Consider the following 288,358-nt stretch of genomic DNA (forward strand, 5'->3'; position numbering starts at 1 on the left):
AGGCCCCATCTGTCTGCTTGGATGGATGTAAAAAATCCCATGGCATTATGTCAAAGAAGAGCAAGGAGTTATGCCCAGTGTCCTGGTGAATATTTATCCCTCAATCAACATCACAAAAAACAGATTATCTGGTTATTATCACATTGCTGTTTGTGGGAGTTTGCTGTGTGCAAATTGGTTTCCACTTTTCATACAATACAACAGTAACTGCACTTCAAAAGTACTTAATTGGATGTGGAGTGCTTTGAGATATCCATTGGTCATGAAAAATGCTATATAAATGCAAGGCTTTCTCTTTCAAAGTCACTAAACTTGATAAATTATCTCACTGCTGTTTGTTTGATCTTCCTGTGCACAAATTCACTGCCTTGGGCAGCATATTATAAGATTGGGGGCAGATGGCTCGCTCTGCACAAATTCACTGCCTTGTGTTCCTATGTTACAACAGTGACTACACTTCAAAAGTAATTAATTGACTGTAAAGCATTCTCAAACAACTTGAGATCTTGAAAGATGCTATATAAATGCACTCTTCCTTTCTTTCTGAGGGGGTGCCCAGCAACATCTGATGTTTACTTTTAGTGGGTTTGAGGAGTTTGAGCCTCTGCCAGGCAGGCATCCAGCGAAATGATGCAGAAGGTTTTATGATGTCCCAATCCAGCCTCATTTACACTTGCTTTGTCTTCTGTTTGGGGCACCAGGTCACTGCCCACTGTTCCACTGAAAGTAGACACAAAGCATGCCCTTCTGTGTTGTACTATTCTATGATTCTACAATACATCTCCGTTACCTTTCTGTTGTGCTTTGTATCTGGGAAATAGGCATATCCTGGGTGAAAGCAGTGGAAAATCCAGTAGAATAGGGATTTACTACTGAACATGTGCAAAGCCTATCATGTAGACGGAGCAGAGATGACAAGTTGTTGGTGTGTTATTTAGTTACAGAAGAACAAGACAGAAAAGTACGTCTGCATTTTCTTTCATGCACTGCTGAAGTCAAGTCTCAGCTGGTCAAGCTGTGAAAGGAGGACTTCTATTTATATTGCATCTCTCAAAAAAGTCCCAAAACACTTCAAGTACAATTTATTAACAAACATGACAACCATTTTGCATAGTAAAATTCCACAAAAAGCAATGGCAGAAATGGAAAGTTAATCGATTTTTTGTTAATCACCAAGCCTCCTTCAACAGCACCTTACAAACCTATGACCCGTACCACCTAGAAGGATAAGGGCAGCACATGCATGAGAACAGTACCACCTGCAAGTCCCCCTCCAAGCCACACACCATCCTGACTTGGAAATATATCACAGTTCCTTCACTGTCTCTGGGTGAAAATACTGGAACTCCCTACCTAACAGTAATGTGGGTCTACCTATATCACATGGACTGCAGCAGTTCAAAAAGACGGCTCACCAACACCCTCTCAAGGGCAATTATGGATGGGCAATAAATGCTGGCCCAACCAGTGACGTCCACGTCCCGTGAAAGAATTTTTAAAAAATGGTTAATCATTGATTGAGGGAGTGATGCTGACCAAGACACTGGCCTGATCTCTTTTGAGTAATGTCGTGGAATCTTAAGTATTCTTTTGAATCAACAGAACAGACAGGCAAAGCCTTGGCTTATTGGGGTTGATTCCACAATTCAGCAATCCCAAGGGTGCTCTGGTTAGGAAACTGCAGGCTAACGGATCTTGATGTTCCATCTGTTTAAATGCACCATAGATAGCAATTCTTCACTGGGGTGCCTAGCCTCGGATACTAGATTCTCAACACTACTCTGTCTGTAGACCTGCCAACTCTGGTCTCAAGCTACTCTGTCATCTGTATGTTGAATCATAGAATGGTTACAGCACAGAAGGATGCCATTTGGCCCTTCAAGTCTCTGCAAGAGCAACTCAGCTCATCCCACTCCACTGCTTTTTCCATGTAACCATGCAAATTTTTCCCTTCAGGTGCTTATCCAATTCTCTTTTGAAAACCATGATTAAATCTGCCTCCTCCACACTCTCAGCCAGCGCATTCTAGATCATAACCAGTTACTGCCTAAAAAGTTTTCCTCAAGTTGTCCTTAGTTCTTTTGCCAGTCATCTTAAATCTGTGTCATTTGGTTCTTGACCGTTCTGCCAGTGGGACCAGTTTCCCTTTAGACTGTGTAGACCTCTCATGATTTTGAAATTTTCTCTCAACCTTCAGTGTTCTAAGGAAAACAACCTCAGCTTCTCTAACCTGTTTGTGTAACTGATGTCCTTCATCCCTGGAACTATTCTCGTTTTCAGCACCCTCTTTAAAGCCTTCATCTGCTTCCTAAAGTGCGGTGCCCAGAATTGGACACAGTAGTCCAGTTGAGGCTGAACCAGTGTTTTTTTAAAGGATCATCATAATTTTCTTACTTTTGTACATACCTCTACTTATAAAGCCAAGGAACTGGTAAAAAAATGTAATCACTTTCTCAACCTACCCTGCCACTTTCAATGATTTGTGCATATTTGTCCAGGCCCTGCACAAACTTTAGAATTGTGCCTTTAGTTTGTATTGTTTCTCCTGTTCCTACCAAAATACATCACCTCACTTCTCAGCATTAAATTTCATCTGCCTCATGTCTGCCCATTCCACCATCCTGTTAATGACCTTATGAAGTCTATCACTATCCTCCTCACAGTTCACAATCCTTCCAAGTTTTGTGTCATCTGCAAATTTTGAGATTATGCACTGCACCCCATAGTCTAAGCCATTAATATAGATCAATAAAAGCAGTGATTCTAGTACTGACTCCTAGGGATCCCCACAGTATAGCTTCCTCCAGTCTGTTTCCTGTTACTCAGCCAACTTCATGTCCATGTTGCCACTGTCCTTTTGTTTCATGGGCTTCAACTTTGCTCACAATTCTCTTCTTTGGCATTTTATCAAAACGCCTTTTGGAACAGCACTGTGGGTGTATCTACATATGGAATTCTCTTCCCCAGAAAGCAGTGGAGGCTGAATCATTGAATTTACTCAGTGCAGAGTTAGACAGATTTTTGATAGACAAGGGAGTCAAGGATAATGGGAGGCAGATGGCAAAGTGGAGTTGAGACACAACCAGCTCAGTGATGATCTTATTGAGTGGCAGAGTATACTCAAAGGGCTCAAAGGCCTACTTCTGCTCCTTAGTCCAATGTTCCTATGTCCTATATTCCTACCACATCAACTACATTACCCTCATAAACCTTCTCTGTTCCCTTATCAAAAAACCTTGATCAAGTTAGTTAAATAGTATTCATTCTGCCCAAAGGCAGATCCGTGGCTAATTATCTGCTGATGCTTTATCTTGAGCTGTTTTCTTGGCAGTATTTTGTCAGTGGTGGTTTGCCATTGGCTTCCACTCTCAGGGGCAGGATCAGGAGGCAGATCTTAAGTTTACCTCAGCTGGAACAGGAATCAGATCCATGCTGTTGTCATTATTTTGGACTGCACACTAGCCACCTAGCCAACTGAGCTAAACGGTCCCTTAAACGCAAGTGACTAGTAATTTTGTCCCAGATTATCGTTTCTAAAAGCTTTCCCGTTAAACTAATTGGCCCCTCTTCTCCACTTATTATCCTTTTACTGTTTAAATGCCTATAGAAGGCTTTTGGATTCCTCCATGTTATCTGCTGGTATTTTCTCATACTCTCTCTATTTCCTTTTTCACTTCCTCCCTGAACTTTCTATATTCAGCCTGGTTCTCACTTGTACTATCCACCTGACATCCTACTTCTTCTCCACTTACTCTCTATCTCACTCGCCATGCTGGAAGTTCTAGCTTTGGTTACCCTCCCATTCTCCCTTGTGGGAGGCTACGTAAACCGTACCTGAGCCATCTCCTCTTTAAAGCAGTCCGTTGTTCCATTAAAGTTTTGCCAGACAGTCAATTTACCCAGGACAGATCTGTTCTCAACTCACTGGAATTGGCCCTCCTCCAATTAAATATTTTTGCTCTAGATTGTTCCTTGTCCTTTTCTATAGCTAATAAAGACCTTAGGATACCGTGACCACAATTCCCCTACTGACACTTGACCCATCTCATTCCCCAGAACCAGTAACAGCAATGCCTCCTTCCTTGTTGGACTAGAAAAGTAATGATCAAGAAAATTCTAATGAATACACTTCAGAAACTCTTCTCCCTTCTGCCCTTTTCACTATTACTATTCAAGTCTATATAATAATTACTGAACCATACCACTGTATGGTTCTTGCACCTCTCTGTAATTTTCCTGCAAATTTGTCCCTCTGTATCCTCTATATTTGTTCCTCTATATGATGTATAAAATGCATAAAATTCCCAACTCTAACCAAATAGATTCTGCCCTTGATTCCCCTGGCCATCCTTGCTCTCTCCAGCACAGAAATATTCTTCTTAACTAATACTGCCACCCTTCCTCCTTTCTTTCCTTCCCTATCATTCATGAACACCCAATATGTAGGAATATTTAGTATTCAGTCCTGCCCTTTTTTGAGCCAGATCTCCGTTATCACTATAACATCATATTCCCCTGTGGCTATTTGCACTTGCAACTCACCAATGTTATTTACCACACGTCGTGCACTTACATTTATGTAGTATAACCCTGAATTAGCTCTGATTGTATTTCCCTTGGGGCAGAATCGTCCCAGATTTGCATTAAGTGTGGTAGCGGGCGGGAAAAATAATGCTTTCACTCCGTAATGTCCCAGTCCTGCCTCATTAATCATGCATTCCCAGGAAACATGCCAGGTTACTGGAGGGCGGCCTTTCATTTGCCTGTCATGCCGTCAACTCGCCGCTTCCTTACACCGGGCACCATATTTAAAATGCAGCCATGCACACACCTCTCACTGCTTCCAGCCCAGGACTGCTGTACAGAAGACATGGCCCCGAAAGGCATGAGGACTGCAGCATCTCGATTCAGTCCCTGGAATGCCTTTTGGACGCCATGGAGGCCTGCCATGATGTCCTCTACACCCGCTCTGGGTGAAGGCCAACAAGCAAGTGACAAATACAGCATGGGAGGCAGAAGCAACAGCAGTCAGTGCCAATGCCCTGCAAAAGAGGACAGCTACCCAGTGCAGAAAGAGAATGAATGGTCTCATCCATTCCGCCAGGGTAAGTCTGTCATGAAGCTATTAATATTTATAATATTATTGGAAAATATTTTTTTTTAAATAGAGATTTAGTCTGTGGTTGTGTCTTAATTGGATTAAAACCAGATAGTTTGGGTGCTTTGATGTGTACTAGTTTTGATATGTAAGAGAGATAACGTGCATTTGCATTTTTTGAATAGAGATTTCAAGAAGTGGGGTGAAAAATGATGCCTACCTAGCAGATACCAAGCCATATGTTTATATTACTAATAAAATTAGTACTATGAAAGGGGTTTTATTGTTAGAGAGGTTTAGTTCAGAGGTTGTTGATACAATGAGGATTAACATTCAATGGACAGTGGTAGGTATAACAAGACAATCATTTTAGGTGTGCAGAGCAGAGGCAATGTCAGATTAAAAGGCAGCTGCAAGCCTCCAACTGTCTCCACAGGAACCAAAGTGAAAAGAACTTCATTTTGAATTCGTAAGGTGAAAATGCTTTGCCTGGTGTATGGTTAAGTCTATGGGTTGCTGTTGCCTTAATGGAGATTAGTTTGGGAATTTGTTAAAAGTTATAATAGTAGTGATTTGTAGCCATGTGTATATATTTTAACCTGTGTAAATTAATAAAATGTTTCATTTAGTCTAATGTAAAACCTCGAGAACTGGTGGTCTGATTCCTGAATTTAGAGTCGCATCTCAAACATAACATTATCGTTATTATCTTCGAGGGGATATTTTAATGAGAAAATGGTGGAGGGAGATGCATTAGATTGTTAACCCATTAGGATATAGAAATGAGATTCTGAGGATTGCTCATGAAATTCCAAAGGGGGGCACATTTAGGAATTAGTAAAATACAGGAAAAGATACAGAGGTTTTTTTTGGCCAGAATTGCATAGGAATGTAGTCAAATTCTGCAGAACCAGTCATATATGTCAAATAACAGGAAAATCATAAGCAGTGATTAAGCCACGCCTTTAATCCCAGTACCAGCATTTGAAGAACCTTTTACCAGGGTCATGATTGATTGTAGAGGACCCCTCCCTAAGACTAAAAGTGGAAATCAGTATTTATTGACAATAATGGATGTGTCTACTAGGTTTCCTGAAGCTATACCTTTAAGAAATATTACAACTAAGAAGATTGTGGAGGAGTTAATTAAATTTTTCACACAATATGGCTTACCTAAAGAAATACAACCAGATCAGGGGTCAAATTTCATGTCACTGCTGTTTAAGGAAGTAGTAAGCAGTTTGGGGATAAAACAGTTTAAGTCAACAGTTTATCATCCAGAGCCACAAGAAGCATTGGAAAGGTGGTATCAAACTTTAAAAACTATGATAAGAGTGTACTGTCATCATTATGCACAGGATTGGGATACAGGAATTCCATTTTTGTTATTTGCTATTAGAGATGCTCCTAATGCATCAACTGGTTTTAGCCCTTTTGAACTAGTTTATGGTCAGGAGGTAAAGGGATCATTGAAATTGATTCATGAGAAATTGGTGGGTCAAAATTCAGAAACGACTGTTCTGGATTACCTATCAAAATTCATGGAAAAATTGAACAGAGCATGTGAGTTGGCTAGGGAACATTTAAAGATATCACAGCAAGTGATGAAAGTGAAAGCAGATAAGAAGGCAAAAATACTCAGTTTTGTTTCCGGAGAAAAAGTATTAATTTTGTGACCAGTGCTAGGGGATTCCTTAAATGCAAGATTTAGTGGGCCTTACAGGATTGAAAAGAAATTGAATGAAGTAAATTATTTAATAAATACTCCAGATAGAAGAAAGAAGCAGAGGGTGTGTCATATAAATATGCTTAAAAAGTACTTTGACAGGGAACAGGAACAAAAAGAGGTGTTAGTGATGGTGGATGATGAGAAAGAGGTAGAAGTGCAGGACACTGAAATTGATTTTCCTCTAATAAAATTGGATAATGAGTGGGACAATTAAAATTTATCACAAAGATTGATTTGCTAAAAAGATATTGGCGGGTACCGTTGTTGGAGAGAGCAAAGGAGATATCAGTTTTAATAACTCCAAGTGGATTGTTTTCAGTCAGACGTGGGAAGAGCATTTACAGCATCTGGAAGAATTATTTACTCGAATTATTTACAGCGTCCACCAGCGCAGAGACACATACTTCAGTGGGACCTAGATCTAGAGCAGGCTTGGGTTCACAATCTGGTGGTCACCGCACAGACACATGTCCTCAGCAGGAGGAGGCAGGTTCAGCCGAGCTCCCTCGGAGGACTGCTGGGGAAGAGGCATCTGTGAGGTCTGAGTAAGATGACAAGCCTCTGGATTCGGCCTTTCAACTCATCGTGGAGAGTCAGCAGAAAGCGGGGAACATCATGCAGAGCTGTTGGAAGCCCTCAACAGAGTGGCACGTGAGTCAGAGGAGTGCGTCCACCTGCTCTCTGATGAAGTGGTGCCCACATGTGCGTGTACGGAGGACTCCATGGTGTGGATGGCGGACACCATAGAGACCTGGCCCAGCAGAATGTGGAGATGTGCACAGACCTGCACTCCATCGCAGTAGCCATGGGTGAGTTCCTACAGTGGTAACGTGAGAGGGAAACAGGGCATCTCGACATCCCTCCTGGTGCTCCTTCCCCTCAAGGAGTCAGGCTGGGGCCCTCAGGCATCCAAAGGGAGGAGGAGCACCATCTGGACACCCTGGGTCATCCACTCCCTCCAAGTCCCCTTTGCCTGTGACCCCTTCAACCTTGTCCTCTGTCACCACAGAGGGAGCAGCTGGCCCACAGGAGGACAGCCAAAGCAAGCCTTGGCTCTCCGGAGGACCCACGCCGAAATCATCAGAGGCAACAAGGCCAACCATTGCACAGGCTGTCTCCACCCTTGCTGCAAATGTCAGGGCAGCACCTAAGAATGTTAGGCCTAAAAAGGTTAAACAATTCTGATCACAATTGGTTGCACGTGTGAGCACATTTTGTCACTTTATAAGCTGAAAATATATTCTGTCTCACTGAATAGTGTGTAATGGTGTCTTTCAGCTTCTTGACAGGCTTAGTGAGTCCTCCCACTGTATCACCCCTCCACTAGCAGTTCAGCTACACGTAGCTGGCTCACGAGTGGTTCTGGAGGGAGAGATGTGTGTGTACCAGAGCCTTTCGGAGCCTCATGCAAATATTCTCCTACAACATGGATCCTTCTTCCATCACACTCATCTCAATGTCCTGAGCATTTTCAATGCTGCCTGCTGGCGTTCTCTTTCAGTTGGCCATCTGAGCTGACCTGCATCTCCACCCACCCACTGATCACACTCCATGCAGCACCTGTTCCCACCCAACACAAGTTTCCTTTCACTTTTGGATTTAGAAGCATGGTGCGTGTAACATTTGCCTTTAGCTCCCCGTCCTTTCCCCTCCCCCAGTCACCCATGTCCTTTCCTCCATCACTGTGGCATCACCTTCCATCTCCCTACCATGACCTACCAACCACAACCCTTTTTTTTTGGAGATGTGCACGTTCCCTATCTTTCTGAGAATCGCACGCCCATCCACATTGACCCCCGCACCCGCCCCAACCTCCTTCCCACCCCCAGGGTCTGTGTCTGCCTCCGAGTCCCCACCAACCACCCTCGCTGTCACTTCTACTGATACCATTGCACCCTCACCCTTCCACCCTACCAGCTCACTCTGCCCTCTCTCATTCTCACCATTCTCTCCTACCACACCACCCTCATTTTGCTCCCCAGGAGGCAGTCACCGACTCCACAAACCCGTCCTTTGCACGTTCACCTGTACATCCCCCCTTACTTCTTCTCTCCTCCAGACTCCTTCTGCCCCCGGACTCCTTCCTCCCCCTCGGACTCCCTCCTCCCCCTGGACTCCATCCCCCTCAGAACTCCTTCCTCTCCCCGAAGTCCTGCTCCTCTCAGAACTCCTTCCTCCACCCGAAGTCCTTTCACCCTCCAAACTTCTTCCCTCCTCTGAACTCCTTCCCTTACACCTTCCTCCCACCTTACACCTACCTTCCCAGTTGCTGTATTCTCCCCTGTTACCCCCTCCTCCCCCATATTCCCCCCCACAACCTCACCCCCCATGACTGTTTTGTCCCTCCTTCCCAACTGCACCCCTCCCAGACACCTTTGTTCCTCCCCCCCAGCCTCACCGCCCCGACACCTTCATTTCCCCCTCCCATCCTGTCCCCCGGACACCTTTGTTCCCCCCTCCCAACCTCACACCCCCAGACACCTTTGCTTCCCTCCCAACCTCACCCCCCAACACCTTCAGTTCTCCCTCCCAACCTAATTCCCCCACACGTTCATTACCCCCCTAACCTCACCTCCCAGCACCCTTGCTCCCCCACTCTCGGCCTCACCTCCTCACCACCTTTTCTCCCCCTCACAATCTCACCTCCCCACACCCCCCATGACACACCTTCCTCTCCCAATCAAATTTAGACCTTCATCTCCCACTCCCCCAGGTACACCATCCTCTCCCAATCAAACCTACACCTTCGTCTCAACCCCCTTGACGATCATCCTTTGCAGACCATGGCCAAGACACTGAAGTCCTGAAGCAGACCCTCAACGGTGAGCTTTCACCTTCCATGAGCGGAGCTGTGTCCATCAGAATCCATCTCGGATGCGATGCATGTGTTCTTCCAGGGTCCCGTCACTGTTGGGCTCCAGCATCTTCTGCTACTTGGATGTCCATGATGTGAGCGTGGCCCTGACGGTAAGTCCCGACTTCTGCACATCACACTTTTTAAGACGTGTTCTGCACCAGATGTGGGTGGTAAGTTTAATGTGGGGGGATGATTCCGGCGAGCTGGGCTTAGAGTGATATGCAGATGTATTACAATGAAGTTCCCAATGTGCGGCGGCGGGAAACATGGCCCGCCATTGACAGATGGAGTGGACGATTGCAAACATGTTTCACGATGGTGCGAAACCGATTTTTTGGCCTTCCCAACATATTGTTGACTCACGCCTGCCATGATGCCTGATACCAGTGGGCATGGAAAATTCCGCCCTTAGTCTGACCTCAATTAAGACCTATTTCCTACCCTAATATTATTTGTACCTCCCAATCCTTTGTGCATCATTTTTTCCTTTCTAATGCTACATGCTGGTTCCCATTCTCCTGTTAAGTTAGTTTAAGCCTTTCCCAACAGCACTAGCAAACCACACCGCAAGCACATTTGTCTCAGCTCTGTTGAGGTGCAACCTGTCATTCCTGTACAGATTCACCTCCCTGAAAACTGGTCCCAGTGTCTCAGGAAACTAAAGCCCTAACTCCTGCATCATCTCTCCAGCCACGCATTCACTTGATTTATCCTCCTAATTCTATAGTTGCTGGCATGTGGCACCAGGAGCAGTCCGGAGATTACTAACTTTGAAGTCCAGTTTATTAGTCTCCTTCCTCGATCCCTAAAATTTGCTTGCAGGACCTTATCCCTCTTTCTACTTCTATTGTTGGTACCAATATAAATCATGACCTCTGGCTATTCACCCTCCCCCTCAAAATGTTCAGTGACCCCCCTGACCCTGGCACCAGGGAAGTAACATACTATCCTGGAATCACATCCGCAGAAGGGCCACAGAAATGCCTGTCTGTTCCCCTAACTACTGAGTCTTCTATCGCTATTGCACAATCTTCCTCCTGCACCCTCACCCCCTGTACAGCTGAGCAAGTGATGGGTGCCATGGTGTATGGTAACTTGGGACATGCCATTACCAGTTGGAGCAGTGGTTCTGGATGAAGTACACTCAATGACAGAGGGTCAATTTAACCAGGGGTAGAGATGCTCAGCTGAGGCACCCTCATGGCTTGTCAGAAGGACAGTGCTTCTGAAAATGTAGCACTCCCTCAGTACTACACTGAAAGAGGAGGAAAGGATTCAGGACAGGGAAACATAAAGGATCTGTGCTTTAGATCATTGACTTGGAAAGAGGTTAATAGTATCGAGACTGGAGGTGTTTTCAAGGCTCTCGGGATCTATCAGGCCATGTGGGACAATTGGAAAAAATGGGTAAGTTTGTGATTATTTCTGAACATGTTGAACCTTTTTTGTACAACATGCTGTATATTTTACTTTTAAGGGAGTAAGAGCTGGATGAAGAATGTCATATGTTTCAGAGAATTATTTTTTGCTGCAATGTGGGAGAAACCTTTTGGGGGGACATTGAGAAAAGATTTAGGGAGAAAAGTTTCTTGGTTAAAGAATTAAATTAAATTAATTATTAAATTAAGTAATTAACATTAGTGGTTAAAGAATCAATAACCGGGAGATGGTATACTAAATGAATCATCAAATAAGGCTATACGGGTTGAGCTCAGAAATAAAAAGGGGGCATCCACACTACTAGGAATGTACCATAGACCCCCAAATAATGAGAGGGGGATAGAAGAGCAAATATGTGGGCAAATTTCTGAGTGCAAAAACAATAGGTAGCAATAGTTGGGGACTCCAACTACCCTAACATCAACTGGGATACGAACAGTGTAATAGGCACAGAAGGCACAAAATTCTTGAACTGCATTCAAGAGAGTTTTTTTAGCCAGCACGTAACAAGCCCAATGAGAGGGGGTGCAATTTTAGATTTAGTCTTAGGAAATGATGCTGGGCAAGTGGATGACCATAGCAGTGGGTGACCATTTTGGAGATAGTGACCATAATATAGTTATATTTAGCATAATTATGGAAAAGGATAAAGATACAACAGGAGTAAAAGTTCTAAATTTGGGAAAGACAAATTTTACGAAGCTGAGAGGTGATCTGGCGAAAGTGGACTTGTTACAGTTACTTAAAGGGAAATCAGTGACAGACCAGTGGGAGATTCTACGGGCACAGTTTAGACATGTTCCCACAAAGATAAAGGGCAGTACTGCAAAATTTAGAGCCCTCTGGTTATCTAGAAACATACAAGGTAAGATAAAGCAAAAAACGAAAGCTTATGACAGTCGCGAAAAACTTAATACTGTAGAGAGCCTAGGGGAGTATAGAAAGTACAGAAGTGAAGTAAAAAGGGTAATTAGGAAAGCAAAGAGAGGATATGAAAAAATATTGTCAGGTAAAATCAAAGGAAACCCAAAGGTGTTTTACCAATACATTAAGAGCAATAGAATAACTAAGGAAAGGGTAGGGCCTATCAGAGTTGTACATGGTAACTTGTGTACTGATGCTGAAGATGTGGGCAGAGTTCTAAATGAGTACTTTTCTCTGTCTTCACTAAGGACAAGGATAATGCAAACATTCTAGTTAAAAAGGAGAAGTGTAAAATATTAGATACAATAAGCATAGTGAGAAAGGATGTACTGAAGGGACTAACATCCTTGAAGATGGATAAATCATCAGGGCCGGATGGACTGTATCCCAGGTTGTTAAAGGAAGCCGGGGAGAAAATAATGGATACTCTGAGGATCATTTTCCAATCCTCACTAGATACAGATGAGGTACCAGAGGATTGGAGGTCTGCAAACGTTGTAACATTATTTAAAAAGGGTGCAAGCAATAGGCCAGAAAATTTTAGGCCGGTCAGTCTGATGTCAGTGGTGGGCAAGTTATTAGAATCAATTCTGAGAGACAGTATAAACTGTCGTAAAAACAAAAAGCTAAAAGCTACTGCGGATGCTGGAAATCCAAAACAAAAACAGAATTACCTGGAAAAACTCAGCAGGTCTGGCAGCATCGGTGGAGAAGAAATCAGTTGACGTTTCGAGTCCTCACGACCCTTCGGCAGAAGTTCTGCCGAAGGGTCGTGAGGACTCGAAACGTCAACTGATTTCTTCTCCACCGATGCTGCCAGACCTGCTGAATTTTTCCAGGTAATTCTGTTTTTGTTTAGGATAAACTGTCACTTAAATAGGAACAGGTTAATCAGGGATAGTCAGCATGGTTTTGTTAGGGGCAGGTCGTGTCTTACTAATTTAATTGAATTTTTTGAGGAAGTAACAAGGAGGTTTGATGAAGGTAGTGCAGTGGCTGTTGTCTACATGGATTTTGGTAAGGCATTTGACAAGGTTCCACATGGCAGACTGGTCAGAAAAGTAAAAGCCCATGGGGTATAGGGGAATGTGGCAAGTTGGATCCAAAATTGGCTCAGTGACAGGGAACAAAGGGTAATGGTTGATGGATGTTTTGGCGAATGGAAAACAGTTTCCAGTGGCATTCTACAGGGTTCAGTGTTGGGTCCCTTGCTGTTTGCTGTATATATTAATGATTTGGACTCAAATGTGGGTGGCATGATTGGGAAATTTGCAGATGACACAAAAAGCGGCCGTGTAGTTGTTAGTGAAAAGGATAGCTGTTATCTCCAGACTGATATCAATGGTTTGGTTGAGTGGGTGGAAAAGTGGCAGATGGAATGCAATCCGGAGAAGTGTGAAGTAATACATTTTGGACAGGCAAACAAAGCAAGGGGATACTCAATAAATGGAAGATATTGGGAGGGGTAGAGGAAGTGAGAGACCTTGTAATGCATATCCACTGGTCCCTGAAGATGGCAGGACAGGTGGATAAGGTAGTAAAGGAAGCATATGGAATGCTTTCCTTTATTGGACAAAGTATAGAATATAAGAGTAGGGATGTAATGATGGCACTGTATAAAATGCTGGTTGGGCCGCAGCTGGAATTTTGTGTGCAGTTCTGGTCGCCACAGTAGAGAAAGGACATAATATCTCTGGAGAGAGTACAGAGGAGATTTACAAGAATGTTGCCAGGGCTTGAAAATCGTAGCTATGAGGAAAGATTGGATAGGCTGGGGTTGTTTTCCTTGGAACTGAGGAGGCTGAGGGGGTGACCTGATTGAGGTGTACAAGATTATGAGGGGCATAGATAGAGTAGAGAGGGATGCCCTGTTTCCCCTCGAGGTGAGGTCAATTACCAGCGGCATAGATTTAAGGTGATTGGTAGAAGGATTAGAGGGGACATGAAAAATAGCTTCTTCACACAGATGGTGATGGGCGTTTGGAATTGACTGCCTGGTTTGACGGTGGAGGCAGAAGCCCTCAACTCATTTAAAAGTTACCTGGATCTGCACCTGAATGCTGTAACCTGCAAGGCTACAGACCGGGTGCTGGAAGGTGGGATTAGAAAGGGCAGCTGATTTTTAATTATGGGTTTAATGGCCTCTTTTTGTGCTGTTCTATGGTTTCAAAAGTTTTGTGAGATAACAAAATTAGAAACAGCTAAATGGAAAGCAGAGAAACATAGAGCCCATAACAAATGCCGCTTGATGTTCACAATGTTGAGGACAGACACAAACATTTTGTTCCATGTGGATAGCTTTCTCCAGCTATAATTCTAGCTGTGGCCTTATGTGGCAATGTTCACAGAGAAAAATGTCTTTCACTCCCTGTAATTCTGTCCGTTTGTCTCCCAATATAATTTCATCAGTCTCTCTTTTTCTGTTTGTATGGCTATACGGCTTTCACACTTTCCTCATTACAGTCTCTGTGGCTGTTTGTCCATCCTCTTTTCTCACTCTTTCTGTAACTCTTTCCATTCTTTTCTCTCTTTTACATGTCACCACATGCCTCTGACACAATTCTCTCATTCAAAAGCAAAATACTGCAGGTGCTGGAAACTTGAAATAAAGCCAAAAAAAGCTGGAAATACTCAGCAGGTCAGGCGGCACCTGTGGAGAGAAACAGAGTTACTGGGCTAGATTTTCATGGAGTTGGGGAAACTCGGTGGAGGGGTGAAAATGGCGGCCGGGATCCGATTCTGGGATTCCCGGCCCCATCCCTGGGGTTTTTAATTTTCAGGAGTACCTTTTAAGGTGTGGGCTGGTGTGGGTCGTGGGCCCGCACCTTGCACTCCCAAACCGGCCAGCTCCATTGCGGGGATAGACATGCCCTACTCCTCCACAATTTTCATGGAGTCGGGACAGCTTTTCAAAGAGTTGTGGTTCACAGCACTTCAGAGGTGTCGTGAACCATAGTCTGCATGAGGGAACCTTTTGAAAGATAAGTTTAAAAGGTTCTCCTCATGCCCATCCATGCTCCCCCACAAATCCCCCACGGCCCTTCATGCCCCCCATACCAAGGTACGCCCCCCATGCCAAGGTACACCCCCCACCCAGCTCCATGGCCCCTCATGCTCCCCATGCCAAGGTTGTCCCCAACCCCCTTGGCCCCTCATGCCCCCATGCCATGCTATGGCACTTCCATGCCCATTCATCCACTATATGAACTCTATAGTAAGAATAGGATGTGTAGAAAAAATCTTTTTAAGAAAAGTCATTCATTGATAGCTTTCTACTTTCTTTAAAAAAAAACCCTCCTTTTTACTACAGGCCAATAAAGATGTCAATCATCCAGACCCTTTAAAGTATCAATAGCAGAAACTGCAAACACTTGAAACCGCTTAATCTTGCTGCGAAACATTGTGCAATTGACAGGAAAGGTCAGATAGTTAGAGCTGTCAATCAAGCAGTGTTTTTCCAGGGACTCAGATGTTTCAGTACTGTAATGGATTTCTGGGCTCTCAGCCAAGAATGCACAATGAGGCTTGCACTCATTTTAAGAAAGTGGAAAGTTAACATTGTACGAATGTTTTTTTAAAGCTCTTTTTGCACATTGTATTGTCACTGTAAGGCTCATTGGTTCTATGCAGTGTATATTGAGTGAATTGGCATGGGGGGCATGAGGGGCAACAGAGGGTGGGGCACATGAGGTGGCATGGCTCGGGAAAGGGGAATGTGTAGGAAGTGAGGGGGTTTGAGAGGTAAGGGCTTTACTTTTTTCATTATTACTGGACGAAGTTCCACAGCATTGAGGTGGACCTTTTAAACAGCCTGCCTTGTCACCCAGTAGCTCCTTTTCCCTGGGTCAGCTGGCATGACTGCAGCCTACACCCGCCCCTCTGAATGAAAATCCTGGCTTTTCTGGCATTTTCTCCCGAGATGGGTGGGCCGAGCCAGGAATTTTCCTGACTTCCGCTGCCTGCCTCAAGGATGAAAATCCAGCCAAACGTTTCAGGTTGATAACCTTCTTGTTCTGATGACCCTTTGATATATTTCTCAATATATTTTTTCCTCCTCAGAACCACTGAGACCTGCAGACACACTTGGGGTTTGGAAAGCAACAAAAATGATCTCACCATTATCTGTATATGAAACAAAAAGTAGCATAGGCCAGGGTTGGGGTGAACAAAGCATTTAATGAGAGTGATAAATATAAAGTCATTAATATTAGTAAAGAAAAAAGTATTGATTAAATTAAATTAAATTAGATTAAAAGCTATCAGATTCCCCTGAGCTGGATGGCCTATGTCTGAGGGTTTTAAAAGAGGTGGCTGCAGAGATGGTGGATGCATTGGTTATGATTTCCCAAAATTCCCCAGATTCTGGAACAGTCCTATTGGATTGGAAAGAGCAAACATAACAACGGTATTCAAGGAAAGGGAGAGAGAGAAAACAGGGAACTACAAGCCAGTTAGCCTGAAATCAGTCATTGGAGAAAGGCTGGAATGACATTATCACTACGCCACCATCTCCTATCCTACATTACAACAGTGACTATAGAAATAGCACTCCATTGTCTGTACGACACTTTGGGTGGGGTAGTTAAGGCTAATATGGAATAGCTGGGGTGGGATACGAATAGGGACTATGCCTGGAAAGGAGCAGGTGATGAGGCTTGTACTGGGAATCTCTAACCCAGATTAAATTGGCCCTCTGTCAGTGTTGTGCTGGATCCAGAACCACAGCTCCAACTGATCCTAGCATGTCCCAAGTTGCTGCCATATGTAAAGATGAGAGAAAAACTTGGGAGTGGAGATAGCAGGGACTTTGGCAGTAGTGTGCTGAGAATCTGGTGTCTGAGGCCAGAGGTTGGGCTGTGCTGTGATGGAGCAAGGCACAGGGCCCACATAGACCATAGGAACAGACTATAGGTACAGTCGGAGACCGGATGACAAGTAGATTCCGAGAACACAGCTGAGCAGCTGGAGAGAGTAGACCAGAAAGCAGGGAGCGCAGAACTTGTATGTGATTGGTTGCTGATAGCCTGTCATGTGGTTAACATGAACCAAATTATTCAAAAGAGCTGGGCATTGAAAAGGCACATTTATGCCTGTTGAAGGATACATGATTGAGAAATCAAAATCTACCTTTTCTCTTTACAGATATGGATTGATCTGCTGTGTATTTCCAGCATATAGTCTACATATTCAGCAATGATATCAATTTGAGGGTTGTGAAGAATTGTGAAGGACTGTGGGAGGGCATAGATTTACTTGAAAGTAATACAGAATGGTTATGTGATTACTGCTGCTGATTAAAATGGCTCAGAAGGAACAGTCAGTTCTTCTTGATATCCAGTGGGTGAAGAAAGAAATCAGAGTCAGTCTTTACTTGGAATAGATGTATTCACAGAGTAAAACGTTACAGGTATATATCACCTCACATGACCCACACCCAGTGTGAGTGGCCGGGATTTTGTTGGACTGACGGGTTTCGCCCACCGTTCGGAGAAATGGCAGGGAACCCCCATCAGTTTCATGGGGGAGGCTCAATGGAATCAAGTGTCCTTGCAGGCACTTAAGTAACCATCTTCCTTGTGACTGAGGCCACTGGAGGTGAAAATCCTGCCTACCGAGAGCTGCTGAGAGCTGCCGGCCAATCAGAGGCTGGCAGCTTGACATGCTGCCAGCACCAGCGGGACTGGTGCCTGTTGGCATTACTGTAACCACCTGAGGTACAGGATCATCATGTGATCCCAGGCCAAAGGTGAGTGAGGGTGGGATGGGGTCGCAGGATGGGGGGAGTTGGGACAGGGTCGGAGAAAAGGGCAGAGGAATGGCTTTTGGCGGCGGACCCCGTGCCCAATGCTGGGTCCTTTGATTGAGTGCAGAGTGCCTGACTATGAGCGTCTCCTCTCCCTCTCGCCCTGGATGCCGTTGGCAAACTCAACATGGTTTGCTGGGCGGCCTTCCGAGTGCGCGGGAAAGCCTTGCATCCCTCATTTAATCCCTGAGCCACCACTAAATTGTGATGGGCTCCGGGATCATAGGTGTCAATTGTCTCATTAGTGAACCGTATCCCACCACTGAAGAACGGGAATCCTGTCTCAGCTCCTTCCGCCCTCCCATTTAATCGAAGGAGGTTTATCAGCCACTGGGAAACTGATGCAGGGCCTCTTGCATGATTAAGTGGGCCCGGCCACCTTGTTTCCCACCCCGACAGGCTGCATTAAATCCAGCCCATTTAGAGTCTCTTTATATGTGCTCAGGTAACCATCCAATCAATACCCTCCACTTATATATACTTAACCTCAATTGATACAATTAGCAGCCAGAATCTGAGAGCACATGAAAGAATTGTCAAAGCACCGAAATGCTACATAGACTCCTGGACCCCCAAATTCGTAAATCTTACAATCATTATTTCCGCACTGGTAAAACTTACAATCCCGATCTCTGTATAACTAAGTTTCCTATTACTCAGGTTGTATGAGTTCTCACTTGCCATGTATGAAATTTATCTTTGGAAAAAAAGGGAGTGTTGTAATATCGCTTTAAGAGTGATGTCCCTTTAAGAAGCCCTGCATGCAGATGAGCCAGGTATTGGGATGTCATCATGTGACTAGGAGCCACAGTCTCTCATTGCTCTAAAGCTTGTACTGATTTAGTTGTAAATAAACCCCACCAGAGATCCTCAAGCAAACTGAATCCACACACCTTATTTGTGTTACATATAGATAGTACAAGTATATCACTACAAAATATTTCCAAGTTTGACACAAAACTAGGTGGGAATGTGTGTTGTGAGGATGATGCAAAGAGGCTTCAAGGGGATTTGGACAGGCTTAATGTGTGGGCAAGAGCAAGGCAGATGGAATATAACGTGGATAAGTGTGAGGTTACCACTTTGGTAGGAGGAACAGAGGTGCAGAGTATTTCTTAGAGATTGGGAAGTGTTGATGTCTGAAGGGAGCTGGCTGTCCTTGTTCATAAGTCACTAAAAGCTAACATTCAGGTTCAGCAAGCAATTAGGAAGGCTCATGGTATGTTGGCTTTCATTGGAAGAGGATCTGAGTACAGGAATAAAGAAGTCTTGCTTCAGTTGTATAGAACCTTGGTTAGACCGCACTTTGAGTATTGCGTGCAGTTTTGGTCCCTTTAACTAAGGAAGGATATACTGGCCATAGAAGGAGTGCAGCAGAGGTTCACCAGGCCAGTGGTGTAGTGGGGAATTTTGAGTTGCAGGAGCTCTAAGAAAATGTGTTGGCCATATAATTTCTAAATCTACTATTACGTTGTTTTCCAATGTATAAATCATTTGAATCTCCCAAAATCAGTAAACTATACTTTTTAACTGAAAAGTATTAATGCTGGTAGGCTATAGGCATTTTAATTTGAACTGTGTGTTATTTTTGAAGAATTGGTCTTTAGAGTAGCTAGAATTTCATTATGCAACATTTTACAGGTCCAGTATCCGTTATCCAAGCTCCTCGGGGCCAATCGCGTTTTGGATTTCAGATAATTTCGGTTTTCGGACATGGCCTATAGGACTATGCCTACTTACGTTGCAACAGCCTAAGCTTACGCCAGCTATAATCTAAAGTGAATAAAATGGCTAGAAAAGTAAGATGTATCACTGAATAATAAATGCAGGGCACCTGTAACAAGCTGCAACCCATGGCACCATCTGCGATTCTGTTTGTAGGAGAGGGTTCAGACTTCAGACTATTGATGTACTCTGCTGGGAGGCATCCTTGAATAGTTCTTCTGGAGGGGTGGGGTGGGTAAGTAAACAGTGAAAACATTGTTCTTCACCAAGAGTTTGGCAGTGGGGTGTGCTTAACAATTGTCCAGGAGCAACATGATTTTACATTTTTCTTCAAGTCCTTCTACCTGACAATGCTCACATACCTCTGGTACAAAATGGTTGTGAAACCAATCAGAAAACATGTCCCTGGTTACCCAGGCTCTCTTATTGGCATAATAGTGAACAGGTAATGCCCAAATACCTTTGAAGCTCCTGGGCATTTGCTCTTCCCAATTACAGCCAATTTACATTTGTGTGTGCCAGCTGTATTTGCACAACCTAGGACAGTCAACCTATCCTTACATCCTTAACACCTGTTGGCGCACTCTCCTCAGCCATTGCTAGCTTTCTCCTAGGGGTGTACAGACTTGTTTCATCAACATTGTAAATGTTTTCAGGCAAAAGGTTTTAGTCTGAAACTAGCATACAAAACCGTCAACAGATGTTCCAGTGGCGACATGGCTTTATCACCACAAACTTTCAAAAACTTGATACCATGACGCTTCTTGAATTTCTGCACCCAACACTTCACAATAATTTCCACCATGGCTCTGGTTCCATACTTCTGTTAAAGGAAGAGGCTGATTTTGTCCTTGAGTTCTTTGCCGATCGCTGACATAGGTTGTGATATATGGTGTTGGATCCCAATGCATGGGTGGTGGGGTGGGGGGTTGTGGGGGGGGCGGTGGTCCATGTAGTCTGACAAACATGAATGCTAATACTCGGCTTATGAGAATTCTTGAACGCTTTGGTGTTATAATTAAGTTAATTTGATTGAATCCTTGCTCACAATCTGCAATACTGCTTGGAATTACTTTTGTGCAGCTTTGTAATGGTTATAAGTCCTGGGGAACGTGTTGTCCAACTTCCTCCACATAATCTCTGAATGCAATGATTACAAAAGTAGATGACAATGTAAACCACTTACAGAGAGAAGATGTTGCTTAGTCTCCATAACCTGGTAGCATTTCGGCTGGCCAATAGTCTTTGTCAAGAACACTCAATCAGTTGACCAGAGGTGCGTAACTGGATTGGGCTACAGAGGCTGAACGAGACCCTTTCAATGACATGGTTGAGAATGTTTGATTTTCTAAATTATTAATGTGACTGGTATCATGACAGCGGATCACAGCCCAAATTACTTTCAGACATATTGAACTTTTTAAGTAAGATATGTGTTCTTTAAAAAAGACCTAATAGGCGAGCCTGTGCTTGCAGCTCCAAACTTTAACCAAGCATTTAAAGTAGCCATCGATGCGAGTGACATCAGGGTAGGGGCTGTCCTCCTCCAGGAAGGTGAATCAGTGATAGAGAGGCCAATCGGGTACTTCTCCAAAAAACTAAACAAGCATCAGAAACGGCACTCCACAGTGTAGAAGGAAACCCTTTTATGACTGGCTCTCAAACACTGAGATATATGTCAGAAATGGATACAGAGAGACCACAGTCCAAACTGACCACAACCCATTAACCTTTATGGAAAAGTTTAAGACACAGAATGCCAGGTCATTCCGTTGGACTTTGTCCCTCCAACCATACCACCTAAAAATCACGCACATTGCCAAGAAATCAAATGTGATTGCAGACGCCTTTCCAGAACTTAAAGAGACTCGGTTAGAACTGAAAAGATAATATTAACCAATGCTAGGAAAATGAATAGGTGTGTGTGTGTGTTCTATATATTTGTTTCTCTCTTTGCAATGAAATGAGAATGAATCTCATTTCATTCGTCGTGTAGGGGAAGTGTCATGACAGCAGATCACGGCCCGAATTACTTCCAGACATATTGAACTTTTTAAGTAAGATATGTGTTCTTTAAAAAAGCTGGCTGAAAATGTAAAGTAACCACTTGCTGGAAAATTCCTATGTGGATTACATTTGACCAACTAGTCCAGAGAGAACGGAATGTCCCACGTAAAAGGTGTCAAGGCCCACTTCAGACAGAGACACTTGAAAGGGAGAGATGCAATGCAAAAGGCTGAACTCTAATCTCCTGTGGCTGTGGAGACAATGGAGACTGATTACCATCTCAACAGAAACCATCTCCTGTTCAGTTACATCTTAGAATGTGGAAATGGTCTGTGTTGAAAGAAAGCAGATTGTGGGCAAAAGGCATGCTTTTTTTTCCCCTTCCAGGAATACACAAGAAAATGCATTAAAACACAGTTGCAGATCTGGTCTGGGTGTGCTAGTTCTGGTGTTCTAGTTCTGGTGTTCTAGTTCTGGTGTGCTAATGTGTGCTGTGAAGGTCACAGCTGAAGAACATCAACCAGGCATCCCTGCAGCTTGCAGGTAAAAAACGTTTTTCTCAGTTGCTGGAGGCAAGTCACAAGTCAGCAAAGCCAGTCAAAAAGGAAACAGGACAACTCCTTCAGCTAACCTGCAGAACCAAGTGTCCCCAAACCAACTGCTCATCTGCCAAAGTCAGCTCTACCGGAATCACCCAACTTCACGGCTACAACATTTTACCATCTACCCCTCATGGACAAGCCAAAGTCTGATTCATTTTTTACCTTTTATTTTTGGACTCAACTTCTCATTTCTAATCTGTGCTTTGTGTGTTATGTTTTTATTCTATTTTTCTTTGTCTTTTAGTAACTAATAAACTTACCCTTTCTTTGACTCAAGAAAGCCTGGTTAAAATGGCTCCTTCTAAAACATAAATACATTTGGACTGGGAAAAGGTATCCATGAGGGAAGGGATCCTTTTTAAATTAACCGATGAGGGGGTTGAATAAAGGAGGAGCGGCAGTTCATCCATTCTCACCCGGGAGCATAACAATTTGGGGTATCTCGTCCGGGATCATAACAAATTGAGGGATCTCCCCTGGGGACCGGTTGTAACACTGTTAAGTAATTGTTGATAGTTGATGCTGGTAATCTTACAGTTGCTCCCTAATGAGACTGTTCCAAACTTTCTCTGTATAACTGCAGCTTTGGCGTCAAGAGTTTTTGTGCCAGGTCATTCTTTCAGCCCATGCAAAAAGTGTACACTGTGAAGGATTGGTTTGTCTGCACACATAATCGTGTAGTGCTCTGAGAGTGTTTGCAGAAAAGGAATTTAACCAGGCTTTCTTGAGTCAAAGAAAGAGTAAGTTGATTAGTTACTGAAAACCCAAGAAAAAAAATAACAAAAACATAACACATATACACACAGATTAGAAATGGGAAGCTGAGTCCAAAAATAGAAGTAAAACAAACGAATCAGACTTTGGCTTGTCCATGAGTGGTAGATGGTGTAATGTTGCAGCCCTGAAGTTGGGTGATTCCAGCAGAGCTGACTTTTGCAGTTGAGCAGTTGGTTTGGAGACACTTGATTCTGCAGGTTATCTGAAGGAGTTGAACATTCTGGGTTTATGTAATGTGTCATACATCCGAGTTAAGTCTAAGAGAAACCGTTTCGAGGAAATTCTCTTTAACAGACCCTCATAGATACAGACCTTGTTTCATCATTCATTGCCAGTTCAAAATGAGCACATAAGACCATAAGACATAGGAGCAGAAATTAGGTCATTTGGCCCATCGAGTCTGCTCCACCATTCAAACATGGCTGATAAGTTTCTCAACCCCATTCTCCCGCCTTCTCCCCGTAACCTTTGATCCCCTTACCAATCAAGAACCTATCTATATTGGTCTTAAATACACTCAATGACCTGGCCTCCACAGCCTTCTGTGGCAATGAATTCCATAGATTCACCACTCTCTGGCTAAAGATGTTTCTCCTCATCTCTGTTCTAAAAGGTCTTCCCTTTACTCTGAGGCTGTGCCCTGGGGTCCTAGTCTTTCCTACTCATGGAAACATCTTCCCCACATCCACTCTATCCAGGCCTTTCAGTATTCTGTAAGTTTCAATCAGATCCCCCCTCATCCTTCTAAACTCTATCGAGCATAGACCCAGAGTCCTCAAACGTTCCTCATATGTTAAGCCTTTCATTCCTGGGATCATTCTCATGAACCTCCTCTGGACCCTCTCCAGGGCCAGCACATCCTTCCTGAGATACGGGGCCCAAAATTGTTCACAATATTCTAAATGTGGTCTGACCAGAGCCTTATAAAGCCTCAGCAGCACATCCCTGCTTTTATATTCTAGTCCTCTCGAAATAAATGCCAACATTTCATTTGCCTTCCTAACTACCGACTTAACCTGCAAGTTAACCTTAAGAGAATCCTGGACTAGGACTCCCAAGTCCCTTTGTAATCCAGATTTCTGAATTCTCTCCCCATTTAGAAAATAGTCTATGCCTCTATTCTTCCGACCAAAGTGCATGACCTCACACTTCCCCACGTTGTATTCCATCTGCCACTTCTTTGCCCATTCTCCTAACCTGTCTACATCCTTCTGCAGCCTCCCTGCCTCCTCAATACTACCTGTCTCGCCACCTATCTTTGTATCGTCTGCAAACTTAGCCAGAATGCCCTCAGTTCCTTCATCTAGATCATTAATGTATAAAGTGAAAAGTTGTGGTCCCAACACTGACCCCTGCGGAACTTCACTAGTCACCGGCCGCCATCCTGAGAAGGACCCCCTTATCCCCACTCTCTGCCTCCTGCCAGACAGCCAATCTTCTATCCATGCTAGTACCTTGCCTCTAACACCATGGGCTCTTATCTTACTGAGCAGCCTCCTGTGCGGCACCCTGTCAAAGGCCTTCTGGAAGTCCAAGTAGATAACATCCATTGGCTCTCCTAACCTGCTCGTTACCTCCTCAAAGCATTCTAACAGATTTGTCAGGCATGACCTCCCCTTGATGAAACCATGCTGATTTGCCCTATTTTACCATGCACTTCCAAGTATTCTGAAATCTCATCCTTAATAATGGACTCTAAAATCTTAAAAACGACCAAGGTCCAGCTAATCGGCCTGTAATTTCCCATCTTTTGCCTCACTCCCTTCTTAAACAGGGGGGTTACATTATCGATTTTCCAGTCCTCTGGGACCCTCCCTGACTCTAGTGATTCCTGAAAGATCACCACTAACTCCTCCACTATCTCTTCAGCTATCTCCTTCAGAACTCTGGGGTGTAATCCATCTGGTCCAGGTGATTTATCCACCTTCAGACTTTTCAGTTTTCCTAGCACCTTCTCCTTGGTAATGACCACCATACTCACCTCTGCCCCCTGACTCTCTTGAACTTTGGGGATGTTACTCGTGTCTTCCACTGTGAAGACTGACACAAAGTACCTATTCAGTTCCTCCGCCATTTCTTTGTTCCCCACTACTACTCCAGCGTCATTTTCCAGCGGCCCAATGTCCACTTTTGCCTCTCTCTTACCCTTTATATATCTAAAAAAACTCTTGCAATCTTCTTTTATATTACTGGCTAGTTTACCCTCATATTTAATCTTCTCCCTCCTTATTTCTTTTATAGTTGTCCTCTGTTGGTCTTAGTAGGGTTCCCAATCTCCTGGCTTCCCACTGCTCTTCACCGCATTGTATGCTTTCTCTTTAGCTTTTATGCTGTCCCTGACTTCCCTTGTCAACCATGGTTGTCTCGTCCTCCCTTTAGTATGCTTCTTCTTCCTAGGGATGAATTTTGCTGTGTCTCCCAAATTACTTCCAGAAACTCCTGCCATTGCTGTTCCACTGTCTTTCCTGCTAGGCTCATCTCCTAGTCAATTCTGGCCAGTTCCTCCCTCATGCCTTTGTAGTTGCCTTTATTCAACTGTAATGCTGTTACATCTGATTCCAGCTTTTTCCTCTCAAATTGCAGGGTAAATTCTATCATTTTATGGTCACTTCCTCCTAAGGGTTCCTTCACCTTAAGCTCCCTTATCAAATCTGCCTCATTACACATCACTAAATCTAGAATTGCCTGTTCCCTAGTGGGCTCCACCACAAGCTGCTCCAAAAAGCCATCTCGTAGACATTCCACAAATTCCTTTTCTTGGAATCCACTACCAACCTGATTTTCCCAGTCTACCTGCATATTGAAATCCCCCATGATCATTGTAACCTTGCCTTTCTTACACACCTTTTCTATCTCCTGGTGTATCTTGTGCCCCACATCCTGACTACTGTTCGGAGGCCTGTACATAACTCCCATTATGGTTTTTTTACCTTTGCAGTTCCTCAACTCTACCCACACAGATTCTACATCATCTGACCCTATGCTGTTTCTTGCTATCGATTTAATTTCATTTCTTACTAACAAAGCAACCCCACCCCCTCTGCCAACCTGCCTATCTTTTCGATAGGATGTATATCCTTGGATATTTAGCTCCCAGTCCTGATCCCCTTGCAGCCATGTCTCCATGATGCCCACCACATCATACCTGCCAATTTCAATCTGCGCCACAAGCTCATTTACCTTATTTCGTATACTGCGTGCATTCAGATACAACACCTTCAGTCCTGTATTTCCCGTCCCCCTTCTCATTGTCGTCCCTTTATCTGATGTGCTTGAAGTTAGATTTCTAGCTCTTTCCAAACACTCTGTCCTATTTTGTGTTGTGGATACTTTAATAGCCTCTCCTGGACTCTCCTTTCTTTTCAGTTTTTTCATAATTTCCCATGAAGTTGAATCCACCCCCGCCCCCCCCGCCCTCCCACCTCCCCCCCCCCCCCCCACCCCCCCCCCACCACCCCACCCCCGCAACCACCACACGCTAACCTGCTGCTATGTTTCCCATTAGTCATACTTCTTGGGGTTTTACCCTTCCCTTCCCCCCCCCCCCACTTTCAGGTTTAAAGTCCTGTTGACCATCCTATTTACCCTTTTCGAACATTGGTCCCAGATCGGTTCAGGTGGAGACCATCCCAACGATACATATCCCTCCTGTTTCAATACTGATGCCAGTGCCCCACGAAATGGAACCCTTCTTTCCCACACCACTCCTTTAGCCACGTGTTTACTTCCCTTATTCTTGTGTCCCTATGCCAATTTGCACGTGGCTCGGGTAGTAATCCGGAGATTATAACCCTTGAGGATCTGTTCTTTAATTTAGTTCCTAGTTCCTGATAATCCCCAAACAGGTCCTCTTTCCTAGTCTTACCTATGTATTTGTCCCGACGTAGACCACAACAACTTGATCCTCCCCCTCCCTCTCCAATATCCTTTCAAGCCGGTCAGAGATGTCCCTCACCCTGGCACCGGGCAGGCAACATACCATGCGGGACTCTCGATCCTGCTTACAAAGGATGCTATCAATTCCCCTAATTATAGAATTCCCTACAACTACCACTTGTCTTTTTGCTCCCCCCTCTTGAATGGCCTCCTGTGCCACGGTGCCATGGTCAGCTGGCTCATCCTGCCTACAGCCCTGTACCTCATCCACACAGGGAGCAAGTACCTCGTACCTGTTGGACAAGGTCAAGAGCTGAGGCTCCTATGTTCCTGAGCACAGGATTCTTCTACCTGCCTCACTTGCAGTCACACCCTGCTGACCCTGACCACTGACCGAATTTGAGGTACTTAATCTACCGGGTGTGACCGCCTCCTGAAACAAAGCACCCAGGTAACTCTCCCCCTCCCGGATGTGCTGCAGCGTCCAGAGCTCCGACTCCAGCTCATCAATTCTGAGCCGGAGTTCCTCCAGCAGCCAACACTTGCTGCAGATGTGGTCACTGCGGCTCGCAATGGGATCTGCCAGCTCCCACATCATATAGCTACAGCACATCACCTGCCCAGCCATCTCTACTTTATTAATTAGCTTTGCAGTGTTTTTTTTCAAATTTGGTGCAGATTTCCTACCAACCAATCAGGTCACAGCTTTCCGGTGATGTCACTTTTTCAGTTTTGGCTTCAGTTACTCTGTGCCCCGAGGTCACTGCTCCGGTGCTCCTCCCTCCGAGTCTGCTCCCTGGAGACAAGGCTGCGAATCCGCGAGGTAAGCTAAATTTATACTCACCACTCCGGTGCTCCTCCCTCCGAGTCTGCTCCCTGGAGACAAGGCCGCGATCCCCGAGGTAAGCTGGATTTATACTCACCGCTCTGGTGCTCCTCCCTCTGAGTCTGCTCCCTGGAAACAAGGCCGCGAATCCCCGAGGTAAGCTAGATTTATACTCACCACTCTGGTGCTCCTCCCTCCGAGTCTGCTCCCTGGTTCATAGTTGCACCACACAGCCGACACTGTTTGAAATTAATTGGCTCCCCATCTGGTGCTTAAAATGCAGCCTATTTTGGAAATTTGTTGCTCTAATTCAGTAGCACATTCTCCCAGTTGCCTCCGATTGAAAGATGAGCTGTTATACATGGAATATAATTTATCCATAAATGAATGGAAATGGTTCACTCCATTAATTTCTGTCACCAAATCACTCACTGCAAGTTCTAATCTATAGTTCAGGCAATGCCAAATAATAATATTTGGGTATTGCTCCATAAGTCTGTTCACTCTACCTGATTTGGTACCCAGCATAATACTCACTCCATCTTGTGCAAATGCTAGGAGATGCTGCTTCAGCTAGGAGTCATTGAAGCCATGTTTCTCGTGACATTAAAGAAAATACTTAACTATTGTATCAGCTTTTTGATCTGGAAGTTCAACCAGATCTAAAAACATGAAGTGTGGATCATGCTTCTTACCACTTTCACATTTCAGATTAACTACCAGATCAGTTTAGGTCTGTAGATTCATCGACAAAGAATCAAAAATTTTACCCTTGATTATTTTGATATGCTGGCAGATTTTCTTTCTCATCCTGGTAGCTACGTGGTCAATAATTTCGACAGCACTGTAGGGGGAATGCAATCCAATTCCCATGTCAACACCATTTGCACTTTGAAGTTCCAACAAGCCAAAGTGGTCAGAGTAAGGGATATTGTTTTGAGCCAAGTAGTATGCAGAACGGAAAAGTGCACAAGTCACCTTTAGACATGATGAGTTGAGGCTGTAACAAATTTTTCCAAGAGTCTCTTCCTCTGCTTTTTCAGCGACATGTTGCGCAGTGATGTAAGCTTTCAACAGTTTGTGTTCTACACTTTATTTCTGAGAAATTTTAAATATGTGCTCTGGTTGGATCCATTGTATGACACTTGGTACAAATGCCATGCATTCAAAAGTTTCAATCCCTTGGACGCAAAAAGTGATAAGCTACTAATATTTGCACACACTTTACGCTAAAGTTTTTCATCCTTATAGTCTATCCAAGGATATGTATATTTTTTCCTCTTCCACATTTCCTCTGTCCACACATCCGCACAGGGATACAGACCTGCCACCTTATCAAGCCCAGTTTCAGATGTACACTGTGTGCTCAATTTTGACTCTGACTCTACAACACTGGAGCTCTCCTCTCCATCATCACTCAGTGTGACAGTCCTTGAATGTTCTTTACTTCCTTCACTTTCTCTACAAAAGGAGGAGGTTATGCTTATTTGTTTTGTGGTCATTGTGTTGCTTTCAGGCAGTTTTGAAGGTTTGCTTAGCTTTTCCCCCTATTTAGCGTATAGCAGGCTCTTGGGCTTGGAGATTTTAGATTTTCCTGTTTCCTGTGGGCAGCTGTCAGCAATTCTGGCTGAAGCCTTTCTCCCTTCAGGCTGGCAGTGAGTACTGAGTAGGCCAGTGGATTTTAGGCTGTTATATTATATAAGCTGTTAACCTGCCACTTTGAGGCATCGAGAGCCAGGCATCAAGAAAAAAAAAATACACAGACATAAAAAGGTGACGACAGGCATGCAATGCAGCAGCGCTGGAAATGGAAAGCAATTTTGACACATTGTTCAGTCTCGCCTTCTGCAATTACTCTGCATCTGCACACACATTCAAACTTCACCCCAAGCACACCTTCAGACCTTCAGCCATGTCACGCAGAACATCACTGCTCCAAAGGGCAGCAGTAAGGACTCACCAACCTTCGGCTGCCTCCTCAGATCTTCATGGCTTATTTCAAGACCACTTTTCTTCAAGTCTGCTCCCTTTGCAGCACTTTCTTGCACTTTGAGCTTTCTTTAACTTTACTTCAACTTCCGGAACCTTTTCTCCTGTCCCCCTTGTTGTGTGGGCCACCTCCTCTGTAATGGCGATCCTGTTCAGGTCACCGGACATGTAGTTTTGTATCGTTTGGCTGGGTTTGGTCCCTGTGAGGCATTTTCCTCTGCGCATGTGTGCAGGCCATGCTCCAGCTGAAACAACGCTATAAAATAAACTGCAAATGTGCAGGCCCAGATGGCGTCAGAAAGGCAGTAGCCTGCCAGGAACTGTAGTTCCTTGGCAGGCACAGCAGCGACAGGTTCCAGTGGCTTGGTGGGAGTCAGGCAGCTTGGGAGTGTTGGGGGACTTGGGGCTGTTTATGGGTGGGGATGTTCAGGCAGGACTGGGATTTGGGGCTCGAGGACTGACTCAGTCATGGACTTGCAGGGCTATTCTAGCCGGAAGTGGCGACTCGCGGGCTCTTCTGAGGAACCGCGGCTGCTCGGGGCAGCCAAGAGGAGATGCCAGAGCGCCGCTCTGGCGTGCACCAGCAGCACTGCACCAGACTGATTCCTGGGATGGTGGGACTGTCCTTTGAGGAGAGATTGAGGAGGTTGGGCTGGTATTCTCTGACGTTTGGAAAAATGAAAGGTGCTCTCATTGAAGCATACAAAATTCTTAAGGGGCTTGACAAGGTAGATGCAGAAATTATGCTTCTGCCGGCTGGGCGGTGGGGAGTCTATTACCAGGGGACATCATCTTAAAATAAGGGGCAAGGCATTTGGGATGGAGATGAGGCAGAATTTCTTCACTCAGAGGGTGGTGAAATTTTGTAATTCTTTACCCCAGAAGGCTGTGGAAGCTGAGTATGTCCAAAGCAGAGATCGATAGATTTCTAGATGCTAATGACGTCAAGGGATATGGGGATAGCATAGGAAAATGTATTGAGGTAGACAGTCAGCCATGATCTAGTTGAATGGCGGAGCAGGCTCAAGGGACTGAATGGCCTACACCTGCTCCAATGTTCCTATGTTCTTAACATATGGATAGATTATTTTTGCACACCTCTTCAACCTTAATTTTTTTTTGATCTCTAGTCACTATGAAAACTTCCATTGCAAATTATTTTCTGCCAATAATTAATCCCAGCTAATATTGCTGGAGCACCATCATCACAACGACTGCAGCAGTTATGGAGAAGGCCCACCATCAGCTTCAAAGGGCAGCCAGAGTTGAGCAAAAATTCACACTTGCCAGTGTCACCATAATCTGGAAAACAAAAATGAAAAAATGTACATTTCCTCCTGATCATAGTTTTTGCGTGCATTTGAACAGTCTGCCCACTACTGTGTATGTAATAAACATTTCACTTGCATTTTACTGGAATTGCTACCCTTTTTAGAAAAAAAGTCATAGGGCGGAATTTTACATAAGCGGGATTTTACGCTCCCGCTGAAGTCAATGGAGTTTAGAATGGCTTGCTGCGTTTTATGGCCCTGTGACGTGGCCATAAAAATTCCAGCCATAGTTTTATTTCTGATACCCATTTTTGAAATATGACTTTTCCCCTGGTTGGAAATATCTGCAGAATCTATCAAGTGTATTGCAAGGCCCCTTCCTCCTGATGCTTCTATAACATGTTGAAAGGAACAAAAGGTCAAACGAAGTCTGTTAGAATTAAAAGGACAATTATTTGTTAACGCAAAGCAGCTGGTGAATAAACGAAGCAGTGTTCTGACACATAAGTGCCGGGCCTCTTCTCCGGTCTGTCAGACAGCATTAAGACTCCATTATATTTCTACACCACTGCCAATAGCAGCCCCAAACTTATTTGAATATGGAAAAGGCCTAATACCTATTTCAGGCGCAGATGCTGCACATCTCTTTTGATGCTTATGCTAACATGGTGGTAGCACACTTCCCACTCAGAGGGCTGCGATCAGAGTGGGCAGGAGCTAAAAGTAGCCCTGCCGGCCACGTACTGGTTCCACCACTCCACCCTGCAGCATGGGGGCCAGTGCTCCAGGCAGACCTGTGGGCTTTTGAACTTTGCTTTCAGGCTGAAATGTGGTTCCGGAGCCTGCACCAAATTGCAAACATTCAATTCATGTGATTTTCCCCAGGACGGCTAATTAATGACTAGAGGAAGAACTCGATGTCCGATTAAGTACAGTGGCAGGAGCAGGTAAGTAAGGAGAGGGTGCCCCAAAATTGAGGTGGCCTCTCTCCAACTTTTAAAATTTAAACTAAAAATTGGCTTTTGCAACCAGGCCAACACTGTGTGGGTGGAAGGGGTGGGGGCATGTGGGAGCCCCTCTATAGGCGGCTTGTGACTGTTGCAGTACCCAGGTAGGCAGGAAGGGCCTCTACGTCTGCCTGGAGCACTGTGCACCGCCACCCCCCTAGTTTTGCCTCCGGGAGGCCATCTCCAGGCACCTAAATTGGCACCCACGGGAGACTGGAGGCTGACTGGAAAATCCCAGTTGCGTGCGGGAAGGTAGTCCTGCCGAAACCACCCCCATCCTGCAAAGTGGAGTCATAGAACCAGCATGTGACCAGTGGGGCTGCTTTCAGCTCCTGGCCACCTCTGATTCTAGCCCTGGTGGGGCCTAAAATCCACACCCAGAATGTGTGCATATTGGATGTTTTTGTGTCTGTTTTACACCTGTTAAATGAGCGCAGTGTCATTGAATTTCTAGGCCATAACTTTTAGAATTTTATGTAATAAATAATTCCAATGGGCCAACCTTGGCATGCATTAGTAGTACACGCCCCAAAGTCATGCACTCCCAGTCTCAGTTGTACAGCATTTGGCTGGGAGTGAGCAATTTTGCAATATTTTCTCCCAAGGCATGCCAGGTTGCAATACATAGGAATTTTTACTCCATAACCTCTCATTATTGCAGTGGATTTTCACTATCTCTTTTCTGTAATATCCCTCCTGTAATGGGGGATCAGAACTGCACCCAATATATCAACTGTGGGCCAACCAACACCAGGCCCTTATAATATTCAATGTCCCTCTGCAAAAAAACCCAGAATCCCATTTGACTCTTTATGATCTTTTCTATCTGCACTCTTGCCTCTAAAGATCATGGTTTAGCATGTACTAGATGTTCCTATTTGCTCAGTTCAACTTTTTCTCTTAAGGTATTGACTCTTATTTAGGGTCCTGTAGTTATCATTTATTGAATTCAATTTGATAACTTATTTTGGCGGGGTATTTTTATTCTTTAGCGGGATGTGGGTGTCACTGGTGAGACCAGTGTTTTTATTGCCCATTCCTCATTGCCCTTGAGAAGGTGGTGGTGAGCTGCCTTCTTGAAATGCTGCAGTCCATGTGGTTTAGGTACACCACAGTGCTGGCAGGGAGTTCCAGGGTTTTGACCCAGCGACAGTGAAGGAACAGTCGATATAGTTCCAAGTCAGGATGGTGTGCGGCTTGGAGGGGAACTTGCAGGTGTTGGTGTTCCCATGCAACTACTGCCCTTGTCCTTCTAGATTTATAGAGGTCAGAGGTTTGGAAGGTGCTGTTGAAGAACCTCACAACCCCTGGCCTGCTAATCCAATGTCACAACTCTAGAACACTTTGTGTATGTCTTAGGTTGCTGATACTAATAGATTTAGGATTTTATAGAATCATACAGTATAGAAGGAGGGCATTTGATCCATTGTGGCTACTCTTTGGAAGAGTCATTCAATTAGTCCCAGTTAGAACACATGTTCGAGCTCATATTTTCAAAAGGCCTTTGGTAAGGTACCACATAGTTGGCTCATGCGAAAGGCTAGGGCATGTGAAGCGAGGGCACAAGTAGCTGAATGGATAGGAACTTGGTTATAAAATCAAAAGCAGAGAGTGGGAGTAATACCTAGTTACTCATATTGGAGGAAGTTAGAATGCAGAACAAGGATCAGTACTGGGACCACTGTTAGTCATAATTTACATTATTAATTTGGATTTAGGAACAAGTAACTCCATGTTAAAATTTGCAGTTGATACCAAACAGGGAGTAGAGCTAATGCTGAGAAGGAATGCAACACAACACAAGAAGACATTAGAAAACTTGCAGACTGGACAATTAAGCGTAAATGAACTTTAACATAGATAAATATGAGGTGATGCATTTTGGTGGGAAAAGCACACCTCAGAAAGTAAAAAACTGAATGCCTTCCTAAACCTCAGCCCTCACCTCCCACACACCATGCCCCTCTCAGATCTCCATGCCACCCCATGCCCCACAGGTCCCCATGCCATTTCTGTGCCTCTCAGATCTCCCATGCCCCCAAAGCCACCTCATGCCTCCTCAATGCCGCCTCAGATCTGCCATGCCACCCTATACCCTTCTGAATCGCACACCACCCTATGCCCCCATGTATCCTCCATAGCCACTTACTCAGTATCCACTATGTATTGTCCTCAGGAGCCATGCAATAGAAGTGGGAATTATTTTACACTGTACAACTGTAAAAAAGTTAAACCTGTGGCACTGTAATAAAACTCTCATTCAAAGGTCTGTTAATGATACTGCAAAAAAAACTTCTCCATTGAAAAAAAATCCTTTAAGTGGCCTTTAAATTGTATAAGTAGGCAACCATGAACTCTGAAACCAGCTCAAAGGCTGAGTATGTCATTACAAGCCATAAAACTGTCAGTCATCCCCCTGAACAGCAGCGTCATCAGACCTATAACATTTGAAACTCAGTCAAACATTCATAATGGACACAGCTATCACAATATTATTGCAATATTATTGCAAATATTGAGTCCGAAACTGAAAGAACAGATGGTATCTCCTCCATTCCAAAACATATTGCCTGTGAATCAATGGAGGGGCTCAGATTTTTTATACCTATCAAAAACAGAGAGTTTTTTTTCACAGTCAAAGCTGTGTGTATATTTAAATGCCTGCGGCAAACATGACTCGGAGAGTTTGCGAACACATTTTTCTACATTTTTGAATGCACTCTGGCACTTTCCCCAATGGAAAAAGTACTGTAATAGATGTCAATACTTACATAATGATGGTCAATGTAATGGATAACTTACCTATGCAGGAGAGAGCCCTGTGATAAATCCCTGTATTAAAAACACATCTATGTTTTAATACAGCATCTAATGAGGGTGTGGAAACATTTTACACTTACCTTTCAGAGTGTTCCTGACTCCTCAACAGGCTTTGTTGGGAATGGTCGTGAATTCTACAAGTAGGTGTGTTTTTTTAGGGCTTCCAAAGCCTGCAACAGCACATGAAAATACTGTGCGGAAAGAACTACAATTTTCCTGAGGTCCTCATCAGGGGGACCCCAAACTCAGAAGAGGTGCATGTGTGTTTTGCACTCAAGGCCTCCCTGACCCGTGAAAAGGCACACGATAATGGTGTGGGGTCAGGAATACAAAGGAAAATTGTTTTTCCAGCAAAAAAAAACTAAATTCAGCATTTTGCAACTTGACTCGCACCTCTATTGGGAGATGAAAATCCGGCCCCAAGAATTTAAAAGTAGTGAAGTTGTGCTAAACTTTCCCTGGCCAAGCACTTAAGAGAACTGTTCACAATTCACAAATGGAGAAAATTCTGTTCACAAATGGAGAAAATTCTGAAGGAGAAAATCTATCTCCACTTGGAGAGGCAGGGTTTTAGCAGGGATAGTCAGCATGGCTTTGTCAGAGGGAGGTCATGCCTAACAAATTTGATCGAATTTTTTGAGGAGGTGACCAGGTGTGTAGATGAGGGTAGTGTAGTTGATGTAGTTTATATGGATTTCAGCAAAGCCTTTGACAAGGTCCCACATGGGAGACTTATAAAGAAGGCAAATGCACATGGGTTACAGGGTAATTTGATCAGGTGGATTCAAAATTGGCTTAGTTGTAGGAGACAGCAGGCAATGACAGAAGGCTGTTTTAGTGACTGGAAGCCAGTGTCCAGTGGCGTACCACGGGGATCTGTGCTGGGTCCCCTATTATTCGTCATTTATATAAACGACATAGATGAGTATGTGGGGGGTAGGATTAGTAAGTTTGCGGATGACACAAAGATTGGCCGGGTGGTTAATAGTGAGGTTGAGTGTATTGGGCGACAGGAAGATATAGACGGGATGGTCAAATGGGCAGATAAGTGGTAGATGGAATTTAACCCTGAAAAGTGTGAGGTGATACACTTTGGAAGGAGTAATTTGACAAGGAAGTTTTCAATGAACGGCATGACACTAGGAAGTCCTGAGGAACAAAGGGACCTTGGCGTGTGTGTCCATAGATCTCTGAAGGCGGAGGGGCATGTTAGTGGGGTGTGAAAAAGGCATATGGGATACTTGCCTTTATCAGTCGAGACATAGATCCCTACGAGGTCATATTGGAGTTGTATAGAACCTTGGTGAGGCCACAGCTGGAGTACTGTTGTGCAGTTCTGGTCGCCACATTATAGGAAGGATGTAATTGTATTGGAGGGGGTGCAGAGGAGATTCACCAGGATGTTGCCTGGGATGAAACATTTAAGTTATGAAGAGAGGTTGGATAGACTTGGGTTGTTTTCGTTAGAGCAGAGAAGACTGAGGGGCAACCTGATCGAGGTGTACAAGATTATGAGGGGCTTGGACAGGGTGGATAGGGAGCAGCTGTTCCCCTTAGTTGAAGGGTCAGTCACGAGGGGACATAAGTTCAAGGAGAGGGGCAGGAGGTTTAGGGGGGATGTGAGGAAAAACTTTTTTACCCAGAGGGTCTGGAATGCACTGGCTGGGCGGGTTGCCTCACATCCTTTAAAAAGCACCTGGATGAGCACTTGGCACATCATAACATTCAAGTCTATGGGCCAAGTGCTGGTAAATGGGATTAGGTAGGTAGGCCAGGTGTTTCTCACATGTCAGTGCAGACTCGATGGGCCGAAGCACTGTGATTCTGTGAATTGCATTCTCCATTTACAGAAAGGACATAAATGCACTGGTGAAAGTGTATAAAAGATTTACAAGGATGATACTGGACCTGAGAGATTACAGCTACAGTAAAATCCCGCATATCATGGGGGTTACGTTCCAGTGAAACCTCACAAACAGCAAAATCGTGAACAACGAACATACTTTACAGTGGGAGTAAATTAGATGGGTTCCAGCCATCCTAAAATTTTACATGTATAAAGGATCATGGGCAATAAAAACTATGGCCGGAATTTTCCAGCACTCACCCCGCTGCGGCGGGACTACCCATGACAGAGCCAGCGAGCTATTGAAATCTCTATTCACATCGGTGGGATTGGAAAATCCCACCGGAGTGAGGGGCTGGAAAATTCCAGCCTATGTTTTTAATAAATTTAAAGTGAAATTTACTGGAGAAATTGTTTAATGAAACAAGAAAACAAGAACAATGTAAAATTTGTCACACTTACAGTATTGCACTTGAGAGTGCAGGTGGGCTGAGACCAGGAATTAAATCGCAGTAAACAAGGAACACCCACGTGCAAACAACGGCAGATGACGCACGCAGGAAATACGTCATGGACACTTTCCTTTTTTTAACTTTATTTAGGCATTTTTTTCTCTCGTTTTTTGGCATTTTCTAAAGATGGCTTCTATTTTTTATTTTTAAAACCACGGGTAAGTGAACATTTGGGCCTGCAATGGGCAATCTGGCGTACAAAAGACTTTTGCACGGATAGGTGAATTTGTGAAAGAGGAAGATGCGAATGGCAGGACTTTATTATATTGGGGAAAATTGACCACATTGGGAATTTTTTCTTTAGAAAAGAGAAGACTTAATAGAGACCTGATTGGTAAATTGTGAATGGGTTGGACAGGGTAGATGTGAAATGTTTCGACTTGTGGGAGAATTCAAAAAGGGCCATAAATACAAAGGGGTGGATTTTAATGAGGGGATAAAATACTCACCCACCTGACCTAAAAGTTGCCAGCAGCTTGCCAATGTGAAATCCAGTTGTCCCGCAGCAGCAATACCTAGGGGTGGCCTTAATTAGTGCGGAATGGGACTTCCACCTGCAGCTCTGTAGACGAAGCACTGCCAGAAGACTGTAGTGCCCACAGCAGGGACTAGAGGCAGTCCCCACCAAGAAGTGATAATCTGTCCCAGACTTCAGGCAAGTTCGGGGGTTTTTGTGGGGGGTGGTGGGCATGGCTGACCCCAGGGAGAGGGGGAGAAGGGTCAGAGGGAGGTTAGAGAAGTTCGGGGGGAAGGACAAAGGGGATACTATCTTGGGGGGTGCCCCTGATGGGCACAGGGGTATCGCCCCTTTACTGCCAAACAGCAACCTGCGATGTCAAAGCTGCCGGGCTTCTCGCTTTGTTTCCGCCTTCCCCAGCAGACCAAAAAATTGCAGCAGAGGTGGAGTGAGGCCCTTAAGTGTCAGTTAATTGTCCACCTAAGGGCCTCAATAGGCCTAAGAGCGGGAGGCTTGGCTGACGCCTTACCCAACCACTCCCCCTCCGCCTCGTAATATGGGGGAAGAGGTCAGAGTGGGCAGGAAGGTAGAAGGCTGGCCATCCCCTTTAATTTACGTCCCTCCCCTGCCTTCAAATACACTAGCGAGGTGGCCATAAATTTATTCATAAAGCCAATAGGGAAGTAAGGAGAAATTTCGTACTCAGAAGATGGTTCGAATGTGGAACTCATTACCACATGAAATGGCTGAGGCAAACAGCTTTGATGCTTTCTAAAGGAAACTGGACGAGTACATGAGGGAAAAGAGAATAAATATGCTGAAATGCTGAGATAAGGTTGATGGAAACTTGTCTGGAGTGTAAACTCGAGCACAGAATTGTTGGGCTGGATAGCCTGTCTCTGTGCAGCATATTCTATGTAATTCCATGTAATATTCTTGGATAGCAGTAAGGAATGAAAATAGTTGATTTTCCGCTCTTTAGTCCAGTGACTCTTAGGCAATAATAGCGCCTCAACAAAGCTTGGCTGAGATCAAGTAATTATGAGACTTCATGTTTTCTTTGACTCTATCCTACTCAATCCAAAGAGGTCTTGTGATGCAGTGGATAGTGTCCCTGACCCTGTCTCTGAGTCAGAAGCTCTGGGTTTGAGTCCTACTCCAAAACCTGATTGCCATGAAAGGTGCGTTCGTAACCTGGTTATCAAACTGTAAACCCTTCCAATGTGCCTATGGCAGGAGCAAGATCAGGAGAGTCTCCAGTCAGCCATGCTTGATGTGGAATGATGCTCCTCAAGTTATAGCTGCTGGCAACCTGGCCCAGGAAAAACTAGCTAAAGAAACAGATTAACACGTGCTTTGTCTGCCTCATGCGCCATGAGAAGAAGAAAGACTCATTCCAGCACTTTTACCCACAGAACAATAAGATGTCATTTTAACTAAGCTACTATAATGGTTCCCTTTCATGCTATTAAACATTGCTAAAACTCTTAACATTCTCTTATTCACAAGCACAATCTGGTACTTGGCACATGCTCACAATAATTCGGGCAAATATTTATTATTCCTGGATGAACATGAAATATTTCTTAGCTCATCAATTCTGTGCAATGGGAAGTGATCTGGTACATTGGAATTCCCTATTTGGAATAGAAACATGTATATTTGGGTCAAGTGAATTGTGACATCAGTGACCAGATGTTCCATCCCTATTAGTTTGGATAACAACAAAGACCTTCACTAAACAAAATATCCCCCATTTCAAGTGAGGCTGCAAACTCTGGTGTGTTACAGGAGGTTGCATCACGTAACTTCCCACTGCCAGTCTCTTCGATTAGTCACTTCTGGGTACTTGCCAGCTTAGGCTGGTTATAAAGGTGTCAGCCATGTCTCAGTTGGTAGCATTCTTGCCTCTTAGAGGTTATGAATTCAAGTTCTACTCCAGAGACATAAGCATGAAATCTAGACTGACACTCCAGTGCTGGCTTCTGTTTGAGTTATAATGTAGAAAATGCTTCAACCAACTCGCATGTGGTAAATTCCCAAAAGCCGAATGAAATAAATGACCAGATTGCCTAACCAATATTGGCCAGGACACCAAGGAGAAATCCCCTGCTCTGCAAATAGGGCCATGGGTTCTTTTTTACAGCCATCAATGAGAGCTCACGGGCTCGATTTAACATTTCGCCCAAAAGACACTTCCTCCGATAGTGCAGTGTTCCTGCAGTACTACCAGCCTAGTTTACAAGCTCAAGTCTCTGAAGTGGGGCTTGAACTCAATCTTCTGACTCAGAGTTAAGACTGCTACCACTGAGCCTCAGCTGAAACCTAGGGCGGAATTTTCCCAAATTTACACTAAGTGTGGTAGCAGGTGGGTGAAACGAGGATTTACCTGCTGGCCGCGATGGCGGGCTTTCACGCTGTGTTGTCCCAAACCCACCTCATTATTTATGCACTCCCGGAAAACACACATGGCGGATTGGGCTCTTATTCGCCCTCCTGCCATCAGTTTAAAAGGCAGCCACCAGCAAGCCGCTCATTGCTACCAGCTCACCACCACTGCCCGAGAGACATGGCCAGCAAAAGTAAAAAGACCACAGCCCCCTGGTTTAATGACAGGTCCCTCGAGCAACTGCTGGATTCTGTGGAGGCCCACTGGGATAGCCTGTATCCCCGCTCTGGCCGCAGGATGAGCAGCAACGTGATCAATCCAGCTTGGGAGGCAGTGACAGCGGTGGTCAGCACCAACTCCCTTCAGAAGAGGACAGCCACTCAGTGCCGCAAGAGAATGAATGATCTCCTCCGTTCTGCCAGGGTAAGTCACTCTTATCATTAGCCTCAACTGACAAAACCAGACCACATCCACAGGGCCCTCACTCACTGCTAGTTCAAGGCACACCGCCATTCATTTTCTCACACACACCTTCATTGCCCTCAGCCCGTCCATGAGACCACCCAGCACCCACACAGGCCAGGCACATTTATCATCTGGCCCGGCAGGCATCCTGCTTACACTTTCTCCATCTCTATTCATGCAGGTCAAGCTGGCACACAACAAGAAGGAGATAGGTCGCAGTCCGGTGGCGGAATGGCTGAAATCAACGTCCTCATGGACTTTGAAAACAGAGCCATCCAGCTGGCTGGTGGGAATCTGGACCACTCCTGTGCTGACAGTGAGGTCGGCGCTGCTGTACCAAGTGAGGATCCAGCAGTGCAACATCCATCAGACAATCATGCTGTGAGTGATGTGTCCTCTTTGATAGGCCACTGCCATGCACTAATTATCTCCCCTTGCTTTCACAGGCACATCTGCCAAACAGCTGACAAAGTCCATGACCCAGAGCCTCCAATCAAGCCCCGAAGGAACCTCCAAAGGGGAATCTGAAGGCACCCTTCTCGAAGTTCCGTCACAGCGCTCACCCACACCCTCCACCTGTGCAGAAACACACACCTTGGTGGGACCTAGCTTTAGACTAGACACAGGATCACAATCTGATGAGCACATCGCGCTGTCTGATCCACAGCAGGCAGCGGCAGGGACTTCTCATGTCCCTGGCATTCGGAGGACTGCTGGAGGCCAGAAGTTTGCTGAGTCCGAGACAGATGACGAGCTCTGGACTCGGTCATGTCATAGTTGCTGGAGCTGCAAAGGCAAGCTTGGGAACATCAGGAAGGGATGTCCTCTGCACTCCTCAGATTGCAAGGCATGATGGAGAAGTCCATCCGCCTTGAGGTGATAGTGCCAGCATATCAATGCACTGAGGTCAACACTGGTAGGATGGCGGCCGCCATGGAGACCTTTGTCCAAGACATCACTCCTGCACTGCCTCGTGGGCTCAACTCCATCGCTGATGCCATAGTTGGCCTACAACAGTGTACGCGAGAGGGGTGCGGGTAGCTCGGTCTCATTTCAGCTACCCATTCCCCTCAAGGAGTCAGCCAGTGGCCTGCAGGCACCCATAGGGAGGAGGATCAGCAGATGCACACTCCGGGCCCATCCACCCGGGTGACTCTGGGAGTGACCAGCCCATTTGAATCCCCTCTTCCTGTGACCACAGCAGCTCCAGCTTCAGAGGCCGAGGAGGATGCCATTGCCGCATAGCAGGACCCTGAAAGCAGTCCGGAGCCCTCCAAATCTCGGCCCTCCAGAGAACGTTCGCCAAGGTCATCACAGACAGGGCGTCGCAGTCAGCAGGCTGCCTCCACCTCCACTGTGGATGTCCGAGGAGCACCAAGACGTAGAGGCAGGGTTTAGAAAGTTAAGAAAAATTAGTTGCACAGCCTGTGCACGGCTGTTAACCACTTATACATACTGTTCACTATTGTCAATAAACTCCTAAGAATGCCTCCCTGCCTATGGCTCCTTGTCCTGATGAGCAGTGTTCTTGTCACTCAGATGTGAAACCTTTCTGCACAACATAAAGGAAGGTGTCTCACTCCAGGACTTCTTCCCTGTGCTCTGTGCAGCCTTCAGGCCAAAGTGATAGTCTAGCCGCACACTCCCTGGGAACATTACTGATGCTTGCACCTCAGCAGTGCTTGTCATTGCTGCCAGAATGTAGGGGGCAGGCGCCACAGAGTTCTCTCATTCTCTCAATGCGCTCTCAGCACCTTTAAGGAGGGGCTGGCCCCCATCTCTTCAGCATCTGTGACCACTGATGCTGTGCACCAGCTCCTGAACGGCTCAGGTGCTGAAGGAGGACAAAGCATCAGATGCTTCTAAAGTTTCTTAGCTGCGTCTCCATTATGTGACCCTGATCACGGAGCTTAAACAAGGGCCCTCAGCCAGACAGGAGTCAGACATTCTCAGAAGCTATGTGAAGATTTATGGAGTGTCCTCACTGCATGCTGTCATCATCCTCCTGCAATCGAGCAACTATTAGGGCCTCCACTGCATCTCCATGACGGGAGCATTCTCACGAAGGGTATTCGTGCCGTCATAAGCCAGACTGGAGTCAAAAATTCACAAATGCACTGCGAGGATCTATGGGGTCACCTCACTGCATGTCGTCATCACCCTCCACAAATATAGCAGCTATGAGGGCATCCCTAGTGCGCCTGCCTCATCTAGCCAGTGCGAGGGCCTCATCTCTGATATTGCCACCTCCAAGGACCTCCTCAACCTCATTCCCGTTGCTGTCCTCCTCAACGGACAGCTCCTCCATCTCCTCCTCAGCCAGCTCGTCTCCCTGTTGGAGTGCCAGGTTGTAAAAGGCTCAGCAGACAACAACGATGTGTAACACTGCAGAGGACTGTATTGCTGGGCTCCACCAGACCAGTCCCGGCACCAGAACCTCATCTTCAGCATTCCGATGGTTTGCTCTACCAAGTTGTGAGTTGTAGCATGAGCCTCATTATACCGTTGCTCTACTGCAGTCTGAGGCCGCCGCACGGGTGTCATCAGCCACAGCCTCTGCGGGTAGCCCTCGTTCCCAAGGAGCCATCCCTGCAGTTTCTATGGACCCTGGAAAACTACAGGGATCTATGATCGACTGAGGATGTGGGCATCGTGGACACTCCCTGGAAACTGTGCACACATCTGAAGAATGTGTTTCTGGTGGTCACATACCAGCTGCACATTCAGTGAGTTGATGTAGTCCACCATGTGCAGTGACAGAGACCTGAGCACCACGTGGATGCAGTCGAATGCACCCTGCACCTGTGGGAATCCTGAGATCAGAGAGAATCCAATGGCCCTTGCATCCTGGCTGTCACAGTCCCAGGCAAAATGCACAAAGTTGTGTGCCCTTGAGAAGATGGCATCCGTGACCTCATGGATGCATTTGTGTGTAGTGGCTTGTGATATTCCACAGAGGTCACCTGCGGAGCCCTGAAAAGAGCCACTGACGTAGAAATTGAATGCCGCAGTCACTTTCACAGCCACTAGCACTGGATGCCTTCCGTATCCCCTTGGCACCAAGTCCTGCAGTAAGTGGCGGATGTGAGCGACCAGGTCCCAAGAATGCTGCAGTTGTCGGCAACACTGGCTCTCGGTTGTCTGCAGGAATGACAGGTGGTGTTTATAGGCCCTGGTTGTCGCTAGGCGCTGACCAGCCACGGTTCGCTGTCATTCCTGAGCGCCGGTGTGTGGGAGCCCAACAACCCCTTCTTCTTGAGGTTGCTGCTCCTGCCTTTGCATGGCCAGGTGCCTCAGTCGCTCTCTTCTCTGTCTTCTTCGCTCTTTGTAGGCCATCAAACATACAGCTAGGTCACTGGGGTCCATGCTCCTGATGTGGTCCTCCTGCGGCATAAAAGAGGGAGAGAGACGTGGTTAGCTTGGGTGAACTTAACACCTTTCCTGGCGTTGTGTGACGGCCCCTTAACGCTTCCTGGAGAGTGCTGGCCACCCCTTGGATGGCCACAGATAAGTGCGCTGCATGGCTGCCCTGCCAATCTGTGACATGGGGGAGACAGCTCCTAACTGGGTGGCTGACATTGCAAGGGGCTGTGAGCGCCTCCAGCTGTGACTGCTACATGGCCAGCGTTGTCGAGGAGATTGTACAACAAGTACAGTCCAACAGCTCCACAGTCCAGTAAAGTGGTTGCGGACTCTCAGTCTGTGTTGGGGGTGCGGGTGGAGGCGGGGGGGTAGGGTCTGAAGCGCTTAGTGGCACCTTGGAGCCTCTGCGTTGCTTGCATAAGTGGGCAGGTTAGGAGCCCAACCCCAATCATATCACTGTTGCTGCAGCTGAACTGTCTCAGCTGCAGAGGAATGGTCACTTTATAGAGGTGTCCCTACTGTGTGGTCACTTCCCTCGCCTACCTTGCCCCCCACCTCAATTTCTTGTGCATGGGATCCAACGCCAGGGCAGCAGTTGCCCTCCCCCCCGACAACAGCAACGTCGCCTCCGAGGCTGAGCAGCAGTTGCCCCCGCCCACCACCACCCCGAAAACAGTCACCTCCGAGGCAGGGCAGCACTTCACCCAGGTCCCCTGGCGCCCCTGAAGCTTGCAAAGCAACAGGTGACCCTGGGTAAGCTGTGGAAAACAATGCTGTTCACTCACCTCAGTTCCCCCAAAGTACAGGCCGCCAAGTGCACGTCGCTTGTGTGCCGTTGTGAAACACGTCGACGTGCTTTCGACGGATGATCTTGCGGGGATCCAAGAGACTGGCGGGATGGTCTTTTAATGATGTGCTGATGTATTACAATGAGCTCCCCAACGACGTTTGGTGGGAACACAGCCCGCTGTTGGCGGGCTGAGTGGAAGATCTTGACCTGCCTTCCTGCAGTCATGAAACTGATCGCGCCATATTGTCCGTGCACACCACCTATCATGGCCGCTGCCAGCGGGCACGGAAAATTCCGCCCCTAGTTTTAAAAGGAGAGCTACCTGTACGTGCTGTAGGATTGGATCTGAGGTCACATTGGTACATCCCAGCTCCTCATTCAGTCACCGGGGTGCTGTTGTGTAGTCACTTCTCTCCCCTTTGAGTTATATCTTCAATTTATTTTATAAAGATGTTGATCCATGAGCAATGCTATGGGAAGTTCCATGGTTGTTAAAAACTAAAATATCCCTACCTAACCTCTTCCTCTCATTGCTTACAGGGAAGGACGCACATTTAAATTGTCTTTATTCATTGAATCTTATAGCACAGATGGAGATCATTCAGCCCATTGTGACAGTGCTGGGTCTTTGAAAGAGCTACCAATTAGACCCATTCTTCCATACTCTCCCCAGTGCCCTGTAAAACTTTTCCATTCAAGTAATATTCTGAATTCCTTTTGGAAAGTTATTGTTGAGTATGTTTTCACCACCCTTTCCACAAATGCATTCTAGATCATAGCAACTTACTACGTCAAAAAAAATCTCCTCTGATTCTTTTGCTAATTACCTTCATTCTGTATCCTCCTTAATCGTCTTCCGCTTATTTAACATTTTTAAACTTGAACGTGACAGGAAAAGAGAAACTTTTGGGTGGGTGGGTTGACTATCTGCAGAATCACTATAAGGGTAGACATGATTTTCTAATCTGAATTTGGTAATTCCTCTTCCATCTCTCCTCCTCTGATGAAGGTACCACACAGCTCATGTTATGATACAATTCTAAGAGTATTGACCAAACCAATTTGGACCATTCTTCATGTGTGTACCTGGGAAGTGTGATGGGAGATTACCTGATTGTGGAGAATGTCATGGCCAAGGCTCATCGTGTCCCGAGGTAAGATTCACACATTCACACCAACATTCCCTCTGTGGCCACAGAGAAATCTGGAGCGTACTGCATACTGAAATAAACAGGCAGCTCAAACCTTTGTCAGTTCATTGGGACAAATTTCTAACATGATGTAAGTCATGTCTACTGAAATGTAAACTGCCCATGGACAAACAAGTGGTGCTCTGAGGAATGTGTAGCCCACCCAGTACAGAGAGAATTTAGAGGGAGCTTTGCAGTAGACACATGCCATTGGATAGCCTCTCTCCACAGATGTTGCCAGACTTGTTGAATATTTCCAGGACATGCTGTTTTTACTTCTGATTTCCAGCATCTGCTGTATTTTACTTTTCCATTAGACAGTGGTCAGGAGTAAGAGCCATGGCTGTTTTTTACTTAATAACTTCCTACAAAACATCATTGCTTTTGGCTTCATTTACAGTACTAGGGACAATTCCCCAATCCTGCTCAGCACAAACTTCCTCCCACCACACTTCATTTAACCTTCTATCCCTTTCTCCCTGATGTACTTACCCTGTATCTGCCTTTTCCTTAAAGGTATCTATGCTATTTGGCACGAGTACTCCATGTGGGAGCAAGTTCAACATTCTAACCATTCCCTGGAAAAAGAAGTTTCTCGCGAACCCTTTCTTGGATTTATTAGTTACTACATTATATTTAATGCCTCTATTTTTGGACTCCCCCATAAGTGGAAACATCTTCTCCGTGTGAATTGAAGAATCAAGACCTTGTAAATGGATTGCTTACAATTATGTTTTCTGAGTGCTTGGTAGGGATAGGAGATGATTTGCTGGCTGAGTAAAGCTAATCATGGCTGATTTGCATTGATAATCCAATCTCCTTCATTAGAAGCTACAAGCTGGCCTTTTCATTAGTGCTCTTAGTGATAGGGGATTCTACCGTAAGGGGGACAGATAGATGTTCCTGCGGCCGCAGACGTGAAACCAGGATGGTATGTTGCTTCCCTGGTGCCAGGGTCAAGGATGTCACTGAGCGGCTGCAGGACATTTTGAAGTGGGAGGATGAACAGCCAGAGGTCGTAGTCCATATCAGTACCAATGACATAGATAAAGAGAGGAATGGTGTCCCAAAAGCAGAATATAGGGAGCTAGCAAATAAATTAAAAAGCAGGACCTCAAAGGTAGTAATCTCAGGATTACTCCCAGTGCCATGTGCTAGCAAGATCAGGAATAGAAGAATAGACCAGATGACTGTGCAGCCGGAGAGATGGTGTAGGAGGGAGGGATTTAGATTCCTGAGGCAGTAGGACAGATTCTGTGGAAGATGGGACCTGTACAAGCTGGACGGGTTGCACCACAGCAGGACAGGGACCAATATCCTCGCAGGGGTATTTGCTGGTACTGTGGGGGAGGGTTTAAACTAGCGTTGCAGGGGGATGGGAATTTGAGCGGGGAGACACAAGAGAGGGAAACAAAGATAGGAATGAAAGACAGAAAAGTAGAAAGCAAAAGTGGAAGGCAGAGGAAACAAGGAATAGCAGCAAATAGGGCCATAGTACAAAAAAAATGTGTAAAATGTTAAAAAAGACAAGTCTAAAGGCACAATTTCTGAATGCACAGAGCATTCTCAATAAGGTAGATGAATTAAAAGCGCAAATAGGTGTAAACGGGTATGATATGATTGCGATGACGGAGACATGGCTGCAGGGTGACTAAGGCTGGGGACTAAATATCCAAGTGTATTTGATATTTAGGATGGACAGGCAAAAAGGAAAAGGAGGTGGAGTGGCGTTGTTAGTTAAGGATGAAATGAGAGAGGATATTGGCTCAGAAAATCTAAATGTAGAATCAGTCTGGGTAGAGCTAAGAAGCAACAAGGGGCAGAAAACATTAGGGGGAGTTGTCTATAGGCCTCCAAACAGTAGTGATAAGTTAGCGGATGGCATTAAACAGGAAATTAGAGATGCATGTAACAAGGGTGCTACAGTAATCATGGGTGACTTTAATCTACACATAGACTGGGCAAACCAAATTAGTAATAATACTGTGCGGATGAATTCCTGAAGTGTGTACGAGGTGGTTTTTTTTTAGACCAGTATGTCGAGGAACCGACTAGAGAACAGGCTATCCTAGATTTGGTATTGTGCAATGAGAAGGGGATAATTAATAATCTTGTTCTGCAGAGTCCGTTAAGGAACAGTGACCATAACATGATAGATTTCTTCATTAGGATGGAAAGTGAAATAGTCCGATTTGAAATGGGGTCCTAAATCTTAACAAAGGAAACTACAAAGGTATGAAGTGTGAGTTGGCTAAGATAGATTGGTGAACTTCATTAAAAGGCATGACAGTGGATAGACAAAGGCTACTATTTAAGGAACAAATGTATGCATTGCAACAGTTGTACATTCCTTTCTGGCGCAAAAACACAACAGGAGAAGCGGTCCAACCATGGCTAACGAAAGAAATTAAGGATAGTATTTGATCCAAAGAGGAGTCTTATAAAGTTGCTAGAAAAGTAGCAATCCTGAAGATTGGGAGCAGTTAGGATTCAGCAAAGGAGGACCAAGAGATTGATTAAGAGGGGAATAGAGTATGAGAATAAACTTGCAAGGTACATAAAAGTGGACTGTAAAAACTTCTATAAATATGTAAAAAGAAAAAGATTAATGAAGGCAAATGTAGGTCCCTTACAGTCTGAAATGGGAGAATTTATAATAGAGATCAAGGAAATGGCAGAGCAGTTAAACTACTTTAGTTCTGCCTTCATGGAGGAAGACATAAATAACTTCCCAAAAATACTAGGGAACCAAGGGTCTAGTGAGTAGGAGGAATTGAAAGAATTAGTATCACTAAAACAATAGTGCTGGAGAAATTAATGGCACTAAAAGCTGACAAATCCCCAGGGCCCAATAATCTACATCCCAGGGTACTAAAGGAGGTGGCCATGGCAATAGTGGATGTGTTGGTTGTCATCTTCCAAAATTCTGTAGATTCTGGAATATTCCCGGCAGATTGGAGGGTGGCAAATGTAACCCACTATTTAAAAAAGGAGGGAGATAACAGCGAACTACAGACCGGTTAGCCTAACATCAGTAGTAGGGAAAACGCCAGAGTCAGTTATAAAGGATATGATAATACAACACTTAGAAAATATCAACAGGATTAGACAAAGTCAACATGGATTTATGAAAGGGAAATCATGTTTGACAAACCTACTGGGGTTTTTGAGGAAGTATCTAGCAGAATAGATAAGGGAGAACCAGTGGATGTGGTGTATTTGGATTTTTGGAAAGTTTTTGATAAAGCCCCACATAAGAGGTTAGTATGTAAAATTGAAGCACATGGGATTGGGAGTAATATGTTGGCATGGATTGAGAATTGGTTAGTAGACAGGAAACAGAGAGTAGAAATAAATGGGTCTTTTTCGGAGTGGCATATGGTGACACAAGGGGTACCGCAGGGATCAGTGCTTGGGCCCCACCTATGCACAATATATATCAACAATTTGGATGAGAGAACCAAATGTAATATTTCCATGTTTGCTGATGACATGAAACTTGGTGGGAGTGTGAGCGATGAGGAGGATGTTAAGAGGCTTCAAGGTGATTTAGACAGGTTGAGTGAGTGGGCAAATACATGGCAGATGCAGTATAATGTGGATAAGTGTGAAGTTATCCACTTCGGTAGGAAAAACAGAAAGGCAGAGTATTATTTAAATGGTGATAGAATGGGAAATGTTGATGTACAAAGGGACCTGGGTGTCCTTGTACACCAATCACTAAAAGCAAACATGCAGGTGCAGTAAGCAGTTAGGAAGTCAAATGGTATGTTGGCCTTCATTGTGAGAGGACTTGAGTACAGGAGCAAGGATGTCTTACTGCAGCTGTACAGGGCCTTGGGGAGACCACACCTGGAGTATTGTGTGCAGTTTTGGTCTCCTTACCTAGGAAATGATATACTTGCCATAGAGGTAGTGCAGCAAAAGTTCACCAGACTGATTCCTGGGATGGCAGGATTGTCGTATGAGAAGAGATTGGACCGACTAGGCCTGTTTTCACTGGAATTTAGAAGAATAAGAGGAGATCTCATTGAAACATTTAAAATTCTGTCAGGGATGGACAGACTGGATGCAGGGATGATGTTTCCTCTGACTGGGGTGTCTCGAACAAGAGGTCACAAGCTCAGGATATGGGCTAGGCCATTTAGGATTGAGATGAGGAAAGATTTCTTCACTCAGAGGGTGGTGAATTCAGTGGAATTCTCTACTATAGAAGGCTGTGCAGGCCAAGTCACTGAATATATATACAAAGAAAATAGATAGATTTCTGGACTCCAAAGGCATCAAGGGGCATAAGGAGAGCATGGGAGAATGGCACTGAAATAGAGGATCGGCCATGATCATATTGAAAGGCGGAGCAGTCTTGAAGGGCTGTTTGACCTACTCCTGCTCCTATTTTCTGTTTCTATGTTTCTTCCATTTCAATCAGATTACTGCAATCTGATTGGTTTTACTAATATTGTGTTGGGTTTTGGGTGCTCAACCACATATCTATGCCATCACTAAGATTGCCTATGTCCACCTCCATAATGCTGTGCTCAGCTGTGCCCTGCCCCAGTTCATATACTGCCAAAAACCTCATCTTTGCATAATTTGTTGCCTCACAACTTGAGTATGCCAACATGCACCTGGTTAGCCTCCCATCTTCCACTTTCCATAAGCTTGACATCATCCAAAAATCTGCTGCCTACGTCCTAACTTGCATCAAGTTCCATTCAACTCTCACCCCTGTGCTCTCTGACCTACATTTGCTCCCAGTTTAGCAACCTCTTGGCTGTGCTGTTGATGACTTGTGCTTCAGAACCAGTCGTGCCTCTAGCCAATCTGTTCCAGTATATTTACATTGCAGGATTTACCCGACAAAGTGGAAAATTGCTCAGGTATGTCCTTCCCACATAAAGCAGGACAAATCCAATCTGGCCAATTACCACTCCATCGGTTTACATCAATTATCAGCAAGGTGATGGAAGAGCTTGACAGTGCTATCAAGTGGCACTTAGTCACCAGTAACCACACCATTGCTCAGTTTGGGTTCTGCCAGAACAACTTAGCTCCAATATTTCATTACAGCCTTGGTCCAAACACGAACAAAAGAGTTGAATTCCAAAGGTGAGATGGGAGTTGACTGCCCTTGACATTAAGGCAGCATTTGACTGAACGTGAGCCCTAGTTAAATTAAAATTAATGGGTATGAGAGGAAATCTCTGCACTGGCTGTATCATACCTGGCACAAAGGAAAATTGTGGCTATTGGAAGCCAGTCATCTCAGCCCCAGGATATCACCTCTGGACAGTGTCCTTGACCCGATCATCTTCAGCTGCTTCATTAATGACCTTTCCTCTATCATAAGGTTGGAAGTGGGGATATTCACTGATGAATGTGGAGTGTTCAGTTCCATTTGCAACTCCTCAAATAATGAAACAGCTCTTTCCGCATGCAAAAGACCTGGGCAGCATTCAGGCTTGTGCTGATAAGTGGCAAGTAACATTCATGCCACACAAGTACCAGGCAATGATCATCTCCAACAAGAGAGAATCCAACCATCTTTGCTGGACATTCAATGGTATTATCATCACTGGAGTGCAACCTTGAACGGAGTGCTAGAGTTTGGTGAATTGAGGGAATCTTAAATCTCTTTCTAAAAATCTAATATTGTTTGTATTTAACATCTAACATTTAACTAAAAGTACTTTTTAAATGCTAAATCTCACCCAGGGACCCAAGCAGGGAGATAGAAGCTATCCACTGGGGAGTAGCTATAGATTATTAATTAAGGAAACTAGCTTGCACTGGTTTTCTGTACCTGGGCTCAGCTAGTCTCTTTAGCTTCAGAACATGTAAATTTAGACATCTCAGTGTGACCAAGCACTGGAGTGCGACTTTGAACGAAGCGCTGGAGTTTGGTGCTCTTTTGCTTTTTCTAACATTTTCATCCTGTAGGAATTGGTTCTTACTCTACTACAGGGAAGAATCTAGCTGTTTGGTGAGTATCTGATGAGTGGTTAAGGTCTATTCTATTCCTAAGGTTTAAATAGAACAGGAATTTGTGGCAACATTAATAAAATACATAAAAGAAAATAAATAATTGAATAAAATATTTAAGTAGTTAAAACACATAAGGATGGCAAGACAGGCAATGTGCCATGGCTGCACCATGTGGGAGCACCTGGATGCCAGTGTGATCCAGGGCAAACACGTCTGCTGTAAGAGTCTGCGGCTCGAGGAGCTTTGGCTTTGAACTGGAGGCTGAGCTGCAGACACTGCGACACATCAGGGAGGGGGAAAGTTACCTGGATGCTTTGTACCAGGAGGCAGTCACACCCCTTAGGATAGGGCCTTCTGATTTGGTCGGTGGTCAGGGACAGAAGTGTGTGATTGCAGCTGAGGCAGATAAGGAGACCTAGAGAGCAGGAGTGCAGGAGTGTCAGCCTCTGCAATTGTCCAACAGGTTGACGTTCTTTCAGTGGGGATGAGAGTGGGGGCTGCAGGATGGATGAGCTGACTGACCATGGCACTGTGGTACAGGGAGCCATTTAAGTGGGGGGGAGCAAAATGGAATGTAGTGGCAGTAGGGAACAGTATAGTGAGGGGAATTGGCATTGTTCTCTGTAGCAAAGAACAAGAGTTCAGAAGACTGTGTTGCCTGCCTGGTGCCAGGGCTCAGAACATTTGCTCAGGGCTGGAGAAGAACTTACTGTGGGACGGGGTGATCCAATTGTTGTGGTCTAATGACATAGGCAGAACAAGGAAGGAGGTTCTGCATAGTCAGTATGAGGAGCTAGGCACCAAATTAAGAAGCACAACCTCAATGGTAAGAATCCAGAGATGAGCCATGTGGAAATTGGCATAGGGCAAATAAGATTAGAGAAATAAATGTCTGGCTCAAAGACTGATGTGGGAGAAGTGGGTTCTAGTTCGTGGGGCATTGGCACCAGTACTGGAGAAAGTAGGGGCTGTACCGTTGGGACGGTCTACACTTGAACCATGCTGGGGCTGGTGTTCTAGTGAGCTGTGCCATTAAGGAAGCAGAGAGGGTTTTAAACTACATAGTGGGGGCAAGGGATCAAATTTGGGAAGATGCGGTAAACCAAAGAGTAGAGACAAGGCAAGAGAAAAAGGTAGCAATATGGGAAATGATAAACAGACCTTGACAGGAAGGGACAGAGTACAAATCTAAGAGTAACTCAGCAGATAAGGCTAGCCATTACAAAAATAATAAAAGAACAAAACTAAAGGCTCTGTATCTGAATGCACCTAGCATTCGAAACAAAACAAATGAACTGATAACGCAAATAGAAATAAATAAGCATGATCTGATAGCCATTACAGAGACATGACTACAGGATGACACAGATTGGGACCTGAATATTGAAAGTTCCATGACATTTAGGAAGGATAGGAAGCCAAGAAAATGTGGAGGGGTGGCTCTGTTAATTAATAATGGTATTAGAACATTAGAGAGGGATGATCTAAGTTCAAGAAACCAGGATGTAGAAGCAGTTTGGGTTGAGATGAGAAATGATAAAGTCAAGAAGTCACTTGTGGGAGTGGTGTACAGGTACCCTAATTGTAACTGCATGGTGGGATAGAGTATAAAAGAAGAGATAATGGGAGTTTGTCAAAAAGGTACGGTGTTAGTCATGGAGGATCTTAATCTACATATAGACTGGAAAAATCAAATGGGCAAAAGTAGCCTAGATGAGGAGTTCATAGAATGTTTTTGGGATTGTTTCTTAGACAGCATGTTCTGGAGCCAACCAGAGAACAGGCTATACTAGACCTGGTATTGTGCAATGAGATAGGATTAATTGATAACCTCATAGTGAAGGCACTGCTAGGCAGCAGCGATCGTAATATGATTGAATTTTACATTCAGTTTGTGGGAGAAAAGAGTGGATCCAAGACTATTATTTTAAACTTAAATAAGGGCAATTATGAGAGCATGAAAGCAGAAGTGAACTAGCAAATGAGGTTAAGGGATAGGTCAACAGAGATGCAGTGGCAGACATTTAAGGAGGTACTTCAGAATACACAGAATAGATGTATTCCAATGAGAAAGAAAAATTCCAAGGGAAGGACTCATGATCTGTGGTTAACTAAAAAAAGTTAAAGACAATATTAAACTTAAAGAAAAGGCATATAATTGTGCAAAGATGGGTGGCCAGTCAGAAGATTGGCCAGAGTATAAAGAACAACATAGAGTGACAAAAAGACTAATAAGGAGGGAAAAACTAGAGTATGAGAGAAAGCTAGCTAGAAGTATAAAGGCGGATAGTAAGAGTTTTGATAGATATTTAAATAAGAAGAGAGTTAACAAAGTGAGCATTGGTCCTATAGAAAGTGAGTCTGGGGAATTAGTAATGGGAAATAAGGAGATGGCAAATGAATTGAACAGGCATTTTGCATCGGTCTTCACTATAAAGGATACAAGTAACATCCCAGAAATAGTTGTAAATCAGGAAACGGAAGGGAGAGAGGAACTCAGGAAAATTACAATCACCAGGGAATTGGTACTGAGCAAATTGTTGAGCTACGGGCTGAGAAGCCCTAGGGTCCTGATGGACTTCATCCTAGGCTCTTGAAAGAAGTAACTAGTGAGATGGTTGATGCATTGGATTTAATTTTCCAAATTCCCTAGATTCGAGGAATGTTCCATTCAATTGGAAAATAACGAATGTAACTCCTTTATAGCATGAGAGGAAGCTAGCTAGAAATGTAAAAACAGATAGCAAGAGTTTCTACATGTATTTTAAAAAGGAAAAGAGTAAAGTGAGTGTTGGTCCTCTAGAGAGTGACCGTGGGGAGTTAATAGTAGATAATAAGGAAATGGCAGAAGAAATGAACAAATATTTTGCTTCTGTGTTCACTATAGCGATGCAAAAAACATTCCAGTAATAGCTGCAAATCAGGAGGTGAATGGGAGAAGGAATTTGGTGAAACTGAAATCACTAGGGAAACAGTACTGAGCAAATTGATGGGGCTGCAGGCTGGCAAGTCTTCGGGTCCCGATGGACTACATCCTAGGGTCTTAAAAGAGGTGGCTAATGAGGTAGTCGGTGTTAATTTTCCAAATTTGCTACATTCTGGAAAGGTTCCATCAGATTGGAAAGTAGCAATATAACCCCTCTATTCAAGAAGGGAGGGAAGCAGAAAACAGGAAATTATAGGCCAGTTAGCTTGAAGCCTGTCATGGGGAAGTTATTAGAATCAATCATTAAGGAGGTTATAGCTGGGCACTTAGAAGAGCTCAAGGCAGTAGGGAAGAGTCAGCGTGGTTTTGTGAAAGGAGAAACATGTTTAACCAATTTATTGGAGTTTTTTGAAGGAGTAACACGCGCAGTGAATAAAGGGGAGCCTGTAGACGTACTGTACTTAGGCATTTGATAAGGCGCCACATCAAAGATTATTATGGTAAATAAAGCGCATGGTGTAGTGGGTAACATATTAGCGTGGATAGAAGATTGGCTGGCTGGAAGAAAGCAGAGAGTATGCATAAATAGGTCTTTTTCTGATTGGCAGGATGTGACAATTGGAATCCCACAGGGGTCTGTACTGGGGCCTCAACTTTTTACAATTTACATCAATGACTTAGATGATAGGAGTGAAGATATGGTAGCTAAATTTGCAGATGACACAAAGATAGGTAGGAAAGTATGTTGTGAAGAGGACATGAGGAGGTTGCAGATGGATATAGATAGGTTGTGAGTGGGCAAAGATCTGGTAAATGGAGTAAATGTGTGAAAATGTGAAGTTGTTCACTTTGTCAGGAAGAGCAAAAAAGCAGAGTATTACTTAAATGGAGAACGGCTGCATAATTCTGAGATGCAGAGAGATCTAGGTGTTCTAATGCATGAGTCACAAAAAGTTAGTTTTCAGGTTCAGCAAGTAATTAAGAAGGCTAATGGAATGCTATCCTTTATTACGAGAGGGATTGAACATAAAAGTAAAGACGTTATGCTTCAGCTAAACAGGGTAATGGTGAGACCGCACCTCAAATACTGTGTGCGCAGTTTTGGTCTCCTTATTTAAGGAAGGATGTAAATGCACTGGAGGCGGTTCAAAGGAGGTTTACTAGATTGATACCTGGAATGAGTGGGTTATCTTATGAGGAAAGGTTGGACAGACTGGGCTTGTTTCCACTGGAGTTTAGAAGAGCGAGGGGTGATTTGTTTGAAGTATACAAGATCCTGAATGGCCTTGACAAGGTGGACATCGAAAGGATGCTTCCTCTTGTGGGTGAATTCAGAACTAGGGGGCACTGTTTTAAAATTAGTGGTCTCCCTTTTAGGACAGAGATGAGGAGAATTTTTTTCTCTCAGAGGGTTGTGCAACTTTGGAATTCTCTGCCTCAGAAGGTGGTGGAGGCAGGGTCATTGAATATTTTTAAGGCAAAGGTAGATAGATTCTTCTTGGGCAAGGGAATCAAAGGTTATCAGAGTTAGATGGGAATGTGGAAATTGAAACACAAGAAGATCAGCCATGATCTTATTGAATGGCAGAGCAGGCTCGAATGGTCTACTCCTATTCCTATTTCTTATGTTCTGATTCAAAAAGGGAAGGAGCCAGAAAGCAGTAAACTACAGGCCAGTTAGCTTAACTTCTGTCATAGGGAAAATGTTAGAAGCTATTATTAAAGATGTTGTGGCAGGGCACTTGGAAAAATTCACGGCAATCAGGCAGTGTCAACATGGCTTTGTGAAAGGGAAATCATGTTTAACCAATTTATTGGAGCTCTTTGAAGGAGTCACATGTGCTATGGATAAAGTGGAACTGGCGGATGTACTGTACTTAGATTTCCAGAAGGCATTTGATAAGGTACCACATCAAAGGTTATTGCAGAAAATAAAAGCTCATGGTGTAGGGGGGTAATGTGTCAGCATGGATAGAAGATTGGCTAGCTAACAGGAAATGGAGAGTAGGCATAAATGGGTCATTTCTGGCTGGCAAGATATAATGAGTGATATGCCACAGGGATCAGCACTGGGGTCTCAACTTTTTACAATTTATATAAATGACCTGGATGAAGAGACCAAAGATATGGTTGCTAAATTTGCTGATGATACAAAGATAGGTAGGAAAGTAAATTGTGAAGAGGACGTAAGGAAGCTACAAAATGACATAGATAGGTTAAGTGGGCAAAGATCTGGCAAATGGATTATAATGTGGCCAAATGGGAAATTGCCCATTTTGGCAAGAAGAATAAAAAAGAAGCTTATTATCTAAATGGTGAGATATTGTAGAGCTCTGAGATTCAGGGGGATCTAGGGTCCTAGTGCATGAATTGTAAAAGGCTGGTATGCAGGTACAGCAAGTAAATAGGAAAGCTCATAGAATGTTATTGTTTATTGCGAGGGGAATTGAATATAAAAGGAGGGAGGTTATGCTTCAGTTGTACAGGGCTTGAGTGAGACCACATCTGGAGTACTGTGTGCAGTGTTGGTCTCCTTATTTAAGGAAAGATGTAAATGCATTAGAAGCAGTTAAAAGAAGGTTTACTAGACTAATCCCAGGAATGGGCGGGTTGTCTTTTGAGGAAAGGTTGGACAAGGTAGGCTTGTATCCACTGAAGTTTAGAAGAGTAAGAGGTGACTTGATTGAAACCTTTAAGATCCTGAGGGGTCTTGGCAGGATGGATGTGGAGAAGATATTTCCTCTTGTGGGAGAATCTAGAGCTAGGGGTCACTGTTTAAAAATAAGGGGCCGCCCATTTAAGACAGAGTTGAGGAGAATTTTTTCTCTCAGAGGGTAATGAGCCTTTGGAACTCCCTTCCTTAAAAGGCAGTGGAAGCAGAGTCTGAATATTTTTAAGGCAGAGGTGGATAGATTCTTGATAAACATGGGGGTGAAAGGTTATCAGAGGTAGGCAGGAAGCCACAATCAGATCAGCCATGATCTTATTGATTGGAGGAGCAGGCTTGAGGGGCCGATTGGCCTATTCCTGCTCCTAATTTGTATGTTCTTATGTTCCCTGAATCCTCCACCATCAATTTCTTGGGCATCACCGTTGACCAGAAACTTAACTGGATCAACAACATAAATCTTATGGCTACAAAAGCAAGTCAAAGGCTGAGTATAACTGGTGAATGACACCCCAAAGCCTGTCCGCCATCTACAAGGCACAAGTCAGGAATGTGATGAAACACTCTGCATTTGCCTGGACAAATCCAGCTCCAAGAACAGTCAAGAAGCTCGTCACCATCCAGGACAAAGCAGCCCACTTGATTGGCATCCCACCCACCTCCTTAAATATTCACTCCCTCCACCACAAGCGAACTGTGGTGCAGTGTGTAGCGTCTACATGATGCACTGCATTGACTCGTCAAAGCTTCCTTGAAAGCACCTTCCAAACCTGTGACCTCTACTGTTTGGAAGGACAAGGACAACAGATGCATGGGAACACTACCACCTGCAAGTTCCCCACCAAGTCACACACCATCCTGGCTTTAAAATACATTGCTGTTTTATCATTGTTGCTGGGTCAAAATCCTAGAACTCGCTACCTATTAGCACTGAGCAAGTATCTTCACCAAAAAGACTGCAACGGCTCAAGAAGGGGGCTCACCATCACCTTCTCAGGAGCAGTTAGGGTGAGCAATAAATGCTAGCCCTGTCAGCAATATTCCTTATCATTTACCTTTGCTTTGCATGGCCTGTTTGTTGCACTGCACAGTTCCCTTAAGATTGTCGTGCAGCCACACACACGCACTTCTTAAAGAGACCGTTTTTTTGTGTGTGGCCTGAGGTTTCCTGTGCAGTAAGTTCTGGATTGTTGCACACTGTCGCAGCTTAGAGGTAACATTGCTTGCCAGTGAAGCACACACCGTGTGAATGGGTAACACAACCCTCTCTTTCCTCCTTTAAGATGTTTCTTTGATCAAGTTTTTTTGCTGTGTGCAAATTGGCTGCCTCATTTCCTACACTTCAACAGTGACTACACATTAATGGTATGTAATCAGCTGTAATGTGCTTTGGGACATCCTGATTGCAAACCTTTCTTCTTTTCTTTACAGTATTCAGTTCTGGCCAGTGAGAAACAAGGAAGGCTTCCAAGCCCTGGGTGGGATGTGAGAAGCTCCCAAGTGTTTGAGGAATGAGCTGTATGGAATGGTGAGAAAAATTCATACTGCCTTACCTGAGAAAGGTGTACAAAATACCAAGTAGAATGAAAAATCTTTCTTCTTCCTTGAAACCTGAGACCTTTGAACCTGAAACCTTCCAACTGTTTGACCTCAAGTCTTGCTGATCCCAACTTTGGAAAGGCAAGTTTTTTTTTGTATTACAGCAAATACAGCAAATTTGCTGTAATTAGAACCATAGACCTGAAACAGTTAAAATGCTGGAAAGCAGAACCTTGCTGAGATTTTGACAAGTGCACACAATATTGCCAGTTTCCATCCCTTTCAACCTCTGATCACAGTCTGGTTGTAATAAAGAAAAAGAAAGATAATTATTTCCATATGAAGATTTGTGATTTCAAATCCAGTTACCAGCAGCTTCTGAATGTCATTTTTCAGTGAAGGATAGGGCACTACTTTTCACTCCTAAACTTGCTTTGGACCCAGTTGTTGCCAGGTACAGTCTGGAATGCTATTTGTATCCTAGTGGGAATGGTGCAGCTCTCTGAGTTGTACCTCGCACTGCACTTTGTATTTGCTGGAATCTGTCACAGGAGGGTGGAGATTGGTCGTGCGAAGTGAAGAGAGACATTGAAGATTGCACTATGAAGGGAGCAATTGTTTTAATCTCTTTCATTGCAATTGCTTTTGGTAAGTTTGCTCTCTTGAACTTGTACAAACAGAACATGCTAGCCAGTACAGGGAATATACTTCACTACATAATGTACTGGTAAAGCACTTCTCTGTGTAATAGGCTAGGAATATACTACACTGCATAATGTACTGGTAAAGCACTTCTCTGTGTAATAGACTAGGAATATACTACACTGCATAATGTACTGGTAAAGCATTTCTTTGTGTAATGGGCTGGGAATATACTTCACTGCATAAAATACTGGTAAAGCACTTCTCTGTGTAATAGGCTGGGAATATACTTCACTGCATAAAACACTGGTAAAGCACTTCTCACTGTAATAGGCTGGAATATACTACACTGCATAATGTACTGTAAAGTACTTCTTTGTGCAATGTGCTGGGAATATGCCACCCTGCGTAATTTACTGGCCATTGTCTTCAGTTCCCACCAAAAACTGTTCCCTAGCCACCAACTCCATCCCTCTCCCTGGCAGCTGTCGAGGCTGAACCAGACTGTTTGCAACCTGGTGTTGCATTTCAAACCGCCTATTTCCACCTCTGTAACACCGCTCGACTTTGCTCTGTCTCAACTCATCTGCTGCTGCAACCCTCATCCCTGCCATTGTTACCTCTAGACTTGACTATTCCAATTCACTCCAGGCCAGCCTCCCACATTTTACATTCCATAAACCTGATGTCATCCAAAACTCTGCTTCCCATGTCCGAACTCCCACTAAGTCCTATTCACCAATCACCCCTGTGTTTTCTGAACCAGATTGGCTTCTGGTTAAACAACATCTGGTTGTTAAAATTCTCATCTTTATTTCATCTCCTCTCCCTGCCCCTGTGATCCCTTCAAGCCCCACAGCCCTCTAGAGATCTCTGCGCTCTTCTAATTCTGGTCTCCCAAGCATCCTCAATTTTAATTGCTCCACCACTGGCGGCCGTGCCTTCAGCTGCCTAAGCTCGGGAATTCCATCCCTCAACCTCTGTGTGTCTCTATCTCTCTTTCCTCCTTTAAAATCTACTTCTTTGACCAGGCTGGCACCTCTTTATGTGGCTCAGCATCAAATTTGCTTTATAATGCTGCTGCGAAGTGCATTGGGATATTTTGTCAAAGGCAAAATAAAAATTGAAGTTCTGTTGTAATGTGTAATGTGCTGACAATGTAATTTACAACAGTAACTACACTTCAAAGTACTGAATTGGCTGAAAAGAGCTTTTGGCTATTCTGAGACTGTGAAAGGTCTTTGTTTCACAGACTTAAAGGGGTATTCGCTGGAATGCTGCAGTGGAATTGAGGTTTAACATACTAGGTTCTGCAGAACAGGGATAGACAGAGGTACAAGCCCCATTCTGGGCAGAGCCTGGCCTGACATTACCAAGAGAGTGCATTGTTGTCATCATAGAATCTGACAGCACAGCAGGAGACCACTCAACCCTGTGCTGGTTCTTTGGAAGAGCTATCCAATTAGTCCCATTCCCCTAGTCCTTCCCCTTAGTCTTGCAAATTTTTCCTTGTCAATGTATGTCCAAAACCCTTTTGAAAATTACTATTTCAAGCAGTACATTCCAGATCTTAACAACATGCTGTGACAAAAAAATTCTCAACTCCCCCTCTGAATTTTATTGCCTTAAATCTGTGTCCTCTGGTTACTGACCCTGCTGCCAGTGGATACGGCTTCTCCCCATCTACTCTATCAAAATCCCTCATAATTCTGAATGCCACTGAATGGGGCGGAGCAGCAGTAGGGACAGGTGGAGATCAGACAGCCCCGATCTGATCTGTTTCTTGCATGAGCCCTGTAAAGCAGATATACAGAGAGTGGAGAAAATCTCGAAGGGAGAGGATCATCCCCTGGGCAGCAGGCGCCATTGCTTACTGGGTGGCTACAGAGGAAACCCATGGCTGGCTCTGCGTTTGATCACCTGATTATGCTATCAGCCCAGGAAAGGAAAGAGAAAAGGGAGGAAAAATACAAAGCAAAGAGGGAGGGAATCAAAAGGAGATCGCCCCTAAAAGAAAGTATAGTAAGAAGGGACTATGTCCAGTGTGTTAAAATATCAGCAATGTTCTATGTGTTGTGGACGTTTTAAATTGTTCCCAGCCGCCATAGGTGAATGAAGGAAGTCTAAATCCCAATTGACGGAGAGTTATTCCAGTCGCACAATACAGTGACAATTTTCCTATTTGCACAGAACAAATGTAATGCAGCCTACTTCATTCAAGAGTATAACTGTTAAATGTGTTGTTCCTTTCAAAGCCAAAAGTCCTCCCATTCATTTCTCTGGTGTTATTTAATTGCATAATAATAAAAGCGAAGTCAGATTTTTAAGCAAAATATGTTGCTTCCTCTCCCTGCATGCCCATTCTGCAGTAATAAAAACAGTTCTGATGATTGTTCATCTATCTACCTGTGCCTAAGCATAGTGATAAATATAGATTGCATGCCCTGGAAACAATTATCCTGCTATAATAAGCAGAAAAAAAGAACTGGTCTAAAAGCTACAGAATGCTTTATCTATCCTTTCCTCAAATATAGTTGAATTCATGTACTTCACTGCACTGCGACTGTTTGAAGGTTTCCTCTATACTCTGATATTTTGAATCTAACATCGCATTGAGGTTGTGTACGTGTAGGGTTGCCACAATATCCAGGCTGATTAAAAACATTTTAAGGAGGAGGAAGAAAATGTCAGAGAAATGCAGAAAGGGGTCTTGGGGTACTTCAGAGACAGGTATTTCACAAGAACACAAGAAATAGGAGCAGGAGTACACTGTATGGCCCATCGATCCTGCTCCACCATTCCATACGATGATGGCTGATATTGGGCTTTGTCAGGAAGATGTAATAGGCCAGGATTTTCCCCAATTAAGACCCGCCCAATGCACGAAAGAGCGCACTCATCTCCCTGAGGCTAAGTGCTGCCTCAGGGAGATCGGCTCTACTGTACAAAATATTAGTAATAGAAGAAACAAATTCCCTGACATGTCCCCTCATGTGACACTGTTATCATAGTAGTAATTTGTAGATCTATGTATGTATTTAAAATAATTTCTCCTATTAGGAAATGTTTAACCTAGTTTTGTAGAAACTTATAAGACTTGGTGATCTTATTACTACTGAATTCAAGGCACACGTCTCAAAATTTATACAATCTGCAAAACAAGTTGTGGCAATTGTTTCAAGTTTCCCTTTGGGATTTGAACAACTCAGCATTTACCATCCCTGTGCCATAACGGCTTCAACTCCACTTTCCCACCCATTCCCCATATCCTTTGATTCCCTGAGAGACCAAAAATCTGTCTATCCCAGCCTTTAATATATTCAATGATAGAACATCCACAACCCTCTGAGGTAGAGAATTCCAAAGATTCACAACCCTTTCAGTGAAGAAATTTCTTCTCATCTCAGACAAGGGCTGATCTTCAGATTTAAAGTATGCATGGACATTACAGAACCTAAATATAATGGGAGCAGGACCACAGACAGAACTGGGAGTTGAACAGCGGGAAGAGGAATAAAGCTAGTGTCGCAGGCATAAACTGGAACAGGACCAGAAAGTGTTTTAACTATATTTTGAATTCACATTATTTCAAAAGTTGATTTCTTTACACTCTTTGATGATATTCTAATTTCTACTCCTGAGTTTTGTTGAAAGCAGAGATGGAAGGTGTGGGAGACGTGAGATTAACACAACAGTACCACCTTTTAATCTGGAGACTGATGAGACATTTTATCAAGAAACATGGCAGCCAGATGTTGCCATATACATAACATTGAGAATATTGGCACAAACATTTACATTGTATAAACGCTAACATACAAAGTGTGACTCAGAAGTCATGGCTCATAAAGTTAAATTAATGTGCACAGGAAGGGCGTGCCATTTGCAAGACCTTTAATATGCTACTGTAATAATTTGATGGAGCAGCAGGTTTGGTGAAGAAAAGGCTAAACTTTATTTAGGAGACATGTAGAGGTGCTTGCATGCTAGATGCGATCTCTCCTTTGGATCCCCATCCACTGGATCACTGGCACAATAAGCTTATTCGTTGAAGTCCCCATAATCGCATCACATGATGAGTGATTGACAGGAGGGAGGGACAATACATCTAGTTACTACAGCTGTTAATCAATTTCCTGGGCCTAAAGAGAGTGAGGGATGCCTATTATGCGACCCTTCCCCCTCCAACCTTTGAAAAAGTGGGTCTGTCGCTGCTGACTCAGGATATGCTAACACCCTTCTGACAGTTCCTGGGGTTGGCAGTAAAGAGGAAATCATCCAGGTTAAGTGTGACAGCGTGACATGTTTACAAAGGCAGTTTTCATTACCTTCACCATCATTTAGGTGAGGTGGAATGACCTGAGTGGTAAGATAGAAAACTGATATTTAGATACTGCTTTTCACAACCTCAGGATGTCCCAAAGCACTTTACAGCCAATGAAGTACTTTTGAAGAGTAGTCACTGTTGGAATGTAGGAAACAGAGCAGGCAATTTGTGCACAGCAAAGTCCTACAAACATACAATGACTGATAATTTGTTGGTTGAGTGATAAAAATTGACCAAGACACCATCGGAGGGAGAACTTCCCTACTCTTCTTCAAAAGGGATCTTTTATGCAGGAACATAGGAAAGAGGAGGAGTAGGCCATTCAGCCCCTTGAGCCTGCTCCGCCATTCAATTAGACCATGGCTGATCTTCTACCTCAACGCCAGTTTGCCGCACCATCCCTATATCCTTTGATATCTTTAACATCTAGAAATCTATCGATCTCTGTCTTGAATGTACTCAATGACTGATCCTCCACTGCCCTCTAGGGTAGAGAATTCCAAAGATTCACCACCCTCTGAGTGAAGAAACTCCTTCTCATCTCAGTCCTAAATAGCCTATCTCTTATTTTGACTCTGTGCCTGGTTCTAGAGCCACCCACCACCACCCCACAACCCACCCCAGCCAGGGGAAACATCCTTCCTGCACCAACCCTGTCAAGTCTGTAAGAATTTTGCACGTTTGAATGAGATTTCCTCTCTTGGGAGGAGGAGGTGGTGCAGTGGTATTGTCACTGGACTAGTAATCCGGATACCCAGGATAATGCCCTGGGAACCAGGGTTCGAATCCCATCATGTCAGATGGTGAAATTTGAATTCAATAAAAATCTGGAATCGAAAGTCCAACGATGACCATGGAATCATTGTTGATTGTCGTAAAAACCCATCTGGTTCACTAATGTCCTATAGGGAAGGAAACCTACTGTCCTCACCTGGTCTGGTCTACATGTGACTCAGGACCAACAACAATGTGGTTGAATCTTAAAATGCCCTCTGAAATGGCTAGCAATCCACTCAGTTCTCAAGGGCAATTAGAGATGGATAATAAATGCTGACCTAGCTAGTGATGCCCACATCCCATGCATGAATAAAAAAAAGATTTTTCTAAACTCTAGAGAATATAGGCCCAATCTCCTCATAGGACAATCCCACCATCCCAGGGATCATCAGTCTGACAAACCTTTGTTGCAATCCTTTTATGGCAAGTATACCGTTCTTTAGGTAAGGAGACCAAAATGGCACAAAACACTCCAGATGTGGTCTCGCCAAGGCTCAATACAATTGCAGCAAGCCTTCCACCAGTGAGGAGAGGAAGGGCCTTGGCTCTGTATCTCATCTGAAAGAAGACATCTCAGACAGTGCAACACTCCCTCAGCACTGCCTAGTGTCAGCCTAGATTTTGTGTTCAACTTTGGGATGAGACTTGAATGCATGACCTTCTGACTCAAAAGTGAGAGTGGTACCACTGAGCTAGAATTGACATGGATAAAAATGCGATAAACAATTTGAGCTCCTGGTTTAAACAAGGTCATATGAGCATTACTGCCTATGGGACAGCCAGTAATCACCTATTCAAATCACACTACAAAAGCACTTCATTTCAGAACATAAGTTCACCCCACCCTCAGAGCCTTACAGCAGTTATTGTCCAAGTTGATGTTCACTACCAAAAAATAAGCCCCTGGTGCACAAAATCTAGCTACTCACATAGGATGGTACATTTTAAAGATCGACGCTCACTCACCAGAAGTGTATACTGGACATTTGGACCCACCAGAAATTTCCATCCATGGTCCACCACATCCAAATTTCTAAGTCCCCAATGAGAGAAGCTCCAAGCCAAGAGCACCAACTCGTAAGATAGATGCTGGTGGATAATACAACTGGAGTATGTTTCAAGGAGGAGTCTCGGGGTTCAGATGAATTAAACAAATCAGATGTGATGACCACAGAACCTTATGGCCGGAGGACATAACAGTCTATACATTACCCAAACTCTAGTTTAAGACAGGGTGCTAGTATGTATTGGCCACCAATCCAGTTTAGGTAGATCCGCCACCCCCAACCTCCCGCATAGTTCATCCAAACGTGACATCACCCCAACTTCCCTGATGCTAAAACACATGCTATTCCCAACACATGGAAAGCTCCAACAGCTGTCCCCAGCCCTTAATGCATTTACCTGCAAACAGCATGCAAGTCATATACTGATCTGATAATCTGTATTTACAATAATCTCCTGAAGAATGGGTAAATGCCATTTTCTCAGTCCGATAACAGGGAAATCAAAGTTCTGTGGTTAATGTTGTCTATGAAACACACTCCCAACAGGTGATTCTGCTCCTTTTGGGGAGGGTGGTGGGTATCTTTGGGGTTGAGCGGCTCCAAAATGACATGCCTGTTGGTGAAAGTTCAGAACCAATTCAGTTTGCATGGTACATGATCATGTAAACCTGAGATTGGCAGATCTGCGCCCATCCCAGGGCACAATTGATGATCGATCAGACAATCTGGGTGAGATTCTCCCCACTCAGCTCCAGCTAAGGCTACAATCCAAATCTGGCACAGTAGCCTGACAAAGTAGGAGTTCTAGAACCTTCCCAAGTTCTACAATCTTAGGTTTAGGTGTAGATTTGGCTGGTTAGATCCCACAATGCTCTTGCAAACACTTGGGTGGAAGCTTATTGCTGTAACAGCACCAAGTCCCCTGGAGTTAGCTAAGTGTCCCTATGGGGAAACCCCACTGTGCACCCTACATTGACCAGACACTGTATAAGTGTAGATTGCTCAGTAGTTTTGTTCAGTGGTGGGTTTACAGATATGCCATTCCATCCAAAAACAAATGGCTGCATTCAGTAACACCACAAGTCCTGGTCAGAATGGACATGATTGGGTAATTCCCCCATCAACCGCACATGGCGACCACATTGCCATAAATTACTTGGGTTGAATGAATCACATAATGTGTGTTATGTAACCATCCCCCATTCATTGTATTTTGCTGGAGAAATCCTGTTGTAGTTGGGGTCGGGAGTGGAGGGGAGGAGGTGGGTGGGTGGATTCTATTTGCTGTAGAGATTTTTAACTTCTGCCCCATCTCCAACTCATTAGCTGGCACAGTGGCTTCAATATTAACCCTTCCATAATAGGTGGGGAAGGGGGTTAAAAAGTGAAATACATGAAAAGTGACCCCAACCTGCAGCACATGGGAACTCTGCTATTTATTTGCTGTTGAATATCAGGATGTCCAATTTGCACGCTTTCTAGCAGATTTAAATTGGACCCCTAAAATTCTTCTGCTTCTGCTTCATGGGCTACCCAAAGTTCAGCAAACCCAGCGGTGTCAGAGAAGCTGGAGCTGCCAGCTCAGCTAGGTTTCCACTTTTACAGCACTGCTTGTGGGCCAAGAGGAGCAGGAATGCTCCCATCAACAACTTAATGAAGCCTCCAGTTCCCTCCACCCCATAACCCCAACCTCCCCACCCCTTTCAGTGCCCTTCTCCCCGTCCCTGATCTCTTCTATTCCCCTGTCCCAATCTCCCCCATCCCCCAGCCAAAACCTCTAGCCTCTTCCCCAACCCTGATCTCCTCTTTCCCCCAGCCCCAATCTGTCCTCCTCCCAACCCCAATCACCAGCCTCCTGCTCTCAGGGTTTCATCCTACCCCACCCCCACTCCCAATCACAGCCTCCCGCCCCCCCCCCCCCAACCCAAGGCAAAAACTCTCTGTTCCCTCCATTCTTGATGACCCACTACCCCACCAACCACAATCTTCCCCTCCCTCATCTAGGTCTTCCCTTACCCCCACTCCCAATCATCCCATCCCTCACCCCAGCCTCGCTCTCCCCTTCTCCCAGCCCCAATTCCTCCTTCCCTCTAGGCTTGATCTCCACTTCCCCCTCAAGCCTGATCTCCACCCACCCTTAGCCAAGATCTCCCCCTAGCTTCACTCCCAACCCCCCCCCCTCCCCCAGCCCTGATCATCCCAACCCCAGTCCCAATTTTCTACTCCCCCAGCCCCAATCACCAGCCTCCCCCACTAGTAGCCCTGACCTTCAGCCTCCCCTAGTTGTCAGCTTCCCTGCCCTGCCAAATGCTGACCTCCCCTCCTCTTGATTGTCAATCTTCCCCCTTCTCCTGATTGTTTGTCTGTCTCTCCACCCTACTGACTGTCGCCAACTATCCCCAATGGTCCATGGCTGCTGCCTGTCATCAGGCTGTCCATTTGGCTGGCTGCGGGTGTGTGGCAGAGCTACAAGATATTAATGTGGTCCCACCATTAAAATCGGCAGGAACTCCACATCCCTGACCTTGCTGAGTTCTTTGGCTGTTTTCGCTCTTTCTCACACTCTCCCTGGAAATGACCTCAATATTGACACGCTGGCCTCAATAGTATGTCAGTTCTCACTCTGAAAATAAAATGGGTTCTGTACTGAATGACCTGGATTCAAGGATAGAACCACTTTATTTTAACAACATAATGCTGGAGAATAAACACAAGGGGTGGAATCGTCCAGTCCCACTGGCGGCGGGCATCATGGTGAACGTGAGCAAACAATATGGCGAGAAGGCCAAAAATCACTTTTACGCCGTCATGAAACCAGTTTGCGACTGTCCACTGCACCTGTCACTGGCGGGCTGCATTTCCCGCTGCCTCACGTCGGGAACCTAATTTCAATACATTAGCATCTCATTATAAACTCTACTCGCCGGAATCATCCCCCTACGTTGGATTACCTGGGCACGTCAGTGTGATTACATGCCAATGTGTTTCACAACTGTACATAAGCGATGTTCACCTGGCAACCTGAACTTCGCTCGGGACTTCATTTGCCTACCTTGCTTTGGTCAACACTCGTGTTCCTCAGCACCAGGCTTTGCAGACAGCACCACATCACTTTTAGGGGAATCACGGGCAGGCCTTTAACTACCAGACCAGCCGCAAGATGGGAGTCGCTTTTCAATGGTTGCAGGGCTAGGACTTGCTTGGGGAAGGGGTAGAAGTGGCCTCGGGCAAGGAAAGAGGCTGCAGGGTGAGGGCTGTACTGGGGAAGGGGAATATCCCAAGCTGTGTATGGGGGCACAAGTTGATCTGTTCAAGTGGCCTCAAGATGGTGAAAGCTGAGGAGGCAGTGTCCAGAGGAGATGAGGCCAGATGGAGATGTGAGGGTGTGTGTGAGAGAGTAAGTGGTGATACCCCTTAAGCTGGCAGTGAGTGAGTGAATGTGTGATGGACTTGTGAGTGTGCGGGTTTAGAGTGATAAGATGGTTGCCTTACCTTGGCAGCATAGAAGAGAACATTTATCCTCTTTCTGCACTGGATGGCCAACCTCTTCTGTGCAGCGTTGACACTGACCACCACTGCTACCACCTCCCAAGCCGGAGTGGTGAGATTGCTGGACCTCCTGCGGCCAGAGCAGGGGTGGGGGACATCATGCGGGCCTCCAAAAGGCATTCCAGTAACAGGTCACTGAACTCTTCTTGGCTTTCTGGGTTACGTCTTCACTGGAGCAGTCCTGGGCTGTGGCGAGTACCTTATCTCCTGACTCCCCAAAGCCTGTCCACCATCTATAGGGCACAAGTCAGGAGTGTGATGGAATACTCCCCACCTGCCTGGATGAGTGCAGCTCCCACAATACCCAAGGAGCTTGACACCATCCAGTACAAAGCAGCCTGCTTGATTGGCACCACACCCACAAACATTCACTCCCTCCACCACCAATGCACAGTAGCAGCAGTGTGTACCATCTACAAGATGCACTGCAGAAACTCACCAAGGCTCCTTAGTCAGTACTTTCCAGACCCATGACCACTGCCATTTAGAAGGACAAGGGCAGCTGATACATGGGAACATCAACACCTGGAAGTTCTCCTCCAAGCCACTCACCAACCTGACTTGGAAATATATTGCCATTCCTTCACTGCCACTGGGTCAAAATCCTGGAACTCACTCCCTAACGGCACTGTGGGTGTACCTACACCACAGAGGCTGTAGCGGTTCAAGAAGGCAGCTCACCACCACTTTCTTAAGGGCAATTAGGGATGGACAATAAATGCTGGCCTAGCCAGCGATGCCCACATTCTGTAAATGAATTAAGAAGAGTAATTGAGCACTGTGTGCCGGGCTGCAGTCTAGCTATAGCACCTAGAGAGAAGAAACAGTGAGGTAACGGCATGGCAGGCGATTCAGAGGCCATCAGCCAGTGAGCCAATGTGTTTCCTGTGGCTGCATAATTGATGAGGCAGGAAGCGGATGATACAGCACAAAAACCCGCTGTTGCAGCGGGCGGGTAAAACGACTTATTCATGCCCGGCACCGCACTTAGTGCAAATCTGGGAGGACTTCACCTAAGATTTGTGACCCTGTATTTATAAAGATGCTGTGCACATGAACAAATAGATCAGACTTCTTGTAGGCAAATGAGTGGGCAAGTTTGATAGCTGAGTGTGAGGACCCTTTTTATGGGTTATATGTGGGACATATCACACTGTTTTTAAACTTGCCCAATTTTGGACTGGGCAAAAAGTGAGAGCCAGGCTGTCTCAACTCTTGAATCAGGCCTGACATGCTCCAGTCCCTGTGTTATCCACAAGCTATCTCACCACTTCAGACCCATTGCCCTAATTTGAATAGAATTGCTAAGCTTTTCCTGATATAAATACTTGTTTTGAACTTGCAGCAAAGAAATTCAGGTGGTGCAACTTATCTGAAACGGAACAGAGAAAATGTGCTGAACTTTCCAAGGCACTCCAAGCAGCGTTACCTCCCACAACAAAGAATTCATTCACCAAGTTGTCTTGCATTAAAGCACACAGTACAAAGGATTGCATCAAAAAGATACGGGTAAGGAGGCAAAGGTCAAGCATGAGGCCATCGGTTCATGTTTCCTTATTAAAATGAACTTCTGTATTTACAAGTAGCATCTTATGAAATGTTTTACAGTGCTGCACATAAAACAACTTACTTTTGTAGACAGTGACTGTCATAATGCAGCAGCCAATTTGATTCACAGGAAGATCTCGCAAACAGCAATGAGATGAGTGTCCAGTTACTCTACTCTACGTGGTGCTTGAGGCAGTGAATGTTGGCTGGGATACTGGAAGGAACTTCTTTCTGCCCTCCAAATGGCATTCACCCAAAGCAGGTAGATAGGTAGAGGGATGGAGTCAGTAGTTAGGGAATGGAGTTTGGAGTGTGGACCACTGCATATTAATTGCCTAGCTCAGTGGGTGGCACCTCCAACAACACAGCACTCTGTCAATTACTGCCTTTAAGTGTCACCTTAGATTACGTGCTCAAGTCATGGAGTGGAGTTTGAATCCACAACTTTAACAGAAGCAAAAGTGCTACCTATTGAACAAAGGCTGACATCAATTAATAAATGACGCAGTTGTTTGGACATGGTGGGCTAGAAATTTCTCTCAGGGGGTGACGCAAATGGAAGGCGTCTGATTGGCCACCCATTACAGGTAGCGTCTAGCTTTCAGTTCCATTAACTGCAATGGAATTAAATATCAGGTGCTGAGTATAACTGGTGGCTGATCTGATACTACCCAATTTGCATCAGCTCCCAAGACAAATTTCTACACAGATGGTTTCTACCAAGACTAAACAAACTGTTTTTTTTGTAGGGAAACAAGGCGGATGCGATTTCTTTAGATGCTGGTGATGTCTACACTGCTGCAAAATTTTATGACCTCACTGTTGTGGCAAAAGAAATGTATCAGGATGGTGAGTTCCTTCTCGTACCTGTAATAAACAGAGCTCGCTTTTTCTGTATCAGGATGGCGAGTCCTTGCAGTATTGTTTCTGTATAGTCAGGGTGAGCTTTATGCAATATCTGCAATACACAGCACTCCCTGTGTAGTCAGAGTGGGTTCTGTGCAGTATCTATAATATACAAAGCTCCCCAGTCTCTGTATAGTGAGGGTGAGTTCTGTATAGTATCTGTAATACACAGTGGTCCGTGCTCCAAATCCATCCCTAACGACCAACTCTATCCCTCTCCTTGACAACAGTCTGGGATTAAGCCAGTCTATTCGTAAGCTTGGTGTCACATTTGATCCATGAGATGAGCTTCCAATCTCATTTTCATGTCATCGCTAAGATTGTTTATTTCCACCTCCGTAACATTTCTCAACTTCACCTCTGTCTCAGCTCATCTGATACTGAAACCCTCATTCATGCCTTCACTACCTCTAGACTCAAATATTCCAACACACTTCTGGCTGGTCTCCCACATTTTACCCTCTGTAAACTTGAGGTCATCCTAAACTTTGCTGGCCATGTCTTAATCACAGGAAGTTCCGTTCGCCTATTAGCCCTGCGCTTGCTGTCTCATATTGACTGTTGGTCAAGCAACTCCTTGATTTTACAATTCTCAGCCTTGTTTTCAAATTCCTCCATGGCCTCAACCTTCTCTAGCTCTGGAATCTCCTCCAGCCCCACAACCCGCCAAGATATCTGCACTCCTCAAATCTTGGCCTCTTGCGCATTCTGAATTATAACTGCTCTACCATTGGTGGCCGCACCTTCAGTTGCCTCGGTTCCAAGGTCTGGAATTCCCTCCTTACACCTCCCCACCTCTCTCTCTCACTTTCCTCCTTTAATATGCTTCTTAAAACCTATCTCTTTGAGCAAGCTTTTGGTCATCTGACTTAATATCTCCTCATGTGGCTCAGTGTCATGCTTTGTTTTATAATGCTACTGTGAAGCAGCTTGGGACATTCTATTACATTAAAGGCACTATATAAATATAAGTTGTTGTTGTTCCCTGTTCTGGTCTGGTATCACACTAAGCACGTCAAATTGTTGAGCCACGGTAATTTAAAACACATGCTCCAGATCTAAAACCACGCTGAACCTGACTTGAGAGTGCTTGATATCAGCGTAAGAGTGAGAAAATAGAGATAGAGAAATTCCTTCCCCTCACACAAAGAATAAAAGGGATTTTTGCTCTAAGTCCTATAGTCTGACATTTAACTATCTTCCTTCCTGTTCTGTCTGCAAGGCGGCTGTTTGTATTCTGTGGCAGTAGTGCGAAATGAGAGTCTGGATATTCAGCAGCTAAGAGGAAAGAGAAGCTGTCATAATGGTGCTAGAAGAACAGCAGGCTGGAACATTCCCCTAGGATTCCTGCTATCCCGGAATTACCTTCACTGGCACGAGAATCAAACTGTGATCGAAGGTAACCCACTTTCCAATCTTTGAATTCGAAGCAGGAATCGTTTGTTGCCGAGCCATACACTGACCAGGAGGTCTCCAGGATTGGTGACTGGGCTGTGCTGAATTAGCTGTGGTAAAAGTGCAAAAGTGCTCCTACACTCAATCACTACTCAGTGGTATTTGCTGCAGAACCCCTTTTAAAGTGTTTTAAAAAATATATATACTTTATTCACAAAATATCTGAAAGAACATTACAAATCATTTCAAAATGGCCATCACAAAAAGTGCAATCATATTCAAGTTTTCCACATAGACCATGAGGTGCTTCAATACAATCAATGAACATTCAGACATTTCAACATGGTCATTGCAGGCAGTCAGATATTGCAGTGGTATTAAAGTTATCTACATAGATCGTGTTGCACTCTGAGGTGCTTCAATACAATTGTGATACATGTAGTATTCAGTGTATACATTCAATGTGAGTCATACAGCCCGAGGGGTCTGTACAATTCCCAGCTCTCAGTGCACTATGGCTGAAAGGTCTTAGACAGCGACCTTTTCCCTTTTAAAGGGTTTCAATTGGTATCATACTGAAAGCTATAGAAAGTATCATCTTTTAATTGTGACTGAGGTATATTGAAGTCTGAGTTGTATCCATTTGTTTTTTCCTTATGTCTTTAGAATGCTATGTGTTGGACAGTAAAAGACACACTGCCTTTAAAATCCAGACCAATTTGCTTTGAACCTTTCATAGTGACCTGACGCTTGATGCTATGAATCATTGCCCTAAAGGTTTACATTCACTCAAGGGCATTGTTGGTTAGGTCGTAAATTTTCAACTTCAAGGAGCAGAACACCCCATTGAGGACTCATTGCATTGCTTGATATCATGCTGTTTAATCCCAGTGATAACATTTCTTTAAGTTTCTTTAAGTGAACCTTGAATTGAAGTTTTAGCCCCGCTAGCTGCATTTAGACTACAGCTGTAGTGTCGGCCAACTGCTTCAAACTGGACTGTGCATTTGGAGTCAGAATCTGCTAGTAAAGGCTGACATTCAGGATTTAAACTTTGCACCAACATTGCAGTTGTAGTGTAAATGCCCCGTACTTAATTTACAAGGACAGATTTTCCACATGGACACTCCCAGGACTGACTCTTGCTCATCCTGCCCAAATAATTTTATAATTGTTAGTCCCTGGTGGGCAAGGATACACTTATCCCAACTATTCCAACAAGGAAGCAACAGCTGTCATGCAGATGTAGCCTTACTTTTATGCTCTTCATTACAAACAGTCTTATTTTCAGGTGGACGTAAAAGATGCCACAACATTATTTTGAAGAAGTGCAGGGGAGTTCTTCCAGGTGTCTTGGTCAACATTCATCCCTCAATCAACACCGAAAAACAGATTATCTGGTCATTATCGCATTGCTATTTGTGGGGCCTTGCTGAGCGCAAATTGGCTGCTCTGTTTCCCCACATTATAAATGTGCCCATACTTCAAAAACGATTTAATTGGCTCAAACCCAAGGTTATGAACGACAATATATGCAAAATCTTCCTTTCTTTAAAGGCAGATTTTTCAGAGTTATGCCACCAACAGGGAGTTGGATGATTTGGGAAATCACAGGCAAGGCTCCCAAAAGATAGCACAAACTTGGAAAATTGCCCCCTTGGATAAGTCTATTTTTATTTGTGCTCTCTTTAATCCTTGGGGAAGTATTTAATGCTAAATTTTGTTTTCCATATTTTAATTCTACTCTTTTAGGGATCTCCTTTTACAAAATTAATGTTATTAAAAGGGGAAGAAGAATTGCTATTTTAGTTCACACAGAGCTGACAATGACACAAGATGTTACAAATTGGAGCTTGAATACTTTGTTGGTTTCAAGTTCCAACATCTGTTCCATGAGTTATAGATACCATCCAGGATTCTTTTATTGTTACAGATAATCATAATTTTACTTTTAGTCACATCTTAGTTGTAAAAACATTTTAGTTGGAATGTTTTAAAGGAATTTAATCTTAGTTTTAGTCCTGTCAACAAAAACAAAATATGGCTCAACAATTATTTACTTTATATTTGGATGATGTAAATGACGCTGTATTATGTCAACAGTGTCATATAGGCACCTTCTTCCTAGCTAGTACATTCACTGCACTTTGTTAAGTTTGATTATTTAATAATTGGGCTATTTCAGAAAGAAAACAAGCCTTTTATTTAAAGGTGAGTTGGTGGTTATGGAACCAACTTTTTTAAGCCTTTTAAAATAGCAGAAAAGTTTCTGCTGTTTTTTTCAACCTTTCCGCAGGAAGAATAAAAGGAAAACTTGAATTTAAACAGAACCTTTCACTACCTCAGGAAGTCCCAAAGTGCTTCCTAGCCAATGGAGAACTTTTAAAATGTAGTCACTGATGTAATACAGGAAGAACAGTAGCCAATTTGCACACAGAAATGGCCCACAAACAGCAACATTGAGGAATAAATATTGGCCAGGATAACAGGGAGAACTCCCTTGCTCTTCTTCAAAATAGTGCCATTGGATCTTTTACATCAACATGAGAGGGCAGATGGGATATTGGTTTAACCTCTCATCTGAAAGATGGCACTGTGACAGTGCAGCAATAGTGCCCTGAAATGTAGTGCCTCATGTTAGTTAGTAGGTATAGGTGTAAACAGTCTGGCTCTGATGCCTGTTTAAAATTCTCATCCTTGTTTTCAAATGACTCCATGACCTCACCTATCTTTACAATCTTCTCCAACTCAATAATCTTCAGAGCTCTCTTTGTGATGCTCCAAAGCTGACCTCTTGAGCATCCCTGTTTTTAATTACTCCACCATTGGTGACCATGCCTTCCATTGCTTAGGCCCTGAGCTCCGGAATTCCCTCCCTAAAACTTTCTGCCTCTCTATGGGTGGAATTTTCTGAGCCCACTGGCGGCGGGTGTGATAGGTGGCGTGCGCAGAAAATATGGTGCGACCTGCTTCGCAGCGACGCGAAGGCAGGTTGCAGTCACCCGCTCATCCCGCCGATGGTGGGCCACGTTTCCCGCCATCAGTCAGCAGGGAGCTAATTGTGAAACGTCAGCATAAATTGGTGTCCGGGAGGCAAGTGCTGGCCAGCCTCAGAAGTGACTGCTGAGGCTGCCGGTGAGGTGGTGGTGGTAGGGGGGGTGGGGGGGTGGCGGAGGCGGTCCAGTGCTGTCCTGGTGCTGCATTCTGCACACAGACAATCGAGGTGAGGGTCAGGGTAAGTGAAGGAAGTGGCCATGCATTAGGGATACCTGTATAAACTGACCATGCCTGCAACTGAGACAGATCAGGCGCAGTGATATAATTGGGGTTGGGCTCCTAGTCTGCCTGCCCATGCAAGCAATGCGGAGGCACCAAAGAGCCACCAAGTGCTCCATATCTTACCTCACCCCCTCCACCGCACAGACTTCGAGTCCACCACCACTTTATTGGACCGCGGAGTAGTTGGACTGCACACGTTGTACAATCTCCTCGCCAACGCTGGCCATGTAGCAGTCACTGCTGGAGGAGCTCACAGCCCCTTGCAATCTCAGTGCCCCAGTTTGGACCAGTGTCCCCAATGTCGCAGGTTGACAGGGCAGCCATGCAGCGCACTCATCTGTGGCCATCCAAGGGGTGACCAGCACTTCCTGGGAAGCATTAAGGGGCGGTCACACAGGGCCAGGATAGGTGCTAAGTACAGCCATGATAACAACGTCTCCCTCTCTTTCATGCTGCAGGAGGATCACGTCCAGGATCATGGATCCTGGTGACCTAGCTGTATGCCTGATGGCCTACAGCAACCATAGAAGGATTGAGGAGAGAGCGAATGAGGCTCCTGGCTGCACAAGGGCAACCTCATGAAGAAGGGGCAGCAGGGGCTCCTGCTATCCAGGAGCGACAGCAAGCTGTGGCTGGTCGGCGCCTAGCGACACCCAGGGTCTATAGACGCCGCCTGCCATTCCTGCAGATGACCGAGAACCAGTGTCGTCGACGACTGCGTATGTCTAGGGATCTAGTGGCTCACATCTGCCACTTACTGCAGGACTTGGCGCCAAGGGGACATGGAGGGCATCCACTGCCCGTGGCTGTGAAAGTGACTGCGGCACTCAATTTCTATGCCAGTGGCTCCTTTCAGGGCTCCACAGGTGAACTCTGTAGGATTTCACAAGCCTCCACCCACAAATGCATCCATGAGGTCACGGATACCATCTTCTCCATGGCACACAACTTTGCGCATTTCGCCCGGGACTGGGACAGCCAGGATGCAAGGGCCATTGGATTCGCCCTGATCTCGGGATTCCCACAGGTGCAGGGTACAATTGATTGCACTTATGAAGCACTCAGGTCTCTACCGCTGCACTCGATGGACTTCACCAGCTGCAAGGGCTTTCACGCACTGAACGTGCACCTGGTATGCGACCACCAGAAGTGCATCCTGAAGGTGTACGCACGGTTTCCAGGGAGTGTGCACGACTCCTACATCGTGAGTTGCTCGCAGGTCCCTGCAGTCTTCCAGGGTCCACAGAAGCTGTAGGGTTCGCTCCTTGGAGACATGGTCTACCCACAGATGCCATGGCTGATGATACCCGTGGAGTGGCCTCAGACTGCAGCAGAGTGATGCTATAACATGCAGCAGCTCGCAACTTGGTGGAGCAAACCTTCGGGATGCTGAAGATGAGGTTCCAGTGCCTGGACCGGTCTGGTGGAGCCCTGCAATACAGTCCGCAGAGAGTGTCATGCATCGTCGTCGTCTGCTGCGCCCCTTACAACCTGGCACGCCAACAGGGAGACGAACTGCCCGAGGAGGAGATGGAGGAGCTGGAGGTGTCCTCGGATGAGGAAGATGCCAATGGGGATGAGGGTGAGGGGGTCCTCGGTGATGACGACAACGGGGATGAGGCTCTTGCACTGACTAGACGAAGCAGGCGCATTCGGGAGGCCCTCATAGCTGCCAGATTTGTGCAGGATGATGAAGACATGCAGTGAGGTGTCTCCGTAGATCCTCACATCGCAGTTGTGAATGTTTGATTCTAGTCTGGCTTATGGCAGCACCAATACCCTCTATGAGAATGCTCCTGTCATGGAGATGTAGTGGAGGCCCTAATAGTCTCTCGATCACAGGAGGATGATGACAACACGCAGTGAGGACACTCCATAGATCTTCACATAGCCTCTGAGAATGTCTGACTCCTGTCTGGCCAAGGGCAGCTCACTTGTACTGCATGATCAGGGCCATCTTAGAGATGCAGCCATGAAATTTTGGACGCATCTGATGCTATGTCTGCCTTCAGCATCTCAGCCCTTCAGGAGCTGGTGCACAGCATTACTGGTCGCAGATGCTGGTGTGATGGGGGCCAGCCCCACCTTAAAGGTGCTGAGAGCACACAGAGAGAATGAGAGAATTCTGTGGCGCTTGCCCACTACATTCTGGCAGCAATGACCAGCATTGCCGAGGTGCAGGCATCAGTAATGGTTCCAGTGAGTGTGAGGTTGGACCATCACTGTGGTTTGAAGGCTGCACAGAGCACAGGGAAGAGGCCCTGGACTGAGACACCTGCCTTTTATCTTGTGCAAGAAGGTTTCACACCTGAGTGACAAGAACACTGCTCATCAGAACAAGGAGCCACAGGCAGGGTGACATTCTTAGGAATTTATTGACAATAATAAACAGTATGTACAAGTGATCAACACCCGTGCCCAGGCTGTGCAACTACTTTTACCTAACTTTCCTAACTCTGCCACTACGTCTTGGTGCTCCCCGGCCATCCACAGCAGAGGTGGAGGCAGCCTGCTGACTGTGATGCCTGTCTGTGATGACTTTGGCAGGCCCCTAGACTGCCGAGACTTGGTAGGCCTCGGCCTGCTTTCGGGGTCCTGCTGTGTGGCAGTGGCACCCTCCTCGGCCTGTGGAACTGGAGCTGCGGAGGTCACAGTAAGAGGGGATTCCCATGGGCCGGTCACTCCCAGAGTCACCTGGGTGGATGGCTCCGGAGCATGCACCTACTGAATCTCCTCCCTACGGGTGCATGAGGGCCCCTGGCTGACTCTGTGAGTGGAGGGGGTAGCTGGAGTGAGATCGAGCTGCCCAGCACCCCTCTCACGTACATACTGCTGGAGGCCAACTATGGCATCAGGAATGGAGTTAAGCCTGTGCAGCAGTGCAGGAGTGACATCCTGGACCAAGGTCTCCATGGTGGCTGCCATCCTGCCAGTGTTGACTTCTGTGCGTTGGCATGCCGGTGCTATCACCTCAGCCTGAAGACAGACAGACTCCTCCATCGTGCCTTGCAATCTGAGGAGTGGAGTGAACATTCCTTGCTGTTGTTCCCTAGCTTGCCTTTGCAGCTCCAGCAACTGTGACATGATCGAGTCCAGAGGCTCGTCATCTGACTCGGACTCAGCAACATTCTGGCCTCCAGCAGTCTTCCGAATGCCGGGGACCTGGGAAGTCCCTGCCTCCGCCTGCTGTGGATCAGAAAGTATGATGTGCTCACCAGATCGTGATCCCGAGGCTACTCTGAAGTTAGGCCCCCCTGAGGTGTGTGTCTGCGCTGGTGGAGGGTGTGGGTGAGCGCTGTGATGGGACTTCAGGGAGGGAGCCTTCAGATTCCTCTTCAGAGGTTTCTTTGGGGCTTGAGTGGAAGCCCTGGGTCATGGATCTGTCAGCTGTTTGGCAGATCTGCCTGCGAAAGCAAGGAGAGATAATTAGTGCATGATAGTGGCCTGTGAAAGAGGACACATCACTCACGGTATGGTTGACTGATGGATGTTGGACTGCTGGATCCTCACTTGGTAGAGCAGCTCCGACCTCACCATCAGCACAGGACTGGTCCCGGTCATCGCCGGCCAGCTGGATGGTTCTGTTTTCAAATTCTGTCAGAACTTTGATCTCTAGCATCCCTCCACCTGTCTGTGACCTTTCCCTCCACTTTGTCCTGCATGGATAGAGATGGAGAGAGTGTATCAGAATGCCTGCCGGGCCGGTGTGTGTGAAAGAGTGAATGGTGATGTCCCTTGCACTGGCAGTGAGTGAGGGCCCTGTGGTTGTGTGATGGGTTTGTGAGTGTGTGAGTTGGGAGTGATACCCTGGCGGAAGGGAGGAGATCATTCATCCTTTTGCAGCACTGGGTGGCTGTCCTCCTCTGCAGGGTGTTTACGCTGACCACCGCTGCCACCTCCTCCCAAGCCGGGCTGGTGACTTTGCTGCCCATCCTGTGGTCAGAGTCGGGGTAAAGCACATCCCGGCGGGCCTCCACGGCATCCAGCAGTTGCTCGAGGGACCCATCATTGAAGCAGGGGGGGGGGCTGCAGTCTTTTTTCCTTTGCTGGCTATGTTTCCCAGGCAGTGGTGGTGAGCTGGTGGCTGCCTTTTAAATGTGGCGGCCGGCGTGATGCAGGGTGATGGTGGGCAAGAAAATGAGAACTCGCTCGCCATGGAAACGGCGTGTTTTGTGGGAGTGAATAAATAATGAGGCGGGCTCGGGCTGATACGGCATGAAAACCCACCATTTTTGTCGGCGGGTAGGACTCCATTTTACCCGCCTGCTACTGCGCTTAGTACAAATCTGGGGAAATTCCGCCCTATGTCTTTTTCTTCCTTTATGAGGCTCCATAAAACCTACTGGCATCTGCCCTTATATCTCCTTATATGGCTCAGTATAGGATTCTGTCTGATAACGCCCCTGTGAAGGCCCTTGGTTGATTCTGTGATTGGAGGGAGTAGCTGAAGTGAGACCGAGCTGCTGTGAAGTGCCTTGGGATGTTTTACTTAAGGCTGCTATATAAATGCAAGTTGTTATTGCTAATCTCCCTCACATGCCTTCTTTGTCATAGGGGCATAGGATTTGGGAACAGGAGTAGGCCATTTGGCCCTTCGAGCCTGCTCCGCCATTTGACTAGATCATGGCTGACCTGATTGTGGTCTCAACTCCACTTTGCCGACTGCCCCCCTTAATCCTTGACTCCCTTGTCTATCAAAAATCTATTTAACTCAGCCTTGAATAAAATCAACAACCCAGCCTCCAGTGCTCTTTGGGGAAGAGAATTCCACACGCTAACTACCCTCTGAGGAAGGAAATTTCTCTCAACTCCATCTTAAAGGGTTGGCTTTTTCTTCTTAAACTCTGTGCCCTCATTTTAGTCTCCCCCGCAAGAGGAAACATCCCCCTGGCATCCACCCTATTAAATACCCTCAGGATCTTATATGTTTCAATAAGATCACCACTCATTCTTCTAAACACCAATGGGGTATAGGTCTAACCTATTCAATCTTTTCGAAAAAGATCAACTTAAATCTAGCTGCTACATCTAGGACTAGGCAAATCTTTTTCTAAAGGTATTCAGGTACAAATTGATATTAAAATCATTTTATGTTGACTATATTAAATGTGTTTAATTTTATGCAGCTGGTGGACATTAACTGGGGATTCACTTGTGGCCCCTTGCTGAGCACAAATTGGCTGCCCTGTTTCCCCACAATATAAATGTGCCCATACTTCAAAAACTATTTCATTGGCTGTAAAGCTCTTTGGTACATCCTGAGATCATGAAAGACAATGGGCAGAATTTTGCCATCGGCGAGCAGGGGGTGGGGCCACTCGCCGACGCATAAAATGATGCGGGATTATGTCAGGCGGAACCCCCAATGTCACCCCGCCACATTTAAATTTTCAGGAAGGCAGGGGCGCAGCAAAATCAGCTGTGGGCCCACCGACCTGTCAATGGCCAATTGAGGCCATTGGCAGGATCATTTAACCAATTAAAGGACCTGCCCGTCCAACCTTAAAGTTGGTGGGCAGGCCAGGAGCCCCGGCGGTAAATAGAGAAAACATGAAACCTCATCCAGCGGCGGGATGAGGTTTCATGCAGGGTTTTAAAAACTGTAATAAAGTTATTCTGTACATTATGAACATGTCCCAACTCATGTGACATTGTCACATGAGGGGTACATGTAAGGGAATTTTTTTTTTCTATTTTTAATATTTTTCAAAGTCCAGGCGATCTCCCTGAGGCTGCACTTAACCTCGGGGAGATGTGCGCTCTTTCGTGCGTATGTGTGAAAGAGCGCACTCTTGCTTTTAGGGAACCCCCCCGCCTCCACAGGGAGTGCATAGTGCTTCCCGCTGGGCGGGCCTTAATTGGCCCACCCACGTAAAATGGCGGTGCGGCCCGTTTCGCTGGCGGGGATTGGCTCCGCGCCCGCCAGAGATTGGGTTGGGCCTGCCCCCCCGACAGGCAGAAAATTCTGCCCAATATATTCTTTAAAGTCCAATTTTCCAGAGTTATGCCACCAACAGGGAGTTGGACACTTTGGGAAATCATGGCCAAAGCTCCCAACAGATAGCACAAACTTGGAAAATTGTCCCCTTGGACAAGACTGAAACGGAAATCATATAACATTTTAATCACAAAAAACACTATACTTGGGCACATTTAAACCAATGCTCATCATTAACTTTGCTTTCACTTGCTCTCATAATTCTGCAGCTGTGTACCTTGTGGATTCCTGAGCTTCAGTGAAAGTTGGTACTAGAAGAATTCTTTCTCATTTGTCTTCTTTTTCCATCTGTTCTTGTTTGCTGGACTTGACTATTCCAACACTGTCGTGGTTGACCTCCCATCTTGCTCTCTTCATACATTTAGGCTCATCAAAAAATCTGCTGCCCATATATTAACTGACACTAAGTCCTATTTATCCATCACCCCTGTGCGCTCTGACCTACATTGGCTCCCAGGCTAGCAATGCCTCCATTTTAACATTCTCATCCCTGTCGTTAAATCCCTCCGTGGCCTCACCCCTCCTTATCCCTGTAGCCTTTCCCAGTCCTAAAAGCATCTGAATGCAAATTGTTGTTGATTTTGAAGTCCCGAGATTGCTTACAACCTGCCATCTTCTTTGTCAGTACATAATGGGAGTAACTTCAATCTGCTGCCCGTGCATCAGCCAGCATGGTCAGATTCGCATTTCCACATGGAAGCAAATTGAAAATCTACCTCAATGAGCAAATAAAAATTGGCTCCCAAAATACACATATTAAGAAAAAGGTTTCAGAAACACTGAAAAAAAGCTTTTAACAAAAATAACAAGGTGTCCTAAATTTCCTGTTCCTCTAAAAGCTTCCTTTGAACCTATTCAAGGCAAGAAATGCAACCATGGGACAAAAACTCGGAAATTGTGCAATCCAATCATTTAAATATTGTTGGCCATGGTGATGTGACTTGTGCATGAGTAGTATTAACCTTCAATTTCATTGGCTGATTAAACATATATTGAACTGATTAAAAAGGATTCCTAAAAAACAAGCAAAGACACTGACTTAAGATGGCTGCCACAAGTCACCAGATGTATGGTATTACAAGCTGACCAATTTCCTGGAAGGTTCCAATGTGGAATGCAATTAAGACATGCTAAGACATCCTCCTGTGGAGTTTCATACCTGTTGATGTCAAGAACTATTTCAAAATATTTACTGAAACTGTACTGGACCTCACATTTGCATTTCTGTAAAGCTACTTCTCAAGTGGAGACAAAAAGTCTACCAGGACAATAGCTATATGGAAGGCCTTCTTCCTATCTCATCAAAATGGATGATGGATCATTCAGGAGTTAATGGTTGGGACATTACAGAATCTATTCACCTAGGTCGTGGGACAATAGCCATGGTCTGTTCAGTCATGAGCGAATCAATTACCTTCTGAAATCATTGTGGAGAGAGGTCATGTGACTGGAGTAACCCTTTTTGAATGTCTCTTAATCCAATACCCAAGTTGCTAAGCAGGAATCTGAAAGAAGGGTGCCTATGGAGCAGTAACAATCTCTTTCCCTTCCCTCCCAAGTTCCTATCTCTATTACAGTTTGAAATCCAGCACAAAGATAGAGAATCCCCGTCAAAAGGAACATCAGGTGCAAAAATCATCGACTTTTGGAAAAGATGAATTATGTTTTAAAAATAAACTGCCTCCAGAAATTTTAGTTTACATGGGCTTCAATACCAATGAAATTCAGCTTCAGTCAAGATGCCAACAAAGCACTCATAAGCAGTGAACTCTCTATATTTTTACCTTTAGCACTGAATTTTTAATAGGGTAGAAATGTAACTCCCTACTGTATATCTTGTAATTTTGCATGCGTGTGTGTGTGTGTGTGCTGTGAAGATCGGGCATGGCTTTTACCTTTTTAATCATCTTTATATTTTTATCTGGGTGGGTTTTTAGCTCAATAAAAACTAACCCCTTTTGTGTTTTAAACTCAAGAACACCTGCCAAGCTAGTTCCTTTACAACCAACATGTAAATACTTAAGGACAGACATTGAATTAATACCTTCGTCCTTATAAATTCACAAAAAAACCCTGTTACAGTTAGACCTGGAGTGAAGTGGTTGGATAGCGGAGTCATTTTTACCCCTCCTGATGTGGTCATAACAATGGATTCTGGGGCCATAATGAGGCTGTGCCATGAAATGTACACAAACGTGTAAGGCAGCCAGAAAGTCGTAGGCAGAAGGAATTGGGGGCAATCCCAATTAAGGGGTCCTTAACCCCTCACCTATCTTCATACACTGATGCAACTGATAACCTACAATTAATTGCTTTAAAGTAGTTATTGTTCTTATGTGGGCAAAAATTAAGATGGTCATTCCACTTACTGTACTAATTGTTGGGCCACTGATTGCCATAGAATCAGTTTTACTATTATTGTGGTATTTATTCCTGTAGTATAAATTGTTGTGATTGTTTAAAATTTGGTATTCTCATGTTTGTCCTGATGAGTGTAAGATAAAATGCTTTGGCAACATTTCTCTCCTTTTAGCAACACTTACTGTTATTGTTTTTGCAAGGGTGCTATGCATTGATCTGCGACATGTTTTGTACCTGATACTTGATGTAGTGTGATACATAAATGCGGAGATCAGAGAAGCTAGTTACAGAAACAGAGCAGTTTAATTTTGACATAGCTTGCGGGAAACAGAACAGCTTGAATTCTAAAGGCGGTGAATTTGTTGAGTACTGTCAGCATGGTTTTCTGGAACAACATGTTCTTGAACCAACAAGAGAACAGGTCACCTTAGATTTAGTAATGAATAATGAGCCTGAATTAGTCATTAATCTAATGTTGAGGGAACACCTAGGTAACAGTGACCATAATATGATAGAATTCGATATTAGGTTTGAGATGGAGAAAGTGAGTCATGAACCAAGGTTTAGATTTAGGTGATAAAAACAGAAAATGCTGGAAAAACTCAGCAGGTCTGGCCGCATCTGTGGAGAGAGAAACAGTGTTAACGTTTTGAGTCCAATATGGCTCTTCTTTGGAACTGGGGAAAAGTAGAAATACGATGGGTTTTATGCTGCTGCAAAAGTGGGGAGGGGCAAGTGGAGCAAAATAGAGGGTCAGGGATAGGTTAGAGGCAGGAGAGATTAAATGACAAAGATGTCATGGAACACAAGACAAAGCGAATGGTAATGATAGTGTTAAAGTCTAAAACATTGGTCTAAAGTTGGTGTTAATAGCCAAAATAAAGGTCAGCACTGTATGAAAGCAAAATAGTAGAATGTGTTAATAGCAGAATAAAGATCAGCACTGTCTGAAAGCGTAAGAATATAAGAACTAGGAGCAGGAGTAGGCAATTCAGCCCCTTGAGCCTGCCCTGCCATTCAATACGATCATGGCTGATCTCATTTCAACCTCCACTCCAATTTCCTGCCCTCTCCCCATAATCTTTCAACCCATTACTAATTAAAAATCTGTCTATCTCCTCCTTAAATTTATTCAGCGTCCAGGCATCCATTGCACTCTGAGGTAGTGAATTCCACAGATTCACGACCCTTTGAGAAAAGTAATTCCTCCTCATCTCTGATTTAAATCTATCACCCCTTAGCCTAAAACTATGGCCTCTCATTCTAGAATGTCCCACAAGGGGAAACATCCGCTCCACGTCTACTTTGCCTATCCTCTGTAGCATCTTATATACCTCAATTAGATCTCCCCTCATCCTTCTAAACTCTAGTGAGTTTAGGCCTAAACTGCTCGATCTCTCCTCATAAGACAAGCCCCGTATCTCTGGAATCAATCTAGTGAACATCCTCTGAACCACCTTCAATGCAACTACATCCTTCCTCAAGTAAGGGGACCAAAACTGTGCATAGTACTCCAGGTGTGGTCTCACCAATGTCTTGTACAGTTACAACAACACTTCACTATTTTTATGCTCTGTTCCTTTAGCAATAAATGCCAAAATTCCATTTGCTTTCCTTATAACCTGCTGTACCTACAGTTTTCAGCGATTCATGCACGAGGACACCCAGACCCCTCTGCACTGAAGCATTCTGAAGTTTCTCTCCATTTAAATAATAAATCGCCATTCTATTCTTCCGACCAAAATGGATAACGTCACAAAACATGAGAACAAAATACAGACTGGCACTTGGGGGAAAAATTCAAAATGGAGGACAGAGTTCATAGTCTGAAGTTGTTAAACTCAATGTTGAATCCAGAAGGCGGTAAAGTGCCAAATTGGAAGCCAAGGTGCTGTTCCTCCAGCTTGCGTTGGGCTTCACTGCAACATCGTAACAGGCTGAGGACAGAAATGTAGGCATGAGAGCAAAACGGTGAATGAAATGGCAAGCGACAAAAGGTCTGGGTCATGCTTGCAGATCGAGCAAAGGTGTTCCCCAAAGCGGTCACCCAGTTTGCGTTTGGTCCCACCAATGTAGGTGAGACCTCATTGGGAGCAGTGAATACAATAGACTAAATTGAAAGAAATACAAGTAAATCACTGCTACATCTGGAAGGAGTGTTTGGACTTTAGAGTTTAATACTATCATTACTATTCCCTTTGTCTTGTTTCATGACAGCTTTGTCATTCAATCTCCCCTGCCTCTAACCTATCCCTGACCCTCTATTTTGCTCTACTTGTGCCTCCCCCCTTTTACAACAGCCTAAAACCCATCACATTCTTACCTCTCTCCAGTTCAAAAACAGGGGTTGGATAGATAAACTAAGAAACTACAGGCCAATCAGTCTCATGTGAGTTGTGGGGATGCTACTAGGATCTGTTATTACAGACTGAACATTTAGACAGATGAGCTAACCAGAGAGAGAGAGACAGAAAATGGATTTGTAAAAGGTAAATCATATCTCAAGAACCTAGTTGAACCTTTTGGGGAAGTCATTCAATAGATAAGGGAGTGTCTATGGAGGTTATTTGTATGGATCTCCAGAGGCATTTGATAAGGTTCTACATAAGTTACTTTTAACAAATATGGAAGTGGATAGAGATGGAGACAACATTTTGGCTTTGATAGGTAATTGGTTAGGAGACAAAAGGAAGGGATAATGGGAATGAGCCTCAAGAAAATCATGTTTAACTAACTTGCTGGAATTTTTTGAAGAGGTAACAGAGAGGGTTGGTGAGGGCAATGCTGTTGATGTGGTGTATATGGACTTTCAAAAGGCGTTTGATACAGTGCCACACAACAGACTTGTGAGCAAAATTATAGGCCATGGAATAAAAGGGACAGTAGCAACATGGATACGGAAATGGCTGAGTGACAGGAAACAAAGAGTAGTGGTTAATGGATGTTTTTGTGCTGGAGGAAGGTTTGAAGTGGAGTTCCGCAGGGGTCAATGTTGGGACTCTTGCTTTTCCTGATATATATTAATGACCTAGACCTTGGAGTACAGGGCACAATTTCAAAGTTTGCGGATGATACAAAATTTGGAAGCATTGTGAAGAGGATAGTGTAGAACTTCAAAGGGACATAAACAAGCTGCTGTAATGAGCCGACAGGTGGCAGATGAAATTCAATGCAGAGAAGTGTGAAGTGATTCATTTTGATAGGAAGAACATGGAGAGAAAATATAAAGTGAAAAGTACAACTCTAAAGGAGGTGCAGGAACAAAGGAACCTGGGCGTATATGTGCATAAATCATTGAAGGTGGCAGGACAGGTTGAGAGAGCAGTTAATAAAGCACACAGTATCCTAGACTTTGTTAATAGGGGCAGAGAGTACAAGAGAAGGAGGTGATGTTGAATTTGTATAAGTCACTAGTTCAACCTCAGCTAGAGTAGTGCATCCAGCTCTGGGGGCCACACTTTAGGAAGGGTATAATGGCATTAGAGAGAGTGCAGAAAAGATTCACGAGAATGGTTCCAGGGATGAGGAACTTCAGTTATGAAGATAGATTGGAGAAGTTGGGGCCGTTTTCCTAAGAGATAAGAAAGCCAAGAGGAGATTTGATAGAGGTATTCAAACTCATGAGGGGTCTGGAAAGAGTAGATAGGCTGTTCCCACTCATGAAAGGATCAAGAACAAGAAGGCACAGATTTAAAGTAATTGGCAAAAGAAGCAAAAGTGATATGAAAAGAAACTTTTTTTATACAGTGAATGGTTAGGGTCTGGAATGCACTGTCCAAGAGTATGGTGGAGGCAGCTTCAATTGAAGCATTCAAAAGGGAATTAGACTGTTATCTGAAAAGGAAGAATGTGCAAGGTTATGGGGAGAAGGCAAGGGAATGGAACTAGGTGAATTGCTCACTCGGAGAGCTGGTGCAGACTTGATGGGTCAAATGGCCTGCTTCTGCACTGTCCCAATTCTGTGATTCTGTGAAGTTGGCAGGGTGTGACCTGTACTGGGGCCTCCACTGTTCATTATATATGTAAATGGTGAAAGGATGGAAAACCATATTTCTAAATTAGATAGACAGTAAATAATGTTGATGGGGAGGAGTAGAAAGTTGCAAAGGGACATTGATAGATTAGGTGAGTGGACAAATGGAGTTCAATGTGGGAAAATGTGAGATGATCCTTTTTGGACATAAGAAATAGGGATCAGAGTATTTTTTAAATGGTGAGAAACTAGGAATTGTGGATGAGCAAAGTTAGGGGTTCAATTACATAAATCACTGATAGCTTGTGGAGAACCACCAAAAATTATTAAAAAGGCTAATGGAATTGGCCTTTATCTTAAGAGGACCAGAATACAAAGGGGACAAAGTTATATTACGGCTGTACAGAGTTCTTTGCAGACCCCATCTGTCCAGTTCTAGACATCGCAGATTTACCTAAAAAGATTCAATTATGAGGACAGGTTGTGTAGACTCAGCTTGTGTATAGAAGATTAACGGGTGACCTTCCCCATGGATCATCACGTTGTCATTATGTGTAGGCTTGTGCATTTCAAGAATACCCTAAGCAATGTTGTCGGCATCTCTTCACTCCTGGTAAGGCCACCATGGTGGCAAGATAAGGAGGAGGTGCCAGACAATGTGTCGTCCAAAAAGTCATCAACTGCAGAACAGGCAAAAGAAAACTTTGTATCTTACCGGCTGTGAAGGTGGAAGAAGACTGCAGTGGCAAGGGGTCCTGGTCATCGTGATTTGACCTCTCACCAAAATCTGACCACCAACCCGTCAAGATTGTATGGACAATGATGGCAGCCCAAGGTCCCCACATTAAATGAAGTCACATGCAGGCTGCTACCAGGGTCCAGAGTGGCAGCAGAGAAGCAAAGAGAAGGAATGCTGCACACGGATCCCACCACCTCATAGGACATTCTGTCCCATGTCCCCAAAGATCAGCGGGTTGAGAATTGGCCTTTTCTGTAACATGAAGACCCATGGCAGAAACTTACGGCCCTGAGGAGACATCATCTTGAATTGAGAGACAGCCGATGACAATGAACAGGTGATCGAATTGTGGTGTTTAGCATCACTTTAAAAAGATTATCTGAGTATTTATCTTGTTGCAGTTTGTGGGACCTCGCTGCGTGCAAATTGACTGCTGCATTTGCCTATGTTACAGAGGTGACTATGCTTCAAAAGCACTTTATTGGCTATGAAGCATTTTGGGGTGTGAAAATATGTGAAAATTCTACCATTATATTAGATAATACAGTGCATTGAATCATTGAAGATCTTTTATAAACTTGTCATGAGCACTTTGATCATGGAAAATGGTTCATCTTCAAGGACTAAGAACATTCTGGAAGAACTTATGTTTTAAAAGACACTGTTCCTTAAAACGTTAATGCAGGACTCCGATTGCTATTCCTGGAAAGGCCAACTTTTTACAAGAAAAGGTCATTAAGTAGTCATAAAGAAGCTGGAAACCTCTTGACCCTGTTGACTGTGTACAAAGGGGTCAAATAGTAGCTTATGGCTCTGAAAAAAGAAAACAATGGTTGGAAAACAGTGTTTAAAAGCTGGTTCATTACTTTGGTGCTGCTTCATGCTCTCGTCTGGACCTGGAAAATTTTATTAATTTTGCTTCCAATTTCTACCCCTCCATTATTTTCACATGGTCTATCTCTGACACTTCCCTTCCCTTCCCTGACCTCTCTGTCTCAATTTCTGGTGATAGACTGTCCACCAATATCCATTACAAGCCTACCGACTCCCACAGCTACCTCGACTACAGCTCCTCACACCCCGCTTCCTGTAAGGACTCCATCCCATTCTCTCAGTTCCTTCGCCTCCGTCGCATCTGTTCTGATGATGCCACTTTCAAAAACAGTTCCTCTGACATGTCCTCCTTCTTCCTTAACTGAGATTTTCCACCCACGGTGGTTGACAGAGCCCTCAATCGTGTCCGGCCCATCTCCCGTGCATCCGCCCTCACACCTTCTTCTCCCTCCCAGAAACATGATAGGGTCCCCCTTGTCCTCACTTATCACCCCACCAGCCTCCGCATTCAAAGGATCATCCTCCACCATTTCCGCCAACTCCAGCATGATGCCACCACCAAACACATCTTCCCTTCAACCCCACCTGGCGGCATTCCGTAGGGATCGTTCCCTCCGTGACACCCTGGTCCACTCCTCCATCACCCCCTACACCTCAACCCCCTTCCACGGCACCTTCCCATGCAACCACAGAAGATGCAACACCTGCCCCTTTACTTCCCCTCTCCTCACCGTCCAAGGGCCCAAACACTCCTTTCAAGTGAAGCAGCATTTCACTTGCACTTCCCTCAACTTAGTCTACTGCATTCATTGCTCCCAATGCGGTTTCCTCTACATTGGAGAGACCAAGCGCAGACTGGGTGACCACTTTGCAGAACACCTTCGTTCTGTCCGCAAGCATTACCCAGACCTCCCTGTCGCTTGCCATTTCAACACTCCACCCTGCTCTCATGCCCACATGTCCGTCCTTGGCTTGCTGCATTGTTCCAGTGAAGCTCAACGCAAACTGGAGGAACAACACCTCATCTTCCGACTCGGCACTTTACAGCCTTCCGGACTGAATATTGTGTTCAACAATTTTAGATCATGAACTCTCTCCTCCATCCCCACCCCTTTCTGATTTTTCCCCCTCCTTTTTGTTTTTTCCAATAATTTATATAGATTTTTCTTTTCCCACCTATTTCCATTATTTTTAAATGTGTTTCCATCCATTGTTTTATCTCTACCTTTTAGCCTTTTTCAATTCCTTCACCCCACCCCACCCCCACTAGGGCTATCTGTACCTTGCTTGCCCTGCTTTCTACTCTTTATTAGCACATTCCTTTAGATAATATCACCACCTTCAACACCTCTTTGTCCTTTTGTCTGTGACATCTTTTGGTTACCTTCACCTATCACTGGCCCTCTATCCAGCTCTCTTGTCCCAACGCCCCCCCCCCCTTAAACCAGCTTATATTTCACCCCTTTTCTATTTTTCCTTAGTTCTGTTGAAGAGTCATGCGGACTCGAAACGTTAACTGTGCTCCCTTCTACAGATGCTGCCAGACCTGCTGAGTTTTTCCAGGTATTTTTGTTTTTGTTTAAAAGCTGGTTTTGGTTTTGCTTTCAAAAAGAAAGATCAGCTACTTGTGGAAAGAAGACAACAGCCTTTTTGCAGTCCAGAGCCAGTCCACTGCCAGAAGTTAATATAAGCTGCTCCTAAGTTGCTCTACACGCTGGAATTGAGTACCTGCAAGTGTTCCTCGAGTCCACCTGAAAAGCAGTGCAAAAGTCATTGATTGCTTCGCAGACCAGCGCTGAGAGACTAACCGAATAACCTGGACCCCATTTCAAGGACTCGCTGTCTATCCTTTACCCTTTGAATCATTGACTGTTAACCTTTGGCAGAATTCATCTCTTTGTATTTTATTCTTTATTGGCATGTGTGTGCGTGTGTGACTTAGGATATTTCGGAAGAGTAATTAGAATATTTTAATATTTCACGCTATACGTTAATAAGCTTTGCCTTTCTTTTCAACAAGACTGGTTTTATAATAAACTAATAATATTGTGGTTTATTGAAGAAAACTGGTCATTGAATGGTCATTCTGAGATTAATAGGGAAAGCACATATTTGACTATATAATTAGCTGGAAAAATCATTTAAATATGTGTTGTGACCCATGGAGTAATGGAGCTCGAGACAGACAGTGCACTCCTCCCATTTTGGTCGTAACAAACTTAAGAAGTACCATTCTTATTGTATTGTTCAAAATTTTGTTGTTGTGCTCAAAGGGTTAAGGGATTATTCACTTTTTGGCTTTTGATATTATGCATAGAGCAATGGTGAAGGGAGACATTTTCATTTTCTTGTCAGTTTTCCATCTTGGCAGCAAAATGCATAATGTTGAATGCATCTTTGAAAAACCAGTGTCGCCAGAATGTGCATTTACATAAGATGACTCACTCACTGTCTAGGCATAAGTCCAAATGATCCAGATAAGAGTAGTAATAGGCTGTCAAACACTTGAAGGTTCCAGTTGTACTAATGTTCTGAAACAAACAATGGTGATTGTTTTGGAGTCAATTTTAAGAATATTGTGAATTTTGCATGTTTTTCTTTGTCTAGTTGTGTTTATCTCAAATCCATTTTTGCAGCATCCATCTTGAAAGTGGTGTGAAAAATCCTTTCTGCTGAGGAGGGAGCACCCATAGAAGTTCCAATAAGGCAGCATCACTTTGGGGTTCTCTTGGGTGCAGCTCGTAATGCTTCTATCAATTGCATAAATGATAATGGAATGAAATGGGTAGTTTTTGGACCCTTACATGTGTCAGGTGATTACCATTGGGACATTGCAAAAGCAGCAGCCTGTGTGGGATGACAGCAAGTGGCTGGTGCCACTTTATGACTACAGGACACCAAGAGACACGTATATATCTTTAGACTATTGCAATTGATAGAAGCATTACGAGCTGCACCCAAGAGAACCCCAAAGTGATGCTGCCTTATTGGAACTTCTGTGGGTGCTCCCTCCTCTGGCTGGAGACAATGTGCAGGCAGGATGCTCAAATTAGTGTCTTGAAGGCAGGTATGCCAGTCCTTGTGGTCCTTGGTGCCTCTTTTCATTGGCACTGCCCAAGGCTGTGCCAGTGCACCTGTGCAGGGCTAGCCCAATCATAGGTGCTTGAGGTACTGCATGTGTCTCCGACAGAGGATCTGAGGGCCAGCATCAGAAGATGGAGCCCCTTCAGGAATAACCCAATCTACATAATCTTGGTCTGCCTCAGCCCTTTTACAGCGCTCCTGCATGTCCCCAAGAGTGGGAGGAAACTTGGCTGCCCATCTATGCAGCATCTCTGAAATAGAGTGGTCAATGCTGCAGAATGAACCTTACATTCCGTTCATGCCAGTCCTGCTCCTGCATCCAACTGTAGGACTGCTGCAGTTGACTTTCCATGATGGTGGCTAACTTTGCAATGGAAGAGCTCATGTGCTCATATTCCTGAGATATTGCCGTGCTCATACCATGAATGGACTCCTCCATTCTCTGCGGAAGGGTGTACACTGCCTCAGGGAACTCTGACAGATGGCCACACATCTCCTTTTACTGTTCCACAAGCGCCCACTTTGTATATGACCCCCAAGGCTTAGCATCTCTGGCCAGGTGATCATCGACTGAGACTGTCCTTCATCTTCCAATGGACACTGCCAACAGCTGCCTCTGTCTTCATTACCTGTTCTTGCTCACATGTGATGCGATGCTCTCCCATTCTGAGTCACCTGAGGTCCCACCAGGCTGTGTGTATCTGTGTTGGTGGAGGGTGTGCTGGACTCCAGTGACAGTGGATTCTCCGAGTGCATCTCTTCCTCTGAGGTTGGCACAGCCTCCACAATCAGATGGTGCCATTCCTCCAGCACTGGTCCTGTGGAAGAGAGAACACATCAGTTACTCAACCTCCTATCTCGCAGTAGCTGCTTCATCAGACATCTGGCTGATTATCAATTGTCCTCTAGTGGAAATGGCTGCAGGAATGAGGAAGCTGTTCCAGGATGATTGCATGGACAGGACAAGAAGCTTTTACCCTCTCTCCGCCGGACACGGCCATCTCACCCTTGTCGATTGCCTGCCCTGTCATGGTCCTCCTCCTCCATTAATTTCAGCACTGTAAGGTGGGCCACTCTACCCCCAGAATGACTACTCTAACTTTTCCAAAAGGCAAAGATCAAACATGTTAAGATGGTGACACTTCCCATCATAACAGCATGAGGTATATTCATACATACTGCTCCTGGCAACCTACTGTCCATGAGGTACATTCACATTAACTGATCCTGATAACTTATTGTCCATGGGGTTAATTCAACATCCTGCTAAAGCTGCTGGGGATCCTTTCCTTGGGTGAGAAGTTGACCTGGGCACACAATTCCTCATTTCCCCAGACAAGGCCTGCCTTAAGGCCCTTCTGCTCAGCTGTGCTCATTATGTAATTACTTAGATACTTCATATCTGTCAGCTGGATGTTGCATCTTAATCACCTTGCCAGACCTCAGAAGGTCACTGAAGCGATCCCTGCGCTCGGCCCATGACCTGCTCACTACACTGCAGCTGCTGACATCCCTTCAGCCATGTCAGCGCTGGCAGGTCTCTTCCTGTGGCTCTCCAGAAAGAAAATGTTCCTCCAGGCTCTCACTACCTCTCTCAGAACCTCCAGAGAGGTGTTGCTGAATCATGAGGCCACTCTTCCATGACTGCTTGCTGAACACTAAACACTCTATCCAGTCTGCCAGCAGGTAAATTGATGGCTGATGCGTGCCTTTTAAATGGGGCTCGCCACTTCTAGATCCCACCTCCTGAACTTGCCCGCTGTCCCTAATGGAGGGCAATCATGGACGTGAGCCACAAATTAGTTGCCTCCCACAAAATCCAGCCTTTTCACAAAGCAATGTCTCAATTATAAAATAAAGCTCCTTTAGCAGGCCAGCCTGCTGGCCAACCCAATAATAAAGTCACAACGATACCAGCTCAGGAGGTGGTTCTGCAAAATAAATGCAGTGTTAACTTCCCTAGTCTCGTGGACCCATATGTAATTACATGATCTATATGTAATTTACCCACTCCATTCCATCCCTGGCTCCCCACTGCATTACTGGGTTGACAATTAAAAGTAATCTACACAGAAGTTTCACTTGTATCTAATTAATCAAGGCTTTGTGACACATCTTAATGATTACTCTTAGATTTTTCATGATCAAGCGAAGTACAGTTTGCATGACTGAATAGATTTGGCAGAACAGTTTGTTTTCACCAAAAGGCAGACAGACAAGTTTTTAATCTCTTGTTGCCTACTGTGAACATACTGTTAGCAATGTATCACTGATATTAGTTTGTGGACGTCCACAAGGTAATGTCCTGTAGGAATGACGCAAATCAAGAGCATAATTTGTTTGCTTTTGTTCCTATCAACCGCCAAACAATCTTTTCTAGCTCTATACAGGGTTAAAACATGTGTCTGTGCCAACAATTTGCTGGAAAAATCCAAAACGAATCTGTATTCCCTCCACCAAGCCCCATTTCTTCCTCTGTTTAAACTTTTAACCTTCTTTTCCCTTAAAAGATGCAAAGTTGTGTTTCTCAAAAACTCCCTGTGGAAAAGCATTCCCTACTCTGAACAACTGTCTGCGTAGGAAATTTCTCCTAAACTCAATCCTTCAATTTTAGTGATCATTTTAAATCAACCCTTGTTACTGACTCCCTAACAAGAGGAGATGGTCATTCAAGATTCACCCTTTCAAAACCCTTGATGGACTTGAAACCTTAGTTTTCCCTGACCCAGGAGGAATAATCGCAATATCTCAAAGTGCAACATGACTCTGTCATTGAACTTGTTTTTGCCAGTCATAAGCTATGTCTTTTATGCTATACTAAAAGTCAGTGGATGCTGGGTCAAAAAACAGTAGTTCTCAAACTGGGGCCCGTGGACCTTGCGGCCCTGCAGATATATTCTAAGAATCTGTTGAATGCATGCTCCCCTTGGGCTCCAGCAATCTCTATAGTCCACTTGCCCATGCTCCTGCTCTCTCTGGGTTACTGCTTGCTCCTTAATGCTCCCATAATGCTCCTGCTCTCCCCATGCTCCTGCTTTGTCTCCCTGTACTCCTGCTCTCTCTCCCTGTGCTCCTGCTCTCTCTCCCTGTGCTCCTGCTCTCTCTGAACTCTTGCTCTCTCCCCATGCTCCTGCTCTCTCCGTGCTCCTGCTCTCTCTCTGTGCCCTGGCTCTATTCCCGTGCTCCTGCTCTCTCCCCACGCCCCTGCTCTCTCTGCGCTCCTGCTCTCACTCCCTGTGCCCCAGCTCTCTCTCTGTGCTCCTGCTCTCTCCATGCTCCTGCTCTCTCCTCATGCTCCTGCTCTCTCTGTGCTCCTGCTCGCTCTCTGTGCTCCTGCTCTGTCCGAGCTCCTGCTGCCTCTCCATGTTCTTGCTCTCTCTCCTTGCACCTGCTCACTCTCCCTGTGCTCCTGCTCTCTCTGAGCTCCTGCTTTCTCCCCATGCTCCTTCTCTCTCCGTGCTCCTGCTCTCTCTCTGTGCTCTGGCTCTATTCCTGTGCTCCTGTTCTCTCCCCATACCCCTGCTCTTTCTGCACTCCTGCTCTCTCTCCCTGTGCCCCAGCTCTCTCTCTGTGTTCCTGCTCTCTCCCTGTGCTCCTGCTCTCTCTCCATGCTCCTGCTCCCTCTCTGTGCTCCTGCTCTGTCTGTGCTCCTGTTGCCTCTCCATGTTCTTGCTCTCTTTCCTTGCACCTGCTCTCTCTCCCCGTGCTCCTGCTCACTCCCCATGCTTCTGCTCTCTCTCTCTGTGCTCCTGCTCTCTCCCCATGATCCTGCTCTTCCTCTGTGATCCTGCTCTCTTTTTGCTCCTGCCAGGGATAGACAACATCTGCAGTGGGAAGTGGGCAAACCCACCTCTGTAATATCTGTAAGTAGATATCTGTATTTTTAAAAGCATTATGAAAACTCTCTTCACGTACAGCACTTTCATATTATGTGTATTGTCTGGTGTTATAACTTACGTTGGTCCCTGGAGATGTGCTGGTATTTCCATGATTACTAATCTATTAGAAAAGGGTCAGTTAGCCAGAAAGTTTGAGAACCGCTGAATTAGATACTCAAGACTGAGACTGATAAATTTTTGTTATGTAAGGGTATCAAGGGATATGGATCAAATGTGTATAAATGGAGTTGAGGTACAGATAAACCATGATCTAACTGAATGGTGGAGCTCCACGGCCTCCAACTAAATGGTCTCCTCCTGTTCCCATTTTACTTGGGATGGGTATTCAAGTACAACTTCAGGATGTCCCAAAGCACTTTCCAGCCAATAAAGGATTTTTGAAGTGAAGACCTATTCCAGGACTGTGGCCTTCCACTGCAGAGCACCGTGCAGCTAGTTCTCTGAGAAAACCAGCTCTAACAGGTGGCATCAGTGGGACATTAACAGGCACAAACCCAATAATTTATTGACCTGTGTTTCAAATTGGTCCTTTCAAAATTGTTCTTAGTCCAAACAATGAAACAGGGATTGAAAACTGTGCTAGGCATGTGTTTGAAATCTTTGGTAGACCATTAATAGCATTTCCTTTGATTTCACAGCCACCAGTAAGTTCTTCAGTGCAGCTTGTGCTCCAGGGGCAGGGATCTCTTTCCCCAACCTCTGCATGCTCTGCCGTGGTAAGAAATCCTACAACAGAGACAGAAATTACTTCTGTGAAACCACAGACAATGAGCCTTACTATGGTTCCGAAGGTGCACTCAGGTACGTTATCTAAAGGGGGGCCTAACCCATGCCAACTAGACTGCTGCATGCTTCTTTCTTTTTTATTCATTCATGGGATGTGGGCATCACTGGCTGGGCCAGCATTTATTGCCCATCCCTAGTTGCCCTTGAGAAGGTGGTGGTGAGCTGCCTTTTTTCTTGAACTGCTGCAGTCCATGTGGTGTATGTACACCCACAGTGCTATTAGGAAGGGAGTTCCAGGATTTTGACCCAGCGACAGTGAAGTAACGGCGATATATTTCCAAATCAGGATGGTGAGTGACTTGGAGGGGAATTTCCAGGTGGCGATGCTCCCATTTATCTGCTGCCCTTGTCCTTCTAGGTGGTAGTGGTCGTGGGTTTGGAAGGTGCTGTCTAAGGAGCCTTGGTGAATTCCTGCAATGCATCTTGTAGATGGTACACAATGCTGCCGCTCTGCATCGGTGTTGAAGGGAGTGGATGTTTATTTTGGTGGATGGGGTGCCAATCAAGCAGGCTGCTTTTTCTGGATGATGTTGAGCTTCTTGAGTGTTGTTGGTGCTGCACTCATCCAGGCAATTGGAGAGTATTCCATCACACTCTTGACTTGCGCTTTGAAGATTGTGAACAGGCTTTGGGGAGTCAGGAGGTGAGTGACCCTCTGCAGAATTCCCAGCCTCTGATATGCTCCTGTAGCCACAGTATTTATATGCCTAGTCCAGTTAATTTTCTGGTCAGTGGTAAGCCCCAGAATGTTGATAGTGGGGGTTCAGTGATGCCATTGAACATCAAGGGGCAATGGTTGGAATATCTCTTGTTGGAGATGGTCATTGCCTGTCACTTGTGGGGCAAGAACATTACTTGCCACTTATCAGCCCAAGCCTGAATATTGTCCATGTCTTGCTGCATATGGACAAATGCTTCAATATATGAGGAGTCGTGAATGGTAATGTACATTGTGCAATGATCAGCGAACATCCCTTCTTCTGACCTTATGATAGAAGGAAGGTCATTGATGAAACAGCTGAAGATGGTTGGGCTTAGGATGTTATCCTGAGGAACACCCACTGCGATGTCCTGGGACTGAGATGATTGACTTCGAACAACCACAACCATCTTCCTTATTGCTAGGTATGACTCCAACCAATGGAAAGTTTTCCTCCTGATTTCCATTGACTTCAGTTTTGGTAGGACCCCTTGATGCCACACTTGGTCAAATATTGTCTTGATGTCAAATGCAGTCACCCTCACCCACCCTCTGGAGTTCAGCTTTTTTGTCCATGTTTGAATCAACGCTGTAATGAGGAAAAGAGTTGAGTGGCCCTAGCAGAACCCAAACTGAGCACCAGTGAGCAGGTTATTACTAAGCAAGTGCCACTTGATAGCAGTGTTGATGACCCCCTCCATCAGTTTACTGATGATCGAGAGTAGACTGATGAGGCAGTAATTGGCTGGGTTGGATTTGTCCTGCTTTTTGTGTGCAGGACATACCTGGGCACAATTTTCCACATTGCCAGGTAGATGCCAGTGTTGTAGCTGCACTGGAACAGCTTGGCTAGGGGCACAAGTTCTGGAGCACAAGTCTTCAGTACTATTGCCGGAATGTTGTCAGGGCCCGTTGCCTTTGCAGTATCCAGTGCCTTCAGCCATTTCTTGATATCATGTGGAGTGAATTGAATTGACTGAAGACTGGCATCTGCGATCTGGGGACCTCAGGAGGAGACCGAGATAGATCATCCACTCAGCACACCTGGCTGAAGATTGTAGCAAATGGTTCAGGCTTATCTTTTGCACTGATATGCTGGGCTCCCTCGTCATTGAGGATGGGGATATTTGTGGAGCCTCCTCCTCCAGTGAGTTGTTTAATTGCCCAACACCATTCATGACTGGATGTGGCAGGACTGCAGAGCTTAGATCTGATCTGTTGGTTGTGGAATTGCTTAGCTCTATCACTCGCTGCTTCATCTGTATGGCAGAATTCTGTGCTTAAAGCAGGTAGAAAATTTCTAAGATGCTTATAATTTCTGGCATTTTCTTGCAGGTGTTTGGAAAAGGAAAATAGTGATGTTGCCTTTCTAGATAGCACAGCTCTGGTCAACATCAATGGTAAGTACACTTCACATGTTTTTATTTCCTTCAAGGTTTTGTTTTGCTCAAGTATTCTAGCCAGAGATTTGTCATGTACACTAGCTCCCCATGTGGCAGTATCTGGTATAGCAGCAGACTGCGAGGCTGCCACAATCGCTGTGTAACAGCCTTCTCTTTGAAGAGGTTAGAAAATGTCACCAGTCAGCGGTTGACTGGCAGTCTGCTGTAGAAAGCCCTTGTTAAGTCCCATTTTGAGATTTGTGCAGTTTTGGTTGTCATAGGTTGAATATTACTGCTCTTTGAGCAGGAACAGAGGAGAGCAGTTATCAGATATTTAAATTACGGCGAAAAGGAGAATTTGGGATTTGTTCTGTTAGGAAAGAGAAGATTTGAAAATAGCAATTTAAATTTTGAAGATTACAATGGGCATTGACAGCATTGATCCATTAAAATTAGGTGATTGGGAGTAAGAAGGGAAGTCAGGTGGAACCTTTTATAGAAAGGCCAAATCTTGTGGAATTAGTCACCAGGGAAGGTATTTGAAACAAATTACCTTTTATTCAAATATCACTGCCATCGGCGTCTGTACCTTTAGCTGTCTGAGTGAGGAATTCTGGAATTCCTCTCTCTCCTCCCTGTCTTTAAGAAGCTCCTTAAAAACTACCTCTAAGACCAAGTTTTTGGTCACCCATCCTAATGTCTCCTTATGTGGCTCGTTGGCAAATTTTGTAAGGGTGTCAAAAACTGAAAATGCTGGAAGCCTAAGACTCTCATCTGCTTGAGCACCTAATAGAAACTTGGACACACGCAGCCCACAACTTTCTGAAAGAAAATCATGGTCAATCGCTTGATAAGGACTACCGGTGGGTTCAGATGTTTACACGCAGTTACTGAAGACAGTAATTTTGACCAGTTATTAGTGCTTTGATCAGAATATTGTCTGCCCTATTATAACCAAGATTGGGTACATAGCCCAGTTGTTGAAATTAGGAACAGCTTCTTTATCAGTTGATTACATGGAGCATGGCGTCTGTATCGGTTTTGTCTGAACAAGAAATCTTGAGGTTGAGAGTTGAAATCCCATCATGGCAAATTTCAATTCATGATATCTAATCATTTGTGGGCTAGCACCAGCCAAAATTGCTATGTAAACTGCCAAATTGCTGTGGAAACCCAGCTGGTTCACCAATGCCCCTTCAGTGGTAGCTGACGGGAAAAAGGACTTTTTACCTACAGGCTGCAATGATGGGTTTTCACGCTGTATTGTCCCAATCCTGCCTCATTAATCATGCATTCCTGGGAAAACACACCCTTTCACTGGCAGGCGGCCTATGATTTGCCCATCATACCATCACCTTGCCGCTCCCTCACGCTGGGCGCCATATTTAAAGTGCAGCCACACGTACATCTCTCAGTGCTTCTAGCCCAAGACTGCCACACAGAAGACATGGCCCAAAAGGCAAGAAGACTGCAGCCCCCTGCTTCAGCGACATATCCTTGGGTCACCTTTTGGATGCAGTGGAGACCTGGCACGAAGTCCACTACCCCAGCTTTGGGCGAAGGCCAGCAAGCAAGGTCATGAATCCAGCATGGAAGGTGATGGCATCGGTGCCCTGCAAAAGAGGATAGCCACCCAGTGCAGAAAGAGGCTGAATGATCTTTGTTCCGCCTGGGTAAGTCACTGTTCTCAGCACTCTCAACTCACATACTCACAAACCCATCACACATCCACAGGGATTTGACACCTCCAGGGACAACACCACTAACTCACACACACCCTCACATCTCCATCAGGCTCATATCCTCTTGAGTTTGCATCCTCATCCTGTCCATGCCTTTGCTCACATAAAAGCATTCCACATAGTGCCATGCATCCTGCTCACACTCTCTCTATCTGTTTTCATGCATAAGACCATAAGACATAGGATCAGAAGTAGGCAATTCAGCCCACCGAGTCTGTTCCGCCATTCAGTGAGATCATGGCTGATCTGATAATCCTCAACTCCACTTCCCTGCCTTTTCCCCATAACCCTTGATTCCCTTACTGATTAAAAACCTGTCTATCTCAGTCTTGAATATACTTAACAACCCAGCTTCTACAGCCCTATGCAGACAAAAATTCCACAGATTCACTACCCTCTGAGAGAAGAAATTCTCCCTCACGATCCCTTACTCTGAGATTATGCCCTCTTGTCCTAGACTCTCCCACAAGGGAAAACAACCTCTCAGCATCAACCCTTGTCAAGCCCCCTAGGGCAGGATATTGATGTCGGCGAGCGGAGGGGCGGGGCCCGCTCGCCGACACGTAAAATGACGCGGGATGACGTCGGGCGGAACTCCCGACGTCATCACGCATCGTTTCAATTTTCAGGTCGGCAGGGGCGCAGCCAAATCAGCTGTGCACCCACTGACCTGTCAATGACCTATTGAGGCCATTTGGAAAGTAATTAGACTAGTTAATGGACATGCCCATCCAACCTTGGCGGGCAGGCTGGGAGCCCTGGCGGGCTTCCGAGAAAGCATGAAACCTCATCCATGGGCGGGATGAGGTTTCATGTAGGTTTTTAAAGATTTAATAAAAGTTTACTTAAAAGTGATGGATATATCCCAAATCATGTGACAGTGTGACACGAGTGCAGGGAAAGCAACTGATTGGTGAGTAGGATTGGTGAGTATTTCTAGTCTTTAAAGTAAAAGTAAGGTCTTTAGTTTGTGTTTAGATCTCTAGCCTTTTTTCCTCTCTTTTTCTTAAAAATAGCTTGTTAACTATAAGATTGATACTGGTGTGTAAAGAAATTAATTAGAATAAAGTGTAAAGAGCGGGGGAATTCTCAAGCGTAAAGAGCAGGGATACTAGAGCAATTAATTAATTAAAATACAATAGTGATGGCAGGATGGGTGATGTGTTGCTGCTGCAGCATGTGGGAGCTGCTGAACACCAAGGTGATCCAGAGCGAACACATCTGTAGTAAGTGTTTGCGGCTCGAGGAACTTTGGATCAGAGTTAAGGAGCTGGAGTCTGAGCTGCAGACATTGTGCCACATCAGGGAGGGGGAAAGCTACCTGGACGCTTTGCTCCAGGAGGCGGTCACACCCCTCAGATTAGGTCATTCAAATTTGGGCTGTGATCAAGGACAGGAGGGTGTGACTGCAGGTGTGGGAGGAATGGGGATCCAGGGGGTAGCGTTCAAGGACCCTCAGCCCCTGCAACTGTCCAACAATTACAAGGTTCTTGCAAGCTGTGTGGATGAGAGCAGAGACTGCAGGGAGGATGAGTGAACTGACTACGGCACCGTGGTACAGGGAGCCATTCAAGTGTAGGGAGGAAATAGGAATGTAGTAGTGGTAGGGGACAGTATAATTAGGGGGATAGATACTGTTTTCTGCAACCATGAGCATGAATCCCAAAGGCTGCGTTGCCTGCCTGATGCCAGGGTAAAGGACATCTCCTCAGGGCTGGAGAGGAACTTGAAGTGGGAGGGGAGGGATCCAGTTGTCATTATCCACATTGGTACCAATGACATTGGTAGGGCTAGAAAGGAGGTTCTGCTGAAAGAATTTGAACAGTTAGGAGCTAAATTAAAAAGCAGAACCTCCAAGGTAATAATCCCGGGATTACTACCTGAGCCATGGGCAAACTGGCATGGAGTAAGTAAAGGCAGGAAGTTAAATGCGTGGCTCAAAGATTGGTGTGGGAAGAATGGGTTTCAGTTCATGGGGAACTGACACCAGTACTGGGGTAGAAGGGAGCTGTTCTGGTGGGATGGGCTTCACTTGAATCGCGCTGGGACCAGTATCCTGGTGAATCGAATAACTAGGGCCATAGAGAGGGCTTTAAACTAAATAGAAGGGGTGAAGGGTCCGGAGAGGGGATACATAGGCTTACAAAGCAATAGGGTATGGCAGCTTTGCAGGGCAGCTATTTAGGTAATAATACCCAGAACATGACAGGAAGGAACAGAGTGTACAAACATTAAAAAAAGGCAGCAAATAGGGTCAGAGGGGGAAAAAATGGTAATAAGGCAAAATTAATGGCCCTTTACTTAAATGCACATAGTATTTGGAACAAAATAAATGAATTAATGGCACAAATAGAGGTTAATGGGTATGATCTTATAGCCATATGTGACATGTTAGAAATTAGTTTGAAAATGGTTTATTTTTTTTAATGACGGATTGAAACCTCCTCCCACCCGTGAATGAGGGCTTACAAAAACTCCAAAGGCCACTTGGCCTTTTCGCCTGCTCACCACCCGTAATGTTGGACGGGCAGCGAAAAATGTATTCAGTTAGATCTTTAATGGCCTTAATAGGCCTGTTAATTGTTGGCGGGCGTGCTGCCATCTCCTGTGCGTGCCTGCTGACCAAAATATCGCACGTCATTTTATGCTTGTTCAGGAATGTTCTGGCCATGGTTACAAGGAGATCAAAGCTGGGAACTAAATATTCAGGGGTATGTGATTTTTAGAAAGGAAGGGAAGGGTGGTGGGGTAGCTTTGTTATTATCAGATGGAATAAGTACGATAGCAAGAAATGATCTTGGATCGGAAGATGTAGAATCCACATGGCTGGAGGTAAGGAATAACAAGGGGAAGAAGACACTGGTGGGAGTAGTCTATAGGTATCCCCCAACAGTAGCTATCAGGAGATAATGAGGGCATGTAAAGAAGGCAGTACATTAATCATGGCTGATTTTAACCTTCATGTAGATTGGGAAAATCAAATTGGCAGAGATGGCAAGAGCAAGAATTCATGGAGTGTATTCAGGACAGTTTCTGAGAACAATATGTTATGGACCCAACCAGGGATCAAGCTATTTTGGATCTGGTAATGTGTAATGAGGCAGGTTTAATAAATAGTCTCAGAGTAAAAGATCCCCTAGGAAACAGAGACCATAACATGATGGAATTTAGCATTCAGTTTGAGAGTGAGAACCTTGGGTTGGAAACAACTGTGCTAAACTTAAATAAGGGTAATTACAAAGAAATAAGGGCAGAGTTGGCTGGAGTTGACTGGGAAAGCAATTTAGCAGAAGAGACGGTTGATGAACAATGGCAGATGTTTAAGAAAATAGTTCACGACTCTCAACAAAGATATATCCCAGTGAGGAAGAAGGATTCAAGGAAAGGGATCAAACAACCATAGTTAACCAAGGAAGTTAAGGACAGTATCAAATTGAAAGAAAAATACATAAAATGTGGCAAAGATTAGTGGTAAGCCAGAGGATTGGGAAAGTTTTAAAAGCCAACAAAAGATGACCAAAAAATAATGAAGGAGAAACTAAACTTTGAGGGTAAACCAGAAAGTAATACAAAGACAGATAGTAAGAGCTTCTTTAAGTATATAAGAAGGAAGAGAGAGGCCAAAGTGAACATAGGCCCCTTAGGGAATGAGGCTGGGGAAATAATAATGGGGAACCAGGAAATGGCAAAGGAGTCGAATAAATACTTTGCATCAGTCTTCACGGTAGAAGACACTAATAGCATTCCAAAAATACTAAATAATCAAGCGCAAAGGAGGAGGAGGAAATAAATACAATAACTATCACTAGAGAAAAAGTACTCGGGAAACTAATGGGGCAAAAGGCCGATAAGTCCCCTGGACCTGATGGGTTGCATCCTAGGATATTAAAAGAAGTAGCTACAGAGATAGTGGATACACTGGTAGTAATCTTCCAAGAAACCTTAGATTCTGGAAAATTCCCAGAGGATTAGAAAACTGCCAATATAACACCTTTATTCAGAAAAAGGGGGAGACAAAAAACAGGTAACTATAGGCCAGTTAGCTTAACATCTGTCATTGGGAAAATGTCAGTGTCTATTTTAAAAGATATAATAGCAGAGCATTTAGAAATGCATAATATAATCAAGCAGAGTCAGCATGGCTTCATGAAGGGGAAATCATGCCTGACAAATTTATTAGAATTCTTTGAGGAGGTGACAAACAGGATAGATAAAGGGGAACCAGTAGATGTAATATACCTATGATGTTGGGGGTAGTATATTAGCATGGATAGAGGATTGACTAACTAATAGAAGACAGAGAGTTGGGATAAGAGGGGCATTTTCAGGATGGCAACCTGTAACTAGTGGAGTGCCATAGGGGTCAGTGCTGGGGCCACAATTATTTACAATATATATTAATGACATGGATCAGGGAAGTGAATATACTATTGCCAAGTTTGCGGATGACACAAAAATAGGTGGGAAGACAAGTGGCGAGGATGACACAAAGCGTCTACAGAGGGATATGGCAAAAACTTGGCAGGTGGAATATAATGTGGGAAAATGTGAGGTTATGCACTATGGCTGGAAGGTCTTAGGCAACGACCTTTCCTCATTGCAGCACTGCAATGGCTGCCTCAAGCTTCAGTGCATCCCTTAGTATGTAGTCCTAGACCTTGAAATGTGCCAGTCTGAAACACTCGGTCGGGAAAAGTCTTTGCACTGTAAGACCAACAAGTTTTGGGCAGCCAAAGGAGCGTCGTTCACCGAGTTGATGATCCTCCAGCTGCAGCTGGTGTTTGTCTTGGCGTGTGCCGTTGGGAACAGCCTAAAGAGCACAGAGTCCTGTGTCATAGAGCTGCTTGGGATGAACCTTGATAAAGACCAGTGCATCTCTCTCCAGACCTTTGCAAAGGCACATTCCACGAGGAGGTGGACTGTGGCCTCTTCCCCACCACAGCCATCTCGAGGGGCTAGTGTACTGGCAAACTGAATAACTAGGGCTGTGGAGAGGGCTTGAACTAAACAGAGGAGGGGAGGCTTCTGGCAAGGGGGTATGTAGGTTTACAAGGCAAAACCACATGGCAGCCTTGCAGGGCAGCTATTTAGATAATGATATCCAGAGTGTGACAGGAAGGGACAGAGTGTACAAACATTTTTAAAAAGCAGCAATTAGGGTCAAAAGGGGAAAAATGGTAAAAAGGCAAAAATAATGGCTCTTTATTTAAATGCATGTAGTCTTTGGAATAAAATAAATGAATTAACAGCACAAATAGAGGTTAAGGGCCTGATCTTGTAGCCATTATGGAGACACAGTTACAAGGAGATCGAAGCTGGGAACTAAATATTCAGGGCTATGTGACTTTTCGAATGGACAGGCAGGAAGGAAAGGGTGGTGGGGTAGCTTTGTTAGTAGGAGGTGGAATAAGTACGATAGCAAGAAAGGATCTTGGATCAGAAGATGTAGAATCCATATGGGTGGAGGTAAGTAATCACAAAGGGAAAAAGACACTGATGGGAGTAGTCTATAGGCCCCCTGACAGTAGCTATACTGTAGGATGGAGAATAAATCAGGCGATAATGAGGGCATGTAAAAAAGGCAGTACATTAATCATGGGTGGCTTTAATCTTCATGTAGATTGAGAAAATCAAATTGACAGAGGTAGCCATGAGCAAGAATTCATAGAGTGTATTTGGGACAGTTTCTTAGAACAATATGTTGTGAATTGAACCGGGGTTCAGACTACTGGTAATGTGTAATGAGGCACGTTTTGTAAATAATCTCAGAGTAAAGGATCCCCTAGGAAATGGTGACCATAATATGGTAGAATTTAGCATTAGCTTGAGAATGAGAAACTTGGGTCGGAAACAACTGTACTAAACTCAACTAAGGGTAATTACAATGGAATGAGGGCAAAGTTGGCTGGAGTGGACTGGGAAAGCAGTTTAGCAGAAAAGACGGTTGATGAATAATGGCAGACGTTTAAGAAAATAGTTCATGACTCTCAACAAAGATATATCCCAGTGAGGAACAAGGATTATAAGAAGGGGATAAACCAACCATGGCTGACCAAGCAAGTTAAGGACAGTATCAAATTGAAAGAAAAAATATACAATGTGGCCAACATTAGTAGTAAGCCAGAGGATTGGGAAAGTTTTAAAAACAACAAAAGATGACCAAAAAATAATAAAGAGGGAGAAACTAAACTTTGAGGGTAAAGTAGCAAGTAATATAAAAACAGACAGTAAGAACTACTTTAAATATTTTAAAAGGAAGAGAGAGGCCAACGTGAACATAGACCCCTTCGAGAATGAAGCTGGGGAAATAATAATGGGGAACCAGGAAATGGCAGAGGAGTTGAATTAACACTTTGCTTCTGTCTTCAGAGTAGAAGATAAAAATAGCATTCCAAAAATACTAAATAATCAAGGGGCAAAATGGAGGGAAGAAATAAATACAATAACCATCTCTAGAGAAAAATTACTAGGGCAACTAATGGGGCTAAAGGCCGATATGTCCCCTGGACCTGAGGGGTTGCATCCTAGGATATTAAAGGAAGTAGTTACAGAGATATTGGATGCACTGGTTGTAATCTTCCAAGAATCCTTAGATTCTGGAGAAGTCCCAGAGTATTGGAGAACAGCCAATGTACCACCCTTATTCAAAAAGAGAGGGAGACAAAAAACCAGGTAACTATGGGCCACTTAGCTTAACATCTGTCATTGGGAATATTTTGGAGTCTATTATAAAGAGGTAATAGCAGAGCATTGAGAAATACATAATCTAATCAAGCAGAGTCAGCATGGCTTCATGAAGGGGAAATCATGCCTAACAATTTATTAGAATTCTTTGAGGAGGTAACAAGCAAGATAGATAAAGGGGAATCAGTAGATGTAATATGTTTGGATTTCCAAAAGACGTTTGACGAGGTACCATACATAAGGCTACTTAATAAGATAAGGTCCCAAGGTGTTGGGGGTAGGATATTAGCATGGATAGAGGATTGGCTAACTAATAGAAGATAGAGAGTTGGGATAAGGGGGGCATTTTCAGGATGGCAACCTGTAGCTAGTGGAGTGCCACAGAGGTCAGTGCTGGGGCCTCAGTTATTTACAACATATATTGATCACTTAGATAAGGGAAGTGAATGTACTATTGCCAAGTTACGGATGACGCGAAAATAGGTGGGAAGGCAAGTGGTGAGGATGACACAAGGAATCTACAGAGGGATATGGATTGGGTAAGTGAGCGGGCAAAAACTCGGCAGATGGAATATAATGTGGGAAAATGTGAGGTTATGCATTTTGTCAGGAAGAATAGAGGAGCTGAATATTATTTAAACTGAGAAAGACTGCAGAAGGGTGTAGCACAAAAGGATTTGGGAGTCCTTGTGCACGAATCCCAAAAACCTAATATCCAAGTTCAGCAGGTAATAGCGAAGGTAAATGGAATGATGGCCTTTATTTCAAAGGGAATGAAGTATAAAAGTAGGGAAGTCTTGCTAAAACTATACAAGGCACTAGTTAGACCACACCTAGAATACTGTGAACAGTTTGGTCCCCTTATATAAGGATACTGGCATTGGAGGCAGTCCAAAGAATCCGGGTATGAGGAGAGGTTGAGTAGGTTGGGCCTCCATACCTGGGATCAACCAGTCAATCTGTGGAATTCTTTACCGCAGTGGGCTGTAGAGGGTGGGTCTTTAAGTATATTCAAGGCTGAGATAGACAGATTTTTAATCAGTAAGGGAATCAAGGGTTATGGGGAAAAGGCAAGAAAGTGGAGTTGAGGATTATCAGATCAGCCATGATCTCATTGAATGGCAGAGAAGACTCGATGTGCCGAATGGCCTACTTCTGCTCCTACATCATATGGTCTAAGTGGTGCCCACCTGTGCACGAATGGAGGTCTCCATGTGACGTATGGCGGACACTATGGAGACCCTGGTCCAGCAGAATGCGGAGATGCGTGCAGACCTGCACTCCTTCTCAGTGGCCATGGGTGAGTTCCTGCAGTAGCAACTCGAGGGGGAAACAGGGCGTCTTGATAACCCTCCAGGTGCCCCTTCCCCTAAAAGAATCAGGCCGGGTATTAGGGAACGCAAAGGGATGAGGAGCGGCATCTGGATGCCCCTAGGTCATCCACTCATGAATCTCAGAGGCTGTCCTCTTCCTCCAAGTCCCCTCAACCTTATCCTCTGTCACCACAGAGGGAGCAGTTGGCCCACGGGAGGACGGCCAAAGCAAGCCGGGGCCCCCAAGGCCTCGATTCTCCAGAGGACCCATGCTGAAGTCATCAGAGGCAACGGGGCCAACATTGCACAGGCTGTCTCCACCCCTGCTGCAGATGTCAGGGCAGCACCTAGAAGAAGTGGTAGGCCTAGAAAAGTTAAGAATTTCTGATCTCAAGTGGTTACATGGATGAACACATTTTCTCACTTTATAATCTGAAAATATATTCACTTTCACTGAATAATGTGTAGGGGTGCCTTTTAGATTCATTTACAGGCTACGCAAATCCTCCCCATGCATCCTCCCCCGCTAGCAGTTCAGCTGCACGCAGCCAGCCCATGAGTAATTCTGGAAAGAGAAGTGTATGTGTGACAGGGCCTTTCAGAGTCTCATGCAAGCACTCTCCCAAGCACATAGGTCCTTCCTCCATTACACTCATTTCAATGTCCTGAATATTTTCAATGCTGCCTGCTGGGGATCTCCTCCATTGTTATCTGCATTGGCCGGCAATCCACCCACCCACTGATTTCACTCCCATGCTGCAACTGTTCCCGCCCAACACGAGGCTCCTTTCACTTTCAATTTTGCAAAATGATACTGGTGAAGTATGTCTTTAGCTCCCCTGTCCTTTCCCCTCCCTTCATCACTGATGTCCTTTCCCCCATTCACCATTGACCCCCCACCGGCATCACCTTCCACCCCCCCCACCATCACTTACCAGCCAGAACTCTTTTCTTCCCGGATGCCCAGGTGAACGTGCACATTCCCTACCTTCCTGAGAATCCCACCCTCATCCACATTGACCTCCCCAGCCTTCTTCCCACCCCCAGGGTCTGTGTCTGCCTCCGAGTCCCCACCAAGTGCCATCACCATCACTTCTACGACATCGTCGCACCTTCATCCTCCTACCCTACCGGCTCACTCTGCCCTCTCTCATTCTCACCATTCCCTTCTATCAAGTCCACTCTCATTTCGCTCCCCAGTCAATTGCTCCATAGACCGCTACCTTGCACATCCACCTGGACATCTGCCCCTTACATCTTCCTTCAACCTTACTCCTTCCTCCATCCTTGCCCCTTCCTCCACCTTACTCCTTCTTCCCTCCAGACTTCTTCCTCCCCCTAGACTCCCCACTACGAACTCCTGCCCTTACACCTTCCTCCCCCCTTACACCTACTTCCCCATTTGCCGCATTCTACCTGTTACACCCTCCTCCCCCTGTACTCCCTTCCCCCCCTCCCAACCTCACCACCCCCTGCAGTACACCTTCCTCTCCAGCTTACAGCAAGATCCCCCCCCTCTCCAGCCCCTCTACAATCATCCGCAGCAGGTCATGGCCAAGACACTGATGTCCTGAAACAGACCCTCAATGGTGATCTTCCACCTTCCATGAGCAGCTTTGTGGCAGAGCCGTGTCCATCAGAATCCACGCAGCATGCAATGCATGTGTTCCTCCAGGGTCCCATTGCAGTCGGGCTGCAGCATCCTCTGCTCCTTGGATGCCCACAATGTGAACAAGGCCCTGACAGCAAGTCCCGACTTCTGCATGTCACACTTGTCAAGATGTGTTGTGCACTGGCGTGTTTTCCTGCCAACATGGGTGGTAAATTTGAAGTGGGGGATGATTCCAGCGGGCAGGGCTTATAATGATCTGCAGATGTATGAAAATGAAGTTCCCGACGTCCAGGAGCAGGAAAAGCGGCCCACCATTGATGGGTGGAGCAGACAATCGCAAACTAGTTTCACGATGACATGAAACTGATTTTTGGTTTCCCTGCCATTTTGCCTGCTCACACCCGCCATGACGGCCAACACCAATAAGCACAGAAAATTCCGCCCACAGCCCCAGAATAAGGGACAGCCCATTTAAGACTGAGATGAAGAGGAATTTCTTCACTCAGAGGGTGGTGAATATTTGGAATTCTCTATAGAATAGAAGTAAAAACAGAGTGAAAGTGGATATAGAGTGATGGGTTCAGGTCCAGAGCAACAGCCACAATGCACACGGAAATGGACTCAGGGAAAACTCAGATTACATAGGTCTGGTTACCAAAAAATTAGAAGAGATAAAAACCTGATAGTAAATGGGAAATTGATAGGAGATAATAGGAAGGAATCCAGAGTTAAAGTCTGAGGTCTCTTCCCGCGCTGTTATGTGCCTTCTAAGACAAACAATTGTCTAATTATTCTCCTCAGCATCAGAAGTAACCAAATATAAGCTGCTTTGCACTGATGGAACCCAGGCCAATCTGAAGGATTTCAGAAAATGTAATCTTGGACGGGGGCCCGGCAATGCCATTGTGACCAGATACAACTACAGAAAGATGACACGGAAATTTCTTGCTGTGGCTCAGGTACATTAACCCACTGCTATGTGACAGGACCAGGACTGTTTTATTTGATCGATGATCTGTCTGTTAATAACTATATGACAACTTAGAAACATAAACTGGTTACAGCAGTGCCGACTCTTTGTAAGAGCAAGTCACCTAGTCCCGCTGCCCCGCCTTATCCCCGTAGCCCTGTAAGTTTCTCTCTTCATATTCTGAAAGCCATGATTGAATCTGCCTCCATTACACTTTCAGGCAGTACATTCCAGATCCTAACCACTCATTAGAAAGCTTTTCCTCACGTCGCTGTTGCTTCTTTTGCCAATCACCTTAAATCTGTGTTCATTGGTTCTTGACCCTTTCACCAGTGGGATCAGCTTTTCCCTATCTACTCTGTTCAAACCCTTTATAATTTTGAACAGCTCTATCAAATCTCCTTTTAATTCTCGTCTTCCAGGAGAACAGCCCCGGCTTCTCCAATCTATCCACATAACTGAAGTTCCCCATCCCTGAACCAATTCTCATGAATTTTTCATGCCTTCACATCCTTCCTAAAGAGTGGTGCCCAGAATTGGACATAATACTCCAGTTGAGGCTGAACCAGTGTTTTAAAAAGTGCACCGTGACTTGCTTACTTTTGAAGCCCATGATTTGTGTGCATATAGTCCCCAGATCTCTCTGTTCCCGCATCCCCTTTAGAATTGCACCCTTTATTTTCTACTGCCCCTCCTCATTTTTTCCACTCAAATAAATCTCTGCACACTTCTAGGACTTAAAGGAGTGCAGCAGTCTTCTATGAAAAAGTGTCTGGTAAATGTTTGTTTAAAAAAATCAGTGCAGTATTGAGTTAGGATGCATCAGTGTGTCACTTATGTGTGTCTTTACTGAGATGTATATGACACATGATTCTTTTTCAAGTAATCAGACCAGCTAAGCAACTTGTTATACAGGCGAGGTTCATTTCAAATCCCTCATTAAAACATAGTGCTCACCAAGAAACCCTGCTGTAAGTTTTTCACTCGGCATTTAGCGCAGACTAGTGTGATTCCTTAACTTCAACCTTGGGAGGCAGACATCACTAGCAAGCCCGGAGTTTATAGTCCAGCCCTAGTTGTCCTTGGGAAGGTGGTGGTGAGCTGCCTTCTTGAACCGCTGCAGCTTTTGTGGTGCTGCAAAGTCGTGAGTTCCAACATTTTGACTCGGTCTCAATAAAGGAATGGTGATATATGTTCAATTCTGGATTATTTTCTGCCCCAGGTTCTGTATTTTTACATGAATGGAGGCAATAAAAACACTGGTTTTTGAGTGTTAACTAATCAGTCACCCTTTTTATAGCCTATCGAATTATCCTATCCCCCTAGAGGGGAGCTTAGGCTGAAGGAGTACAGGTGGAAAATTGGTGCTACTTTTCTGTTGTCCTGTCACTGATTGGTGCTCCTGTCAAGAAAGGGGCCCTGTTGGGAATATGGGAGCACTGAAGTTAGTCCATAGTTTCCAATGAGGGTCATTGCTTGGAAACTGCACTCCTGTTTGGACTAGGTCTATTCCATAACCCCATCCTCCCACTTCGTTCATTCTGGGATGTTGGGACTCCAAGCCAATGACAAATTGGCACCCAGATGGAAGTGCAGGATCAACCCTCTTAATTCAATGTCGAAAGCTCCCTGCTTCTGATGATGTGAGAAACAATGTGAATTAGCATGTCACAAATGGAAATGAGACCGCAATCAGATCAGCCATGATCTTATTGAATGGCGGAACAGGCTCAAAGAGCCAAATGGCCCACCCCTGCTCCTGTGACGCACTATTTGATTGTGACTGTCCCTAGTCCTTCTCTTTGTTATGGTTGACCATTCTCCTCTAACAGCTCTCCTCCATTATTCAGCTCACTGAGACTGCCCTCACTTGGTTTTGCTCTTACCTATTGAACTGTAGTTACAGAATCTCCTATAATGGTTTTACTTCCTGCTCCAACACCATTAATTCTGCAATTCCCCAAGGATCCATTATTGGCCCCTCCTCTTTGTCATCTAAATGCCACTGTTCAGCAACATTTTTGGATCTTCCATTGGGTTGATGAACACATCTTTGGGTTGCACAAGTACACTGACAACACCGCCACCTTTTTTTTTATTCGTTTATGGGATGTGAACGGGAGTCTCTGGCTAGGCCAACATTTATTGCCCATCCCTAATTGCCCTTGTTCAAAGAGCAGTTAAGAGTCAACCACAGTGCTGTGGGTCTGATGTAAGGATAGCAGATTTCTTTCCTGAAGGAAGGAACATGAGGGAACCAGGTGGTTTTTAACAACAATCGTTTCATGGTTGTCATCAGATTTTTAATTCCAGATTTTTATTAAATTCAAATTTCACCATCTACCATGGTGGGATTCAAACCCAGGTCCCCAGAGTGTTAGCCTGGATCTCTGGAATACTAGTCCAGTAACCATACCACCATGCTACCACCTCCCTCTCTCGACTCCTCCACTGCCCCTGATTTCTCATGATGTTTGTACTGGATATTCTGCAATTTCAGCCAATTAAAAGTTGAGAATTGAGTTGGGGATGGAATGTTCCCTTGCAAAGCATTCCATCCCCAACCCTGCCACTGTCTCAGGCTGAACCACACTGTTCACAATCTTGGTGCCCTATTAGATTCCAAGCTGAGTTTCTAGGTCCACATGCTCTCCATCACAAAGATTGCCTACCTCAACCTTCACACTATTACCTGTCTCTGCCCCATCACAGCTCATCTGTTGCTTAAACCCTCACCCATGCCTTTGTCACCTACAGACTTGGCTATTCCAATGCTCCACTGGCCCACCTCCCACCTTGCAGCCTTCAGAAAATTGAGGTAATCCAAAACTCTGTTGCCCATATCTAACTAGCACCGTGTTTAAATCCCTCCACTGCCTCGCTCCTCCCTGTCTCTGTAACCTCCTCCAGACCTCCACAGCTCTAAAGTCGCTGTCTTGCACATCCTCAATTTTGATTGCTTCGGCTGCCTAGATCCTAAGCTCTGGAACCCTCTCCACGTCTCTTGAAATGAAATCAGAAAATGCTGGAAAAACTTAGCACGTCTGGCAGCATCTGTGGAGAGAGAAACAGAGTTAACATTTTGAGGCCAACATTACTCTTCTTTGGAACTGGAGAGTTCCTTCTCCTTTAAGATACTCTTTAAAGCTAAACTTTTGGTCATCTCCTTATGTAGCTCAATGCCAAATGTTTGATAATCGTTCCTGTGAAGCACCTTGGGATATTTTACTATGTTAAAGGTGCTACATAAACATAAGTTGTTGTTGCTGGTGCTGAAGGCTCTGCTTCAGCTGAGAATTGTTATAATGACATTGTCAAATTTGACAATCACATTGTGTGATATTATTATGCAAATACTTAGCATGTTTGCATCAAACTCCTCCTAACAAAGTTAATAAGTTATCACAAATGGGTAATGTCTTCGGGCAGGATTTTCCCATCGGTGAGTGGGGGGGGGCGGAGCCCGCTCTCTGACGCATAAAATGACACGCAGTGACATCGGGAGGAACTCCCGACATCACCGTGCCCATTTAAATTTTCAGGTAGGCGAGGGTGCAGCAATATCAGCTTTGCGCCCGCCGACTGTGAGGCCATTGACTAGAGTCATTAAACTAGTTAATGGACCTGCCCATCCAACCTTAAGGTCGGTGGGTAGGCCAGGAGCCCTAGTGGGAATTAGAAAAAACATGAAACCTCATCCATGGGCGGGATGAGGTTTCATGTAGGTTGTAAAAAATTTAATTAAGGTTTGTTTAAAAATTATGGACATGTCCCAACTCATGTGACAGTGTCACATGAGGGGACATGTCAGGGAATTTTTTTTTTCTATTTTTAATATTTTTGACAGTAGAGGCGATCTCCCTGAGGCAGCACTTAGACTCAGGGAGATGAGTGCGCTCTTTCGTGCGCATGCGTGAAAGAGCGCACTCTTGGGTTTAGGGATTCCCCCCCGACTGCACAGGGAGTGCATAACGCTTCCATGTGGACATCACGCTGGGTAGGCCTTAATTGGCCCGCCCACGTAAAATGGCGGCACGCCCCCAATTGGGGGCACCGATTGGAGGCGCGTCTCCGCGTGCCCACAATTCAACTTCACCCTCGATGGGGGGAAAGTCCTGCCCTTGGAGTAGGAGACACAGAAAACATTAGGAACATAGACATTTGCAGCACAGCAGGATCTCAGTGGGTGAGAATTTTTCTGGCAGAGGTCTCCCAGTTGTCCACTGTGACTTCAACAAACAATCTGCGGAAAGCTTCTGAGAAAGGGGCTAGGCAATATCAGAACAGACCTCTGTGGGAATCGAACCCCATTATGTCCATGTGCTTCCCTGCTGGAAGAATCCAAAATTACACCCATCGCCTCATTGACTCTGTCACTCGCAATTTGAGGTGACCTCATTGAGCCTTTGCATGATAATATCTGGTATTTTCCATGGCCGCCACCCTTAATAGAATTATGTAAGGTGAAGGTGTTTTACAGCAGAGCAACGCAGATCATTTAGAGTCCCTGAGAGTAGACACCACCACTACCTGGACAATCCACACAACGATCACCATTAATATCACTGAGGAAACCTATGCAGGTCGTGGCCTGTGACGCTATCTTCCCCGGGGGAATCAACACAGTCTAAGTAGCACCATGAATGAATTTTACCCCCATAGAATCTTACAGCATAGAAGGAGGCCATTTGGCCCATCATGTCTATGCCAACTCTTTAAAAGAAGTATCCAATTAATCCCACTCCCTTCTTTCCCCAAGCTCTGCAGATTTTCCTTCAAGTACTTCTCCAATTCCTGTTTTGAAAGTTACAGTTGAATCTGCTTCCAACACCCTTTCAGACAGTACACTGCAGAACTCACTTCAATAAAAAATATTCTCACCTCCCCCGGTTTTTTATTTGATAATTAACTTAAATCTGTGTTCTCTGGTTACCTTCCTGTCAGTGGAAACAGTTTCTCCTTATTTACTCTCTCAAAACCCCTCATGATTTTGAACACCAGCATCAAATCTCCCCCTAACTCCCTGTGCTCTAATGAGAACAATTTCAGTTATTCCAGTCTCTCCACGTAACTGAAGTAAATGAGGACTTGTTCAGGAGACTTTCCAGAAGTAAGGTCATTGTTCTGTCACAGTTAGTGCTGAGGAATGGTTTGGGGCTAACGGCTCGATGTTTATTGCAGCATCTCTTTGGGAGAAACGGAAAGCAGTCACGACGGTTCCAGTTATTCAACTCAGCCAGCTTCAACGGGAGAAATCTGATGTTTCAAGATGCCACAGAGAAGCTCCTGCTTCTTGCAGACAATGCAGACATCAACCAGGTGCTGGGGTTAGACTACATCGCTCTGCTGAAAGGACTGGGTCACGCAGGTAATGCCGTTATCAGTATTGGCCGAACTTCCCCCATTACCAGAAAAGATTAAAGTGGCCAGAATTGTTTTGCTTATTATTCCACAGGTCCCATTTGCAATTTTTCTCAAACAGAGGACCAAGAGCCCAAAAATTTCTTCTCCACCAATGCTGCCAGACCTGCTGAGTTTTTCCAGGTAATTCTGTTTTTGTTCCAAAAATTTCAATCTGGGTCAAGTGCGGGGGCAGCAAGGGGTGGATGGCCCACCAGTTGCCTGAATTGGTTGCCTGGTCCAACAGGATTCTGCTGGGGTGTAAGACCCGTGGTTTAATGCTCTATCTACATAGACGGGATCATGTAACCTGGAGTTCCCAGGTTACTCCAGGGCCTGAATATTTCCCTCGTTGGGCGCACGTGATCGGTGGGCCTGGGAACGGTCAGGAAAGGGGTCCCCAACTATGATCGGCCCCCGACCGTGGTTTCATGCTGGCTGGCCAATTAGCGGCCAGCCAGTGTGAAATGCGTGCTGAAAAGCTCAGCGCTGCCGGGGTGGGGCAGGAAGAGGGTGGGTGACAATGTCACCGCGGGCGCATGTGAGCACTTCGAGAGAGCTCCCTGAAGGCAGACAGGTGCCTCAGGGAGCTGCAGATCTGCAAATAATAAAATAAAGCATAAAATGGCTGCAAAAATGTCAGTGCAGCACAATCAAGCACCTGACAGCATACCTCATAAAAATGCTAGCCCCAGATATTTTTTTTTATTTTATTTCCTAACGGAGATTTCATCTCGCCCTTGGATGAGGTTTCATGAAAAATGTAAAGGCCGCCTGGCCGACTGGCCCGTCCGCCAACCTTAAGATTGGACAGGCCATGCAAAATCATGTTCAATTGCGCTGTTAATGGGCTTAATTGCCCACTTAATTGTCAGCATGCTTGCTTTCAGTTGCCATGCACACCCGCTAAGCGAAATATCATGCTCACCCGACGTCATCTCGTCCGAATTTACGCCCAATTGGGTCGGGCATGCGCCCACCCGCAGAACATAAAATTCTGCCCCAGGAGTTCTGCCCACTGTTAATTGTATATTAGTTGTGTTTAATTTCGAAGCTTTCTTGATTGTCAATCCTTGATTACCCACTCACTGTTGTAAATGTAACAGAAACCTGCCCGAATAATAACTCACTTCCTTTATTCAACATAGTAAATTAAAGTTTGATGCATGCAGTTGGAGAAAATGCAAGAGGTGGAGGAGTAGCCATGTATATTCGAAGCACATTTAAAATTAGAAAAAACTTATGTCTTTTGACCAATAATACTGAATACTCTTCGAGATTGATGATACGAGTTATAAGAATACTATTGTCAGTATGATATAAAGGTTACCCAATAAGTGATCATTAATTATTTCTCAATGAATCTGAATATTTATTGGACAAGTTGTCAACTCAAAATAAAGAAGTGAATTTAATGAGCGACTTTATTATCAATATTTTGACTGAAAATGGAACTAGTCATAAGGCCCTCAACTCATTGTATTCAAGTCCTTTCCTCCCATTTATCAATAAACCTACATAAATACATTTTGAGAAATTGGGCGTAATTATCCCAGATTTGCACTAAGTGTGGTAGCGGGCGGGAAAAAGGATGTTTTACCTGCTGACCACAATGGTGGCTTTTCGCACCATATCGTCCCATTCCCGGCATGTCCCACTTTATTAATCATGCATTCCCGGGAAACATGCCGGGTCGCTAGCAGGGCAGCCTCTGATTCACCAGCCCCGCTGTCACCTCAGACCTTCAATAATCCAGGCACCACATTTAAAGGGCACCCCTACACAGGGCCAGCTCTCTCTATGGCATTGGAAGCTACTGGAAAGACATGGCTGGCAAAGGCAGGAAACATGCTGCCCCCAGATTTAGTGCTGCCTCCCTCAAGCGCCTACTGGATGCAGTGGAGGCCCGCCGCGATGTCCTTTACCCCTGGTCTGGGCAAAGACTAGCAAACAAGGTCACCAATTCAGCATGGGAGGCAGTGGCAGCAGTGGTCAGTGCCAACTCCCTGAAAAAGAGGACAGCCATCCAGTGCAGAAAGAGGATGAATAATCTTCTCTGTTCCGCCAGGGTAAGTCACTCTTCTCATCGCTTTCAACTCTCACACTCACAAGCCCATCACACATCCACAGGGATCTCACTCACTGCCAGTTCAAGGGACATTACCATTCACTTTCTCACACACACCTTCATGTTGGATCATGTCCTCATCCTGTCCGTGGCACCACTCATAACCCACACATGCCAGGCATCCTTCTCATCTGGCCTGGCAGGCATCCTGCTTACATACTCTCCATTTGTATTTATGCAGGACAAGCTGGCACACAACAAAAGGGAGAGGTCGCAGACTGGTGGAGGAATACCCGACATCAAGGTCACAACAGACTTTGAAAATAGGGCTATCCAGCTGGCTGGCGACGATATGGACTATTCCTGTGCTGACAGTGAGGTCGGTGGTCTCAACCGAGTGAGGAACCAGCAGTGCAACATCCATCAGACAACCATGTTGTGAGTCACTTCCTCTGTTCTGCAGTCCCCTGCCATGCACTAAGTGTCTCTCCTTGCTTTCACAGGCACATCTGGGAAGTAGTTGTGGGGGTCCACAACCCAGGTCCTTGACTGAAGCCCTGAAGACACCTCGGAAGAAGAATCTGATGACACCCTAATTGAAGTCCCATCACAGCACTCATCCACGCCCTCCACCAGCGCAGAGACACACACCTTGGTGGGACCTAGCTCCAGAGTAGTCTTGGGGTCACGATCTGGCGAGCACATCATACTGTCTGACCCACAGCAGGTGGTGGAAGGGACTCCCCAGGTTTCGGGCACTCGGAGGACTGCTGGAGGCCAGAATTCTTCTGAGTCCGAGTCAGGTGGAGAGCATCTGGACTCAGTCATACCTCAGTTGCTAGACCTGCAAAGACAAGCTCGGGAACATCAGGAAGAGATGTTCGTTACACTCCTCAAATTGCAAGGCATGATGGAGGAATCCATCTGCCTTCAGTCTGAGAGGATAGTGCCAGCATGGCAACGCACTGAGGTCAACACTGGTAGGATGGCGGCTGCTATGGAGACCTTGGTCCAGGACATCAGTCTTGCACTGCTATATGGGCTGAACTCCATCGCTGATGCCATAGTTGGCCTCCAACAGTGTCAACATGAGAGGGGAGTGGGGCAGCTCGATTTCACTGCAGCTTCACCTTCTCCTCAAGGAGTCAGCCAGGGGCCCTTGGATCAGCAGGTGCACACCCCGGGGTCATTCTGGGAGTGTCCGGCCCATCCGAATCCCATCTCCCTGTGACCCCAGTAGCTCCAGCTCCACAGGTCAAGGAGAGTGCCACTGTCACACAGCTGGACCCTGAAAGCAGGCTGGGGACCCCCAGGTTGCGGCCCTCCAGAGGACACCCGTCAAGGTCATCACAGGCAGGGTGTAGAAGTCAGCAGGCTGCCTCCACCTCCGCTGTGGATGGCAGGGGAGCACCAAGACATAGCGACAGGTTAGGAAAGTTGAGAAAATGTGGTTTCATCACCTGGGCACAGGCGTTAATCACTTGTGCATAATGTTCACTATTGTAAATAAACTCCCAACAATGTCACCCTGTCTATGGCTCCTTGTTATGATGAGCAGTGTTTGTGTCAGTCTGAAGTGAATGCTTGCTTCCTGTGCAAGATAAAGGCAGGTGTCTCAGTCCAGGGCCTCTTTCCTGTGCTTTGTTTAACCTTCCCAGCACACTGATGGTGCACCTTCACAGTCACTGGACACATCAGTTATGCCTGCACCTCAGTGGGGATTATCATTGCCGCCAGAATGTCCTAGGCCGGTGGCACAGAGTACGGTGATTCTCTCTGTGCTCCCAGCACCTTTTGAGGTGCAGCTAGCTCATATCGCATCAGCATCTGTGTCCGGTGACAGTGTGGTCCTGAAGGACTCAGATCACGAAGGATGCCATAGGATCAGGAGAAGTTAAAGTTAACCCACTGCACCTCCATGATATGACCCTGTTCACAGAGCACAAGCGATCTAACATCAGCCAGACAGGAGTCAGACATTCACATAAGTTATGTGAGGATCTATGGAGTGTCCCTACTGCATGTCACCATCATCCTCCTGGAATGTAGGGACTTTGGGCATCCACTGCATCTCCATGACAGGAGCCTTATCACAGAGGGTATGTGCACTGCCATCAACCAAGCAGAAGTCAAATGTTCACAGATGCAATGTGAGGATCTATGGTGTCTCCTCACTGCATCTTGTCATCATCCTCTACGAATCTAGAAGCTATGAGGGTCTCCTGAGCACGCCTGCTTCGTCTCAACAATGTGATGGCCTCATCGCCATTATCTCTGCCTTTGAGGACCTCCTCACCCTCATCCCCATCGGCGTCCTCCTTATCGGAGGAGACGTGCAGTTCCCCCACCTTCTCCTCAGCCATCTCCTCTCCCCATCACAGCACCAGGTTGTAAAGGGCACAGCAGGCGATGACGATGTGTGACTCCCTCTGTGGACTGTATTGCAGGGCTGCACCAGATCAACCCAGGCGCCGGAACCTCATTTTCAACATCCCATTGGTTTGCACCACCAAAGTGCGATTTGTAGCATGAGCCTCATTATACTATCGCTCTGCTGCAGTCTGAGGCCACCGCACGGTTGTCATCAGCCACTTCTCTACGGATAGCCCCTGTCCCTGAGGAGCCATCCCTGCAGCCTCTGTGGACCCTGGAAGACGTCAGGGACCTGAGACCTACTGAGAATGTAGGAGTCATGGACACCCCTGGGAATCATGTGCAGACCTGTAGGATGCGTTTGTGGTGGTTTGCAGACTAGTTGAACATTCAGCAGGTGGAAGCCCTTGCAGTTGACGTAGTTGACTGCTTGTTGCCACAGAGATCTAAGTGCCACGTGAGTGCAGTCGATGTCACCTTGCACCTGTGGAAAATCAGAGATCTGGGCAAATCCCAGCGCTCTTGCATCCTGGCTTTCCTGATCCCGGGCAAAATGCACAAAGTCGTGTGCATTTGCGAGTATGGTGTCCGTGACCTCCTGGATGCACTTGTGTGTGGAAGCTTGCAAGATCCCGCACAGGTCACCTGTGGAGCCCTGAAAGGAGCCACAGGTGTAAAAATTGAGCACCGCAGTCACTTCCATGGCCACTTGCAGTTGATGCCCCCCAAGTCTGTGTGCCGCAAAATCCTGCAGCAGGTGACAAATGTGACCGACCAGTTCCCTGGACATGTGCAGTTTTCGGTGATACTGGTTCTCGGTCATCTGCAGGAATGATAAGCACTATCTGTAGACACTGGGTCTAGCTAGGCACTGACCCCCGACAGCTCACTGTGGCTCTTCAGCAGCGTGCACAGGAGCCCAGCTGCTCCTTCTTCTTGAGACTGCTGCTCCTCCCTCTACACAGCCAGGCATCTCCGTCGCTTTCTTATCTTATGTCTCCACTCCCTGGAAGCCATGAGGCATATAGCTAGGTCACCAGGTTCCATGCTCCTGACGTACTCCTCCTGCTGGATGAAAGGGAGTGATGCCTGGGTTAGCATTGGTCTCCTAGGGACCTCTCATGGTTACGTGTGCAACTCCGGCTCTGTCTCAAGGTCCCTTAGCATATGCCGGAGAGTTCTGGCCACCACTTGGATGCCCAGTGTGCGCTGCATGGCTGCCCAAAACCCCACCCACCTCTGCCCCACTCCATCTGACTGATTGGCAGCAGCTTTGCCCATTGGACTGCATGCTGTGCTCTCAGCTTAGGTGCAGGCATTCTCCTAACCTGCACTGCAAGGCTGCGCTGTTAGCTTGAACCATGGGGGAGACTGTTCCGAAACTTAAATGAAGACATTGCGAGGGACTGTGAGCGCCTCCACCAGTGACTGCTCCATGGCCAATTTTCGCAAGGAGATTGTAGAACTTGCCCAGTCATCCAATTGTTCTGCAGCCCCCTAAAACACTTTTTAATTTGCAGTCTACTTCTGAGGCTTGAAAAGTTCAGGAGCATTTGGTGGCACTTTCGTGCCTCTGTGTTGCTTGAGTGGGTAGATAAGCTAGAGGCCCAACTCCAAACATGTCAATGTAGCTGCGCCTGAACTGGCTCAGCTGCAGAGGAATGGTCATTTTATACAAGGTTTCCCTAATGCGTGGCTGCTTCCCTCACCACTCCCAACACGCTTCTGCTTGTGCACTGCCATCAGCCTTGCACCCCCATCCCCCCAACACCTGGCCCCAACAACAGTTCAGCCCTTGCCCTGGTACCACACTGTCAAGCAGCCGGTGAAAAAGGGACTTGCCTGTGTCCCCACCTGAATGCGCCACTTCCTTGAAATCAAATGGGCGACTCTCGTGAGTGCTGCGCTACATTAGTGTACACTCACTGCTGAGTTCCCCTCGAAGTTCAGCTTGCCAGGTACACGCCTTTTAAATGCTGTTGTGAATCACGTCATTCTGAAGTCATGCTGATGTGGGTGGTAAATTTGACTTCGGGGGATGATTCCATCAGGCAGGCAATATGATGAGATGCAAATACATTGAAATTACTTTTCTGACATTCAATTGATGGGAAAGGCAGCCCGCGTTTGATGGGTGGAGCGGACGATTGCAAATTGGTTTCACGTCAGCGTAAAACTGATTTTTGGCCTTCCCACCATATTGTCCGCTTACGCCCATCATGACGGCCGCACCAACAGGGCAGAAAATTCCAGCCATTAATTTTGATAGACAATGGACTGAATAAAATGTGGGGGGCGCGGACAGCTGCCAAACTATCACTCCCCACCCCCCCACCCCGGAAACAATGTCGGTATGGAGCCTACGTGCTCCATGCTGAACTGCCCCACAGCCATAAATATTTTCATGGGATGTGGACTTTGCTGTCCAGGCCAGCATTTGTTACTCATCCCTAATTGATGTTGAACTGAGTGGTTTGCTCGGTCATTTCAGAGGGCAGTTAAGAGTCAACCACATTGCTGTGGATCTGGAGTCACATGTAGGCCAGACCAGGTAAGGATGGCAGATTTCCTTTCCTAAAGGAATTGATGATAGTTTGGCAGTCACCATTGCTGAGACTAGCTTTCAATTCCAGATTTTTTAAATGCTGTAGTGGAATTTGAACCCAAACCAGCAGTGCATTAGTCTGGGCCTCTTATCTACCAGCCCAGTGTCATTGCCATTACACCACCATCAGCCATATCCTGGCAGCCATAAAGTGCTAATGAGGGACAAGTGGGGCTTCTGCCCCTCACTAAGGAGGAAGCACCAGGTTCTGGAGCTGCCGGCCAATCGGATTGGCTGGCAGCTCCATCAATTCCAGCAGCGCCAGGAAGGCATCAGAGGCTGCTGTCAGGACTGCAGAAAAAGAAGAAGACCTAAGAGCAAATAAATCAGGGGTCTCGGGCTGGAAGGATTTGGGTAGGTTAGGGAGAGGTGTGAAAGGGAGGGGTTGGGTTTAAGGGACAGAGCAGGTAAGAAGGAAGAGGGGGTTTGATCCAAAGGGGGCCGCTCTGTGACCGGCAAAGGGTAGCCCTCAAAGAGCAACACCCTCCTCCCCATTCCTTCCCGTCCTTTAAGCATTTGAGTGAAAAAAATCGGGCTGTCTGCTCCTGCACGGCTGCCCACGCTAAATGTTTTATCGCGTGGGCTGCATATTATCAGAGCCAATTGGCGTGACAACAAGCCTAATTGACCCTTGATTATTCATTTAAATATGGCGGATGGGCTGCCAATTTCGGCACCTGCCCGCTTCCCATATTATGGGGGTGAGCTCGAGGGTGGGCGGTGTCAAAGAATAAATCAGCAACTGCAGGTTACTTTGGGAAAAAGTACAATTTATTTAGCGCTGAACAGTACATTGGCCATTGGGAGCAGATCACAATGAATCTGCTCAACGATACAGCATTCAACAAGCAATATTTATACAAAACAATTATGTGACTCCTGCATATTCACACAGTGATCTTATTAACTTGCCCTTCTTTATTCTGTTATAATTAGGTTAGCTAATTGATTTTGTTTACCAATACAGTTTTCTTGATTGTCACTTATCTCTTCTAACAATGTACTATTCATTCCACGAGATAACATCTGCTCCTTTTTATCTGAGTTATAATCTTGTAACAATCAGGTAGTTATGCATCAACCGTTATCAATGCATGCAGTTATATCTTACAATAGGTCAGGTAATCAGTAAGTTAACTAGATAATTACATCAGATGCAAGACAGACAGTTTTACAAAGACAGACAGTTTACAAGACATAAAAACAAAAAGTTAAAAGCTACTGCGGATGCTGGAAATCCAAAACAAAAATAGAATTACCTGGAAAAACTCAGCAGGTATGGCAGCATCGGTGGAGAAGAAATCAGTCAATGTTTCGAGTATTCATGACTTCGTGTTCTGCTGAAGGGTCATGAAGACTCGAAACGTTGACTGATTTCATCTCCACCGATGCTGCCAGACCTGCTGAGTTTTTCCAGGTAATTCTGTTTGAGTTTACAAGACATGTTGCATCAAATTAGAACACAATCAACAGCCTACGAGACATAGAATACAAAGAATACCATCTTCAAACCTGTCTGCGGGGGAGCATGAAGTCCATCCCTTGCTTTCATAGTAACAAGTTATCCCTAAATTTACAAAAGTCAAATTTTATTCACTTCAAATCTGAAAAAAAAGTACTGACTGATTTTCAATATGGAATTAAGATAGATGTAATATGGATTGAGTACAAGAAGAGTACAGTATTCCAGGTTGTTGTGATTGACGAGTTTTTAAATTGGAATCCAATGGCAAAATTGTCAAAAAAATGTCCTCGTTCCACAGGAATCTTGTGCAAATTGAGGTATTATTTGCCAGTTCAAATATTATTTACTGTATATAATTCTATTCTTTTGTCGCACATAACCTACTGTAACAACATGTAGGCAAAAATCTACCCTATTGTCCTATTACAGAAGAAGGCTATATGAATTTGTGCAGGCACAGGCTATGTTGACAGCACTCACCCATTATTTATTTGCTTTAAGACTTTGAAAATTGAAGATGTACATTTTTTTTACAAAATGCTCTCCTTATGTTTCGATTTCATTCCAATCAATTGCCATCTTTGTTCAATGAAATATTAAATTCAATTCTGCCTTTCAGAACTACCTTACCAGAAATTCCTGTAATGCACACGTGGTTATTCTAAAAGCTGCTTTACCACACAAATCAATGAGTGAAGAGGGTACACTTTAGAGAACGGGCTTCTGCTTTATTACAATTATGTAATTCCTCCTTGAGCCTTTCCTCTGCCTGGTTGATACTTTGTAACTACAAAGCTGAGAAAATAAATCTTTTTATTAAGAGCTTCTATCTGACTGAGGAGGCTACAGGTGAATCCACATCCAACAACCTGCTCTGAAAAGTCTGCTCACATTTTGACAGCTGTGACATATTCCACCCCAGCAACTGAGGGACAAACCACAGCATTCTAAAACAATCAACAACGTTCTAAGTAAAGCAACCTACAACATTACCCCATCTTACAGTGTTAACAGAGCCTTTAAAAAATTCCAAGATCTGAATTCTGATCCGCAAATTCGCCAATAACTAATCAGTTCTTCCTTGACCCTTACCCTATGATGTACCAAGTTTTGTTGAAATCCATCCATTAGTTTTTGGATATATTATTTATAGACAAATAGACTAACAAATAGGGGCTAAGATGGTCCTAGTGGTGAAGGTAATAAGACACACTGGTCCAGATGTGTGAAGTTCAATAACATTGGACATAAGAACCTGCTCGCCAAAACTTTTTGTTCAAGAGTAAAGTGAAAAGATTTCTCCTTGATAGATTTTCTTAGTGATAGTATACTAGCAAATGTCTGATCATTAGGTCTCTTACATCATTCACGTCTTAATGCTCTGAGGTAATCTCAAGTACCGTTCTCAATATTCACCTTCTTGTTCTCCTTTTTGAATCAGCACTCTTCCATTGTAAATGTGTAAACTCATGTATGGTAATCAACTGGAATTATCTCAGCGTATAACATCAGGATTCAGCTTTCTGACTCTCTTTCCTATCACTGCATCATGACTCACATCTCTCTCTCTTTCTGTCCCTCAAGGGGAGTCAACCTTCAAGCTAATACTTACCTCCTCCATCCATACGAACATATAACAACAATCCATTAGCACTGACGTATTTGAATCTCGCAATTGTCGTCAATGCTGTGATCACGATCATTTGTATTGCGTGTGAATGGTATGGAAATAAATAAATATATGCAGGTGGTGGGCATTAACTGGACATTCACCTGACCCCCTCCTTAAAATAGAAACAGGGTAAAACTGTGGTCTCTGGGTTAGGAAGCGTATGCTTGTGATGTGTAACTCTGTAAATAATTATACAAGTGTATAAAGATTGACTCCAATTCTATCCTTCACCATGGCAAATAGTGGAATTTGAATTAAATACAAATCTGGAATTGAAAGTCTAACAATGACCATGAAACCATTGTCAATTGCAAGTAAAAACCCATCTGGTTCACTAATATCCTTTAGGGAAGGAAATCTGCCATTCTTAACTGGCCTGGCCTATATGTGACTCCAGACCCACAGCAATGTTGTTGATCTTAAATGCCCTCTGAACAAGCATAATTAGAGATGGGCAATAAATGTTGGCCTAGCCGGCGATGCTCACATCCCATGAACGAAGAAAAAAAACTGGTTTTCTGGAATAGAATACCCTCTCCACCCATTAAAAGATCCATATTGAATGCTCAACAACTGAGAGTTGCATGAGTTCCACTGAGGCCTTATAAAAGGACCAGAGCCTCACCCAGATTGAGGTATTTGATTTCAGGGGACCAATGACCTCCTGACTAGAGGTATAATGGCTCTTTTTAGAGCTCCTAAAGAGACTCCTAAAGGCAATTTTTTCCTTTGGCCCAAATTGGAGTTGCCAATTTTGGTTGTACATTTTCCTGGAGGTTTCATTACATGACCTCCTATCTCCAATCACCCTAGATGGTCAAACATCCTCTTTTCCTGTCTCCAACAACTGCCCATTTATATAGCACCTTGAACACTGCAGACTATCCTAAGGTGTTGCCCAACAGTGTTATCAATCAGAATTTGACACCCACTTGTGTAAGGCCCAAATCTTCTGATATGGGGACAGGCCTCCAACTCAACTTACATCTGATGCACCTTGGGACCATGAGGAAGTCCCAATGTAAACAATTTCGGGAAGTTTAAACTTCTGATTGCCAGTTTTACCCTGCCCTGAATGCTCTATGGTTGGCCAGAACCATGGAGCCTTGGGCTGTTTGCATGATACTTACACTGGTTTTTACATGGGTTTACTTACTTTTTCATAGAAGGTATAAAACCAGTGAAATAGGTAGGAAAATAGGTTGTGAAGAGGGCGTAAGGAGACTACAAAGAGACACGGATAAGTTAAGTAACTGGGCAAAGATCTGGCAAATGGAGTATAATGTGGGCAAATGTGAAATTGTCCATTTTGGCAGGAAGAATAAAAAAAGAAGCATATTATCGAAACAATGAGAGATTGTAGAGCTCTGTGATGCAGAGTGATCTAGGTGTCTGAATGCATGAATCACAAATGGCTAGTATGCAGGTACAGCAAGTAATTAGGAAAGCTAATAGAATGTTATCATTTATTATGAGGGGAATTGATTACAAAAGTAGAGAGGTTTTGCTTCATTTGTGCAGGGCACTAGTAAGTCCACATCTGGAGTACTGAGTACAATACTGGTCTCCTTATTTAAGGAAAGATGTAAATGCGTTAGAAGCAGTTCAGAGAAGGTTTACTAGGCATATATCAGGAGTGGGTGGGTTGCCTTATGAGGAAATGTTGGACAGTTGAGGTTTGTATCAATTGGAATTTAGAAGAGTAAGAGGCGACTTGATCGAAACCTTTAAGATCCTGAGGGGTCTTGACAGGCTGGAGTGGATGTAGAGAAGATGTTTCCTCTTGTGGGAGAATCTAGAACTTGGGATCACAGTTTAAAAATAAGGGGTCGCTTCTTTAAGACAGAGTTGAGGAGAATTTTTTTCTCTCAGAGGGATTGTGAGTCTTTGGAACTCTCTTCCTCAAAAGGCAGTGGAAGCAGATCATATGAATATTTTTAAATTCAGAGTTAGATAGATTCTTGATTAACAAGGGTGTGAAAGGTTATCGGGGGGGAGTTTGGAGGGAACAATCAGATCAGCCATGATCTAATTAAATGGCGGAGCAGGCTTGAAGGGCCCAGTGGCCTACTCCTGCTCCTAGTTTGTATGAATGTTCATATATAAATCAGCTGGAGCATCAAGGCACTCCAGAACACACAGCAATGTTCACCCCCGACAATGTTCACCCCATTCACCCCCCTTCCTTGGACAGTGATCAACCCCTCCCCAATCCAACTCAGATAGTGCTTATCCTCTCCTGCCCAGACAGTGCTCAGTTCCATCCCCCTCCCTCTGGACAATGATCACCCCCTCCCTGCCCTTCACCCCGGAACATTGCACAATCCCTCTCCTGCACTGGACAGTGCTCACACCCTCCTACAAACCCTCTCTCGACTTTCCTTCTGGAATCGCTGCCTCCTGTCTGGCCAATTTCAGAAAAGTCAGCATTGTCGGGGAGGGGCGAGTTGTGCATTTTCATGGGGTGATGAAGGGCTGAACACGATCGGGAGTGAGAGAGGCTGAACAGTGTGAACACTGTTCGGAGTGAGAGAGGGAGAAGGACATTGTTAGGGGGTGAGGGAATGGGATGAACACTGTCATTGTCTAGTGCATAAAAACCTCAACTGTCCAACCTTTCCTGATAAGGCAACCTGCTCATTCCTGGTATTTGCCTATTAAACTTTCTCAGAACTGCTACTAACACATTTACGCATTGCCTTAAATAAGGAGACCAGTACTGTACACAGTACTCCAGATGTGGTCCCACCAGTGCCCTGTACAACTGAAGCATAACCTCCCCTCTTTTGTAATCAATTCCCCTCACAATAAGTGATAACATTCTATTAGATTTCCTAATTATCTGCTTTAGCTGCATACTAGCGTTTTGAGAATCATACACTAGGACACCCAGAACCCTCTGCATTGCAGAGTTTTTCAATCTATCATGATATCGATAACATGCTTCTTATTTATTCTTCCTGCGAAAATGCGAGAAAGGCTGAATGCTGTTGGGGGTGGGAGTGGGGTGTGAACACAGTCGTGGTGTTATCACTGACAGTGGGTCAGGGAGGGGGCGTTATCACTGACAGTGTGTCAAAGATGGGGTGTTATCACTGTGAGTGGGTCAGGGAGGGGGTGATATCACTGAGTGGGTCAGGGAGGGGGTGTTAGCACTGTCAGTGGGTCAGTGAGGGGTGTTATCACTGACAGTGGGTTAGGGAGGGGGTGTTATCACTGAGAGTCGGTCAGGGAGGAGATGTTATCACTGTCAGTTGGGTCTGGGAGGGGGTGTTGTCACCTACTGTGGGTAAGGGAGGGAGTGTTATCTCTAACGTGGGTAGGGAGGGGGTGTTATCACCGACAGTGGGTCAGGGAGGGGCCGTTATCACTGACAGTGGGTAGGGAGGGGCCGTTATCAGTGCCAGTGGGTCAGGGAGGGGGTGTTATCACTGACAGCGGGTAGGGAGGAGGCGTTATCACTGTCAGTGGGTCAGGGGTGGGGTCTTATCTCTGACTGTGGGTCAGGGAGGGGGTGTTATCACTGACAGTGTGTAGGGAGGGGGTGTTATCACTGACAGTGGGTCAGGGAGGGGATGTTATCACTGACAGTGGTTCAAGGAGGGGGCGTTATCACTGACAGTGGGTCAGGGAGGGGGTGTTATCGCTGACAGTGGTTCAGGGAGGGGGTGTTATCACTGATAGTAGGTCAGGGAGGGGGTGTTATCACTGACAGTGGGTCAGGGAGGGGGCGTTATCACTGACAGTGGGTCAGGGAGGGGGTGTTATCATACACTGTGGTTCAGGGAAGGGATGTTATTACTTTAATTTTTGCAAGGAGGGGGCCTTAACGCTGTCATATGGTTCAGGGAAGGGTTGTTATCACTGTCAGTTGGGTGAGGTGATGCAGTTTTGGAGCAATCTTTTACCCATGAATGTTTCCTTCTGTATCGTGATGTTTATTCAAAGATTACTAAATTACGAATTGCAAGTAATTTAATATAGAAATGCGAGCCATAGTGTGATTAATAATTGTCAGTTCTATTTCTGAAAGGCACATTTTCTGCTCTGCAAAACAGAGCTGCCACTAGCACAACTAAGACGAACCTTGGGACATTTTAACCCTTTATTTACCAGAACATAGCAGCTAATGCTGTTAGAAGACCATAAAGCGGGTGTGGCTTGTCTTTCCAAAATGTATCTGTCCTATGAGGAAATAATAGCATTTAAGTTACTCTCTGCATTCCTGGAGAAGGCAAGATCGGATGTCCGGGCCAGAAATTGCTCAAAGATGAAGGAATAGATTGGCCACCCGACAGTGATTGCCTTTCTTTGGAAGATTCTGGCCATTAGGATAGATGACCAAAAGCTTGGACTAAGAGATAGGTCTTGAGAAGTGTCTTAGAGGAGGGAGAGAGGGGCAGAACACTGGGGATGTTTAAGGGGGGAATTCCGGAATGGTAATGAATTCCACAGATTGACTACCCTCTGAGAGAAGAAATTCCTCCTCTTCTCTGTCTTAAATGGACGTCTCCTTACTCTGAGATTATGCCCTTTGGTCCTAGACTCTCCCACAAGGGGAAACAACCTCTTAGCATCTACCCTGTCAAGCCCCCAAGAATCTTATATGTTTTAATAAGGTCACTTCTCATTCTTCTAAACTCCAATGAGTACAGACCCAACCTACTCAACCTCTCCTCCATACCCGGAATCAACCTAGTGAAACTTTCTCTGGACTGCCTCCAATGCCAGTCTATCTTTCCTTAGATAAGGGGACCAAAACTGTTCACAATATCCTTGATGTGGTTTAACTAGTGCCTTGTATATTTTTAGCAAACTTCCCTATTTTTATGCTCCATTCCCTTTGAAATAAAGGCCAACATTCTATATGCCTCCCCTAACCTGCTGAACTTGTATGCTAGCTTTTTGTGATTCATGCACGAAGACCCCCAAATCCCTCTGTGCTGCAGCTTTCTGCAGTCTTTCTTGATTTAAATAAGATTCAGCTCCTCTATTCTTCCTGCCAAAATGCATAACCTCACATTTTCCCATATTACATTCCATCTGCCAAGCTTTTGCCCACTCACTTAACCTCTGTCTCCCTCTGTAGACTTTTTGTGTCATCCTCATCACTTGCCATAGAGTCATAGAGGTCTACAGCACAGAAAAAGGCCCTTCGGCCCATCGAGTCTGCACTGGTCAAACAAGTACCTAACTATTCTAATCCCATTTTCCAACACTAGGCCCATAGCCTTGTATGCCATGGCATCGCAAGTGCACATCCAAGTACTTCTTAAATGTTATGAGGGTTTCTGCCTCTACCACCCTCTCAGGCAGTGAGTTCTACATTCCCACCACCCTCTGGGTGAAAAAATTCTTCCTCACATCCCCTCTAAACCTCCTTCCCCTTACCTTAAATCTATGCCCCCTGGTTATTGAACCCTCCACCAAGGGGAAAAGTTCCTTCCTGTCTACCCTATCTATGCCCATCATTATTTTGTACACCTCAATAAGGCCCCCCGTCATTCTCCTCTGCTCCAGGAAAAATAACTCCAGTCTATCGATTCTCTCCTCATATCTAAAACTCTCCAGCCCAGGCAACATCCTGGTAAATCTCCTCTGCACTCTCTCTCGTGCAATCACATCCTCTCTATAATGTGGATTCCAGAACTGCACGCAATACTCTAGCTGTGGCCTAACTAGCGTTTTATACAGTTCCAGCATAACCTCCCTGCTCTTATGTTCTATGCCTCAGCTAATAAAGGCACGTATCCCATATGCCTTGTTAACTACCTTATCTACCTGTCCCGTTACCTTAAGGGACCGGTGGACATGCACACCAAGGTCCCTCTGATCCTCGGTACTTCCTATTTCACCATGTATTCCTGTGCCTTGTTTGTCCTGCCCAAGGGCATCACCTCACACTTATCCAGATTAAATTCCATTTGCCATTGATCAGCCCACCTGACCAGCCCCATCTATATCCTCCTGTAATCTAAGGCTATCCTCCTCACTATTTACCACCCCACCTATTTTTGTGTCATCCACAAACTTGGTGGTAGTACATTCACTTCACTGATCCAAGGCATTAATATATATTGTAGATAATTGTGGCCCCAGCACTGATCCCTGTGGCACTCCACTAGTTACAGGTTGCCATCCTGAACCTGCTGCCTTATCCCGACTCTCTGACTGCTATTAGTTAGCCAATCCTCTACCCATGCTAATATACCCTCAACACCAAGGGCTCTTATCTTATTAAGTAGCATTATGTGCGGTACCATGTCGAACGCCTTTTGGAAATCCAAATGTATTACAGCTAAAGGCTCCCCTTTATCTATCCTGCTTGTTACCTCCTCAAAGAATTCTAATAAATTTATCAGGCATGATTTCCCCTTCATGAAGCCATGCTGACTCTGCTTGATTAGATTATGTATTTCTAAATGCTCTGCTATTACATCCTTTATAATAGATTCTAACATTTTTCCAATGACAGATGTTAAGCTAACTGACCTGTTGTTTTTTGTCTCCCCTTTTTGAATAATAGTGTTACATTGGCAGTTTTCCAATCCTCTGGGACTTTTCCAGAATCTACAGACTCTTGGAAGATTACTACCAGTGCATCCACTATCTCTGCAGCTACTTCCTTTAATAAGGATGAAACAATGGTGAAAATTATAAAATTGAGGCATTGCTGGACCAGGAACCAATGTAGGTCAGCATGCATAGTGGGAGGGATGAGAAATAAAAACAGAAAATGCTGATAATACTCAGCAGGTCAAGCAACATCACGTGGACAGAGAAATGTTTCAGGTTGATGTTCAGGTTCAAAGATAATGGGCAGAATTTTGGGGGAAGTTTAAGAGTGGGCGCGGGGAGGCGCGCCGCCATTTTACGTGGGCGGGCCAATTAAGGCCTGCCCAGCGTGACATCTGCAAGGAAGCGCTATGCGCATGTAAGAGTGCGCTCATCTCCCTGAGGCTAAGTGCTGCCTCAGGGAGATCGGCTCTACTGTCAAAAATGTGAAATATAACAAAAATAAATTTCCCTGACATGTCCTCTCATGTGACGCTGTCACATGAGTTGGGACATGTCCATCACTTTTAAATACAGTTTAATTACATTTTTAAAAACCTATAGAAAACCTCATCCCGCCCATGGATGAGGCTTCGTGCTTTTCCTAATGCCCACTAGGGCTCCTGGCCTGCCCGCCAACCTTAAGGTTGGACGGGCAGGTCCATTAATCACATTAATGACTCTGTCAATGGCCTCAATTGGTCATTGACAGGTCGGCGGGTGCACAGCTGTTTCTGCTGAGCACCCATCTACCTGAAAATTTAAATGGAGCGGGGTGACGTCGGGAGTCATTTTATGCGTCGGCGAGCAGGTCCCGCCCCCCCGCTTGCCGACGGGGAAATCCTGGCCAATGATAAAATCTAGCAGTAACAAAGATATGGATGAGGATTTCAGCAGCAGATGAGTTGAGGCAGGGTTGAAGTTGAGTGATGTTGTGGGGATGGAAGGAGGTGGCCTTGGTGTCCGGGCCAGCGACTAGTGTTTGTGGCGGGGCTCTGATCTTCCCAATATTTAGAGGTAGGAAACTTTTGCTCATCCAGTACTGGATGTTGAACAAACAGGTGACAAATCCGAGACAGAGGGTTCAAGAGAGATGATGTTGAGATAGACCTCGAGTCATCTGCATGCATATAGAACCTGACACTGTGTTTTCAGATGATGTTGCCAAGAGGCAGCATGTAGATGACAAATAGGAGGAACCAAGGACAGGTCAATGGGTCTCTAGTGATAGCTGTGCAGGAGTGGAAAGTGAAGCCAGTGCAGGTAATTCTTTGGCTGTGATTCAATTCCAAAGTAAAATAATCCACTATTTTTGTACATAATAAATGTAAGTTTTCAAAGATAATGATAATAAAATCAAACACTATTTTATAAAGGGCCTATGATTTTTCTCCTGGTTTGCTCTCAGCAGCTTTCAGTATCTTTAACCCCAGGACATCCTGGTGAGCTTGGACCAGAAGGCTCAAGAGTTTCCTCAGACAGAGCTGCTGTGGGCTACTCCATCTTTCAAGGTTGGATTGGGAGGGGGAGGACTGGCTGAAGCTCCCCCGCAAGCACCTTCAGCCTGGCCTTGACCAGTCTATGCAATTGAACCTGTCCCACAGTTTGAGAAAGAGTCTGTGGCCTACTGCACAGTTAAACGGTGGGGTCCTGGCATTTTGGGCCTCAGCCCTCCATCTTAGAGATAAGGGGGGAAAGAAGCTCCTAAATGACTCAGTGAGCAGTTGCAGCATGGGGTGTGTAGCTGAGTCATAGAATCAACTGGCACAGAAGCAGACCATTTGGCCCATCGTGATTGTGCTGGCTCCTGCTCTCCTGCTAACCCTGCTCTTGATCCGTCCACCTGTAAAATCTCACTTATCAAATATATACCCAATTCCCTTTTGGAAATTCCTATGAATCTGCTTCCACCACTCTTTCAAGAAGTGCATTCCAGATACAACAGTTTGTTGTGTAAGAAAAACATTTCCCTCATTTTCTCCCTGGTCCTTTTGCCTATTATCTGTGTGTGCCTTAGTTACTGACCCACCTGCCAATGGCAACAGTATCTTCCTGGCCACACAGAGCATAAAGATCCAGGGTCAGTCTCTAATTTATGTCTGTTTCTTTCCCTCCTCTGGAATAATTACTGCTCTTTGCTAATGGGTTTGTTTTCCTCTACCTTAAAGCTCAGAATATAGAGGCCAGGAAATTTTGAGGGCTACTTCCTCGTCTTCTATTGTAGCCTTGTCAGGAGATTGGCAGAAGCCCCGGAGAAAGGCCGCACTCCGCCACTTTAGGAGCAGCAAAGTGGTAAAAGGTGCCAGGAAGCCCATTACAACAGACCTCTGAACTACTCTGTGCTGGCTTGGATTTCCTGAGGTCTCTTGGATGGGCAGTGGGTGGATGGGGTGTATTGGATGACCAATGGCAGGATTATGGAGGGAAGGCAGATGGAGGTGGGAGTTTATTGGACAAAATCTCTCAGAATGTGTCCAACCAGAATTGACAGCCTTGGTCAGGAGAGAAAATTGGTGGGGTGCTGGTGAAGTGGGGAGTGGGAGGCGGTATTGGGGGGGTGGGGGTCATTGCTGGGTTAAGGTTGCATAATAAAACATTGTGCATTTTCCAAATGTGATCTCGTGTTGTTATTCTTTGTCAGGGAGCTCCTTGGAGAACAGCATTGTGCGTTGGTGCTGCATTAGTGCAGCTGAACAGAGCAAGTGTGAAGAATGGGCCCTGAATACAAAATCCGACCCATTAGTCTGCATCCGAGCGACATCAATGAGCAACTGCATAGAAATGATAAAGGTGCATAATTTCACTGAATTTTAATTTAAACATCATTGCAAAAAGGGTGTCCATCTAAGGTATTATAATATATACGCTGCCTGTTTGAAATGTTATCATTACTTCGTCCTAAAGTTTCATATCACATTAGTGCCCATGTTGGCTGGCACAGAGATGCTTCCTTGGGGAGTATGAGTGTTAAATGGTATGGAGAAAGAATGGGGAATAGGAATTAAGAGGATAATGAGCTGTCATGGCTGACAAAATGGTGGAGCCAACTCAGTGTACGAAATAGCACACTCCAGTTTTTGAGGATCTGCCTAAATCATATCTGAAAATAACACCATATTCTATGGCTAGATCTGCTAAATTCAACAGCAACTTGTGTGTGCATAAATATATATACTGGTCGGGATTTTCTGGCCCCGCCATGGTGGGACCTGCCGTGGGGGATGCGGCAGGACAACCAAAAGCACATGAACTTTCCGCAGGACTGGAAGATCCCGGCGGCAGGTGGGGCCAGAAAATCCCAGTCATTATATGGCATCTTTAATGTAGAAAACTATCCCAAGATACTTGACAAAGTATAAAATAAAAATGGATGCCAAACTAAAGAAGGACCTATTAGAAGGGGTGACCAACAACTTGGTCAAAGAATTGTCTAAGGAGGGTCTTAAAGGAGGAGAAAGAGGCAGAGGTTTAGGAGAGTGTAAAAGTGCCCTCTAGTGGTCATTCATATATGTATATAAACCAAACCAGATCAAATTAGTTTCAACAATTTCAGATTATGAACTCCCTCCTCCAGCTTTACCCCTTTCTTAATGCAATTTTTATTTATTTAATTATTTATTCCTTTTTTTAATCCTTTTTCCCCATCATCACCCTACCCCCGGCTCCCACTGGGCCATCTGTCACTTGTTCTTATGTTTTGCTTTCACAAACTCTTGTTCTGCTATTAACACACCCTGCTATTTTACCTTTATGCCTCTATCAGCACCTTATTTAGTCTTTAACATGACCATTAACACTCACTTTGTCTTGTGTCCATGACATCTTTGTCAATCTCTCCTGAGCTCTCACGTATCCCTGACCTTCTATTTTGCTTCACCTACTCTATCCCCTTTTAAACAGTATAAAATACATCACATTTCTACCTCTCTTTAGCTCTGAAGAAGAGTCATATAGACTCGAAACATTAGCTCCATTTCTCTCTCCACAGATGCTCCAGACCTGCTGAGTTTTTCCAGCATTTTATGTTTTTAGTTCAAATTAGTTTCTCTTTGTACCAGACTCCATGCCGTACGCACTAGTGCTTTTGTCCTGCAAAGATACCATGGCAGAGAATTCCAGAATATAGAGTCCAGACAGCTGACAGCATGGCTGCTAATGGTGGGATGAAAGGTGATGGGTTAGCACAAGAGGCCAGAATTTATGGAACAAAGTCTGGGGGCAGGGGTTCAAAAGCTGAGGGAACGAGATAGGGATGAGACAGGTATAGGCAAGAGTGAGGGTGAGGAGGGCTTTAAACACAAGAATAAAAATTTTAATTTGAAAGCCATTGGATGATCCATGTAACAGATGAAGGTTGGGGTGGTGAGGTATTGGATACATGCAGTAGACTTTGGATGAGCATAAGTTTACGGGAGGTGGAGTATGGGAGTTAATTTAGTTGAGCAGTGAAATAGTCGAGACTGGAGATGTTAAAGACATAGATGAGCATTCAAGCCACAGATGGACTGAGGCAGAGGTGGTGACAGGCAATGTTACAGAGGTGAAAATCAGGCTGTCTCTATGGAGATATAGAATAAGATATGGAATCAGAAGTTCAGCTCAGGTTGCCATTAAGTTCAACCAGAGCCATTGTATGGGGAAAGGTTGGCAGTGATATAGAGATTGTAGTGGGGACAGAAGAAAATGTTTAACTGAAGGAAATGGCAGCTTATCCAAGAATGGATATTAGATGAGTAGTCTAACAATATAGCAGCATTAGAGGGGTTGAGCGAGATGGTGGAGAGATAGAGTTGCATGTTGTCAGCATGCATGAGATAGTGGCCACAAAACCAAACCCTAACATGGGACAGTACCACATAACTAAACCGCTGCATATTACAGTACCCACAAAATCACACCCAAGAAGACATGCTCCCCAAAGACATATGACAGTACCCACATACTGTACCCCAAAATGGGACAGAACCCACATATTGTACCCGAAAATTAGGCAGTGCCCATAGAATCACACCCCAAGTTCAGGCAGTACCTTTAGAAGTGAATAAATGAATATTGACTTATGGGTGGAAAATAAAATATATTTTTTGCCAATCATTTCCATATAGGATAAAAGATATTGCTGTTCATTTATGCCCTGTAAAACATAATAGTTGTACCAAGATTACATAGATGGAGATAAGGCAGTTTGGCCCATTGTTACTCATTCATCCAAACAAATCCACTATGTCTCCCTAGGGCATCCCAGTGATCTGAAGTTTCTATCTCTACTTCCTCGTTCAGAAATCCATCTCAAACTGAAGGGTTTATTTCTGATGAATGGTCATCACTGAGCTGAAACATTAAGTCTGTTTCTCTCTGCAGATGCTGCCTGACCTGTTGAGCATTTCCAGCATTTTCAGTTTTATTTCAGATTTCCAGCAACTGCTGCATTTTGCTTTTGTATTCATATCCATTTCAAGAGGTGAATGGTCTTTATGTGAAGGATCAAACTTGCAAAACCCTAACAAAGGAATTTATTTTTATTTTGAAGAGGGATGAGGTTGATGCTGCCTCCCTTGATGCAACTCATGCTTACATTGCTGGGAACTGCGGCCTGGTCCCTGTGGTGACTGAATATTATGGTATGTAACTAGGTCTATTTGGCATCTTCTTTCATTTTGTAAATAAATGCTGATGAATATTTGTAATAATTAAGTTGAAGGTGATCAGTAATGGAGAAAAGATTGTGACTTGCATCCAGGATCAATATCAAACGTTGCAGGTTAGGCGTAGCACAGATTGCACATTTTTAGTCCAAGATTCCCCTAGTGTATCTTTACTCGCAGCTCCAGAAACATGACAGAAAAATTCTAATATAGCAGCACTAAATCCAAAGCAGATACTACAGCATGGCCTCAGATAAGATAGTGACTTGGGTATCAGTATCATTCCAGATGGGGCACGAAGAAAATCCCAAGTGCATTCTGTAACATGGTGTGAATTCAGCTAATTACATCTACTCGCTGTGTGACTTCTTGAAGCAGTAAGAAATATGTGTGTGCTGGAGTCAAACTATTCCATGTATATTGGATAGTGTCTGAGTTGTACTTGCACACTCGATATTGATTCATTCATGCCATTCCATGTATACTGCAGAGTGCAATTTCTGATTAGATCTGCAACTCAAAACTAGAAGTTTGGCACATGAGCTTTAAATATCTTAGCCAGCTGGGTGAGAGGTAGGTGGAGAAATTATGGAGCCTACGGGCTTTGGGAGGAATAGCCAAAAAATAACTGAGACCATTGGTTTCTTTCTTGTGCTGGTTTCAGGGTGACGGGGGAGGGTATAAAGCTGGGTGGTTGGAGGCTGGAGGACATATGATGAAACTTCCAGGAGTACATCCAGAGTGGACAACCCTACCCAAGTGCAATGCAAATGCACCCTTTGCGACCCCAAGAATTTCAGTGCCTCAATATAGAGCTCACTTAATGATGGTATTTATCATGAAACACTCACCCTGTGTGACACATGTTCACACACACAGCACCTTCACGTTACACACTACACCAATTTTGTAAACCACATGTAAATTTTCCAGCTGGATGTTATTTAATTGTTATTGATTTTCGTTCTATGTTCCAGGGGAAAAATGTGCAACAGCCAATGGGAATAATGGAGAGGCTCACTTTGAGGCAGAAGGTATAGTACTCATAAACACCTTCGTAGAAGTGGAATAGAAGTAAAAAGCTGCAGATGCTGGAAATCTGAAATAAAAACAGAAAATGCTTGGAATACCCAGCAGGTCTGGCAGCATCTGTGGAGAGAGAAACACTGAGAAATCTGATGTAACGTCATTGACCTGAAACGTTAACTCTGTTTCTGCCTCCGCAGATGCTGCCTGACCTGCGGAGTGTTTCTAGTAATTTTCGTTTTTATTTAATAGCTAAGGATTTGGGTGTGATCTGAAAGTCCTCTGATTGCACTAACATTAGCTTGATGGGGTGGTGGGGTGGAGTGGGTGGGGCTGCCTGACCCAAGTCGCGGAAATCACAAACGTAATTAATGACAGACTTATCACTGAGGTGATCGTGCTTTAACCAGGTGTGAACTGCCAATTGAATTGCCAAAAATAGTCAACTGGCTTAATGTGTTTTAAGTGGCACCAATGAACCCCACAGTGATGGAAAATTTTCTGTAGTGTCTGCCTGATTTGAGTGACTCCCCATGATAAGTGAGGACGGTGTAAGTGATGGGGATTCTATCGCCTTCTCAAGTTCCGTTTGGTAACTCCGTTTATCCATGTGCTGTGCCATGTGATTCTGTTCCCAGTTTTGCCTCCGGTCTATGCTGTTGCTGTGGTGAAGAAGACTTCCCGGAGTGAGAGAATATTTAATCTAATGGGAAGGCGAAGCTGTCACGGCCACATGTACAGCCCAGCAGGTTGGCTTCTCTTAACAAAATACACCATCAGATCCGATCAAAACAGCACCGACATTTGCAACATCAATAAAGGTAAGCGAGGTTCAGCACCAAGCACGTGTGTGAGAGAGACAGGTTGAATATTGAAGTGTTGGATGTTCCGCCATAAACATGAGCCTTTTCTAGTATTGCCAAGCTGCCAGGATTGTCCTGGAGTATCCAGGAAATAACGATTAATCTCTAGGACACTTCTGTATGCAATTCCAGGAGAAAAATCATAGCACCATTGAAAGCAATATTTTTAATTTTCTTTGTACAGTTTTGTTTATTACATTTATAAAAATTCATAAAAAGACGAGGTGGGGAAAAGTTTGTTTGACCATTAGTCAAAAATCACCCAGATGGGTTACAAAGGGCAGGATTTTCCTGTGGGCTTCAGGATCCTGGATGCAATGAGGCTGCCACAGTGGAACCAGTTCAGCAATTTTACTGGAAGCAGCCTCCTAATAGGCTGCCCCCAGGCTCACTGTCCAATTAAGGACAGCAGTCAGCATGCTGACACTGCCGGCCCACTCAGGGCCAGTAGCTCTGAAGCCCCGGCAGCTCCAACACTTGGGACTGAAAGGGCACCTCAACATGCCCGTGGCCCCCTCTTTGGTTCATCCCATGGCTCCCCCAGGCATGGTCGCAGAGAGTCTGCCTCCATGAAGCGAGGGGCCAAAGAATCAACCCCCAAAAGAGTCCTTAAATATTAAATAAAAGCAAAGTGCTGGAAAAACTCAGCAGCTTTAGCAGCACCCGTGGAGAGAGAAAGAGCTAATGCTTTGAGTCCAGTATAACTCTTCTTCGGAATTGAAAAGAGGTAGAAATGTGATGGGTTTTATGTTGTTGAAAAAGGGGGAAGGGCAGGTGGAGCAAAGGGAAGGTCAGGGATAAATTAGAGGATAGGGGAGATTAAGTACCAACGATGTCAAATTAAAATTAGCTACCCGCTATTTTCCCAGGGTCCCACCCGGCACCCCCCACCCACCTCCCAGCCTGGTAAAGGCCTGGGGAATGGAGTTCTGGGGAGGTTAAGGTTGTACCTTTAGCCGAGTTGAAATCTGGAGAGGGAAAGGACCAGTGAGGGATGGTATGGTGGGTACTGCTGATTCCTTCATTGCAAATATTAATAATTCATGTCTGCTTACAATAGAGGATGTAAATAATGGGAAAAGAGGATTTCTGTTATAAAGAACAGAATTAGGGGATAATTTTCCCTGTTTGTACTGCAGCTCAAGAGTTTAAAAGGAAAAAACAAACTAAACACTTGAGACTCCACGGATGAATAGAGCCATAAGGGAACAATTGAGGGTTAAGAAAAAGGCATAGATTAAGTACATGGCAGATGAGTGCATGATAAGAGAGAATATAAATAGATTAGGAGGGAAGTTGAAAACACAATTAGGAAGGCAAAGTAGATCTATGAAATTAAATTATCAAAGAAAATAAAACAACATAGTAAAATATTTTACAGGCACACCAATTTATAAAAAGGCTGAGAGGGAAATAGAACCATTAAGGGTCAGATAGAATAATACCACAGATAACAATAAAAGTATTAAATAGTTATTTTGATTTTATATTTGCTAGGGAGGTAGAACAGGTACACATGACATTGAATGATAAGGTGAGCAATAAGTGCATTTAAAATTTAAAAAGCAGATGTACTGAATAAACAAACTCAAAAAGGATAATAAAGCTTTGTCCAGCTGGATTGCATCCATGTATTTTAAAATAATCTAGGAAAGAGTAATTACTACTCATATTTAATCATTTGTTCGAAAAAAGTGTGGTGCCAGAGGACTGGCAGATATCTAATGTAATTCCCATATTTAAGAAGGGGACAGAACATGCCCAGGGAATTCTAGACCAGTCAGCTTAACAATAATGGTAGGAAAAATAATGGAATCCTTACTAAAGGAGACAATAGAAGAACATCTAGAAATGAAAAATATAATAATGAATAGCATGGATTTCAAAAGGGAAAATCCTGCCTGACCAAATTTAATGAATTTTTTGAAGATGTAACAGAGTAGATACTGATATGTGGTAGATGCAATTTATCTGGATTTTCAAGAGCTTCGATAAGGTACCCCTAATAGACTAATGAATAAGGTTAGAGAATGTAGATTCAGGGAACATGGTGCAGAATGGCTTCAAGCCAGAAAACAGAGAATGAGAGCCAAGGGAACATGAATGGGAGTATAGTTAGTCAGAGTGATGGAAGGTGGGAAGTGATGTTCCACAAGGATCAGTGCTGGGACCACTACTGCTCATAATTTACGTTAACAATTTGGATTTTGGAATCATGAACACAATTTCTAAATTTGCAGATGACACCAAATTGGGGTAATTGGGGTAACTGAGGTGGACATCAATAAACTTGCAGAATAGGCAAATAATTGACAAGTGGAGTCAACACAGATAAATATGAGGTAGTACATTTCGGTAGGAGAATGGGGAGGCTGCTTATTACTTAGAAGGTGTGAATCTATGCAGGGTAGAGGAACAAAGGGATTTCGGAGTACAAATATATCAATCACTAAAAGTTGCACCACATGTTAGCAAGGCGATTAAAAATGCAAACCAAACACTAGGGGCAGAATTGTCCTAGATTTGCACTAACCTCGATAGCGGGCGTGGAAAACGACATTTTACCTGCCGGCTGCAATAGTGGATTTTCATGCTGTATCATCCCCTTCCCGTCTCATAAATTATGCAGTCACAGGAAACACGCCAGATTAGTGGCAGGCGGCCTCCAATTTTCCTGCTACGCCATTACCTTGCCGCTTCCTCACTCCGGGCGTTGTGTTTAAACTGCAGCTGCGCCCACATTTCACAGTGCTCACAGCCCACGACTGATCCAGTGAAGGCAAGACCCCAAAAGCCAAGAAGAGTGCAGCCCACTGATTCAGTAACGCATCTCTGGGACGCCTTTTAGACACTGTGGAGGCCCGCCGCGATGTCCTCTACTCCTGCTTTGGCCACAGGAGTCTCACCACTCCAGCTTGAGAGGCGGTGGCAGAGGTGGTCAGTGCCAAAGCTGCACACAAGAGGTCGGCCATCCATTGCAGAAAAAGGATGAGTGAACTCATCCGTGCTGTCAGGGTAAGTCAACCATCTCATCACTCTCAACTCACACATTCACAAGCCCATCACACATTCACTGGCATCTCACTCACTGCCAACTTAAGGGACATCACCACTCACTCTCTTACACACACCCTCACATCACTATCTGGCCTTATCTCCTCTGGAGATCGCCTCCTCATCCCATCCATGGCTCCATTCAGCACATACGCACACTTGGCATCCTTCTCAGTTGGCCTGGCATGCGCCTTGCTCACCCTCTCTCCATCTGTCTTTATGCAGGACAAGATCGTGCAAATTACCGGGAGAGGTCCGAGACCAGGGTGGAGTGCCAGACACTAAGGTCTTCACTCCGTTCGAGAGTCGTGTGTTGGAGCTGGCCGGAGAGGATGTGGACCATTCCTGAGGTGACAGTGAGGTCAGCAGCAAGCATCCATGTGAGGAACCTGCACCACATCATCCCTTTGTCAATGCTACTCTGAATCCACTTTTCTGGGTGTAACAAGGCTGCCAAGCACTTATGATCTCCACCTTCTCTTCTAGGCACACTTGACACGTCGCCCTCAGGCAACCTTAGCCCCGACTGCAGTGCCAAGAGCACCTCAGATGAGGACCCTGAGGGCAGCACCGCTGAAGATCCGTCATGGTGCTCACCCACACCCTCCACCAGCGCAGCGACACACACCTCGGTGGGACCTAGATGTAGACCAGCCTCGGGATCTCAATCTGGTGAGCACAGCACACAATCTGTTCCACAACAGGCAGAAGCTGCGGCATCTGAGCTCACCGGCACTCAGAAGACTGCTGGAGGCAAGGAATATGCTGAGTCCGAGTCAGATGATGAGCCTCTGAACTTGGTCCTCAATCAGTTGTTGGAGCTGCAAAGGCAATCACGGGAACATCAGGAAAGGATGTCTGGTGCACTCCTCAGATTGCAAGGAACGATGGAGGAGTCTGTTCGCCTTCAGTCTGAGGTGATAGTGCCAGCACGCCAATGCGCCAAGGTCAACATTGGCAGGATGGCAGCTGATGTGGAGACCTTGATCCAGGGCATTGTCTCTACACTGCTGCATGGGCTGAACTACATCGCTGATGCCATAGTTGGCCTCCAACAGTGTCAATATGAGAGGGGTGCTGGGCAGCTCGATCTCACGCTAGCTTCCCCTTCTCCTCAAGGAGTTAGCCAGGGGCTGTCGGGTACCCGTAGGGAGGAGGACCAGCAGCTAGACACCCTGGGGCCATTCACCCAGGTGACTCTGGGAATGTCCAGCCCATCCAAAGCCCCTCTTCCTGTGACCCCATCATCTCCAGCTCCACAGGCTGAGGCAGGTGCAGCTAGCCCACAGCAAGACACCCAAAGCAGTCCCGGGGCCTCCAGGTCTTGGCCCACTAGAGGACGCATGCCAAGTTCATCACAGACAGGGCGTAATCACTGAATCCCTCACTATCAACATTCTGGGGGTTACCATTGACCAGAAACTGAACTGGACTAGCCATATAAATATTGTGGCTACAAGAGCAGGTCAGAGGCTAGGAATCCTGTGATGAGTAACTCACCTCCTGACTCCCCATAGCCTGTCCACCATCTGCAAGTCACAAGTCAGGAGTGTGATGGAACACTCCCCACTTGCCTGGATGAATGCAGCTCCCACAACACTCAAGAAGCTTGACACCATCCATGACAAAGCAGCCCACTTGATTGGCACCACATCCACAAACATTCACCCCTCCACCACCGACACACAGTAGCAGCAGTGTGTACCATCTACAAGATGCACTGCAGGAATTCACCAAGGCTCCTTCGACAGCACCTTTCAAACCCACGACCACTACCATCTAGAAGGGCAAAGGCAGCAGATAGATGGGAACACCACCACCTAGAAGTACCCCTCCATTCATTCACCATCCTGGCTTGGAAATATATCGCCGTTCCTTCACTGACGTTGGGTCAAAATCCGGAACTCCCTTCCTAACAGCACTGTGGGTGTACCCACACCACATGGACTGCAGCGGTTCAAGAAGGCAGCTCACCACCACCTTCTCAAGGCAACTGGGGATGGGCAATAAACGCTGGCCCAGCCAGCAAAGCCCACATCCCATGAATGAGTAAAAAAAAAGTGAAAATCTATGGAGTGTCCTCACTGCATGTCATCATCATCCTCCTGGAATCTAGCAATGATTTGGGTCTCCACTCCATCTCCATGACATGAACCTGAGCATTGAGGGCATGTGTGCTGCCATCAGTCACACAGGAGTCAAACGATCACAGATGCAAGGTGAGGCTGTCAGGACTCTACTCATTGCATCTCATCATCCTCCTCCACTAATCTTGCAGCATATGTAGGCCTCCCGAGTGTGCCTGCCTCATCTGGCCAGTGCAATGGCCTCATCGCTGGCACTCTCATCTTCGAGGGCCTCATCACTCTCATCGTCATCGATGTCCTACTCATTGGAGGAGACGTGTAGCTCCTCCATCTCCTCCTCAGCTAGGTCCTCTTCCTGTTGCATTGCCAGATTGTGTGGCGCGCAGCAAGCTATGATGATGTGCAACACCCTCCAAGGACTATATTGCAGTGCTCCACCAGACCTGTCGAGGCACCGGAACCTCATTTTCAATATGCCTATTGTTTGCTCCAAACAAAGTATAGGTTGTAGCATGAGCCTCATTATACTGTCACTGTGCTGCACTCTGAGGCCACTGCATGGGTGTTATCAGCCACGTTACCTGTAGGTAGTCCTTGTTCCCGAGGAGCCAACCCTGCAGCCTCTGTGGACCCTGGAAGATATCAGGGATCTGAGACCTGCTAAGAATGTAGGAGTCCTGGACGCTCCCAGGAATTGTGTGCAGACCTATCGGATTCATTTGTGGTGGTCGCAAACTTCAGCGAGTGGAAGCTCTTGCTTTTGATGTAGTTGACTGCTTGTGGCCATAGAGATCTAAGTGCCACGTGAGTGAAGTCGATGACAACCTATACCTGTGGAAAACCAGAGATTGCCGCAAATTCCAGTGCTCTTGCTTCCTGGCTTTCCTGATCCTTGGCGAAATGCACAAAGTTTGGTGCCTTCGTGAAGATGGTGTCTGTGACGTCCTGGATGCACTTGTGGGCGGAGGCTTGTGAGATCCCACACAGGTCACCTGTGGAGCCCTGGAAGGTGCCATTGGCTTAAAAATTGAGCGCAGCCGTCACTTTCGCGGCCACTGACAGTGGGTGCCCTCCATGTCCCCGTGGCGCCAAATCCTGCAGCAGGTGGCATACCAGTTCCCTAGACATGCGCAGTCTTCGTCAACTCTGGTTCTCAGTCATCTGCAGGAATGACAAGCGCCGTCTATAGACCCCGAGTCTAGCGGGGTGCCTACTAGCAGCGGTTCACTGTGGATCTTCTGCTGCATGTGCAGGAGCCCTGCCAAACTTTCATCTTGAGGGTGGTGCTCCTCCCATTGGCGAGTCAGGTGCCTCCGTTGCACTCTTCTCCTTCTCTGGTCTCTGTAAGCCATGAGGCATACCGGTAAATCACCAGGCTTCATGATCTTGATGTTCTTCTCCTGCAGGATTAAAGAGAGAGATGCGTGGATTAGCATATGTGTCTGAAGGACCTCTCTTGGTTAAGTCTGAAGGCCCCATCACACATGCCAGAGAATGCTGGCCACCACTTGGATGGCCATTGTGTAGTGTGCTTCATTGCTGTCCAAAACCCCACCCACCTCTGCCCTACTCCAATTGACCGATTGGCGGTAGATTTGGCCATTGGACTGCATGCTGTGCTCTCAGCTCAGGCGCAGGCATTCTCCTAACCTGCACTGCAAGGCTGCACTACTAGCTCGAACCATAATGGATACTGGTCCAAACCTTAAAAAAGACATTCCAAGAGGCTGTGAGCACCTCCACCAGTGACTGCGACATGGACACCTTTCGCACCTCTACAACCTGCCAGTTATCCAATTGTTCTGCTGCCCCCTAAAAAGCACATTAGTTTGCAATCTGTGCCCGAGGGGTGAAAAGCTCTAAAGCATTTGGTGGCATATTCATGCTTTTGCGTTGCTTGAGCGGGCAGAAAAGTTTCAGAGGCCCAACTCCAAGCATGTCAATGGAGCTTCAGCTGAACGGTCCCGGCTGCGGAAGAATGCTGACTTTTGACAAGCTTTCCCAGGTGCGTGGCTGCTTCCCACACCCTCCACCAGGCCTCATGTGCTTGTGACTTCCTTCAGCCTGTGCTGCCTTGCCCCCACAGTGGTCCCATCCACACTGGAGCCCTTGCCTCAGCAATGCACTGAAAGCCAGCCAGGAAAAAGCGACTTGCCTGTGCCACCCCATGCTTCTCCCGCCCACCACGAATGCGTGGCACCTCTTCCTTGATGTCCTATGGGTGATGCTCATGAGCAAGGTTGCGAGCACTCACCCCTGAGTTCCCCTTGAAGTTCAGCTCGCCAGGTGCATGCCTTTTAAAAGCATTCGTGAAGCATGTGTTCTGAAGTTATGCCGACGTGGGTGGTAAATTTGACGTGGAGGGATGATTCCAGCGTGCAGGCATAATGACAAGATGCAAATGCATTAAAATTAAGTTCCCAACATTGGACAGCGGGAAATGCGGCTTGCTATTGACGGGCCGAGTGCATGATCGCAAACTGTTTTCACAATGCCGTGAAACCAATTTTTGGCCTTTGCGCCATATTGTCCGTTCATGCCCTCCATGACGCCCACTGCCAACAGGAGCGGAAAATTCTGGCCTAGGTTGTATTTCTAGATGGATTGAATTGAAAAGTAGGGAAGATATGGTAACCTGTGTCTAATAAGGGTTCGATCACAGTAAGAGTACTGCATGCAGTTTTGGTCACCATATTATGCAAAGGATTGGAGAAGTTGTAGAGAAGATGTACAAGGATGCTAACAGAAATGTGTTGGTGTACATTTCAGGAAAGAATTGACAGGCTGGGCCTCTTTTCTCTTGAAAAAAGAAGGTTGAGGGGTGACCTAAAAGAGGTCTTTAAAATTCAGAAAGGTTTTGATAGAGCGGTTACAGAGAAAATGTTTCCTCTTGTTGGGCAGAGCAGAACTAGAGACCGTCAATATAATGAGTCTCCAGGAGCAGAATTTTTGCCCTTGGCGGGGATGCTTGGCACCGCACCACGATTTTATGCGGGCGGGCCAATTAAGGCCCGCCCAGTGTGGAACGTGAACTGCAGTGCTCAGCGCTGCCTGTGCGGGCGAGGGAGGAGGGCGAGCGGGCCTAGTGTGAAAGAATGCTTCAGTCTCCCTGAGGCACGGAGCTGCCTCAGGGAGATGAAGCACTGTTTAAAAAAACTAATGAAAATAAAAATGTCTTAAAACATGTCCCCTCATGTGACTCTGTCACATGAGCAGGGATATGTTTTTAATTCAAGTGTAAAATTTTTGTTTTACGTTCATTTGCTTTAGGAAACCTCAGCCTGCCCATGGGTGAGGTTTCCTAAAAAATGCAAAAGCTGCTTGGCCTTTTCGCCTGCCCATCAATCATTAGGTTGAATGGCCAGTGAAAAATTCAGCACAATTGTTAACTTAATGGCTTTAATAGGCCTTTTAATTGTCGGCGGGTGCATTGCCGGCTCCAGCACGTGCCCGCTGACTGAAATTCCGCGAGAGTGCGCGCTGACGTCGGCACACTTGGCCGACATCAACGCTCTTAATTTCATGCTCGTGCGTGTCGGGCACATGCCCACACACCGGGCAAAAATTCCTGCCCCAAGGAATCCAGTAGGGAATTCAGGAGAAAATGTTTTACTCAGAGTGGTGAGAATGTGGAACTCACTACCACAGAGAGTGGTTGAAGTGAATAGTGTAGATGTATTTAAGGGGAAGCTCGACAAACATATGAGGGAGAAGGGAATAGAGGATTACGATGGTAGATTTAGATGAGAGAAGGGTTGTGTGGTTCATAAATGCTATCAGGGACTGGTTAGGCCCTATAATGAGAGAGTGTCAGGGACTGGTTAGGCCCTATAATGTGAGTGTGTGAGGAGCTCACCACAATGAGAGTGTGTGAGGTGCTCACTACAATGAGAGCCTGTTTCTGTGCCGCATTTCATATGTAATCGTATGTAAGCCTCATCCATTGACTGTGCTGATGGGAAAATTGCTGCACATCCTCACACACTCTCTCATTATAGTAAGCTGCTCACACACTCGCTCATTATAGTGAGCTCATCACACACTCTCTTGTAATATGAGCTCCTCACACACTCACATTCTAGTGAGCTCCTTACATTCCGTCATTATAGTGAGCTCCTCACACACTCTCTCATTGTATTGAGCTCCCCACACTCTCTCATTATACTGAGCTCCTCACACTCTCATTATACTGAGCTCCAAACACTCCCATTATAGTGAGCTGATCACACACTCTCTCATAAAAGTGAGCTCCTCACACACTCTCTCATTGCAGTGAGCTCCCCACTCTCTCTCATTATACTGAGCTCCTCACACTCTCATTATAGTGAGCTCCTCACACACTCTCTCATCATAGTGAGCTCCTCACACACCCACTCATTATACTGAGCTCCTCACACTCTCATTATAGTCAGCCCCTCACACACTCTCTCATTATTTTGAGCCCCTTGCACCCTCTCTAATTGTACTGAGCTGCTCACTCTCTCATTATAGTGAGTTCCTCACACACTCTCTCATTATAGGGAGCTCTTCACACTCTCTCATTGTAGGGAACTACTCACACTCTCATTATAGTGAGCCCCCCAACACTCATTATAGTGAGCTCCTCACACACGCTCTCATTATTGTGAGCTCCTCACACACTCCCTCATTATAGTGAGCTCCTCACACTCTCTCATTTTAGTGAGCACCTCACACACCCTCATTGTAGCGAGCTCCTCACACACTCACATTTTAGTGAGCATCTCAGATTCTCTCATTATAGTGAGCTCCTCACACCCTCTCTCATTGTAGTGAGCTCTTCACACACTCTCATTGCAGTGAGCTCTTCACACACTTTCTCATTGTAGTGAGCTCCTCACACGCTCTCTCATTGTACTGAGCTGCTCACACTCGCATTATTGTGAGCTCCTCACACACTCTCTCATTATAGTGAGCGCCTCACACTCATATTTTAGTGAGCTCCTTACACACTCACATTATACTGAGCTCCTCACACTGTCTCATTGTAGTGAGCTCCTCACACACTCACATTATTCTGAGCATCTCAAACTCTCTCATTATATTGAGCTCCACTCTCTTGTAATGTGAGCTCCTCACACTCTCATTGTTGTGAGCTCCCCACACTCTCTCTTTATAGTGAGCTCCACACACTCCATTATTGTGAGCTCATCACACGCTCTCTCATTCTAGTGAGCTCTGCACACACTCTCGCATTGTATTGAGCTCCCCACACTCTCTCATTATAGTGAGCTCCAAACACTCCCATTATAGTGAGCTGATCACCCACTCCCTCATTAATATGAGCTCCTCACACACCCTCTCATTATACTGAGCTCCTCACACTCTCATTATACTGAGCTCCTCAACACTCATTATAGTGAGCCCCTCACACACACTCTCATTATTTTGAGCTCCTCGCACCCTCTCCAATTGTACTGAGCTGCTCACTCTCTCATTGTAGTGAGCAGTTCACACACTCTCATTGTAGTGAGCTCTGCACACACTCTCTCATTGTAGTGAGCTCCTCACACTCTCATTGTTGTGAGCTCCCCACTCTCTCTCATTATAGTGAGCTTCACACGCTCCCATTATAGTGAGCTCATCACACACTCATTGTAGTGAGCTCCTCACACACTCACATTAAAGTGAGCATCTCACACTCTCTCATTATATTGAGCTCCTCACACATTCTCTTGTAATATGAGCTCCTCACACACTCACTTTATGGTGAGCTCCTCACATTCTCTCATTATAGTAAGCTCCTCCAACCCTCTCTCATTGTAGTGAGCTCTTCACACATTCTCATTGTAGTGAGCTCTGCACACACCCTCTCATTGTAGTGAGCTCCTCACACTCTCATTGTTGTGGGCTCCTCACTCTCATTATCGTGAGCTTATCACACGCTCTCTCACTATTGTGAGCTCCACACACTCCCATTATAGTGAGCTCATCACACACTCTCTCATTATAGTGAGCTCCCCACACTCTCTCATTATAGTGAGCTGCACACACTCCCATTATAGTGAGCTCATCACACTCTCTCTCATTATAGTGAGCTCCTCACACACTCTCTCATTGTAGTGAGCTCCCCACTCTCTCTCATTATACTGAGCTCCTCACACTCTCATTATAGTGAGCTCCTCACACACTATCTCATTATAGTGAGTGCCTCACACACCCTCTCATTATACTGAGCTCCTCACACTCTCATTATAGTGAGCCCCTCACACACTCTCTCGTTATTTTGAGCTCCTCGCACCCTCTCTAATTGTACTGAGCTCCTCTCTCTCTCTCATTATAGTGAGCTCCTCACACACTCTCTCATTATAGGGAGCTCCTCACACTCTCTCATTGTAGTGAACTACTCACACTCTCATAATAGTGGGTCCCCCAAATCTCATTATAGTGAGCTCCTTACACACGCTCTCATTATTGTGAGCTTCTCACACACACTCTCATTGTACTGAGCTGCTCACACTCTCGTTATAGTGAGCTCCTCACACACTCTCTCATTATAGTGAGCTCCATTCTCTCATAATAGGAGCTCCTCACACACTCACACTATGGTGAGCTCCTCACATTCTCTCAGTATAGTGAGCTCCTCACACCCTCTCTCATTGTAGTGAGCTCCTCACACGCTCTCTCATTGTACTGAGCTGCTCACACTCGCATTATTGTGAACTCTTCACACACTCTCATTATAGTGAGCGCCTCACCCTCTCACATTATAGCGAGCTGCTTACACACTCACATTGTACTAAGCTCCTCACACTCTCTCATTGTAGCGAGCTCCTCACACATTCACATTATAGTGAGCATCTCACACTCTCTCATTATATTGAGCTCCTCACACACACTTTATGGTGAGCTCCTCACATTCTCTCATTATAGTGAGCTCCTCACACCCTCTCTCATTATAGGGAGCTCCTCACACTCTCTCATTGTACTGAACTACTCACACTCTCATTATAGTGAGCCCCCCAACACTCATTATAGTGAGCTCCTCACACACGCTCTCATTGTAGTGAGCTCCCCACACTCTCTCATTATAGTGAGCTCCACACACTCCCATTATAGTGAGCTCATCACACACTCTCTCATTATCGTGAGCTCCTCACACATACTCTCTCATTGTAGTGAGCTCCCCACTCTCTCTCATTATACTGAGCTCCTCACACTCTCGTTATAGTAAGCTCCTCACACACTCTCTCATTATAGTGAGCTCCTCACACACCCTCTCATTATACGGAGCTCCTCACACTCTCATTATACGGAGCTCCTCAACACTCATTATAGTGTGCCCCTCACACACTCTCTCGTTATTTTGAGCTCCTCACACCCTCTCTAATTGTACTGAGCTGCTCACTCTCTCACTATAGTGAGCACCTCTCACACTCTCTCATTATAGGTAGCTCCTCACACTCTCTCATTGTAGTGAGCTACTCACACTCTGATTATAGTGAGCCCCTCAACACTCATTACAGTGAGCTCCTCACACACTCTCTCATTGTACTGAGCTGCTCACACTCTCGTTATAGTGAGCTCCTCACATTCTCTCATTATAGTGAGCACCTCACACATTCTCATTGTAGCGAGCTTCTCACACACTCACCTTATAGTGAGCATCTCATATTCTCTCATTATAGTGAGCTCCTCACACTCTCTCATTAAAGTGAGCTGCTCACACACTCCCTTGTAACATGAGCTCCAGACACACTCCCATTATAGTGGGCTCATCACACACTCTCTAATTATCGTGAGCTCCTCACACATTCCCTGATCGTAGTGAGCTCCTCATGCACTCTCTTATTGTAGTGAGCTCCCCGCACTGTCTCGTTATAGTGATCTCCACACGGCCCCATTATAGTGAGCTAATCACACACTCATTATAGTGAGCTCCTCACACACTCTCTCATTGTAGTGAGCTCCCCACTCTCTCTCATTATACTGAGCTCCTCACACTCTCATTATAGTGAGCTCCTGACACACTCTCTCATTATAGTGAGCTCCTCACACTCTCTCACATTATACTGAGCTCCTCACACTCTAATTATACTGAGCTCCTCAACGCTCATTATAGTGAGCCCCTCACACACCCTCTCGTTATTTTGAGCTCCTCGCACCCTCTCTAATTGTACTGAGCTGCTCACTCTCTCATTGTAGTGAGCAGTTCATACACTCTCATTGTAGTGAGCTCTGCACACACTCTCTCATTGTAGTGAGCTCATCACACTCTCATTTTTGTGAGCTCCCCACTCTCTCTCATTATAGTGAGCTGCACACACTCCCATTATAGTGAGCTCATCACACACTCTCTCATTGTAGTGAGCTCCTCACACACTCTCTCATTGTAGTGAGCTCCCCACACTCTTCATTATAGTGGGCTAATCACACACTCTCTCATTATAGTGAGCTCCTCACATACTCTCTCATTGTAGTGAGCTCCCCACTCTCTCTCATTATACTGAGCTCCTCACACTCTCATTATAGTGAGCTGCTCACACACTCTCTTGTAACATGAGCTCCAAACACACTCCCATTATAGTGAGCTCATCACACACCCTCTCATTATCGTAAGCTCCTCAGACATTCCCTGATTGTAGTGAGATCCTCACGCACTCTCTTATTGTAGTGAGCTCCCCACACTCTCTCATTATAGTGAGCTCCACATGGCCCCATTATATTGAGCTAATCACACACTCTCTCATTATAGTGAGCTCCTCACACACTCTCTCATTGTAGTGAGCTCCCCACTCTCTCTCATTATACTGAGCTCCTCACACTCTCATTATAGTGAGCTCCTGACACACTCTCTCATTATAGTGAGCTCCTCACACTCTCTCTCATTATACTGAGCTCCTCACACTCTAATTATACTGAGCTCCTCAACGCTCATTATAGTGAGCCCTTCACACACCCTCTCGTTATTTTGAGCTCCTCGCACCCTCTCTAATTGTACTGAGCTGCTCACTCTCTCATTGTCGTGAGCAGTTCACACACTCTCATTGTAGTGACCTCTGCACACACTCTCTCATTGTAGTGAGCTCCTCACACTCTCATTGTTGTGAGCTCCCCACTCTCTCTCATTATAGTGAGCTCCACACACTCCCATTATAGTGGGCTAATCACACACTCTCTCATTATAGGCAGCTCCTCACATACTCTCTCATTGTAGTGAGCTCCCCACTCCCTCTCATCATACTGAGCTCCTCACACTCTCATTATAGTGAGCTCCTCCCTATGCTCACTCATTATAGTAAGCTCCTCTCACATCCTCTCATTATACTGAGCTCCTCACACTCTCATTATACTGACCTCCTCAACACTCATTATAGTGTGCCCCTCACACACTCTCTCATTATTTTGAGCTCCTAACACCCTCTCTAATTTTACTGAGCTGCTCACTCTCTCATTATAGTGAGCTCCTCACACACTCTCTCATTACAGTGAGCTCCTCACACTCTCTCATTGTAGTGAGCTACTCACACTCTGATTATAGTGAGCCCCTCAACACTCATTATAGTGAGCTCCTCACACACTCTCTCATTGTACTGAGCTGCTCACACTCTCGTTATAGTGAGCTCCTCACATTCTCTCATTGTAGTGAGCACCTCACACATTCTCATTGTAGCGAGCTTCTCACACACTCACCTTATAGTGAGCATCTCATATTCTCTCATTATAGTGAGCTCCTCACACTCTCTCATTACAGTGAGCTGCTGACACACTCTCTTGTAACATGAGCTCCAGACACACTCCCATTATAGTGAGCTCATCACACACTCTCTCATTATTGTGAGCTCCTCACACATTCCCTGATTGTAGTGAGCTCCTCACGCACTCTCTTATTGTAGTGAGCTCCCCACACTCTCTCATTATAGTGAGCTCCTCACACACTCTCTCATTGTAGTGAGCTCCCCACTCTCTCTCATTATACTGAGCTCCTCACACTCTCATTATAGTGAGCTCCTGACACACTCTCTCATTATAGTGAGCTCCTCACACTCTCTCTCATTATACTGAGCTCCTCACACTCTCATTATACTGAGCTCCTCAACGCTCATTATAGTGAGCCCTTCACACACCCTCTCGTTATTTTGAGCTCCTCGCACCCTCTCTAATTGTACTGAGCTGCTCACTCTCTCATTGCCGTGAGCAGTTCACACACTCTCATTGTAGTGAGCTCTGCACACACTCTCTCATTGTAGTGAGCTCCTCACACTCTCATTGTTGTGAGCTCCCCACTCTCTCTCATTATAGTGAGCTCCACACACTCCCATTATAGTGAGCTGATCACCCACTCTCTCATTATAGGCAGTTCCTCACATACTCTCTCATTGTAGTGAGTGCCCCACTCCCTCTCATTATACTGAGCTCCTCACACTCTCTTTATAGTGAGCTCCTCCTACACTCTCTCATTATAGTAAGCTCCTCTCACACCCTCTCATTATACTGAGCTCCTCACACTCTCATTATACTGAGCTCCTCAACACTCATTATAGTGGGCCCCTCACACACTCTCTCGTTATTTTGAGCTCCTCACACCCTCTCTAATTGTACTGAGCTGCTCACTCTCTCATTATAGTGAGCTCCTCACACACTCTCTCATTACAGGGAGCTCCTCACACTGTCTCATTGTAATGAGCTACTCACACTCTGATTATAGTGAGCCCCTCAACACTCATTATAGTTAGCTCCTTACACGCTCTCTCATTATAGTGAGCTCCTCACACACTCTCTCATTGTACTGAGCTGCTCACACTCTCGTTGTAGTGAGCTCCTCACATTCTCTCATTATAGTAAGCTCCTCACATTCTCTCATTGTAGTGAGCACCTCACACACTCTCATTGTAGCGAGCTTCTCACGCACTCACCTTATAGTGAGCATCTCATATTCTCTCATTATAGTGAGCTCCTCACACTCTCTCATTATAGTGAGCTGCTCACACACTCTCTTGTAACATGAGCTCCAGACACATTCCCATTATAGTGAGCTCATCACACACACTCTCATTATAGTGAGCTCCTCACAGACTCCCATTATAGTGAGCTCATCACAGACTCTCTCATTATAGTGAGCTCCTCACACACTCTCTCATGATAGTCAGCTCCTCACACACTCATTGGACTGAGCTGCTCACACTCGCGTTATTGTGAGTACCTCACACACTCTCTCATTGTAGTGAGCTTCTCACAATCTCACATTATAGTGAGCGCCTCACACTTTCTCATTATAGTGAGCACCTAACATTCTCTCATTATAGTGAGCTCCTCATACTCTCTCATTGTATTGAGCACCTCACACATTCTCATTGTAGCGAGCTCCTCACACACTCTTTATAGTGAGCATCTCACATTCTCTCATTATAGTGAGCTCCTCACACTCTCTCATTATAGTGACCTCCTCACTTTCTCTCATTCTAGTGAGCTCCTCACACATTCTCTCATTGTAGTGAGCTCCCCACACTCTCTCATTATAGTGAGCTGCTCACACACTCTCTTGTAACATGAGCTCCAGACACACTCCCATTATAGTGAGCTCATCACACACTCTCTCATTATTGTGAGCTCCTCACACATTCCCTGATTGTAGTGAGCTCCTCACGCACTCTCTTATGGTAGTGAGCTCCCCAAACTCTCTCGTTATAGTGAGCTCCACACAGCCCCATTATGTTAAGCTAATCACACACACTCTCATTTTTGTGAGCTCCACACGCTCTCTTTTATTATAGTGAGCTCCTCAACCCTCTCATTATAGTGAGCTCCTCACACACTCCATATTATAGTGAGCTCCACACGCTCTCTTTTATTATAGTGAGCTCCTCAACACCCTTATTATAGTGAGCTCCTCACACATTCTCTCATTATAGTGAGCTCCTCACACAATCTCTCATTGTACTGAGCTGTTCACACTCATTATAGTGCGCTCCTCACACGCTCATTATAGTGAGCTCCTCACACACTCCACATTATAGTGAGCTCCTCACGCACTCTTTCATTATAGTGAGCTCCTCATACTCTCTCTCATTATAGTGAGCTCCTCACACTCTCATTGTAGTGAGCTCCTCACACACTATCTCATTATAGTGAGCTCCTCACACAGTCTCTCATTGTACTGAGCTGCTACACTCTCATTATAGTGCGCTCCTCACACTCTCTAATTATAGTGAGCTCCTCACACAGTCTCTCGTAATATGCGCTCATCACACACACACATCATAGTAAGCTCCTCACTGTTGTAAGCTCACTATAATGAGAGAGTGTGTGTAATTAACTCACTGTAATGAGAGTGTTGAGGAGCTCACTATAATAAAAGAGTGTGTGAGGAGCTCACTATAATGCAGAGTGTGTGAGGAGCTCAGTATAATGAGTGTTGAGGGGCTCAGTACAATGAGAGAGTGGGTGAGGAGCTCCTCACATTCTCTCATTATAGTGAGCACCTCACACCCTCTCTCATTGTAGTGAGCACTTCACACACTCGCATTTTAGTCAGCTCCATACATACACTCTTATTGTAATGAGCTCCTCATGCTCTCATTATAGTGAGCTCCGCACACTCTCTCATGATAGTAAGCTCCTCACAGACTCCCATTATAGTGAGCTCCTCACACATTCCCTGATTGTAGTGTGCTCCGCACACCCTCTCTCATTGTGCTGAGCACCTCAACACTCTCATTATAGTGAGCTACTCACATCCTCTTCATTATACTGAGCTCCTCACACTCTCTTTATAGTGAGCACTTCAACACTCTCATTATAGTGAGCTCCTCACACACTCTCTCATGATAGTGAGCTCCTCACACACTCTTTCATTGGACTGAGCTGTTCACACTCACGTTATTGTGAGCTCCTCACACTCTCTCATTGTAATGAGCACCTCACACATTCTCATTGTAGCAAGCTCCTCACACACTCACTTTATAGTGAGCATCTCACATTCTCTCATTATAGTGAGCTCCTCAGACTCTCTCATTATAGTGAGCTCCTCACTTTCTCTCATTCTAGTGAGCTCCTCACACATTCTCTCATTGTAGTGAGCTCCCCACACTCTCTCATTATAGTGAGCTCCAAACACTTCCATTATAGTGAGCTTCTCACACACTCTCTCATTATAGTGAGCTCTCCACTCTCTCTCATTATACTGAGATCCTCACACTCTCATTATAGTGAGCCCCTCACACACTCTCTCATTATAGTGAGCTCCTCACACTCTCACTCATTATACTGAGCTCCTCACACTCTCATTATACTGAGCTCCTCAACGCTCATTATAGTGAGCCCTTCACACACCCTCTCGTTATTTTGAGCTCCTCGCACCCTCTCTAATTGTACTGAGCTGCTCACTCTCTCATTGTCGTGAGCAGTTCACACACTCTCATTGTAGTGAGCTCTGCACACACTCTCTCATTGTACTGAGCTGCTCACACTTTCATTATAGCAAGCTTCTCACACACTCACCTTATAGTGAGCATCTCACATTCTCTCATTATAGTGAGCTCTTCACACTCTCTCATTATAGTGAGCTGCTCACACACTCTCTTGTAGCATGAGCTCCAGACACACTCCCATTATAGTGAGCTGATCACACACTCGCTCATTATCGTGAGCTCCTCACACATTCCCTGATTGTAGTGAGCTTCTCACGCACTCTCTTATTGTAGTGAGCTCCCCACACTCTCTCGTTATAGTCAGCTCCACATGGCCCCATTATATTGAGCTAATCACACACTCTCTCATTATCGTGGGCTCCTCACCCACTCTCTCATTGTACTGAGTCCCTCAACACTCTCATTATAGTGAGCTCCTCACACACTCTCTCATTATAGTGAGCTCCTCACACACTCTTTCGTAATATGAGCTTATCACACACTCTTGCATCATAATAAGCCCCTCACATTCTCTCGTTATAGTGAGCTCCTCACACCCTCTCTCATTGTAGTGAGCACTTCACACACTCTCATTGTAGTCAGCTCCATACACACACCCTCATTGTAATGAGCTCCTCACACTCTCATTATAGTGAGCTCCCCACACTCTCTCATGCTAGTAAGCTTCTTACACACTCCCATTATAGTGAGCTCATCAAACACTCGCTCATTATATTGAGCTCCTCACACATTCCCTGATTGTAGTGTGCTCATCACACACTCTTTCATTGTGCTGAGCACCTCAACACTCTCATTATAGTGAGCTCCTCACACACTCTCTCGTAATATGAGCTCATCACACACTCACGTCATAGTAAGCTCCTCACATTCTCTCATTATAGTGAGCTTCTCATACCCTCTCTCATTGTAGTGAGCACTTCACACACTCTCATTGTAGTCAGCTCCATACACACACCCTCATTGTAATGAGCTGCTCTGACTCTCAGTATATTGAGCTCCCCACACTCTCTCATGATAGTAAGCTCCTCACACACTCCCAGTATTTTGAGCTCATCACACACTCTCTCATTATAGTGAGCTCCTCACACATTCCCTGATTGTAGTGTGCTCCTCACACACTCTCTCATTGTGCTGAGCACCTCAACACTCTCATTATAGTGAGCTACTCACATACTCCTCATTATAGTGAGCTCCTCACACACTCTCTCATTATAGTGAGCTCCTCACACTCTCTCTCATTATAGTGAGCTCCTCACACTCGCTTTATAGTGAGCACCTCAACACTCTCATTATAGTGAGCTCCTCATACACTCTCTCATTGTAGTGAGCTCCTCACACACTCTCTCATTGTACTGAGCTGCTCACACTCGCATTATTGTGAGCTCCTCACACACTCTCTCATTATAGTGAGCTCCTCACACTCTCACATTACAGTGAGCGCTTCACATTTTCTCATTACAGTGAGCACCTCACATTCTCTCATTATAGTGAGCTCCTTACACACTCACATTATAGTGAGCTCCTCACACTCTCTCATTGTAGTGAGCATCACACACACTCTCATTGTAGCGAGCTCCTCACACACTCACTTTATAGTGAGAATCTCACATTCTCTCATTACAGTGAGCTCCTCACACTCTTATTATAGTGAGCTCCTCACACTCTCTCATTATAGTGAGCTCCTCACACACTCTCTCGTAACATGAGCTCCAGTCACACTCACATTATAGTGAGCTCCTCACATTCTCTCATTATAGTGAGCTCCTCACACTCTCTCATTGTAGTGTACTCCCCACTATCTCTCATTACACTGAGCTCCTCACACTCTCATTATACTGAGCTGCTCAACACTCATTATAGTGGGCCCCTCACACACTCTCTCGTTATTTTGAGCTCCTCGCACCCTCTCTAATTGTACTGAGCTGCTCACTCTCATTATAGTGAGCTCCTCACACTCTCTCATTGTAGTGAACTACTCACACTCATTATAGTGAGCCCCTCAACACTCATTATAGTGAGCCCCTCAACACTCATTATAGTGAGCTCCTCACACACTCTCTCATTATTGTGAGCTCTTCACACACTCTCTCATTGTATTGAGCTGCTCACACTCTCGTTATAGTGAGCTCCTCACACACTCTCTCATTATAGTGAGCTCCTCACTCTCTCATTGTAGTGAGCACCTCACACACTCTCATTGTAGCGAGCTCCTCACACACTCACATTATAGTGAGCATCTCACATTCTCTCATTATAGTGAGCTCCTCACACCCTCTCATCGTAGTGAGCTCTTCACACACTCTCATTGTAGTGAGCTCTTCACACACTCTCTCATTGTAGTGAGCTCCTCACATACTCCCATTATAGTCAGCTCATCACACGTTCCCTGATTGTAGTGAGCTCCTCACACACTCTCTCATTGTACTTAGCTGCTCACAGTCTCGTTATAGTGAGCTCCATACACTCCGATTATAGTGAGCTTATCTCACACTCTCTAATTATAGTGAGCTCCTCACACACTCTCTCATTGTAGTGTACTCCCCACTATCTCTCATTATACTGAGCTCCTCACACTCTCATTATATTGAGCTCCTGACACACTCTCTCATTATAGTGAGTTCCTCACATGCCCTCTAATTATACTGAGCTCCTTAACACTCATGATAGTGGGCCCCTCACACACTCTCTCATTATTTTGAGCTCCTCGCACCCTCTCTAATTGTACTGAGCTGCTCACTCTCTCATTATAGTGAGCTCCTCACACTTTCTCATTGTAGTGAACTACTCACTCATTATAGTGAGCCCCTCAACACTCATTATAGTGAGCTCCTCACACACTCTCTCATTATTGTGAGCTCCTCACACACTCTCTCATTGTATTGAGCTGCTCACACTCTCATTATAGTGAGCTCCTCACACACTCTCTCATTATAGTGAGCTCCACACACTCTCTCATTGTAGTGAGCTCCTCACATACTCCCATTATAGTCAGCTCATCACACATTCCCTGATTGTAGTGAGCTCCTCACACACTCGCTCATTGTAGTGAGCTCCCCACACTCTCTCATTAAAGTGAGCTCCTTACACACTCTCTCATTGTATTGAGCCCCTCAACACTCTCTTTACATTGAGCTCGTCACACACTCTCTCATTATAGTTAGCTCCTCACTCACTCTCTCATTGTACTGAGTTGCTCACACTCTCATTATAGTGAGCTCCTCACACACTCTCTCATTATAGTGAGCTCCTCGCACACTCACATTATAGTAAGCACCTCATACTTTCTCATTATAGTGAGCTCCTCACATTCTCTCATTATAGTGAGCTCTCAGATTATTAGTGAGCTCCTCACACTCTCTCATTATAGTGAGCTCCTCACATTCTCTCATTGTAGTGAGCTCCTCACACTCTCATTATAGTGAGCTCCCCACACTCTCTCAGTATAGTGAGCTTCTCACACACTCCCATTATAGTGAGCTCCTCATACACTCTCTCATTGTAGTGAGCTCCCCATACTCTCTCATTATAGTGAGCTCCTCACACCCTCTCTCATTGCAGTGAGCTCTTCACACACTCTCATTGTAGTGAGCTGTGCACACACTCTCTCATTGTAGTGAGCTCCCCACACTCTGTCATTATAGTGAGCTCCCCACACACTCTCTCATTATCGTGAGCTCCTCACATATTTTCTCATTATACTGAGCTCCTCACACTCTCATTATAATGAGCTCCTCACACCCTCTCTCATTGTACTGAGTTGCTCACACTCTCATTATAGTGAGCTCCTCACACTCTCTCATTATAGTGAGCTCCTCACACACTCTCTCATATTATGGGCTCCTCACACACTCACATTATAGTCAGCTCTTCACACACTCTCTCATTGTAGTGAGCTCCCCACACTCTCCCATTTTAGTTTGTTCCTCACACACTCCCATTATAGTGAGGTCATCACACTCTCTCATTATAGTGAGCTCCTCACACATTCCCTGATTGTAGTTAGCTCCTCACACACTCTCTCATTGTAGTGAGCTCCCCACACTCTCACTATAATGAGCTCCAGACACTCCCATTATAGTGAGCTCATCACACACTCTCTCATTATAGTGAGCTCCTCACACACTCTCTCATTGTAGTGAGCTCCTCACACTCTCATTAAAGTGAGCTCCTCGCACTCTCTCATTATAGTGTGCTCCTCACACACTCTCATTATAGTGAGCTGATCACACACTCTCTCATTTTAGTGAGGTCCTCTCGCTGTCTCACTTTGGTGAGCTCCTCACATGCGCTCTCTGTCTGTAGTCAGCTCCTTACATGCGTTCTCTCACTGTAGTGAGCTCCTCACACGCACTATCTCACTGTAGTGAGCTCCTTACATGCGCTCTCTCACTGCAATGAGTTCCTCACACACTCCCTCTAACTGTAGTGAGCTCCCCACACGTGCTTTCTCACTGTAGTGAGCTCCCCACACGTGCTTTCTCACTGTAGTGAGCTCCCCACACATGCTTTCTCACTGTAGTGAGCTCCCCACACGTGCTCTCTCACTGTAGTGAGCTCCCCACACATGCTTTCTCACTGTAGTGAGCACCCACACCTGCTCTCTCACTGCAGTGAGCTTCCCACATGCGCTCTCTCACTGTAGTGAGCTGCCCACATGCGCTCTCTCACTGTAGTGAGCTGCCCACATGCACTCTCTCACTGCAGTGAGCTTCCTACATGCGCTCTCTCACTGTTGTGAGCTGCCCACATGCGCTCTCTCACTGTAGTGAGCTGCCCACATGCACTCTCTCACTGCAGTGAGCTTCCTACGTGCGCTCTCTCACTGTAGTGAGCTCCCCACACAGGCTCTCTCACTGCAGTGAGCTTCCCACATGCGGTCTCTTACTGTAGTGAGCTCCCTACACGCGCTCTCTCATTGTAGTGAGCTCACTTGCGCTCTCTCATGTAGTGAGCTCCCCACACGCGCTCTCTCACTGTAGTGAGGTCCCACCTTTTCCCCTCCTTCCTCCAAAGGTGCTCAGTTAAGTTTGCAAGCAAAACAGGAGAAAGATCACAGTGTCATAAATTAATTGCGGTTTTTTCACTGTATTTGGTCACATTTTTTCATAAAGTTAAAGGAAATGTGAAAAAGACTTTTTGACTGGGATGGGGCCATCTGTGAAGTGAGATCATGTGATGAAACCTCCAGGAATACACCGAACAAAAGTTGGCATCCTTAAGCTGGAGTTCCACATGTTCTGCCTTCCTCCTGTACACCACCCAAGTGCCCTGGCAATGAGAGTTGGCACACTACCAAACCATTCGAGTCATCGTAGTGAAGGCTGATCCTGACACCCACACCTAGTTACTTCTAACAGTGGAGGTGAGGGATGTGACTGGATGGAACCAAAAGTGTGAGCTTTGGCTGAATTTCATATTCACCTCTGAGGTCACTCAGCACATGGGTAGGACTGTGAAAAAATTCTGGTACAGTCTCTTGAACAATATTAAACTTCAGACATGAAAGTAACCTTATTTGAACAGAAATAACAGTATACTCATACACTTTGGGGCAGATTTTCATCATGGAGGCCAGAATCAGGAGTCAGAAATTTCCCTGATGTTTTAATCCTGCCTCCATCACAGCAGTGTTGACCAGTGGGATCTTTACCTGGTGGAGGTGGGCCGGCATGGAGTTAGGTCTACTACCAGAGGAAGCAGGTTAAAAGGTCACTTGCATTCACAGAGACATTGTCCCAGTTATGCAGATCAGTGTAAGGTTCCCCTAACCCTCACCCCCCTCATCCTTCAAGCCCGCCCATCCCACCCACACAGTATCCACTAAAAATAGAACTCACAAGCCCTATAATATCATATGGAATTGTTAAAAAGCTCAGAAATCTGTCAAAATAAACAAACATTAATTGAATTGCCACTGTAAAATGATTGTCCTCTTCAGAGGCTCATAAAACTGTCAATATAAACAAGATCACATTCCCCTGGACAGTTGTGTAAACAAACCCTGCTGAGCAGAATCCATTAGAACTGTGATTCTGCTCAGCAGGATTTGTTTACACAGTTGTTCAGAGGGATGTCAATTTGATTGCCTGGCTGCCTTCCAAACCACTAACTGATTCTGCTCAGCAGCGTTTGTTTACAATTTGTTTACTAATGCACTTGAAGGTGTTTCCACGTTTACAATGCTTTTATTTCACATGACAGCTTGACAGATGCCAGAAGTAACAACCTGGCAATCACATTATTTAATGGTCACAAACTTTTCCAATCACAGCATAATCATAATTCACTTTAGTAAACTTGGATATAATCCAGGCTACAGGATTTATTGATGAATTGTAAAGGGGGAAACAGCGTTTTTACTCATCTTTTAGACTTTTCTTGCCTCCAATCCATAGTTCCCATCTCTATATGCCCACACTTAACAAGTGATTTAGAAAGGCTTCCAAAATGTGCTGAAAATTACAGAAGTTCTGAAATGCCCACTTCCAGAATTGTGCCGGCAACTTCTGACCAGTAACGTGTAGGGTTCCCAACCAGCCCTCTTTCATGCACTACTGAATACATCTGGAGATGGAAATGGAGTGTGGTGGGACCTCTGGATCCAGATCACGCCTGCCATTTTTTCAGCTCACCTGATGCATTTCGGTCCTGCATTGGGACCGCAAATTCTGGGCCTTGTACTTTGTACAGTAAGTTAATCTCTTTTCTCTCATTGATCTCCAGCATATACAAATTACTTCCGCAAAGGCTGTATGCCAGGAATGAATGTTAAAGGCAAACTTTGTAAAGTCTGCATTGGAAGGGAGCAAACTGGGACAAAACCGTTTAATCAAAGGTGTGCAGCAAACCATGATGAGCTTTACTATGGCAACATGGGCGCCTTGCGGTAAGTGTTACATCACAGAAACAGATAAGGGTTGTCTGCTATATTTCATTCGCCTGGTGTGAAGCACGCTGGGATGTCTTGAGATTGTGAAAAATGTTATAAAAATGCAAGTCTTTCTTTTCTCTTCTTTTCTACACATTCAAGTTAAGTAAATAAAAACTCAGCACGGGGAAGCTCCTGGTCTGATCCCTGTGTGTCCCAATTGCAGCTGGAACTGCAGTTTGGGGGCTACTATTGGTTTCAGCACCCCATGTCAGGGAGGAGAAAAGATCTACCAGAGTTCCCAATCATGAACAATATCAGTAACCCCCAAGAGCCCAACTGTACAATGGACATTTGGCGGGTACAGGTTCAATCCCTGGTTCCCCAATTCCAGAACCCCACTTGACCCACATTTGTAGCTTATATGCGAATGACTGATGGGTGAGGTATTGATTCATGGAATCACAGCCCTGGAGTACTGAGTACAGTACTGGTCTCCTTATTTAAGAAAGGACGTAAATGTGTTGGAAGCAGTTCAGAGTAGATTTACTAAACTAAAATCTGGAATGGGCTGTCTTATGAGGAAAGGTTGGGCAGACTAGGCTTGTATCCGCTGGAGTTTAGAAGAGTAAGAGGTGACTTGATTGAAACATACAAGATCCTGAGGGGCCTTGACAGGGTGGATGTGGAAAGGATGTTTCATCTTGTGGGAGGATCTAGTACTAGGGGCCACTGTTTCAAAATAAGGGGCCGCCCATTTAGGGATGAGGAGAAATGTTTTCTCTGAGGGTCGTGAGTCTTTGGAACACTTTTCCACAAAAGGAAGTGGAAGCAGAGTCTTTGAATATTTTTAAGGCAGAGCTAGATAGATTCTTGATTAATAAGGGGGTGAAAGATTATTGAGGGTATGTGGGAGGGTGGAGTTGAGGTTGAAATCAGATCAGCCATGATCATATTGAATGGCGGAGCGGGCTCAAGGGGCCAAGTGGCCTACTCCTGCTCCTAATTCGTATGTTCATAAAGAACTTTAGGAGAGGAGAGAAACCGAGAGCAGAAATTAAAAAGACTCAAACTTTCACAGTGATTCTAAAGTTAGATTTGATCTTACAACAGTGAAGCCCAGGAATAATAATATATTGGAGCTACTGGAAGAAGACTGGGGCATTGCAAAGAAAACTCGGGAAACACTAATTGAGAAACCATAACATAGAAACAGGAGTAGCCATTCAGCCTCTTGAATCTGTTCTGCCATTGAGCTCCATTCATCCATTTTTCTCCAAATTATTTGATAGCCTACTTAATAAAATCTATCAATCTCCATCTTGAAAGCCCAGTTGTCCCAGTGTTCAAACCCCTCTGGGAGAGCGTTCCAAATTCCTAACACCCTTTATGTGTAAAAGTGCTTCCCAATTTCCTCCCTTTTTCTATATTTTAACATTATGGTTCTTTGTTCTGGATTCCCCCACCCGAGGAAATATTTTCTCTGCATCTACCCCATTGAACCCTTTTATCATTTTAAACACCTTGATAAATTCAAGAAAATATGAGCTTAGTTTATAGAAACATAGAAAATAGGAGCAGGAGTAAGCCATTCGGCCCTTCGAGCCTGCTCCGCCATTCACAGAATCACAAAGTGCAGATGAGGCCCTTCGGCCCATCGAGTCTGCAATGACATGAGAGAGACACCTGACCTACCTACCTAATCCCATTTACCAGCACTTGGCCCATAACCTTGAATGTTATGACGTGCCAAGTGCTCATCCAGGTACTTTTTAAAGGATGTGAGGCAATCCAGCCATTATCATCATGGCTGATCATCCAACTCAATAGCCTGCTCCCGCTTTCTCCTCAATCCTTTGATCCCTTTCGCCCCAAGAGCTATATCTAACTCCTTCTTTGAAAACATACAATGTTTTGGCCTCAACTACTTTCTGTGGTAGCGAATTCCACAGGCTCACCACTCTCTGGGTGAAGAAATTTCTCCTCATCTCAGTCCTAAATGGTCCACCCTGTATCCTCAGACTGTGACCCCTGGTTCTGGACTCCCCCACCATCGGCAACATCCTTCTTGCATCTACCCTGTCTAGTCCTATTAGAATTTTATAGGTTTCTATGAGATCCCCCCTCATTCTTCTGAACTCCAGCAAATATAATCCTAACCGACACAATCTCTCCTCATATGTCAGTCCCGCCATCCCAGGAATCAGTCTGGTAAACCTTCGCTGCACTCCCTCTATAGCAAGAACGTCCTTCCTCAGATAAGGAGACCAAAACTGCACACAATATTCCAGGTGTGGTCTCACCAAGGCCCTGTATAATTGCAGCAAGACATCCCTGCTCCTGTACTCAAATCCTCTCGCTGTGAAGGCCAACATACCATTTGCCTTCTTTACCACCTGCTGCACCTGCATGCTTACGTTCAGCGACTGGTGTACGAGGACACCCAGGTCTCGTTGCACATTCCCCCCTCTCAATTTATAGCTATTCAGATAATAATCTGCCTTCCTGTTTTTGCTACCAATATGGATAACCTCACATTTATCCACATTATACTGCATCTGCCATGCATTTGCCCACTCACTCAGCTTGTCCAAATCACACTGAAGCATCCCTGCATCCTTTTCACAGCTCACCCTCCCACCCAGCTTTGCATCATCTGCAAATTTGGAGATATTACATTTAGTTCCCTCATCTAAATCATTAATATATATTGTGAATAGCTGGGGTCCCAGCACCAATCCCTGTGGTACCCCACTGGTCATTGCCTGCCATTTGGAAAAAGACCCGCTTATTCCTACTCTTTGTTTCCTGTCTGCCAACCAGTCTTCTATCCATCTCAACACAATACCCCCAACCCCATGTGCTTTAATTTTACACGCTAATCTCTTATGTGGGACTTTGTCGAAAGCCTTCTGAAAGTCCAAATAAACCACATCCACTATCTCCCTCTCATCAACTCTACTAGTTACATCCTCGAAAAATTCCAGTAGATTTGTCAAGCATGATTTCCCTTTTGTCCGATTTTGCCACTGTTTTCCAAGTGCTCAGCTATTAAATCTTTTATAATGGACTCTGGAACTTTCCCCACTACCAACGTCAGGCTGACTGGTCTATAATTCCCTGTTTTCTCACTACCTCCCTTTTTAAATAGTGGGGTTACATTAGCTACCCTCCAATCTGTAGGAACTGTTCCAAAGTCTATAGAATCTCGGAAGATGACCACTTCCTTAAGTACTCTGCGATGTAGATTATCAGGCCCTGGGGATTTATTGGCCTTCAATCCCATCAATTTCCCCAACACCATTTCCCTATTAATACTGATTTATTTCAGTTCCTTCCTCTCACTAAACCCTGTGTTCCCCAACATTTTTGTATGTTATTTGTGTCCTCCTTTGTGAAGACAGAATCAAAGTATGTAGTTAGTTGGTCAGCCATTTCTTTGTTCCCCATTATAAATTCCCCTGTTTCTGACTGTAAGGGACCTACAATTGTCTTCACCAATCTTTTTCTCTTCACATACCTATAGAAACTTTTACAGTCAGTTTTTATGTTCCCTGCAAGCTTACTCTTGTACTCTATTTTCCCCTTCTTAATCAATCCCTTGGTCCTCCTTTGCTGAATTCTAAACTGCTCCCAATCCTCAGGTCTGTTGTTTTTTCTGGCCAATCTGTATTCCTCTTCCTTGGATCTAATACCATCTCTAATTTCCCTTGTAAGCTGTGGTTTGGCCACCTTTCCTGTTTTACTTTTGCGCCAGACAGGAATAAACAATTGTTGCAGTTCACCCATGCGCTCTTTGAACGTTTGCCATTGCCTATCCACCATCATCCCTTTAAGTAACGTTTCCCAATCCATCATAGCCAACTCGTGTCTCATACCATCGTGGTTTCCTTTATTAAGATTCAGGACCCTAGTCTCAGAATCAACTATGTCACTCTCCATCTTGATGAAGAATTCTATCATATTATCGTCGCACATCCCCAAGGGGCCTCGCACAACTAGATTGCCAATTATTCCTTTCTCATTACACAATACCCAGTCTAGGATGGCCTGTTCTCTAGTTGGTTCCTCAACGTATTGGTCCAGAAAACCATCCCGTATACACTCCAGGAATTCCTCTACGGTATTGTTGTTAATTTGATTTGCCCAATTTATATGCAGATTAAAGTCACCCATAATTAGAGATGTTCCTTTATTGCATGTGTCTCTAATTTCCTAGTTAATGCCATTCCCAACATCACCACTACAGTTTGGGGGTCTATATACAACCCCCACTAAGGTTTTTTGCCCCTTAGCGTTTCTCAGCTCTACCCATACAGATTCCACATCGTCGGAGCTAATATCTTTCCTCACTATTGCATTAATTTCCTCTTTAACCAGCAATGCAACTCCACCGCCTTTTCCTTTTTGTCTGTCCTTCCTAAATACTGAATACCCCTGGATGTTCAGTTTCCATCCCTGGTCACCCTCCAGCCATGTCTCCATAATCCCGACTATACCATACCTGTTTACGTCTATTTGTGCGGTTAATTCATCCACTTTATTGTGAATGCTCCTCGCATTAAGGCACAAAGCCTTAAGGCTTATCTTTTTAACATTACTTGTCCCGTTCCCACTATTTTTCACTGAGGCCCTGTTTGATTCTTGCCCTTGATTTCTCTGCCTATCACTTTTCTTATTCCCCTTTCTGTCTTTTGTTCTTGTCCTTGGTTCCCCCTCCTCTGACTCCTTGCATAGGTTCCCATCCCCCTGCCATTTTAGTTTAAGCCCTCCCCAACCACTCTAGCAAATATTCCCCCTCAGACATCAGTCCCAGTCCTGCCCAGGTGTAACCCGTCCAGTTTGTACTGGTCTCACCTCCCCCAGAACCGGTCCCAATGTCCCAGGAATCTGAAACCCTCCCCCTCACACCATCTTTTCAGCCATGTATTCATCCGATATATCCTGCTATTTCTACTCTGACTAGCACGTGGCACTGGTAGTAATCCTGAGATCACTACCTTTAAGGTCCTACTTTTCAACTTACTTTCTACCTCCCTATATTCTGCTTTTAGAACCTCATCCCTTTTTTGCCCTATGTCGTTTGTACCAATGTGTACCACGACCACGGGCTGTTCACCCTCCTCCTTCAGAATGTCCTGTAACCGCTCTGAGAGATCCTTGACCCTAGTACCAGGGAGCACAACATACCATCCTGGAGTCGCGTTTGCGGCCACAGAAACACCCATCTATTCCCCTTACAATTGAATCCTCTATAACTATTGCATTCCCACACTTTTTACTCCTCCCCTGTTTAGCAGAGCCAACCGTGGTGCAACGAATTTGGCTGTTGCTGCTTTTCCCTGAGAGGCCATTCCCCTCAACAGTATCCAAAGCAGTATATCTGTTTTGCAGGGGAATAGCCACAGGAGATTCCTGTACTGCCTGCCTAGTCCTCTTGCTCTGCCTGGTGGTCACCCATTCCCTTCCTGCCTGTGGACTCTTAGCCTGCGGTGTGACCACCTCTCTATACATGCTATCCAATTATGCAATCTGCCCTCATAATTTAATACCCTTTCATCCCAGATATTATTGAGGTGAAGCTACACTGAACTTATCCCTCCAAGGTCAACAAATCCTTCCTTAGGATCAATGCCCAAGACTGAATGCAATAGTCCATGTGGGATTTGAGAAAGGCCCTATACAACTGAAACATCACTTTCTCATTTTTGTACTTCAACCTCAAAGAGCATGAAACAAAATAGGAAAAAGCGAACGTATTTTAATCTATTTTAAGACTTGATAAAAAGAATCAGATTTGGTTGAAAAAAATTTGTTTAATTCGATGGTTAAACAAGGTAGTTAGAAGGAGCATTACAAAAACAATCAGGAGGAATACTTTAGAATTGGGGGTGCAAACTACCACTGATATGTTATTCACACATCCTGGAAACATACCCCACAAATCACAAGCATCTCAACCCTAATTGTGCTTATTTCATTCCCAGCTACTGACTCTATTCCTCTCCCTAGCAACAGTCTGAGACTAAGCCAGTCTTTTTGCAACCTGGGTGTGAAAGAGAGAGTGTGCAAGATTACAGGGATAAGGCAGGGGAGTGGGACTGGTAGAATGCTCTTTCAGGGTGCCAGTGCAGACTTGATGGGCCGAATGGCCTCCTTCTGCACTGTAAAGGTTCTGTGATTCTGTGAGGTTCTTGGTCATCTGACCTAATATCCCCTTATGTGGCTCAGTATCATATTTTGTTTTATGCTTCTATGAAGCACCTTGGGATGTTTCATTATGTTAAAGGCTGTATATAGACATACATTGTTGTTGTTTTGTCTATTCAAATATCCACGGGCCCATTGCCTCACAGGTAGAGAAATTCTAAACTGGAACACCAAGATCTGGTAGTAATTTCCTCCAGGCATTGGACCTTGAAGATGGGGGTTAAGTTGGCCTGGAACAAAGTTGGTGCTTTCCACCTCCTCTAGCCACCCCACACCCATCACCGCCACCCCCCAGCCCCTTACTGTACCTCTGGCCTTTATTGTGGCCTTAACTCCAGATTCGCCAGTGCACCAGGAGTGAGACACCTAGCATCGACGCTGGTAACGTTACAAACTCCTAGCACTAGGCGCTGGGAATGACAATGTGGGTGTGAGCAATCACATGGAACATTTTATCATTGGGCAAAGAAAGTGGGAGTTAAAAATGTATTTGTATTGCCAAAATTGTGAAGGAAAACAATTGCTGTTGCTCGGTGACTGTTGTGCTTCTTTTTCAGGTGTTTAGTTGGGAATCGCAGTGGGAAAAGCTTTGGAGATGTTGCCTTCCTAGAGCATCACAACTTAATGGAAAACATAGAGAGTAAGTTTGCAATATTCTGATATCAAATGGTTAAAGAATGTGTCCACTGTGAAATGATTGGAAGTAAGTTAAGATTTGTGGTACTGTAATTATGGTGTGGATGGATTTGATGTTAGCAACAGAGGCCAAATTAACAATATTGAGGTCTAAGAGTAAGGAGTTTAATTCTCTCTTTCTGTAACCAGAGGAGAGATAAGGAAATTTTTCTTTACACAGATGATTGTTATGATCAGTGTGCACTGCCTGAATGGTACAGTATAACTTCCAAAAGAGAATTGGGTGTATACTTGGAAAGCAACATTTGCAGGGCGGGACTTTACACCGGCGGGATTTTACAGTTCCACTGAAGTCAATGGACTTTTGAATGGCTCAGAGGCATTTTATGTCCCTGCCCCCGCCATGATGGGGCCATAAAATTCCAGCCCAAGATTATGGGGAAAGGCAGGGGAATGGGACTAAATGCATAGCTCTTTCAAAGAACATTTTTTATTCATTCATGGGATGTGAGTGTTGCTGGTGAAGTCACCATTTATTGGACATTCCTAATTCCCCTTGAGAAGGTGGCAGTGAGCTGTATAAGATACAAGTTTGGCCTTAACTGGAGTATTGTGTCCAGTTCTGCGTGCCGCACTTTAGAAAGGATGTGAATACATTGGAGCAAGTGCAGAAGAGATTCATGAGAATAGTTCCAGGATGAGGAACTTCAGTTATGAAGATAGATTGGAGAAGTTAGGACTGTTTACCTTGGAGAAAAGAAGGCTGAGAGGAGATTTGAGAGAGGTATTCAAAATCATGACGGATCTGGACAGAGTAGATAGGGAGAAAGTGTTCCCACTCATGAAAGGATTGCAAACAAGAGGGCACAGATTTAAAGTAATTGGCAAAAGAAACAAAAGCGATATGAGAAAAATATTTTATCACACAGCGAGTGGTTAAGGTCTGGAATGCACTGTCTGAGAGTGTGGTGAAGGCAGGTTAAATTGATGCATTCAAAAGGGAATTATACCGTTATCTGAAAAGGAAAAATGGGCAGGGTTATGGGAAGAAGATGTGAGAATGGCACTAAGGGAACTGTTCATTCGGAGAGCTGGTGCAGACACAATGGGCTCAATGGCCTCCTTCTGCACTGTAACAATTCTGTGATTTTCTGATTCTTGAACCACTGCAGTCCATGTGGTGTAGGTACATAGTGGTGTTAGGGAGGGAGTTCCAGGATTTTGACACAGCGGCAGTGAAGGAGCAGCAATGTAGTTCCAAGTCAGGATGGTGTGTGACTTGGAGGGGATCTTGCAGGTGGTGGTGTTTCCAAACATTTGCTGCTGAGATGGTAAAGTTCCTGAGTTTGGAAGGTTCTTTTGCGTATCTTGTAGATGTGTAAACCGCTCCTACTATTTGCCAGTGGGAATGAATGTTTAGGGTGGTGGGTGGGGTGGCAATTAAATGAGCAGCATTGTTCTCAATGGTGTCGAGCTTCTTGAGTGATTTGGGAGCTGCACTCATCCAGGTTAATGGAGAATATTCCATCACACTCCTGACTTATGCCTTATAGATGGTGGACAGGCTTTGGGGATTCAGGAGGCGAGTTACTCTCTGCAGAATTCCCAGCCTCTGACCTACTCTTGTAGCCACAGCATTTATATGGCTGGTCCAGTTCAGTTTCTGGCCAATGGTAACTTCCAGGATGTTGATGGTGGGGGATTCAGCGATAGTAATGCCATTGAATGTCAAGGGGTAAAGGTTAGATTCTCTCTTGTTGGAGATGGTCATTGCCTGACACTTGTGTGGTGCGAACGTTACTTGCCACTTGTCAGCCCAAGCCTGGATATTATCCAGGTCTTGCTGCATTTGGACATGGACTTCTTCAGTATCTGAGCGAATGGTGCTGAACATTGTGCAATCATCAGCGAACATCCCCACTTCTGACCTTATGATGGAGAGAAGGTCATTGGGCCTAGGACACTACCCTGAGGAACACCTGCAGTGATGTCCTGGGACTGAGATGACTGGCCTCTAACAACCACAACCATTTTCCTTTGTGCTCTGTTGGACTTCAACCAGCGGAGAGTTTTCCCCCTGATTCCCATTGACTCCAGTTTTGCTAGGGCTTCTTGATGCCACACTTGGTCAAATGCTGCCTTGATGTCAAAAGCAGAGTTTGATCTCACCACTTTTCTCCATGTTTTTACCAAGCTTGTAATGAGGTCAGGAGCTGAGTGACGTTGGTGGAACCTAAACTGAGCATTGGTGAGTTAGGGTGTTGCTGAGCAAGTGTCGCTTGATAGCACTGCCGATTACATGATCTTTCACTTTGCTGATGACAGAGAGTAGATTGATTAGGTAGTATTTGGTCGAATTGGATTTGTCCTGCTGTTTGTGGACAGGATTCACCCAGGAAACTTTCCGCATTTTCAAGTAGATGCCAGTGTTGTAGCTGTTTTGGAACAGCTTGGCTAGGGACATGGCTAGCTCTGGAGCACAAGTCTTCAGTACAGTACTACGGGTGGTATGTTGTCAGGTTCCATAGCCTTTGAAGTATCCAGCATTTTCAACTATTTCTTGATTTCACACAATGTGAATCAAATTGGCTTAAGACTGGCATCTGTACTGCTGGGGCCCTCAGCAGGAGGCTGATTACAATTGCTTCAGCTTTGTCTTTAGTACTGATGTGCTGGGCTCCCCCGCCACTGAGGATGGGGATGTTTGTGGAGCCTCCACCTCTGGTTAGTTGTTTAATTGTCCACCACCATTCATGATCAAGTGTGACAGCACTGAAGAGCTTTGATCTGATCCAGTGGGGTTGTTTAACTCTGTCCTTTGCATGCTGTCTCTGCCGTTTGGCATGCATGTAGTCCTGTGTTGTGGCTTCACCAGGTTGACATCTAATTTTCAGGTATGCTTGGTGCCACTCCTGGCATGCTGTCCTACACTCCTCACTGAGCCAGGGTTGACTTATTGCCTTGATGGTAATGGTAGAGTGGGAGATATGCTGGGCCATGAGATTACAGATTGTGGTTAAATACAATTCTGCTGCTGCTGATGGCCCACAGCACATCATGGATGCTCAGTTTTGAATTGCTAGATCTGTTTTGAATCTATCCCATTTAGCATGGTGGTGGTGTCACACAGCACAATGGTGGGGTGTATCCTCAGTGTGAAGACAGGACTTCATCTCCACAAGGTCTGTGCGTTGGCCACTCCTTTCAATACTATCGTGGATAGATGCACCTGAGATAGGTAGATTGGTGAGGACAAGGTCAAATAGGTTTCTGTCTCATGTTGGTTCTCTCAATACCTGCCCCAGGCCCAGTCTGGAAGATATCTCCTTTAGGACTCAGCCAGCTCAGGCAGTTGTGGTGCTGCTGAGTCACTCTTGGTGATGGCCATTGAATTTGCCCACCCAGAGTATATTCTGTGCCCCTACTACCCTCAGTGTTTCTTTCAAATGGTATTCAACATGGAGGAGTACTGATTCATCAGCTGGGGGGGGGGGGGGGGGGGGGGTGGGCAGTTGGTGGTAATTAGCAGTAGGTTTCTTTGCCCATGTTCCATATTTGACCTGATTACTTGAGGACTCATGGAGGTTGGAGTCAATGTTGAGCACTCCCAGGGTCATTCCCTACTGAACCGCCACCTTTGGTAGGTCTGTCCTGTTGATGAGACAAGACATACGCAGGAGTGGTGATGGAGGAATCTGGGATATTGGCTGTAAGGTATGATTTGGTGAGTATGACTATCTCAGGCTGTTGCTTGACTATTCTGTGGGACAGCTCTCCCAATTTTGGCACAGGTCCCCAAGTGTTATAAAAAGGACGGACTGGACAGGGTGTTCCTTTGTCATTCCTGGTGCCTTGGTCGATGCCAGGTTATCCGTCCATTATTTTTAATATTTGACTTTTCTGTAGTGGTTTGATCCAAATGAGTGGATAGGCCATTTTGGAGGGCAGTTAATAGTCAACCATATTGCTGTGGGTCTGGAGTCACATGTAGGCTAGACTGAGTAAGGATGGCAGAGTTCCTTCTCTAAAGGACGTTAGTGATCTGACACAGGCATGATGGGCCAAATGGCCTTCTACTGTGCCATAAGGTTCTATTCCAAGTGGATTGGTTAATGCACACAGATTTAGAATAATGTTTTCTCAGATTTCTAAAGGAAACCATGTATATTGAAAGTGCTCATGAGTTCCATTGACTGTCCCCTCTGCAGGTCTGGGCAAAAGTGAATGGGCTGATGGTTGGAGTCCTGATGACTTTGAGTTGCTCTGTCCAGATGGAGAACGTGCCCCAGTCACAGAGTGGGAGAAATGCAACCTGGGCTTCATCCCTCCAAATATCGTGATGACCAGGTCTGTCATCGCCACCAAAATCTATGACTTCCTGATGAAATCCCAGGTCTGTGTCTTTTTGGTGGTTTGTATTTCTCTCTCAGAGCCCACAGCGTCACTGCTGGGAAGGAAGGGAATAAACTAGTGTGAGGTGTTGCTTAAAAGATTCAAAACTAATAGCCAAAGATGTCAAAGCGGCAGCACTGAGAGACAACACTTGTGGAAAGGAGTCATGTTGCCCAATGGCAGTTTAGGAGTAACAACACACGTCACCCTCATGCAGTAAGGTGTAACTTCATTCCTTGATTCCCTTGTGCTGATGGGGGAGATGCTGAGCTGAAATACAGCACTTGCCTTCTTTGCCCCTACCTTAGCTGCATTTGCATTGTTTGTTAAGCCAGCTACCAAAGGGCTATCTTAAATAAGGTTGCTTGTTCACCATCCTGGATTGGAAGCTGCTACAGACAGCATGTGGGACAGAGTGAGGGCAAGAATTCTTTTTGGAGTGAAGTCAAATCCTGATTGCTAGCTCATCCCCAGTCACAATGCTGCCCCCAGTGGGTACAAGGTAGTAGGTGGTACAAGTGTCATCCAAGGATGGTGAGACACTTTCAAAGGCAAAATTAAATGGCGGCCCCAGCAACACTGAACAACACTAGCCTCCATTTTCTTTGTTGAAGCTGAGCTGATCTCTTCACTTGCTCAGAGCAGCTGAAGAGCCGGTTTGCAATACAGAGGAGATGTTGCATTATCAAAGTCTCAATAAGCATTGTTAAACTGAGGGTATATATTCAATAATGTTAAAGCTGTGATAGACAGATGGCAGACTTGAAGGACGAGAACAGATTTGCATGAACAATATTCCAAAAGCAAAAATACTAGCAGATGCTGGAAACCTGAAATAAAAGCAAAAAATACTGGAAATACTGCCAGACTGAGCTGTTGAGTATTTACAGCATTTTCTGCTTGTATTGCATGAACAATATTTTCATTTGTATTCACAAGGCTCCTGTGGAGCAGTGTAGCACAACCTGATCATTCAGTATACCTTGGTAAGCAAGGTAAGTGGATGTATCTGTGGATAATTTAACGTCATGGCAGATTTTATATTCTAATATCTCATCCAGGTAGGTCAATAGCCCTTGAAAGCAATGTTGATGACTTACCCGGTACCCTGGCTCATTAATGGTTCCTGGACAGTTTCTCAGGGTAGTGTCATAGGCCCAACCATCTTCAGCTGCTTCACCAATGACCTTCCCTCCATCATAAGGTCAGAAGTGGGGATGTTGCCTGATGATTGCACAATGTTCAGCACCATTCGCGACTCCTCAGATACTGAAGTAGTCCATGTCCAAATGCAGCAAGACCTGGACAATATCCAGGCTTGGGCTGACAACTGGCAAGTAACATCTCCAACAAGAGAGAATCTAACCATTAGACCTTGACGTTCAATGGCATTACCATCACTGAATCCCCCACCATCAACATCCTGGTGTTACCATTGACCAGAAACTGAACTGGACTAGCCATATAAATACTCTGGCTACAAGAGCACGTCAGAGGCTAGGAATCCTGCGGCGAGTAACTCACCTCCTGAATTCCCATCGCCTGTCCACCATCTACAAGGCACAAGTCAGGAGTGTGATGGAATACCCTCCACTTGCCTGGATGAATGCAGCTCCAACAACACTAAAGAAGCTTGACACCATCCAGGACAAAGCAACCCACTTGATTGGCACCACATCCACAAACATTCACTCCCTCCACCACCAAGGCACAGTGGCAGCAGTGTGTACCATCTACAAGATGCACTGCAGGAACTCACCAAGGCTCCTTCGACAGCACCTTCCAAACCCACTGCCGCTACCATCTAGAAGGACAAGGGCAGAAGTTGCATGGAAACACCACCACCTGGAAGTTCCTCTCCAAGTCACTCACCATCCCAACTTGGAAATATATCGCCGTTCCTTCACTGTTGCTGCGTCAAAATCCTGGAACTCCCTCCCTAACAGCACTGTGGGTGTACCTACATCACATGGACTGCAGCTGTTCAAGAAGGCAGCTCACCGCCACCTTCTCAAGGGTAATTAGGGATGGGCAATAAATGCTGGCCTAGGCAGCGACGCCCACATCCAATGGACGAATAAAAAAACAGATAGGCAATTCTGACTGTGATCCTTCCCATTTAGCTCCAGATTTTGCTATAATTAATACCATAAAGGCCCTGGCAACAACCAGCTCACCAATACTCCATGCATGGTCCCACCTGATAAAACTCTAGCAGCAATCCTTAATACCCTTGTGGCAACAGGTGCTGAAGCCCTCTGAGTCCCTGTGAGGCAGGAATGTGCACTACATATCAGGCAAACAGAAACTCTTCCCAGGTGGATTTCTCAGTAACTTGGTTTAGAAGTTGGGTGATGGGTTCACATGAGCACATCCAATTGACCAAAATCTCTATTCTTTGGTAAAGAAGGGAACTGACGAACAGGAGTGAGGTTAACACCAGTAAACATGTTTATTAGTGCTGGTGTATTTAGGCTCTTTGGACATCACCATCACCTCTGGGGTGGTAAAATAGCACATTATCTGTCTGTTAAAGGACCCTCCTGATTACATTTCCATCAGATGATCTATTCTGTCCTCTTACCTCCACTCTCAGGTAAAGTTCACATTTTATAAAATTACACTTTATTCCTCTGTCACTGACATATCTGAAAAACATTTATCGTTTTGGTTTCTTAAAATTTCAGTGGAGATACAGTGAGTCAAGGAACATGACCGAGATAGAAAGAGATGCAATGAAAGGCAATTCACAATGTACAACACTCCATTGCCAGCCTAGATTAGTCTGGAAATGGGGCTTAAACTCATGGGGCAGAATTTTCTGGTTGGTGTGCAGGGGAGGGCCCGACGCGCCGACATGTAAAATGATGCGCGATGATGTCGGGCGTGTGTCCCAATGTCATTGTGCAGCATCGCAACATTCCATTCGGTGGGCGTAAGCTGGAGCCGGCTGCACTCCCGCCGAAATGTAAACAGCTTATTAAGGCCATTAAGAAATTAATTGAGCCACTTGTGAACGCTGCCCGTCCAACCTTAAGGTTGGTGGGCAGGTGAAAAGCCCAGGCGGCCTTCGCGTTTTTCAGGAAACCTCATCCGCGAGCGGGATGAGGTTTCCTGAGCTTTTATTAAATAAATTTTCATAAATATAAAAACATGTCCCCATGTCATAGTCACATGAGTGAACATGTTTAAATACATTTTCAAATCTATTCTTTAATTATTTTAATATCCATTCAATCTCCCTGAGGCAGCTCCATGCCACAGGGAGATTGTTGCGCTCTTTCACGCGCATGCATGAAAGAGCGCTGGCCCTGACTCTCCCCCGCTCCCCCCCCCCTCCCCCCCGCCCGCACAGGTAGTGCTGAGTGCTACCGGCCGCGTATTATGCCTTAATTGGCCTGCCTGTGTAAAATGGCGGCGCGGAGCTGATCGCAGGTGGTGATTGGCTCCGCGCCCGCATCCACCCGCTCCTGCCAGCCATAGGAAAATTCCTGGCCATGACTTTTTGATTCTGAGAGCCTAGAGAAACTGACAATTATAGCTATCCATGTTTTCAACTTACTAGCATTCTTGAGTCATGAGGCATCATTAGGAAATCAGGGTCCAGATATTTCAATAGACAGGCACTGAAGGGAATGATAGGCTTGAGACAAGTGATGGGAAGCCAGGAGCCTTGACTGAGTAACTCTGCTGCAATGTATGGAAACCATAGACACCATGCTGGCCCTAGCGTATTATTACCATCTTAGTGCTTTCCTTTTTGAAACACAGCTTAATGGTCTCGTTCTCAATTACCAGGAACATTTTGGGGTTAGCTCTGACTCTGAATTTCAGCTTTTCCAGTCCCACAAATATGGGGAAAGGGATCTGCTTTTCAAAGACTCCACAAAGTGTTTGACTCATGCAACTCACCTCAACTACATGAACATCCTGGGTGATGAATTCTTTGATCTAGCAGAATCTGTTTTCGGTTGCACAGATTCAGGTAATGCGCTTCATTTAATAATTATTAAGAAGTTCATCAAACAGAACACCACCGACATGATCTTATTGAGATTTTTGTACTTCTTGTTCAACAGAAATTCTCGAGTTTTGCACTCAGGATGTTTGCAGCACCTTGTGAGTGGGACACTTCAACCGACTCTCACACTCTGGTGACATGGAGCGACCCTGAGCTGAGTGTAATTTTGGTCTTCGTTGGGATTAGGTTACTTCATACACCACCTTTAAGGCACTGGGCAAAGTGCTTGGTCAAATTCTTCAGTGTTATTTTAATGCCGTTGGTAAAGGTTTAAAATGCATGAGTTACACTTGTGCATTGATTTTGACATTGGCAACTAATGTAACAAGGATGATACAGATTCAGCAGCTCTTTATAGACCTCTCAGTTTTAATTTTCATTGAGTTTGACGGCTCAGTTAACATAACTTTCTTGATACCATTGCCCAAAATCAAACTCACTCTCACATTGTGACAAAATAGCATGTAAAAATCCACCTGGATGTATTGTGCTAAATATAATTCACTGAGTAAATTAAAGTCACGCATTAGAATGAGTTCCATGAAACACTGAACAAAATCTTGTCTACATGAAAAGGCTAATTCACTGATCCCACAGTCCCGGCCTGCAGGTGTTGTTGTTACAGTTCACCTCCAACCTGTGTTCCCCTTGGCTACATCCCGCCACAGGGACTTTGGGCTTGACAGATTTCCCCAGCAGGCTATAGGGCTGCCAACTGTGATTAAATGTTTTCCTGGAGGTTGCATCACATGATTTGCCCCCCAGGCTCAAGCCATTAGTTGGTCAACTCATCCATCCTTGTGTCGTACTGCCTTTCTACGCCAATCGACAAGCAAAAAGACTCATTACCCAATTGGACGATGTTTGACCATCAGCCAAGCAGCCTTTTTCCCCTCCATTTTCAATATTTGTACACCTGGTAAAGAGAAATGTACAAAGAAAATGACCAAAGAACCCAGTCTTTTTTAATATCCTCATGATTTTTCTTCAGGGTTGCACAGAACAGTGTCCTGGAGATCAATCTTCAATTCCTGGAGACTCCAGGCCAGTTCTGGAGAGTTGGCAACTCTAGCAGGCTGTCCGATCCATCAGGGCAATGATAGAAGGAGTCTCACTCACACAACCCACTTATCATTTTGTTCTTTTCCATTTTGAGTGTTACTGAGCTTCAGTCTGCACAGGAGACCTGAAGAAAAAGACTGCTGGTTGCATTATTGGGCTGAACTGAACCCTAGAATGCTGTTAACTCAATGGAGTTGGTTTTGACTTTGTGTGGTAGTGTAAAACGGTTGACAATTAACTGGAAGCATGTTCTACATCTCTCCTTTCAATAACTTCAACAGAAATAAAAATCAGGGAATTTGCTGACTCTATCACAGGCTTTAATTAGACGATCACACAAAGATGTACGTCAGTACGTGCTCTCACATTGTTGCCTCGGTGAGTTCCTGCAGTGCATCTTGTAGATGGTACACACTGCTGCTACTGTGTGTCGGTGGTGGAGGGAGTGAATGTTTGTGGATGGGATGCCAATCAAGCGGGCAATCCTCCTACACTGCAGATACAATTCAAGATATTTTCTTTGCTGTTCTAGCCTGAAGGCAATGACTCATGGAGTGGTTCAACACCCTCTCATACCTCACCAATGAAGCCATTCTTCATAATTGATGCTGAGCATCAGGAAGGTACTCACCTTCCAGATGAAATGTTAAACTGGGACCTGCATGCTAACCATCCTATTTGAAGAATGGGGAAGTCCTCCCCTGTATCTTGGTCAAAATTCATTCCTCAACTGACATCATCAAGAACAGATCATCTTGTTACTATCACGTGGCTGTTTGTGGGGCCTTGCAGCATTCCCTACATCATAACAGTCACTACACTGCAAGAGAACGTCATTGGCTATGATAGTGCTTTGGTTTGTCCTGAAGTCATGAAAGACGCAATATAAATGTGAGTTCATATTCAACCATTGTGTCTATCCTGTCCCCTCCCGAACTTGCGTGTGCACCTTTTCAGCGAGGGTGAGCAGCAGTCATTAGGAATTTCCCCATCTCCTCCTGCTCCCGCCAACAGCCTGCTGTTACAGTAAAGTGAATCACCTCCACCAGCACCCCTCCTTAAACTCAGTCAACTGAACACAGAGCAGGGATCGGGCTTGGGAACTTCCTGGTCTGTACTGTTCATTAGCAATCCCACACAGCACCAGAGTTGCTAACTCTCCTGGATTGTCTTTCGAATCTCCTGAAATTAAGGATTAATCTCCAGGACACTGATGTAACAAACTCAGCAGAAAAATCATTGGGCATTAAATTTAAAAAATTCTTTGAACATTTTTGTTAGTTTCACAAATATCAGACATGGAGGGAGTGGAAATTTGTTTGAAGTCAAGAACCATCTAATTGAGTAATGAAGGGTATATTTGCTTTCCAGTTGGCCATGGGATGGCAAATTGCTTAGAAAATGGACCAATGGTGAGAGTGTGTGTGTGTGTGTGTGTGTGGTAGGGTGGGGTGGGTGGGGGGGCCCAGGGGTGGTTGAAGGCAGAGTTGTTATATAACAAAACCTCCAGGATTATGGCCAACCCTACATGGTGCATGAGCCACGTAGATACCCCTCCCTAATCCCAATCCCATACAATGATTTTGGATCTTGGCCGTTCCCCCAGAGGTTTTTTTGATCGCTCTATGAAGCTTCAGTGTGAGACCAGTAAAATTCCTGCAAAATTTCAGTCACCAAAATATTTAGGCAAAGTATTAAAAATATCAGCCAAGTGACATTAAATGGTAGAATTTAACCTTTCCTATAATTTGTCAAATGACAATATTTAACTAATATTGGATATTGAGGAGCAAAATATTTAGCCCTGTCAACCATGTTTAGTCAGTAGTGCTCTCACTCTTTTTGCCATCTCAGGTGGCGCATGGCACTATTTCGTAGAGCAGGGCACTTCTCCCTAGTGGCCTGGCCAATATTTATCCCTCAACTTTACTAAAATGGACTGTCTGGACGTTATTGCACTGCTGCACCTGAGACTCTGCTGTGTGCACATTGGCTACTGTGTTTCCTTTATTTCAACATTGACCATCCTTCATAGAATTATAAAGAACATACAGCACAGAAACAGATCTTGGGCCCACCGAGTCTGTGCCAATGTTTATGTTCTTCACAAGCCTTCTCCCGCCTATCTTCATTTAACCTTTTCTTCTAATTTCATATATGGTCCCTATGTAATTCATTGGCTATGAAGATTTTTGAGGGCCTCAGAAGACATGAAAGGCACAATATAAATGAAAGTTTTTTAAAGAAAAACTGTAGTTATATGCCTTTTTAAAAAAAAAAATCAGGTAGACAGAAGTCTCTGAGCATCAGAATTCACTTGGTCGAATATTTTGAGCTCAGGTTAAAAAGTTTAATTTATTCCATTCAGAAGCAAAGGGAAAACTGTAGATTGATTATTTTCAGAGGTGGAGTTCAAAGGTATCCCATCACAATGTTTAGGGATGGTAATGGGGTACAAGGAGGTGAAAGTCTTGTGTCCATCTCTTTTTGATCTAGATGAGTAATGAAAAAGCAATTGAGAAGCCAGAAAGTACCACAATCAGCGACTGGGCTAGAGGGCACACAAAGCACTCGCTGAGGAAGTTCCCAAACCTTCCCAGCATGTGGCTGCAATGTGTGCCTAATTTCAACACCAGAGGCGTTTGAAGTGACCCTTTCAACTTGTAACATTTTGCATGTTTTCCATGCCTTCAAGATTCACTTTGACCGCTTTTTAAGCAGCGGGAAAACACAGTTAAATTGAGTCAATTAGGGGTTCTTATAAGTCAAAGCCACATAAGCCACTGATGTGAGGGGAGTGTATACACATCAGTTTGTATTATTACATGGGTCAGAGAGATAATTGCAATTGTTGTGAAATTTAGCAGTTTAATTCGAGAAAGATATGGCTAGAAAGGAGGGAGTCCTGGGGTCAGAGAGGTGATGACTTAGTGGCTAAGATGCAGGTTGGAAGCAACAGAGTCAGATCAATGGATGTTCTTAATTTTTGTGACAAAGACACACTTGCTACCATTGAAGGTGGAAGGAGCAAGGGAGAGGGATTGAAGAGATGTTTGGTAACATTGGCAGTACCACCCTTAAATATCAAATGCTCAGCTTGCTTACGTGAGTAACCATCACCACTGTTCCACGAGAATATCAGTCAAGTCCTTAATTTGTAACAGTTGTGGTTCAGTTCAGATTATATATGGTCTGTGCAAGGAATGGGTTCCATCAGCCCTATCCTCATCCCATGTTTTTTGTATGTTCGTTCTTCGGGTTTTCTCTTGTCCCATTTATACACAGTGAAAACCTCAAGCATCAGGGAATTCAGGAGCTATTTCTTTAAAATATGTTAACCCTACTTGGACATCAGGGTCAGAATATACTAATTGTAGTATAAGGGCCTGGCACAAAGTTAGTACAGTACCGCCCACGGTGATGTAAGAGAACACATGACCCAGGGGTCAGTCTAGTGTAGAAGCAAACATGGAGACAGCTCCTAGGTTGGATCCTTGCTGTAACAATGTATATAGTTTCAAGTAGTTTATAAATACTTGCTGTTGAACTACCTTAGACTACAAATACCTTAATAAGACCCACTGAAAGAAGCCCAAGACCTTACAACACTAATACTTGACTCTCAGACATTGGGAGTTCCAACAGGCCTCCCAATTTTTTCTGATTGTAAAAAGGAGTGACGGATGGTGTTTGCCAGAAAATTCATGGTCATTAATTCTCCTGAAACCTTGACTCACCATCACATTATCTCAGGACTGAGCCTTCTTCCCACGCTTTTTCACGTTTTTCTTTTTTCTCTAAGCAAGGAGACTGTAACTTGCTATTACTTTACTAAATTATTAAATAAATAAATCTTGATAGACATGGTAGGGCAGGTGATGTGCCATAACTGGAGCATGTGGGAATTTGTGGAATACATTGTGATTCTGGATAGCCACATCTGAATAAGTGTCTACAGTTCAAAGAACTTCACCTCAAATTGTTGAGCTGGAGTTCAAGTTGCTGACATTGTGGGGCATTAGGGAGGGGGAAGAGTTACCTCAGCACTTGTTCCTGAGGGAGTTTTATCCCTTATGTTAAATAGAACTTTAGAGTTGGTCAATGGCTAGGGACTGGATGGTGTTTCTGAGAGTCAGGCAGGTATCCAGAATGTAGTTAGTAATGGGCTTTGAACAACAGGTATGAGGTACTTGCTACTTGTTCAGCACCATTTGCGACTCTTCAGATACTGAAGTAGTCCATGTCCAAATGTAGCAAGACCTGGACAATGTCCAGGCTTGGCCTGACAAGTAACATTCGCACCACATAAATTTCAGGCAATGACAATCTCCACCAAGAAAGAATCTAACAATTGCCCCATGACATTCAATAGCATTACCAGCACTGAATCCCTGACTGTCAGCATCCTGTGGTGGAGGGGGGGGGGGTTACCATTGACCAGAAACCGAACCAGACTAGCCATATATCATGGCTACAAGAGGTGGTCAGAGGTTAGGGATCCTGTGACGAGTAACTCACCTCCTGAATCCCCAAAGCCTGTCCACCACCTACAAGGCACAAGTCAGGAGTGTGATGGAATACTCCCCACTTGCCTGGATGAGTACAGCTCCAACACTACTAAAGAAGCTTGACACCATCCAGTACAAAGCAGCCCACTTGATTGGCACCACATCCACAAACATTCACTCCCTCCACCACCAAGGCACAGTGGCAGCAGTGTGTACCATCTACAAGATGCACTGCAGGAACTCACCAAGGCTCCTTCGACAGCACCTTCCAAACCCACTGCCGCTACCATCTAGAAGGACAAGGGCAGCAGATAGATGGGAACACCAGCAAGTTCCTCTCCAAACCACTCACCATCCTGACTTGGAAATATATCGCCATTCCTTCACTGTCGCTGGGTCAAAATCCTGGAACTCCCTTCCTAAGAGCACTGTGGGTGTACCTATACCACATGGATTGCAGCAGTTCAAGAAGGAAGTTCACCACCACCTTCGCAAGGGCAGTTAAGGATGGGCAACAAATTCTGCCCTTGCCAGCGACACTCACATCCCGTAAAAGAATAAATTTAAAAAACCTTATTGTATGCAGATGGCTGTTGCATTTGCCTACATAACAGTGCCTCTATTTCAAAAGTAACTTGTGTAAAGTGTTTTAGAGTGTTTGAGATTTGATAAGGTACCACATAAATACAAAGCTTTCATTGTATTTAATGAGAAATAAATAGCTTCAAAGGCTGGAAGAGAAAAAGAAATCAGATCAGCTGGTTTCACAGCATTAAAGGTTATATCATAAAGATGATTTCTTAGAAATCGTCAGGTAACATCCATTCATGGTTTTAGAGAAACCCTATTTCTACAATCGGGGCACAGTAGGGTAATGGTTACATCACTGGACTTATAATCCAGAGACCCAGACGGGGGGGGGGGGGGGGGGGGGCGGGGGGAGTTTAAATTAATTAATTAAAAACTTGAATTAAAAAAAGCTAGTCTCAGTAATGGTGAAAATGAAACTACTGGGTTGCTGTAAAAACCCACCTGGTTCACTAATGTCCTTTAGGGAAGGAAATCTGCCATCCTTACCTGGTCTGGCCCACATGTGACTCCAGAACCCATACAATGTGATTGACTCTTAACTGCCCTCTGAAATGGCAGAGCAAGCCACTAATGTAGATGGCTCACCACCACCTTCTCAATGGCAAATTAGAGATGGGCAATAAATACTGGCCTAGCCCACATCACAAGGGCAATTTTAAAAAATACTGTAATAGACATATTATAATCAATATCTTAACACTGATATTTAGTCAGCCTCGTGCTTTTATATCATTTTTCAGCAAGATCAAGCTATCATTTATCTTACCAATTATGTAGACAGCTTTAAATCAATGAATTATATCAACTAAGTTGGACAAAGTTCCCCAGTTTCAATCTTGGTTCTTTGTACTGCTCACCCTCCAGGTGAAGACTGAAGGTGTTGGCAAGAAAAAAAAACTGTTCATTTGTAAAATATTGTTGCCACCGTGCATTGAAAGGTTTAGAATTTGTACTCCTGTACAAGCTTTAAACCGTAGCACATCGGAGACAAAGTGATAAATTGTCAATAATAACAAAGTGCTGGAAAAACTCAGGAGGTCTGGCAGCATCTGTGGACAGAGAAACAGAATTAACGTTTCGAGTTGAATATGATTCCTCTTCTCCTGCCCTACAACCCTCCAAGAACTCTTCCTTCAACTCAAGCCTTTTGTTCATCCCTCATGTATTTGTTTCAGCATTGTTGCCTATGCCTTTAATATGTCCCAGGTCCTGGAATGCACTCCTTAAATCCATTTGTCTACGCCTTATTTAAGATGCTGCTTAAAACTACCTGTTGACCAAGTGTTTGGTCATTTATCCTAATGTTTCCTTTTGTTCTGTTTCAGTCTTAATACTCGTGACAAGCCTTAAAAGGTGCACATTAAAGGTGCTATGTAAATGCAAGTTATTTTCAGTGTACTTCCATAAATCACCAACACCTAGTGATATTACATTTTTATTAATATTTTCCATCCCTTTCAATTTTCCTCTTCCATACTATCTAGCTGCTGGACTTAGTGAAGGGGTAGCTATTGATTGTTCCCAATTCTCTCTGGCCACCACAGCAGCACAGATTCCCATGCAACCTAGTACTTCTCCCTTTCCAAATAACCTGCTAAAACTTTAAAGGTCACCGTGCAGGAAGGTGATGGTGTGAAGAAGCCAGGTGATTTCAAGGCAACACTGGTTGCCAATGCACTCAGCTTGCACTTCAGAGAAAGGGCTGCAGCTCAATGCTAGAGGCTGTGCACTGAGACAGTTATGGGTGGGATAGAGTTCTTGTTTGTGTAAGGAATGGGTACCAAGGGACCAAATGGCTTCATTTGTCCTTCTCTCAAAGGTTCACTTGCTCAGGCCAACATATTGATGAAGAGCCTGTTACTTTCACATCAATAATGCAACCAGTAAAAAAAAAAACAGATTTTATTAGTATCATCGAAAATATACAGAGACAACTCTCAAACAGAACACGATTAATATAAGATCTACATAAAGGGCACACAATTCACTTGGGTACTCAAAAGGTACCAGTTAATTACATTTACATTAAGCGGTATAAGGGATTAGAAGCTGGTCAAGTGCAAGACATTCTGATCGACAAGACCAATCCAACCCAGTAACCAGCACTATCCTCGAGGTACAATCTTCCTGGTGTCAAACCAAAGGTTGGAACCTCCGATAACAGCAATAAAAAGGCAACCAAATGAGATGGAATATAATATCCAGCCTCTCTCAGGAGCAGATATACACATGCATGCGAGTGGAAGAGTTCCCCAATGACTTTAATGGGTAACCGTGTCAGTTCCAACATCACAGACTTGGACCCAGCCTGTACCACAGTAGGTGATTTTTCACTAGGGCTGCATTGGAGATTTCACATTCACCCCAAGGTTCCCTGGGCTGGGAATAAAAAGTATTAGTAAATAAAAGTGAGCTGGCGTCAGGTACGATTGGCTAGAATTCACCCCCTCTTCCAGTTAAATAGCGGGCTATAACTGATTGCCTGGATGAGGTAGTGTAGAGACCATCTCTGGGGAACACTCCTGGCAATTATTCAACACTTCAGACTCCTGAACTGAGAAGGGTACAAAAAGGTCAGGATGCAGAGTTGCTCTCAACAAACTACACAGCAAAATGTGAATGATACGCAGTACAATTCCCCAGAGATTTCAGTTCTAATTTATTTTTAAAAATCTGGTGACTAGGCAGCAAATTATTTCAAAACCTGATACTGTAGAGATAATACCACAATCCTTCCAGGGATACAGGAGGCACTGAATAGACAATAATCTTTCAGGAATACAGGTGAAACATAACTGCTGTTTCCACCCTTATTCCCTACACATTAACGGTTTGCTAGCTAATTGAAACTCATTTGAAACAAAGATCAGATTCACATTGTATTTTTCCAAAAGTTAATGGCAAATATTATAATTTTTTTTATAAAGAGTGCATACAACACACATGAAGATCACCAAATGTTGGTGCCATTTTATCAGGACAAATACAAACATTCAAGTAACTACAGATTTAATAAAAGTTTGAGGTTTTATATGTGGCTCATCTTTGCTCCCAGGAGCTGTTGATTTAGGTGGAAATTTTTAATACAAAGGAAGTTAAGTGTTGATGTGCTGTAAAACTGCCGTTATCCGTCCATTTGGAAACACCAGGCTTCAGTAATGTGGGCTAGTGGAAGATAGAGACTTCTGCTTCAATAGGGACGTGTGAACAGAACATTTCCCCCAGAGCAAGTATCTATTTGTAAATAATTAAACATCAAATAAACATGCTACCACTCTCCTTAATCCAGGCATTATCCAGCTCAGGCTGTAGCATGGGTGAATGACAGAAGAGGACAGAAAGTCTTTTTAAGTGATACCTCATACCTCTTTGTGTCTAGCAGATCCCTTATGACCAACCACCTGCCCACAAAGCAACAGATGCAAGCTGAAGGGGAAAAATAAAGTGACAAATTAAACAACAAGGTATCAACATCTCCTGGCATGGCTCCCTGTAGTGCCTCTACTACTTTCCAACAACTACAGGCAGGCTGCGTGCAAAGATTCCCTCCACTTCCACATGAATTCCATCAGTCCCCAAGAATACCATTTACTCCTTCCCCTAGATGGGTTTTATAAGTGCACCCATACAGAGAGGGAAAAGAAAGACTCCATCGTTTGGGAATTGGACTTTGTAATAATCAGAAAATTGGGATGAGCGAAGGGGGACAAAAGGAAGCAAAAGAACTTCAGAACTAAAAGTACATGTACATTGGCATAACTGGGGCAGAATCTAGGTCGCTCTAGAGGCTTGAGCACATAACCCCAACCTGATACTCCGCAGTCAGTTCCAATGTTCCCACTAGTTTCTTTGCTTGTGCAGTGCAACAAGCCAGCTGCACATGTCTCTTTAAGATTGCCACGTGATCACTTATGTTAAAGGGAATGTTAGTTGTGTGCAGTCTGTGTTCCCTGTATTGTACATCCCACATTGCTGCGCAGCTGCAAGCCCATGCAGCTCAGAGAGAACATTGGTCAGTACTGCTGGAGTGCGGCAGTGCCTTATGGATGAAAAATTAAGACCTCGTCTGCTCCCTCAGGTGGATGGAAAGGATCTAATTTCCTATCAGAATGGCAAGAGATGCCCTGGCCAATATTCATTCAACCAACATCAATGAAACTGATAATCTGGTCATTTCTTTCATTTGCTGTTTCTGGGATCTTGCTGAGTGCAAACTGGCTGCCATGTTTTCTACAATGGTGACTGCATGTCAAAAAGTAATTAATTGGCTTTGAAGAACTTGGGGCCATTGAGAATGTACAAGAGGCTATACAAATGCAAGATGTTTAAGCTGTACACAATCCTCTATAATGGGAATAGCTGTACACTGGCTACTGCTCCTCCAATTTTCATCTAACCATAGAAATGGAGTTCCACAAATACCCCTCCAAAAACAAACCACTGTGCACCTCGAGCTCCAACAAGATCGACACAGCTGAGGAAAGGCAATTTGCCCAATTCCAGCTCATTTAAACCGAACCTTACAGTCCTATTACAGCAATCAGCTGTGAGAACAACTGTAGGTGTTATTTCTCGTCTCTTCTACCTGGAAGTCCATTCAATGCATTAATGACTTTTGCATCAGCCTCTTGACATCAATCCAAACTCACTAACTTTCAAATCACCTAAAACCACTTGCATAGCCCCAGCTGAGCTGACAGTCGCAGCCCTACCTGTGTTCCCTTATTTTAAAGGTGTGCTTTTGTTTGGTGTAGGGAAGCCTAAAGAAAAAAAGTTGTATTAATTTTAATACCTTTCACACTTTCAGGACATCCCAAAGTGCTCGTCAGCAAATAAATGAAGTTTCGTCACTGTTGTAACTTAGAAAATGCAGCCGCCAGGTGATCTTCTGGTTGAGCGATAATTCTTGGCAAGAGCACTAGGAGAGCTCCCCAGCTTCTCTGCACATTATCACTGTGGAATTTTTTATACCCACCTGAGGGGGAAGATGGCACTTCAGTTTAACATCTCATTTGTAAAACAGCATCTTCAACAATGCAGCACTCAGTCAGCACTACCCTGAACTGCCAGATGGAATTATGTGCTCAAGTTTCTGGAGTGGGCCTTGAACCCACAGTCCTGTGACCCAGAGAAGTCTACTCCTGAGCCACAGGAGATATTAAAGACAAATTAGTGAGCATTTGGGCTTCTGCTCTATGAGAGATAAGGTGCGGTATTTTTACAGTACTGCTCCCGTTTCACCCTGCATGCTGGGTCACATACTGTAGTTTGCATTATTCAGACGTACAGACAATACCCAATCACCTAATTCAAGGAGGTCTCTTTCTAATCCAGTTCCGGTGGAGCAGGTAATGCCAGATTCTGTCAATATGATTCAGCTTCTGAATATCAAAAACATTACCAAAACCTAACATCAACTAGTTAAACCTGCAGTAAATCATAAATCCAATTCACATGACCGCTGTAAATTAAGCACTCCCCCAGTGTAAAAACTTAAAAAAAAACAACACAATCAACATGGACTAAAAAGCGCATTCAGGTACCCCCTCTAGCAACACAAACCTTCCATGGCCAAAACTGAAGCTTAGGCCATCTTTACTGGAAAAGGAAACAAATGTCAGTTTTAAGCTGCTATTCCCTCTACTACTCATTTCCAATGGGTCAGTAGTACCTGTATTCACTCAATTTATTGGGCAACACAGACAGACAGACAGAAAAATCATTTGTGTTTCAGTATTTACTTTGGAATATTTACTTTTAGCACTTTAGGCTCAAGTCGCTTAGAGATATATATATATATATAATATATATGTGTTAAAAAAACAGCATCCACCCATCAAACTGATCTGTCAGAAGACACTTATAAGTTAAGTGCTCCATAGAGCAGTTAATCCAGCCCAAAAACCACTGAAAATTCACTGCTGGATCTGCAATCTTGTAAACACTAAAAGATGCTTTCGGCATTATGGTCGAGCCACTCCTTCCCCAGTGTGACAGCTTAAGCCAGAAATTGGTTTGCAGCAAATCAAATTTTTTTGGAAATTGGGATCAGGAGCTTCATTCAATTGGGAGCTCAAGGCGGAATCTTTCTCATCCACTGGGTTCCGAATCTCTCTCCAAAAAAGATGACCTTTCAGTAAAGTACCATGTTCCTCTTTCCATTACTGCTTACATACAGCAAGAGTTGAGCAGGGATAGTAGCACAGGGTGCTGTTTAAAGACCCAAACTCCCTTTTGTTTTTGCATGCAGTAACCTTCCAGCGTCACACCATTCTCTTTCCCAGCAACCAGAAAACAAGGCAAACGCACAGTGCACCCCTCTGATCTCCGGCGTGTAGTGTAAACAGACCTGGGCACTCTGGTTGCAAGCGCAAGTCTAGTACAGCTGGTTAAATTGATCAATAGTTCAGCAGTAACTTTAGTCCTCTCCAGCCAGGAAGGCCTCCAGTTCACTCAGCTTTTGAACGAGCAGTGAATCAATTTCCCCTTCACGTATAGTTGCTTTCCTGCCCCGCGTACGGCTCTGAACCTTCACTCCAGTGTGTGCTCGCCTCTTACGGGGAAGAGTGTAGTCTTGGAATTCTAACAAGCGCTTGCGTTTTTGGAGACTGGTGCAGATGAAAGAGCCCTTCTTTAAAATAGGCTCTTCAAAAATCGTCTCCAGATATTTACTGCCGAGGGGAGAAAGAAGAAAGATCAACACACAAGAAATATTTAAACACATGCAGTTAAATAATTGGTGTGTATTGCACATTGTAGTCCTGCACCTACTTCAGCTAACTAATACCCACAGTCAACAGTGCAGTGTAATCTCTGAAGGCTGCAGTTAAGTGACAATGCCATGGTTATTTCAGGCCACTCGACCTCCCTGATGGTGTCGGAAGGCTCTTTCAGGTGAGTTGGTCACACCGCACATTGGTAGATAATGATTCAGGGGCACCAAAAAGAAAACGATAGCCAACACATTCAGAGGCAGCTGCTGGCATTGTAGCTCCCACCTCACTGAACAAAGAGCCCTGGATACCACACTCCTGCTTATTCAAATAGTTTACTGTTCAAGTGACCTCCTTTGTCCTGGGAAGTGTGGGAACCCATGAACCATTTTTAGATCTAGACTCAGTCTATCAACTATGAACAGCACACACACTATATTAACATAGTTGATTAAAAAAGGGTGTGTAAGCACTTGAAGTGTTAAGACATTTTACAAAGTTCCAAGGTCCAAGAAAATGGAGAACAGATCACCGAGTCATTGATGGGAGTTTCAGAGCTGTGACTGAGGGTTGGTTAAAAATAGGGCTTTTGTAAAAGGCTTTCAAAAGTAGAGGTTGACAGGTTTAAAAGGGAAGGGGAGATGTGGAATGGTCAAAACCAGAGGGATACACAAGGCTAGAGGTGGTTTTGGATATAGGGTGAGGGAAGGCAGCTGAGGAATTGGGCACCAAGTAAGTGGAACTTGGTGTAGGGTGAGAGTTAGGAAATGGGCTGATGTGCTTTGGTTAAATTGGAGTTTAGAGAATAGCAAGCACAGTACATACAAACATACAAAGGAGGAGGAGTAGGCCACTCGGCCCCTCGAGCCCACTTTGCCATTCAAGATGATAACAGCTGATCTAATTTTAACCTCAACTTCACATTCCCGCCTACCCTGACAACCTTTCATCCCATTGCTCACCAAGAATCTATGTAACTCTGCCTTCAAGATATTCAAGGACTTTGCCTCAGCCAAGTTTTGAGGAAGACAATTCCAAAGACTCAAGACCCTCAGAAAACCTTTCCTCATCTTGGTCTTAAATGAACAACCCCTTATTTTTAAGCAATGACCCCAGTTCTAGATTCTCCCACAAGAGGAAACATCCTTTCCACATCCACCCCGTCAAGACCCCTCAGGATCTTATATGTTTCAATCAAGCCGCCTCATACTCTTCTAAACTCTTGTGGATACAAGCCGAACCTGTCCAACCTTTCCTCATAAGACAACCCGCCCATTCCTGGTATTAATCTAGTAAACCTTCTCTGAACTGCTTCTAATGCATTTACATCTTTCCTTAAATAAGACAACCAGTACTGTACACACGAATAACAGTCTAGAAGAGACTTGATTATGAACAAAAGGTTTCAGTGATGGAGGGGCTGAAAATAGAACATGTAGCAGGTTTGACATAAGCAGTCTTTCTGATGGTTAGGGTGTGGGGTTTATTTGCAAGAATGCACAGGACATCAGGACTATAAAAGGTTTATTCAGCTGAAGAGTGGCTGAGAAATGGCACTGGAATCAAAGTTAATGGCCGAGACTGATAACAGCAGCTTTGGTCTTAGAGATCTACTCTGGTACCAATTCCGAATGGCCCAGTAACTGGTCTTTATTCCCCTCTTCCCAATACAACCGTGGAAGAGGTGACCTGCACCTCAGGTCACTAGGGAAGGAAAACCCTCAGACTGACTCAGCCACACTGAACCCAACCTCAATAAACTTTGGTGGTGCCAAAACAGAGGCACAGAATAACACACTGGAACAGCGCCTTCCTAAATCCAATCACTGTTGGATATTCAACCTAGTCTGCAGTCTAGTAATAAAAATATATAATCTTGTAACATACCTGTGTGCAGATGGTGATTTATAATTCTGGTTAGTGTATATCTCCTCCAAACTAAATTCTTTCTTTTTCAATCTAGAAAGTAGAGAGGTCTCAAATTAACCATAAAAAAAAGTGCGCAAATTATCCAGAATAGCAAAGCACCAAGACATATCAACTGCACACAGGGATACATCATACCTACCTCTTGGGTTTGGGGAGCCCCATGGGGGTGAGATTAGTGTCTTGTTTGGGAACACTTTTCCGGATTCGGATTTGGGAGACCTTCCTCAGGGATCCCTTCGATTTGCTGACGGGCTTGTCATGAGGTGCACATTCCTGAAGAGGAGACAAGACAGGTTACTACCAGATTAGTGTCAACAGTGTGACATAGAGGAACCATTCAGGCCCTCAAGTTTGTTCCAGCCTTCAATTAGAGCATGGCTGATCTGTATTTAACTCCATCCACACATCCTGGTATGTAACCCTTACCCATACCCAACAAACACCTATCAAATCTCAGTTTTGAAATTTTCAGCTGACCACCAGACTCAGCAGCTTTTCCAGGGGAAGGCAGAGAGTGTTCCAGACCTCCTCTGCTCTGCTTGGAGAATTATTTCGTGACATTGCCACTGAATGGATTAGTTCCCGTTTTAAGGTACAGACCCCTTGCAGAGGAAAGAGTTTCCATCAATTCCTTAAGAGCCCCAATCAAATCATCCCTCAACTTTCTAATCAAGGGGATACAAGCCTAGGCCATGCAACCTATCCTTATAATTGAACTCTGGGGAGATGGTGGAGAAGTGGTGATGTCACTGGACTAGTGATCCAGAGGTCCTGGTTGATGCTCTAGTGACAGATTCAAATCCCACCATTGCAGCTGGTAGAATTTAAATTCTCAATGAATGAAATTTGGAATTGAAAGCTAGTCGCAGTAATGGTAACTATGAAACCATCAGTGAGTGCCGCAAAGCACCCATTTGGTTCACAAATATCCTTTGGGGAAGCAAATCTTCCTACATGTGACTCCAGACCCACAGCAAAGTGGTTGATTCTTAACTGCCCTCCGTTCAAGGGCAATTAGGGATGGACAACAAATGCTGACCTTGCCAGCAAAGCCCACATCCCATGAAGGAATAAATAGAAGCATCGTTCTGGTGAAGCTGTGCTCCAAGACAAAGATATTTGCCCAAGGTGCAGAACTGAGGATGATATTTCAAATGAATTCTAATCTAGAGTTTGCAACTGGTCAGTCTCGCAAAGAAATGCAAGGTGCAAGTGGTGGGAAAGTTCTCTGTATGCGTCAGGTTTCTAAAGAAATCCTTTAAAGCCTGGGATGGGGGTCTAAGCTGCACAGCACACAATATTGCTGTCAAAAACCATTCCTGACTCAGTTTAACACGGTTTTGATTGTTCAAACACTCTGAAAGATCACACGTCTACACATTGAATATACTGCACAATGGGCTTACATGAAGACAAGTCTTCACATGCTTTAAGTCCAAATCTGTCACTGGTAGTTGCCATTGCCAATCTGGTGGTTAGAGATCTGTCACAAGAAATAGGAGTAGGCCACAAGCCCCCTCGAGCCTGCTCCACCATTCAATAAGGTCAAGGCTGAACTTCTATAACAATTACACTTTCCCATCCTCACCTCATATCTATCGACTCCCTTAGTGTCCCAAAAATCTATTCATCTCAGTCTCGAATATACACAATGACTGAACACCCAGTCCTCTACAGTAGAGATTTCCAAAGATTCAAAATCCTCCGTCAGTCCTGAACAGAGCTCTTATCCGGAGACTGTCTGACCCCTAGTTCTAGGCTTTCCAGCCACAGGAAACAGCCTCAGCTGCTTAAGAACTTTCTACGTTTCAATGAGGTCACTTTACTCTTTCAAACTCCATTCCACTCAATATCTCCTGATAGGATAGCATTTTCATTCCAATATTACCTTAATTACAGGAATCAGTCTAGTTATTTTTTGATGCATCCCATTTAATGCAAGTATATCCTTCCTTAGCTATGGAGACCAAAACTGTACTCAGTACTCCAGGTATGGTCTCAGCCCTTTATAATTGCAGCAAAACTCTCTTACTTTTATACTCCAATCCCCTTGCATTAATGGCCACATACTATTTATCCTCAGAATGGTTTGCTGTACCCTACATGTTATCTTTGTGATATGTGTACAAGGTTACTCAAGTCCCTCTGAACATCAACATTTAATAATGTCTCACCTTTAAAAATATTCTACTTTCCCACTCTCCCTACCAAAGTGGGTCATTTCACACTTCCCCACATTGGACTCCATTTGCCATCTTCTCAACTAATGACTTAACTGGTTAATGCCCTTTTGTAGACTCTCTGCATCTTTTTCACAGCTTATTTTCCCACCTAAAGGTGTATCGCCAGCAAACATGGATACATTACATTGGTCTCCCCATCTAATTCATCGATATAGCTTGTAAATGACTGAGGCCCAAGCACTGATTCTTGATTCTGCTTCCTGAATGCTAACCAATGCACAATCCATATTGTCCCCAATCCCATTAACCCCAATCGTGTGTAACAACCTTGTGTGGCATCTTCTGATCTTATCTATGTCAGCCAACTCTTCCTCTCATACCTCTACCTCACCTGCCCCTGATCACTAACCTAATATAAACTACTTCCTAGCCTAAGGAATGCCTCCTGGGCTGAAGTGTTCGGGTAGCACTCCCCCTCTCTGATGCACCACAATATCTAACAGCTTGGGCTGAACTTCCTAGAGTTGCAGACAGTTACTGCAGATGTGGCTGCCTGGGAGTCATGCTGCTTTCCACAAACTCTCACATTGTGCAGATTGTGGCTCACTCCCTGCATCACTACTGCTGGTTTCAGGTCTGACACTGGTAATTGTAGCCAATCTGTAGTCATGAGCTGCCACACAGTGCGTTGTTTCCACAAATACATTGGCACAATGGCACTCAACATGACCATCCATTCCTGTGCTGAATCCACAGATTAGTGGCACTGGTGAATTGAAATATATAAAAACCATGGCAGGGCGAATGCACTAACCTCATACAATTACACTGAAATTATAACATGGAAAAAGGCCCTTCAGTGTCAGAGTCTAGCCTCTGCACAAGGGGCATTATATGAACATATGAATTAGGAGGAGTAGGCTATTCAGCCCCTTGAGCCTGCTCTGCACTTTGCAAAGATCATGGCTGAACTGATTGTGGTATCAACTCTATTTTCCTGTCTACTCCCCGCTCTAACCTTTGACTCCCTTGTCAATAAAGAATTTATCTAACTTGCCCTTACAAAATATTAAATGACCCAGCCTCCACTGCTCTCTGGGGAAGAAAATTCCACAGACTAACCACTCCCTGAGTAAAAAAATTTCTTCTCGTCTGTATCTTAAATGGGATTATTAAATTTTAAACTGTCCCCTAGTTCTAGTCTCTCCCACAAGGGGAAACATCCTTTCAGCATCCACCCTCCGCATCAAGTCTCCTCAGCATCTTAGATGTTTCAATAAGATCACCTCTCTTTTGAGCTCCAATGGATACAGGCCCGACTCGTCTAACCTTTCCTCATAAGATAACCCCTTCATCCCAGGAATCAGTCAAATGAACCCTCCTTGAACTGCTTCTAATATTCTTTCTTAAATAAGGAGCCCAAAACTGTACCGAGTGCTCTAGATGTGTTCAGGCCAACTGCAGCAAAACCTCCTTACCTTTATACCCTGTTCCCCTTACAATAAATGACAACATTCTATTTGCCTTCCTAATCACTTGTTGTACCTGCATAACAACTTTTTGATGATTCATGTACCAGGACACCCAGATCCCTCTGTACTGCAGAGTTCTGCAACCTCTCTCCATTTAAATAATATACTACTTTTCTATTCTTCCTGCCAAAGTGGCAAGTTCATATTATCCGATGTGTTCATCCTGATCCCGTATCCCTTTAACCATCAAACTAATCGATTAAGTGTCAACATGGATATGGGCAAAGTTGGGTAAATGGAGTTGAGCTACACATCAGCCATGATCTGATTGAATTGTAGAATTTGCTCAAGGGCTGGATTTATCACCTTTTGCTCCATATCCCTTGACATCTAACAAAAATCAATCAATCTCAGCTTTGAAATTTCAGTTGACCCTGAACAACAAAGCTATGGGTCGGGTTGGGGGGGGGGGGGGGGGGGAAGAGAGAGGTGAAAAGAAGAGATCCCTATTTTCACTACCCAGGGTTTGGAAGAAGTCCATCCTGATTCTGACCCTGAACGACATAGCTCTGACACCAAGATTGTGCCTCCTTTTGGAGCAACAGGGTGAGCGGAAAACATAGCTGCCCTGAGTTTTACTTGCCTCTTTTTGTTCAGAATGGAGCTGGGTTTCTGCAAATGTAATGCTCGGGACGAGGGCTGAAGCAGAGGAGAAGGTGCTGTCAGTGACAGTGCATTCTGGGGATGAGGTAGGCGGGCCTGGTAAAGCGAGATACGGCTCTTTGATGCAGTCAAAGTTCAGATGCTGCAGGTCACTGTGGGGGAAAGCACAAAGATTACTTTAGCCCACCCGCTGACACCACAACTTCCCAACAAAACAAACCAAGAATCTCAAATTATTTTGAGTCAGTGGCCACCAGCAAATGTCTTACGCCACACTTTCCTTTTCCTGCAAGGTGCTGATTCAGACTGGAGTAACTGAGCCTCAGACTCCATAGCTCTCCAGTACAGTGTCCAATTACGAAACGTGCAGCATGTTACCAGGCTAGTTAGCAATGGTGATGGTGGACTGGCTGGTGGTGGTGGGGGGAGTCAGCATTTTTGTCAAATCTACCCAACATCCACACAGAGTACTCTCCAGTACTGGGACGGGACAGTGTTCAGAAGTAAGAACATGGGGGTCAAGCACATGGGCCACATGTTGCCCTGATCAAGATCACCCACTTCTCCTGGAATGCAAGCTTGACATTTTCTGCTCTATTTGACCCAGGGGCACTCGTCTCACAAGAGAGCATTACAGCAGACCCGCCTACTTCCCCTATGTATCTGAAACTAAAAGCGGAAACTCTTGCCATATTAGACAAGCCATATTTTATTTTAGAAACCAAGTGCATAAGGGCACATTTTGTAGCAGGAGGTCATCATTCAGGAGCAGGAAACCAGCTATGCTTTGGAAGGGAAGCCCAAAGCCTTGTATCAACCAGCCAAAATATTCCGAATGCTGGTAGATTTAAGAGGGACTTTTCCAAATGCGAAGTCTGTGTGGTTGGCATATCATAGTTACAGGGAGGTGGAAAGAGGGGATTGAGGGAGAGGAAGGAGAGATACCATCATTCCATAGTAACTTCTACCTGTACCAAGAGACCAGCATTCCATAGCAAACCCCGCCTGTACCGAGACCAGCATTCCATAATAACTCTCACAAAGTAGTTTTAACACTTACATCCTCTCATTGGCCTGTAGAATTAGCAATGATTTTGCTTCACTCAAATTGGTTCCATTTCCAGCGATGAGATTGGATGGACGGAAACTGGATAAACAAATAGAAGCTTGTTACGTGTACAACTGAATCCCCAAAAACAATGCAAAGTGGACAAAAGACACTGATGTGAAAGATGCAAGACTTCCTCTAGTACATCACCATAGGACACAGCAGGTTGGCAAACAGCTACAATAACCACATACAAATCAACGGGCAAAAAACTCAACATCACAAAATATGGAATCAGAATACATGGTTTAGATTAAGGATTTGAACTTCAGCCTGCAGCACATCAGTGATGTTTTTGATAGCATGACAGAAGATGTTAAACAAAGAATGCTACAGTTATCCTGGGGTCAGAGATTTTTACCTCCAAGTTTGAACAGAACATGGGCATTTTTTGCACTCCATTTACATGTATATTTGACTCTTGTTAAGACTAGTACCAATCATTTACTGCATGGGGTTTTGAAAACTTTATTTACTGGGGAAATATCATTTGTTTCAATAATTAAGGGGACAGATAGCATCTTCCTCTTTTTTTGAAGAGGAAACAGAAAAGGTTGATGAGGATAATGCTGTTGATGTGATGTACATGGACTTCAGTAGCAACGTGGATACAAAATTGGCTGAAAAATAGGAAGCAGAGAGTAATGGTCAATGGATATTTTTTGGGCTGGAGGGGGGTTTCTAGTGGAATTCCCCAGGGGTCAGTATTGGGACCCTTGCTTTTCCTGATATAAATAAATGATGTAGATCTTGGTGTGCAGGGCACAATTTCAAAGTTTGCGGATGATACAAAGCATGGGAGTGTTGTAAACTGCAAGGAGGACAGTGTAGAACTTCAAAAGGGCATAAACAAGTTGGTGGAGTGGGCATATAGGCGGCAGATGAAGTTCAACTTGTAGAAGTGTGAGGTGATGCATTTTGTTAGGAAGAACATGGACAGATAATATAAAATAAGGGATGAAGTTTTGAAGAGGGTGCAGGAGCAGTAAGACCTGGGTGTATGTGTGCATAGATCATTGAAGTTGGCAGGACAGGTGGAGAGCAGTTAAGTACATGGTATCCTGGGCTTTATTAATAGGGGCAAGTGTACAAGAGCAAGGAGGTTATGCTGAATTTATATAAGACACTTGTTAGATCTCAGCTAGAGTGTTGTGTACAGTTCTGGGTACCACACTATAGGAAGGATGTGAACACATTGGAGAGAGTGCAGAAGAGGTTTACAAGAATGGTTCCAGGGATGAGAAACTTCAGCTACGAGGATAGATTGGAGAGGTTGGGACTGCTCTCCTTGGAGAGAAGGCAGCTAAGAGGAGATTTGATAGAGGTATTTGAGATCATGAGGGGGCTGGACAGAGTAGATAGGGAGAAGCTGTTGCCGCTCGTAAAAGGATCCAGAATGAGGGGGCACAGGTTTAAAGTGATTTGCAAAAGAAGCAAATGTGATGAGAAAAAACTTTTTCACACAACGAATGGTTCGGGTCTGGAATGCACTGGCTGGAAGTGTGGTGGAGGCAGGGTCAATCAAGGCATTCAAGAGTACATTAGATGATTATTTGAATAGAAACAATGTACAAGGGCACAGGGAAAAGGCAGGGCAATGGCACTAGGTCATGATGCTCATTCGGAGAGCCGCAGCAGACATGATGAGCCGAATGGCCTCCTTCTGTGCTGTTAGAATTCTGAGATTCCCTTCCCTAAAGGCGGCATTTTCACCCTGATCCTGAAGTCAATGAAATTTCACAGACCCCCTGTAACAAGGTTGCGTTAAGGTAACACCAGCTGCTCAGACCACACAGGTAACCTCCGTATTACTGCACAAGCAACATCTCAACAGGCACGGGGTAAACAGATCAGAAAGGAGTGTGAAAGGCTGAAAGAGGAGTGCTGGAAAGAGGGTTCAATTTCATGGAACAAGAGGGAGCTGGGACAGTCTACACCTCAAACATGACGACACCAGAGCATGCAGGTACAGCAAGCAATTAGGAAAGCAAATGGCACGTAGACTGTTATTGCAAGGAGATTGGAGTACAGGAATAAAAAAGTTTTACTACATTTGTATAGGGCTTTGGTAAGACCACACCTGGAGTAAGGTACATACTTTTGGTCTCTGTATCTAAGGAAGGACATACTTGCCTTGTAGATGGCACAGCAGAGATTCTCTAGATTGGCAAAATCAAAAAACTGCAGATGCTGGAAATCCAAAACAAAAACAGAATTACCTGGAAAAACTCAGCAGGTCTGGCAGCATCGGCAGAGAAGAACAAAGTTGACGTTTCGAGTCCTCATGACCCTTCAACAGAACAGTTCTTTTGAAGGGTCATGAGGACTCGAAACGTCAACTTTGTTCTTCTCCGCTGATGCTGCCAGACCTGCTGAGTTTTTCCAGGTAATTCTGTTTTTGTTCTCTAGATTGGCTCCTGGGACGAGGGGCTGAGTAAATTAGGTCTCTATTCTTTGCAGTTTAGAAGAATGAGAAACAATCTCATTGAAACACACAAGATTCTGAAGGGGATTGCCAGGGTAGATACCGAGGGGTTGTCCCCTTGATTGGGGGATTTCGAACATGGTGCGATGAGGAGAAATTACTTCACTCAAAGGGTTGTGAATCTTTGGAATTCTTGAGGGTTGTGGATACTCCATCATTGAATATATTTAAGGCTGGGATATACAGATTTTTGGTCCCTCCGGGAATCGAGGGATATGGAGAGCGGACGGGAATGTGAAGTTGAAGCCCAAGATCAGCCATAATGGTATTGAATGGCGGGGCAGGCTCAAGGGCACAATAGTCTCCTTCTGTTCCTGTACTTAAAGTTCTCATGGAAAGGATAAATAGGGTCGGACACAAGACTTAAAACAAGGAAAGTGGTGGGGCGGGGTTGGGGTGGGTAGTGGTAGAAATATTTGGTGGAAGTAACAGTAGTCTGAAGATAAAAGAAATGAGATTAGAATAAAGATCAGACCACGGTAAGAAATAAGGGTGACATCTATGACTGGACGGAGAACGGGAAAATGACCATTCAGCCTCTCAAGCCTCTTCTGCCATTCAATTAGATCAAGGCTGATTTATAACAACTCCGTAATACCCATAATGAATAAAAATCTGAGTTTTGAAAATAGCAATAGGAACCATTAATGTAATCAAATTATTTTGTTCCCATACAGCAACATGCACAATATCTGAAACAAAACAGAGGAATTGGAGACAACAACTCTTGGAGAGAAACCCAATGTAATAGGGATAACTGGATTATGGCTGCTTAAAAAACAGGACCGGCAGTTAAATATTGCAGGACATAACTGGTTTAGAAAAGATAGGGAAGGAAGAGGGCTGGGGTTAGTGCAGTTGCATGAATTAGAATCAACAATGGCAGTAAGAAAATAAAGGATTAGCTCATATTAAGATAGAAACGTGCGCATGGATTAAGATAAAAGGGTGGGAAAGAATTGATCACACTCATAGGGGTATACTAAAGACCACCAAATAGTGGAAGGGAGAAATATGTAGGCAAACATATGAAATGAGTAAAAGACATAGAACAGTGGTTATGGATGATTTCAACTACCGTAAAATAAACTTTCAAGAATTAGGGAAAAGGGAGAAGAGAATGGAGATTTAAAGAGTTTGCACAGGACTCCTTTCTTACCCAGTACTAGGGGCCCAATGAAAGTGGAATCACTGCAGGATCTAGCAATGGGAAATGAACCAGAGCAGGTATGAAAGATAGGCATAGGGGAGCATCTAGGAAATAGTGACCACAAAATAAGATTTAAGCTAATGATCGAGAAACTCTTAAACCAAAGACCAAAACAATAGATTGGGAAAAAATATTTTAAAAGGGAATGAGAATAGAAATAGGGAAGGCAAGCTAGAAAAAAAAAATGTCAAAGAAAGAAAAGCAGTGGGAAATAAAGAGCTGATCAAGAGAATTCATATAAAAACACAAAAATAATCTATAACAATTTATATTTACGTAGCACTTTTAACATAAAACATCCTAAGGCACTTCTCACAGGACCATTACAAAACAAAGTGAGATACTGGGCTGCATAAGGAGATATTAGGTTAGATGACCAAAAGCTTGGTCAAAGGAAGTTTTTAAAAGGATTGTCTCAAAGGAGGTAGGGAGGAGGAACGATTTAAGGAGGGAATTCCACGGCTTGGGGCCTAGGCAACTGAAAGCACAGCCACCAATAGTAGAGCAATTAAAAGGGGATGCACAAAATCAGAGGAGCACAGATATCTCGGAAGGTTGTGGGGCTGGAGGAGATTACAGAGATAGGGAGGGGAGGGGCCATGGAGGGATTTGAAAACAAGATGAGAATGTTAAAATCAAGACATCAATACAATGTAGGTCAGTGAGCACAAGAGGTGAGAGGTGAGCTGAACTTGCTGCGACTTAAGGACTTACGACACGGACAGCAGAGTTTTGGATGACCTCAAGTTTACAGAGGGTAGAAGAACAGCCAGGATTGTGTAGGAATAGTCAAGTCTAGAGGTAACAAAGGCACGAATGAGTGTTTCAGCAGATGAGCTGAAGGGGCAAAGTTGAGGAGGCGGAAATAGGTAGTTTTAGTGATGGTCTGAACACAAGTTCAGAAGTTTATTTTGGGATCAAACACGACACCAAGGTTGAGAATAAAAGCAAAATACTGCAGATGCTCTGAAATGAAAACAGAAAATGCTGGAAACAATCTCAGCAGGTCCATGGAGAGAGAGAAACAGAGCCAACGCTTCTCTCTCCGCAGGTGCTGCCAGGCTTGCTGAGTTTTTCTAGCATTTTCTGTTTTTATACCAAGGTTGTGAGGTTTAGTTTCAGACTGTTGCCAGAGAAAGGGAGAGAGTCTGTAGGTCGGGAATGGACTGGCAACCGAAAACAATGGTTTCAGTGCTCTCAATATTAATCGGAAGAAATTCTGCTTATCCAACTGGATGCTGGATGAGCAGTCTGATGATTTAGCAACAGTGGAGGAGTTGTGAGAGATGGTGGTGAGGAAGAGCTGGGTGTTGTCAATGTACACGTGAAAACGAACACTGTTTTTGGATGATGTTGCCAAGGGACAGCATTGTGATGGGAAATAGGAGGGAAAATAATGAAACAATAATAATCTATTCAGTAATGAAAATCATGGAATATAAAGAAAAGGGCTAACATTAAGTACGGGGACTATAAAAAGAAGGAAAAACAAAAGAGGAATGAGAAGTGAGGAAGGAAGTCAAAACAGGTCAGAAAGGCAAAAAAGGGACTACAAATGAAATTGTCAAGGAATATTCTACATTGCCACTAAAGGATGCACAAGATAAACTCACATAATAGCAAGAAAATGGAAGAAATATTGCACAGTTATTTCATCTCAGTATTTAGAAAGAAGTAACGTTAGAAGAGATCCAAAAGTATATCAAGACATTTTATTTCGAAAGTGGGGGAAGATAATTAATGAACTGGAAACTGGAGAGGATAAAACCTCTGGTTTGGAGAAGATAGGAGATAGCAGAGACATTAGCACAGATTTTAAAAACGAAGTAATTTGACGTAACAGAGTAGACAAAGGTAATGCAGTGGATGTAATATATATGGACTTTCAAAAGGCCTTCAATAAAATAATGAAGGAGACTCATGACTAAGGTCAAAGCACGTGGAGTCAAGAGGGTAAGCAGCAAAATGAAACTAGCCACAAAACAGAGTAGGGGTTAAAGATAATTGTTCAGACTGGTGGATGGTGGAAAGTGGTGTTCCACAAGGGTCAGTGCTGTGCCAACTCTTCATCATTTGCATGAACAATTTGGACACAAGAATTGGAAAAACATTTCCAGAATTTGTGGCTGGTCCTAAATTATTTGGTGTAGCAAATACTGAGGAAAACTAGAAATAATATGAGATGTTAAAATTTGCAGAATTTGAAAATATTGAAAAGGAAGAGAATTTTATAATTGCGACATTTCCAGAACAGGAGCCAATTTAGGTCAGTAAGCTCAGGGGTGAATTGGACCTGGTGCGAGCTAGGATGCAGGCTGAATTTTTGATGAGTTCAAGTTTCTGTAGAGTGGAAGATGAGAGGTTAGCTAGGATAGCATTGGAATAACCATGTATTACGATAGGAAAGGTATAATTGAGGGTTTCAGAGGCAGATAAGCAGGGCTGAGGAGCAGAGACGGTTATGGAGCTGGTTTTAGCAACGGAGGGGGTTTTGGGTTAGAAGTTCAGCTCAGGATCAAATAAGACGGCAAGGTGGCGAACAGCCTGTTTCAGCCTCAGACACTGACCAGGGAGGGGGATGGATTCAGTGGCTAGGATCATCCCAATAGTTAAATGGAAAAAATTTCTATTCATTCAATACTGGATGTCTGACAAACAGCATGATAAATCAGAGGCCATGAAGGGGTCAAGAGGTGATGGTGAAGTAGAGCTGGGTGCTGTCACTGTATATCTAAAAGCCGACATTATGTTCTCAGGTGACGTCCGAGGGGCAGCACTTGGATGAGAAATAGGAGGGTGTCACGACAGGGAAAGGTAGCTAAGTATGAAAGATAAAGCGACAGGAGGATATGTCAATAGTGTCAGATGAAGCAAGAGGGACCAGTGAAGCATAAACAGTCATGGACTCATTTGGCTGAATGGCCTGTTTCTGTGCTCTAACTCTTGGATAGGCTGGATAGACTTGGGTTGTTTTCTTTGGAGCAGAGAAGACTGCGGGGCGACCTGATCGAGGTGTACAAGATTATGAGGGGCATGGACAGGGTGGATAGGGAGCAGCTGTTCCCCTTAGTTGAAGGATCAGTCACAAGGGGGCATAAGCTCAAGGTGAGGGGCAGGAGGTTTAGGGGGGGGATGTGAGGAAAAGCTTTTTTACCCAGAGGGCGGTGATGGTCTGGAATGCGCTGCCTGGGAGGGTGGTGGAGGTGGGTTGCCTCACATCCTTTAAAAAGTACCTGGATGAGCACTTGGCACATCATAACATTCAAGGCTATGGGCCAAGTGACGGTAAATGGGATTAGGTAGGTAGGTCAGGTGTTTCTCACATGTCAGTGCAGACTCAATGGGCCGAAGGGCCTCTTCTGCACTGTGTGATTCTGATTCTGTGATTAATACAATAATCAGAAACAATACGTTCCTGGATATAGGCTTGCTACATGCCAGTTGGGATGTAGGGTAATAGTTGCCCTGATTCTCCTTTTACATTTACTTCACCAGGTGCTAACTACTGATTTGAAACCTGTGGCACTCTAAACTGGTTTTAAAACTTGATAGATCAGAGATAGACATGGGACAATCTTGAACTCTAAAATCTAGGAAGGTTCATGTTCAAACTTTGCCCTGTGCAAGTGGTGGCAACATCAAAATAGAATTTAGCACCCTAGACTTGAAAGGGGAGGGGGAAGGGAAAGGAGGAGAATCAAACCTCTGCTCACTACCCAGTGGCTACTACTGGACACACATGCAATGAAGATTAAAACTGAGCTGCAATGACAACTACAAGCCAAGAGCCATCCATGCTTACATGTGAAGTATGCCCATTTTTGGGTGAAATGCTGGGGCTAGTGGTGGCAAGATTGCTATTGGCAGTGCCCACAAAACCACAAGCTCTCCTTCCTGTCTTGAAGGTGGTAAATGGAGAGAAGTGAAGGGATTAAGAGAATGTAAAACAAAAGTTCCAATGCTGAACAGAATTGTGGGCAAGCAGCGAGTTGTGATCTGGAATGCGCTGCCTGAAAGGGAGGAGGTGGAAGCAGATTTAATACGGTTTTTTTTAAAAGGGAATTGGATATGTTCTTGGAAAGGAAAAATTTGCAGGGCTCTGGTGAAAGAGGGGGGGAAGTGGGACTAATTGGATAGCTATTTCAAAGAGCTGGCACAGGCATAATGGGCCGAAAGACCTCGACAGCAACATCAGAGCCAATGATTAATTACTAGTATTTTTCCCATTACAAAAACTTTCCTCACTGAATTTCACCTGATAAAAGTACTTGGCACTAACCTGGGACTGCTCCTCCTGCAGTTGTTTGAAGGGCTAATGTTGAATCTCGACACACAAGGTGATGGACTGTGCTGATTCCACCATGACACTACTCTGCCCAAGGTGTAGGTCAGCGACCAAAAGGATTTGTCTGAATGAACCGGGAGAATGAGTCTTTTCAAACCCTCTCCAAATTGAGAGAAGGAAGGCCAATGGGCATTAGGGGCTCTGCCAAAATGGCGCTGCCTTGTCCACAGCCTGTAACAGGCCGGGGATGAAAGTGCTAGAACTGTGTGCAACCCAAACTTGGAACAAGTGCAAGGGCACCTTCCAGTCTTGAATGGCGAAGCAGACGGCCAACAGGTCTTGCCAAAGCTGGCATGGCATTGGGAAATTGTCCAAGAGTCTTGACTCGTGTGTTGTGGAATAATTGATAAGCCTATCCTTTCAGAACATTGATTAACTGCTTTGCCACTGTCAGTGAAAAAAGAAAGCAGTGAAGTCACGTTGAGATGAGGCGGAATATCGAAATCCGGAGTAATGAAATGTGTACAGTTACTGGGAAAAGACCAGTGCTGATCCTTGCTGTAAAACTGGGCAGGAGGCTTCACACTGATGGACTGTTCTTTACTTGTGGGTGATAGATGGCAGTAAGTGTCCACATAGGATGTCTGTTCAGTATTGAAGCAAAACTGCAGTAACTGAAACCTACTACACATACCCATAGCTATAATAAGGTCAGATGTTCGAGAGAATTCCTGTGGCATTTCTACACACTTGGAAAACACACTCAGACCATTAGCAATGGTTGACAAGTGCTCCAATAGCACAGGCTTTCTGCACCATTTACTACGTTCTAAATTATTACTCCATAGAAGAGGCAGATTCTTTGGTTTTATTTCTTCCATTGGTTGGACCTTGTGGTCCATGCCAGCAATGACACAGTTACTCACTCTGCTGCAGCAATCCACACACTGCAAAGTCCTGTTCACCCAGAACTTCTCAAATCTGGGGATATGCGGAGTACAATTTGATAAAAGCACTGCGTGGTTTAAATTCCTCAGCTTTAACCCGATAAACTCTTTCCTCCTACTAGCACTTTGCAGCGCTTTCAGCTTTACACAACAAATGGCTGCTTCCTCACAGACTGGTGACGTTCCAAATTCTCCAAGCATGTCTGTTCTGTCCATAACTGTTTGACAATCTTTCTTTTCCACACAGCTTGCCTCCTGTTCTCTGCACTGAACACACAGAGTCTGTGTAAACGGTACTGAAACAGATTCCAATTCACAGTTGAGGTCAACATCTTTATGTCCGTTATCCTTGCAGCACATTGTGTATCTGTCAACATAGGTGCAAACATTACCTTCTTTCAATGTCAGTGGCTCAAATTGCTTCTTTCGGAAGGTGTTGACACCAGAGATTTCATTTGATATCTTGCTTTCTGCTTTAATATCCTCGCTGATTGTATTTCTTGTTACCATCACCTCGCCTTCTGCATCATCATTGGTCAATGCTGTAGTTACCTCACCTTCTGCAGCCATCCCCACGTTCGCTACATCTGGAGGTGGCTTCATCGAACCATTCTCTTCAAGTATTTTGCTGGTCATCACACCCTCGACAGAAACCTCTCTGATCTTCTCATCCTTTATGGGTGACAAAGTGTCTGGGAAAAACTCAACCAATTCACTCTCCAGAAATCTACCATGGGAAAGCACTGCTTTAGTTGTTCCACCAATCATATCCGGAGACAGCACAAATAATCCATTCTCTGCAATGGTCCCTTTGGTTGTTGCAACTTCTAGAGACTTTGCTTCATGATCCTCATTCTCTGCGGTTAATTCAATCACGACTACATCTGTGGGAATATCAACTAATTCTCCATCAACTAGAATCTCACAAGTCACACTTTCAGCTGTTTCAACTTCTGCGAGTGCCTCACTAGCCAGCTGTTTCTCTGCAAGTGGACTACTGGCTGTCATACCGACTTGCATGGCCAGCTCAGCGGCTGTATAAATCTCCATCGCAGCGGCAGTAGTATCTGCAGGTATGTCAGCCAACTCACTTTCCATTAGTGTTTTATCAAACGTCACATCTTTAATAGGCACTTCGGTGGTCAGCTCGTCCTCCGTGGTCAGCTCGTCCTCCGTGGTCAGCTCGTCCTCCGTGGTCAGCTCGTCCTCCGTGGTCAGCTCGTCCTCCGTGGTCAGCTCGTCCTCCGTGGTCAGCTCGTCCTCCGTGGTCAGCTCGTCATCTGCAGAATCCTCAATGGCAACAGCAGTAATATCTGTAGGTACATCAACCAATTCATTCACTTTAAGCATGATACTGGCCATTGCTCTTTCTACAGAATCCTCATTGGGTAGACCACACTCTGCAGACATCTCCATGGTTGAAGCTGGAGGGACCTCACTCTCGGGAAGAGAGCTTGTGGTTGCCGTAACTCTTAAAGGTACTGCTTTGGGCAGAACTGCTGTGTCTGTAGGTGCATCAGTCAACATGTGCTCTGCTAGAAATGCAAAGGTCACAAATTCTGCAGTTGTTTCGTCACTTGCAAGTACCTCAGTGGCTAGTTGATTCTCAGCAAGTGTTGCACTGGTCATTGCATCTTCAACAGGCATGGCAGTGATTACCTCCCCTTCTACTCCCAATTCCATGATTTCTGTATTATCTGATGATATCTCAGGCAACACGCCCTCAACAGCCCCGTTTGTTGCTGTAACTTCTATGGTTGCCACACCCACTGCAGTCAATTCACTGGGTGCTATTGGCACATCGGACTCTCTGAGATTCGTGCAAGTCACACATTCTCTAAACGCTTCACCTTCTAATGTTTCACAGGCCAAGTGATTCTCTGAAAACACATTTGTGGTCATTTCAACTCCCACAGGCAACTTAACAGTTGCTTTATCCGAAGGTGCCTCAGCCAGCCCATTCTCTGCAAGCGTCCTAATAGTTACAGGCACTTCATTATCCACCTCACTCTCTGCGAGCGAGTGGCTGGTTGCTGTGGTAGCTGAAGGAATTAGGTCAGGCACATCCCCACTCACTGCATCTTCTAAAGGCACTTCCCGAACTAACCCAAGCTCTGTAAACTTCTCGGTGGCTGCTGCCTGGAGTGGTACCACAACCAATTTGTTTTCTCCAAGTGCCTTCCCAGTACTCTCACCTCCTACAGGCTTCTCTACTTCAGCACGCTTCAGGAGTGTGGCAGGAAGCTTTGCTTCATATTTTGGAACTTTAGCCCCTGCGTTTTCTTCAGACACCTCACTGCTTGCTCCATTTTCTGTACACATTTCATTGGCCAATGCTGAAAGCAGGCAGTCACCGCTGACTGACTGTTCCACACTTTTACACGGGAGAAAGATGCACTTTGTTTCACACTGATGGAGAATAGCAGCAGGGATCCCTCTTTCACATGGATCCATTACAGTGGGACGCTCTGCTCTCTCATATCCGGCTACAGATGGGGCAGTACCACAGCTCAAGCCATCTCCACCTACCAATACAAAGACAGAAGGAGTGTTAACCCCAGTGTGTTCCAGCATTGGGGACTGTTACAAATAGACAAAATCTTTTAATCCAGTTTTCTCTTCCATGATCCTAGTCCACCTCATGGTTTGGCCAATCAGCAATCTTGAAATGCCTGTAGGTTCCTACAGTCCCAATGTAACGGTGCCTCTATAAATCTCAAAAGATTCAGTGTCGGCACTTCAAGTTGAAAATGAAACCACAGATAAGGCACTTTTAATTTAAAGTTAATTTGGGCTGGTAGACAAATGTAATGAAAATTAGATTTAGATATTGGATAAAACCCTCAGCTAGAACATTTCAAATACATAGGCTGCAATAAAAACTGATCAGATAAGGATGAAAGTTTGCAGGATTTTGGAGCAAGTGCAGGGGAGTGGGGTTAATTGGATAGCTCTTTCAGAAAGTGTTCACAATCCTTTCTCTTTGCTTTGTGATTCCATGAACAAGATCATGTATACTGGTGCCTCAAGGGTGGCAAAAGAACGCCATATCTTATCAAAATATTTAAAAGGGATTCCTTAGAAAAGAAATACTTGATCTTGAGGACAAGTGCACCACACCAGCTCGCTCACCATTCCTTCCTTTACTTTAGATTTATCCTAAAAACAATCAGATGAACAGAAGAGTCTGCCAAACGCTCCTGCCTCTTCTCTTTCCCCTCCTCAACACCAAAAGTTGGATCACGGTAGAAATCTCTGGCGTCAGACTTGCACTATTGTCAAAGTGACTGGTTAGCAATCAGAATACAGAAACACCCAAACACAATGGAATAATTAATAATGCAAGTCACAAGTACAAAGAGAGAACTTGACTTCATATAACACCTCAATGCTCCGTAGGGTGTCCCAAAGCCCTGCTTAGTTAATTGCCTGCACCTCTAACAATGCATTATGTAGATGAAGGTGGCTCAGATCATGTGGGGCCTTGCACAAAGATTAAATGACCAGTTAATCGGTTACGATAAAATTGTGGGATTATTGGGCAGTACAGCTCCTTTTTTTGGAAAGCGCCATGGTAAGTTTTATATCTGTATGAACAGGTGTGAGAGAGAAGGGGCTTAAAGCACAATGAATTTTTGAATGCAGTGACCCTTATGTAGGCAACCTAGCAACAGCAGAGACACAAAGAGCCAATTCATTCGGTATTCTTTGCTAGTGTATTTATCAAGGGGGGATGCTGCTTTCAAATAATGCTACAGGATCTTTAACCTGTACCTGAAGAGCCTGTCAAGATGTTGGTTCAAAACCCTATTAAAAGGAGTAGTTCTTCATCCTATCCAATAATGATGACACAATCTGACTTGTGGCTCTGGAAAAAGATGAAATGAGGTAGCTCATGGTCAGTGTTGACCAATGACAGCAGACCGGCTGATGCCACAATGAGTGGTATGGCAAATCTATATACTTAGCACAGTATCACAGCAGCTGGAGGTGGTGAATGAAGGACACTTAAGCAACCAACGGAGTCACATGGAACCACCTGAAAAGATGAGAAGAGAGTTGGCTTGATATAAACCTGCAAACCTTCCATTCTGGACTAACAAGTGCTGAATTTACCATTTGTATCGTTGGGTCGGAGTTCAATGTAAACATAAGTATGAGACCAGATTTTGTAAAGACAGGCTCCAGTCAGTGTCTCCCTCTCCCCTACCTTCCCACACACAGCATGGATTGAAGGCATTGGTTTTAGGGTCTGAGAGTTGTTGCAACCCTTATGGTTCCTGTACTTCAAACTGACGGAGGACAACATTCCAATAGTTTGGCATCAATTTGTAGAGTGTTTGAATCTATTCGGAACATGTGCGTTCCTTTTACACAGCATGTTGGTCTTTTTCTGATTATACAGTGGATTTGTATGCTCACCACACAGACTGGCTGCTATGGCCTCTCCAGACAGGATATGGACTTCAGGCAACTCCACCTTCAGCTTGATGCTGAAAACAAGAGAAAATGTGAAGTAAACAAAACATTTTGTGGAAACAAACACAATAAAGGACTCTCCTCGTTCACCCACTTCCACAATGCATTCTCACCTTTTGTCATTCTTCTAGAGCTCCCAGCTTTCCCACCTTCCAGTTCTCTAGTCTTTACATTTATCTACTCCCTCCCCCTTTTCCCATCATTTCAGCTTTTCTCCTCATCTTAGAAAAAGAAACAGCAATGAGGCCAATCCAAGACTTTGAGCAGTTGATTTCTTTGTTGCAGCATGTGTCTCTCAAGAATCACTGAAGTTACACACACAATGTTTGAGGGGGAAGTGGCAGCAAAGGTGGGCTGCAAGTATTAACAGAAGAGGAGAATATCGAGGGTGGAATCAGAGAATAACAGCAGAAAGCAGAGGTCAGCAGTCCTTTATACTTGGCCCCCTTCTCCTTTACATTGTACAGGAACTTGAGGACAGTCATCTACGTAAATGATGGTGGAGTTTTAAACACAAATTACATTCAGCACATCCAACGACATTATGTGCTAGCTTAAAAAGCACTGTGCTAGAAAGATCTCTCAAAAATGGCCAGCCTGGGCATGAATTAATCACCATTGGGAGTTGGTGTTAATTGTGTGCATCTGAGAGTCTTTGAGGCGGCCCCAAAAATTAATCTGGTTCTTTGGGCTCGAGGGCACCAATGGGCAAGTTGAAAAACTTCTGAATGTAATTTTTTTTTTGAGCAGCCAGTTTTTATGTATTTTCTTTAAAAAAGTAATTCAGCGTTTTAAAAATTGGTTAGTCACATGTGGTGGATTGACACGAGTTAAAAATGCTTTCATTTTTGTGTTAAACAAATTTTCAGTTGTATTAATCAAACCTAACTCCTAAATGAATATCTTTTAAAGCTACCCTTAAAAGAATAATTGTACTTGAACCTGCGTTGCTTGGTGGCAGATTGTGTTCAGAGATATGCAAAAATGAGTTTGAACGGAATCTCAAGAGAGATAAAACTCTTCAAAATGGATGCAATTTGTGCCCATCTTGCCAACTGCCCCCAAAGTGGAAACTCTGCCCCACGGACAACAAAAATTTTAATCAGGGGAGTAAAGGAGGTAGATTTATTATCACCATTTCAGTCCATTGGTAGCGTGTTCCACATTCTAACCACTCTCTGGGCAAAGATATTTCTCCTGAATTCTCCAAATTCTTCCTGCCAAAATGAATCACCTCTTTCTCTGCATTGAGCAACTTCTGCCACTTGTCTGCCCAATCCACCAACATGTCTATGTCCTTTTGAAGTTCAAGACTATCCTCATCACAGTTGCCAACGATTCCAATCTTTGTATCATCTGAAAATTTTGAAATCGTGCCCTGAACACCACAGTCTAGGTAATTAATATGTATCAAGAGCAGCAAGGGTCCCAACATTGACCCCTGGGGAACTCCGCTACAAACCTTCCTCCAATCTGAAAAACAACCACTTATCACTACTCTGTTTCCTGTCACTCAGCCAATTTCTTATCCAAGTGCCTACTTTCCCTTTTATTCCATGACCTAGAATTTTGCTCAAGTCTGTTGTGTGGCACTGCATTAAATGCCTTTTGAAAATCCAAATGCACCATATCAACAGCATTACCCTGATCAACTTTCTGTTACCTCCTCGAAAACTCCAGCAAGTTAGTTAAAAGTGATTTTCCTTTAATGAATCCATGCTGGCTTTCCTTAATTACCCTACACTTCAGAGATTTATTAGTGATTATATTATACTTATGACCCTTAAGTTTTCTATATCTAGATCAAACCCCCACAAGTGGAAACATCTTCTTTGCATCTACCTTACTGAACCCTTTAATAATTTAAAGACTATCACGTTGCCCCTGAGTCTTCTCAGCTTTACCCGATAGCTAAACCTTCTCTCAGTTCTGTTCCTGTGCACAACATCCTAAAAAGTAGAGTGCCACAAGATCACAATATCCACGAGACACCCTTTGTGAACTCAACCAAATCATTCTTGAATTACCCATTCCACCATCTCAAAACGAGAAAACAAACCAAAGCACATTCTGTTTGTATGGGTGGATTCGAAGAGCCAATGGCGCAACTTGGAGAACTTCTTGGCAATTAAAGATATCCTGGCCAATATTCGCCTCAAACAGATTAACTGGTAATTTGCCTCATTCATGCTTGGGAGACATTCCTGTGTTCAAAGACTGTGATTCACTGGGTAAAAAGCACTTGAGTGAAAGAAGTGCACTGATATGGCCCCTTCATAGCTCCAGGATGTCCCAGTCTGAACTGGAATCACCACAAGTAGAGTGAAGACTAGACAACATGTGATGGAGCAGGGAGAGGCTGTTAGCGGTGTTTGGATCTCAGGGCCAGCCTTGGTGCTGCCGCTGTGTGAACCCAAACACGCTATAAATTGAATATGAGAAGAGGTTCATCTTAAAAAATACAGCAACAATCAGAATCAACTATGAACTTATAAAAGGTGTAGGTGAGCGATCGTGAGATTAGAGTTAACAGCCTTCTTCTATGAGGCGTGCAATAAATTATCAGATGACATGGAGTTAGGTCACAGATCAGCTGTGATCTCATTGGATGGTGGAACAGGCTCAAAGGGTTAAATGGCTAACTACTGTTCCTGTGCCCTGTGTTCTCGTACCACAAGCTAAACTGTGACAGTAGCACAAGGAGATTTGGCTTCAAACTAGTGAAAGGTAAACTTAGGACTGATGTCAGGAGGTTCTTCACACATTGTTTGGCCTACACATGGAATGGACCTCTGGGTAGAATAGTGGAAATTAAAACCCAGGAAACCTTTAAGAAAATTAGATGCTATGCTATGTATGTAATGTTTATTATGAGGTTTTTTTTAGAAGGATTGGTGCAATAACATTCCTTATTGATGCCTATCTTGTGAACTCTAATGGATCACATCAAAGTCATATAAATTTAAAGAGGATTGGTTGTTTATTTTGGTTCCAGAAAAAAGGAGGGGGGAATGAAAGAAACAGTCACTGAGAATGAGAGCTGTGTAAAAATTACAGTTGAAGGAACCAAGTCTTTTAATGTTACCTTTCTCTGAAGCTACCTGAATTCCATAGAAGGATATGGAGTTTCAAGTAAAAAGTACCCAATTTTGCCCATGCCAATCAACTTGCTTTATAACAACATATCAACATTTTCAAGTCACTGTGATTTTTATCCAAAATACTATCTGAAGCTCCTAATAGAATGCAGATGACTCTGATTTTCATTGAAAACCACGTAGCTGGTTTACAATCCCTTTTCAGCTGTGATGACTTTTGCATGGAGGATGTTAATTCTATAACGTCGCCTTTGCCCATTCAGCTTTGAAACTTTGAGTCAAAACCTCTAAATCATCGCCAGACTTGACTAACAAGGCAAGGGAATAACAATGAATGGTAGGACCCTAGGAAGTGCAAAGGATCAGAGGTGTCTTGGCGTGCATGTCCATAGATCCTTGAAAGCAGCAGGACAGGTAGACAAGGTGGCTAAGGCAGCATATGGGATAGTTGCCTTTATTAGTTGAGGCACTGAAAACAAGAGCAGGGAGTTTATGATGGCGTTGTATAAAGCATTAGTTAGGCCACAGCTGGAGTACTGTGTGCAGTTCTGGTTGCCACACTATAGGAAGGATGTGATTGCACTAGAGAGGGTGCAGAGGAGATTCACCAGGATGTTGCCTGGGCTGGAGCGTTTCAGCTATGAAAAGAGACTAGATAGGCTGGGGTTGTTTTCCTTAGAGCAGAGAAGGCTGAGGAAGGACCCTGACTCAGGTGTACAAGATTATGAGGGGCATAGATAGGAAGAAACTTTTCCTCTTAGTGGAGGGGTCAATAACCAAGGGGCATCGATTTAAGGTAAGGGGCAGGAGATTTAGAGGGGATTTGAGGAATATATTTTTTCACCGAGAGGCTGTGGGGCATCTGGAACTCACTGCCTGAAAGGGTGGTAGAGGCGAGAGCCCTCACAACATTTAAGTAGTATTTAGATGAACACTTGAAACGCCATAACATACAGGGCTACAGGCCAAGTGCTGGAAAATGGGATTAGAATAGATAGGGACTTGATAACCGGCACAGATGCGACGGGCCGAAGGGCCTCTTTCTGTGCTGTAAAACTCTATGAAAAAAATGGGCGCAAAACAGGCCCACGTGACTCCGGGGTAACTGACACGTAAACAGGCCCACGTGACCCCGGGGTAACTGACACGTAAATAGGCCCACGTGACCCCGCGGTAACTGACACGTAAACAGGCCCACGTGACCCCGCGGTAACTGACACGTAAACAGGCCCACGTGACCCCGGGGTAACTGACACGTAAACAGGCCCACGTGACCAGGTTCTGTTGGAGGAGGAAGAGGCTGTGGCACAGGTGAAAAAGTTGAACACGAAGGCTGGATCTGGGAGCAGAGATAGGAAAAAAATAAGGTTACTGCTGCTGCTTCAGTTATTTTAGAAGCACTTATTGACCAGAACCAGCTATACAGTGCACAGGGCTGTTACTGAGAGATTGGATAAAGGTGATTCTGGCAGATCCACACCATCAAGACTGTGAGCAGAGCGAAAGTGGCTCTGCACAAGTGTGCCATTTTGGTGACAAGTGTGACTGTGAAACTCAGGTTGGTTGGTTGGAAGCTACTGTTGGATGAGAATCCGTGGCTAAATCTTCAAAGAAAAGGAGTTGGAATTCTACTTGAGGAAGTTCAGAGCTTTGAAGGACTTTGTGGATGAAATCAGTGCCATACATGCTAAGTGGACTGTCCAGTAAATCCACGAGGTCTATCTTTGTTGTGTCTGCTATTTAATATTTAATTTATAGTTTTGATGCAACTTGTGTTAATTTAAGTTGAAAGTGAAATATTGTCCATTGGTTTTCTCGGGGTCATTCAGTTCTTTTGGTTTGCTGGTCTACACAGGGATCATAAATATTTAATACTTCAAAGCGACTAATCGTGTTCACAAAGCTAACCAAGACCTTTCAATGGTCATACTTACTTGGTAACAGTTGATGGCCAAGTCTCAGGATCTGCTTCACTGTTGTCCTGTTTACACAGAAATGGTGATTAATGATTAGAGGACAGTAAAACCAGTGCCATTCATCCCCGCCATGCACAAAGTGGCCAACAGGTGCCCACTGCACCCTGCTGAGGACAGGAGAGGGTTCTCCCTCAAAATCACCGACATCTTTCCTGGGAATTATAATATTTACCAGTCCTTTGGATGGGATGTTAAACCAAAGTCCCGCCTGCCCAAAGTGGGCATATAAAAAACCGCGACACTATTTTGAAGAGGAATAGGGGAGTTCTCCCCAGTGTCCTAGCTAAGATTTATCCATCAATCAACAAAGCAGATTATTTGGTCATCATCATATTGCCGATTGTAAGAGTTTGTGGTGAACAAATTGTCTGCCCTGTTTCCCTACCTTACTTCAAAAAATACTCCATTGGTTGTAAAGCACTCTGGGACATTCTGAAATTGTGCAAGATGCTATATAAATGCAGACCTATCTTTTTCTAAGTGACAGTGATCATGATATTGCCCAGTGAGAGCTCCACAGCTCCTGTACAGCTGGTAATTGTTACTCAGCAAGACAGTGGATGTATTGGGAGTTGTCTTATTTGGGCCAAATTCATTCATTTGCATACACTCTGGTCAAAGGCAGGTCCTTGGTTCATCGCCTGCTGATGCTTCATCCTGTTTCCTGGGCAGTTTTTATTAGTGGTGGCTTGTCAGTGGTCAGTGCCATTGCCCTTCACTCTCAGGGAGAGGACGAGAAGGTAGGTCTCAAGTCTACATCAGCCAGAACAGATTCAAACCCACACTGCTGGCTTTTTTCTGGGCCACATGTTGGCCATCTAGCTAAACACACAAAATTAAAATGATCTACAAATTGCAGTTTTATAACCCTGCTACCAGGTTTCTCACAGTTCAAGTCACGTGGGAAAAAAAGACAGCAAATTCCTTACTGAGGGGGAAACTAGCTTCCAGTCCCTATAATAGTTGGTTTGGTACGTGTTAGATTTGCAGGGTCCTTCTATATTGTCTGCTCCCTTTCACCGATGCATAAATATATGTTTGAACGGTCACCAAAGATAAGGGAAAACCAATCAATTTTACTTTAAACAACAAAAAATATGCTTAGGATGTGGGTGAAGCTGGCAATCCCACATTTACTGCCCGTCCCTCATTACCCTGGGAGAGTGGTGCACCTTTGTACATAGCACATCAGACAGCATTTCAAGTCATCCACTTGATAACAGAAGTGGGCCATTCAGCCCCTCAAGCTTGGACATCTAGTCACTAATTTATGTGCTGCTCATTTCTGTGTTGCTCTTGGTGATTGTTGGCACTGGAGAGTGGGAGAGAACTTCAAACTCCACCTGTACATCTTGGGCTGAGGGGCTTACCTTATGAAGAAAGGTTGAACAGGTTGGGCCTATACCCATTGGAACTTTGAAGATTGAGAAGTGACCTTATTGAAACATAAAATCCTGAGGGGGATTTGATAGTGTAGATACGGGAGGATGTTTCCACTTGTGGGAGACTAGAATCAGGGGACAGTTTAAGAATGGGAGGTCTGCCTTTTAAGGTGAAGATGAGGAGAAATTTTTTCTCTCAAAGGATCATTAAGTCTGTAGAAATCTTTCCTCCAGGAAGCAGTGGAGGCTGGGTATTTGAACTTACTCAAGGTAGACTGAGACAGACTTTTGACAGACAAGAGACTCAGGGCTATGGGGTGGGGTGTAAAGGAAAGTGGCGTTGAGATCACAACCAGATCAGCCATGATCTTACTGAATGGTGGAGCAGGCTCGAAGGGCTGAATGGCCTACTCCTGCTCCTAGGTCCTGTGTTCTCGTGTACGGCTGTATCCACTCTGCCTATTGTGCCTTTTTCTTCACTCCAGTCTCACTAGCACAGTTTATACTGTGCGAGTTCTAATCACTTCCACACCATCCCTGTGGCCGCCAAACTGTAGATAGCCACTTCAGGTAACTACAAGGAAATTGATTGAGATGGTCCTGAAGTCGGTTCAAAGGAAGTCCTTTGGAAGTGTAGACACTTGCAACGTAGGAAACCCAGCTTCCTATGTGTGCACAGCAATGAATCAGAACTTTCGCTGTAGGGGCAACTCTGGCAAGGTTAATGTTAGTGCTAGATAGGCAGAGTGGAAACAGCTACAAGTACTGTCCCACTCCCCAACACAGAAATGTGTGATTTTGAGGAGGATGTCCTGACGTTGAAACTCAAGGTCCCATAGTGATACAAAGAGGTGTCTGTCTTCACCTAAGTTTTACACACATTTGATTTGTGCTACGCCAACTTTTTAAAACTGTTGCATTAGATAATAGTTTAGGAATTTAAAATTTCATTGCAGTTTGCAATCAGTGCTTGTTCAATTTTGCCCACTTACAAACCAATCAGACATTAGAAGAATTTTACAGTACAAGGACACCATGCTGGCTCTCAAGAGCCATCCATCCTTAATTAGCCACACATTCCTTTTGGTCTTCTGTACATTCATCAAATTTTTCCTTTATCAAAGCTTTATCCAAGTCCCTATTGAAATCTCTTCCAGATTCTGTCTCCACTACCCTCTCTGAGGCATTGCATGTCTTAAGTGTTCGCATAAAGAAAGCTCCAAACACCTCCCATCATTCTTCAGGTGACTTATCTTTAAATTTAATCACCTCCAATCACCAACCAGCAGAAAAGTTTTCTTTTAAAATAGTCAGAATTTTGAACACCTCCCTCTTTAACCTGCCCCTCCCACTGCAAACAGCTTCAGTTTCTCTACTCCTTACAACTAACGCTTCTCTACCCAGTTATCTTCTGCACCCTACCCAAGGTCTAGGCATTTTTCCTATTGTAGGGCATCAGGCCTGGATTATTCCAACAATATTCCAACTGTTGTCCGCCCAATAATTTAGGTCAATTCAGCAACACCCCTGCCTTCGGACTCTGATCTGATTTAAGCGGCAAATAAATGAAAAGATCATTCCTGACATGATTCGCCTTTCTGGGTTAATCATTAATTAAGCCATATATTTGTGTATTAATTTAATCCCACTGGGTGGTGGGATCAGGTAGCTAAAGTGTGATGCAGAATGACACCAATGGCACAGGATCAATCCCCATACCAGCTGTGGTAATTTATGGAGGCCTTGTCCATGCCCCTCAAGCTATATATAACCAATTATCTCTCTTCATTAGAGAGAGATGCCTATAGTCCTTTGTGGACTATGGTCTGATTTCCTTCCTCATCCCATATTATGGACACTAGAAGCTCACTCACTACTAGCTATCCAATTTATTCCTTACTGAACACCACCTACATTGGTAATTCTCTACATCTAATATGGTTTTCTCTCAGCATTCCAGTAACTTTCATTCAGAGCCGGAGTTTCACCCAATTTTATTCAGCACTCCTTCCTTTCCTGTGGTAGTCTAGCTCAACTGCTCCACTCGTTTGTGCTTTCAGTCTACAGACAGATCATCTGAACACCTAGGCAGCTCTCAGCTTGCCATTCCTTAAACCACAGATCGTTCAACAAAGGAGGAGGCTATTCACCCAATCATGCCTGTGCTGGCTTTGGTGGAGCTACTAATTAGTTTCACTTCCCCATAGGCCTACACATTTCTCCCCATTTATGTATATCCAATTTTAAAAGTTACTACTGAATCCGCTTCCACTGTCGTTTCAGGCAGCCTAGGATGACCTAGATCATAACTGTGTAAACAAAAAAATTCTCATCCCCGTTTGATTTTTTTTTGGGTCAATTATCTTAAATCTGTTGCTTGGTAGTACCTAACTTGAATATTGCTGAAAAGAGCAACGTGTTGCTGAAACTTTTTATCTTGCATTCTCAGGACAAGTGCAAGAATGCCAAATTTCAAATAATCACAACAATTTTATACTGCAGGAGAAAAGGGTGCTGATTGGTTGGCAAGTCAACTGATTGTTGCTTTCTCCATGGCAACATCCTGGCCAAAGAATTATCGGCTCCACATGTTTCCAGATAATTCAAAAGAGGCACAAGGCTTGAATATATTCCTTTTGTTTGCAGTGCAGAGATCCCTGTGTATTAATGTATGCTGCTCCCAGTGAGCGCAAATGGAACACTCTTCCCCATAGAGCATTGGAGGCAGGGTCAATGAATATTTTCAAGGCAGAGGTTGATTATTGACTAACAAGGGAGTCAAAGATTATCAGGGGTAGATGGAATGTGTAGTTGAGGCCACAATCAGGTCGGCCATGATCTTACTGAATGGCGGAGCAGGTTCAAGGGGCCGAATGGCCTAATCCTGCTTCCAATTAGTGTGTTCGTATCATTTGTCCCTTCAATACCTTAATGCTTCTATCCATTACTTGATGGAGATGATCTGCTACAGCACTCCACAAGTCCTTCGTTCAGTTAAATATTGTTCTGTTTCTCACCCCCCCCTCCCCCCGACCCCCCTTTTTGATCATATTAACGTGCCAGCCCAAATCTTACTTTTCTGAAAGGTGGCAGCTGACCTGCTTTTCCAGCATTTGGTCACAAATTTCCAGCATCTGTAGTGTTTTGTTTTTACACACACACAGAGGACACGCTGTAAAGAGATCCAGGAAATTCAGGACAGGAGAGGGTGAACACAAATTTCAAACAGATGAGCAACAGTATTCAAGATCTAGTGAACACCAACTGGAACAGGATGACCAGACACTTCTACTAAACCGCTTAAAATGCAACTGCTGAGGTCTGTGCCCGAAAGCACAAGAGTATTCTTGGACTATTCCAGCACATATAAAGCTATAGGAACCAGGTGTGAAACAACACCCACACAAGGCCACTAGCCAAGGTAAGCATCAATTGTGCTCCCACAGTGAGAATTTATTAGCTCTGCAATGGTTTGCCCTTTTGCTAATCCTCTCGCCTTGTGGCCAGATGTTCTTGCAGCTGTAAAAAGACTTGAGGAAAATGGAATGAGTTAGGAAACACTAAAGGTCATGTAGGTGGGAACAGGAATTACAAAAGGAGCGGGATAGGTTAAGGTGAATGGACAAAACTTTGGCAGATGGAGTTCAATGTAGGGCAAGTGTGAGGTCATCCATTTGGGATCCCAAGCAAATCAGAATATTTCTTAATGGTTTCTCATTTTTCTTAAATGAGAAACTAGGAATTGTGGAGAATAGGATTCACATCTCCAGGTACAAAAACCACTAAAAGCTGGCGCACAGGTACAGAAAGTAATCGGAGATAAATGGTGCTGGCTTTTAGCTCAAGGAGGCTAGAAAACAAAGAGGGGAGGAAGCAACACTTCAGTTGTACTGAGTCTTGGTTGGACCCAATCTGGAGTAGTGTGTTCAGTTCTGGACCTTGCACCTCCGCAATAATATATTGGTTTTGAAGGCGTTGCTGCCAGGTTCGTCAGGAAGATACCAGGGGCAAAGGGTTAAATTATACAGAGAAGTTGCATAAACTTGGCTTGTTCCTTCGAGTTTGGAATTGAAAGAGAAGCTATTGCCTTTGCTAGAGAAATCTAAAACAAGGGGGCAGAATCTTAAAATCAGGGCCAGGCTATTGAAGGGTGAACTTAGAAAGCACTTTCTCACATAAAGGGAAGCAGAAATCTGGAATCCTGTTCTCTAAAAAGTTGTGGGATGCTGGGTCAATTGAACATTTCAGTATGGAGGTAGATGTCTGTTGGGTAAGGCTATGCAAGGATATGGAGCAAAACGACTGAAGGTAAACAGGTACAGATCAACAATACTCCAAATGGAATGGTGGGTCAGGTTCGAGGGGCTGAATGGTCAACCACCCCCGCCTCCCAACTGTTTTTACTCAATTTTTTGCGCCACTTCACTCTGATTTTCCATTAGTGGTAATGAATTGGGGTGGGGTCGGAGGCAGGGGAGGGAGAAGCGTCAGAGGAAGATGAGTGCAATGAACTGCAAATAGCTTCAGTTAACTATTACCAGCCTTGTGAAAGGCAAGAACATTGTGCAGTTGTTTGAATGACTGCAAAGTAAAATTTCATTAAAAATACAAGTTGACCATATCCTGCTCCTTACTGTACTTAAAGCATTTCTTTTCAAGACTATGGACTTTGTGCCAAATCTATCAACCTGAAGGAAAACTGGTAACAGTAAATGGCAGCTTACTGAGCCCAGTAAACACAACTCTTAATTACCAACCTGTATGTCTTCCCAGCACACAAGCTGCCAAACTGTTCCACTGCCAGCTTCCGAACCAATACTGGCACACTACTACTGCTCACACATGGTTCTCACCTGGTTACTGCCTGGCTTCATAACTGAACGTGCCTTACTCCGGCGAACTACAGAGTGGCTCTTCCCTATAGTCCCTGCTCTCTTCCTCTGCACCAATCCAATTTCCCGGGACAATTTAACACTTGCATCCTCCTCACACTTAACACGAGATTCCAGCCTCCCCTCGTCACTGCCTTCGACTGCCGACTCTTTGCTCCTCGGCCTGGTATTCCGTTTCATGGCACCAACGTCTGGCGATGCAATCAGTCCACAATTCGCTACCTTTCGGTAGTTCAGCTTCCTGACCGTCCGTCCGCTGGATTTGAGCGTGTGGGTTCGGATTTGTGGCAGGGCCGCTGCGTCAGAGGGCTTGCTCTGAATGGACATCCTCGTCACTCTTCGGCTCTGAAGCTCCTGCGACAGGAGAAGGGATGCGGCCTCCGAGACGGACAGCTGCCGGCTCCGCGGCCCCAGTCTGTGGGCTGGTGGGACAGCCTGCGGCTGAGATGGTCTACCTTGGACGGACGTTCTAGTCACTCTCCTATTCCGAAGTCCGATGCATAACTCCTGGGCCAGCAGAAGCGAGGCCGCTTCAGGTGATGGTAGTTGCTGGCCCCTGCTCACCCCTCCACCTACAATAGCTGAAAGCATGACTTCTTTTGGATGGGCCTTCTCGGCTGGGGGAGTGGGGGGAGGGGAGGGATTTACACTGTAGATGCTTAGGCACACATTTTACACAGCAATACCTATAAAAAAAAAACACAAGAAAAACTGTAGAATCCCTTGAAATGATTCCCAATTCTAAACTTATAATAACCTAAAAAATTAACACCTCAAAGTAGAAGCCATCAAATATGAGAAATAAAATCCGGAGCAGACTATTTGGCCCTTTTGAGTCGGCTCAGTCATTCAACATGATCATGGCTGATCAAGTTCAATCTCACTTTCACACCTGCTCCCCATATTCCTCAAGACACAAGATCAATCAACCTCTGTCTTGAAAATAGTCCGTGACTGAACATGCACAACCCTGCGGGGTAGAGAATTCCAAAGGTTCAAGCCTAAATGTGAAGAAATTTCACAGTCCTAAATGGCTGATCACTTATTCTGAGATTATGACCCTATGTTTTAGATTCCTTGACCAGCAGAAACATTTGCCCAGCACCTATCCTGTTAAGCCACTTCAGAATTTTATGTTTCAGTTACAACATTCTTCTATATCACAGGGAATATAGGCCTAGTCTATGCAATCCCTCCTCACAGGACAATCCCCTCATCCCAGGAACCAGCCTAGCGAGCCTTCATTACATTCCCTCCAAAGCAAGTATATCCTACCTTAGGTAAAGAAACCAATAATTTACACAGTGCTCCATGTGTGGTCTCATTATAGCCTTATATATTTAGGGTTGATCTCTTCCTAAAATCTAGTCAAGTTTTACATTTAGTATTTAATTCAATTTTAATCCTAACTGGTAGTTTCTTCCAGTGTTAGTCATGATAAACAAGCGGCAGCAATAATTAACCAGGTGGATAGTTAGAACTGGTTACATGGTCAGCAGAGCCTGACTCAGCTCTTTTGGAACCCTTCCTAGACCAAACACAGGAGGCTCCTGCTAATACATGAAGTCCATTCCTATAGAGTACCGCTTCTACAGTGTACTTCACTCAGGGAACCTAGTGAGCAAGGGAGTGCCATGCAGCGATGTGGCGTTCTGGTATTTTACAAAACAAGTAGTCCGAGAGAGGGAGTGAGACCCGTAAACCAAGTCTAGAAGCATTTGTTAGGGGAGCAGGTTGGTAAGTTTTAAGGATTTCCCCCCTTCTAAAGTAGGGCAGTAGTTTAACAGGGGCTGGGTAAATATAAATACTGTATTTCATTTATATAGTTTAACTAAATTGCTTGATATAATTACAAATCATCACTGAATAAAGATTTTAATAAAATAAAAATCTAGTCTTAGATATGGTAGAGCAGACTGTGTCTAGACTGCAGAGATGGGAATAGATCCACTAAGGAATAGAGAGAATAATCCCATAGGTAACAACAGAAAGGTGGCAAAAATATTAAGTAATTATTTTGCTTCAGTGATTACCAGGGAGATACAACAGGTAGTCATGACACTGAATGATGAGACGAGCAATGAGATAAGTGTATTCAAAGTAACAAAAGTGGATGTACTGAATGAACTAATCAAACTCGGAGGATAAAGCCTTTGGTTCAGATGGATTGCATCCACGTATTTTAAAAGAATCTAGGGAAGAGATAGCAGAGGCATTACTATTCATATTTAATAATTTGTTAGAAAAAGGTTTAGTGCCAGAGGGATGGTGCATAGCTAATATAATTCCTATAGTTAAGAGAACATACCAGGTAATTATAGACCAGTCAGCTTAACAACAGCAGTAAGAAAAATAATGGAATCCCTACTAAAGGAGAATAGAAGAACATCTAGAAATGAAAAATACTATACAATAATGAATAGTCAACATGGATTTCAAAAGGGAAAATCCTGCCTGACTAACCTTATTGAATTAATTGAGGAGGTAACAGAGTAGACAATCGTAATGTGGTAGATGTAATTTATCTGGATTTTAAAAGTCTAATAAATCAGTGGAAGAATGGATAGGTTCAGGATAGAAAGCAGTGAGTGGGAGTAAAGGGTAGTTATTTAGAGAGATGGAAGGTGGGAAGTGGTGTTACACAAGGGTCAGTGATACAAACACTGCACTTCACAATTTACATTACTAATTTGGACTTAAGAATCAAAAACACAATTTCTAAATTTGCAAATAACACCAGCGTGGTGAGATAGTCAATACGGAGGACGACAATAAAAAATTACAGGAGGACGTTATTTGCCTATTCTGCAAGTTTATTGAAGTTAAACCCAGATAAATGGGTGGTAGAATATTCAGTTGGAAGAATAAAGAGGTCACTTATTACTTGGAAGGCGGGGTAGAGGAACAAAAGGGATCTCGGAGTACAAATACTTCGATCACTAAAAATTAGCAATACCATAAAAAAGCAAACCAAACACTAAAGGGATGGAAATGACGAGTAGGGAAGTTATGTTAAACCATATCGAATCTTGGTTAGGCCGCATTTAGAGCGCTGTGTCCTGTTCTGGTTACCATATAAGAGATTAAAGAGGCACTGGAGAGGGTGCAGAGATGATTTACAAGGGTGATACCAGAAATGCATGGGTATACAAATCAGGAAAGGATGAACAGGATAGGTTGCTTCTCCCTTGAGAAAGGCGACTGAGGACTGACGTAATAGATGTCTTTAGAATTCTGAAAGGTTTTGAACAAGTGAATAAAGAGAGGGAGAGAGAGAAAGAGAATATGTTTCCTCTTGTGAGGAAGAGCATAACCAGAGGCCATCAGTATAAGATAGTCACCAAGAAATCCAATAGGGAATTCAGGAGAAACTTCTTTACCCAAAGAGTGGTGAGAATGTGGAACTCGCTACCACAGGGAGTGGTTGAATAGTATAGATATATTTAAGGGGAAATTAGACAAGCATATGACAGAGAAAGGAAAGAGTTACAATGATAGATTTAGATGAGGAAAGATGGGAGGAGGCTCAAGTGGAGCAAAAGCACCAGTATGAACTGGTTGAGCTGAATGGCCTGTTTCTTTGCTGCATATCCTGTCATCCTAAGTAACTGCAGTGAGATTTCTTCACTCTTACACACTAACCCCTTTGTAATAAAGATCAATGCACCATTTGTTTCTCTAGTTGCCTGCTGTACCTGCATGTCAACTTTGTGATTTCTGTAAAAAGAAAACCCAGGTCCCTCTGAAAAACCAACGTTTCCCATCTTCCACATTTAAATTTTTCTGCTTTTGAAGGTTTCCTTCCAAAGTGGTAACTTTAGACTTCCCACATGCTGATATCCCACCTGCCATGTTCGTGCCCACTCATTTAACCTGCTATTATTCCTTTGCAGACTGTGTCCTCCTCATAGTTTACTTTCCAACCTGACTGTGTACCACCAACAAACCTGAATGTTAAAATCACTCCCTTCATTTATCATTAATATAGGTTATAAATAGCTGGGGCCCTAGTACAGATCCTTGCAGCACCCCACTAGTTACAACCTGGCAACCCATAAGTGTCCTATTTATTCCTACACTGTTTTCTGTCCATAATCCTCAAACTTTGCTAATATATCACCCCTAATCCCATAAATCCTAATTTTGTGTAATAATCTTCTGTGAGACATTTTATCAATTTTTTTGAAAATCCAAATACACCTCTGTCCACTTGTTCCCCTTCATATCTACCTTGCTGGTTACATCCTCAAAAAACTTAACCGGTTTCTCAAACACAAGTGATAGCCAGTCCCTGCCGATCACTTGTGACTGTGAATCAACTGCATTTAATTAAGCATAGCATGATACTAAATATTAGATCAAAACTAACCAATTATGATGCTAGGGGGGGTCCAATGTTGGACACTGTCGACCAACATCCACTGGGCTCTTCAGTAACATTCAACATGAACCCCGGTTCAGTCAGCTAAGGGGAAAGAAAAATTTACAGAGTCAACAGCTGGCATATTTTACAGAATAGAATGAAATTTAATGCTAAACTTAATGTCCACACTTCACTTTATTAATTCCAGTGCTGTATGGAAGAAGGATAAAGACCAGGTTCGACAGCTTGACTGTGCTGATAAGTCATCTCAGGAAGTCTAATGATGGGAACACCATTGACCTCAGGGTGGGAAGATCAGCCTCTATTCCTGCCTCTGACTGACGTTCACAACTCACATTATCTCTTCACCGATCTTAGCTGAGGAAATATCACGTGGCATACCGAGTGGCCTCCACAGCTCTGGTCAAGAGCAGACTAGTTCATACTCAACTTCATCACTCTGGCTGGGTGCCACCAGCTGCCCAGCAGAGGTCCACCTCAATCCCCATCTTCCAAACTAAGTGTACTCCTGTCTTCCCAAACAAGCAGGTCCACTGTGAACTTGCACAGACTCCGCTCTGCGGAATTGGATAGATTGTGGTGGCAGCTATTGAAAATACAGTGTGGACTTCAGGACTTTGTAAGGCAACATTTGGGGGTGCTGTACTGGGCTCTGCACTTTATAAAATTAATTAAAATGCTCAGGAATCTGAAGCATAAGCAGGAAGGGGGAAGTGCAATAAGCAAAATCTTTGGGCAGACGAAAGAAACATGATTATGTTTAAAAGTGGCAGATTTTTAAAAAATTCTCCCCTACACAATGAAGTTAACAAATGAACTGCTGGAGAAAGTTAGAATCAGGCAATAATTTTACCTTGGCTTGTCACAGAACGATTACAGCACAGGAGGTAGACATTCAGCCCAATGTCTGAAACAGCAACCCAACCAATCCCACTACCACACCCTTTCCTCACACCCGTACAAAGTCTCTCTCTTCAGGGCCTTATCTATTTCCACCACACACTCAGGCAGTGCATTCTAGATCCTAACCAATCGCTACTTTAAAGAAGTTTTTCCTCGCTTTGCAGCTTTCCGTTCTTGAAAAAGTCAACTTGATTTCTGCCTATAAGTGTGACCAAGATTACTCGTCAGCCACAGGTACTGGGTCACATTCCAGCTCCCGTTATCCAGTACATTTGCAGTTGGCTGGCCCACTGGAACTTCAAACTAATGGAAGCAGAAGAAGAAGAAAAGGCTTCAACTTTATAAAAATGTCTTATACAAACTCAAGAGTCCTTTACAGCCAATGAAATATTTTTGAAGTGCAGTCACTGTTATCATTTAGGACATTTGGCAGCCAGTTTGTGAACAGCAAGCTCCCACAAACAATGTTCAGATAACTGGCCAGACCATCTGGTTTCTGTGGTGTTGGTTGAAGGATAAATATTTCTCAGGGCCCTGGGAGAACACCCATTTTGCAAATAGTGCCAAAGGGACAGACTGTGACTAACATCTTACGTCTCGTCTGAAAGATGGCAGTTCTGACAGTGCAGCACTGGAGTGTCAGTCTAAAAGATGAGATCCTCCTGGGGGGGGGGGTTACCATTGACTAGAAACTGAGCTGGACCGGCTCTATAAACACTGTGGCTACAAAAGCAGGTCAGGGACTTGGAATCCTGAGGAGAGTAACCCGACTCCTGACTCCCCAAAGCCTGTCCACCATCTACAAGGCACAAGTCAGGAGTGTGATAGAACACTCCCCACTTGCCTGGATGAGTGCAGCTCCCACAACACTCAAGAAGCTTGACACAAACCAGGACAAAGCAGCCGCTTGATTGGCACCACATCCACAAACATTCACTCCCTTCACCACCGACGCACAGTAGCAGCAGTGTGTACCATCTACAAGATACACTGCAAGAGCTGACCAAGGCTCCTTAGACAGCACCTGCCAAACCCATGAACGCTACCATCGAGAATGATAAGGGCAGCAGATACATGGGAACATCACCACCTGGAAGCCACTCACCATCCTGACTTGGAAATATATCGCCGTTCCTTCACTGATGTTGGGTCAAAATCCTGGAACTCCCCTCCTAACAGCACAGTGGGTGTGCCAACACCATGTGGACTGCAGCAGTTCAAGGAGATGGCTCACCACCACCTTCTCAAGAGCAATTAGGGATGGGCAATAAATGCTGGCTCAGCCAGCGACACCCACATCCCCACGAACGAGTACAAAAAATTCAGACTTGGAAGGTGAAAGTGCTACCACTTTCACTTGGTACTGGACCAAGGTGGACACTTGAGTGACAGAGCAAATTGGAGTAGCAACATGGAGATGAATAAAAATAGATCTCCAAACTATAATCCTCCAGATAGGATATTGTACAGAGGCCTGATTTGGGGTGGTGTGAGAGAGAGGAAAGGAAAACAGTCACCAGGCTTGTGTGCGCACCTCCTCAGGGCCTGCTCCAGGTGGAAACCTGAAATAGAAGCAAAAAAAAAAAAAATGCTGGAAGTACTTAAGTCAGGCAGCATTCGTGGAGAGGGAGATAAGCGGAGTTAAGGTTTTCAGAGCTGATCAGATTCTGATGAAAGACGAACCGCCTAAAAAAGATTAAGTGCTCCTCTCCCCACTGATACTGCCTGCCCTGAGAGTTTCCAGCATTTTCTGTTTTTATTTTATGAAAAGATCTGTGTAGAGGGTAGTCAGTTGACCGCTGAAACGTATGCTCTGTATGACCAGTGCCTTTCTTCTTTGCGGGTTTATAATAACCACCCCACTTCACGCAGGTTGTGTGGTCAAACAAGACGGCACTGCTTCAGATCAGGTTTTGAATGATTGTGCAATATCAACTGCCTTACTGCTGTGTAACATGATTCTAGAGACTACTCACAAATCCAATCACTGCTTCAAACTGACGAGAATAACCAACAATGCAAACTTATATTTTCGGAGCTGGGGGAAGAAAAATTCGATAGCACCCAATCTAAAAAGGCAAATGCTCCACCAGGCCTGGGCTTCTAATTTAAGCACAGCCACCACTTACTCTGGTAAACTATCCTCAGATAGTTTTAACTGAGAGGTTATTATCTTCCTAAGGAAGATGCATACAAGGATATTGAAAGGAGTAAAAATTGTAGGGGCACTGGCCATAAGTTTTCAGTCTTTTCTAGACTCAGGGGTGGTGCCCAAGGACTGGAGAATTGCAAACATTATGCCCTTGTTAAAAAGGTTGTAAGGATAAGCCCAACAATTACAGACCAGTCAGTTTAACTTCAGTGGTGGCCAGGATTCTAGAAACAATTATTCAGGATAGAGTTAGTTACATGGAAAAATATGGGTTGATAAGGATGGGCCAGCATGGATTTCTAAAAGGGAAATCGGGTTTAACTAACTTGCTGGAGTTTTTGAAGAGGTAACAGAAAAGATCAATGAGGGTAATGATGTTGATGTGGTGTACATGGACTTTCAGAAGGCATTTGATGCAGTGCCTCACAACAGACTTAAGAAAAGCTGTTGCTCATGGAATAAAAAGGACAGTAGAAATGTGGATGCGAAATTGGCTGAAAAATAGGAAGCAGAGAGTAATGGTCAATGGATATTTTTTGGGCTGGAGGAAGGTTTGTAGTGGAGTTCCCCAGGGGTCGGTATTGGGACCCTTGCTTTTCCTCATATATAAATGATGATCTAGATCTTGGTGTGCAGGGGATAATTTCAAAGTTTGTGGATGATACGAAACTTGGGAGTGTTGTGAACTGCGAGGACCGTGTAGAACTTCAAAAGGACATAGACAAGTTGCTGGAGTGGGCAGATAGGTGGCAGATGAAGTTCAATGAGGAGAAGTGTGAGGTGGTGCATTTTGGTAGGAAGAACATGGACAGATAATATAAAATAAGGGGTGAAATTTTGAAGAGGGTGCAGGAGCAGAAAGACCTGGGTGTATATGTGCATAGGTCATTGAAGTTGACAGGATAGGTGGAGAGAGCAGTTAATAAAGTATATGGTATCCTGGGCTTTATTAATAGGAACATAGAGTACAAGAGCAGGGAGGTTACGCTGAATTTATATAAGACACTTGTTAGACCTCAGCTGGAGTGTTGTGTACAGTTCTGGGCACCACATTATAGGAAGGATGTGAACACATTGGAGAGAGTGCAGAAGAGGTTTACAAGAATGGTTCCAGGGATGAGAAACTTCAGCTATGAGGATAGATTGGAGAGGTTGGGACTGTTCTCCTTGGAGAGAAGGGGGCTAAGAGGAGATTTCATAGAGATGTTCAAAATCATGACGGGGCTGGACAGAGTAGATAGTGAGAAGCTGTTCCCGCTCGTAAAAGGATCAAGAATGAGAGGGCACAGATTTGAAGTGATTTGCAAAAGAAGCAAATGTGACGTAAGAAAAAACTTTTTCACACAACAAGCGGTTTGGATCTGGAATGCACTGGCTGGAAGTCTGGTGGAGGCAGGTTCAATCAAGGCATTCAAGAGGGTATTAGATGATTATTTGAACAGAAACAATGTGCAGGGGTACAAGGAAAAGGCAGGGCAATGGCACTAGGTCACAATGCTCATTTGGAGAGCCAGTGAAGACACAATGGACTGAATGGCCTCCTTCTGTGCCATTAAAATTCTGTGATTCTGAGGCACTAAATAAGCTCTCCACTCACCATATAGAAAGTTAAAGGCAAAATACACAAAGCAAAGCAGAGGAGGCCAGCATGCAGCTGGGAGAGGAAACCTGGACGCATACAGCCTACAAAGAGATAAGGAACGATGAATTGCTCCTTGGACTGGCTGATGATTCATCAGGGTGGAATAAACGTAGAAACTGCTTGTTGCAGTCTCCAATAAGCTCTCAAACTGTCTCCAGAAACAAGAGAAAACCTGCCAACCACAAGCACTAATGCTTAGAGGTTTCACACACTTTTGTTGAATTAAAGATGCAGCAAATCTATCACATTCTGACAGAAAAGGCTACCATGTGGAATAAAACTCCCTCTGCACTGCCCTTTGCTTCCAAAATGTATTTTTTTGTCCATAAAAAGCAGGACAAATCCAACCCAGCCAATTACTGCCCTACCAGTCTACTCTCGATCATCAGTAAAGTGACAGTGCTATTAAGCGGCACTTACAAAGCAAAAACCTGCTGACGCTCAGCTCGGGTTCTGTCAGAACCATTTAGCTCTTGACGTCATTACAGCCTTGGTTTAAACATGGACAAAAGAGCTGAACTCCCGATGTGAGGTGAGTGTGACTGCCCTTGACATCTAGGCCGCATTTGACAGAGTGTGACATCGAGGAGCCCTAGCAAAACTGGAGTCAATGGGAATCAGGGGGAAAACTATCCGCTGGATGGAGTTATACCTAGCACAAAGGAGGATAGTTATGGCTGTTGGAGGTCAGTCATCTCAGTCCCGGGACTTCGCTTCAGGAGTTCCTCAGGGTAGTGTCCTAAGCCCAACCATCTTCAGCTGCTTCATGAATGATCTTCCTTCCATCATAAGGTCAGAAGTGGGGATGTTCCCTGATGATTGCACAATGTTCAGTGCCATTCATAACTCCTCAGATACTGAAGAAGTCCCTGTCCATATACAGCAAGACCTAGACAAAATTCAGGCATGGGTGGATAAGTGGCAAGTAACATTCGCAACACACAAGTGCCGGGCAATGACCATCTCCAACAAGAAAGAATCTAATCTTTAGCATTCAATCTCCAACCAGAAATGCTGAGTGGATGATCCATCTCGGCCTCCTCCAGAGGTCCCCTGCATAACAGATGCCAGTCGACAACCAATTCAATTCACTCCACGTGATATCAAGAAACAGCTAAAGGCACTGGATACTGCAAAGGCTATGGGCCCTGACAATATTCTGGCAATAGTACTAAAGGCTTGTGCTCCAGAACTTGCCACGCCCCTAGCCAAGCTGCTCCAATACAGTTGCAACATTGGCATTTACCCAGCAATGTGGAAAACTGCCCAGGTATGTCCTGTACACAAAAAGCAGGACAAATCCAACCCGGCCAATTATTGCCTCATCAGTCTACTCTCGAAAAACAAATCATTTAACATATAGCCCACAACTCAAAACAGGTGACGGTCTTGCCATCCCTTTTCCCCTCATCATTTCCATAGATCGAAATGACGGAAACCTAACCACATCCTGAAGACCAGCTTATTTACTGGGGAAAAATAACTGCACGTCCTTCTGCTTCCAAAAGTACATTTTTTATTATTCTTGATGGGACATGGGTGTTGCTGGCTAGGCCAGCACTTTTATTGCCCAAACCTAATTGTCCTCAAGGTGGTAGTGAGCTGCCTTCTGGAATCACTGCAGTCCATGTGGTGTAGGTCCACCCACAGTGCTGTTAGGGAGGGAGTTCCAGGATTTTGACCCATTGACAGTGAAGGAATGGCGATGTATTTCCAAGTCAGGTTGGTGTGTGACTTGGAGGGGAGCTTGCAGGTGGTGGTGTTCCCATGCATCTGCTGCCCTTGTCCTTCTAGGTGGTGGAGGTCACGGGTTTGGAAGGTGGTGTCGAAGGAGGGTTACATGCCAGGGCTACACAGACTTCTCTTTTCCTGGCTCACTTAGCTGTCAATCTAGATCTTGACCATGAACATTATTCCGCCAACCAAGTCCTCATTCTGAGACGGACAGAAATCCTCTCTCAGCAGCAGTCACAGGGTAACAGCAGGAACCCCGGCCAACTTTCCCTCCTTGGCCCATGGGGAGTTAGACTTACCCCTGTTCCCATTGCTGCATTGGGTGAAACCAACTCGCTTGGTACAAATCAGAGACTAGGTTCTGGGACTGTCTGATCACCCTAGATCGTTACTGCACCACAGAGTTAAGGGAAGAGGAAATTAGGAAAAAAGTATCAAAATTTCTTCAGGTTCTAACACTGCTTATTAAGACAAGTATACAGGTGAGCATTTGGACATCCCTTTGCATGTTTAGTACCTTTAGCGATTGGCATTAAATTCTTATTAACAATCTTAGGGACATAGGATTTAGGAGAGTAGCCCTTCAGCCTTTCGAGCCTGCTCTGCCATTCGATAAGGTCATGGCCGATCTGATTATGGCCTCCACTCCATTTTCCTGTCTACCCCCCATAACCCTGGACTCTCTTGATCAAAAATCTGTCTAACTCAGCCTTGAATAAGTTCAATAACCCAGCCTCCACTGCTCTCTGGGGAAGAGAATTTCACAGACTAACGAGAGAAAAAAATTCACCTTTTCACCAGCTTAAAGAGTAGGCCTCTTATTCTTAAACTGTGTCCCCTAGTTCTAGTCTCCCCGCAAGAGGGAACATCCTTCCGGTATCCACCCCATCAAATCCCCTCAGCACCTTATATGTATCAACAAGATCACCTCTCATTCTTCTAAACTTCAATGGGTAAAGGTGCAATCTGTCCAACCTTTCTTCATAAGACAAGCCCTCATTAATTGAGTGAACCTTCTCTGAACTGCTTATTGGTACAATTTCACATGTAAGCCAAAGGAAAATGAGCATCATTTTAAGACTTTAACTGAAATGGCGAAATAATTAATTAGTAATTCACTGTACAGGTACTAATTTATTGAAAAGCTAGCTAAATCCACCTATTGAGTTGCGGTTCAAGCTACACACTCTGACACACAAGGGAGGAGGAGGAGGAATTACTTCAGAGTACAGTCACACACCAGAGGGGAGAGTGCGACTGTCAGTTGGGTAAGAGAGATAGTGAATCAGCAGACTCTGCTCCTGTCCAACAAGTGGAAAGTACTCGATGCCAATGAGGATAAGGAGAAAGATTTCAGGAAGACACGCAGAATGCCAACCAAGAGACCATGGAGAAGTTGGAAGTCCAAGGGGAGGAGGTGAAAGGTTGCAATTATAGGGAATGCTATAATTAGGGGGATGGATAGTATTCTCTGCAGTCAGGATTGAGAGTTGTGAAGGCATGTTGCCGACATGGTGCTAGAGTAAGGGGCATTTTGAAATGGCTGGAAAAGAATCTGGATAGGGAGTGGGAGGATCCAGTTGTTGTGGCCCATGCCCAAACCAACTACTTTAAAAAAAAATTCATTTATGGGACATGGATGTTACTGGCAAAGCCAATATCTATTGCCCATTCCTAAATGCCCTGGAGGTGGTGGTAACGGGCTGCAGTCCCTGTGGTGTACGTACACCCACAGTTCTGTCAGGGAGGAGTTCCAGGACTTTGACTCAGGAACAACAATATATTTCCAAGTCAGGAGGGTGGGTGACTTGGACGGGACCTTGCAGGTGGTGGTGTTCCCATGCACCTGCTCCCCTTGTTCTAGGTGGTAGAGGTCAGGGCTTTGGAAGATGCTGTCTAAGGAGGCTTGGTGAATTGCTACAGTGCATCTTGTAGATGGTACACACTGCTGCCATTGTGTACTGGTAGTGGAGGGAGTGAATGTTGAAGGTGGCCGATGGGGTTTCAATCAAGATGGCTGCTTTGTCCTGGATGATGTCCAGTTTAACTATTGTTGGAACTTGTAGCCACAGTATTTATGTGGCTGGTCCAGTTAAATTCCTGGGCATGGTAACTCTCCAGGATGTTGATAGTGGGGGATTCACCGATAGTTATGCTGTTGAATGTCAAGAGGAGATTGTTAGATTCTCTCTTGTTGGAAGTGGTCATTGTCTGACACTTGCGTAGAGTGAATGTTACTTACCACTATCAGCCCAAGCCTGAATGTAGCCCAGAACTTGCCGAATATGGGCAAAGCGACTTCAGTGCCTGAGGAGTTGAGAAAAGTACTGAACACTCTGCAATCATCAGCAAATATCCCCACTTCTGGCCTTAAAGGGAAGGTTATTGATGAAACAGCCAAAGATGGCTGGGCCTAGGGCACAGACTAGGGAACAGGTCCCATTAAGGGAGTATCTGGGGCTGAAAAGCATGACCTCATGGGTCATTACCAGGATTATTGCCCAAGTCATGTGCAAATTGGCACAGGAATAAACAGATTAGGACAGTCAGTATGTAACTAAAGCACTGATGGGAAGGAGGAGTTCCATTTCATGATACACTGGCACAAGGTGATGGCATAATGGTATCATCACTGGACTTGTAATCCAGATATCCAGGGTAATATTCTGGGGACCCAGGTTAGAAACACACCACAGCAGATGGTGGAATTTGAAGTTAAAAAAAACCTGGAAGTCTTAAGGACAGATCTGGAAAAAAATCTGGAAGTCTAAGGATGACCATGAAACCATTGTTGATTGTCGTAAAAACCTTCAGGGAAGGAAATCTGCCGTCCTTACCTGGTCTGGCCTACGTGTGACTCCAGACCTACAACAATGTGGTTGACTCTTAAATGCCCTCTGAAATGGCCTAGCAAGCCACTCAGTTCTCAAGGGCAATTAGGGATGGGCAATGAATGTTGGCCTAGCCAGCAACACCCACACCCAATGTACGAATATTAAAAAAAGATGTAGCATTGGGATGGCTGTACCTGAACTAGGCTGGGACCAAATTCCTAGTTGCCAGGACTTTACACTAATAACAGGGGGGGAGAGGAGGAGGGAAATGGTAGAAATTTCAAAAAAACAAAAAAAAATTAAAGAATCAAGAGTAAAATGGTAAACTGGTCAGAGATCAGATAAAGTCAGAGCACAAAGGTTGGGCCCTTTCCCTTTTGCCAGTCACCCCTGGGCCAGGTAAAGGTCCCACGCTCAGGGTGATGAACCATGGCCAAAGGTGGAACCAGTGAATTTTCGATGATGGTGACACAAGGGATAATGGCTGCTTATAGGCAGAGCATCCTCCGGGGAAAGGACACGCGTTTCCTCTAAGCACTCAAGGAAGGCAGCAGGAAACCACCACATTCTTTCCCCTAGTCATAATGCTCATTGAACTTGGAAATGGAAGGCTCTTACAAGCAACTAAAGACATGGAGAAATGAGAGGACCTGCCCATAGGCAGATCACTATTATAAGACAGCAATGTATGCAGTATTCAAAACTAAATACATGAACTGCAGCAATTATTTGCAGAGAGGTTCCGGATATAGTAGGGATGACTTAACTAAAGCTTAGAGAACAGGATTAGCAACTAAATATTACAGGATATAACATATTTGGAAAGGTAGAAAGGGTGGAAGGTGGAGTAGCTGGGCTATATGAGGATACATAATGGGAATAGAAGAGGTTTAAACAGCCGTAAGATAGATACAGAATCCATACAGCAGTGTGAAGAGCAGAATTCTCAGCGAGTGTAAATGCTCTGCTGCAGCACAGAGGGATTTGGGGGTCCTCGTGCACGGATCACAAAAAGCTAACATACAAGTTCAGCAGGTAAAAGGGAAGGCAAATGGAATGCTAGACTTTATTTCAAAGGGATGGAGTATAAAGATAGGGAAGTCTTGCTTAAACTATACAAGGCACTAGTTAGACCACACCTAGAATACTGTGAACATTTTGGTCCCCTTATCTAAGGAAAAATATACTGGCACTGGAGGAAGTCCAGAGAAGATTCACTAGGTTGATCACAGATTATGGAGGGGGTTTTTTTTATGAGGAGAGGTTGAGTAGGTTGGGTCTGTACTCATTGGAATTTAGAGGAATGAGAGGCGACCTTATTGAAACATAAAAGATTCTTAGGGGGCTTGACAGGGTAGATGCTGAGAGGTTGTTTCCCCTTGTGGGTGAGTCTAGGACCAGCGGGCATAGTCTCAGAGTAAGGGGTCACCCATTTAAAACACAGATGAGGAGGAATTTCTTTTCTCAAGAGAGTAGTCAATCTGTGGAATTCTTTATCGCAGAGGGCTGTAGAAGCTGGGTTATTTAGTATAGTCAAGGCTGAGATAGACAGATTTTTAATCAGTAAGGGAATCAAGAGTTATGGGGAAAAGGCAGGAAAGTGGAGCTGAGGATTATCAGATCAGCCATGATTTCACTGAATGGCAGAGCAGACTACATGGTCCAAATGGAATTCTTCAGCTCCTACGTCTCATGCTCTCTCAGATCTTGCTACATTAAACAATGCACACAATTACACCTGTAAGTTCCCGCAAATGCATCATGACACATTTCTCTCTGTGGCATCAGTCATTGGCAGAAAACTTCATTGCCCAGTACATGGCTCACACACCTATAACAATGCGGTCACTTGGTACCAATATGTTATAGGGAAACGGGCAGTGACCACACTTCTATCAATACATTTCAATTTTAAGTGATTTTTTTTGGGTGATAAGCTCAGCACATCAAACTGCTCTCACCACAAGTAACAGAAATCTTAAGTGTTAAATGGTTCAAAATACTCTCTCCAGATAAAATCCAAATCTGGATTGAGTCTGAACTGCTTGTGTTTCTTGTCGCTCAGGTGGACCTAGAATGAAGGCTTCACACGGCCACCAGTGTAACTGAAATCCTGTCGACAGAACAGGGCTAGGGTTTCCCCAACTGCAGACACAGCCCATACATCAGTCACAAAAACAAAAATAGCTGGAAAAACTCAGCGAGAAGAAGAGTCATACGGACTAGAAACGTTAACTGTAATCCTCTCTGCAGATGCTGTCAGACCTGCTGAGTTTTTCCAGCTATTTTTGTTTTTGTTTCAGATTTCCAGCATCCACAGTATTTTGCTTTTACCATACATCAGTCAGACTGGCAAAGGTCCCTCTGGTTCCTTATCTGCACATTCCAGAGGTACAAGCACACTGCGCCTTCTTTGCTCTTCGCAGCCCTTAGACCCAGCTAGCTTTTATCGCGAGATGAGCTTCTAGCCATATATCCATGCCATTATGAAAACCGCCTATTTCCACTTCTGTAACATTTTCCCACTCCACCCCTGCCTCAGCTCATTTGCTGCTGAAACCCTCATTTGTGCCCTTATTACCTCCAGACTGGACTATGCAGTCCTGGCTGGTCTCCCACATCCCATCCTCCACAAACTTGAGCTCTGATGCTTGTTTCTGACTTGCACCAGATCCCATTCTATCACACCTGCTCGCTGACCTTCATTGGCTCCTAGTCAAGCAATAGCTCAATTTTCAAATTCTCATTTTTGTCATTTGTGCACCTCCCCATCTCTGCAATCTCCTCCAGTCCGAGAACCCACTGATATACTAGTGTTCATCTCAGTACCCTCGAACATCGCTGCTTTTAATTGCTCCACCTTTATAATGACTGTGCCTTCAGTTGCCTAGACCCTAAGCTCAGGAATTACTTCCCGATGCCTCTCCACCACACTTTCCTCCTTTTAATACATTCCTTAAAACCGACCTCTTTGACCAAGCTTTTGGTCATCTAACCTAATGTCCCCTTTTGTGGCTCGGTGTCCAATTCTCCCCAGAATACTGTGAAACATATTGGGATGTTCTATTATGTTAAAGGTGCTATACAAATACAGGTTGTTATTGTTGGATGCTCTGTTCCCTCTCTTTCCCCCTTCCCAGGTTACATGGGATGCTCCATTCTGTCTCTCCAAGAGGAGGCAGATAAGAGGGTGTGTGAGAGGGAGAGCAGTAATAGAGGGAGAACACATTCAGCATAATCCAGAGGGGCATCATCATACTGGAAACCAGGGCCACCTACAAATCTGGCCATGCCCCAGGATGAATTAATTACAATTGAGTTTCTGCCAATCACACTTATTTGTGAACTCTCAAGGGGGTTCTACATGTCCAGCTGGTTCTTCTGGGTGCAAAGCTTGTTTTGAAAGCTTCGAGTACAATTATGTTTTAATTTGAAATAAAAGCAAAAAGCAAAACTTAACTGACGACTGTGCCCTAATTTAACTGTTTTAGAAAGTCACCTTCAGTAATTTAAAATCTGGTTACTCAGGTATAGTATCGACATGGATTAAGGATTTTCAGCTGCATTAATCAAACTGTACCTGTTGATGGGGCTTCTTATATGGCTAACAGTCCCTGCTCATGATGCTGTGAAGTTAATTGCTCATTCCTGAGCAGCTTGGTAGGGACTGGAGTCACATACAAGCCAGACCTGCCAAAGGTTCAAGGCTCCATTCTTCGAAGGCCTTGATTTAAATTCAATTCAGTAACTTGCTATGGTGGGATTTGAACTCACGACCCCAAGGCTGCTCATCCAGTACCACATTAGTGTGCGCGTATACCTCAAGACTGCTGATGCTAAGATCTTGCAGCTGAGATTTAGGATTTCAGAAAATCAGAAGGCACAGAGGGAAGCCATTCTGCCAGCTCTTCTAAAGAGCTATACAATATTCCCACACCCCTGCTCCTTCCCCACAGCCCTTCAAAGCACATATCTAATACTCCTTTGAATGTTATTATTGAATAAAGCAGCCCACCACCAACTTTAAACCAAATAATGGAGGGGTAGGGGAGATTTGGAAAGGTAAAGAGAAAGGACAAGGCAAGAGTGCAGGCTAGCGATGTAGGTAATGATAACTAGAGTGTTTCGGGAAGGGTCAGACTTAAGAGTGCAACAGTAGATAAGGTCAGAGTGCGGAAGAACAGTAAAAAGACAGAATTAAAGACTCTGTATCTAAATGCACGTACCACAGGGATCTGTGCTGGGTCCCCTATTATTCGTCATTTATATAAACGACAGATGACTATGCGGATTAGTAAGTTTGCGGATGACACAAAGATTGGCCGGGTGGTTAACAGTGAGGCTGACTGTCTTGGGCTACAGGAAGATATAGACAGGATGGTCAAATGGGCAGATAAGTGACAGATGGAATTTAACCCTGAAAAGTGAGAGGTGATACACTTTGGAAGGAGTAATTTGACAAGGAAGTATTCAATGAAAGGCATAACATTAGAAGCTCTGAGGAACAAAGGGACCTTGGCGTGTGTGTCCATAGATCTCTGAAGGCGGAGGGGCATGTTAGTGGGGTGGTGAAAAAGGCATATGGGACACTTGCCTTTATCAACCGAGGCATAGATTACAAAAGTAGGGAACTCATGTTGGAATTGTATAGAACCTTGGTGAGGCCACAGCTGGAGTACTGTGTGCAGTTCTGGTCGCCACATTATAGGTAGGATGTGATTGCACTGGCAAAGGGGGGTGGGGGCAGAGGAGATTCACCAGGATGTTGCCTGGGATGAAACATTTAAGTTATGAAGAGAGTTTGGATAGACTTGGGTTGTTTTCGTTGGAACAGAGAAGACTGAGGGTGACCTGATCGAGGTGTACAAGATTATGAGGGCCATGGACAGGGTGGATAGGGAGCAGCTGTTCCCCTTAGTTGAAGGGTCAGTCACGAAGGGACACAAGTTCAAGGTGAGGGTCAGGAGGTTTAGGGGGGATGTGAGGAAAAACTTTTACCCCCAGAGGGTGGTGACGGTCTGGAATGTGCTGCCTGGGAGGGTGGTGGAGGCGGGTTGCCTCACATCCTTTAAAAAGTACCTGGATGAGCACTTGGCACGTCATAACATTCAAGGCTATAGGCCAAGTGCTGGTAAATGGGATTAGGTAGGTAGGTCAGGTGTTTCTCACGTGTCGGTGCAGACTCGATGGGCTGAAGGGCCTCTTCTGCACTGAGATTCTGTGATTCGTAACAAAACAGATGTAGTGATGGCGCAAATAAATAAGCATGATCGAATAGCCATTACAAAAACGTGGTTGTAAGGGACCTGAACATTTGACATTTCGGAAGGGCAGGAAGGAAAAGGTGGTGCAGTAGCTGTGTTATTAAATGATGAGAATAGTTCAGTGATGGCAGATGACTTTGGTTCAGAACAGCAACATGTAGAATCAGTTTCGGTGGAGATAAGAAATAGCAAAGGAAAGAAGTCACTTGGAGTAGTTTGTAGGCTCTCTAACAGCAGCTACACTGTAGGACAGAGTGCACATGAAGAAATAATGGCAGCTGGTAAGAAAGGTACCGCAACAATTATGGGCGATTTTCATCTTCATGTAGATTGGACGAATCAAATTGGTAAAGGTAGCCTGAAAGATGGGTTCATAGAGTGTATTCGAAACAATTTCTTAGATCAATAAGTTCTCAAGCCAACCAGGGGGCAGACTATTTCAGACCGGGCAATGTTTAATGACACAGGATTAATTGTTGACCTCAGTAAAGTCGTCTCTAGGCAACAGTGCTCATAAAATGATAGAATCTCACATTCGGTTTGAGGGTGACAAACTTGGGTCCAAGACTAATGTCTTAAGCTTAAATAAAGGAAATTACAAGGGTATGAAGACAGAATTGACTAAAGTGGAATGGGAAAATAGGTTAAAAGGTAAGACGGTGGAGGAGTGGCAGACATTTAAGGAGATATTTCATAACATCAAACATATATCCCATTGAGAAAGAAAGACTAAGAAGGATGCACCATCTGTGGTTAACTAAGGAAGTTAAGGGTAGTATCAAATTGAAAGAAAACATACACACTATGAAGGTGAATGGTAGGTCAGAAGATTGAATAAATTTTAGAAATTAGCAAAGAATGACTAAAAAAGGGAGAAATTGAAAAGTGAGAGAGAAAGCTTCCACCATTTCTTCGTTTCCCATTAATAATTCCCCAGTCTCACCCACTAAAAGACCAACGCTTACTTTAGCTGCTCGTTTCCTTTTCATATGCTCCAGAAACATTCATTTGCTGATGATGCAAAGATAGGTAGGAAAGCAAGTTATGAGGAGGATACAAAGAGTCTACAAAGGAATGCAGATGGTTAAGTGAGTGGGCAAAATTTTGGCAGATGGAGAACAATGTGGAAAAACGTGAAATTGACTTTAGCAGCAAAAGAAAAGCAGCATATTATTTAAATACAGACACACTGCAGAACTCAGTGGTACAGAGGGATCTGGGTGTCCTGGTAAATGAATCATAAAAATCTAGCATGCAGGTACAGCAAGTGATTGGGAAGGCAATTGGAATCTTGGCCTTGCAAGACAAATGGAGTATAAAAGTAGGGAAGTGTTGCTACAACTATGCAGGCCGTTAGTGAGACCACATCTGGCGTAGTGCGTACAGTTTCCATCTCCTTACTTAAGGAAGGGTATAATTGCATTAGAAGCAGTTCAGAGAAGGTTCACTTGACTGATTCCTGGGATGAAGGGCTTATCTTATAAAGAAAGGTTGAACAAGCTGGGCCTATACTCAATGAAGTTCAGAAGAATGAGGGGTGATCTTATTAAGACATGTTATGATTCTGAAGGGATCTGACAGGGTACATGCTGACAGAATGGTCCCCCTTGTTTGGGAGTCTAGAATGAGAAGCAGAGTTTAAAAAAAAGAGGCAAATCCCATTTAAGATGAAGATGAGGAGAAATCTCTTCTCTGAGGGTCATTAGACTTTGGAATTCTCTTCCCCAGAGAGCAGTGGAGGCTGGGCCATTGAATATATTAAACGCTGAGTTGGACAGATTTTTGATCGACAGGCAATGAAGAGTTATGGGGGGCAGGCAGGAAATTGTAGTTAAGGCCACAATCAGATCATCCATGATTTTATTAAATGGTGAAGGAATCAAATATCCTACTCCTTCTTATTACTCGTTCTTATTTATGAATCTGCTTCCAACCTCTTATCCCCCAGCTTCTTTTTAACCAATCATCTTAAATTCAAGTCCTCCAGTTATCAATCCTTCTGCTGATGCAAATTGTTTCTCCTCATTTACTCTATCAAAACCTCTCATTATTTTGAGCATCTCTATTAAACCCCTTCACCACCTCAGCTGTAAGAACAATCCCAGCTTTTCCAGTCTCTCTAAATAATTCGAGGCTCTCATCTCTGGTACTATTCTAGTAAATCTCATCTACACCCCAACACTTTGACATCCTTCCTAAAGTGTGGTGCCCAGAAGCGAACACTTCAACTGGGGCCTAACTAGTGTTTTATAAAGGTTCAAGGATAAACAAATGCAGCTAACTTCAGATTACCCCCCCGCGCCACCTAAAGACAAGTGTGTGTGTGCATTTACTATTCAAAGTAGATAACCAAGAGGGAGGAAATTCACAGCAACATGTAAAGCACGGGCGCACACCACTACTTGGTACCACACGGAGTTTGCTCGATATTCAGATTAACACATGGCATTACTGGACAGGGATCAGGAGCGAAACAGGAGCATTGATGAATATCATCTTGAATGAAATACAGCAGGATAAAGCTGATGAATGGTGGAGAACTGGTGCAGAGAGGAGGGCTATAGATTCCTGGGGCACTGGGACAGATTCTGGGGGAGAGGGGCCCTGAACAAACCAGATGGGTTGCACCTCAGAGTTGAGACCAATGTCCCTGAGGGGCAGTTTATTGGGGAAGAATTAAACAACTCTGTAGGGGGATGCGAACCAGGATGTAGCATAAGAAAGGATAAACAATTTGCACAAAGGATGGGGAGAGACAGATAGTGCTAAGTTTTTAAATTCTTTCATGGGATGTAGGCATCGCTGGCAAGGCCAGCATTTGTTGCCCATCACCAAATGTCCTTGAAATGGCAATGGTGAGCCACCTTCTTGAACCACTGCAGCCCCTGTGGTGTAGGTGCATCTACAGTGCAGTTAGGGAGGGAGTTCCAGGATTTTAACCCAGCCACAGGTCAGGGTGGTGAGTGGCTTGGAGGGGAACTTCCAGGTGGTGGTGTTCCCATCTATCTGCTGCCCCGTCCTTCTAGGTGGTAGTGGTCACGGGTTTGGAAGGTGCTGCCTAAGGAGCCTTGGTGAGTTGCTGCAGTGCATCTTGTAGATGGTACACACTGCTCTTACTGTGCATCAGTGGTGAAGGTAGTAAATGTTTAAGATGATGGATGTGATGCCAATCAAGCAGGCTACTTTGTCCTGGATGGTGTCCAATTCTTGAATGTTGTTGGAGCTGCGCTCATCCAGGCAAGTGGGGAGTAGTCCATCACACTCTGACTTGTGCCTTGTAGATGGTGGACAGGCTTTAGGGAGTCAGGAAGTGAGTTACACACCACAGGATTCCTAGCCTCTGACCTGCTCTTGTAGCCACAGTATTTATATGGCTGGTCCAGTTCAGTTTCTGGCCAATGGTAACCCCCAGGATGTTGATAGTGAGGGATTCAGCGATAGTAATGCCATTGAATGTCAGCGGGCGATGGTTAGAATCTCTCTTATTAGAGATGATCATTGCCTGGCACTTGTGTGGTCTGAATGTTACTTGCCACACATCAGACCAAGCCCAAATATTGCCCAGGTCTTGCTGCACATGGACCTAGGCTGTTTCAGTATCTGAGGAGTTGCGAATGGTGAACACTGGGGATGTTTGCAGATGATTGCACACTTCTAGTAATGAGGTTTCAGCTAGGATCAGACTAAGAGAAAATGCAATAAGATCTAATTCAGCTTTACAGTGCATGTACATATTTTATGAAGCATGGTATAAGACCATAAGATATAGGAGGGGGCAGGCCATTCAGCCCATTAAGTCTGCTCTGACACTCAATGAGATCGTGGCTGATCTGATAATCCTCAACTCCACTTTCCTGCCTTTATCCCCATAACCCTTGATCCCCTTATTAAAAATCTGTCTATCTCAGCCTTGAATATACTTAACGACCCAGCCTCTGCAGTAAAGAATTCTACAGATTAACTCTCCTCAGAAGAAATTCCTCATCTGTTTTAAATGGGCGCCCCCTTACTCTGAGATTATGCCCCCTGGTACTAGACTCTCCCACAAGGGGAAACAACCTCTCAGCATCTACCCTGTCAAGCCCCCTAAGAATCTTTTATGTTTCAATAAGGTCGCCTCTCATTCTTCTAAACTCCAATGAGTACAGGCTCAACCTCTCCTCATAAGAAAATCCCTCCATACCCAGAATCAACCCAGTGAACCTTCTCTGGACTGCCTCCAATGCCAGTTTATCTTTCCTCAGATAAGGGGAGCAAAATTGTTCACAGTATTCTAGGTGTGGTCTAACTAGTGCCTTGTATAGTTTAAGCAAGACTTCCCTATTTTAATGCTCCATTCCCTTTGAAATAAAGGCCAACATTCCAATTGCCTTCCCTATTACCTGTTGAACTTGTATGCAAGCTTTTTGGGATTCATGCAAAGGACCCCCAAATCCCTCTGTGCTGCAGCCTTCCTCCACTTAAAAAACATTCAGCTCCTCTATTCTTCCTGCCAAAGTGCATAACCTCACATTTTCCCATATTATATTCTATCTGCCACTTTTTTGCCCACTCACTTAACCTGTCTACAATCCCTCTGTAGGCTCTCTGTGTCATCCTCACCGCTTGCCTTCCCACCTATTTTTGTAAATAAGGTTGGTGAGCTACAGGCACAAATAATGGAAAATAAGAAATTGGCAGATGAATTGAACAGATATTTTACATCTTTCTTCACTGTAGAGGATACAAATAACATGCAAGAAATAACTGTGAATCTGGGGGTGAAAGGGAGGAAGGAACTTAAAACAATTACAATCACCAGGGAAAGGGTACTGAGAAAATTATTAAAACTAAAAGCTGACAAATCCCCAGGTTGAGTCTCAAAAGAAATAACTGCTGAGATCGTGGATGCATTGGTTTTAATTTCCCAAAATTCCCTAGACTCTGGAAAGGTCCCATCAGATTGGAAAATAGCAAATGTGATTCCTTTATTCAAAGGAAGCAGACAGAAAGCATGAAACTGCAGGCCAGTTCGCGTAACATCTGTCACAGGGTAATTCCTGGAATCTAATATTAATGGAGGTTATAGTGGGGCACTTAGAAAATCTCAAAGCAATCAAGCAGTCAACATGGTTTTATGAAAGGGAAATCATGTTCAACTGATTTATTGGAACTCTGAGGAAGTAACAAGCAAAGCAGAGAAAGGGGAACCTGCGGATGTGCTGTACTTAGATTTCCAGAAGGCATTTGACAAGGTGCCACATGAAAGGTTACTACGGAAAATAAAAGCTCATGGTGTAGGGGGTAACACATTAGCACAGATAGAGGATTGATTAATTAACATCACGGCAGGACTTCCTCAAGGTAGTGTCCTAGGCCCAAACATCTTCAGCTATTTCGTCAATGACCTTCCTTCAATCATAAGGTCAGAAGTGGGGATGTTCGCTGATGACTGCACAATGTTCAGCACCATTCGCGACTCCTCAGATACTGAAGCAGTCCATGCCCAAATGCAGCAAGACCTGGACAATATCCAGGCTTGGGCTGACAAGTGGCAAGCAACATTTGTGCCGCACAAGTGCCAGGTAATGACCATCTCCAACGAGAGAATCGAACCATCGCCCTTTGATATTCAATGGCATTACTGTCACTGAATCCCCCACTATCAACATCCTGGGGGTTACCATTGACCAGAGACTGAACTGGATGAGCCATATAAATGCTAGGAATCCTGTGGCGAATAACTCACCTCCTGACTCCCCAAAGCCTGTCCACCAGCTACAAGGCACAAGTCAGGGGTGTGATGGAATACACACCACTTGCCTGGATGAGTGCAGCTCCAACAACACATGAAATGAGGAGAAATTTCTTCACCCAGAGACTGGTGAGCCTGTGGAATTCGTTACCACAGAAAGTAGTTGAGACCAAAACATTGTATGTTTTCAAGGAGTTAGATATAGCTCTTGAGGCGAAAGGGATCAAAGGGTATGGGGAGAAAGGAGGAGCAGGCTATTGAGTTGGATGATCAGCCATGATCATAATGAATGGCTCGAAGGGCCGAATAGCCTACTTCTGTTCCTAGTTTCTATGAAGTTTGACACCATCCAGGACAAAGCAGCCTGCTTGATTAGCACCTCATCACAAACATTCACTTCCTCCACCACCGACGCACAGTGGCAGCAGTGTGTACCATCTACAAGTTGCACTGCAAGAGCTCACCAAGGCTCCTTATACAGCAACTTCCAAACCCACGACTATGCCACCTAGGACAAGGGCAGCAGACATGTGAACACCACCACCTTGAAGTTCCCTCCAAGCCACTCACCATCCTGACTTGGAAATATATCACCGTTCCTTCACTGTCGCTGGGTCAAAATAATGGAACTCCCTCCCTAACAGCTCTATGGGTGTACCTACACCACATGGGCTGCAGCAGTCCAAGGCAGCTCATCACCTTCTCAAGGGCAATAAGGGATGGGCAATAAATGCTGGCCTAGCCAGTGACACCCACAGCCCATGAATGAATAAATAAAACAGACAGCAGAGAGTAAGGATAAATGGGTCTTTTTCAGGTTGGCAAGATGTGATGAGTTGAGTGCCACAGGGATCAGTGTTGGGACCTCAACTATTTACAATTTATATCAATGGCTTGGATGAAGGGACTGAATGTATGGTTACTCAATTTGCTGACGACACAAAGATAAGTAAGTTTTGAAGAGGACATAAAGAGTCTGCAAAGGGACAGAAATAGGTTAAATGAGCATATTGTGGGAAAATGTGAACTTGTCAACTTTAGCAGGAAGAATAGGAAATTAGCATATTATTTAAACGGAGAGAGATTGCAGAATATGAGGTACAGAGGGATCTGGGTGTCCAGATCATGAATCACAGAAGGTTATTATGCAGGTACAGCAAATAATTAGGAAAGCTAATAGAATGTTATTGTTTATTGCAAGGGGAATTGAATACAAAAGTAGGGGTATTTTACTACAGTTGCACAGGGATTGGTGAAGCTACATCGAGAGTACTATGTACAGTTTTGGTTTCCTTATTTAGGAAAGGATATAAATGAGTCAGAAGCAGTTCAGAGAAGGTTCACTTGATTGGTTCCCGGGGGCGGGGGTTATCATCTTACAAGGAAAGGTTGGACAGGCCGGGCCCATACCCATTGGAGTTTAGAAGATTGCGTGGTGATCTTATTAAAGGAGACAAAATCCTGAGGGGACTTGACAGGGGACTGAAAGGATGCTTCCCCTTGTGGGAGAGACTAGAACTAGGGAACAGTTTAAAAATACAGGGTCTCCCATTTAAGATTGAGACAAGAAAAAAAATTTTCTCCCAGAGGGTCATTAGCCTGTGGAGTTTTCTTCCCCAGAGAGCAGTGGAGGCTGGGTCATTGAAGATTTTTTAAGGACGAGTTAGATAAATTCTTTATTGACAAGGGAGTCAAAGGTTAGAGCAGGGGGTAGACAGGAAAAGAGAGTTGACGCCACAATCAGATCAGCCGTGATTTTATTGAATGGCAGAGCAGGCTCGAGGGGCCGAATGGTCTACTCCTGTTCCTAATTCACATGTTCATACGTATGGGTTGATTTAGGATGGTTCGGGTACAATCGATGTACATTCCCATGAAGGGGAGAAGGTAGGGCAAACAAAGCCAGAGCACCCCGGATGATGAGAGAGATAGAGAGAAAGATGAAGCAGAAGAGAGTACCAGACAAAACAGAAAAATCAGAGGGGAAATTAAAAAATAAATTCAGAAAAGCGAAGAGTATGAGAAGAGACTAGCAATTAACAAAGGGAAATCCGAAAGTCTTCTATAAGCATATAAATAGTAAGAGGGTAAAAAGAGATGTATTTGGCCCAATTAGGGATCAAAATGGGGATTTACACCAGGCTGAGGTATTACATGAATATCTTGCACCTGTTTTTTCCAAGGAAGATGCTACCAAAGTCATGGCAAGAGGTAGATGTGATACAGGATGGGCTAAAAATTGTTAAAGAGGAGGTATTGGACAGGCTGACCGTACTTAAATTTGATAAGTCACCAGGACTGGACTGGATGAGATGCATCCGAGAATGCTGAGGGAATTATGGATGGGAATTAGGGAGGCACTGATCATAATCTTCCAATTCTCCTTAGATACATGGGTGGTGCCAAAGGACTGGAGAATTGCAAATGTTACACCCTTGTTCAAAAAACGGTTGCAACTACAAGGCCAGTCAGTTTAACCTCGGTAGTGGGAAAGCTTTTAGAAACGATAATCGAAGATAAAATTAACAGTCACTTGGGCAAATTTGGATTAAGGAAAGCCAGCACATTGTATTTAACTAAGTTGATTGAGTTTTTTGATGAGGTAATACAGGGGTGTTGAAGAGGGTAATGAGAGTTCGGTGTGGTGTACATGGACTTTCAAAAGGTGTTTGATAAAGTGTCACGTAATAGATTTGCCAGCAGAAGTAGAAGCCCATGGAATAAACAGGAAAGTTGCCTTATGGATGTTGGTTGAGTGACAGGAATGACAGTAGTGGTGGCAAACGGTGGTTTTCCAGACTGGAGAAAGGCGGGATTCCATAGGCCCACTGCTTTTCTTGAGCTATATTAATGACCTGGATAGGCAAGGCACAATTTCAAAATTTGCAGATGTGGGGGAGGATTGGGATGGACTTCAAGAGAATATAGACAAGCTGGTGAATGGGTGGGTGCGTGGCAGATGTAATTTAATGCAAAGAAGTGTGAAGTGATAGGAAGAACAAGGAGACACAAAATGGTAAAATCTTAAAGTGGGTGCAGGAGCAGAGACTGGGGTGTGCGCAGAAATGGTTAAAAGTGGCAAGGCAGGCTGGGAGGAAAGTGATTTAAAAAAGCATTCAGTATGGTGGGCTTCATAAATAGAGGCATAGAGTACAAAAGTAAGGAAGTTAAGATGAATGTGGATGAAACACTGGTCCAGCCTCAGCTAGAATATTGTGACCAATACTGGGCACACTTAAGGACGATTGTGGAAGCTTTCGAGAGCACACAGAAAAGATTTACAAGGATGGTTCCAGAAATGAGGGACTTCAGTTACATTGATAAATTGGAGAAGTTGGGGCTGGTTTTCTTGGAGAAGGTTGAAAGGAGTTTTGATAGAGGTATTCAAAATTACGAGGGGTCTAGACAGAGTAGATAGGGAGAAACTATTGCCGTTGATGGAAGGATCAAGAACCAGAGGGCAAAGATTGAAGGTGGATGGCAAAAGAACCAACTACGATGAGAATAAACTTTTTTATGCATCAGGCAGTTGCGATCTGGAATGCACTACCCAGAGCCAGATTCTCACGGCTTTCAAAAAGGAATTTGATAAGCAAATTTGCAAGGCTACAGGGAAAAGGCAGGGGAGTGGGGCTAGCTGAGTTGCCCTTGCAGAAAGATGTCACAGACACAATGGGGTGAATGGCCTCCTCCTCTGCTGTAACTATTCTATGAATGCCTCTGGCAAAACTTCCCCCAGGAGTTAAAGGTGTGGGTGGGGTAAAACCTATTTTAGGGCAGGTTGTTCACTGTCAATGAAAGAAGCAGGCTTGTGCGAGGCAGATGGCCTTTTCATGTTGCGTGTTTTCCTATTATAAAGGAGTTTCTCATTTCCTTACTGGAAGCAAGGTCTGTGAGAAACTGGTGGAAGACGCGAAACACTAGCAGAGACACCTAGGGCAAGGAATCGATGCTGAATTTGTACAAGTATGGCCAAGATCACTGTTGGGAGCATTGTGCATAGTTCTGCAAATTCCATTATGGGGAATACTCGATATTAAAAAGGGGCATTGAAGATTCACAAGAACAGTATTAGGAAATGAGAGGATTGGAATGGCAAAGGTTAAGAACATAAGAAATAGGAGCTGGAGTAGACCATACAGCCATAACTCCACTTTCCTGCCCACTCCTCATATCCTTTGATTCACTGAGACCCCGAAAAATCTCTCTCAGCCTGAAACATAGAAAATAAGAGTAGGTCATACGGCCTGTTGAGCCTGCTCCGCCATTCAATATGATAATGGCTGATCCTCTATCTCAATGCCATACTCCTGCGCTCTCCTCATATCCCTTGACACCTTTAGAGTCTAGAGATCTATTTCCTTCTTAGATATATTCAGTGACTTGGCCTCCACAGCCTTCTGTGGTAGAGAATTCCATAGGTTCACCACCCTGAGTGAAATGTATTCAATGATGGAGCATCCACAATCCTCTGGGGCAGAGAATTCCAAAGATTCATAACCTTGAGTGAAGAAATTTCTCCTCATCTCAGTCCTAAATGATCGATCCCTTATCCTGCGACTTCTCTTGCCCCTGTGTTCTAGACTCCTCAGCCAGGGGAAACAACCTCTCAGTGTCTACCCTGTCAAACCTCTTCGGAATCTTAAATGTTTCAATGAGATCACCTCTCCTTCTTCTAAATGGTACTCAACCTGTTTGGCCACGTTATGAACACATCTTCCTTGGCCATCAAGTCCTAGAGTGGGACTTGAACCTGGAGCTTCTGGTTCAGAGGCTGGGACACTATCTACTGCACCTCAAGAACTCCAATGCAAGTATATCCTCCTGAGATATGGAGACCAAAACTGCGTGTAGCACTCCAGGTGTGGTCTCACTAAAGCCCTGTGCAATTGTAGCCAAGACTTCCTTGTTCTTGTACTCAAGTGCCTTGATAATAAAGGTCAACATGCCGTTTGCCTTCTTAATTGCTTGATGCACCTGCCACACTAGCTTAGTGTTACTAATAGGAGTTCACACAAGTCTCTCCGCACGTCAACATTTACAAGTTTCACACTGTTCAAAAAAAATTCTGCTTATCAATTCTTACAGTCAAAGTGAATAACCTCACACTTCTCCTCATTATAATCTATCTGCCATCTCGTTGCTCACTCTCTTTGCATCCTCCTCACAGCTTACATTGCCACCTCTGCAAAATTGGATACATTACTCTCAGTCTCTTTATCTAAATTGATTAAATATACATTGTAAATAGCTGAGGCCCCAGCACTGATCCTTGTGGCACTCCAATGGCTACAGCCTACCAACTTGAAAATTCCCAGTTTATCCCTACTCTTTGCTTCCTGTCCTTTAACCAATCCTCTACCCATGCTAAACCTCTAGCCCCACACCTCCATGAGCCCTTATCCTCCAATACAGATTGCCAGAAATATATAAAAAGGTTGAGAGAGGATAAAGCGAAAGATTGTTTCACTGGTTGTAACAAGGCCACAGCCAGATGTTTACCATTAAAAACACAAATGGGGAGTTGAGAAGACATTTTCTGAGGATTTAGACATGGAATGTTTTACTAGGTATGGCTACAGAGACAATATCATTCGAGATGAATCTGCTTAAGTATTTGGAAAGATCGAATATAAAAAGGATACAGAAAAAGGTAGAGAAATGTGGTGACAATAAATGCCTCTAATTGAAGAGTTTATACTGACATAAACAGTTATTGTAGTCTTTAAACTTTCCCAATTGTCTATTTTTGGGGGTGGTTGAGGTGAGAGTGGTGTACAGGATTGTGGGCCAGCCTTGACTCCCAAAAATGTGGATGGGCCTCTTGACCTCACTGTTCTGAAGAGGGAATTCAGGTAACCAACATGCCAGGTCCATTACAGCCCTGCAGTAGACTATTGGAGCCCATCAGGTCTTCTGAAGTACTTCTCCTGAAGTATTATTCACATTGCTGCAGGGTACTTATGGAGAGAGATGTGCTGATACAAAGTGATCTGTGACACAGTCCCTGCTAGGAATTTAAATAAAAATGGTCCTCCAATTATTTTCTATTAATTGCATAAGCACTGTGGAGAACAGGGGCCACAATCTCCAGATCACAGAGAAAAGGCCATTTCCTTTTCACCAACATAGTGATAAGTTACTTCACCTTATCCTGAACAGCTGAGCCAGAGGACAGCCTGTGCTCGAAGGGGTGGAAGGCGAAGGGAAGCTCAAAACTAAACTGCAATAAGTGGTAAATCTATTACCCTTAGACAGCTTAGGGAGATGGTGGAAACAGATAGTATTCATTCATTCAAATCCAGATTTCTGTCAGAAAATAACATGTTGGGATACACCAAACTGAGCAATTTGACACATGGTAATGTGGTACGTGCAACTTGTTTAGGAGGAACAGGGAACTTGAAATCTATGACTCCCAAAGCTCTTTGACCTTACCTCAAGTCTGAATCTGTCATGGACTAATTGATGGAGGTTTATCACTATGATCAGTCAACAAATACATCATCATTCTATATGTCTACCATGATGGTAGAAGGCAAACTAAATAGGCCTCGGTCTTTTTTCACTTAGCAATTCCTGTGGTGCCAAGGGTAGGGTTTGATGCAGGGGGGAGGCCAGCACTTACTGGTTGCTTCAAGTTCATATCAAATCTACTGGCAGTGGAGCAGAACACTAGCTGCATGTGCTCCCTGTATTTTCTAGGGGCATTGACTCACGAGTTAACTAACGGGAGCCAAATCATATTAATGTATTAGCTGTCTCCAGTTTTCAACTGCAAGGTGCAGATACTACAAACCTTAGGGCACTCAAGAGTTTGCACCGTCAATCAGGGTTACATTCAAACACAGGTCCTAGAGGTGAAAAAAAAAGGAAACAGCATTTAGCACAAGGATCACACAGGTAATACACAGACTGTAATGTAAATAGTTCATGGGATAGCTTTGATCACACACAAGGAACTGAGGCCACACCGACCCCACGATCATTCATCAGACTGAGGCTGGAAACAGTATAGAACGTGTACCACACATCCCAGCTACCCCGCATTCTGCTCTAGAACTCATCTGTCACAATCCTACCATTTTGCTGTGTGTACCTGACCCCAGAATCACCCAATGATTCACAGCAAGAGTCAGCTGTGTACAACACAAACAATGCAAACCGTAATAGGAAATTCTGGAAACCTACAGCCAGTCAGTCCTTTGACACATGTATAGGGAAAAAGAATAGCACTTGAGAGAGAAATCTAGGAAACTCAGGGGGAAGGTAGATGGTCTTTCATCAGAACCATTTTAGTGGGTTGGATCCTCCCCCTTAGAACTGAGAAAGGCTTTACACCCAAAACATTAACCCCTCTGCTGATGAATCTGATGGGTATTTCCAGCATTCTCTAGGAACTGCATATATTTATATACATTTGCAGTTTTAAAAAAAATCTAAAATCTCTCTCCTGATATTTCCCTTAAAGTTGCCATCAAATAGACCCCTTTCTCTGGAGATGGACAGGGCGCCTGAGTTTAATCAGGACACCAATGCCTGAATATCCAACTGTGTGACCTTGCAAAGCAACTGTACAAATTACATCGTGTTCACAATTGAAAATAAACAAATCCACACTTCAAAAAAAACCCATTATCAGTACATTATGTTAAAGAAAATTATTGCATAATTTCACCGACTGAAACACATAACTCAAGCACATAAAAAGCCAATGATTTCCCCAATCTAATTTGCACGGTAACAGTTTCCTGCACCAACTGTTTGTATTAGTGACTGAGTGAAGGAGCTGCAAGCGGGAGACTTTACACTCGCTTCCCCCTGACAGGCTGCTCCGGGCTCGGTTCCATTACCTGGGCTCCCGGTGTGGCGGCCCCGCCGCTGCTGCCGCTTCCCGGGGAGGCGGCCCCGGCCACTCCCTCTCGCCCAATCTCCCTCTCGCAATCACTATTTTCTCACTCCCTATTTTTTCGATCTAATTTTCCCTCTCTCTACTACTCTCATTTTTACACTATTTCCCTCCTCCTCTATCCCCCCCCTCTCTCTCTCTCTTTTCTCTATCCCCCCCTCTCTCTCTCTCCCCCCCCTCTCTCTCTTTTCTCTATCCCCCCCCTCTCTCTCTCACCCCTCTCTCTCTCACCCCTCTCACCTCTCTTCCACCCCCCCCTCTCTCTCTCACCCCCCTCCTCTCTCTTCCACCCCCCCTCTCTCTCTTCTCTACCCCCCTCTCTCTCTCTTCTCTACCCCCCTCTCTCTCTCTTCTCTACCCCCCTCTCTCTTCTCTACCCCCCTCTCTCTCTCTTCTCTACCCCCCCTCTCTCTTCCACCCCCCCTCTCTCTCTTCCACCCCCTCCTCTCTACCCCCACCCTCTCTCTTCTCTACCCCCCCCCTCTCTCTCTTTTCTCTACCCCTCTCTCTCTCTTCCACCCCCTCCTCTCTCTCCTCTACCCCCACCCTCTCTCTCCTCTACCCCCACCCTCTCTCTCCTCTACCCCCACCCTCTCTCTCCTCTACCCCCACCCTCTCTCTCCTCTACCCCCACCCTCTCTCTTCTCTACCCCCACCCTCTCTCTTCTCTACCCCCCCCTCTCTTTTCTCTACCCCTCTCTCTCTTTTCTCTACCCCTCTCTCTCTTTTCTCTACCCCTCTCTCTCTTTTCTCTACCCCTCTCTCTCTTTTCTCTACCCCTCTCTCTCTCTTCCACCCCCCTCTCTCTTCCCCCCTCTCCCTCTTCTCTACCCCCCCTCCCTCTTCTCTACCCCCCCCTCCCTCTTCTCTACCCCCCCCTCCCTCTTCTCTACCCCCCCTCCCTCTTCTCTACCCCCCCTCCCTCTTCTCTACCCCCCCCTCCCTCTTCTCTACCCCCCCCTCCCTCTTCTCTACCCCCCCCCTCCCTCTTCTCTACCCCCCCCTCTCCCTCTTCTCTACCCCCCCCTCTCCCTCTTCTCTACCCCCCCTCTCCCTCTTCTCTACCCCCCCTCTCCCTCTTCTCTACCCCCCCTCTCCCTCTTCTCTACCCCCCCTCTCCCTCTTCTCTACCCCCCCTCTCCCTCTTCTCTACCCCCCCTCTCCCTCTTCTCTACCCCCTCCCTCTCTTTTCTCTACCCCCCCGCTCTCTCTTTTCTCTACCCCCCCCTCGCTCTCTCTTTTCTCTACCCCCCCTCGCTCTCTCGTTTCTCTACCCCCCCCTCGCTCTCTCGTTTCTCTACCCCCCCTCGCTCTCTCGTTTCTCTACCCCCCCTCGCTCTCTCGTTTCTCTACCCCCCCTCGCTCTCTCGTTTCTCTACCCCCCCTCGCTCTCTCGTTTCTCTACCCCCCCTCGCTCTCTCGTTTCTCTACCCCCCTTCGCTCTCTCTTTTCTCTACCCGCCTTCGCTCTCTCTTTTCTCTACCCGCCTTCGCTCTCTCTTTTCTCTACCCGCCTTCGCTCTCTCTTTTCTCTACCCGCCTTCGCGCTCTCTTTTCTCTACCCCCCCTCGCTCTCTTTTCTCTACCCCCCCTCGCTCTCTCTTTTCTCTACCCCCCCTCGCTCTCTTTTCTCTACCCCCCCTCGCTCTCTCTTTTCTCTACCCCCCCTCGCTCTCTCTTTTCTCTACCCCCCCTCGCTCTCTCTTTTCTCTACCCCCCCTCGCTCTCTCTTTTCTCTACCCCCCCTCGCTCTCTCTTTTCTCTACCCCCCTCGCTCTCTCTTTTCTCTCTGTCCCCCTCTCTTTTCTCTGTCCCCCTCTCTTTTCTCTGTCCCCCTCTCTTTTCTCTCTGTCCCCCTCTCTTTTCTCTCTGTCCCCCTCTCTTTTGTGTCCCCCCCCTCTCTTTTGTGATGCCCCTTTTCTCTCTGTATCCCCTTTCTCTCTTTTCTGTGTCCCTCTCTCTCCTGTGTCCCCCTTTTTCTCTTGTGTCCCCCTCCCTCTTTTCTCTGTATCCCCCTCCCTCTTTTCTCTGTATCCCTCCCTCTTTTGTGTCCCCCTTTTTCTCTGTATCCCTCTGTGTCCCCCTTTTTCTCTCTTTTCTGTATCCCCCTCTCTTTTCTCTGTATTCCCCTTTCTCCCTTTTTTTTCCTCTATCCCCCTCGTTCTCTATTCTTTTTTTTCTCTTTCCCTCTCTCTCTCTATCCCTCCCTCTCTCTATTTTCTCTCTCCTTCCCTCCGCCGCTGTCACGCGGTCTCACGCAAACTCGTTGCTTTTTTCCGCTTCCTGCCGGTGCCACGCGGGCTGAGAGCGCTCCTCCTATTGGTGCGCCCGCTCGCTACATGTAACCAATTCCGTGTAACCAGGGAGCGGCGCCGGCCAATGGGAGCGCTTCTTTCAACGCCCTCCCCGGGGCAGCATTCCAATCAGAGGGGGAGGGGAGGTGACCATGGAAACCACCCCCCCCCCCCGGCCCCATTGGGAAATAGGGAGTGGTCTGGAAAACCTCCTGACAGGAACTAACTCTCAGCTCCATATCCAGAGCTAGTGGGAGTGGGAATGGGAATGATTGTGTTTTTTTGGGGGGATTTCCTGACGGTGGCAGCCATTGTTTGCAGGAAGGAGGTTTCCCCATGGGGCTAAAAACAAAAAAACTACTGGAAATCCAAAACAAAAACAGAATTACCTGGAAACATTCAGCAGGTCTGGGCAGCATCGGCGGAGAAGGAAAGAGTTGGCGTTTCGGGTCCTCATGACCCTTTGGCAGAACTCTGTGACAACTCTTTTCTCCTCCGCCGATGCTGCCCAGACCTGCTGAGTTTTTCCAGGTAATTCTGTTTTTGTTCCCCCGTGGGGCTTGTCCATCTCTCACTGCACTTGCCTCGTCTGCAAATAGAGTGGGGTTGGGCTAATGCTTAGTTTTGCTTTCTTTTTCAAAAGAGCAGAATTTGCCACTGTAATCCCCATGTTGCTGACTGCAGTCTGGCTCCTAGTCTGTAGTCACTGAATTTTCCACAGACTGGTCGCCTACACGGTTTTTTTTTGTAAAAAATTACACGGTTTGTTTTTGTCCTCCTCCCCACCCACTCTCTGGGGCAATGTCTTTCCGTAGGTTATGGCTGGCTCTCCCCTCCCTTGACCCCGTGGCTATTCTTCAGGTGTGAGCCTGATGCTGATTTTACCAGATGTCCATGCTTATATACTCTTCCCAGAGCAGATTCCTGGGCTTAGGGGTATTGAACCTGATTGTCTTGCCTCTTCCTGTTACTCCGACTGTAATCAGCTAATTCAATGAAGATTGTGGAATAAGCCTGGGACGTCTTAGTGGCAGCAAGTTACGCTGCACACAATAGATGAAGTGGCGATCTGATACTGCCTGTTTTGTGTTACTGCTGAAAATGAATTTTTACCCCTTATTCTCAAGTGTGCAGACTCCTGGTTGACTGAAGCAGGTAACTAGGGTTGCCAACCCTCCAGGATTGGGCTGGAGTTACCATGAATTGAAGATCAATCTTCAGGAGACTGCTGTGTGCAATTCTGGAGAAATATCATTGGGACATTAAAAAAGGTTTTTTGGCATTTCCTTTGAACATTTTTCTTTAGCAATATAAAAATACCGAAAATTTGGGGGAAAAGGCTGTTTGGCTGACTGTAAAGCATCACCCAATTGGATAATGAGTCTTTTTGCGTTCCGATTGACGTAGGAAAGCAGTAAGTCACAGGATTGATGTTTTGGCCGACTAATGGCTGGAGTGTGGGAGCAAGTCATGTGATTAAACCTTTAGGAATATATTTCATCACAGTTGGCAACCCTACAGATAACCAGTTCAGAGCACTGGTTCTGAGGAAAGGTCATCGACCTGAAAAGTTAACTCTATTTCTCTCTCCACTGATGCTGCCTGACCTGAGTATTTATGGCATTTTTGATTTTTATGGCCAGCACAGAGTACTGGTTACATTTCCCATTGCTTGTCAAGCGAAGTCTTCCTAACCATTAGAACATTCATGCCTTTGTTACCACTAGACTTTGACTATTCCAACACCCTCATCCTTGTTTTCAAATCCCTCCATGGCCTCACCCATCCCTATCTCTGTAATCTCCTCCTGCACATAGCCCCCTGAGACATCTGTGCTCCTCTAATTTTGCCCTCTTGAGCATCCCTGATTTTAATTGCTCCATCATTGATGGCTACGCTTTCAGCTGCCTGGGTCCTAAGCTCTGGAATTCCCTCCTTAAACATCTCTGCCTCGCTATCTCAGGAGGACGAAGACAATGGCATAATGGTAATGGCATTGGACTGGTAATCTGGAAGCCCAGAGCTAATGCTTTGGGGGGACATGTGTTCAAATCCCACCATGGCAGCTGATGGAATTTGAATTCAATTAACAAATCTGGAATATAAAGCTAGTCTCAGTAATGGTGACCATGAAACTATCATCAATTGTAGTAAAAACCCACCTGGTTCACTAATGTCCTTTAGGGAAGGAAATCTGCCATCCTTACCTGGTCTGGCCTACGTGTGACTCCAGACTGATAGCAATGTGGTTGACTCTTAACTGGCCTCTGAAATAGTTTAGCAAGCCACTCAGTTCAGGGACTATTAGGAATGGGCTACAAATGCTGGCCTTGCCAGCGTGAAAAAAAAAATCTCTTTCCTTCTTGAAGATGCTCTTCTTTACCAAGCTTTTGGTGATCTTCCCTAATATAGCCTTATGTGATTCAATGTCTAATTTTGATTTGTAAAGTTCTTGTGAAGCACTTTTATTATGTCCAAGGTATTAGATAAATGTAAATAAAACGAGGTTTCATTAATGGGGCATTGAGTGCAAGAGTAAGGAGATCGTGTTAAATTTGTATAAGATACTAGTTAGGTCTCATCTGGAGTACTGTGTCCAGTTCTGGGCCCCATACTTGAGGAAGGATGTGAAGGTATTGGAGAGAGTACAGAGGAGATTCACAAGAATTATTCCCGGGATGAAGAACTGTAGCTGTGAGGATAGATTGGAGAGATTGGGTCTGTTTTCCTTGGAGAAAAGAAGGCTGAGAGGAGACAGATAGAGGTATTCAAGATCCTGAGGGGTATGGACAGAGTAAATAGTGAGAAACTGTTCCCTTTCAAGAGTACATCAAGAACTAGAAGGCACAGATTCAAAATAATGGGCAAAAGGAGTAGAAGTGATGTGAGGAAATTTTTTTTCACCCAGAGGGTGGTTGGAGTTTAAAACAAACTTCCTGAAAGGGTGGTGGATCCAGGTTCGATTGAGGTATTAAAAGGGAATTGGATTGCTACCTGAAAAGAAATAATGTGCAAGGTTTCGGGGATAAGGCTGGGGAGTGGGATTAGATAGATTGCTCTTTCAGCGAGCCAGTGTAGACTTGATGGACCGAATAGCTTCCTTCTGCACTGTAAAGATTCTGTGATTCTGGAAATTGTTGTTAAATTAAAGGGCTGTGAAATCTGAGCCCTAATGTAAACCATGGCTCATTGGGTAGCCTGCATCAGAAAGTCATGGGTTTTAAGCCTCACCCCAGGACTTGAGCACAAAATTTAGGCTGACAGTTCAGTGCTGTACTGTGAGAGGTGTCGTCCTTCAGATGAACCATTTATTTGGAAGCCTGATTTTCCCCATAGGGGAGGATTTGAAAGACCCCAGAGCAATATTTGACAAAGAGCAGAGAGTTGTCCTGACCAACAATTATCTCTCAACCAACATTGCCAAAAACAGATTATCTGTTCACCTACTTTATTCCTGCTTGTGGAAACTTGCTGTGAGTAAATTGGCTGTTGTGTTTTTTATATTACTATCGTGACCACACTTAAAAAAACTTCACTGGACATAACGCACTTTAGGACATCCTGAAGATGTGAAAGGTGGAAAATAAAATCAGGTCCTTTTTTTCTTAGAGATAGATTTACTATCTCTAAGGACCTCGTGCTAAGCCAGGATTGGTCAATCAGCAAAAACAACCTTTCCAAATGAAACAATGATTTATTATTATTATTATTATTTATTATCTTTTATTATTGGAGAGAGTACAAAGGAGATTCACAAGTATGAGTCCAGGGATAAAGAACTGTAGCTGTGAGGATACATTGGAGAGGATGGGTCTGTTTCCCTTAGAGAAAAGAAGGCTGAGAGGAGACTTGATAGAGGTATTCAAGGTCCTGAAAAGTATGGACGGAGTAAATCGTGAGAAACTGTTCCCACTCAAAAGCACATTAGGAACTAGAGGGCACAGATTCAAAATAATGGGCAAAAGGAGTGGAAGTGATGTGAGGAAACATTTTTTCACCCAGAGGCTGGTTGGAGTCTGGAGCAAACATCCTGAAATGGTAGTGGATGCAGGTTCGATTGAGGTATTAAAGGGGAATTGGATTGCTACCTGAAAAGAGAGAATGTGCAAAGTTACAGGGATAAGGCAGGGTAGTGGGATTAGGTAGATTGCTCTTTCAGCGAGCCAGTGTAGACTTGATGGACCATCACTTGACGGACCATATGTGAATCAATTTAGTCTACTGTACTTGCTGCTCACAATACAGTCTCCTCTACAATGGGGAGGCTAAACCCAGATTGGGTGACTGCTTTGCGGAACACCTCTGTTTAGTCAGCAAGAATGATCCCGAGCTTCATGCGGTCTGTCATTTTAATTCTCCAGCTTGCTCTCACTCTGACCTTTCTGTCCTTGGCCGTCTGCAGTGTTCCAATGAAGGTCAATGCAAGCTCGAGGAAGAGCCCCATCTTTTGACTCAGCACTCTACAGCCTTGTAAAATCAACATTTCTTTCAACAATTTATAACCATAATCTCTGCCCCCACCTTGTTTCCTTTTCTTTGCATGTTCCGGCCCTGCTTTTTTTTTTACTTTCAGATGGTAGCTGCTCATCATTCTGCCATTCACACCTCCTCCAGACATCTTTCCTTTTTTTTTACCATCCTCTATTCGTGTCCCCCCCACCCCCCCAATTTTAACCGGCTGAAAACTTATTATATCCCTAACTTCTCCCTATTCTGATTAATTGACCTGAAACGGTAACTCGGTTTCTCTCTCCATGGATGCTACCCGACCTGCTGAGCGTTTGCAGCTCTTTTTGCATTTTATTTAATCAAAAAGATGGATTGACTGCAATGCTTCTATTTCCCTGTGGGGCAATGATTTCACAACGATGAGACGTAGAGCCTGAGCAGCAACTCACTCTTCCAGTAACCCAGTCAGTGAGGACACGCTCCTAGACCCAGCCTTCAAGTAAGGTATTCCAGGAGTTGTCCTATCATACTTCAGTGTTTTCCCTCGACAGTGTGGCCATCAATCATTAGTATTGAGAGGAAGCTGGAGGACACAGTGGCTGAGACTGAAGATTTCATTGTATGCTCCAAAGGGAAGATTGCACTGGACAGGGAGCATGGGATGTACTGTTCAAGCCTAATCTCTATGGAAGGTAATGAATTGGGAAAGTGCAACCCTACATGGACAAATATTAGATGATTAGATGGCAGAACAGTTTACAGTTATTGACATACTCCAGGGAGACCTATAATGTTTTACACACTCCTGGTAGCCCTGCATGGAAATAACTTATATTTAACATCAAATATTTCAAAGCGCATCACAGGAGGCCAAGCAGAGGCAGTCAATTAATTTGATCAGAAATCCATGCAACAATTAGGAAACAGCATTTCGGGGCAAATGTCTTTTAACCTTTCTATTCATTCTTGGGATGTGAGTAACTGAGTTGCTTGCTAGGCCCATTTCAGAGGCAGTTAAGAGTCAACCAAATTACTGATGGTCTCCTTTTTTATTCATTTACGGGATGTGAACTTCGCTGGCTAGGCCAGCATTTATTGCCCATCCATAGTTGCCCTTGAGAAGGTGGTGTTGAGCTGCCTTCTTGAACCGCTGCAGTCACTGTGGTGTAGGTACACCCACAGTGCTGCTAGGGAGGGAGTTCCAGGATTTTGACCCAGCGACAATGAAGGAACGGCGATATATTTCCAAGTCAGGATGCTGACTGACTTGGAGGGGAACTTCCAGGTGATGGTGTTCCCATCTATCTGTTGTCCTTGTCCTTCTAGGTTATAGAGCTCGTTTGGAAGGTGCTGTTGAAGGAGCCTCGGTGAATTCATGCAGTGCCTTGTAGATAGAACACACTGCTGCCACTCTACGTCGGTGGTGGAGGGAGTGAATGTTTGTGGATGGGGTGTCAATCAAGCGAGTTGCTTTGTCCTGGATGGTGTCCAAGTGTTGTTGAAGCTGCACTCATCCAGGCAAGTGGGGAGTATTCCATCACACTCTTGACTTGTGCTTTGCAGATGGTGGACAGGCTTTGGGGATTCAGGAGGTGAGTTACTCGCCTCAGGATTCCGAATCTCTGACCTTCTCTTGTATCCACATTATTTATATAGCTAGTCCAGTTCAGTTTCTGGCCAATGGTAACCCCCAGGATGTTGGTAGTGGGGGATTCAGTGACAGTAACACCATTGAACGTCAAGGGGTGATGGTTAGATTCCCTCTTGTTGGAGATGGTCATTGCCTGGCACTTGTGTGATGTGAATGTTAGTTGCCATTTGTCAGCCCAAGCCTGGATATTGTCCAGGTCTTGCTGCATTTGGACATGGACTGCTTCAGTATTCGAGGAGTCACGAATAATGCTGAACATTGTGCAATCATCAGCGAACATCCCCACTTCTGACCTTATGATGGAAGGAAGGTCATCGATGAAGCAGCTGAAGATGGTTGGGCCAAGGACACTACCCTGAGGATCTCCTGCAGTGATGTCCTGTAGCTGAGATGATTGACATCCAACAACCAGAAACACCTTCCTTTGTGCTAGGTATGAATCCAACCAGTGGAGAGTTTCCCCCGATTCCCATTGACCCCAGTTGTGCTAGGGCTCCTTGATGCCACACTCGGTCAAATGCTGCCTTGATGTCAAGAGCAGTCACTCTCACCTCATCTCGGGAGTTGAGCTCTTTTGTCCATATTTGAACCAAGACTGTAATGAGGTCAGGATCTGAGTGGCCCTAGCGGAACCCAAACTGGACGTCAGTGAGCAGGTTATTACTAAGCAAGTGCCACTTGATAGCACTGTTGGTGACCCTTTCCATTATTTTACTGATGATCAAGAGTAGACTGATGGGGCGGTAATTGGCCGGGTTGGATTTGCCCTGCTTTTTGTGTACAGGACATTCCAAGGCAACTTTTCACTTAGCCGGGTAGATGCCAGTGTCGTAGCTGTACTGGAACAGCTTGGCTAGGGGTGCGGCAACTTCTGAAGCACAAGTCTTCAGTACTATTGCCAGAATATTGTCAGGGTCCATAGCCTTTGCAGTATTCAGTGCCTTCAGCCATTTCTTGATATCATGTGGAGTGAATCAAATTGGCTGAAGACTGGCATCTGTGATGCTGGGGACCTCTGGGGGAGGCTGAGGTGGATCATCCACTTGGCAATCCTGGCTGAAGATTGTAGCAAATGCTTCAGCCTTATCTTTTGCACTGATGTGCTGGGCTACCCCATCATTGAGGATGGGGATATTTGTGGAACCTCCTCCTCCAGTGAGTTGTTTAATTATCCACCACCACTCATGATTGGATGTGGCAGGACTGCAAAGCTTAGACCTGATCCTTTGGTTCTGGGATCACTTAGCTCTGACTATCACTTGCTGCTTATGCTGTTTGGCACACAAGTAGTCCTGTGTTATAACTTCACCAGGTTGACACCTCATTTTTAGGTATGCCTGGTGCTGCTCCTGGCATGCCCTCCTGCACTCTCCGTTGAACCAGGGTTGATCCCCTGGCTTGGTGGTAATGGTCGAGTGGAGGATAGGCCAGGCCATGAGGTTACAATTTGTGTTTGAGTACAATTCTGCTGCTGCTGATGGCCCATAGCGCCTCATGGATGCCCAGTCTTGAGTTGCTAAATCTGTTCGAAATCTATCCCATTTAGCACGGTGGTAGCACCACACAACACGATGGAGGGTATCCTCATTGTGAAGGCGGGACTTTGCCTCACCACCTGCCACAGACCCAGTCTAGTAGCTATGTCATTTAGGACTCAGCCAGCTCGGTCAGTAGTGGTGCTACCGAGCCACTCTTGGCGATGGACATTGAAGTCCCCCACCCAGAATACATTCTGTGCCCTTGCCACCCTCAGTGCTTCCCCCAAGTGGTGTTCAACATGGAGGAGCACCGATTCATCAGCTGAGGGAGGGCGGTATGTGGCAATCAGCAGGAGATGTCCTTGCCCATGTTTGACCTGATACCATGAGGCTTCGTGGGGTCCGGAGTCGATGTTGAGAACTCCGAGGGCAACTCCCTCCCGACTGTATACCACTGTTCCACCACCTCTGCTGGGCCTGTCCTGCTGGTGGGACAGGACATACCCAGGGATGGTGATGGTGGTGCCTGCAACATTATCTGTAAGGTATGATTCCGTGAGTATGACAATTTTGGCACTCGCCCCCAGATATTAGTAAGGAGGACTTTGCAGGGCTGAGTTTGCCGTTGTCGATTCCAGTGCCTTGGTTGATGCTGGGTAGTCTGTCCGGTGTCATTCCTTTTTGGACGCTTTGTAGCAGTTCGATGCAACTGATTGGCTTGCTAGGCCACTTCAGAGGGCAGTTAAGATCATTGTGGGTCTGGAGTCACATGTAGGCCAGAAGGCAGATTTGCATTAGTGAACCAGATAGGTTTTTTACAACAATTGACAATTGGCCATCATTAGACTTTTAATTCCAGATTTTTATTGAATTCAAATTCCACCATCTGCTGTGGCAGAACTTGAACCCGGGTCTGCAGAGCATTATCCTGGGGTCTCAGGATTACTAGTTCAGCGACAATACCACTATGCCATCGTCTCCCCAACTAGCCAGACTAGGTAAGGGCAGAAGATTTCCTTCCCTAAAGAGCAATCAGGATTATTATTAATAAGACTAGATTTATTAACTAATTGAATTTAAATTCCCCCAGATGCTGTGGTGGGATTTGAACTTACGTTCCTGGAGCAATAGCTCAGACCTCTGCATTACTAGTTTAGTTACATTACACTGTGCTCCTGTGCAGATAGTCCAGATGAAAAGGAAATGTTTTCCCCAAGGCTCAACTAGTGACAGGCAGCAAGATAATTTACTCTCCAAAGTATGATAGAAAAGACAAACCAAGATGCAGGAGGATCTCACTGTGCTCGTACTCTCCCCATGCTCCTGCTCTCTGTCCATGCTCCTGCTCTCTCCCCGTGCTCCTGCTCTCTCCCTGTGATTGTGCCCTCACCCCGTGCTCCTGTTCTCTCTCCCTATGCTCCTGCTCCTCCCATGCTCCTGGTCTCTCCCCATGCTCTTGCTCTCCCTGTACTCCTAGTCTTGACCGGTGCTCCTGCTCTCTCTGCTCACTCCACCTCTCTCTCTGTGCTCCTACTCTCTCCCTATTCTGCTACACTCTCCACATGCACCTGCTCTCCCCGTGCTCCTGCTCCCCGCCCCCTCGTGCTCCTGTACTCTCCCTGAGTGCTTGCTGTCTCTCCATGCTCCTGTTCTCAGCCCTGCTTCTGCTCTCCCCGTGCTCCTGTTCTCTCCCCATGGTCCTGCACTCCCCATGAGCTCCTGCTGTCTCCGTGCTCCTGCTTTCTTCCTGTGCTCCTGCTCTCTCTTTGCGCTTATGCCCTCCCTCTCTATGCTCCTGCTCTCTCTCCATGCATCTGCTCTCCCTCTGTGCTCCTGCTCTCTCTCTCTCTGCTCCTGCTTTCCCCATGCTGCTGTGCTGTCAGTGCTCTGCCTCCCTTCCTGTGCTCCTGCTCTTTCCCCATGCTCAAGCTCTCTCTCTGTTCTCCCCATGCTCATGCTCTCTCTCCGTGCTCCTGCTCTCCCTCCAAGCTCCTGCTCTCTCTCTGTGCTCATGCTCTCTCCCCCTGCTCCTGATCTCTCTCTCTGTTCATGCTCTGTCTCTGCACCTGCTCTCCCCGTGCTCCTGCTTTCCCCATGCTACTGTTCTCTCTGTGCTCTGCCTCTCTCTGTGCTCCTCCTCTGTCTCCATGCTCCTGCTCTCTCCCCATGCTCCTGCTCTCTCCCCGTGCTCCTGCTCCTGCTCTAACTCTATGCTCCTGCTCTCTCCCCCTGCTCTTGCCCTCTCTCTGTGTTCATGCTCTCTCTATGCTCCTGCTTTCGCAATGCTGCTGAACTCTCCGTGCTCCTGCTCTCCCCATGCTCCAGCTCTCTCCCTGTTCCTCTGCTCTCCCCATGCTCCTGCTCACTCCACCTCTCTCTCTGTGCTCCTACTCTCTCCCTATTCTGCTACACTCTCCACATGCACCTGCTCTCCCCGTGCTCCTGCTTCCCTGCCCCCCTGTGCTCCTGTACTCTCCCTGAGTGCCTGCTGTCTCTCCATGCACCTGTTCTCAGCCCTGCTTCTGCTCTCCCCGTGCTCCTGTTCTCTCCCCATGCTCCTGCACTCCCCCTGTGCTCCTGCTCTCTCTGTGCACCTGCTTTTTCTGTGCTCCCACTCTCTCAGTGCTCCTGCTGTCTCTAGGTGCTCCTGCTCTCTCTCCATGTTCCTGCTTTCTCTCTGTGCTCCTGATCTCAGCCCTGTTCCTGCTCTCCCCATGCTCATGCCCTCCCTCTCTGTGCTCCTGCTCTCTCTCTGTGCTCATGCCCTCCCTCCCTGTGCTCCTGCTTTTCCCCCATGCTCATGCTCTCTCTCCGTCCTCCTGCTCTCCCCACGCTCCTGCTCTCTCCCCTCACTGCACCTCACTCCCCATGCTCCTACTCTCTCCCCATTGTCCTGCTCCCGCCCCATTCTCCTGCTTCCTCCATATGCACCTGCTCTCCCCATGCTTCTGCTCTCTCTGTGCTCCTTCTCTCCCCATGCTCCTGCTGTCTCTTCATGCTCCTGCTCTCTCCCCCTGCACCTGCTGTCTCCCCATGCTCCTGCTGTCTCTTCATGCTCCTGCTCTCTCTCCGTGATCCTGCTCTCTCCCCATGCTCCTGCGCTCTCTCCGTGATCCTGATCTCTCTCCATGCTCCTGCGCTCTCTCCGTGATCCTGCTTTCAGCCCTGCTCTTGCTCTCCCCATGCTCCAGCTCTCGCTCCATTCTCTTGTTCTCTCCCTATGCTCCGGTTCTCACCCCTGCTCCTGCTCACGACCCTGCTCCTGCCCTCTTCCCTTGCTCCTGCTCTCTCTCCCTGCTCCTGCTCTCTCTGTGTTCTTGCACTGTTCTGTGCTCCTGCTCTCCCTCTGTCCTGTTGCTCTCTTTCCATGCTCTTGCTCTCTCTGCTCCTGCTGTCTCTCTGTGCTCCTGCTCTCTTTCCTAGCTTCTGCTCTGCCTATGCGCCTGCTCTCCCCGTGACCTGCTCTCTCTCCGTGCTCCTGCTCTCTCTGTGCTTCCGCTCTCTCCTCATGCTACTGCACTCCCTGCGTGCTCCTGCTGTCCCCATGCTCCCGCTGTCCATATGCATTTGCTCTCCCTGTGTACCTGCTCTCTCCCTGTGCTCCTGCTCTCACCTCTTGCTTCTGCTGTCTGTGCTCCTGTTCTCTCCCCATGCTCCTGCTCTCTCCCCATGCTCCTGCTCTCTCCCCGTGCTCCTGTTCTCTCCCCATGCTCCTGCTCTCTCCCCATGCTCCTGTTCTCTCCCCATGCTCCTGCTCTCTCCCCATGCTCCTGCTCTCTCCCCATGCTCCTGTTCTCTCCCCATGCTCCTGCTCTCTCCCCGTGCTCCTGCTCCCTCTCCGTTCTCCTGTTCTCCCTGTGCTTCTGCTCTTTTCCCGTGGCCCTGCTCTCTAATCATTCTCCTGCTCTCTCCCCGTGCTCCTGCTCTCTCCCCGTGCTCCTGCCCTCGCTTTGTGCTCCTGCTCTGTCCCTGTGTACCTGCTCTGTGCCTGCACTCCTGCTCTCTCTGTGCTCCTGCTCTCTCTCTGTGCTCCTGCTCTCCCTCTGTGCTCCTGCTCTCTCTCTCTCTGCTCCTGCTTTCCCCATGCTGCTGTGCTGTCAGTGCTCTGCCTCCCTTCCTGTGCTCCTGCTCTTTCCCCATGCTCAAGCTCTCTCTCTGTTCTCCCCATGCTCATGCTCTCTCTCCAAGCTCCTGCTCTCTCTCTGTGCTCATGCTTTCTCCCCCTGCTCGATCTCTCTCTCTGTTCATGCTCTGTCTCTGCACCTGCTCTCCCCGTGCTCCTGCTTTCCCCATGCTACTGCTCTCTCTGTGCTCTGCCTCTCTCTCTCTGTGCTCCTCCTCTGTCTCCATGCTCTTGCTCTCTCCCCATGCTCCTGCTCCTGCTCTAACTCTATGCTCCTGCTCTCTCCCCCTGCTCTTGCCCTCTCTCTGTGTTCATGCTCTCTCTATGCTCCTGCTTTCGCAATGCTGCTGAACTCTCCGTGCTCCTGCTCTCCCCATGCTCCTGCTCACACCACCTCTCTCTCTGTGCTCCTACTCTTCTGCTACACTCTCCACATGCACCTGCTCTCCCCGTGGTTCTGCTTCCCTGCCCCCCTGTGCTCCTGTACTCTCCCTGAGTGCCTGCTGTCTCTCCATGCTCCTGTTCTCAGCCCTGCTTCTGCTCTCCCCGTGCTCCTGTTCTCTCCCCATGCTCCTGCACTCCCCCTGTGCTCCTGCTCTCTCTGTGCACCTGCTCTTTCTGTGCTCCCACTCTCTCAGTGCTCCTGCTCTCTCTCCATGCTCCTGCTCTCTCTCTGTGCTCCTGCTCTCAGCCCTGTTCCTGCTCTCCCCATGCTCATGCCCTCCCTCTCTGTGCTCCTACTCTCTCTCTGTGCTCATGCCCTCCCTCTCTGTGCTCCTGCTCTCTCTCTGTGCTCATGCCCTCCCTCTTGTGCTCCTGCTCCTGCTTTCCCCATGCTGCTGCGTTGTCAGTGCTCCACCTCCCTCCCTGTGCTCCTGCTTCCTCCACATGCACCTGCTCTCCCCATGCTCCTGCTCTCTCTGTGCTCCTTCTCTCCCTCTGCTCCTGCAGTCTCTTCATGCTCCTGCTCTCTCTCCGTGATCCTGCTCTCTCCCCATGCTCCTGCTCTCTCTCCGTGATCCTGCTCTCTCCCCATGCTCTTGCGCTCTCTCCGTGCTCCTGCTCTCAGCCCTGCTCTTGCTCTCCCCATGCTCCAGCTCTCGCTCCATTCTCTTGTTCTCTCCCTATGCTCCGGTTCCCACCCCTGGTCCTGCTTGCGACCCTGCTCCTGCCCTCTTCCCTTGCTCTTGCTCTCTCTCCTTGCTCCTGCACACTCTCAATGCTCCTGCTCTCCCCATGCTCCTCTTCTGTCTCTGTGCTTCTGCTCTCCCCATGCTCCTGCCCTGTCTTCAAGCCCCTGCTCTCTCCCCCTGCTCCTGCTGTCTCTCCATGCCCCTGCTCTCTCCCCATGCTCCTGCTCCTGCTCTCTCCCCCTGTTCCTGCTCTCTCCCCATGCACCTGCTCTCTCTCCATGCCCCTGCTCTCTCCCCATGCTCATGCCCTGTCTTCATGCTCCTGCTCTCTCCCTGTGTTCCTGCTCTCTCCATTTGGCTCTGATATCTCTCCATGTTGCTGCTCTCCCCAGGTGCTCCTGTTCTCCCTCCCCGTGCTAACTCACCGTGCACCTGCTCTCTCTGTGCTCCTGCTCTCTTCCCATGCTCCTGCTGTGTCTCCATGCTCCTGCTCTCAGCCCTGCTTCAGCTCTCCCCATGCTCTAGTTCTCTCCCCATGCTCCTGCACTCTCCCTGAGCTCCTGCTGTCTCCGTGCTCCTGCTCCCTTCCCATGCTCCTGCTCTTTCTGTGCACCTGCTCTTTCCGTGCTTCCAATCTCTCTCTGTGCTCCTGATCTCTCCATGCTCCTGCTCTCACCCCGCGCTCTCTCTCCGTATTCATGCTCTGTCTCTGCACCTGCTCTTTCCCCATGCTCCTGCTGTCTCCGTGTACTCCTGCTCTCACTCTGTACTCCTGCTCTCACTTTGTGCTCCTGCTCTCTGTGCTCCCACTCTCTCTATGCTCTGGCTCTCTCTCCGTGGTCCTGCTGCCTCTCTGTGCTCCTGTTCTCTCTCCATGCACCCGCTCTCTCTTCATGCTACAGCTCTCTCTCCTTGCTCCTGGCTTTCCCCATGTTTATGCTCTATCCCCATGCCCTGGCTCTCAACCCTGCTCCTGCTCACTCTCTGTGCTTCAGCTCTCTTTCCCCACGGTCGTGCTCTCTCAGAATGCTCCTGCACTCTCCCCATGCTCCTGCTTTCTCAGTGCTCCTGCTCTTTCCGTTCTCCCACTCGTTCTCAGTGCTCCTGCTCCTTCTGTGCTCCTGATCTTACCCCATACTCCTGCTCTCTCTCTGTGCTCCTGTTCTCTCTCCGTACTCCTGCTCTCTCTCTGTGCTCCTACTCTCTCTCCGTGCTCCTGCTCTCTCTCCATGCTCCTGCTCTCTCTCCGTGCTCCTGCTCTCTCTCCGTGCTCTTGTTCTCTCTCTGTGCTCCTGCTCTCTCTCCATGCTCCTGCTCTCTAACTATGCTCCTGCTCTCCCTCCATGCTCCTGCTCTCTCTGTGCTCCTGCTGTCTCTCTGCTCCTGCTCTCTCCTCGTACTCCTGCTCTCTCCCCGTGCTCCTGCTCTCTCCCCATGCTCCTGCTTTCTCCCCGTGCTCCTGCTCTCTCCCCGTGCTCCTGCTCTCTCCCCATGCTCCTGCTTTCTCCCCGTGCTCCTGCTCTCTCCCCAAGCTCCTGCTCACTCTCTGCGCTCTGGTGCACTCCCTGTGCTTCTGATCTTCCTGTGCTCCTGCTCTCTCCCTCAGTGCTCTTTCACTCTCTCTGTGCACCTGCTCTCTCCCGAGCTCCTGCTCTCTCTCTGTTCTCCTGCTCCCTCTGTGCTCCTGCTGTCTCTCTGTGCTGCCAATTTCTCTGTGCTTCTGCACTGTTCCGTGCTCCTGCTCTCCCTTTGTGCTGTTGCTCTCTCTCCATGCTCCTGCTCTCTCTGGTCCTTCTCTCTCTCCATGCAGCTGCTCTCACTCCAGGCTCCTTCTGTCTCTTCTCCTTCTCTCTCTCCGTGCTGCTGCTCTCACTCCAGGCTCCTGCTCTTTCCCTGTGCTCCTGCTCTCTCCACTTGCTTCTGCTCTGTCTGTGCTCCTGCTCTCTCCCCATGTCCTGCTCTCTCCCCATGTCCTGCACTCTCCCCGTGCTCCTGCTTTCTCAGTGCTCCTGCTCTTTCCGTTCTCCCGCTCGTTCTCAGTGCTCCTGCTCCCTCTGTGCTCCTGATCTTACCCCGTACTCCTGCTCCCTCTCCGTGCTCCTGCTCTCTCACCACGCTCCTGCTGTCCCTGTGCTCCTGCTCTCGCTTTATGCTCCTGCTCTCTCCCCATGTTCCTGCTCTCTCCCAGTGCTCCTGCTCTCTCCCAGTGCTTCTGCTCTTTCTCTGTGCTCCTGCTCTCTCCCCCAAGCTCCTGCTCACACTCTGCGCTCTGGTGCACTCCCTGTGCTCCTGATCTTTCTGTGCTCCTGCTCTTTCTCTCAGTGCTCTTTCACTCTCTCTGTGCACCTGCTCTCTATCTCAGTTCTCTTTCACTCTCTCTGTGCACCTGCTCTCTATCTCAGTGCTCTTTCACTCTCTCTGTGCACCTGCTCTCTCCCGAGCTCCTGCTCTCTCTCTGTTCAACTGCTCCCTCTGTGCTCCAGCTGTCTCTCTGTGCTGCCAATTTCTTTGTGCTTCTGCACTGTTCCGTGCTCCTGCTCTCCCTTTGTGCTGTTGCTCTCTCTCCATGCTCCTGCCCTCTCTCTCTCCCTGTGCTCCTGCTCTCTCCCCTTGCTTCTGCTCTGTCTGTGCTCCTGCTCTCTCCCTGTGCTCCTGCTCTCTCCCTTTGCTTCTGCGCTGTCTGTGCTCCTGCTCTCTCCCCATGTCCTGCTCTCTCTCCATGCTCCTGCTCTCTCTGCTCCTTCTCTCTCTCTTTGTGGTCCTGCTCTCTCCATGCTCCTGCCGTCAATTTGTGAGCCTGCTCTCTCCCCATGCTCCTGCTCTTCCCATGCACCTGCTCTTGCTTTGTGCTCCTGTTCAGACCCTGTGTACCTGCTCTCTCACCATGCTCCTGCTATCCCTGTGCACCTGCTCTCGCTTTGTGCTCCTGCTCTCTCCCCGTACTCCTGCTCTCTCTGTGCTCCTGCTCTCTCAGTTCTCCTGCTCTCTCCCCATGCTCCTACTCTCTCCCCATGCTCCTGCTGTCTCCCCGTGCTCCTGCTCTCTCTCCGTCCTACTGCTCTCTCTCCCTGCTCCTGCTCTCTCTCTGTGTTCCTGCACTGTTCTGTGCTCCTGCTGTCCCTCTGTCCTGTTGCTCTCTTTCCATGCTCCTGCTCTCTCTGCTCCTGCTGTCTCTGTGTGCTCCTGCTCTCTTTCCTAGCTTCTGCTCTGCCTGTGCACCTGCTCTCTCCCCGTGACCTGCTCTCTCTCCGTGCTCCTGCTCTCTGTGTGCTTCCGCTCTCTCCCCGTGCTCCTACACTCCCTGCGTGCTCCTGCTGTCCCCATGCTCCTGCTGTCATATGCATTTGCTCTCCCTGTGTACCTGCTCTCTCCCTGTGCTCCCGCTCTCACCTCTTGCTTCTGCTGTCTGTGCTCCTGCACTCTCCCCGTACTCCTGCTCTCACTCCGTTCTCCTGTTCTCTCTGTGCTTCTGCTCTTTTCCCGTGGCCCTGCTCTCTAATCATTCTCCTGCTCTCTCCCCGTGCTCCTGCTCTCTCCCCGTGCTCCTGCTCTCTCGCTGTGCTCCTGCCCTCGCTTTGTGCTCCTGCTCTGTCCCTGTGTACCTGCTCTGTGCCTGCACTCCTGCTCTCTCTACACTCCTGCTCTCTCTGTGCTCCTGCTCTCTCCCTGTGTACTTTCTCTCTCTCTGCTCCTGCTCTCTCCCCGTGCTCCTGCTCTGTCCCCGTGTTCCTGCTCTGTCCCCGTGTTCCTGCTCTGTCCCCGTGTTCCTGCTCTCTCCCTGTGTACTTGCTCTCTCTCTCTGCTCCTGCTCTGTCCCTGTGCTCCTGCTCTGTCCCCGTGTTCCTGCTCTCTCTCTGTTCTCCTGTTCTCCCTGTGCTTCTGCTCTTTTCCAGTGGTCCTGCTGTCTAACCATTCTCCTGCTCTCTTCCCATGCTCTTGCTTTCCCTGTGGTCCTGCTCTCTCCCCATGCTGCTGCTCTCTCCATGCTCTTGCTTTCGCCGTGCTCCTTCTCTCTCTCCCCGTGCTCCTGCTCTCTCCCCGTGCTCCTGCCCTCTTCCCATTCTCTTGCCCTCTTCCCATTCTCCTGCTCTCTTCCCGTGCTCCTGCTTTCTCTGTGCTCCTGTTCTCTCCCCAAGCTCCTGCTCTCTGCCCATTCTTTTGATCTCTCCCCATCTGCTAGCTCTCTCCCTGTGCTCCTGTTCTCCCCGTGCTCCTGCTCTCTCCCCGTGCTCCTGCTATCTCTCTATTCTCCTGTTCTCTCTGTGCTCTTGTTCCCTCCCCATGCTCCTGCTCTCTCCCCGTGCTCCTGCTCTGTCCCCGTGTTCCTGCTCTGTCCCCGTGTTCCTGCTCTGTCCCCGTGTTCCTGCTCTCTCCCTGTGTACTTGCTCTCTCTCTCTGCTCCTGCTCTGTCCCTGTGCTCCTGCTCTGTCCCCGTGTTCCTGCTCTCTCTCTGTTCTCCTGTTCTCCCTGTGCTTCTGCTCTTTTCCAGTGGTCCTGCTGTCTAACCATTCTCCTGCTCTCTTCCCATGCTCTTGCTTTCCCTGTGGTCCTGCTCTCTCCCCATGCTGCTGCTCTCTCCATGCTCTTGCTTTCGCCGTGCTCCTTCTCTCTCTCCCCGTGCTCCTGCTCTCTCCCCGTGCTCCTGCCCTCTTCCCATTCTCTTGCCCTCTTCCCATTCTCCTGCTCTCTTCCCGTGCTCCTGCTTTCTCTGTGCTCCTGTTCTCTCCCCAAGCTCCTGCTCTCTGCCCATTCTTTTGATCTCTCCCCATCTGCTAGCTCTCTCCCTGTGCTCCTGTTCTCCCCGTGCTCCTGCTCTCTCCCCGTGCTCCTGCTATCTCTCTATTCTCCTGTTCTCTCTGTGCTCTTGTTCCCTCCCCATGCTCCTGCTCTCTCCCCGTGCTACTGCTGTCTCCCTGTGCTCCTGCTCTCTCTCCATTCTCCTGCTCTCTCCCCGTGCTCCTGCTCTCTTCCCGTGCTACTGCTGTCTCCCCGTGCTCCTGCTCTCTCCCCGTGCTACTGCTGTCTCCCTGTGCTCCTGCTCTCTCTCCATTCTCCTGCTCTCTCCCCGTGCTCCTGCTCTCTCCCCGTGCTACTGCTGTCTCCCCATGCTCCTGCTCTCTCCCCGTGCTCCTGCTCTCTCCCTGTGCTCCTGCTCCCTCCCCGTGCTCCTGCTCTCTCTATGCTCCTGCTCTCTCCCTGTGCTCATGCTCCTTCCCTGTGCTCCTGCTCCTTCCCTGTGCTCCTGCTCTCTCCCCATGCTCCTGCTCTCTCCCCGTGTTCTTGCTCTCTCCCTGTGCTCCTGCTCTCTCCCCGTACTCCTGCTCTCTCCCCGTACTCCTGCTCTCTCGCTGTGTTCCTGCTCTCTCCCTGTGCTCCTGCTTTCTCCAGTCTCAGCAAGGCAAGTTCACCTGCTGATGATGTTGATTGAGGCACATGTAGATACCCTGTGGTGTTGCTCTCAGATAGTTGGGAGAAACGTTCCACAATGAGACGACAAGTGTGCACCTGTCAATGTGCATCTTTGTTACACGCGATCGTCTCTCTCACGGTGGTGTTGACACAGAAAGAGACTTCCACAACCTTGTTGGTAAATGCTGTGAAATTCAGAGCATCTTATACCTTTATATAGCTCAGTCAAAGTGCTGGCATCATTCCTTGTGTGGTGGTTCTGGGGGCCTGTGGTGAACGGGGCAATTTTCCGCAGTACGTCCGCATTCTACAACTCAGTTCTGTCTTTTGTAAAATTTCACTCTCAGGACTTGGCTGTCGCTGGCAAGGCCAGAATTTACTTCCCACCCCAGTTCCCTTTTGAGCCGGGGGTGGTGATCCTTCTCATGCTCAACTGGCTTCTGGGATGAGAGGACTGTCCCCTGAGGGGAGATGGAGTGGACCTGACCTCTATTCCCTGCAGTTTTGGAGAATGAGTGGGGACCTAATGAACCATATAACAATTTTAAGGGTTAGATGCAGGAATGGTATTTCCCCATTCTGGAGAATCCAGAAGTCAGTGCTCAGTCCCTGGACAAGCGCACAATCATTTCAGACCGAGATGAGGAGAAATTCCTTCACTGAAAGATTTGTGGGTCTTTTGAATTGTCTACTCCGGAAGGTTGTGGATCACAGAATCTCACAGTGCAGAAGAGACCCTTCGGCCCATCGGGTCTGCACTGACAAGTGAGAAACGCTTGACCTACCTACCTAATCCCATTTACCAGCACTTGGCCCATAGCTGAGTCGTTGATTATATTCAAAACTTAGATCAATCGTTCTTTGGATATTTGAGGACTAATGACAAGGGGATAGGACAGGAAGGTGATGCCGAGGTAGAAGACTGGATATTATCTAAGTTAACGGCGAAGCAGACTTGAAGGGCCGAATGGCCTACTCCAGCTCCTATTTCTTATGTTCCTTTCCCAATGGGAATAACCAGTAAAATTTGGAAATGAAGGATACCAGTGGTCTTGTATACCTGAAAAAGGAACTCCAGTATTACTGGTGCCAGTGTTACTGATTTATACTGGGATTTGAACATTTTGAACTGGTTTTTCCTTCTCTGCAGTCCATGTGGTGTATGTACACCTACAGCGCTGTTAGGAAGGGAATCCCAGGATTTTGACCCAGTGACAGTGAAGTAAGGGGAAATAACCTTGGTTGGCCTGACTGTGGTAGTATAGGGGAGGGTGGTGGGTGGTCTGCTGGAAGGAGCTCCCATCTCTCCTGCTGTTCCTCATCTTCTTAAAAAAATTATTCTTTCATAGGGTTTGGGCATTGTTGGTAGTGCCAGTATTTATTGCCCATCCCTAAGTGCCTTGCTGTTGCATTTCAGGGGGCAGTTAAGAGTCAACTACATTGCTGTGGATCTGGAGTCACATGTAGTCCAGACCAGGTAAGGACAGCAGATTTCCCTCCCTAAAGGATAGTAAGTGATCCAGATGGTTTTTTACAACAAAAAATGAAAACTGTCATGGTTATCAGTTCATGAAACTAGCTTTGTATTCCAGATTGATTAATTAGATTTAAATTCCACAAGCTGTCGTGATGGGATTTAAACCTGTGACCCCAGAGCATCAACCTGGGCCTCTGGGTTATTTGTCCAGGGACATTACTCCCAACCAGTTGTTAATGTACCCACTTTGACTGGTAGATAGCGTACATATGCTTCGAGCTGGTGGTTGTTGTAGGGGGAATGAGATTGCGTGCTGACAGGATGTATCTCGCTGCCAGCAGTAAGATCAATGGCAGAGCTCCCTATACTCATAGCTGGTAGGCCGAGTGTGCCCAGAACTAGAGCCAGGGCCTGGTTCAGGCAGCCATCACTCCAGTGACCACCAGCATCTCTGTCCAGGAGGGAGGGAGAGGAGAGCAACAGTCTCCTGCCAGGGTGGAATGGGGTGACCAATGAATGTTTGCTGATGTTAATTTGGCAATCTGTCATTCTGCTATAGATAGAGGTCAGCCTCAGCACCTCTGCCCAGTCTCCCCTCCAGCCCTCTCACTTGATGTACTTTTCAAAAATCTTTACCCCGTCATAGCAGCTATAATATTTTTCTATACTTCCCCCCTGCCCTCATTATTTATATCTGCCCCCACCCCTGTCTCAGCTCTTCGACTGCTGAAAACCTCACCCATGCCTTTGTTACGTCTACACTTGACTATTCCAACACCAGCTCTCATCTTTCACTTGAAATTGATTTGAGCTCATCCAAAACTCTGCTGCCCGTGTCCTAACTCACACAAAATTCACCCCCCCCATCCCCCGTGCTCACTGACCGACACAGGCTCTCAGTCATCATCCTTGTTTTGAAATCGTCAATAACCTCGCCCCTCCCTATCTCTGTAATCGCCTCCAGCTCTGCATCACTCTCAGATCTCTCTGCTCCTCCAATTCTGGTCTTCTGCACATCTTAATCATTCCAGCATTGGTGGTCGTGCCTTCAGTTGTCTGGGCCCCAGGCTCTGGAATTCCCTCCCTCCCTTAACCTCGCCACCTCTGTACCTCGCTTTCCACTTTTAAGACTCTCTTTAAAACCGACTTCTTTGTCTGAGCCTTTGTTCATCAGATCTAATATTGCCCTATGCGGCAGTGTCAGCTTTCGTTTGATTACTCTCTTGTGAAGCACCATGTGACATTTGACTATGTTAAGGGTGCTATATAAATACAAGTTGTTGTTGTTGTTTTCTTTAATTCTCCCAGTCATTATTCTCACTGTTATTCCCTGGTAAATCCAAACCTTTTCCTCCTTGTAAATCATACCTATGTCACCAACTCCTTTTTCCTTTCAGGAACAAGAACATACTTGGAGCATCAAGTAATTTGAGTTGTTCAACAATTACCAGCTAACAATTTGTGCCATCATATTGCAGTCAATCCCTTCAGCCATTTGTTAGCCCAAAATCTGGATTTGTTTCAAAATACAGCCAACAGTGACCCCCTGTGGTTACATTGTGATATTACAATGGGCTATGCCTAGCTATTTAAAAAAGAAAGATTTGCTTTTATATAGCGTCTTTCACAAGGTTGAACAGGTTGGGCCTTTACCCATTGGAGTTTTGAAGATTGAGAAGCGACCTTATTGAAACATGTAAGATCCTGAAGGGATTTGATAGGGTAGATACTGGGACAGAGTAGACACAGTTTAAGAATAAGGGGTCCACTGTTTAAGACAGATGAGGAGAAATTTTTCTCTCCCTCAGAAAGCAGTGGAGGCTGGGTCATTGGCTTTATTCAAGGCAGAGTTAGACAGATTTTTGACAGACAAGGGAGTCAAGGGTTATGAGTGTCGGGGAGGGGGGTGGGGTGGGGGGAGGAGGTGCGGGGAGCGGGGGCGCAGGGCAGACAGGAAAGTGGAGTTGAGACCACAACCAGATCAACCATGACCTTATCCAATGGTGGAGCAAGCTCGAAGGGCTGAATGGCCAACTCCTGCTCCTAAGCCTATAAACACGGCAGCCAATTTGCGCACAGCAAGCTCCCACAAACAGAAATCTGATAATGACCTGATAATCTGTTTTTGTGATGTTAATTGAGAGTTATATATTGACCAGGACACCAGGAATAACTCTCGTGCTCTTCTTAGACTAGTGCAATCAGTGAGGTTTAGTGCTTCATTAAAAAAAAGCACCTCTGTCTTGCAGCACTCCTTCAGCACTGCTCTGTCAGCCTAGAAGACTTGGATTGGGATGTGGACCCACAACCTTCTGATTCAGAGTTGAGCTGAGCCCCAGCACACACCTGCCTTCGGAAGCCTATATCACCTTCCGTCTGCATATCTTTACTTAATTTTTGTGACAATTTGTGAGCCAAGTTTTTCCCATTTTAAGTTCCTCCATGTGGTAAGACTCGTATATAAAACTTCAAGAGGTGGACGGTATCCTGGGCTTTATAAATAGCAGACTGTACAAAAGCAGGGAAGTTACGTTAGATCTTTATAAATCACTGGTTCAGCCTCAGCTGGAGCATTGTGTTAGACTCTGGGCACCACACTGTAGGAGGGATTTCAGGGATGGAGGGGGGTTACGGGCGAGATACCCAAGGGAATGAGGGGCTTCACTTACCTACGAGATTAGAGAAGATGGTGTCACTCTGCTTGAAGCAGAGAAGGTTTGGGGGAGATTTAACACAAAGCAAGATCTGACCTCTCAAGTATTTGCAGCATGTTCTGTTTTTATTGCTACACTTCAAACAATACCTCATTGGCTGGAAAGGGTTTTGCGATGCCCTTAGGAAAGGCAAGGTGCTATGTAAATTCAGATCTCTCTGAAAGAAATGCAAAGAGACAGTACAGCTCCTTCAGATCAGCCCATCTCCAAAGCTGCCTGTTCAACCCCTCAACACCCTCAACGACCCTTCACCCCCTCCCCACCCCACATACTCCTCACCCCGTCTCCACCCCCAACTACCCCTCACCCCCTCACACCACCCCCACCTACCCCTCACCATCTCCTCAGCCCCACCTATTCCTCATCCCCTCCCATCTACCACCTACCCCCTCACCCCCTCCCCATCCCCACCTACCCATCCCCCCCTCACCCCACCCCTACCTATCCCTCACCCCCTCCCCACCTACCCCTCAGACCCTCCCCACCTACCCCCTCACCCCCTCCCCATCCCCACCTACCTATCACCCCCTCACCCCACCCCTACCTATCCCTCACCCCCTCCCCACCTACCCCTCAGACCCTCCCCACCTACCCCCTCACCCCCTCCCCATCCCCACCTACCCATCCCCCCCTCACCCCACCCCTACCTATCCCTCACCCCACCCCACCTACACCCTCACCCCCTCCCCATCCCCACCTACCCCTTACCCCCTCCCCACCCCGACACACACCTCAGCCCCTCTCCTCCCCAGCCCCACTTATCTCTCATCTTCCTCTCATCCCAAGTGCATCTCAACTTTCCCCCTCCACCATCTTTGGGGCTGCATCTCGCACAAGGTCATCTCCAAAATTCCACTTGGTCAGCTTCATTGTATTAATCTTTATAGAAACATTTATCTTTGCCCCACCTTCAGCCTCTTGTCTGTTTGGTTTGCTGGTTTGTGTTGCATTGTCTCCCTCTCCACTAATTTGTGTATTTGATTTGAATTGTTTGATTTCCAGCCTCACGTTTCTATTCCTCAATCTCTCTGCTCTGAGTATTCTACACAAACACAAGAAATAGGAGCAGGAGTGGACCATTCGGCCCATCAACCCTGCTCTACCACTCAATACGATCATGGCTGATCTTGGGCTTCAACTCCGCTTTCCCACCCACTCCTCATATCCCTTAATTCCCCGAGAGATTAATCATCTGTCTATCCCAGCTTTAAATGTATTCAACAATGGAGCATCCACAACCCTCTGGGGTAGAGAATTCCAAAGATTCACAACCCTTTGAGTGAAGTAATTTCTCCTGATCTCAGTCCTAAATAATCACCCCTTATCTCAGACTGTGTCCCCGTGTTTTAGATTTACGACCAGTGTAAACAATCTCTCAGCAGCCACCCTATAAAGCCTCTTCCGAATCATGAATGTTTCTGTCGGCTTTTTCCCTCCTTCCGGTTCTCCCGATGCTTCTTTTGTTCCTCTTGCAGTGAGGCAGAACTCCCAGCTCAAACCTCTCTCAATTCTTCTGCCCAATCTCTAAAAGGCGATGCCTTGGAACAGCACAGAATCAGAATCCACAACGACCGAGAGCCAGAGAGTGTCCAGTGACAACGTTTGACCTTGAAGCAGTAACAGGAGCAAAAATCTGTAGTTACTTTAAAATGCTTTGGATAATCTGTAATTGTTTTAAAAGATTTTTGAAGAGGACTTTTAAGAGTTTGCATCGCTTGTAAAGAATCAATTGTGATCTCTGGACAATAAGAAATACCGGTCCATGTGACCTGACGACACTTGACCTGGAAGCAGTACCAACAGGAAGGCAGTTAATAAATGGAGGCCGTGTGGCCAGACAAAATGGAAGAGAGAGAAGATGGCCATGAGCTGGAGAGCTGGATTTCTGAAGGATTAGAACTGATGGTGCTGTTTCTTTCTCTTCTGAACGACCGGTTGCCCAGGATTGGCCACACTGTGCAGAGGTAAAGGCAGCTCTGGTAGATCCATGCTATCAGGAAGCTGACAGGAAGTGAGGGTTGAGGAGGTTCTGGAAAGCAGTGCACCGTACTGGGGAGATTGCGTGGGTGGAAACCTGTTTACCGGCTGCAAACTGCTGCCTGCGGAGAATCAGCAAAGTCCTTGAAGGAGAGGGATTGGAATTCTGCTTGGAAGAACTGTGTGAAATTGGGACCAGCCAGGCAGAATGGATCCCTTAGGAAATCAGTGGAATAGTCTCTGTTGTATCTGCTATTCTATGTGTAATTTATAGTTTGGACCAACTATGATTTGCCTGTTAATTCATGTTTATCTCACCTTGACTGTGACCTGTGAAGCTGAACTTTCTTCTGCTGAGCCTGTCAGGCCTGAGGGATGGCACTAGCCTCCAAGGAGAAAGAGGAAGCCTTGGCGGGTGCAGCGCCACATCCTCTCCCTGCACCAAGCACCAGTGTAGATACGAGCACCTCGGCAGGGATTAGCCCGGTAGAACGAGGGCAAGCACAATCCGGTGAGGGCACTTCACAGTCACATGTGCAGCTGCTGGAGAGTGTGGTTGGGCAGGCCTTGGGCAGTTGGAGAATGTCTGAGGTGATCCAGAGACTGATTCTGAGTCGGGTGATGAGCTTCTGGAGTCATTCATGAGGCGGCAGGTGCTGAGTGTCCAGTGTGAGGCCTGAAAATGTGGTGGGTTTACCAGAGGGGGTTGAGTGTCTGGCCCAGACTGTGGAGGTGTCCATCCAGGCCATGCGCACACTGATCTCCCACCCTCCGGAGCACCAAGCTTCCTCCATGGACAGACTGGCAACTGTCCTGGAGAGGGAAAGCCACCAGATTGCAGGCACAATCGTCGCTATGTGCTTCAACCTGCACTCCATCGCCCTGTCTCTGAGCTCAGGGACCCAGAGCCAGGAGGACAGGTGGGCTGGGAGCCTGGGCACAGACCCAGCTCCTGGGACCTCACCGGAAGGCAGGGAGGACCAAACAGTCCGACTGGCGGAGGATGAGCAGCTGCTGTCGCCATCTTCGGGCACCTCTCAGGGTACTTCTGATGGGGCAGCATCTCCTCCGCCCATCCACCATTGGCACAGTCCTCGTGTGGCACTGCAGCAACAGAAGATCCTCCTCCCTCTGAGCAGGGGAACTTCTCACGTGGTGGGGCCCTCAGGGGGGGTTCTGTGTGGAATCTCCCAATCAGCTGTCAAGCTGGTGACAGAAGCTCTGTTCAGGGGGTTACTGACCTTTATTCATTTCCGTACGGATGAGACCAGCCAGGCACAGTGAGCCAGAGGCTGCACGGCCATTGCTGGCTACCCCCGCGTACAGGGTGCCATTGACTGCATATGTGGTCATCAAGGCGCCAGCGGGTGAGCCCGGTGCCTTCGTCAACAGGAAGAGC

General features: G+C 45.3%; 2 protein-coding genes across 7 annotated transcripts; one reads left to right on the plus strand and one right to left on the minus strand.

The window, feature by feature from the left end:
- The first annotated feature begins 59,267 nt into the window (after window positions 1-59,267).
- Window positions 59,268-184,089, plus strand: sxph (saxiphilin). The gene is made up of 17 exons (XM_078552849.1): window positions 59,268-59,529; window positions 70,529-70,692; window positions 71,481-71,580; window positions 72,860-73,036; window positions 97,838-98,000; window positions 100,021-100,085; window positions 112,220-112,377; window positions 117,570-117,756; window positions 137,168-137,316; window positions 140,057-140,147; window positions 141,149-141,205; window positions 141,836-142,018; window positions 167,313-167,475; window positions 174,225-174,307; window positions 178,512-178,696; window positions 182,494-182,680; window positions 182,775-184,089. Exons 1-17 carry the CDS (start codon window positions 59,484-59,486, stop codon window positions 182,816-182,818), a joined length of 2,202 nt encoding a protein of 733 aa, XP_078408975.1. The 5' UTR covers window positions 59,268-59,483; the 3' UTR covers window positions 182,819-184,089.
- Window positions 184,090-194,702: 10,613 nt separating this feature from the next.
- On the minus strand, window positions 194,703-228,383 carry LOC144687557 (uncharacterized). 6 transcript variants are annotated; one of them, XM_078553855.1, is made up of 10 exons: window positions 227,661-228,383; window positions 221,384-221,430; window positions 216,295-216,365; window positions 214,068-214,397; window positions 210,920-213,185; window positions 202,898-202,984; window positions 201,818-201,989; window positions 197,659-197,792; window positions 197,478-197,549; window positions 194,703-195,548 (listed from the first exon to the last, which is right to left on the minus strand). In XM_078553855.1, the coding sequence occupies exons 1-10, from the start codon at window positions 228,288-228,290 to the stop codon at window positions 195,296-195,298; spliced, it is 4,062 nt and encodes a 1,353-aa protein (XP_078409981.1). In that variant the 5' UTR covers window positions 228,291-228,383; the 3' UTR covers window positions 194,703-195,295. The 6 variants fall into 6 exon arrangements, with proteins under 6 accessions (XP_078409981.1, XP_078409975.1, XP_078409980.1 ...); XM_078553849.1 differs by having other exon boundaries at window positions 210,920-214,397; XM_078553854.1 differs by lacking the exons at window positions 216,295-216,365; window positions 221,384-221,430; window positions 227,661-228,383 and adding exons at window positions 215,005-215,144; window positions 215,647-215,740; window positions 215,837-215,903 and having other exon boundaries at window positions 210,920-214,397.
- Window positions 228,384-288,358: the final 59,975 nt, after the last annotated feature.

This window comes from Cetorhinus maximus, chromosome 12 (assembly GCF_964194155.1).
Source record: "Cetorhinus maximus chromosome 12, sCetMax3.hap1.1, whole genome shotgun sequence".
Lineage (NCBI taxonomy): Eukaryota > Metazoa > Chordata > Chondrichthyes > Lamniformes > Cetorhinidae > Cetorhinus > Cetorhinus maximus.

Coding starts and splice junctions, on each gene's coding strand:
- sxph (XM_078552849.1), top strand. CDS start 59,484: ATGAAGGGAGCAATTGTTTTAATCTCTTTCATTGCAATTGCTTTTG. Junction 59,530..70,528: donor TTTCATTGCAATTGCTTTTG/GTAAGTTTGCTC, acceptor TTGAACTTGCAG/CAAAGAAATTCAGGTGGTGC. Junction 100,086..112,219: donor AGCTCTGGTCAACATCAATG/GTAAGTACACTT, acceptor TATTCTCCTCAG/CATCAGAAGTAACCAAATAT.
- LOC144687557 (XM_078553849.1), bottom strand. CDS start 228,290: ATGCTTTCAGCTATTGTAGGTGGAGGGGTGAGCAGGGGCCAGCAACTA. Junction 201,990..202,897: donor CTACAGGCCAATGAGAGGAT/GTAAGTGTTAAA, acceptor TTTCCCCCACAG/TGACCTGCAGCATCTGAACT. Junction 197,550..197,658: donor GGGCTCCCCAAACCCAAGAG/GTAGGTATGATG, acceptor TCTACTTTCTAG/ATTGAAAAAGAAAGAATTTA.